This window comes from Tachyglossus aculeatus, chromosome 2 (assembly GCF_015852505.1).
Source record: "Tachyglossus aculeatus isolate mTacAcu1 chromosome 2, mTacAcu1.pri, whole genome shotgun sequence".
Lineage (NCBI taxonomy): Eukaryota > Metazoa > Chordata > Mammalia > Monotremata > Tachyglossidae > Tachyglossus > Tachyglossus aculeatus.
The window spans coordinates 59153920-59411890 of record NC_052067.1 but is presented as its reverse complement, the minus strand read 5'-3'; the positions used below and the strand labels follow the sequence as shown (position 1 = coordinate 59411890).

General features: G+C 46.1%; 2 protein-coding genes across 3 annotated transcripts; one reads left to right on the top strand and one right to left on the bottom strand.

Annotated features, from left to right (window-relative positions):
- The first annotated feature begins 15283 nt into the window (after positions 1-15283).
- Positions 15284-182655, top strand: AGPAT4 (1-acylglycerol-3-phosphate O-acyltransferase 4). Of its 2 annotated transcripts, XM_038741155.1 has the most exons (10): positions 15295-15378; positions 42388-42502; positions 60995-61225; positions 120963-121132; positions 148270-148431; positions 149843-149996; positions 163804-163906; positions 170526-170601; positions 177218-177416; positions 179738-182655. In XM_038741155.1, the coding sequence occupies exons 3-10, from the start codon at positions 61048-61050 to the stop codon at positions 179827-179829; spliced, it is 1134 nt and encodes a 377-aa protein (XP_038597083.1). In that variant the 5' UTR covers positions 15295-15378; positions 42388-42502; positions 60995-61047; the 3' UTR covers positions 179830-182655. The 2 variants fall into 2 exon arrangements, with proteins under 2 accessions (XP_038597092.1, XP_038597083.1); XM_038741164.1 differs by lacking the exon at positions 42388-42502 and having other exon boundaries at positions 15284-15378.
- A 21663-nt stretch (positions 182656-204318) lies between these two features.
- On the bottom strand, positions 204319-209684 carry LOC119941717 (protein FAM83A-like). Its single transcript, XM_038762217.1, is given in 3 exon segments — positions 204319-204453; positions 208015-208085; positions 209216-209684. Coding segments are annotated over 3 exon segments (675 nt in total).
- Between the last annotated feature and the right edge of the window lie 48287 nt (positions 209685-257971).

The following is a 257971-nucleotide window of genomic DNA, read 5'->3' as shown; positions in this document are numbered from 1 at the left end:
AAAGGAAAATTGCTGAAATTCCTTTTAGCTCTTCCCCTGTGCACATCCTCTGGGGCATAATTTCAGTTGCCTCACATGTGAGACTGCCTTCCTTATCATGGAGAAAAATACTGGAAAGATAGATAAGGGTTTTTAGGAGTTATATTTAGAAAAAAAACCCAAAAATCTAATCAGGGAGAAGATTAACCTTCCTGAAAAGAGTGGGAGAGACTTGAAGTGTTTTTCCTCAGGGGGGTGGGGGCGGGGCTCCTTGGAGTCTCCGTTTCTGAATGAACCAGGTTCCCGTAGACTGTAGGAGAATGGGGAGGAGAGAGGACCAGCAACAGTAACAGTATGGCCTAATGGATAAAATGCAGGCCTTGGATTCAGAAGGACCTGGGGTCCTAGTCTCCCCTCTGCCACTTGTCTGCTGTGTGACCTTGGGCTAGACACTGAACCTCTCTGTACTTCAGTTTCTTTAACTTTAAAATGGCGATTCAATACCTGTTTTTCCTCCTACTTAGACCATGAGACCTATATGGGCCAGGGACTGTGTCCAACCTGATAAACCTGTATCTACCCCAGGAATTAGAACAGTGCTTGACACATAGAAACTGTTTAACAAGTGCCACAATTTTTTTTTAATAATAGTTTTCAGAGGAAAGGAACTCCTAAGTGGCTGTTTCTATTTCAGCTGCTTTTTGCATGTCACAGCAAAGGGCTTTGGAGATCAGAGAGAGAGCTGTCATTGGCACCCCTGACTCTACTCACCAGGGATAAAAAGGTAATTTTTCCTAGACTAGGTTCTTAATGCCAACTCTTATAGACAGGATTTCGGGCTTCAAAAAAATGTTATTTTAGGTTTAGTCAAGAGTGCAGAATAAAGGCCTGCTTCTCCAGTGAAGAACAGTTCAAAACCTTGCTTGCTGTTTTCTTCCATGTTAAGAAAATGAATTGCTTTCAGCTGCCCCCTGACTTTGGACCCCAGACCAGCCAGCTGAGGATCATTAACTACTTTGAGTCAGCCTCCATTTCTCTGAAACTCTTATATGAATGAGGTTCACATTCAATACCTTCACACTCTGCTGAATTTTGAGGTTGTATTGGTTAGTATTTTTCTGTCCTTTTTGACTCATTACATTCTGCTATTCAAGTGTTCTTTTCCCTCTCTTCAAGATAATGCAAGCACACTTTGTATTTTTTTTCTGGGTCTTTGATTAGAAATAATGCTTCTCTTCTGACTGCACTCTATTTTTCCAGTTGTAGAATTCCTGAAAGATAAGCATAGCTACTGTAGAATCCTACAAGACAGATCTATCCTTGACCAGTATTCAGAGTGACCTTACAGTTTTCCTATGTTGTGAGTCATATTTATTACTAGTGCATGTAAAATGTTGTTTGGTACTCGCAAGGAGTAACTATGCAAAGTTGCTTAATCTTAATCATTATGGAGAGAGGGAAGCTGTGGACAGGGAATGTGTCTACCAACTTTCATTCATTCAATCATATTAAGTGTTTACTGTGTGCAGAGCACAGTACTAAGCATTTGGAAAGTATAATTCAGCAACAAATAGAGACAATCTCTACCCAGCGGCCCCACAGCCTAGAAGGGGGGAAACAGACAACAAAATAAAGCAAGTGGACAGGCATCAATAGCATCAATATAAATAGAATTATAGATATTAACACATAATTAATAAAATAAGTAGAATAAGAAATATGTACATATATACACAAATGCTGTGGTGCAGGGAGGGAGGTAGAGCAGAGGCAGGGAGTAAGGGTGATGGGGAGGGAAGGAGGAGCAGAGGAAAAGGGGAGCTCTGTCTGGGAAGGCCTCCTGGAGGAGGTGAGTTTTCAGTAGGCTTTGAAGGGGGGTCGTGTCCTAGTTTGGCAGGTGTGAGGAGGGAGGGCATTCCAGGCCAGAGGTAGGAGGTGGGCTAGGGGTCGAGGGCGGGACAGGCGAGAACGAAACACAGTGAGAAAGTTAGTGGCAGAGGAGCAGAGTGTGTGGGCTGGACTGTAGAAGGAGAAAAGGGAGGTGAGGTATGAGGGGGCAAGGTGATGGAGAGCTTTTAAGCCAATAGTGAGGAGTTTTTGCTTGTTTGGAAGATTGATAGGCAACCACTGGAGATTTTTGAGGATGGGGTGCCATGCCCAGAATGTCTCTGTAGAAAGATAATCTGGGCAGCGGAGTGAAGTATAGACTGAAGTGGGGAGAGACAGGAGGTTGGGAGATCCAACTTGATTATATTGTACTCTCCCAAGCATTTAGTGCAGTGCTGTGCACAGAGTGAGTGTTCAGTAAATATGATCGGGGCTGTGCCAGCTACAATCCATTGACATCTTGTAAAAGACGAAAAACTTGATAATATAGGGATCTGAATCAGGAATCCATGAGAAAACCCATAGAGCATGCAAGTGCAAGGGTTCTGAATATAAGTGATTAAGCTACCAACAGGAGAAATAACATTGACTACATCATGTCACATTGTTCAAATATTTTCATGGAGCAGATGACTCCCAGTGATGCAAGTGGATAGCTTGAGTGGGCAGACTGATTATCATGGAGACCATTAATTAGCTAAATGATGTGGTGGAGATAATAATAACAATAGTATTGGTTAAGCGCTTACTATGTGTCAAGCACTGTACTGTGCCCTGGGGTCAATACAAGATAATAGGTCCCAAGTAGGGCTCACAGTATAAGTAGGAAGGAAAACAGGTATTGAAACCCCATTTGGCAGATGAGGGAAGTGAGGCACAGAGAAATTAAATGACTTTGCCAATGTCACACAGCAGACAAGACACAGAACAGGGATTAGAACCCTGTATATGTTGCCAACTTGTACTTCCCAAGCACTTAGTACAGTGCTCTGCCCACAGTAAGCGCTCAATAAACACGATTGATTGATTAGAACCCAGAACCTCTGACTCCTACTGGAGTCCAGTGGATTCTTACCACTGGAGTCCAGTGGGTTCTTACCACTGGACCATGCTGCAGATGATCCTAAAGCTCCTCATTGATCCAAGGGTATCCTGGATAGATCTGGAAAATCAAGTGGAATATTTAGTTTTGCAAGTAGTGACAAATGGATAGAAGTAGAGCTAGCACTATACTATTTATTTTAAACAATAGTCACTCCCACATTTTTGCCAGTTTGGAACAAATCAGGGAAAGTTGGATTTGGAATTTTAGATTTGGATTGAAAACTAGTATCAAATTAGTTTCTGTAATTTATTTGAATGTCTATTTCTCCTGTTAGACTGTAGACTACTTTTGGGCAGGGGTTATGTCTATCAACTGTACTATCATGGATTTTAATCCCAGCTCCACCACTTGTCAGCTGTGTGACTTTGGGCAAATCACTTAACTTCTCTGTGCCTCAGCTACCTTATCTGTAAAGTGGGGATCAAGACTGCAAGCCCCAAGTGGGACAACCTAATAACCTTGTATCTATCCCAGCGCTTAGAACAGTGCTTGGCACATAGTAAAGTGCTTAACAAATACGAACATTATTATTATTACTGTATTCCCCGAGTGCTTAGTACATTGTTCTGCACAAAGTGCTCAATAAGCATTATTGATTGAAAAGCTTCCCACTCTCCCTCTATTTTGAAATGAAGCATCCTATAAGGTAATAATAATAATTGTGGTATTTGTCAAGTGCTTATTCTTGGTCAGCATTGTACCAAGCACTGGGGTAGGTACAGGGTATTCTGTCCAAATAGGAAGGAGAAAAGGTATTGAATCCACATTTTGCTGGTGTGGAAACTGAGGCACAGAGAAGTGAATGACTTGTCCAAAGTCACACAGCAGGCAACCAGTAGAATCGCAATTAGAACCCAGGTCCTAAAACTCCCAGTCTCCTGTTCTCTTTCCACTAGGCCACTTGGCTTCTCAAAAGTTACTATCCAACTAGCCCCGGATTTTGTGCCCTCCAAAGGCACGAGGATTCCTGGAGGTGCCAAATAAAATGGATGCTTCCTGGGCATCCTCACTGATCATTCAGGGGTATTTATTGAATGCTTACTATGTGCAAAGCACTGTACTAAGCACTTGGGAGAGTATAACACAATAGAGTTAGCAGATAAATTCTCTGCCCACGAGGAACTTAGTTTAGAGAATCCTATACACCACCTAATATCTCCCACTCTTCATTCATGAATTAAGCCAAAGTATTCTTGAACGTACTGATATTTTCTTCCTGTTCAGCTTCCCTTGGTGACACTTGCCATATGTTTATAATCTGCTGTGTAAAATGTTTATTGGAACCTACCTTCAAATTTTAATGAGTGCTTCTTCATTTTTAAATGGCATTTAAGCACTTAGTATGTGCCAAACACTGTTCTAGGGGTAGATACAAGTTAATCAGGTTGGAAACAGTCCCTGTCCCACATGGCACTCACAGTTTAAGCAGGAGGGAATAGGATTTAATCCCCATTTGACAGATGAGGTAACTGAGGCACCTAGAAGTGAAGGGAATTGCCCCAGGTCATACTGCAGTCAAGTGGCAGAGACAGGATTAGAACCCAGGTCCTCTGATTCCCAGTCCCATGCTTTTTCTACTAGGCTATGCTGCTTCTCTCTGCTGTTCTGCTATAATACCATTCTGCTTTTCAGAAGGGAAAGTGCTCCTGAGAGCTATGGTCCAGATTTTTTTTTCACCAAGGCAAGCCGTTCACGTAATTCATGGTTTTGTTGACCTCAATCCCATCCCCTTTTAGCCTTCAGCTTTCCAGAGCCTTGCCCTTTGCAGGTATCCCTGATATGGAAGTGGCTTCCATTCCTCTGATCTTCACCTTCATTTTCCTTTGAAGAGAGACTAGCCGGAACTTGATGCATTACATCGGGGCACTCCCTGATTTCATTATCATTGCCTTGGGTTTGGGTCCTCCCGATGCTACCCAGCATCTGTTACACTATCATACTGTCACACTTTGAGCCCATGATTCAAAGAAAACTTTGCCAACAAATTCCAGATCTCCTTCCTGAATCTTGACTGATAGTTCAGAACAGAATGTACTTGTGGGATTGTTTGATTATTTTCCCTAGAGGTGTTATCTTCCATGAGCTCCCTCATCCTCCAGACAGTAAGTTTGTTGTTGGTAGGGAATGTGTCTGTTTATTGTTATTTCATACTCTCCCAAGCTCATTCATTCATTCATTCAATCATATTTATTGAGCACTTACTGTGTGTGGAGAACTGTACTAAACACTTGGAAAGTACAGTACAGCAATAAAGAGAGACAATCCTTGCCCTCAACAAGCTTACAGTTGGGGGAGGGGGGAAAACAGGAATCAAAACAAGTAAACAGGCATCAGTATAAATGAATAGAATTATAGATATATACATATATGCATAAATGCTGCAGGGTGAGGTGGGGTGGCGAGAAAGGCAGTGAGTTGAGGTGACGTGGAAAAGAGGGGGAGCTGAGGAAAAGGCGCATAGTTTGGGAAGGCCTCTTGGAGGAGTTGTGCCTTCAATAGGGCTTTGAAGGAGGAAAGAGTGATTGGTGAATTTGAGGAGGGAGGGTTTTCTAGGCCAGGGATAGGGCATGGATGAGGGGTTGGCAGAGACATAGGCGAGGTCGAGGCTCAGTGAAAAGGTTAGGACTAGAGGAGTAGAGTGTGCAGGCTGGGATGTAAAAGGAGAGAAGGAAGGGCAGGTAAGAGGGGGCAAGGTGATGGAGAGCTTTAAAGCCAATAGTGAGGAGTTTTTGTTTGATATGGAGGTGGATAGGAAGTAACTGGAGATTTTTGAAGATGGGGGTAACATGCCCTGCACGTTTCTGTAGAAAGATAATTCAGTCAGTGGAGTGAAATATGGACTGGAGTGGGGAGAGGCAGGAGGTTGGGAGGTCAGAAAGGAGGCTGATTCAGTAAACCACTAGGGACAGTGCTCTGCACAGAGGAAGCTTTCAATAAATACAATTGACTGAAGACCATCTGTTGCATTTTTTTCTCTCTCTCTGAAGTTTAAAGATCTTTCAGCATGACAACCCACCCATCAGGGAAACTTAGTCTGAAGACTTCACACTTCCTCCTGAGAGATCATTTACCCAAAAGATCCCTAGCAGTGCCTGTTACTTACACTTACTCCATCCTTAAAAGCATTTTTCCCCATTCTTTGCTTTCTGGTTTTTTTTCCCTAGTTTTCAATCTATGTCAGAAACTTTCCTCTGATCCCCTTGATTCCTGAGTTTTTTCAAGAGGCTTTAACTATGGAAACATGACAAAGGGATTTTGAATGTATGTACATCCATACATTTATACTTATATAAATAATAATAATTGTGGTATTTAAATGCTTACCTTGTGCCAGGCACTGTTCCATATAAATATTTATTTGGTATTTGTTAAGCACTTACTGTATTGTATGAAGTGCTGGGGTAGATACCTGCTAATCCAGGGGGACACAGTCCCTGTGCCAAAGAGGACTCACAGTCTTACCGATGAGGTAACTGAGGCACAGAGAAGTTGCTCAAAATGACTTGCCCAAGGCCACATAGCAGAAAGTGGTGGAGTCAGAATTAGAATGCAGGTCCTCTGACTTCCAGGCCTGGATTCTCTCCACCAGGCCATGTTGCTGCTGACATACATACATTTTATCCCTTCATTAATGTGTTTAAGTGTTCTTTGTAGGAGCTTTTGTGGATTTAAGATTTGATTTTTCACCTAAATGAATTCACGCTAAAGACTGTTTTTCTAAGAACTTACCAGTCTTAAACATTCATTTTTCATTGCTGTCTTTACCATTTTCTAAGTATAGGAGTGGACCTGTAACTCCCAGGTTGTCTGTTTACCTCAGTCATTCAATCATATTTATTGAGCGCTTACTTTGTGCAGAGCACTGTACTAAGTGCTTAAGAGAGTACAACATAACAATAAAAAACATATTCCCTGCCCACCACGATGCCCATGACGAGCTTACAGCTTAAAGGGTAAGGCAGATATTAATATAACTAAATAAATTATAGACATGTACATGAGTGTTGTGGGTCTGGAAGTGAGGATGAATAAAGGGAGCAAGTCAAGGCGACGCAGAAGAGAGTGGGAGAAGAGGAAAGGAGGGCTTAGTAAGGGAAGGCCTCTTGGTGGAGATGTGCATTCAGTAAGGCGTTGACTATGTTAGAGTAATTGTCTGGTGGATATGAGGAGGGAAGGCATTCCAGGCCAGAGGCAGGATGTGGGGTAGAGATCAGTGGAGAGACAGATGAGATCGTAGTACAGTGAGAAGGTTCTCCTCCGGTCTTAATGGCCCTTCATAAAGATAGGTCCTATATCTCCCCTCTGAGTTACTTTGGAACTATTGGGTGGGTGCCATCCCGTCAATCAACCAATGGTATTTATTGAGCACTTACTGTGTGCAGAACACTGTACTAAGTCCTGGAGTGAGTACAATACAAGTAAGCTGGTTGACAAGTTCCCTGTCCACAGTGAGCTGACAGTCTTAAGAATCCCAGTCATTTAGCTTATCAACTTTGTCATTGTCATTCTCAATGATAGAGCACTGTACTAAGCAACAGGGAGAGGGTAATAAAGTAGCCAAGACACTTTTCCTCAAGAAGCTCCCATTCTCTTCGGTTAGCACAATCTGAACCATTTCTCTGACCCATTTGCTAGTTTGGTTTGTGGATCTCTAACATCTTCCTTGGCAAAAATCAAGTCAAAGAATCCACCTGAACAGCTGGAGTCACTTTTTCTTGTCCTGATCACACCTTTTTCCAGTATGCTCCTGAGACACCCCATGTCTTAATGCTCATTTTGCTTTTGTGGGACTGCAAAAGTAAAGAACCCATGCCTTTCTCTTTTATAAGAGAATGTCCCTTGTGCATTCAGATCAACATGAATGTTTTCTCTGAATTTGCAGTATATTTGCTCTAAAAAAAATTATATCCCTTGATAGGTGAGCAAGTCTCACAAGTTAAAATGCAAATTTGAAGTCTTCCCCAATTCTGATACTGCCATTTAACGATGCTTTAAAGAAACAGAGAAGCAGTGTGGCTCAGTGGAAAGAGCACAGGGTTGGGAGTCAGAGGTCATGGGTTCTAATCCCGGCTCCCCCACATGTCTGCTGTGTGACCTTGGGCAAGTCACTTAACTTCTCTGAGACTCAGTTACCTCATCTGTAAAATGGGGATTAAGACTGAGAGCCTTATGTGGGACAGCGTGATCATTTTGTATCACCCGCCCAGCATTTAGAACAGTGCTTTGCACATAGTATGCTCTTAACAAATGCCATTATTATTATTATTATTCTTTAAACAATGGGGACATATTTTACATTTTTTGCTCTTTACTATTTAAATTGAAGGGCCAGAGGACTGCTGTCTTGGGATGGTTTGCTACTTGTGACTTCCCTCGGAGTGGGTAACTCAGGATTAGTAGCCCAGGCTCAACACTGTCCCTGCCTCACCTCTGGCCAAGCCTGGGAAAGCAGCATAGCCCAATGGATAGAGCACGGACCTGGGAGTCAGAAAGACCTGAGTTTTAATCCCAGCTCTCCCAATTGGCTGCTGTGTGACCTTTGGTAAATCACATCACTTCTCTGTGCCTCAGTTACCTTATCTGCAAAATGGAGATTAAGACTGTGAGCCCCATGTGGGATAGAGACTGTGTCCAACCTGGATTACTGTATCAGCCTCCTCTCCGATCTCCCATCCTCCTGTCTCTTCTCATTTCAATTCATACTTCACACCGCTGCCCTGATTGTCTTTGTCCAGAAACACTCTGGGCATGTTACTCCCCTCCTCAAAAATCTTCAGTGGCTACCAATCAACCTACGCATCAGGCAGAAACTCCTCACCCTTGGCTTCAAGGCTCTCCATCACCTCGCCCCCTCCTACCTCACCTCCCTTCTTTCCTTCTACAGCCCAGCCCACACCCTCCACTCCTCTGCCACTAATCTCCTCACTGTGCCTCGTTCTCGCCTATCCCGCCGTGGACCCCCAGCCCACATCATCCCCCTGGCCTGGAATGTCCTCCCTCCCCACATCTGCCAAGCTAGCTCTCTTCCTCCCTTCAAGGCCTTACTGAGAGCTCACCTCCTCCAGGAGGCCTTCCCAGACTGAGCTCCCTCCTTCCTCTCCCCCTCCTCCCCCGCTCCATCCCTGCCGCCTTACTTCCTTCCCTTCCCCACGGCAGCTGTATATATGTATATATGTTTGTACGTATTTATTACTCTATTCATTTTACTTGTACATATTTATTCTACTTATTTTATTTTGTTAATATGTTTTGTTTTGTTCTCTGTCTCCCCCTTCTAGACTGTGAGCCCACTGTTGGGTAGGGATCGTCTCTATATGTTGCCAACTTGTACTTCCCAAGCGCTTAGTACAGTGCTCTGCACACAGTAAGCACTCAATAAATACGATTGAATGAATGAATGAATGAATGCAGAGCACTGCATGAAGCTCTTGGGAGAGTAGAATATAACAGCATTTCAAGTAGAAGGGAAACTGTGAGTTCTCAGCCCTTAGATTGAGAGCCCCATGTGGAATAGACACTGTGTCCAATCTGCTTATATTCTGCTTAACCTAGCTCTTTACACAGTGCTTGGCACTTAAGTGCTTAGTTACCACTACCATTATTATCAATCAATCAATAGTACTTATTGAGCACAACAATCAATTGCACAGAGCACTGTACTATTTGGTAGTCAGTCAGTCCATCATATTTACTGAGTGCTACTGTGTGCAGAACACTGTACTAAGCGCTTGGGAGAGTATATATAACAATATACACATTCCCTGCCCAAAATGAGCTTATTCTAGAGGAGCAGACCAACATTAAAATACATTCAGCTATATTTATAAGTTCTGTGGCACTGGAGGTGAGATGAATGAAGGGTGCAAATCCATGTGCAAGGGCAATGCAGAAGGTAATGGGAGGAGAGGAAATGAGGATTTAGTTGGGGATGACCTCTAGATATAATTCTAATAAGGCTTTGAAGGTGGGGAGAGTGATCCCTGTCCTGTGTGAAGGGGGAGGGAGTTCCAGGCCAGAGACAGGAAATGGGAAAGACATCGACGATGAGATAGACAAAATTGCAGTACATTCATTCATTCATTCAGTTATTTATTGAGCTCTTACTGTGTGCAGAGTACTGTACTAAGCGCTTGGGAAGTACAAGTCAGTGAGTAGGTTGGCATTAGGAGAGCAAGTCCTGTAGGCTGGATTGTAAAAGGAAATCAGAGATTTTAATGTAGGAGGGGGCAAGGTGATTGATTGCTTTGCAGCCAGAGATAAGGAGTTCCTTTTTGATGCAGAGGTGGATGGGCAACCACAGGAAGTACCTGAGGAGTGAGGAAACATGGACTGAACGAGTTGAACGAGTTGTCTACACGCGCTGCCTAGAATTTCTCAACAACAACTCTCTCCTCGACCCCCTCCAGTCTGGCTTCCGTCCCCTACATTCCACGGAAACTGCGCTCTCAAAGGTCACCAATGACCTCCTGCTTGCCAAATCCAACGGCTCATACTCTGTCCTAATCCTCCTCGACCTCTCAGCTGCCTTTGACACTGTGGACCACCCCCTTCTCCTCAACACGTTATCTGACCTTGGCTTCACAGACTCCGTCCTCTCCTGGTTCTCCTCTTATCTCTCCGGTCGTTCTTTCTCAGTCTCTTTTGCAGGCTCCTCCTCCCCCTCCCATCCTCTTACTGTGGGGGTTCCCCAAGGTTCAGTGCTTGGTCCCCTTCTGTTCTCAATCTACACTCACTCCCTTGGTGACCTCATTCGCTCCCACGGCTTCAACTATCATCTCTACGCTGATGACACCCAGATCTACATCTCTGCCCCTGCTCTCTCCCCCTCCCTCCAGGCTCGCATCTCCTCCTGCCTTCAGGACATCTCCATCTGGATGTCCGCCCGCCACCTAAAGCTCAACATGTCGAAGACTGAGCTCCTTGTCTTCCCTCCCAAACCTTGTCCTCTCCCTGACTTTCCCATCTCTGTTGACGGCACTACCATCCTTCCCGTCTCACAAGCCCGCAACCTTGGTGTCATCCTCGACTCCGCTCTCTCATTCACCCCTCACATCCAAGCCGTCACCAAAACCTGCCGGTCTCAGCTCCGCAACATTGCCAAGATCCGCCCTTTCCTCTCCATCCAAACTGCTACCCTGCTAATTCAAGCTCTCATCCTATCCCGTCTGGACTACTGCACCAGCCTTCTCTCTGATCTCCCATCCTCGCGTCTCTCTCCACTTCAATCCATACTTCATGCTGCTGCCCGGATTATCTTTGTCCAGAAACGCTCTGGACATATTACTCCCCTCCTCAAAAACCTCCAATGGCTACCGATCAATCTGCGCATCAGGCAGAAACTCCTCACCCTGGGCTTCAAGGCTCTCCATCACCTCGCCCCCTCCTACCTCACCTCCCTTCTCTCCTTCTACTGCCCAGCCCGCACCCTCCGCTCCTCCACCACTAATCTCCTCACTGTACCTCGCTCTCGCCTGTCCCACCATCGACCCCCGGCCCACGTCATCCCCCGGGCCTGGAATGCCCTCCCTCTGCCCATCCGCCAAGCTAGCTCTCTTCCTCCCTTCAAGGCCGTGCTGAGAGCTCACCTCCTCCAGGAGGCCTTCCCAGACTGAGCCCCTTCTTTCCTCTCCCCCTCGTCCCCCTCTCCATCCCCCCGTCTTACCTCCTTCCCTTCCCCACAGCACCTGTATATATGTATATATGGTTGTACATATTTATTTCTCTATTCATTTATTTATTTATTTATTTTACTTGTACATTTCTATCCTACTTATTTTATTTTGTTGGTATGTTTGGTTCTGTTCTCTGTCTCCCCCTTTTAGACTGTGAGCCCACTGTTGGGTAGGGACTGTCTGTATGTGATGCCAATTTGTACTTCCCAAGCGCTTAGTACAGTGCTCTGCACATAGTAAGCGCTCAATAAATACGATTGATTGATTGAACGTTTTTGTAGAAAAATGATTCAGGCAGCACAGTGAAGTTTGGACTGGAGTGGGGAAAGACAGGAGGCAGGGAGGTAAGCACAAAGGCTGATGCAGTAGTCCAGGAAGGACAGGGTAAATGCTCGGATTAACATGGTAGCAGTTTGGCTGGAGAAGAAAAGGGCAGATATTAGAGAAATTGTGAAGGTTGAACTGACAGGATTTGGTGAGTTTGAATGTGTGGGTTGAATGACAGAGATGAGTCAAGGATAATGCTGAAGTTACGGGCTTGAGAGACGCAGAGGATGGTGGTAGTGTCCAGAGCAGTGTACTAAGCACAATACAGCAGGGTTGGTAGATGTTCTCCCTGCCCACAACAATCTGGTAATCCACAGGAGGAATTATTATTTTTAATAAATGAGGTAAGAAGTGTTGAAGACAGCTGAGAGGCCAAGGAGGATGAGGACTGTAGAGCCCATTGAATTTGGTGATGCTGGTGATGGGTCCAGTAGAGGGTAAAGGCCAAAATTCTGACCATTATGGGTCAATCATTTAATCAGTGGTATTTATTGAGTGCTTTCTGCTTGTGGAGGAAGAAAAGAGATGAGAAGCTGTATGGCCTAGTGGATAGAGCGTGGGCTTAAGAGTCAGAAGGACCTGGGTTTTAGTCCTGGCTCCACCACTTGTCTGCTGTGTGATCTTGAGCAAGTCACTTCACTTCTCTGTGCCTTACCTTCCTCATCAGTAAAATGGGGATTGACCATGAGACCCATATGGGGCATGAACTGTGTCCAACTTTGTAGCTTGTAGCTAGCATAGTGCCTGGCACATAGTAAGTGCTTCACAAATGCCATTTTTTAAAAAAGAAAGATTTGGTCTGAACAGCTCTGCCTAAGTGGTTATCAATCATTCATATTTATTGAGTACAGTGCTCTGCACACAGTAAGCGCTCAATAAATACGATTGAATGAAAAATTGAGTGCTTACTGAGTGCAGAGCACTGTACTAAGCACTTGAGAGAGTCTAATACAACAGAGTTGGTAGACATGTTCCCTGCCCACAAGGTGCTTGCAGTCTAGAGGGCTGATAGACCTAAAAACAATCCCTTTAACCACGGCGTCCTGGAGCTCATTTTGTATTACTATTTTCCTTGTATCCTTAGGTCATTTTGTGTTGTTTTATTATATTGGTATTCTTGCCAATCACCAACCCCCAAGTCTCTTCTTTTAGATGGTGAACTCCTGAGGACCAGGGCCCACATTTAATTGTGAACTTGAGAAGCAGCATCACTTAGTGGATAGAGCACGGGCTTGGGAGTCAGAAGGTCATGGATTCTAATCATGGGCCTTGGGCAAGACTCTTTATTCATTGTCACATTTATTGAGCGCTTACTGTATGCAGAGCACTGTACTAAGTGCTTACTTCTCTGTGCCTCAGTTCCCTTGTTTAATTGGGAATTAAGACCATGAGCCCCATTCAGGACAGGGGCAATGTCCAACCTGATTTGCTTGTATACATCCCAGCGCCTAGCACAGTGTCTGGCACATATTAAGCACTTAGTGAATGCCAAAATTACTATTTTTAATTATTCCCTCATACTTAGTACAGTGCAGCATACATAGTAGGTATTCAGGAAATACCATCAAATGAATAAACATTTCATCTTAGAAGTTAAGATCTTGAAGGCATAGAATCATAGTTTGTAGGAATTGCCTTGAATGCGCTTCATGCTGGATTAAGAAAGAAGGGCTGCTACTTCTAATAATGGTATCTGTTATGTGCTTACTATGAGCCAAGCACTGTACTAAGCGCTGGAGTAGATTCAATATAAGTAGAATAAAATATAATGAAGTTTGCTAATTCCAAACACATTTCCAGTATAGTGTAGGTTGGAAATACCCAAGTTGTTGTTTTGTGTTCGACCTCAGTTCAAGTTATTAAAACGAATAGCCTAAACTGTTCTTGGTTTGCTCTCCCATGTAGACTTCATTCACGTGTAATAGTTTTCCCACTCCATTTAAAAAAGGTTTTTATTAAGAGCTTACTGTTTGCCAGGCACTGTTCTAAACACTGGGGTAGATGTGTTAGGTTGGACACAGTCCATGTCCCACATAGGCCTCACAGTCTTAACCCCCATTTTACAGATGAAGTAACTGAGGTACAGAGAAGTTATTTGCCCAAGGTCAAACAGCAGATGAGTGTCGGAGCCAGAATTATTTGAAGAGATACCCAGCTGGACAGAGCACCGAGAGCAACAGCAATGAGTCCTTCGCATGCTTAAATTGTTGTTGCAAGAATGAGACATTATGTTCGTGTCTTTCTAAACTGCATTGGCTACAATGAACTGCTTCCAGTGATCACCTAAGTAGGAATGTGCCCTTCAATTATTTTCTCATGGCACCAGGCCAGGAAGGGAGAAGTGCAAAGCAACAAAGCACACCGAATGACTCCAGGGTGAATTTGCCTGATCTTATGTACCCCCATTGGAAGGGAGGACTCTTTTTACATTTCAAGAGAGCTGTTTAATCTAGGAATGCCACCAGTCAAGCTCTTTCTCCCCTCCTCCTCTGATTCTCCCCCTCCTTCGTCTCCAGCTCCGCCCCAATTTACTTCTGGGTTATTCATTCATTCAATCATATTTATTGAGCGCTTACTGTGCGCAGAGCACTATACTAAGCGCTTGAGTCATGCATTTAGCATTTGCATTTAGCGTCTCTGAAGCCGTTCCTGAGACTATGGCTAGGAAAGAGATGATTGACTGCGGCATCTGCCTTTAGAGGGGTTAATGTGGACGGGCTTCTTTAGGGCTGAAATAGCGTTTTGGAAGGGTAAGGTGGTTGCTCTCGGCCCGTGTGGCATCATACAGGTGGGGCGGAGCGGTGCAACATTGTATTTTCTGAAGCAAACTGATGGCGTGACTGCTGAATTAATTATGAGCTAATTTAGAAAGTTTTTTGTGTTTCAGTCCCTCCCCCTCCCCCCCGCCCCCACCCCGGTCATAGCCCAAACGGAATTTGAAACGGTCGGGGCTAGGAAAAAAAAGAAGTATTTCCACCAAATGATGCAACAGAATTCAGAGACGAAGGGGTTGGCAGCAGGGAGGGACGGATAAAGGCCATTTTAGTAGGGTCTTTTTGGGATCCGGGCAGGAGAAGGCTGTGATTTCAAACGTGAAACAACAGCGAAGTGCTTCCTTCTACTAATTGGAAGTGGAAGAGTGTGACTCACACTACAGCCGCTAATATCTTTCCTCCTAAACAGCTAAATTGTAGCTTTAAAAGGAAGTGACATGAGGTGGGGAGAGACGTCAGTAAAGACCACAATTTTTTTCCCCTTTGGGCCCACCCTAGGGGTGGAGTCTAGCTCCACTCCCACTTTGGCTGCCTAATAGCGCTTGTAAACTAGTGGCAATTTCTGAATTTCAGCCTTTTCTTCCTTTCAGTTTCTGCTTCCTAAATCCATATGCCAAGGTCTCCCAGACACGAGGTAGGTGCCGATCACTCCGCTTTGCGCGGAACTGTATATATGGGGGTGGGGGTGGAGGGGCGTTGTTCTTGAGATCGGTTTTCCTTGCCATGGTCCTTGCCTGCTTCCCAACCCTGGATGCATTTTGGCATAGAGATGAATAAGATCGGAGGACGAGCATCGGAGAGAGAGAGAGAGAGAGGTGGGGGTATGGAGAGATGGAACTTGCTCTATTGGGGTTAGAAGCCGCGGAGAAAGCTGTCAGTTCAAAGGGAAAAAAAGGTCTTTGTTCTGAGTCGGGGGGTGGCTGCTGGTGGGATTGGTTGGGGGAGGGGAGGCTGTTGGCTTCGTTTTCTGTTCTCTTGGGGTCAAGTGATTTAGTCTCTTAAAGCTGAGACAGGGAGAGAGATTCCTGGGACATATCAGCCGCTTTTGTACCAGGCAACATGCTCTTTCGCCCCGGTGTTTCTATGGCAACCACAAAAAGTACTATATTCAAAATGGGGACCCTGGCGTAAATCGCTGTCGATGTCATGCTTTCGCAGTCCGATGCTTTCTGTCTGTGCGTCTGGGTGATGTATATTTGTTATGATCCAGCGGGGCTTTCTGGACCTTCCTCACCTCCTTTCATCTTGGTTTTCCCTATCACGAAAAGGAATTGGGGTGGGGAAGGGAAGGAGGGGGGTTGCTAGGGAGACGGACATTTGTGACCATTTAGCTTTTAAAAACAGTTTGCTTTACCACAAAGCTGCATCGTGACTAAAAAGCTATTTTTATTTGCGCGGTGTTTGTGGAGAACTATTGGTTTTGGGAAGAGTTGGATGAATTTCCTTAGGTATAATGCTGGAGAAGAAATGATTGGATGGGAAATATTTAGGATAAACTTTGCCTTTCTTTTTTTTAACATGCGAAGAGTTTGCATTGAGCCGTGGGTGTATCTGTCAGCTCACAGACCTTTCGAAGCAAGGTGCCGCTGCATTCCCAACTTGCTTGACAGGATTCTGAGTTCAACAAGTGAAAAAGAGTGAGCTTGAGAAGTAACACGCATAAAGTCCCGGGAAATTAACAGCTCCTGCTTTCCACTAATCGCTTTGAATTTCCCATGCATTCAGTGGGAAGGCTTTCCAAATCCAGTCCTGAAATGGCGTTTGATCTTTTCTGCAAGAGGGTGGGGGAGGAGGGTGATAAGCCCTTGCTGAGCTGGTTAATCAAGAGGAAACTCCAGCCCACTAATATATAATCAGGAACCCCCAGAAAACGAATTTCATTTGCCAAAGAAAGCAGAGAAGTCTCAGGGGGATGAGGTCAGCTTTTTAAAAATATTTTTAAGCACTTACTATGTTTCAAGCACTGTTCTAACCCCTGGGGTAAGTAGATTGCACTTGTACCAGATTGGATCCAGTCCCTGTCCTACACAAGACTCGCTGTCTAAGAGGTAGTACAGGCATTGTATCCCCACTTTACAGTTGAGGAAACTAAGGCACAGAGAAGTGAAGTGATTTGCCCAAGGTCACTCAGCAGACAAGTGGCAGAGTTGGCATTAGAACTCGGGTCCTCTGACTCCCAGGCCCCGCTCTTTTCACTAGGCCACGCTGCTTCTTTGGGCCATGCTGCTTTTCTAACAGGATCCTTTTCCAGGATTCTGTGAGCCCCTGGCAAGAGCTGAGAGGGAATTGCCCTGTCTTAAACCAGCTGAAGGGAAAGCTAGTTCTAACTGGGCATGCATGGTCCATCTGCCAGAAGGGGTTACCTCATAGAATTCTCTGTGCAGTGCTAGAGAAGAGAGCCGACTGCAATCCTGGGTGCCTGAGAGAAATAAAATTGCATAAAATCCGATGATCTGAATGAAGGGAGTTATGCTTTTTGGCAGAATTGCACTTTGAAAGGGATCTATTGCTCTTTTCTCAGAGAAGCAGCATGGCCTAGTGGATAGAGCATGGGCCCAGGAGTGAGAGGACCTGGGTTCTAATCCTTTATTCATTCATTCATTCAATTTATTGAGTGCTTACTGTGTGCAGGGCACTGGACTAAGCGTGTGGGAAGTACAAGTCGGCAAAATATAGAGACAGTCCCTACCCAACAGCAGGCTCACAGTCTAGAAGGGGGAGACAGACAACAAAACAAAACATTTAGACAGGTGTCAAAATTGTCAGAATAAATAGAATTAAGGCTATATGCACATCATTAATAAAATAAATAGTATAGTAAATATGTACAAGTAAAGTAGAGTAATAAATCTGTACAAATATATACAAGTGCTGTGGGGAGGGGAAGGAGGTAGGGTGGGGGGGATGAGGAGGAGAAGAGGAAAAAAGGGGCTCAGTATGGGAAGGCCTCCTGGAGGAGGTGAGCTCTCAGTAGGGCTTTGAAGGGAGGAAGAGAGCTAGCTTGGTGGATGTGTGGAGGGAGGGCATTCCAGGCCAGGGGAAAGATGTGGGCTGGGGGTCGAGGGCGGAACAGGCGAGAATGAGGTACAGTGAGGAGGTTAGCGGCAGGGGAGCGGAGGGTGTGGGCTGGGCTGTAGAAGGAGAGAAGGGAGGTGAGGTAGGAGGGGGTGAGGTGATGGAGAACTCTATCCACCACTTGTCTGTGGTATGACCTTGGGAACTCTATCCACCACTTGTCTGTGGTATGACCTTGGGCAAGTGACTTCATTTCTCTGTGCCTCAGTTTTCTCATCTGCAAAATGGGAACTCAATCCCCATCTTCTAGACTGAGCCCGCTGTTGGGTAGGGACCGTCTCTATATGTTGCCAACATGTACTTCCCAAGCGCTTAGTACAGTGCTCTGCACACAGTAAGCGCTCAATAAATACGATTGAATGAATGAATGAATTCTCTCTCTTACCTAGACTGTGAGCCCCATCTGGGACCTGATTATCTTTTATCTGCCACAGCACTTAATACAGTCTTTGGCACATAGTAAGCATTTAACAAGTACCATAATTTTCTCCTGCCCAATTTATCCAGAATGGTGGTTTCCACACGGAGAGAACACTAACGGCATGTGTGAGTGTGTGTGTATTTATACAAGATTCCACAGCGGGTTCAGTGCTTTTAAAGCACACACCGAAATACAAACCTGGTCAGTTTAGGATAAGGAATCTGAAGTCTGTATTAAATTCCCATCACTGCCCTCGACTTGTAGCAAAACTGCCAAGGTTATTCTGTCCCCGGGCTTCATTCCCACTCTGGTAAAGCAAAGGACAGCACAACGCTACTTAGTGACCACACAGGAACACTGTGTGGTTGCTGAATTGTTATATTTTAAGGTTATCTCATCCTTTCAGATACTTATCTGGCTTTTACAGTCATCTTATTAAAGAGAGTGTGGATAGGCCTGAGAGTAAGAGGACCTGAGTTCTAATCCTGGTTCTGCCACTTGTCTGCTGTGTGACCTTGGGAAAGTTACTTAACTTCTCTGTCTTTGTTACCTCAGCTGTAAAATGGGGATTAAGACTGTGAGCTCCATGTGGGACATGGACTGGATCTAACCTGATAAGCTTGTGTCTACCTTACCCCAGAGCTTAGTAAGGGCCTGGCCCAGAGTAAGTGCTTAACGAATACCATAAAAAATAAAAAGTAAAAGAGCAGGAAGTTGGATTATGTCGTACAGACTCTCAGCTCTAGATGGATAGGCTGTGGGAAAGGATTTGTGGGCTGCTGCTGCTGCTGAAATTCCAGCAGGATTTAAGAGGGAGCAGGACAAATATTATCAAATAATATAATAGGCTGTAAAGAGCCATCAGGAATAGAAAAATGCAATTCAGTCTGGAAGCATGCAAGTTGGAACATGTGAAGCAGAAGCATAGTGGTTTAGGACTGTCCCCCAGGGCAGGGACAGAGGGACTACAGGTGAAAAGGACAGGGGAAGAGGATTGGGCTCAGGATGGACAGCCAGCCATGTGACCCGCTCCATAAGAGGGGGCATGGCCAGCGAACACCCCAGCATTGGGCGTGGACGTGGTATTACAGTAAGTTGGGCTGCCACGGTACAAGGGATGATAATAATGATAATTGTGGAATTTGTTAAATGCTTACCATGTGCCAGGCACACTACTAAGTGCTGTTGTAAATTAATAATAATAATAGTAGTAATTATGACTTTTGTTAAGTGTTTACTAAGTGCCAGGCACTGTACTAAGCGCTGGGGTAGATACAAGCAAATCAGGTTGGACACAGTCCCTATCCCATGTAGGGCTCACAGTTTCACTCCGCCTTTTCCAGATAAGGTAACTGAAACACAGAGAAGTGAAGTGACTTGCCCAAGGCCACCAAGCAGGCAAGTGGCGGAGTTGGGATTAGAACCAATGACCATCTGTTTCCCAGGCCTATGTTCTATCCACTATGTGATGCTGCTTCTCAGGTATTTGAGGGTCTACTGTGTATGGTCCCCTCTCAGGGCCGCATCTGAAGAGTTTCCAGTCCTCTACCAGTCTCGGCTGTGGGAGGGAGAGTCAAGCAGAGGCCTATCCATTCCATTCCTAGCTTGGGCAGGGCTAGCAAGTGGAAGGCAACCAGCTACAAGGCAAAGCGCGCCCATGCTGGGCAGCAGCAGCATGGGAGAGAGTCGAGGGCGGAGACTCAAGTTTACTGTGCGGAAGGTGGCAATGGTAAACTACTTTTGTATTTTTATCAACAAAACTCTGTGGATCCACTACCAGAACGATTGCAGATGGAGAGTGGAGCATTCTGGGTGAGATGTGTCTGTGGTGTCACCATGGGTTGGAAACGACTCGACGTCATAAGACAAGACAAGACTGTGTATGGAGCACTGTACTGAGCACCTGGAAGAGCACAGTAGAGTAGGCAGACTTGATCCCTGAGCAGCAAAGATGGTGACAGATGAAGCAAGGCTAAAAGAGCACGTGTTTCTCCTCCCACTATGGTGTTTGGATTTATGCGTGACCATGGGTATTCAACTTGCCTCAGTGGTGACAGCTGGTGGGTATACTTTATGTCAAACCAGGTGCCATTTAACACAGGCTCTTCTGATTCAGGGTCAGAAAGGCAAGCAGTGAAAAGGCTTTTAATGTTGCAGGAGAATCAGTTAATCAGGTTTTTTCACTGCCTATGTTCCCCTACACCTCTTTCCCCCCACCCCCCAACACCCACCCACCCACATACAAATTACAAAGGAAAGAAAAGGCACAGAGCCTGGCTCTGCCACTTGCCTGCTGTATGACCTCGGGCACTTCTCTATGCTTCAGTTCCCTCAACTGCAAAATGGGGATTGAATAGCTGTTCTTCCTCCTACTTGGACTTTGAGCCCCATATGGGACATGGACTATGTCCAACCTGATTAACTTGTTTTTACTCTGGCGCTTAGAATGGTGCTTTACATATAGTGAGCACTCAAGAAATACCATTTAAAAAATAAAAAACAAAACCTTGCTGGTTTAGTAGATTTGATGGACCCAGTGCATGGATAGGCACCGATTTCCCCTGAAAGGTTTGGGAAGTCTGTGGCCCAAGGGGAAAGTCAGTCAGTGGTATTTATGGAGTACCTCTTGTGTGCAGAGGACTGTGCTAAGCTCTTGGGAGAGAACACTAGAAAGCAAAACACCTGGTTTTGTCCTCAAGCAGTTTACAGTCCACAGAGGGAAGCAAGGCAGAGCCTAGAAATGGGAAAGGAAGGGAAGGGAGCCCTCACCTTCTTCTTGAAAGTGGGAGAGGAAGGGGAGAGAGTCCTCCCCTTGCACTCCCAGTCCCTCAGATGTGGCTGCAGTGCTTCTCGGGGGGCAGTGGGAGAGTGAGCCAGGCTTGTGTTTGATGGGCTTGTGTTTTGACAGGCTTGTGGGATGATAGAGACACAGTAGTTCCTGAGCCCTGTCACCTTTCTGTCCCTGAGGAATGCTGGGAAAGAGCCCGGGACCTGGCTCATCTCCTGCAGGGCTGCGGCCATGAAAGAAATCCAGCTGGGGGCCAGCAGGCTAGGCAGGGGAGTCACAGCCCGTTGGTGGGGGCTCTGTTTCTGACCCCATTAGACTACGGGTGTTGAAGAGTGCCCCCTTCCTCCCACCCCCATGGAACTGGCACTCTTGACTGGGCCCTGAGGCATCATTACACCGAATGTACCCGCATACATAAGTACTGAAAAACAGCATGGCCGTGGGGATAGAGATGAGGCCTGGATGTCAAAAGGACCTGAATTCTAATCCTGGCTCTGATACTTGTCTGCTGTGTGCCCTTGGGCAAGTCACTTTACTTCTCTGTGCCAGTTCCCTCATCCTTAAAATGGGGATTAAAACTGTGAGCTCCATGTGGGGCATGGAATGTATCCATCCTGATTAACCTGTATCTACCCCAGCACTTAGTACATTGCCGGGCACATAGTAAGTGCTTAACGGATACCACTGACACCAAAAACGTCCCCTCAATCTGGGGCTGCCGTCACCTCTCAGCAACACCCTTGTCCACCAGGATGAGGGCTGTTGGCTCAGCTACCCCCTCCCCGAGTCCAAGAGCCCAGGTTCCTCCAAGCCGCCTGATCAGTCAATCAGTCAGTCAATGATGTTCATGGAGTGCTTACTCTGAGCACTGTAGTCAGTCAATCATATTTATTGAGCATTTACTATATGCAGAGCACTGTAAGCACTTGGGAGAATACAATATAACAGACACATTCCCAACCCACAATGATTTTAAAGTCTAGTGGGGGACACAGACATCAATATAAATAAAATTTCAGATACTTACATAAGTACTGTGGACCTGGGGGTGGGAGTAAATAAAGGGAGCAATCAATCAATCAATCAATCGTATTTATTGAGCGCTTACTATGCGCAGAGCACTGTACTAAGCGCTTGGGAAGTACAAATTGGCATCACATAGAGACAGTCCCTACCCAACAGTGGGCTCACAGTCTAAAAGGGGGAGACAGAGAACAGAACCAAACATACCAACAAAATAAAATAAGTAGGATAGAAATGTACAAGTAAAATAAATAAATAAATAAATAAACAGAGTAATAAATATGTACAACCATATATACATATATACAGGTGCTGTGGGGAAGGGAAGGAGGTAAGACAGGGATGGAGAGGGGGACGAGGGGGAGAGGAAAGAAGGGGCTCAGTCTGGGAAGGCCTCCTGGAGGAGGTGAGCTCTCAGCACGGCCTTGAAGGGAGGAAGAGAGCTAGCTTGGCGGATGGGCAGAGGGAGGGCATTCCAGGCCCGGGGGATGACGTGGGCCGGGGGTCGATGGCGGGACAGGCGAGAGCGAGGTACAGTGAGGAGAATAGTGGTGGAGGAGCGGAGGGTGCGGGCTGGGCAGTAGAAGGACAGAAGGGAGGTGAGGTAGGAGGGGGCGAGGTGATGGAGAGCCTTGAAGCCCAGGGTGAGGAGTTTCTGCCTGATGCGCAGATTGATCGGTAGCCATTGGAGGTTTTTGAGGAGGGAAGTGATATGTCCAGAGCGTTTCTGGACAAAGATAATCCGGGCAGCAGCATGAAGTATGGATTGAAGTGGAGAGAGACACGAGGATGGGAGATCAGAGAGAAGGCTAGTGCAGTAGTCCAGACGGGATAGGATGAGAGCTTGAATTAGCAGGGTAGCGGTTTGGATGGAGAGGAAAGGGCGGATCTTGGCAATGTTGCGGAGCTGAGACCGGCAGGTTTTGGTGACGGCTTGGATGTGAGGGGTGAATGAGAGAGCGGAGTCGAGGATGACACCAAGGTTGCGGGCTTGTGAGACGGAAAGGATGGTAGTGCCGTCAACAGAGATGGGAAAGTCAGGGAGAGGACAAGGTTTGGGAGGGAAGACAAGGAGCTCAGTCTTCGACATGTTGAGCTTTAGGTGGCGGGCGGACATCCAGATGGAGATGTCCTGAAGGCAGGAGGAGATGCGAGCCTGGAGGGCGGGGGAGAGAGCAGGGGCAGAGATGTAGATCTGGGTGTCATCAGCGTAGAGGTGATAGTTGAAGCCGTGGGAGCGAATGAGGTCACCAAGGGAGTGAGTGTATATTGAGAACAGAAGGGGACCAAGCACTGAACCTTGGGGAACCCCCACAGTAAGAGGATGGGAGGGGGAGGAGGAGCCTGCAAAAGAGACTGAGAAAGAACGACCGGAGAGATAAGAGCAATGCAGGGAGATGCAGAAGGGTGTGGAAGAAAAGGAAATGGGAGCTTCTTTAGGGAATTGAATGGGGGAAGAATAATTGTCTGACCTAGAAGGGAGAGCATTCCAGGCCAGAGGCAGGATGTGGGTGACAGATTGGCAGAGAAATAGATGAGATCGAGATACAGTGAATAGGTAAGCATTAGAGGAGTAAAATGTGTGGGCTGGGTAGTAGTAGGAGAGTAGTGAGGTGAGGTAGGAGGGGACAAGTTGATTGCTTTAAAGCTGATGGTAAGGAGTTTTGGTTTGATGGTGGAAGTGGATGGGCAACCACTGGAGGTTCTAGAGGAGTGGGGAAACATGGCCTGAAAGGTTCTGTAGAAAAATTATCTAGGCAGTAGAGTGAAGTATGGATTGGATTTGGGAGAGACAGGAGGCTGGGAGGTCAGTAAGGAGGCTGATATAGTCATCAAGACAGGATAGGATAAATGCTTAGATTAACATGATAGCAGGTTGGATGGAGAGGAAAGGGTGGATTCTTAGCAATGTCCGAAGGTCAAACCAACAGGATTTAGTGATGGATTGAATATGTGGGTTGAATAAGAGAGAGAAGTCAAGGATAGCACAGAGCTTACAGGCGTGTGAGACAGGAAGAATGGTAGTACCATCTACAGTGATGGGAAAAGTCCAGGGAAAGACAGGGTTTGCAAGGGAAGATACAGAGTTCTGATTTAGACATGTTAAGTTTCAGATGACAACAGGACATCCAGGTAGAGATGTCTTCAAGGCAAGAGGAAATACGAGTTTGCAGAGAAAGAGAGAGATCAGAGCAGGAGATGTAGATTTGGGTATCATCCACATAAAGGTGGTAGTTGAAGCCATGTGAACAAATGAGTTCTCCAAGGAAGTGGGTGTTAATGGAGAATAGAAGGGGCCCCAGAACTGAACCTTGAGGGATCCCCAGGGTCAGGGTGTGGGAGGCAGAGGAGGAGACTGTGAAGGAGCCTGAGAATGAGTGGCCAGAGAGATAGGAGAAGCAGGAGAGGACAGTGTCAGTGAAACTGAGGCTGGATAATGTTTCCAGGAGAAAGGGATGGTTGACACTGTCAAAGGCAGCTGAGAGGTCGAGAAGGATTAGGATGGAGTAGTTTCTCTTGGACTTGGCAAAAAAGAGATCATTTGTGACCTTTGAAAGGTTGGTTTCTGTGGAGTGAAGGGAACGGAAGTGAAGTTGGAGGGGATCAAGGATAGAATTGGAGGGAACTTGAGACAGCAGGTGTAGACCATTCATTCATTCATTCAGTCGTATTTATTGAGTGCTTACTGTGTGCAGAGCACTGGACCGCTAATCTCCTCACTGTACCTCGTTCTCGCCTGTCCCGCCGTCGACCCCCGGCCCACGTCATCCCCCGGGCCTGGAATGCCCTCCCTCTGCCCCTCCGCCAAGCTAGCTCTCTTCCTCCCTTCAAGGCCCTGCTGAGAGCTCACCTCCTCCAGGAGGCCTTCCCAGACTGAGCCCCTTCCTTCCTCTCCCCCTCGTCCCCCTCTCCATCCCCCCATCTTACCTCCTTCCCTTCCCCACAGCACCTGTATATATGTATATATGGTTGTACATATTTATTACTCTGTTTATTTATTTATTTATTTATTTTACTTGTACATTTCTATCCTATTTATTTTATTTTGTTGGTATGTTTGGTTCTGTTCTCTGTCTCCCCCTTTTAGACTGTGAGCCCACTTTTGGGTAGGGACTGTCTCTATGTGTTGCCAATTTGTACTTCCCAAGCGCTTAGTACAGTGCTCTGCACATAGTAAGCGCTCAATAAATACGATTGATTGATTGATTGATTGGACTAAGTGCTTGGGAGAGTACAAGTCGGCAATGAATAGAGACGGTCCCTACCCAACAATGGGCTCAGAGTCTGGAAGAGGGAGACAGACAACAAAACAAAACATGTAGACGGGTGTCAAAATCGTCAGAATAAATAAAATTATAGCTATATGCACATCATTAACAAAATAAATAGAATAGTGAATATGTACAAGTAAAATAAATAGAGTAATAGATCTGTACAAATATATACAAGTGCTGTGGGGAGGGAAAGGAGGTAGGGCAAGGGGGATGGGGAGGAGGAGAGGAAAAAGGGGGCTCAGTCCTAAGCACTTGGAAAGTACAGTTCAGCAACAGGTAGAGAAAAATCCCTACACAGCAATGGGCTCACAGGCTAGAATTTATTCAGTCGTATTTATTGAGTACTTACTGGGTGCAGAGCACTGGATTAAGCACTTGGAAAGTACAATACGGCAACAGATAGAGACATTCGCTACCCAACAACGGGCTCACAGTCTAGAATAATAATCATAGCATTTGTTAAGGGCTTACTATGTGCCACTCACTGTTCTAAGTGCTGGGATAGATACAAGGTCATCTGGTTGTCCCACGTGGGGCTCACAGTCTTCACCCCCATTTTACAGATGAGGGAACTAAGGGCCAGAGAAGTGAAGTGACTTGGTCAAGGTCACACAGCAGACATGTGGCAGAAAAGGGATTAGAACCCATGACCTTTTTAGTCCCAGGCCCATGCTCTAGCCACTAAGCCACACTGCTTCTCAATCCTGTTGGCAGATGCTTCTCCTCTTGCTGTAAGGGGGCGGGGGGAGGTCAGTAAAAATAATAATAAAATCATTACAGTACTTGTTAAAAGCTTATTATGTCAACCACTCTTCTGAGCACTAGGGTAGGAAAAATTAAGCAGGTTGGACACAGTCCCTGTCCCATATGGGGCTCATAGTCTCTGCTCAGCGCTTAGAACAGTGCTTTGCACATAGTAAGCACTTAAATGCCATTATTATTATTATTATTAAATATGAGGTAACAGGCACAGAGAGGTGACTTAGGGGAAAGGAATAAAGTGTAGCACACAGAATTCAGGCCCTGGGTACCTGGCAATTTAATACTACTACTAATAATTGTGATATACTAATAATGATGGTATTTGTTTAGTGCCTAGTATGTGCAAAGCACTGTTCTAGGCACTGGGGGGATACAAGGTGATGAGGTTGTCCCACGTGGGACTCACAGTCTTAATCCCCATTTTACAGATGAGGTAACAGGCCCAGAGAAGTGAAGTGACTTGCCCAAAGTCACACAGCTGACAAGTGGTGGAGCCGGGATTAGAACCCATGATCTCTGACTCCCAAGCCCGGGCTCTTTCCACTGAGCATATTTGTTAAGCACTATGTGTCAGGCACTGTTCTGAGCACTGGGGTAGATACAAGGTAATCAGGTTGGAAACAGTCCCTGTCCCACAGCAGAGAAGTGGCAGAGCTGGGACTAAAACCCAGCACCTTCTCACTCCCAGGCCTGTGCTTAGTACAGTGCCTGGCACATGGTAAACACTTAAATAGCATAAAAATAGAAGTCTCAAGCTGTCCCCACTGAGTCTGAACTCAAATTGGGCTCTTGTGCAATCTCAGCCCTCCTCCTGCCGTCCTGATTCTCGGTTCAGAGCAGGTGGATCTTTTAGAATTGGCTCAAGGAGTTCAGAGAGAAATGGTAGGAGGGAGATGGGACAAAAACTGGAGGACGTAATGGTGTAAAGGGAGGGTTTTTTTAGGATAGGGAAGACATGGGCATGTTTGAAAGCAGTAGGAAAGAAGCCATTGGAGAGTGAACAGTTGAAGATGGCTGTTAAGAGAGGGGACAAGTGTTTTGATAAGGTGCAAAGGGATAGGGTCAGATGCACAGGTGGAGGGGTGGATTTTGAGAGAAGGCAGGAGATCTTTCGAAATACTGATGGGAAAGATGGGAGAGGGGGCAGGAGCGGGGAGAGGCAAGGTAGATTTTAGGGAGTTCACACCTGATAGCTTCAATTTTCTCAATAAGGTAGGTGTCCGAGTCACTAGGGGCAGGAGCTGGGGAGGGTACTAAGTGCTTGGGAGAGTACAGTACAACAGAAAATGTGTCTCGGTCTTCTGCAGGTGGAGCCTGTAGGGGAAGAAGGAGGAGAGCAAGATAGACCCCTAATTACTGAGTTCATTGTGAATAGTGAATGTGTCTGTCAACTTTGTTCTATTGCACTGTCCCAAGCACTTAGTACAAATGCCCTGCATACAGTAAACCCTCAATAAAAGCCATTGATTGATTGGCCAGAGTGAGTAAAGAGTAGTGATGGCAGAGTACAGAGAGAGGCCATAGGGAAGAAAGTTGGAAGGGGTCAGAGAGGATGGGTGGCAGGGTAAACCATCAGCGAGGAGGGGTAGCTGAGGCGGAGAGCACTGGGTGTTGGGAGAAACGTAGGTAAGAGGCTGCAAGCCAATTGGAAGATACAGAACAGCCGACCCTCCAGGAGGAGTGTATCTGCTAATTCTGTTGTATTGAATTCTCCCAAGTGCTTACTTCAGTGCTCTGCACATAGTAAGTGCTCAGTAAATGCCTAGAGGGGCAAATGCTGACAGGAAAGAAGAAAATCGAATCAGCAGGTGGAGAAGGAAGCTAGGAAAATGATTGAAGAACCTGCAGTGGATTCAGGACAAGGAGATAACGAAGAGAAAGACAGGAAAAAGGAAAGTGGAAGAGACACTGTAGCCTGACTGACCAGTGAGAGAGGCAAGGGCCAGAAGGTGGGGCTTGGAAAAAAAGCCAAGCTTAATGACCAGAAGGGTACTGGCAAACTGCTCCATCTTTCTATCTCCTCTCAGATGAAGTCTGATTACACCTTTGTGTCACTGCTAAAGTGTCAGGGATGATATCACCTGTAAGGAGATTGGATAGGTCTCAAGAATTAGGGGACCCCCTCTCATCAGCAAGATATCCTCCCCCCCGCAACTAAGCTACAAACTCCTAGAGGATTGGGATTTATCGTTTAAGGGAAGCAGTGTGGCCTAGTAGAAAGAGCATGTGCCTGAGAGTTAGGGGATCTGGGTTCTAAGCCTAGTTCTGCCACTTACCCACTGTGTGACCTTGGGTAAGTCACTTCACGTCTCTGGGCCTCAGTTCCCTCATTTGCAACATGGGGATTTGATACTAGTTCTTCCTCCTAATTAGTCTGAGAGCCCATGAGGCACCATGTGTCAGTTTGGACACAGTCCCCCTCCCATAGAGTGCTCACAGTCTTTACATTTTTTAACAGATGAGGTAACCGAGGCCCAGAGAAGTTAAGTAATGTGGCCGAGGTCACAGAGCAGGACAGTGGCTGAGACAGGATTGGAACCTTGGTCTCCTAAATCCCTGAACAAGGAATGGTTTTTCAATGTTATTTTTAAGGTTGGGGAAATCAATCAGTCAGTAATATTTATTGAGCTCTTACTATGTGCACAGCACTGCAATAAGAGTTTGGTAAAGTATATAGAGAGTTGGTAGACGTTCTCCCTGCCCATAGGGAGTTTAGTGTGTACAGTACAAATGACAAATAATTTAAAGCTTATAATTTGAAGTTTCTGGTGTGGGTCTAATCTCACGTGGACAAAACGTTTCTCCTTTTTCTCACACAGGGCCCTTCCTGTGTAGCCTTGAGCAGATCCATGTTCACCTGTAGCCTCTGGGGGATTGTCAAGGGTGATGCTCATCTCTTGCCTTACTTGTGCTCTGTGGGAATGGGGTGGGCCCAAAATCTAGCTGCTGCTTAGTAATGGAAACAGAGCTCATTGTGGGCAGGAAACGTTTTTACCAACTCTGTTGTACTGTACTCTCCGGAGCTCTTAGTACTGTGCTGTAAATGCAGTAAGTGTTCCGTACAATTAATTTATTAGAGAAACTGCATGGCCTAGTGGAAGAAGTAGGGGTCTGGCAGTCAGAGGACCCACATTCTAATCCTGGCTTCACTGCTCACTTGCTGTGTGACCTTAGGCAAGTCACTTAAAGGCCTAGTGGATAGAGCCTGGGAGTCAGAAGGTCATGAGTTCTAATTCTAGCTCCACCACCTGTCTGTTGTGTAGCCTTGGGCAAATCACTATAGTTCTCTGGGCCTCAGTTACCCCATCTGTAAAATGGGGACTAAGACTGTGAGCCTCAAAGAGGGACAGGGACTGTGTCCAACCCGATTTCCTTGTATCCACCTCAGTGTTTAGTACCGTGCTTGGCTCATAGTAAGTGCTTAACAAATACCACAATTATTATTATTATTCTCTTTGCCTCCATTCCTCATCTGCAAAACAGAGATTTAATACCTCTTCTCTCTCCTACTTAGAGATTGAGCCCCATTTGGGCACTAATTATCTTGTGTCTAACCCAGCGCCGAGTCGAGTCCTTGGCCATGTAATAGGTGCTTAACAAATACCATAGTTATTATTATTACATACAGCAGCTACCAACTGTATGTAACTATCAGATAGCTGGTTGGGTGTGCCTGGCAGGGATTAATAGCTAGCTGGGAAAGTGCTTTGAACTTTTAAAGCAGAGATGCTCCATAAATGAAATGATGGGATTTCTGTAGGAGGTTGTGGGAAATTGTCAAGTGTCCTCCGCCAGGGATTAAACAAATGCTGGCTTGGTGGCCTGGTCTGGCTGAGATGTGCTCCTGCTTTTGGGTGAGGAGAGTGCTCTGGATGGCTTCCTGTGGCAGGAGTCTCTCTGGTGGCCTCCTTATTGGCTAAACCAGAGCAAGATCCCTGGGGAGACAGTGTAAATATGTTCTTAAGTTATAGATGATTGCCATAAATCCTGTAGCCTGTGAGGTTGTTTTAGGAGGGAATGGGTCGGTTAAATGGTTATATTTTACTCTCTCAAGGACTTAGTACAGTGCTCTGCACACAGTAAGTGCTCAATAAATGCCATTGATCTACTGATTGAAATCAGAAGTTCTGCTTATCATCATCATCGGTGACATTTATTGAGTGCTTACAATGGGCAGAGCACTGTACAAAGTACTTGGGGAAGTACAATACAACAGAGTTTGCAGACATATTCCTTGCTCACAATGTGCTCCCAGTCTTGAGGGGGAGACAGTCATTAATATGAACCATTCATAATATATAATTTAAAGATATGTACATAAGTGCTGTGGGGCTGAGTGTGGGATGAATATTAAGCACTGTCCCCCAGCCCATGGAGAATGAGATCCTGGAAAGCCTGATTAACTTTTATCAATTTTGAGTTGTTTCAAAACAGTGCTTTCACCATGTCTTAAACTACTGGCTAAGAAGGATGTTTTTTTTATTTTTTTGTATTATTCGTTAAGCACTTACTATGTGTCAAGAACTGCACTAAGTGCTAGGGTAGATTCAAGGTAATCTGGTTGGGCACAGTCTATGGCCCATATGGCTCACAGTCTTAATCCCCATTTTACAGATGGGGTAACTGAGGCCCAGAGAAGTGACATGACTTGCTCCCTTTTCTCTCTGATGCTAAAGGATGAGCAACCAGTTTCTGCAGTAAGAGAAGCAGCATGGCCTAGTTGATAGAGCCTGGGCCTGGAAGTCAGAATGAATTGGGTTCTAATCCCAGCTCTGCCACATGTCTGCTGTGTGACCTTGGGCAAATCACTTCATTTCTCTGTGCTTCAGTTCCCTCATCTGTAAAATGGGGATTAAGACTACGAGCCCCACATGGGACATGGACTACGTCCAACCTGATTACCTTGCATCTGCCCCAGTGCTTAGAACAGTGCCTGGCACATAGCAAGCACTTAACAAATGTCATTAAAAAAAAAAAAGTTTGTTGGTCTTTCCTTTTTCCTTGGTGCTGCCACATCACGGGGCTCCTTTCCCAATTGGTCCCATTGTCAGTCCCTTTGGTGGTGAAAGGATCTCAGCACTCTATGGCATGGCTGGCCCACCCAGTCACCCCCCAGGGAACTGGCAGGCACCTTCCCCATCACTCCTGTGGAGAGCTGACAGTCTAGATGACCATCCAGTCAGTCAGTTTTATATATTTGAGGCTTATCGTGTGGAGAGCACTGTACTAAGCATTTGGGAGAGTATAGAATAACAATATAACAGACATATTCTCTGTCCACAACAGGTTTACAGTCTAGAGGAGTGTCCAGTCAGTCAGTCCTATTTATTGAGTTCTTACTGTGTGCCAAATGCTATACTAAGCACTTGGGAGAATACAGAATTAGGTGATACATTCCCTGCCCATAACAAGCTGACTGTCTAGAAGACTGCCTAGTCAGTTGTATTTTTTTGAGTGCTTACTGTGTGCAGAGCACTGTATTAAGTGCTTGAGAGAGTATGGTATAACAATAAAATAGATTCATTCCCTGTCCACAACGCGTTTACAGTCTAGGGGAGTATCCACCCTGTCTCCCTCACTGCAAGCGTCAACAAAGGACTAAAGGAGAATCAGCATAGCCTAGTGCATAGGCTATTGGCCTGGGAGTTAGAAGGACCTGGGTTCTAGTCTTGGCTCTGCCGTTTGTCTGCCATGTGACCTTGTGCAAGTCATTTCTCTGGGACCTCAGTTACCTTATCTGTGAAATGGAGATTAAGATTGGAAGCCCCATGTGGGAGCGGGACTGTGTCCAACCTGACAACCTTGTATCTTCTCCTGTGTTTAGTACAGTGCCTGGCACATAGTAAGTGCTTAACAAATACCACTACTATTATGATTATTTTTATTTCTGTGGGAGATGATCACCCATTTTGCAGAGAAAGAGAGAGAGAGAGAGATGTGAAACCTGCCAGTGAGATTGAAGATCCCAGTAACCTGGTTTTATGATGGGGTGTGGTTCAGTGAGATCAAAGGATCCAGTGGACTTTCCTCCAGGTGTAAGCAGATTTTGTTTTAGTACAATTTATTGTTTGCATTATCAAACAAATGACTCATGCTTTCCTGCTTTGGGGCCTTATTTAAAAGCCAGAACCCCCATTCTGTGTCTTCGGATCCTTCTCTGCTGGAAACTGGGGTAGATGTGATCTCAGACCCAGAATACTTTGAGATCTTGGAGATTTCAATTAATAAGAATAGTGATAGTGATGGTATTTGTTAAGTGCTTACTGCCAGGCATTATTTTAAGTGCTGGGGTGAATACAAGCACATCAAGTTGGAAACAGTCTCTGTCCCATGTCCCCATTATGGAGTTGAGGTAACTGAGGACCAGAGAAGTGAAGTGACTTGCCATAGGTCACACAGCACACAGGTAGTGGAGCCCAGAATTAGAACCCAGGTTCTTCTGACTTCCAGGCCCAGGCTCTTTCTGGTAGGCTACACTGCGTCTCCTAATTGTCACTTGGTTACGCTTGCTGTGAGGTGGATGGGAAGAACAGCCCTCTAGACTGTAAGCATGTTATGGGCAGGGAACATGCCCCTTAATTCTCTTGTATTGTACTCTCCCAAGTATATAGTACAGTGCTCTGCACATAAAAACATTCTATAAATACCATTGATTCATTGAATGATTGGACAAGTATTGGTTTTCCAATTCTGTTCTGTCCTAGGTGCTCAGTATAGTGTTTTGCACACAGTAGGCTCTAAGTTAATGCCACTTGATTGATCAATCTGAGTGAGAGGGCCATATACGTAATATGTCCCCACTCTTTCCCTGATGTCTGTGGGTTTTTAAAGTACACTCTTCACGAGGAACATTGAGAGAACAGGGGACGTTCCTCTGACCATTCCCGAATGTGGCATGAGAATCAATCAATCAATCATATTTATTGAGCGCTTACTGTGTGCAGAGCACTGTACTAAGCACTTGGGAAGTACATGGTGGCAACATATAGAGACAGTTCCTACCCAACAGTGGGCTCACAGTCTAGAAGGGGGAGAGAGACAACAAAACAAAACGTGGACAGGTGTCTTTTCTGTGTGAGAGCTTGGGCAAGTCACTTCTCTTCTTTTTGCCTCTGTTCCCACATCTATGAATTGGGGATTAAGACTGTGAGCCCGCATGGGACATGGACTGTGTCCAACCTGGTTATACCCAGTGCTTAGTGCAGTGCCTGGCACATATTAAGCACTTAACAAATACCGTAAAAAAGAGGGTGGGGGGAAATCAGGGGAAGCTTTGCACAAACTGGGCCCTACAGAGCCCAGGAGCCATTGTAATGACATGGGTGTCTCTGACCGCCCTAGCCCTGAGGGGAAGGAGCTAGACCTTCACCCTGCATCATCTGCATTAGACTCTAGTGCTTATCACTCCTTCCTCTGAGTCCGCAGCCAGGCCTCAGGCTCAGCTGGCCCAGTCAGGACCAGGAGCCAGGGCTACAGCGAAGAGGTGGTGGCAGAAAGTGAACCCTCTCCCCCTTCTTTCCTCCGCGCCACCCCTGTTATTTCCCAGGGTAGCCAAAATACTGTGGGTGGTTTTATTTATTCATTTTATATTACACTGTATTCTCTCAAATGCTTAGTACAGTGTTCTGCACACAGTAAGTGCTCAATAAATATGCTTGAATGAATGAATGAATGAATTTTCTTTCTCCTGACAGCCTGGCAAATGTGACGTGGATATTTGTAGTAAGTGCATGTAGGGTGAGCAGAGAAGGTGTCTTCACCATATTCCCAGACACTGACCCAAGTTCCCTTTGCTCCTATCTTTTTCTTTTTTTAATGGCATTTGTTAAGTGCTTACTGTGCCAGTCACTGTATTGAGAACTGGGGTAGGTAAAACATAATCAAGCTGGGTATCCCGACTGGATTACTGCATCAACTTCCTCTCTGATCTCCCATCCTCCTGTCTCTCCCCACTTTAGTCTATATTTCACGCTGCTGCCCGGATCATCTTTGTGCAGAAACACTCTGGGCATTCATTCATTCATTCAATCGTATTTATTGAGCACTTACTGTGTGCAGAGCACTGTTCTAAGTGCTTGGGAAGTACAAGTTGGCAACATATAGAGACGGTCCCTACCCAACAGCAGGCTCACAGTCTAGAAGGGGAAGACAGACAACAAAACAAAACATATTAAAATAAAATAAATAGAATAAATATGTACAAGTAAAATAGAGTAATAAATATGTACAAACATATATATATATATATATATATATATGCAGGTGCTGTGGGGAGGGGAAGGAGGTAAGGCTGGGGGGGGGAGGGGGAGAGGGAAAAGGGGGCTCAGTCTGGGAAGGCCTCCTGGAGGAGGTGAGCTTTCAGTAAGGCTTTGAAGGGAGGAAGAGAGCTAGTTAGGCGGCTGTGCAGAGGAAGGGCATTCCAGGCCAGCGGGAGGACGTGGGCCGGGGGTCGGCAGTGGGACAGGTGAGAATGAGGCACAATGAGGAGGTTAGCGGCAGAGGAGTGGAGGGTGCTGACTGGGTTGTAGAAGGAAAGAAGGGAGGTGAGGTAGGAGGGGGCGAGGTGATGGAGAGCCTTGAAGCAAGGTGTGAGGAGTTTTTGCCTGATGCGTAGGTTGATTGGTAGCCACTGGAGATTTTTGAGGAGGGGAGTAACATGCCTAGAGTGTTTCTGCACAAAGACGATCCGGACAGCAGTGTGAGGTACAGATTGAAGTGGGGAGAGACAGGAGGATGGGAGATCAGAGAGGAGGCTGTTGCAGTAATCCAGTTGGGATAGGATGAGAGATTGAACAAGCAGGGTAGCAGTTTGGATGGAGAGGAAAGGGCAGATCTTGGTGATATTGCGGAGGTGAGACTGGAAGGTTTTGGTGACGGATTGGATGTGAGGGGTGAACGAGAGAGTGGAGTCGAGGATGACACCAAGGTTGCGGGCTTGTGAGACGGGAAGGATGGTAGTGCTGTCAACAGTGATGGGAAAGTCAGGGAGAGGGCAGGATTTGAGAGGGAATGTAAGGAGTTCAGTCTTGGACATATTGAGTTTTAGATGGCGGGAAGACATCCAGATGGAGATGTTCTGAAGGCAGGAGAAGATATGAGCCTGGAGGGAGGGAGAGAGAGCAGGGGCAGAGATGTAGATTTGGGTGTCATCAGTGTAGAGATGCTATTGAAGCTGTGGGAGCAAATGAGTTCACCAAGGGAGTGAGTGTAGATAGAGAACAGAAGGGGACCAAGAACTGACCCTTGAGGAACCCCTACAGTAAGGGGATGGGAGGGGGAGGAGGAGCCTGCAAAGGAGACTGAGACTGAATGGCCGGAGAGATAAGAGGAGAACCAGGAGAGGACAGAGTCCGTCAAGCCAAGGTTGGATAGCATGTTGAGGAGAAGGGAGTGGTCCACAGTGTCGAAGGCAGCTGAGAGGTCGAGGAGGATTAGGATAGAGTAGGAGCCGTTGGATTTGGCAAGCAGGAGGTCATTGGTGACATGTTACTCCCCTCAAAAATCTCCAGTGGCTGCCTGTCAACCTACACATCAAGCAAAAACTCCTCACTCTTGGCTTCAAGGCTGTCCATTACCTCGCCCCCTCCTACCTCACCTCCCTTCTCTTCTTCTACAGCCCAGCCCGCACCCTCCGCTCCTCTGCCACTAACCTCCTCGCTGTGCCTTGTTCTCACCTGTCCCCCTGCCGACCCTTGGCCCATGTCCTTCCCCTGGCCTGGAATGCCCTCCCTCTGCACATCCGCCAAGCTAGCTCTCTTCCTCCCTTCAAAGCCCTGCTGAGAGCTCACCTCCTCCAAGAGACCTTCCCAGACTGAGCCCCCTTTTTCCTCTCCTCCTCCCTATCCACCCCCACCCTACCTCCTTCCCCTCCCCACAGCACCTGTATGTATGTTTTTACAGATCTATCGTTCTATTTATTTTACTTGTACATATTTACTATTCTATTTATTTTGTTAATGATGTGCATCTAGCTTTATTTCTATTTATTCTGATGACACCTGTCCACATGTTTTGTTTTGTTTTCTGTCTCCCCGCTCTAGACTGTGAGCCCATTGTTGGGTAGGGACTGTCTCTATATGTTGCCAACTTGTACTTCCCAAGCTCTTAGTACAGTGCTCTGCACATAGTAAGTGCTCAATAAATGCGAATGAATGAATGAATGAATATCGTCCCTGTTCCCCATGGGGCTCAGTCTTAATTACCATTTTTACAGATGAGATAACTGAGGCACAGAGAAGTGACATATGCAAGGTCATGCAGCAGACAAGTCGCAGAGGTAGGATTAGAGCTCAGGTCCTTCCTACTCCCAGGCCTGTGCTCTTATCTATTAAGCCACACTGCTTTTCAACTCTGCTCTACTCTTATCTCTACTCTACTTCCTACTCTGTTTTGCACACAGGTGGTGTGCATGTGATGCACACACACACACACACACACACACACACACACTCTCTTTCTGTCTCTCCCCTGCTATCTTGTGATTTCAATTAAATGGCAATACTGTATATTGACTTTTTTCCCCCATTGGGATATATGTGTGGCTCACTGGAAAGACCCTGGGCTTGGGAGTCAGAGGTCATGGGTTTTAATCCTGGCTCCACCATATGTCTGCTATATGATCTTGGGCAAGTCACTTAACTTCTCTGAGCCTCAGTTACCTCATCTGTCAAATGGGGATGAAGACTGTGAGCCCCATGTGGGACAACTTGGTCACCTTGTATCCCCCTTGCACTTAGAACAGTGCTTTGCACATAGCAAGCGCTTAACAATTTCCATCATTATTATTATTAAGCACTTAGTATATGCCAAGCGCTGTACTGGGGTAGTAGATACAAGATAATCAGATAACATGGGGCTCACAGTCTAAGTAGGAGGGAGAACAGGTATTGAATCCCCATTTTGCAGATGAGGGAACTGAGACATAAAGATGTGAAGTGACTTGGCCAAGGTCACACAGCAGACAAGTGGCAGAGCCAGCATCAAAACCCAGGTCCTCTGACTCCTGGGCCCCCGCTCTTTCCACTAGGTTCCCTGCCCATTGCTCTTATGTTAATATTCCTTTACTCTATTATTTCCCCTATTCTTAAGCTACTTTAATGCCTATCTCCCCCTGTAGGCTGTAAGCCAAGTCTGTTTTGCACTTTTGCAAGTTCTTAATTTAGTGCTGTGTACACAGCAGTAGTCAGTCATATTTGTTAAGTGATTACTGTGTGCAGAGCTCTGTTCTAAGCACTTGGGAGAGTACTAATAACAATTATGGCATTTCTCAAGGCCTCACTTTATGACAAATACTGTTCAAAGCTCTGGGGTAAATACAAGATATTCAGTTTGGACACAGTCCCTGTCCCACATGAGGCTCAGAATCTACGTAGAGGGAGTGGGATTTAATCCCCATTTTACAGATGAGGAAAATAAGGCACTGAGAAGTGACTTGTCGAACGTCACAGAGCAGACAATTGAGAAGCAGCATGGCTTAGTGGAACTTGTGCAGGCTTGGGAATCAGAAGTTGTGGGTTCTAATGCCGGCTCTGCCACTTTTCAGCTGTGTGACCTTGGGCAAGTCACTTAATTTCTCTGTGCCTCAGTTATCTCATCTGTAAATGGGGATGAAGACTGTGAGCCCGACGTGGAATAACCTGATTACCTTGTATGTACCCCAGCGCTTAGAACAGTACTTGGTGCATAGTAAGCGCTTAACAAATGCCAACATTATTATTATTATTATTATTACCTAGGTCCTCTGACTCCCAGGCCTGTGCTCTTTCCATTAGGTTATGCTGCTTCCCTCAGTAAGTGCTCAGTTAATGCTATTGATTGATCAGCAAATACCCCAATTATCAATATTGTTGTGTTTTCAGATGGCCAGTGTTAAGTACTTACCTCATCTGTCCCCTGTCTCTGTAATGGGAAGTGAAAGCTCCTGAGACTGCCCATCCGTTTCATTCATACTCACTGAATAGCACCTGACTGGCATCGTTAATGAGAGTTTGGATTTGGGAAAGATTTTAAAATTTGAATTTCCCAAGCTTTCCGCAGCCTGGCTATGGTTTCTTGGAAACAGTGAATTTTGGAAAGAGCAGTTCCAAACCAGGAAATCTTTACCTTGGATCCATTTTTGCTTCTCTTGGTTGTTTGGAGTATTGATCATTGGAGTTGGCACTGGTTCAGACTTTTCTTTCCATCTAAATGTTGCAGCCGTGGGTGGGAGAGGAAGATTTTTTTATCCCGTTAGTCCCAGAACTGGAGTCACGAACAATGGTTTGGGGGTGCAGAGGGCAGCCCCTCAGGGAAGAGCCTGGGTCTGGGAGTCAGAAGGACCTGAGTTCTAACCCCAGCTCCGCCATATGTCTGGTCTATGACCTTGAGCAAGTCACTTTACTTCTCTGTGCCTAAGTTAGCTCATCTGTAAAATGGGGTTTCAAATCCATTCTCACTCCTAGTCTGAACTCTGTGTGGGACAGGCGCTGAGTCTGACCTGACTAACTTGCGTCTACCCCAGTGCTTAGTGTAATGCTTGAGACATAGTGAGTGCGGTATTTTAAGTGAGGTATTTGTTCCAGGCACTGTTCTACGCTGAGTATTTATTGAGTGCTTACTATGTGCAGAGCACTGTACTAAGTGCTTGGGAGAGTGCAATACATGCAAGGCAGTCGGGTTGGACACAGTCCCTGTCCCACATAGGGCTCACATAGTGAAAGCTTAACAAAATGCCACAGTCTTCATTACCATTAGAAAACCTTTTCTATCTGTCAGTGGTGGATCAAGCTGGAGATATTTTCTAGGTTTTGGGAAATTTTGGGCCAGGCATCCCTCAGCCTTGGACCACCATACTTAGATGGGGGAGAATTCAGGTAGGGAAGAATAAATCTCCCTGCATTTTCTACTCACCTTGGTTTCCTAACCTGTCCCTGCCTTTTTTCTGTTGTTGTTAAGCACTTACTATGTGCCAAGCACTGTACTAAACACTTGGGTAGGTAGGAGCTAATCAGATTGGGTACAGTTCTTGTCCTTTATGGGACTCACAGTCTTAATCCCCATTTTACAGATGAAGCAACCAAGGCCCAGAGAAGTGAAGTGACTTGTCTATGATCACCCAGCAGACAAGTGGCAGAGCTGGGATTAAAACCCACATCCTTCTGACTCCCAGGCTTGTGTTTTAAGCATTTGGCCATATTGCATTCCCCTCCTCCCCATTTCCTCCCACCTCAGAAGGTAGAAATGCCCAGCTGATCATCTGGGAGACAGTATCCATCACTGTCGTGCTTGCAGTAGTGATATAAATCCACTCCTACACTTCCTCTCTTAACCCTTCCTCTCTTGGGTGTTTACACTCCCCCAGAGAATAATAATGATTATAATAATGATAGTACTTCCTAAGCCCTTATTATGAAGCACAGTTGTAAATTCTGGGATAGATGCAAGTTAATCAGGTTGGACACAGTCCCTGGCCTACCTGGGGCTCACATTCTAACTAGGAGGGAGTAAGAGCCACAGAGAAGTTTAGTGACTTGTCCAAGGTCACACAGCAGACCCAAGGCCACATGGGGATTAGAACCCAAGTCCTTCCAATTCCCAAGTTCATGCTCTTTCCACTAGGATTAATATTTAATATAGGTGGTAATATTTACTAGGTCAGAGGCTACTGTGCATTAGTCCAGAGCTTTGGGCCAATCAACGTCAGTCTAGATATTCCGTGCTCCCAATCCTTTCTCCAAGGAACAGCAGAAGGCCTGGAGAGAGACCCAGTGGTGAATGATGATTAATGGAGGTGGGCTGAACTTCGCTTTTGAAAAAATGATCTGGTTAGCTGAGTGGAGTGTGAACTGGAGAGGCGAGAGACAGACGGCAGGGAGGTCATTGAGGAGGCTGATGCAGTAGTCAAGGTGGGCTATATTAAGTGCTTGAGTCAGAGTGGTTGCTGTTTGAATTCATTCAATCGTATTTATTGAGCACTTACTGTGTGCAAAGTACTGGATGGAGAGGAAGGTGCAGATGGTAGTGATGTTATGAAGCTAGAACCAAAACTATTTGGAGACAGCCTGAATATCCATTGGGGTATTCATTGAGCACTTACTGTGTGCCAAACATGGTAGTAAACGCTTGGGAGAGTACAGTACAACAGAATTAACGGACATATTCCCTAGCCATAACAAGCTAACAGTCTAGAGATATAGGTCAAATGAGGGAGGTGAGAGAGAGAGATGAGGGTTTAGGTGGGTAGATAAGGAGTTCTGCTTTGGACAGGTATCGGTGGGACACTCAAGTCTGTACTGCTTCCTACTTAGGCTGTGAACACCAAGTTGGACAGGGACCTTGTCCTACCTGATTATCTTGTATCTACCCCAGTGCTTAGAACCTGATATATAGTAAGTACTGAGGAAATAGCAGAATTATTAATTATTACCCAAGGGAAGAGGAAATGAGAGGAAGAGAGAAGTCTCAGGGCTGAGCCTGGCTGCTTATTTGAGAATCATCCATGAAGAGATGATAGCTGAAGCCAAGGGAGTGGGTGAAGATGGAGAATAGAAGGGGACCCAGGACTCAGCCTCAAGGGACTTACACATAATTCTTTGTTTTGTTTTGATATTTGTTAAGCGCTTACTATGTGTCAGGCACTGTACTAAGCACTGGGGTATAAGCTTATCAGGTTGAACACAGTCCACGTCCCACAAGGGGATCACAGTCTTAATCCCCATTTTACAGATGTGGTGACTGAGGGACAGAGAATTTATGTGATTTGCCCAAGGTCACACAGCAGAAAAGTGGCGGAGTCGGGATTAGAACTGAGGTGCTTCCAACTCCCAGGCTTGTGCTCTTATCTGGTAGGCCAAGCAGCTCCTCATTCTGTTTCTCACCCTGCAACTCCCTCCTCCTCCATAATAATAATGATAATAATAATCAGGATGGCATTTATTAAGTGCTTACTGTGTGCAAAGTACTGTTCTAAGTGCTAGGGAGGTTACAAGGTGATCAGGTTGTCCCATGGTGGGCTCACAGTCTTAACCCCCATTTTACAGATGAAGGAACAGAGGCCCAGAGAAGTTAAGTGACTTGCCCAAAGTCACACAGCTGACAATTGGTGGAGCCAGGATTTGAACACATGACCTCTGATTCCAAAGCCCGTACTCTTTCCATTGAGCCACACTGCTCCTTTATGTACCCTAGATCACTCTCCCCACCTCCAAGGTCTTATTAAGATACTCTCTCCTCCAAGAGGTCTTCCCTGATTAAGTCCTCTTTCCCTTGGATCCCTCTCCATTCTGCCTCATCTGAGCACTTGGACATGTGACCTTCGGGCATTTGATATTTGCCCCACAGCACCTATGTGTATATTTATAAATTATATATTATAAATTGTCAATGAATATTAATGACCATCTTCCCCTCTAGACTGAAAGCTCATTGTGGGCAGTGAATGTCCCTACAAACTCTGTTGTATTGTACTCTTTCAATTGCTTACTATAGTGCTCTGATCACAATAAGCACTCAATAAATACCACTGATGGTGATAAGGACTCTTCCTCTGTTCCTTTTCTGACCCTTGGTCATTTCTACCCAGAACCCCTGTGTGCCTTAATCCCCTTGTGGTCAGGATCCTGGCTAGAACTGGGGGAAGCATGTGGGCTGGGAATGTATCTACCAACTCTGTAGATGACTTGTACATTGTACTGTGCTTAGAAGAGTACAATGTAGATCTACAGTTTAATAATAATGATGGTATTTGTTAAGCACTTACTATGTGCCAAGCACTGTTCTAAGTGCTACATTATACTCTCCTAAGCACTTAGTACAGTGCTCAATAAATGGCCCAGTGGAAAAAGCATCATGGTGTAGTGGATAGAACACAGGCCTGGGAGTCAGAAGGCGTGGGCTCTCATACTGGCTGTGTGACCTTGGGCAAGTTACTTCACTTTTCTGTGCCTCAGTTACCTCATCTGCAAAATGGGGAATGAGACTGTGAGTCTCACATGGGACAGGGAGTGCGTCCATCCCAATTTGCTTGTATCCACCCCAGTGCTTAGTACAGTGCCTGGCACAGAGTAAGTGCTTCACAGATACCACAATTACAATTATTATTATTAATATTAAAGATCCTGGGCTTGGAAGTAAGTCCCTGTCCCACCTGGGACTCACAGTTTTAATCCCTGTTTTACTGATTAGATAACTGAAGCACAGAGAAAATGTGACTTGCCCAAGGTTACACAGCAAATCTGTGACAGAGCTGGGATTAGAATCCAAGTCCTTTTGACTCCTAGGCCTGGGTTCTATCCACTAAGCCATGCTGCTTCTCATTCTCAGATGGCACGTCACAAGCCTTCAGTCGTTCTGGAATGCAGGATGTGTGTGGGTAATGGAGTGATGTCATAGGTACATTCCAGCCTGACACCTTGACCACAGAGGAAGGCCAAAGAAGGTAAGCATCCCACCAAAACTGGTTTACCTAGTTCTGGCTTCAAAAGGAGTGGTTTCTAGTGGATCATCATTTCCAATCAATCAATCAATCAATCAATCATATTTATTGAGCGCTTACTGTGTGCAGAGCACTGTACTAAGGGCTTGGGAAGTACAAGTTGGCAACATATAGAGACAGTCCGTACCCAACAGTGGGCTCACAGTCTAGAAGGGGGAGACAGAGAACAAAACCAAACATATTAACAAAATAAAATAAATGGAATAGATAAGTACAAGTAAAATAAATAAATGGAGTAATATATCTGTACAAACATATATACATATATACAGGTGCTGTGGGGAAGGGAAGGAGGTAAGATGGGGGGATGGAGAGGGGGACAAGGGGGAGAGGAAGGAGGGGGCTCAGTCTGGGAAGGCCTCCTGGAGGAGGTGAGCTCTCAGTAGGGCCTTGAAGGGAGGAAAAGACACTGCACTCTCTCCACCCTCACCAACTCTGAAATCCCTCTCTCTGATCATAACCTTCTCATCTGCCTCCTCACTCACACTCCTCTCCCCTGTAAATCTATATTACTACCTCACAGAGACCTTCGCCCTCTCGACCCCATCATCTTTCAGAGATCATTGATCTGGCCTCCTACTTCATTAGTAAAATTAACTCCACCAGGTCTGAGCTCCCCAACATCACTCCTCCCCCTTCTCCAACCCCCCTGCTCTCAACCCTCTCGACTACTCTCCCATCCTTCTTAGCAGTATCTTTAGATGAAATCTCCTTCCTCCTCTCAAGCACTACTCCAGCCATCTGTGCTTCTGACTCCATTCCCTCTCATCTTATGAAATCTCTCGCCCCTTCCCTCCTCTCCTCCTTAACTTCCATCTTCAACCGCTCACTCTCCACTGGTTCCTTCCCCTCTGCCTTCAAACATGCCCACATCTCCCCCATCCTAAAAAAAAGCACCCTATTTTGACCCCACCTCCCCTTCTAGTTATCACCCCATCTCCCTCCTACCATTCCTTTCCAAACACCTTGAACGAGTTGTCTACACCCGCTGCCTCGAATTCTTCAACACCAACTCTCTCCTTGACTCCCTCCAGCCTGGCTTCCGTCCCCTACACTCCACTGAAACTGCCCTCTCAAAGGTCACCAATGACCGCCTTCTTGCCAAATCCAACAGCTCCTACTCCATCCTAATCCTCCTTGACCTCTCAGCTGCCTTCGACACTGTGGACCACCCCCTTCTCCTCAAAACGCTATCCAACTTTGGCTTCACAGACTCCGTCCTCTCCTGGTTCTCCTCTTATCTCTCTGGCCATTCTTTCTCAGTCTCCTTTGCGGGCTCCTCCTCCCCCTCCCATCCCCTTACTGTAGGGGTTCCTCAGTTCTTGGTTCCCTTCTGTTCTCTATCTACACTCACTTCCTTGGTGAACTCATTTGCTACCACGGCTTCAACTATCATCTATCTGATGACACCCAGATTTAGATCTGCCCCTGTTCTCTCTCCCTCCTTCCAGGCTCGGGTCTCCTCCTGCCTTCAGAACATTTCCACCTGGATGTCTGCCCACCATCTAAACCTCAGTATGTCCAAGACTGAACTCCTTATCTTCCCTCCCAAACCCTGCCCTCTCCCTGACTTTCCCTGTAGACGGCACTACCATCCTTCCTGTCTCGCAAGCCCACAACCTTGGTGTCATCCTCGACTCCGCTCTCTCGTTCACTCCTCACATCCAATCCATCACCAAAACCTGCCAGTCTCACCTCCGCAACATTGCCAATATCCGCCCTTTCCTGCCCATCCAAACCGCTGCCATGCTGGTTCAGTCTCTCATCCTATCCCAACTGGATTACTACATCAGCCTCCTCTCTGATCTCCCATCCTCTTGTCTCTCCCCACTTCAGTCTATACTTCATGCTGCTGCCCGGATCATCTTTGTGCAGAAACACTCTGGGCATGTTACTCCCCTCCTCAAAATCTCCAATGGCTGCCAGTCAACCTACGCATCAAGCAAAAACTCCTCACTCTCGGCTTCAAGGCTCTCCATCACCTCGCCCTCTCCTACCTCACCTGCCTTCTCTCCTTATACAGCCCAGCCCACACCCTCCGCTCCTCTGTCGCTATCCTCCTCACTGTACCTCGTTCTCCCTGTCCCATCGTCGACCCCTGGCCCACGTCCTCCCCCTGGCCTGGAATGCCCTCCCTCCGCACATCTGCCAAGCTAGCTCTCTTCCTCCCTTCAAAGCCCTGCTGAGAGCTCACCTCCTCCAAGAGGCTTTCCCAGACTGAGCTCCCTTTTCCTCTCCTCCTCTCCATCCCCCCGCCCTACCTCCTTCCCCTCCCCACAGCACCTGTATATATGTTTGTACAGATTTATTACTCTATTTATGTTACTTGTACATATTTGCTATTCTATTTATTTTGTTAATCACGTTCAACTAGCTTTATTTCTATTCATTCTGATGACTTGATGCCTGTCCACATGTTTTGTTTTGTTGTCTGTCTCCCCCTTCTAGACTGTGAGCCCATTATTGGGTAGAGACTGTCTCTATATGTTGCCAACTTGTACTTCCCAAGTGCTTAGTACAGTGCTGTGCACACAGTAAGTGCTCAATAAATATGATTGAATGAGTGAATGAATGAATAAATCATATGCTAATTCCAAGCCATCACAACTCTTCTTCTGGTCTTAAGGTAGTTGGCTCTCATTGCAGTTTTATTCACCAGAGTTGCATTGTTATAGGCCTTTTCAGGGTGGGATTTACAACTGTTTCTTTAGGATGCCTTGATGCGTACCATGTTGAATTAAGAAAGATCTTGTCAGTGATGATGTATGGGGCTGTTGAGATGATTGTTGATGTGGCAGAGATTTTTTTAGGAAGGATATTGAATCTGGAGTGCTTTTTCTAATGTCACTTAGGGATTGAAGAGGAATTGTTAAGAGATTTTTCCAGAAAGAACCTTGTAGAATCGTGTATGAGAGACGTGACACATTAGTTATGGTTGCCAGGCTCAGAGTACGCATCATTATTTTGATACAGTTTTCTACTTATTGGAACCTTGGGTTCTTACTCGTGTAGATGAAGAAAATCACATACCTGGGAGCCAGAGGACCTGGATTCTAAGCCCTGCTCGGCCACTTGTCTGCTGTGTGACCTTGGGCAAGTCACTTAACATCTCTTAGTCTAAGTCCCCATTTTACCAATGAGGAAACTGAGGTAGAGCCCTAATCAATCAATCAATCATATTTATTGAGCGCTTACTGTGTGCAGAGCACTGTACTAAGCGCTTGGGAAGTACAAGTTGGCAACATATAGAGACAGTCCCTACCCAGTAGTGGGCTCACAGTCTAAAAGGGGGAGACAGAGAACAAAACCAAACATACTAACAAAATAAAATAAATAGAATAGATATGTACAAGTAAAATAAATAAATAAATAAATAAATAGAGTACTAAATATGTACAAACATATATACATATATACAGGTGCTGTGGGGAAGGGAAGGAGGTAAGATGGGGGATGGAGAGGGGGACGAGGGGGAGAGGAAGGAAGGGGCTCAGTCTGGGAAGGCCTCCTGAGGAGGTGAGCTCTCAGTAGGGCCTTGAAGGGAGGAAGAGCTTGGTGGATGGGCAGAGGGAGGGCATTCCAGGCCCGGGGGATGACGTGGGCCGGGGGTCGATGGCGGGACAGGCAAGAACGAGGTACGGTGAGGAGGTTAGCAGCAGAGGAGCGGAGGGTGCGGGGTGGGCTGTAGAAGGAGAGAAGGGAGGTGAGGTAGGAGGGGGCGAGGTGATGGACAGCCTTGAAGCCCAGGGTAAGGAGTTTCTGCCTGATGCGCAGATTGATTGGTAGCCACTGGAGATTTTTGAGCCCTGTGTGGGGGAGGGATTATCTCCAATTCGATTATCTTGTTTTGTTTTGTTGTCTGTCTCCTCCTTGTAGACTGTGAGCCCACTGTTGGGTACGGACTGTCTCTATATGTTGCCAGCTTGTACTTCCCAAGCGCTTAGTACAGTGCTCTGCACACAGTAAGCATTCAATAAATACCATTGAATGAATGAGTGAATCTTGTATTTACCCGAGAGTTTAGTAGAGTGCCTGGCTTATAGTATACAATTAACAAATACCATAAAAATAAGACACAAACAAATAGATTTCTTCTCTGTATTTTACAGTTGAGGAACTAAACAGAAAGGTTAAGTGTCTTATCCAAGGTCGCTATTTTTCAAAGAAAGAGAAGTGAAGTGACTTGCCCAAGGTCACATGAGACAAGTTGTGGAGTCAGGATTAGGACCTGGGTCCTTCTGACTCCCAAACCCATGCTCTCTCCATTAGGCCACACTGTGCTCAATAAATACCATTGATTGATTGGCTGAATCTAAGTGCTCTTCATTTCCAAATGAGTCTCTCCCTGCACCCTCATTTGACTTAAGTCTCTGAATCCATTTGGGCTTCCCTTTTGAAAGTCATGGAAATACAATTATCAATCTCCCCACCTCACCATCACTTTCTTTGTTGGGAATATTGAGATTTGTGTGAATTCATCAAAGAGCAGAGGTCTGTTATACAGGATGTATAAAACCAGGGTAATATCTGTTGGTGAGCTAGCTGAACATCCCTGCAGGCTAGGAGCAGCCAGAGCAATGCATCGGTGCCTCCCGGGCGGAGTGACTATGGGATTGGTCACTGTGAGCCTCTTGGCTGTCAATCAATTGATCACATTTATTGAGCACTTTATGCAGTGTACTGTAGTAAGTGCTTGGGAGAGTGCAACATGACGGAGTTGGTAGGCACATTTCCCGCCCACCCCTATCCATCACATCCTATCTCTCTCTAGATTGCAAGCTCCTGGAGTCCAGGGCTTGTATTTTTATAGTCTTTTGTACTTTCCCAGTATGCACTGCACAGAGGAAATGCTCAATAAATACCACTGATTGATAGGCTCCCAACTGTTGGGCAGTATTCTAATGGATCCTTTATTCCTTTGCCATGGAGGAATCAGCTTCCAAGAGAAGCACTGTGGCCTAGTGGAAAGAGAAGGAGTCTGGGAGTTAGAGGACCTGGAGTCTAATCCTAGCTCCAAATCCTAGCTCCACTACTTCATAGCTCATTACTTTGAGAAGCAGCATGGCTCAGTGGAAAGAGCACGGGCTTGGGAGTCAGAGGTTATGGGTTCTAATGCCGGCTCCACCATATGTCTGTTGTGTGACCTTAGGCAAGTCACATAACTTTTCTGAGCCTCAGTTACCTCATCTGTAAAATGGGGATTAAGACTGTGAGCCCCACATGGGACAACCTGATTACCTTGTATCCCCCCCAGCACTTACAACGGTCTTTCGCACATAGTAAGTGCTTAACAAATGCCATCATTATTATTACTTCATTCATTTATTCGGTCATATTTATTGAGCACTTGCTATGTGCTGAGCACTGTACTAAGCGCTTGGGAGAGTACAATACAACAATAACAAGAGAAACATTCCCTGCCCACAATAAGCTGACAGTCTAGAGGGGAATAATTCTGGTATTTGTTAAGTGCTTACTATGTGCTAGGCACTGTACTAAGTGCTGGAGTAGGTAAACGGTAATTGGGTTAGATACTGTCCCTGCCCAACATTGAGCTCACAGTTTTAATCCCCATTTTGCAAATGAGGTAAGTGAGGCACAGAGAAGTAAAGCAACTTGCCCAAGGTCACACAGCAGACTCATGGAGGGGATGGGTTTAGAACCCACGTCCTTCTGACTCCCTGGCCTGTGCTCTATCCATTAGACCACAGTGAAACTGTATTCGTCTGCTCTGTGATCTTGGGCAAGTGTCTTAAGTTCTCGTGCCTCGGTTACCTCATCTGGAAAATAGGGATCAGGACTGTGAGCTCCATATGGGATGTTGACTGTGTCCAACCCAATTGGCTTGTATCTACCCCAGCGCTTAGTATAGTGCTTGGCACATAGTAAGCACTTAACAAATGCCATTAATTTTTTTTTTAAAACCTTGCTATATAATACCTTACTTACTGGAGGATCACAATGTGATCCTTCTGTACACTGTCCACATAAAGCAATGTGTATCATCGATGTAACAAACCCTTTTTCAACAGTCTCTGTCAAGTTATTTCACCTAAACCGATATTTTCTATGGTATATAGCTGAGAGATTGAAAGCATATAACTTTGAAGTACTCTGGTGGTTCTAAGGAATGATTGCACCATAAAGCCCAAGTATCTTCAACAGTCACCTCAGTATTTCACTGAGCTGAAAGTCTAAATGGTTGTCATCAATTAATTAGTCAGTAATTAATTAATTACTTTGAGAAGCAGCGTGGCTCAGTGGAAAGAGCACGGGTTTGGGAGTCAGAGGTTATGGGTTCTAATCCCGGCTCCACCATATGTCTGTTGTGTGAACTTAGGCAAGTCACATAACTTTTCTGAGCCTCAGTTACCTCATCTGTAAAATGGGGATTAAGACTGTGAGCCCCACATGGGACAACCTGATTACCTTGTATCTCCCCCAGCACTTACAACGGTTAATTAATGGTTGTCATTAATTTATTGAGCACAAACTCTGTCAAGAGCACTGGAACAGTGCAACAGAGTTGGGACAATAGAGTATGTGAAAAACAGTTTGACCTATTGGGAAGATCCCAGGCTTAAGAGTCTGGGGACCCAGCACCTTCACTCCTGCTGTGTGGCCTCAAAGAAGTTCCTTAATTTCACTGTGCCCTATTTTACAGATGGAGAGTACACACCTGGTGTCCCTCTCTCTTAGTTCATTCTCCTGAAAGATAGAGAATATGTCTGATCTGATTGTATTGTCTCTGGTTTAGTGCTTAGTGTACTGCTTGACACATACTAAAATCTGTATCAATCAGTAGCATTTACTGAGTGCTTACTGTGTGCAGAGCGCTGTACTAAGCACTTGGGAGAGTACAGTGTAACCAAGTTGGTAGATACGTTCACTGCCCAAAGAGCAAGCTTACAGTCCAGAGGGTCTTCACAAATACTACAGTTATTATTATTATTATTATTATTAGTAGTAGTAGTAGACATGATCCCTGTGATTTCTAATCTAGCAGAGGACCTAGGCATTAAAATAAATTAGTTTAAAGAGATGCATATACGTGCTATGGGGTGTCAGGTTTGGGTACCCAAGTGCTTAAGTGACTCAGAAGTGATGGGGTGGTGGTCTGAGATAGGGTGTAGGGATGAGAGATTAATTAGGGAAGGCCTCCTGGAGGAGGTGTGTCCTTTTGTTATGTGACCCTCCGTCAGGCTTCTTAAACCAGCTTTAAAGATTCCAAACCAACAGCAAGGGTCACTTCTATTTGATTGCATTTTAGAGACTCCTTTTTGCCACATTAACTAATAGGCCCATTTCTCTGTAGTTATTAAAGTAGGTCTTTCTTGACTTTTTTTGGTTTCTATCCATTTCATTCGAGTAGGTTAGAATGAGAATCAATTATTCAGTACACTATTTCATACTTCTAGTAAATGTGCTCCAAAGTTACTGTTTTAGAGCACTTTGACTGCTCAACTCATCCCCAGGCTTTTGCATTTTTTCATTCAATTTCTGACTTGGTTGGGATCCATAATTTGAAAAACGGTTCAGTATTTGCTGGATGATCTTCATTTAGAAGTTGTGCTGGGGAAATGTCACTGCTATTTGCATTGGGATCAGACAGGTGTAGAAATTCATAGAAATGGATTTTCCTCAGGTATAGCTCCTAGCTCACCTCTGTTCCTTGGTTCTTTCATGTAGACTGTAATCAGTTAATCAGTGGTATTTTTTGAGTGCTTACCATGTGCAGAGCAGTGTACTAAGTGCTTGGGAGAGTACAGTACAATATGGGCATAAAAAGAGCAGTGTACTAAGCACTTGGGAGAGTACAGTACAGCATAGGCATATTCCCTGCCCATAAAGAGCTTATAGTACAGGGGGAGCTTTCAGTCTAGACAGTAAGTTCACTGTGGACCGGGAATGTGACTGTTAATTCTGTAATATTGTACTCTCACAAGCACTTAGTACAGTGCTCTGCACCTAATAAACCCTCAATAAATATCATTGATCTTCCGTTCAGGAGTTTGGAATTATTTTTTTTTAATGAGGTCATGGACTTGTTAGCAAATTTATTTGCCGTACAAGTTAAGACTGTACAGAAGACTATTCAGGTTGATTGGAAGCGAAAATGTGACATCCTTTCAGAGCTACTCTCTGTGGGAGATGAATCAGCATGGCCTAGTGCATGGGCCTAGGAGTCAGAAGGACTTGGGTTCTAATCCCAGCTCTACCACTTGTCTCCTGTGGGACCTTGGGCAAATCACTTCATGTCTCTGTGCCTCAGTTACCTCATCTATAAAATGGGGATTAAGACTTTGAGCCCTGAGTGGGACAATGGACTGTGTCCAACCTGATTAGCTTGTATCTAAGCTTAGTACAGTTTAACTGCATAGTACAGTGCTGTGCACACAGTAAGCGTTCAGTAAATGCCACTGAATGAATGTACCCCAGTGCTTAGTATTGGAGCCTGGCAGATAGTAAGCAATTAACAAATGCCATAAATTATAAAAGGGGAGGCCAAACCCCAATTTGACTTGGTCTGATTTCTAAAGCAAGTGCTCTAAATATTTGTAAAGATTTCTAGACTAATTTCAAAAACTGCAATTTAAATGTAGCATCTGCAAAAAAGTAGGGATCACTGTGGCCCGATGGAAATAACATGGGCCAGGGTATCAGAGGACATGGATTCAAGTTGTAGCTCTGCCACTTCACTGTGGCGTGACTTTGCCCAAGTCATTTAACTTCTCTGTGTCTCAGTTTCCCCATTTGAAAAATTGGGATGCCACACTTGTTCTCTCTTGTTGTTAGACTGTGATCCCTGTAAGGGAAATAGACTGTATTTGATTTGGTTATCTTACATCAATCCCAGCATTTAATACAGTGCCTGGCACCTGGAAATATCACTGTTATCATTAGTAATCATGACTACTTTATTGTCCTTTGCCTAAGCCTTAGTACAGTGTTTTTTAATGCATTTGATAAATATAATTGATTAATAGGACTGCTGATATGGTTCCTCTAGTAGCAGAATATTGATTTATCACATAGAGGTAGTTGTATTTATGAAGCACCTACTTTTTGCAGAGCACTGAATTAAGAGCTGGGAAAGAATACACAGGTGGGATATCAGATGCGGTCTCTGTCCCTCAGTGGACTCGCAGTCTAAGAACTAAAATGGGGAGAGGAGACTGGTGACAGATTCATAGAGAAATATGAAAGAAAACACAGAGACAATATAAAGATTCATTCATTCATTCAATCATATTTATTGAGCACTTTCTGTGTGCACAGCACTGTACTAAATGCTTGGAAAGTACAATTCGGCAATATATAGAGATGGTCCCTTCCCAACGACGGCTCACAGTCTAGAAAGGGGAGACAGACAACAAAACAAAACAAGTAGACCGGTGTCTATATCATCAGAATAGATAAATGGAATTATAGCTACATACACATCATTAATAAAATAGATAAAACCTAGATCAGTAATAAAATTAATAATAATTATTGTACTTGTTCAGTGCTTACTCTGTGCCAAGCACTGTTCTAAGTGCTGGGGTAGATAAAAGTTAATCAGGTTGGGCACAGTCCTTGTTCCACATAGGGCTAATAGTCTCAATCTCCATTTTACAGATGAGGTTAACTGAGGCACCAAGAAGAGGAGTGACTTACCCAAGGTCACACAGCAGACATGTGGTGAAGCCAGGATTAGAACCCATGTCCTCCTGACACCCAGGCCCATGCTCTATCTACTAAGTCACATCGCTTCAGTAGGGTGCTGCAGAAGGAGGAGCAGATGTGGGGGTTCTGAGGGCTTAGAGCCCACTGTAGCCCTGATGGAGTCCACAGCGATGACTTTGACAGCAGCTCTCCAGCCTTTGCATGGGTGTGTGGAGGACACCCAGGGCTCCTTATCTCTGTGCCCTCTGGGGGTGGTGCGGGGCAGGCTGGGACGGGGGCTCCTTGGTGATGTAGAAGGTCCCTGGGAGGCAACATGGAGGTCTGGTAGAGGGGGATGCCAAGGGCCCCAGGAACCATGATGGAGGGATGATAGGCACCCAGAGGAGCCCCGGGGCCATCTGGTGGCGAGGTCAGCAGTGGCTTCAGTCCTCACAGGGTGTCGGCAGGGCCCAGGGTGTACCAGGAGCCGATCTTGGAGACAGAACATGCCAGGAGCAGGAATACTCGATGGTGGGAGGGAAGTAGCCATTTAACATGGCTGCCTGCGGTGATGGGGGGCAAGCTTGGATGGGGCTCCTCGGTGACAGGGAGGAGAACCGGTGTAGGGTCCTGGGGAGGCCACATGGAGGCTCGGAAGAGAGGGATGCTGAGGGCCTTGAGAGCCGTGATGAGGGAATGTCCTCCCCCCAGAGGAGTCATGCGGCCGTCTGGTGGAGAGATAGGCCTGGATCAGCAGCAGCTAAGTAGAGAAGTAGCATGGCCCAATGGATAGAGCATGGGTCTGGGAGTCAGGAGGACCTGAGTTCTAATCTTGGCTCTGCCATTTGCCTCCTGGGTGATCTTGGGCAACTTACTTCAATTCTCTGGGCCTCAGTTACCTCATCTGTAAAATGGGGATTAAAACAGTAATCCCCCTCATGGGACAACCTTATGAGCTTGTTTCCACCCCAGTGGTTAGTGCAATTCCTGGCTCATACTAAGTATTTTAAAAAAAGAAATCCTGGCAAGTGGCAAACAGTGCCCAGGGCACTCTGAGAGTTGAGCCCCGAGAGGTGTGATGAAGAGGCAGCAGGCTCTAGGAGGACACTAGTGGAGAGGACATAGACAAAGTGGAAAGTGCTGACTACCATTTTGGCTTTCTCACCTGATCTCTGAAAGCCATGGTTTGCCATGACTGGCCACTGTGAGGATAATTGTGGACATGAGAAATCACGTGACCTAGTGGAAAGAACACAGGTCTGGGAATCAGTGCCAGTGCCAGAGTTGTCCATCATGGTGAGGCTGTAGAAAAAGTAAAAGGTCCAGAAAGAGATTTGGAATAAAGGTGGAGATGGGGACCTGGAGAGGCATAAAGGAATGAATTTAGGGTCCAGAGAGAGTGGGACCAGGAAAACCTGAAATCTGAGTTCTGTTTGGATTAGAGGGTAGGTAGCTTCTGAACCCTGTTAGAGTGTAAACTCCTTGTGGACAGGATACCTATCACATTATTCTGTACTTCCCAAATGGGTACTCAACAAATGCTACTATTACTGAGGCACATGGAGAAACAGAATTTGCCATAGAAGTGACCTCTCCCACTGGCCCTGGATACCTTGCCAGGATTTGGGGTCACCTCTCCTAGTCATCGTGATTCCAGGTTACAGCTTAGCCACTAAGCTATGGAGCTACCCCCAAAACAGGCGTTTATAATTATCACACAGAACTATCATTTCCTGAACAATTACACTGCAGACATTTCTCCCTCTAGGCATTTACTTGTGCCTGGTGCCCTGAACCTACTTTCAGTTAACTGCTAAAATAATAATCTGCCATAATTAATCACTATAGTCTAATTCAATAAAAAAATCTCCCAACAAATTCCCAGCAGAAAGCAGTTGAGAACATTCCTCTGCTGCCAACACACCATAGGAGTTCAAGATTGGAAACTAGTGAAAGCCACTATAAGCCAATCAGTTATAATTTTGTTTAAGTTACAAGGAAAATCAGTTACATTAAGTATGACCAGTTCATCTTTCCTCCATGTTCAGTGGTGAGTTCTGGGCTTCAAGAGTGCTAGGTGGGACAAGGACTGTGTCCAATGTGATTAACACATATCTACTCCATTGCTTCGAATATTGAGAAGCAGCAAGGGTCTGGTAGTCAGAAGGACCTGGGTTCTAATCTTGGCTCCACCACTTGCCTGCTGGGTAACCTTGGGCAACCACTTCAATTCTCTGGGCTTTAGTTACCTCATCTGAAAAATGGGGATTCAGACTGTGAAACCCCATATGGTACACTGTGTCCTCCCTGATTATTTTGTATCTACCCCCTGAGTTTAGTACAGTGCCTGGCACATAATAAGTGCTTAACAAATCACACATTTTTTTTTAAAGACTCTCCAGCAAGCTTTCCTGTTGATCTCTCCTCCAAACCGAATCTGCCACTGACCTTTCATTTGCTTATCTTTCCCTTGGTTCTGTTCTGTGTGCTCAAACAATCAATCATATTTATTGAGTGTTTACTGTATGCAGACCTTCATCTTGTATCTACCCAAGTGCTTGGTACAGTGGTAAGCACATAATAAATGCTTAACCAGTACCATTATCATCCTTGTTTTCTTTGAGAACTTTCTCTTACTTGTCCTCCTACTTCTCTCTGGCCCATCATTCTCAGTGTTTTTCACTGACTCCTTCATTGCCTCCCACTCCCTAACTGGTTGTCCCTCAAAGCTCTGTTTTGGATTCCCTTTTCTCAATTTACACTCATTCCTTTGGGCCACATCTGGCCTCATGAGTTCTCATCCAGCGTTCACAGCTTTAACTTACATAAATGTAATTTATTCATTTATATTGACATCTGTCTCTCCCTCTAGTCTGTAAGCCTCTTGTTGGCTGAGACATGTCTGCTAACTGCATCATACTGTACTCTCCCAAATGTTTAGTAAAGTGCGGGGCTGGGGCTTCCCCGGGAGCCATTTCCCACCAGCTGGAGGCCAGACTGAGCCCCCTCCTTCCCCTCCCCACAGCACCTGTATACATGTATATATGTTTGTATGTATTTATTACTCTATTTATGTATTTATTTTACTTGTACATATTTATTCTATTTGTTTTATTTTGTTAATATGTTTTGTTTTGCTGTGTGGCTCCCCCTTCTAGACTGTGAGCCTGCTTTGGGTAGGGACGGTCTCTATATGTTGCCAACTTGTACTTCCCCAGCACTTAGTACAGTGCCCTGCACACAGTAAGGGCTCAATAAATACGATTGAATGAATGAATGAATGAATGCTCTGCACACAGTAAGCGCTCAATAAATACCACTGATTGATTCATCTAAAACGGTTTCCGTCCTCTCTCTCCAAGACCTTCACAAGTCTTTCTTGGCCAATCAGATGCAATAGGAGCATCTTCATTGAATTCGAGATACGATTAGGCCTTGTACTGCCATTTAGCAAACAATGCCAACACCGTAAATAATTCAGCTTCTTATCCGTCATTTATTTTCTACTCTTAGGTATTATACCGCCTCTTAATTATCGGGTAGTTTTATTTATCTGCGTGGATGTCCTTGGCTTTCATACAGAGCATTAGAGGGAAGTGACCTTGTTTGTTCTTGGGTATTATTGTGCATGACACTCTACAGATGGAAGCACTTAATATCATTTCACACTGATGATCTTTTTCAATCGTTAGAGACAAATAATGCTAACACATCTGGAAAAACTATTTCCAATTACTGAAAACGATGAGAGTGTGGTTGTATGTAGGTGCTTTGTTTAAAAAAAAGCTTCACCCCCAGTTCTGTGAGCTGAGCAAGTATAATGGAACCCCTGCCAAGTGATTGGGCAGGGAACTCATGCCTGAAAGTCCGTGCCAGTTGTTCAAGTTAATTTAAATCCATTACCAAATTTCTCCACTGTCTCTCCTTGGCAGTAGAAAATTAGTCTGAATCTGCCATATTTGGTCCAAGTGATTTATTGGGTGCCCATGGAACTAGTGTGCCCCACCCAATTAAATGGAAAAGCTTTGGGGAATGAGCAAATGGATGCTTCTTGAAGCTCAGGTCCTAGAGTGCAGGGATCATGTCTACCCAAGCTACTGTATTGTACTCAATGATTATAGAGCACTAATTATATGCCCAGCACTATGTTAAGCACTTGGGAGAGTACAGTGCAACAGAGTTGATAGACCCATCCCTACCCACAAGGAGCTGGACACCTAGTACAGTGCTATAAATCAATCAATCAATTGTATTTATTGAGCACTTACTGTGTACAGAGCACTGTACTAAGCGCTTGGGAAGTACAAGTTGGCAACATATAGAGACGGTCCCTACCCAACAGTGGGCTCACAGTCTAGACGGGGGAGACAGAGAACAAAACCAAACATATTAACAAAATAAAATGAATAGAATAGATATGTACAAGTAAAATAAATAAATAGAGTAATAAATATGTACAAACATATATACATATATGCAAGTGCTGTGGGGAAAGGAAGGAGGTAAGGCCGGAGGGATGGAGAGGGGGAGGAGAGGGAGAGGAAGGAGGGGGCTCAGTCTGGGAAGGCCTCCTGGAGGAGGTGAGCTCTCAGTAGGGCCTTGAAGGGAGGAAGATAGCTAGCTTGGTGGATGTTGGGAGGGAGGGCATTCCAGGCCAGGGGGATGACGTGGGCCGGGGGTCGACGGTGGGACAGGCCAGAACGGGGCACGGTGAGGAGATTAGTGGCAGAGGAGTGGAGGGTGCGGGCTGGGCTGTAGAGGAGAGAAGGGAAGAAGGAGAGAAGGGAAGGCTTTGAAGTTGGGGAGAATGATAGTCTGTTGAATATAATAAAAAATTGTTATGGTATTTGTTAAGCACTTACTATGTGCTACACACTGTACTAAGTGCTGGGGTGGATAAGCACAAATTGGGTTTGCCACAGTCCCTTTTCCCACCTGCAGCTCACAGTCTTAATCCCCATTTTACAGATGACGTAACTGAACCATAGAGAAATGAAGTGACTTGCCCAAGGTCACACAGCAGACAAGTGACAGAGCTTTACCTTCTGACTCGCAGGCCCGTGCTCTATCCACTACACCAAGTTGCTGCTGCATGAAGAGGGAGCGGGCGTCCAGGACAGAAGCAGGATGTGGGTGAGGGGTTAGTGGTAAAATAGAGGTACAGTGAATAGCTTGGCATTAGAGGAGCAAAGTGTGCAGCTGGATTGTAGCAGGAGAGCAGCGAGATAAGGTAGGAGGGGACAAGGTGATTGAGTGCTTTAAACCTGATGGTAAGAAGTTTTTTGCTTGATGCGGAAGTGGAAGGGCAACCACTGGAGGTTCCTGAAGAGTGGGAAAACGTGGACCGAATTATTTTGGGAAAAAATGTTCCATATAGAAGAGTGAAATGTGGACTGGACTTGGAGGAGACAGGAGGCAGGGAGGTCAGCGAGGAGGCGGATGTGGTAGTCAAAGCGGGATAACTGTTTGGGTTAGTGTGGTAGCAGTTTGAATAGAGAGGGAAAGGAAGATTTTAGCCATGTTGTGAAGGTCGAACCAACAGGATTTGGTGGCAGTTTGAATATGTGGGTTGAATGAGAGAGATATTTGCATTGAATGAGAAACCAGGCCATACTTGTCTGCTGCGTGACCATGGGCATATCACTTAACTTCTCTGTGACTCAGTTATCACATCTCTAAAATCAAATTAATTCTGCCAGCCACATATGGGATATGAAGTGTGTTGGACCCCACTGCTTAGTATAACACCTGGCACATAGTAAGCACTCACCCAGCCCACACCCTCCACTCTGCTGCTGCTAACCTCCTCACTGGGCCTTGTTCTTGCCTCCCACATCCTCCCCCTGGCCTGGAATGCCCTCCCTCCTTACATCCGCTAAGCTAGCTCTCTTCCTCCCTTCAAAGCCCTACTGAGAGCTCACCTCCTCCAGGAGGCCTTCCCAGACTGAGTACCCTCCTTCCTCTCCCCCTCTCCATCACCCCCCACCCTACCTCCTTCCCCTCCCCACAGCACCTGTATATATGTTTATACAGATTTATTACTCTATTTTAGTATGTTTTGTTTTGTTGTCTTTCTCCCCCTTCTAGACTGTGAGCCCGCTGTTGGGTAGGGACCATCTCTATATGTTGCCAACTTATACTTCCCAAGCGCTTAGTACAGTGCTCTGCACACAGTAAGTGCTTAATAAATACAATTGAATGAATGAATGAATGAACAAATACCATAAAAAAAGAAACCTTCCCTCAGAGAGGAATGTTTAGGAGTGAGTCCTTTGGGCTTCTCCTTCCATTCCAGTTAATCAATCATATTTATTGAGTGCTTACTCTGCAGAGCACTGTACTAAGTACTTGGGGAGAATACAGCACAACAATATAATAAACATATCCCCTGCCCACAACTAGCTTTCCCCTTCTATGTGGAGCTAGCTTCATTGACCTCCACTGGTGACTGTTTCATTTTGAAATCTCTCTGATTTCAAAATTGTTCAGTGTATGTTTCTCTCTGCCTTACCCATCAGTTAGTATTGTCTTCACATCACCCAAACTTCTCTCTTTCCTCTAGTGATAGAGGAATACATGTCTTAATGTGTCTTTTTCAGAAAGCAGTCAATTCCTGTAAGATCTGATGAATGGCCTGTATTATCAACTGTGAATTCTAGACTTTAAGCTCGTCTTGGGTAGAGAATGTATCTGTCAACTCTGTTACATTGTAATCATTCATTAATTCAATCATATTTATTGAGCACTTACTGTGTGCAGAGCACTGTACTAAGCGCTTGGGAAGTACAAATTATCAACATATAGAGATGGTCCCTATCCAACAGCGGGCTCATAGTCGAAAAGGGGGAGAGAGACAACAGAACAAAAGCAGCGTGGCTCAGTGGATAGAGCCTGGGCTTTGGAGTCAGAGGTCATGGGTTCAAATCCCGGCTCTGCCACTTATCAGCTGTGTGACTTTAGGCAAGTCACTTCACTTCTCTGTGCCTCAGTTACCTCATCTATAAAATGGGGATTAAGACTGTGAGCCCCCCGTGGGACAACCTGATCACCTTGTAACCTCCCCAGTGCTTAGAACAGTGCTTTGCACATAGTAAGTGCTTAATAAATGCCATTATTATTATTATTATTATTAAAACAAGCAGACAGGCATCAATGCCATCAGAATAAATAGAATTGTAGCTATATACACATCATTAATAAAATAAATAGAGTAATAAATATGTACAAATATTTGCAAGTGCTATGGGGAAGGGGGAGGGGGAGGGCAGAGGGAGGGAGGCAATGGGGAAGGGAAGAGGAGGAGGAGGAGAGGAAAAAGGGGGAAGGCCTCCTGGAGGAGATGAGTTCTCAGTAGGTCTTTGAAGGGAGGAAGAGAGCTAGTTTGGTGGTTGTGTGGAGGAAGGGCATTCCAGGCCAGAGGTAGGATGTGGGTCAGGGGTTGACGGTGGGACAGGTGAGAACGAAGCACAGTGAAGAGGTTAGTGGCCGAGGAGCCGACTGTGCGGGCTGGGCTGTAGAAGGAGAGAAGGGAAGTGAGGTAGGAGGGGGTGAGATGATGGAGAGCCTTGAAGCTGAGAGTGAGGAATTTTTGCTTGATTTGAAGTTTGATAAGCAACCACTGGAGGTTTTTGTGGAGGGGATTCACATGCCCAGAGCGTTTCTGTAGAAAGATAATCTGGGCAGCAGAGTAAAATATAGACTGAAGTGGGGAGAGACAGGAGGATGGGAGATAAGAAAGGAGGCTGATGCAGTAATCCAGTTGGGATAGGATGAGAAATTGAACCAGCAAGGTAGTGGTTTGGTTAGAGAGGAAAGGGCAGATCTTGGCAATGTTGTGGAAGTGAGACTGGCAGGTTTTGGAGATGGATTGGATGGGTGTGGTGAATGAGAGAGCGGAGTGAAGGAGGGCACCAAGGTTATGGGCTTGTGAGATGGGAAGGATGGTAGTGCCGTCCACTGTGATGGGAAAGTCACGGAGAGGACAGAGTTTGGGAGGGAAGATAAGGAGCTCAGTCTTGGACATGTTGAGTTTTAGATGGCAGGCAGACATCCAGATGGAGATGTCCAGAAGGCAGGAGGAGATATGAGCCTGGAGGGAGGGAGAGAGAATGGGTGAAGATGTGATTGTCATCAGCGTAGAAGTGATAGTTGAAGCCGTGGGAGCGAATGAGTTCACCAAAGGAGAGAGTATAGGTGGAGAACAGAAGGGGACTGAGAACTGACCCTTGAGGAACCCCTACAGTAAGGGTATGGGAGGGGGAGGAGGAGCCCGCGAAGGAGACAGAATGAACAGCCGGAGAGATGAGGGGAACCAGAAGAGGACGGGGTTTATGAAGCTAAGGTTGGGTAGTGTGTTGAGGAGAGGGGGGTGATCCACAGTGTCGAAGGCAGCTGAGAGGTCGAGGAGGAGTAGGATAGAGTAGTAACCATTGGATTTGGCAAGAATGAGGTCATTGGTGACCTTTGAGAGAACAGTTTCAGTGGAGTGTAGGGGATGGAAGCCAGATTAGAGGGGGTCTAGGAGAGAGTTGGAGTTGAGGAATTTGAGGCAGCGGGTGTAGACGACTCTTTCTAGGAGTTTGGAAAGGAAGGGTGGGGGAAGATAGGGCGATAACTAGAAAGGACAGTGGGATCAAGAGTGGGTTGTACTCTCCCAAGTGCTTAGTAAAGTGGTGTGCACACAATAAGCACTCAATAAATGCTATTGGTTGATTAAATTCTGTTTCATCCTTTAAAATGTGCACTGCTAACATCTGGTCTCTGTTGTTTTTTGTTTTTTTCCTTCAGGCTTTTTCCTGAGTTCTCCAGAGGAGTATTCTCCAGAGGTCAATACAAAAAACATGAACCTCATTGGGTTTTTGAAGTCCCAGTTTCTGTGCCATCTCCTCATATGCTACATCTTCATCGTCTCAGGACTCATCATCAACACAATTCAGCTTTTTACCCTCATACTCTGGCCCATCAACAAGCAACTCTTCAGGAGAATCAACTGCAGGCTGGCTTATTGCATTTCGAGCCGTAAGATCTTTGCTCCTTTATCTGTGGGCTTTTTCATTCAGTGAGGAAGGTTTTCAGATTGTGTGTTGTGGAGGGAACTTTGTTCACCTGGTTCTGATGATGTGACAGTGGAGGAATCATTCAGTTTTGCTGTACATATAACAGTAGGTATAACATGTACTTTGCCTGGTAGGGAAGGATCAGCAGCTGGACTATTAAGGGTGACTCTAAAGAATAGCATTGAAAAGAAGCAGCGTGGCAGAGAAGCAGTGTGGCTTAGTGGAAAGAGCCCGGGTTTGGGAGTCAGAAGTTGCAGGTTCTAGTCCCAGCTCCACCACCTGTCTGCTGTATGAACTTGGGCAGGCCACTTAACTTCTCTATGCCTCAATTACCTCATCTGGAAAATGGGGATTAAGACTGTGAGCCCCACGTGGAACAACCTGATTACCTTGTATCTACCCCAGTGCTTAGAACCATGCTTGGCACATAATAAGTGCTTAACAAATACCATAATTATTATTAATACTATTGATGTCTGTCTCCCCCTCTAGATTATAGGCTCATTGTGGGCAGGGAATATATCTGTTTATTGCTGTATTATACTCTCCCAAGTGCTGAGTACAGCACTTTGCACACAGTAAACACTCAATAAATAAGACTAAATGAATGAATGACCATTGCCAGAAGTGAGACTGGAGGAAGGGTCACTGCCTGTGTGCCCTTGCTACCTCACCCCCTAGTGACATAGTCCTGTCTACATCTCCAGTCCTGATCTCTCTCCTCCTCTGCCATTTTACATTTCCTCTGCCTCCAGGTCATCTCTGTCTGGTCATCTGGTTGCCACCTCAAGCTCAAACATCCCAAACTGAACTCATGTTTCCTCCCAAGTCATCCCCTCCACCCAGTTTCCCTCTAACACCACCATCATCTCCGTCTCTCAAGCCCACACCCTTGGTGTTGAGATCCATTCTGTTCATGGATTTCATAAGATTGGGGGACCTCCTAGCAGAGTGGCTGCAATTTTCCCTTCTGGGTTCCAGAGGGCTGATGGCATCTGTTAGAAGGTCATGACTCCACCCACAACGAGGACACTTGCTCAGACCAGGCTCTATGTTCGGAACTTTGTAGAGGTGGCTGGCCATATTCTGGAGTTCTACCCAGCCCAAATATACATTTTCCTATCCATTTAGGCAAGTGTCCTTTCTTCAAAACGTCACTGCTGACCTCCCAACCTTCTGTCTCACCCCACTCCTACCCATTTCTTACTCTGTAGCCCAGATCATTTTTCTACAAAAACGTTCAGGTCACATTTCACCACTCCTCAAGAACCTCCAGTGGTTGTCCATCCACTGCCACATCAAACAGAAACTCCTTACCATTGGCTTTAAAGTACTCAATCACCTTGGCCCCTCCTACCTCATCTTGCTACTCTCCTACTACAAGCCAGCCTGCACACTTTGCTCCTCTAATGCTCACCTTCTTACTGTATCTCGATCTCATCTATTGCCACTGACCTCTTGCTCGCATCCTGCCCCTGGCCTGAAACGCCTTCCCTCCTCAAATCTGACAGACAATGACTCTCCCCTGCCTTAAAAGCCTTATTGAAGGCACATCCCCTCCAAGAGGCCTATCCTGACTAAGCTCTCTTTTCCTTTTTCTCAAGTTCCTTCTGCATCATCCTGACTTATTCCCTTTATTCACCTCTGCCTCCCCCAGCCCCGCAGCACTTACATACCTATCTGCAATTTATTTATTTACAGCAATGCCTGTCTCCCCCTCTAGTCTGTAAGCTCTTCATGGGCAGGGAATGCATCTGTTGTTCTGTCCCCAAAGCTTAGTACAGTGCTCTGGACACAGTAAGCACTCAATAAATATGACTGACTCCTTCCGGGATCCCGGCCACATTGGAATTTTACTGACGGTCCCAGCTCATTTGTATATAGTTGGAGTATAATTGGTGTAGCCTAGGTAACCAGATCTGAGTCATTTTTCAACCTGAAATTTTATTCTTTCATTTCTAGAGGGTGCTTTTGTCTGTTCTCTTTCCCCTCCCTGCTGACACCAAGACTCCTGTCCAGCCAACAGCGACAGAACAGGCTGTTGTGGGGGAGTGATACGAAGCAAGGGAGAGGGGGTAATATGAGGGTCTGCAGGAAATATTGTTCAGTTAGTGGCCGGTGCCGATCTCAGGAACGCTGACTGGCAGTGATCCAGCAATATCCTTCTGGGCTGGCTGCATCATTTCTGCTCAGTTGAAGCCTTTGCTCTTTTTCAGTCAGGGGAGTAAATTGTTTTCCCAGAGTCTGATTGTGCCTTGTGGTGCATGAGTCACTGTGTATCTTGGAAAATCAACTTCCTCTGTATGTATTGCTGACTTTCCAAGAAGCAAGGCAGAGAATTCTGTTTACTGGAAAGCAGTTCTGAACCCAGCCCCAGCCTGAAAGGCTTTCTGAGCACGTTCTCATTGCTCTTCAGAGGGGTGGGCAGTGGATAGGGCCCCAAGAGGCTGACGTGCTAGCATGAGCCATAATCAGGGGACATAAGAGTAAACTCATGAAGGAGGAAGCTGAGATTGTGGTAATGACCAAGTAGAGATAGAAAGGACAAAGGGGCAGTGGGAAAAATTTTGGGTGTTTTGCAGAATTCCCTGCTAGCTAAATCTCTCTCTGCATGGTAACAGTAGTAATAATGATGGCATTTATTAAGTACTTACTATATGCCAAGCATCAGAGGTGCCAACATTTTAGCGTGGTTTAGTGGAAAAAGTACGAGCTTGGGAGTCAGAGCATGTGGGTTCTAATCCTGGCTTTGCCACTTGTCTGTTGAATGACCTTGGGTAAGCCACTGCACTTCTCTGTGCCTCAGTTATCTCATCTGTAAAATGGGGATTAAGACTGTGAGGCCCATGTGGGACAATCTGATTACCTTGTATCTACCCCAGCGCTTAGAACAGTGCTGGGCACATAGTAAGTGCTTAATAAATGCCATAATTACTAGAGAAGCAGCATGGCTTAGTGGATAGAGCACAGGCCTGGGAGGCAGAAGGTCTTGGGTTCTAATCCCAGCTCTGCTACTTGTCTGCTGTGTGACCTTGGGCAAGTCACTTCGCTTCTCTGTGGCTCACTTACCTCATCTATAAAATGGAGATTGAGACTGTGAGCCCCACATGGGACTAGGACTGTACCCACCTCGATTTGCTTGTATCCACCCCACAGCTTAGTACAATGCCTGGCACAAAGTGAGCACTTAACAAATACCATCATCATCATCATTATTATTATTATCATGATGTGAGAGTGAAATGAGGGTAGGGATTTTATGGGATGAAGCCTGGGAGGAGACAGGCTTCAGAGGGGTATCAGACAACTATGGTAATAATAGTAATAATCATAATCATTATTATTAATGATAACAATGATTATTATTATTATTGTGGTCTTTGTTAAGCACTGTGTGCCAAGCACTGCACTAGGAGCTGGGATAGAGATAATTAGATCAGATACAATGCCTTTCTCACATGGGGCTCACAGTCTAAGTAGGAGAGAGAACAGGTATAGAAGCAGCATGGCCTAATGGAAGGAGCACAGGCCTGAGAATCAGAAGACCTGAGTTCCAATCCCACCTTTGTCATTTGCCTGCTGTGCAACCTTGGGCAAGTCTATTAACTTCTCTGTGTTTCAGTTCCCTCATCTGTAAAATGGGATGAGTCCCTTCATGTGGGACAGAGACTGTGCTCAAACTGATATTCTTGTATTGATCCCAATGCTTAGTGCAGTGTCTTGGCACATAGTAAATGCTTAACAAGCACCATAAAAAACCCCAACCCATTTTAGAGATGAAGAAATTGGGGCACAGAGAAGTTAAGTGATTTGCCCAAAGTCACCCAGCAGGCAAGTGACAGAGCTGAAATTAGAAATCAGTCCTTTGACCCCCAGGCCTGTGCTCTTTCCACTAGGCTGCATTTGGGGTCTCTTCAATTGCTGACTGGTAAGAGTCAGGACCTGTCAGAGACCTGAGATGAGCATGTTGGACTACCAGATAGGTCTGTTGGTCCAGCTAAAAAAATCGAGGGGGTATTGCCCCATGAAGTGGTCATCCATATTAAACGCTGGGGTGAATACAAGGTTATCAATTTGGACAGTCTCTGTCCCCCATAGGTCTCACAAACTATCTCATCCCCATTTCACAGATGAAGAAACTGAGGTCCACACAGATAATCCCTCGTCTCCTGATTCCCCAAATTGTGCTGTTTCCACTCAGAGTGGCCAATTAGGGCTGAAATGGAGGGATTCTTGGAGGAGGATGAGAGAAAGAAAATGAGGGAAGTGTGTGATGGGGAGCAGAAGTGCCCTTGTTCTTTCAATCAGTGGTAATTATCAAGTGCTTAACTGTGGGCAGAGCATTGCACTAAGCGTTCTCCCTCTGGGATCTGCATCTTGCTGACCCAGGTGAGCTCGATCTTGGGGTTATTTGCTGAAATCCCAGGACAGTACCTGGGGAAGATTTGTTCATGGGCAAAGAGAAAAAGATGTCTGTGCCATCCCAGTTCTTTGGTGGAATCGACCTATTGATAAGACCACAAACCCCATGCAGGTTATAGGGTGCTGAAAGCACTGCAACCTGTGACATGAACTGCAAGCCCAGCCAGGGGTGCCCCCTCAAGTATTTGGGAAACATTTTTCAGATGATCCATCCCACTCTAGAATGTAAACTCTCCTCTAGACTGTAAGCTCGTTATGGGCAGGGCACATGTCCACTTATTCTGTTGTGCTGTACTTAATACAATGCTCTGCACAAAGTAAGTGTTCAATAAATACCATTGATTAATTAATAATTCATTTTAAACTGAAAGCTCATTGTGGTCAGGGAACTTGTCTGCCAACTCTGTTGTCTTTTACTCTCCCAAGAAATTAGTACAATGCTCTACACACAGTTAGTGCTCAGTAAATACAGAGCACTAATTTAATTTAATTTAAATGCAATCTTGCCTGACCAGGAAGCTCAGAGTTGCTGATAGGGAGGTACAGTACAATTCTTCTCCTAAATTTCTAGGAAAAAATATGCCTAAAGTTAAAAAAATAAATCATCTGAATTTGTATGGGTGGAGGTGCAAACCTCTATAATAGTGATTAAACCCCTATAATAGCAGACAAAGATCAGTTTGACTTGGGAAAATTGTGGTTCTTATTTTCTTCTTCCCAGAAACCCACAGGGAGTTTGACATTCCTTCCCCCCCCGCCCCCCAACACCCAATAACATTAATTGAATGCTTTTCTGTGCCTGAGTCTTCAAGGAAACTGCACAAGGAGACACAATGCACAACTCTACCACTCTGAAACAAAGATGTTTCGATAGTTTTTCCAGCACAGCAGGTTTATTCTGTTTGCTTTAAATACTGATGGAAAAATGATGAATGACAGGTGACTTGAAAAATCAAGGATTGAGTGAGAGCATGAAAACCAAGAGTCTGAATTCTGAAAGGGCATGAACAAACAAACAAGAAGATTATGAGGGCAGAATGTGTTTACATTTATTTCCCCTTGTGGGAATGATAAGCTATTCACCATGAACATTGCCTGACTGCCTACTGTGATTACTGTATTGTACTAGACCTTAAAGAGCATCCAACAGGGTAGGTCTCTGCCTTCATCATCATCATCATCATCAGTGGTATTTATTGATTGCTACTGTGTGCAGAGCGCTATAGAAAATACTTGGAGAGTAAAATACAATAGATTTCGCAGACACATATGCTGCCTTCAAAGATCTTACAGACGATTCCAGGAGCTAACAATGAATCTCTTCCTTTTCCCAAGGATACAGCCCACTACAACTCTTCTTTTTTAGAGAAGGAGCATAGGATTCTAATCCCAGCTCTGTCACGTGGCTGCTGTGTGACCTTGGGCAAGCACTTAACTTCTCTGTGCCTATTACCCCATATGTAAAATGGGGATTAAATACTACTCCCTTCTATTTAGACTGTGAGGCATGGGACAGGGATGTGTCCAACCTGAGTAACTTGTATCTACCCCAGTGCTTAGAACACTGCTTGAGCCATAGTAAGTGCTTAACAAATATCAGAATTATTACTATTATTTAGGCTCTTGTATGCCAAGGATTTGATCTAAGTGCCTCACCTTGTTGGTGGGTTCACCTACTACCTGAATGCACACAGTGCTAGTGCTTTCAGCTTTCCCGTAACCTAGGAAAAACACCTTTGTAAATTGTCTTTGTTCCTCTACCTGCTCATGGCTACTTGTACCTGCTGCCACCTGCACAGTGGAGCTGGGAAAATCCCTGGGCCTCTAGTTGTCTTAATCAATGGTATTCATTGAATGCTTACTGTGTGCAGAGCACTGTACTAAGTGTTTGAGAGAGTACAGTTTAACAGGGTTATAGACATGTTCCCCTCCCACGTGCACTTACTCTGGATGAACAGACGAACGCTAATATAAATAAATTACAGATAAAAAAATGCTGTGGGTCTGAGGGTAGGGTGAATATCAAGTGTTCAAAAAGTACAGATCGAAGTGCATAGACAGAGCAGAAGGGAAAGGGAGTCGGGGAAAGGAGGGTTTAATCGGGGGAGGCCTCTTGGAGGAGATGTGATTTTAAGAGCATTTTGATGGTTGGGAGAGTGGTGGTCTGGTGTATTTGGAGGGGGAGGGAGTTCTAGGCAAGAAGGAGAACATGGGAAAGGGATTAGTGGTGAGGTAGATGAGATTGGGGTGCAGTTTGTAAGCTGGCGCTAGAGTAGCAAAATGTGCAGTCTGAGCTGTAGTGGAACAGGGAGGTAAGTTAGGAGGTGGCGGGTGACATCTTGGACAGGCATAGAGGAATGCTTGTCCTCACCAGCTGAGCTATGACGTGTTCGTGGCATGGCATAGTGGATAGAGCTCAGAAGGTCATGGGTTTTAATCCCAGCTCCACCACTTGCCTGCTGTATGACCTTAGGCAGGTCACTTCACTTCTCTGGAGCTCATTTCCCTCATCTGTAAAATGAGGATTAGGACTGTGAGCCCCATGTGGGACAGGGAGTGTGTCCAACCTAATTAGCTTGTATCTACCCCAGGGCTTAGAACAGTGCTTGGCATATAGTAAGCACTTAACAAGTACCATAATTATTGTGTAGGAGGTGGTTGAGGGACCAGGATAGACAGCTGAGGGAACACTGGGGTGTCTCCAATCTCCTTAAGTGGGAGGAGGAGGGAAGGAGAGGACTTGCCTTTGCAAAAGCTTCACTCCAGTAGGTTGAAGATGTCTGGAGGTGACCAACTGTCCTTCCTGTCATCTGACTGGATGTCTGTTTGGCCTCGGGTGGTTGATTTATGGGCAGAGGGGAATCATGCACAAATGTCCCCACAGAATTGTGCCAATCCAGTCCCTGTTGCTGAGGAGCCTGGAGGTGAACTTGCTTGGCAGAACCTGGATTGATTGATTTCCCTGGCATGGGCTCAGTCATGGGAGCATAAATTTAGTGAGTGGCTGAGCGATTCCATGGTAACTCAGCCTCCACATGGCCGACCAGCCAGGGAGAGGTCAGACCCTTCCTCTCTGTAAGGGCGCATGGTGAGGGCGCATGGTCAGGGAGCTGGGCTCAGGCCTCTCTCCCCCAACTCCTAGACCCACAGGAGTGATGTCAAGGCTTCCTCAGACAGGTCGGCCCTGCCCTCCACAGGTTGTAGTAGGACTCCGTCACTCCTCGTCCAAGAACCAGCATGGCTTAGAGCATGGGCCTGGGAATCAGAAGGACCTGGGTTCTGATCATGACTGTACCACCTGTCTGCTTAACCTAACTTCACTCTGCCTTAATCAATCAATCAATCAATCGTATTTATTGAGCGCTTACTATGTGCAGAGCACTGTACTAAGCGCTTGGGAAGTACAAATTGGCAACACATAGAGACAGTCCCTACCCAACAGCGGGCTCACAGTCTAAAAGGGGGAGACAGAGAACAGAACCAAACATACCAACAAAATAAAATAAATAGGATAGAAATGTACAAGTAAAATAAATAAATAAATAAATAGAGTAATAAATATGTACAACCATATATACATATATACAGGTGCTGTGGGGAAGGGAAGGAGGTAAGATGGGGGGATGGAGAGGGGGACGAGGGGGGAGAGGAAGGAAGGGGCTCAGTCTGGGAAGGCCTCCTGGAGGAGGTGAGCTCTCAACAGGGCCTTGAAGGGAGGAAGAGAGGTAGCTTGGCGGAGGGGCAGAGGGAGGGCATTCCAGGCCCGGGGGATGACGTGGGCCGGGGGTCGACGGCGGGACAGGCGAGAACGAGGTACAGTGAGGAGATTAGCGGTGGAGGAGCGGAGGTTGCGGGCTGGGCAGTAGAAGGAGAGAAGGGAGGTGAGGTAGGAGGGGGCGAGGTGATGGAGAGCCTTGAAGCCCAGGGTGAGGAGTTTCTGCCTGATGCGCAGATTGATTGGTAGCCACTGGAGATTTTTGAGGAGGGGAGTAATATGCCCAGAGGGTTTCTGGACAAAGATAATCCGGGCAGCAGCATGAAGTATGGATTGAAGTGGAGAGAGACACGAGGATGGGAGATCAGAGAGAAGGCTGGTGCAGTAGTCCAGACGGGATAGGATGAGAGCTTGAATGAGCAGGGTAGCAGTTTGGATGGAGAGGAAAGGGCGGATCTTGGCAATGTTGCGGAGTTGAGACCGGCAGGTTTTGGTGACGGCTTGGATGTGAGGGGTGAATGAGAGAGCGGAGTTGAGGATGACACCAAGGTTGCGGGCTTGTGAGACGGGAAGGATGGTAGTGCCGTCAACAGAGATGGGAAAGTCAGGGAGAGGACAAGGTTTGGGAGGGAAGACAAGGAGCTCAGTCTTCGACATGTTGAGCTTTAGGTGGCGGGCGGACATCCAGATGGAGATGTCCTGAAGGCAGGAGGAGATGCGAGCCAGGAGGGAGGGGGAGAGAGCAGGGGCAGAGATGTAGATCTGGGTGTCATCAGCGTAGAGATGATAGTTGAAGCCGTGGGAGCGAATGAGGTCACCAAGGGAGTGCGTGTAGATTGAGAACAGAAGGGGACCAAGCACTGAACCTTGGGGAACCCCCACAGTAAGAGGATGGGAGGGGGGAGGAGGAGCCTGCAAAAGAGACTGAGAAAGAATGACCGGAGAGATAAGAGGAGAACCAGGAGAGGACGGAGTCTGTGAAGCCAAGGTCAGATAGCGTGTTGAGGAGAAGGGGGTGGTCCACAGTGTCAAAGGCAGCTGAGAGGTCGAGGAGGATTAGGACAGAATATGAGCCGTTGGATTTGGCAAGAAGGAGGTCATTGGTGACCTTTGAGAGGGCAGTTTCCGTGGAATGAAGGGGACGGAAGCCAGACTGGAGGGGGTCGAGGAGAGAGTTGGTGTTGAGGAATTCTAGGCAGCGCGTGTAGACAACTCGTTCAAGGAGTTTGGAAAGGAATGGTAGGAGGGATATGGGACGATAACTAGAAGGTGAGGTGGGGTCAAGAGAGGGTTTTTTTAGGATGGGAGAGACATGGGCATGTTTGAAGGCAGAGGGGAAGGAACCAGTGGAGAGTGAGCGGTTGAAGATGGAAGTTAAGGAGGGGAGAAGGGATGGAGTGAGAGATTTCATAAGATGAGAGGGAATGGGGTCAGAAGCACAGGTGGCCGGAGTAGCACTTGAGAGGAGGGAGGACAGTTCCTCTGAGGATACCGCTGGGAAGGATGGGAGAGTAGCAGAGAGTGTTGAGAGCCAGGGGGATGGAGAAAGGGGGGAAGAGACTTTGGGGAGGTCGGACCTGATGGATTTAATTTTGTTAATGAAGTAGGAGGCCAGATCGTTGGGGGTGAGGGAAGGAGGAGGGGGAGGAACCGGGGGCCTGAGAAGGGAGTTGAATGTACGGAAGAGCTGGCGGGGATGATGGACATGGGTGTCAATAAGGGAGGAGAAATAGTTTTGTCTGGCAGAAGAGAGGGCTGAGTTAAGGCAGGAAAGGATAAACTTGAAGTGAACGAGGTTGGCATGGTGTTTAGACTTAGTTCCCTCATCTGTAAAGTGGGGATGAAGACTGTGAGCCCCATGTGGGACAGGGACTGTGTCCAACCTGATTACTTTGTATCTACCCCAGTGTTTGGAACAGTGCCTGGCACATAGTAAGCGCATAAAAAATACCATTAAAAAATCCATCTCAGGCGGAATCACCTGGGAATCAGGGTGGAGCTTTGGGGGCTCCATGGTGGGGATGTCTGAAACTTGTTCTAGCTTGCAGTGCACCCTCTCTCCCTCCCTCTTTCCCAGCTGGAGAGAGGTGTTGGCCTTGGGGACCCTCCAGGGCCAGCAGTGATCTCTGTCCACAGAAAAACGGGAAGCTCCCACCTCAGCCCCAAGGGGGCAGGGCATGGGGTCTCTGTGGTACCCCTCAGGGCCTCTCTCACCCCCCAGAGACTCAGGCAAGGGGTAGGGGGGAGTCTGCAGCCTTCTGGGCCTTGGCATCCCCCTCACCCCCTCTTCTGCTGTGGCCCTAGAATGACTCCCTGTTCCTGACTCCCTGTCCTGTTTTCAGTGATTAGGATGGAGCCCAGGAGCTGCAGCTTTTAGGTAAATTGCAGTTTTGGTGACACACGTGTTGTTGGGTGGGAGGGGGCAGGAGGGAGCACTTTAGCCCAGAGCTCTGGTGGTAGTTCTCAGTGCCCTACCCCACCCACCTAGTTGGCTCTGAGAAAAGCCAGCTGCAGCCCCCAAGTCCGAGGAGACTGACCCCCATCCAGCTGTAGAGGATACCCCCCACCTCCCAGTGCTGACATACAAACAGTCACATGCTTCCTAAGTGGCAGTTTTTTCTTTCCTTAATGTTATTTTTTTTCCTTGCACACACATTACCCAACCTATGTTTATCTTGCAAAGCAATGTGGAGTGCACCTGATAGGAACCAGTTGTTTGCAGTGTGTATCTGGTTCAACTTTCTTCATCCTCCCTTTAGCCTCTGAGAATGCCTGCAGAGCCAACGAACAGCCATGGGGAAGTCAGACCACAAACAGTTTAGTGAGGAAGACATAAGGCCTGGACGCCATGTGGATGCAGTTTAGCAGCAGCTCTCAGACTTGTAGAAAGTCCATGTTTACCTTAGGGCTTCCACTCTAGTCTTTCTGATGGATTTGACTTTGGGGGGATCCCGAGGAGGGAACAGTGAACCCCTAAAAGGGGATGCACCCCAAGAGGTGGCAATGAAGAGACTTGTTTTCCATCCCGGTGAGCCTCAAACCTGAGCTGCTCATCCCTTCCCTAACTAGGCCCTCAATAGGACCTGGGTTCTGATCCCAGCTCTGCCATATGTCTCCTGTGTGACCTTGGGCAAGTCACTTAAATTCTCTCTGCCTCAATTGCCTCATCTATAAAATGGGGATTAAGACTGTGAGCCCCATGAGGGACAGGGACTGTGTCTAACCTGATTAACTTGTATCTACCCCAGAGCTTAGAGCAGTTTTTGGCACATAGAAAGTAAGTTTGGCAAAGAACCTTAATAATAATAATAATAGTTGTTAATTATAATAATTATTAGTAGTTATTATTATTATTATTCTGCCACTCCTTCTGTATCACCCTTGAACTTGGATTTGCATGATTTATTCACCCCTCCCCCAGTCCCCTTCTGCCACCCCATCTAGACTGAAAGTAACTTGTGGGCATGGAAGGTGCCTCCAATTTCTACTGTGTTCTTGTCTCCCACATTCTTTGTACAGTGCTCTGCACACAGTAAGTGCTCAGTAAAAATGATGGATTGATTGATTGACTGAATCTACCTCTCCCAACTAGATTTTAGTGGAAACTATTGGTTTCTGCACAGCCACATTGAGAAGTGGGCCAATGCTTGTAGCAATTCACTGGTGCTTGGCTTATTTTTACTTAAAACAGGATTGAGGACCCCAGAGAAGGAGTGTGACCTAGAGCATGGGTCTGGGAATCAGAAGGACCTTGGTTCTAATTCCTGCTCTGCCACTTGTCTGCTGTGTGCACTTGAGCAAGTCACTTCATTTCTCTGTGCCTGTTACCTCACCTGTAAAATGGGGATTAAGACTATGAGCCCCATGTGGGACAGTAATAATAATAATAATTGTGGTATTTCTTAAGTGCTTTCTCTGTGATTGGGTACCAGGAACTGTACAAAGCACTCAAGTGGATACAAGAAAATCGGGTTGGACACAGTCCTTGTCCTAACATGGGTCTCTCCGTCTCAATCCCCATTTTACAGATGAGGTAACTGAGGCCTAGAGAAATGAAATGACTTGCCTAGGGTTACGCAGCAGACAAGTGGCAGAGCCAGGACTAGAATAATAATAATAATAATAATAATAATAATAATAATGGCATTTGTTAAGCACTTACTATGTGCAAAGCACTGTTCTAAGTGCTGGGGAGGATACAAGGTGATCAGGTTGTCCCACGTGGGGCTCACAGTCTTAATCCCCATTTTACAGATGAGGTAACTGAGGCACAGAGAAGTTAACTTCTCCAAAGTCACATAGCTGCAATTGGCAGAGCTGGGATTTAAGCCCATGATCTCTGACTCCCAAGCCTGTGCTCTTTCCACTGAGCCACGCTGCTTCTCTGACTAGAATCTATGACTTTCTGACTCCCAGGCCCCTGTTGTATCCACGATGACAGGGACTGTGTCCAACCCAATTAGCTTCTATCAACATAGTGTTTAGTACAGTGCCTGGCACATAGTAAGCACTGAACAAATACCATTAAAAAAACTAGCTGAACAGCTGGTATTGACAAGAGTGGCTGGATGGGAAAATAATAAATACCACTAAAAAAAACCAGGTTATAATCCCCACTTTTCCATTCACGTGGAGGGTGACCTTGGGTAAGTCACTGAACACCATTGTGCCTCTGTTTCCTTATCTGTCAAATGGAGATTTAGTACTTATTCCCTCCCCCTTTAGACTACAAGCTCCTAATAGGGGCTCCCATCTGACTGGTTTATATCTCTCCTGTGCTGAGTACAGTACTTTGCACATAGCAAGTGCATAGCAAATACCACTATTATTTGTAGTAATGGTAGTACTATCAAGAATTAAGTGTAAGAATCCTGATCCAAAATATTTATAGATTGCTTACTCTGTGCAGATCACTATAAAAAGAGCTTGGGAGACTACAGTACAGTTAGTTGGTAAATGCAGTTCAGGTCTTTTGGCAGCTTACAATCTGGATATATTAAGCATCCTTGGGAAATTGGTATCCTGTTGTTTTTTATAGTATTTGTTGAGCACTTATTGTGTGACAGGCACTATACTAAGTGCTGGGGTAGGTACAGAGTAATCAGGTTGGACATAGTCCGTTTCCCACACAGGGCTTGCAGTCTTTTTCGCCCATTTTACAGATGAGGTAACTGAGGCACAGAAAAGTGAAGTGACTTGCCTAAGGTCACACAGCAGACAAGTCCTTTCCTCTCCATCCAAACCATTACCATGTTAATAGAATCATTCATTCATTCATTCATTCACTCTTATTTATTGAGCACATACTGTGTGCAGAGGACTGTACTAAGTGCTTGGACAGTACAAGTCAGCAACGCATAGAGACAGTCCCTACCCAACCACAGGCTCATGGTCTAGAAGGGGGAGACAGAAAACAAAACAAAACATGTAGACAGGTGTCAAAACCATCAGAATAAATAGAATTATAGCTCTATGCACATCATTAATACAATAGAGTAGTAAATATGTACAAGTAAAATAACTAGAGTAATAAATATGTACAAGAATATAATAATAATAATAATAATAATGGCATTTATCAAGCGCTTACTATGTGCAAAGCACTGTTCTAAGCACTGGGGAGGTTACAAGGTGATCAGGTTGTCCCACGGGGGGCTCACAGTCTTAATCCCCATATTACAGATGAGGGAACTGAGGCCTAGAGAAGTGAAGTGACTTGCCCAGAGTCACACAGCTGACCGTTGGCAGAGCTGGGATATGAACCCATGACCTCTGACTCCAAAGCCCGTGCCCTTTCCACTGAGCCACGCTGCTTCTCTACAATATACAATATACAAATGCTGTAGGGCCGGCGGGGGTGGATAGAGAGGGGAGGATGAGAAGAAAAAGGGGGCTCAGTCTGGGAAGGCCTCCTGGAGGAGGTGAGCTCTCAGTAGGGCTTTGAAGGGAGGAAGAGAGCTAGCTTGGCGGATGTTTGGAGGGAAGGCATTCCAGGCCAGGGGAAGGACGTAGGCCAGGGGTCGACGGCAGGACAGGTGAGACCGAGGCCCCGTGAGGAGGTTAGTGGCGGCAGAGGAGCGGAGGGTCTGGGCTGGGCACCCAGCAGGCATTCCCAAGGTCAGCAATCTTCACTTCAAGCTTCTGTGCATTCTTGGCCTCAAGAGGATTAAGGAGGAAATTTCCTGCAGTAGATTTTCCTTTGTTATCAGCCAGTTCGTTGTTTTCGTTTTCATCTCAGAGGACATCTCGGCCCAGATGCTCTCTTGCAGCTGGCTAATCTTCTGCTCATTGAAGGACTGCTCTTCCCTCATAGAGGGCTGTCACACCATGGTATCGGAATTTACTCATTCTGTCCCATCTAGATTACTGCATCATCCCGCTTGCTGATCCCCAAGCCTCTTGTCTCTCCCCTCTCCATTCCGTACTTCACCCTGCTGCCTGGATCATCTTTTTACACAAATGTTCAGGACATGTCAACACCCCCTCACAAAAATCTCCAGTGGTTGCCCATGCACCTCCATATCAAACAAAAATTCCTAACTTTAAAGCACTCCATCACCTTGCCCCCTCCTAACTCACCTCCCTTCTCTCCTACAAGGCAGTCCACACACTTCTGTCCTCTAGTGCTCACCTTCTCACTGTGCCTCAATCTCACCTGTCTCGCCACTGACCCCTGGCCCACATCCTGCTTCTGGCCTGCCTCCCTCCTCTAATCTGACAGGCAACCACTCCCCCTCGCTTCAAAGCCTTATTGAAGGCACATCTCTTCCAAGGGGCCTTGGCAGACTAAACCCCACTTTTTCTCATCTCCCATTCCCTTCTTTATCACCCTGACTTGCTCCCTTTGCTCTTCCCCCCTCCTAGCCCCAAAGCACTTATGTATATATCTCTAATTTTATTTTTTTATATTGATGTCTGTCTCCCCCACTGTAGACTGTGAGCTCGTGATGGGCAGGGAATGTCACTGTTCATTGTTGTATTGTACTTTCCGAAGCTCTGAGTACAGTGCTCTGCACACAGTAAGCACTAAATAAATGTTTGAATGAGTGAATGAATGAAAGAGCGTAATCCTGGGAGTCAGAGGATCTGGGTTCTAATCACATGCCTGCTGTGTGACCTTCAGTCAGTCACTTAACGTCTTTGTGCTTCAGTTTCCTCATCTATAAAATAGGGATTCAGTTCTTGTTGTTCTTCCTACTTATACTGTGAGCCCTGTCTGGGACAAGGAATGTGTCTGACCTGTGATTATTTTGCATCTTCCCCAGTGCTTAGAATGGTGATTGACACATAGATCACCATTATCCTACTCATTATTATTATTATTATTACTATTATTTATATTACCAACTGGAGTTTGGGGATCCATGGGACTTGCGCTTGTGTTCCCAGTCCTTGGTGGACTCCAGAGATTTCCCCACCTAATTCACCCAACAACATAGCTCACCCTGCTGTAAGCTCCTTTAGGGCAGGGTCCATTTCTACCAATTCTGTGGTATTGTATTCTTCCAAGTGTTTAATATGGTACTCAGCAAAGCGTAAGCACCCAGTGAAAACCTCTGACCGATTATTCATTCATTCAGTTAATCATATTTACTGAGTACTTACTGTGTGCAGGGCCCTGTATTAAGTCCATAAGAGAGTACAGTATAACAATAAACAGACACATTCCTGCCCACAGCAGGGAGAAGGAAGTAGAAACCTCTGGAGGTCACACTAGGCCCTGATAACCATGCCCTTCACCCCAAAGGAGACCAAAAAGAGAGGGGTCTGCCCCCTCCCCACCATTATGAGCAGTGTTAGGGGATGCAGAGCGCTTGCTTCCCACCCAGTGTCTCATTTTTTGATTTTTGTTTTTTTGAATGGTGCAGAACTCAGATTCTCACCCAACACCCTAATCCAGCCCTTTGGGTAGACTGTTATTTTTACTTAATGTGCATGGACCACTCACTTGGCATTTGAAAGACAGTCACGCTTGGCACCTTCAGCCTCTTGAGCCACTTCCAGCTGTGAGTCCTCTGGTTGGCTGCCATGTTTAGCTAATCCCAGGCTTGGAAAGTCCTTGGGTGTTGCAAGTGTTCAGTAGATATTTTTCACCAGAAGACAAAAGTAACTCCATAAATTCAAAGGAACCGATCAATCAGTGGTATTTATTGAGCACTTCCCGTGTGCATAGCACTGTACTAAGCACTTGGGAGAATGCATTATAACAGAGTTGTTGCACACCTTCCCTGCCCACAGCGAGCTAAACAGAAGTGGTTAAGGTATCACCAGCTCACTGATTGGTAGCTCTGTCCATAACAAAAAGTTACAACAGAAAAAATTTAGGAAGTGTGAGTATTTTCCAGTCTGAGTGCCTTCAGTCTCCTATGTGTGCTGGAGAAGACAGTTGGAGCTTGTGATGAAAGAACCTGGGCATAATGGATAAAGCACAGGCCCTGGATTCAGAAGGACCTGGGTTCTAATCTTGGCTCTGTGCCTCAGTTACCTCATCTGTAAAATGAGAATTAAGACTACGAGCCCCATGTGAGACAGGGACTGCATCCAACCTGATTAACATGTATCTACCCCAGTGCTTGGTACAGTGTCTGGCACATAATAAGCACTTAACAAATACCATTAAAAAAATTCTGGCTCTCTTTTCCCCATACTCCTCCCCTTATCCCTCACATCCCACAACCATCTTTTCCCTAGTCTCAGTTTAGCTGTGAAAGGAGGATTTTTTAAGGGGGACATTTAGATTTGCTGATATTGGGGACCTCTCAGCTGCCTTCGACATTGTGGACCACCCCCTTCTCCTCAACACACTATCCAACCTTGGCTTCACAGACTCTCCTCTCTTCACAGGTCCTCTCCTGGTTCGCCTCTTATCTGTCCGGCTGTTCATTCTCAGTGTCCTTTGAGGGCTACTCCACCCCCTCCCATCCCCTTACTGTAGGGGTTCCTCAAGGGTCAGTTCTTGGTCCGCTTCTGTTCTCTATCTACACTCACTACCTTGGTGAACTCATTCACTCCCATGGCTTCAACTATCATTTCTACACTGATGACACCCAAATCTACATCTCTGTCCCTGATCTCTCTCTCTCCCTTCAGGCTCGGGTCTCCTTCTCCCTTCAGGACATCTCCATCTCGATGTCTGCCCGCCATCAAAATCTCAGTATGTCCAAGACTGAACTCCTTATCTTCCCCCCCAAATCCTGCCCTCTCCCTGACTTTCCCATCACTGTTGACGGCACTACCATCCTTCCCGTCTCACAAACCGGCAACCTTGGTGTCATCCTCGACTTTGTCCTCTCGTTCACCCCTCACATCCAATCCGTCACCAAAAACTGCCAGTCTCACCTCCGCAACATCGCCAAAATCCACCCTTTCCTCTCCATCCAAACTGCTATCTTGCTGGTTCAGTCTCTCATCCTATCCCGACTGGATTACTGCATCAGCCTCCTCTCTGTTCTCCCATCCTCCTGTCTCTCCCCACTTCAGTCTATACTTCATTCTGCTGCCCACATCATCTTTGTGCAGAAACACTCTGGGCATGTTAACCCCCTCCTCAAAAATCTCCAGTGGCTACCAGTCAAACTACGTATCAAGCAAAATCTCCTCACTCTCGGCTTCAAGGCTCTCCATCACCTTGCCCCCTCCTACCTCACCTCCCTTCTCTCTTTCTACAGCCCAGCCCACACCCTCCACTCCTCTGCTGCTAACCTCCTCACTGTGCCTTGTTCTCACCTGTCCCGCCATCATCCCCCGGCCCACGTCCTCCCCCTGGCCTGGAATGCCCACCCTCCGCACATCCGCCAAGCTAGCTCTCCTCCTCCCTTCGAAGCCCTACTGAGAGCTCACCTCCACCAGGAGGCCTTCCCAAACTAAGCCCCCTCTTTCCTCCCCCCCCATCCCCCCTGCCCTACCTCCTTCCCCTCCCCACAGCACCTGTATATATGTTTGTACAGATTTATTACTCTGTTTATTTTACTTGCACATATTTGCTATTCTATTTATTTTGTCAATGCTGTGCATCTAGCTTTACTTCTGTTTATTCTGATGACTTGACACCTGACCACGTGTTTTGTGTTTTCTGTCTCCCCCTTCTAGACTGTGAGCCCACTGTTGGGTAGGGACCATCTCTATATGTTGCCAACTTGTACTTCCCAAGCACTTAGTACAGTGCTCTGCACACAGTAAGTGCTCAATAAATACAATTGAATGAATGAATTAAATGAATGATTGTTGCACTCTATTCTTCAAACTCAAAAACTGAACACTGACATCTGTGACCCAACCATGTGGGTATTGCTTTTCCTAGAGCACACTGAGCCTAGAGTAGCTCAGAGTGGTTCTGAAACAGGAGTTGGCTAGTTTGTGTCTGGGCCTAAGGTGTTGAAATTGACCTGCTCACCTCACAAGGGCCACTCACTAGCTCTCTTAAGCTCCCGTGGTTTGGGTGGAATAAAATAATAGTAATAATGATAATGGTTTTTGTTAGGCACTTACTATGTGTCAAGCACTGTTGTAAGCGCTGGGGAAGGTACAAGCTAATCAGGTTGGACACAGTCCCTGTCCTTACCATGTTCACAGTCTTAATCCCTATTTTACAGATGAGGTAAATGAAGCCCTTGTTAATCAAATTTATTGAGCACTTACTGTGTGCAGAGCACTGTACAGAGCACTTGGGAGAGCACTGTATAATAATAAAGCAGACACATTCCCTGCCCAAAATAAGCTTACAGACTAGAGATTGATTAGCATAAGTTAAGTGCTAATGATCAGATAATTTAAACAACTTGTCCCAAGTCACATGGCAGACAAGCAGCAGAGTGTGGATTAGAACCCAGGACCTTCTGACTTCCATGCCTGGGCTCTATCCAGTAGGCCATGCTGCTTCCCTAATTTGATGCCACTTTGGTCTCTTGAAACCCCGGGGGCTGAAGTGGAAACGAAGGGAAGCGTAAAAGGTTTGATTCCCAACAGTGTTCTATCGCAGCAGATCATCATCATAATCAATCGTATTTATTGAGCGCTTACTGTGTGCAGAGCACTGTACTAAGTGCTTGGGAAGTACAAGTTGGCAACATATAGAGACAGTCCCTACCCAACAGTGGGCTCACAATCTAAAAGGGGGAGACAGAGAACAAAACCAAACATACTAACAAAATAAAATAAATAGAATAGATATGTACAAGTAAAATAAATAAATAAATAAATAAATAGAGTAACAAATATGTACAAACATATATACATATATACAGGTGCTGTGGGAAAGGGAAGGAGGTAAGATGGGGGGATGGAGAGGGGGATGAGGGGAAGAGGAAGGAAGGGGATCAGTCTGGGAAGGTCTCCTGGAGGAGGTGAGCTCTCAGTAGGGCCTTGAAGGGAGGAAGAGAGCTAGCTTGGCGGATGGGCAGAGGGAGGGCATTCCAGGCCAGGGGGATGACGTGGGCCGGGGGTCGATGGTGGGACAGGCGAGAACGAGGTACGGTGAGGAGATTAGCAGCAGAGGAGCGGAGGGTGCAGGGTGGGCTGTAGAAGGAGAGAAGGGAGGTGAGGTAGGAGGGGGCGAGGTGATGGAGAGCCTTGAAGCAGATGGTGCTTGATGGTATGGGAGTGACTGTGCTTTCCACTGCTTGTAACATGGGGCTCATGGGAGCTGGCATTGGATGGGAGAAGCCGGGCTGTGGAGTGCTTTGAGGGAAGGAAGTGTTAGGAGAGTAGAGGAGCAGATACTCCTTTTTATCTCCAGCTGGGGTTCTGCTAGCCAGCTCTGAGTGGCTCCAGGGTGGGCAGGAAACTCTTGAAACAAGACCCAGGGTAGAGCTGTCTACATAGCCCTGGGTGCACCTGTTAGACAAGAAGCAGCATGCCTAGTGGCTAGAGCCCGGGTTTGGGAGTAGGAAGGACCTGGGATCTAATCCCAACTCCACCACTTGTTTGTTGTTTGACCTTGGGCAAGTCACTTTGCTTCTCCTTGCCTCAGTTTTCTCATCTGTAAAATGAGGATTAAATAATAATAATAATAATGATAATAATAGTAATGGTATTTGTAAAGTACTTACTATGTGCCAAGCACTGTTCTAAGTGCTGGGGTAGATACAATCAATCAATCGTATTTATTGAGCACTTACTGTGTCCAGAGCACTGTACTAAGCACTTGGGAAGTACAAGTTGGCAACATATAGAGACAGTCCCTACCCAACAGTGGGCTCACGGTAATTATGTTGTCCCACGGGGGCCTCACAGTCTTAATCCCTATTTTACAGATGAGGTAACTGAGGCATAGAGAAGTTAAGTGACTTGACCAAAGTCACACAGCTGACTAGTGGTGTAGGCGGGATTATTTTATTTTATTTTATTTTACTTGTGCATATTTACTAATTTATTTTGTTAATGATGTGCATCTAGCTTTACTTCTATTTATTCTGATGACTTGGCACCTGTCCACATGTTTTGTTTTGTTGTCTATCTCCCCCTTCTAGACTGTGAGCCTGTTGTTGGATAGGGACCATCTCTATATGTTGCCAACTTGTACTTCCCAAGCACTTAGTACAGTGCTCTGCACACAGTAAGCACTCAATAAATACGATTGAAGGAGTGAATGACCCATGAATCCCACTCCCTCCTACCTAGACTGTGAGCCTCATGCAAAACAGGGACTGTGTCCAACCTGATTAGATTGTATCTACCCCAGAGCTTAGAACATGCTTGAAACATAGTAAGCACTTAATAAATACCATCATCATCATCATCAAGACATGTTCCTTTTCGAGCCTGACCCCGAAGTGCTTGCTGGAGTGGGTATCAGGTGGAAGAAGAGTGGATTTGATTCAAGCCATTTTTAAATCAGGGTGTAAATCACTGGTCCGGAAGCCTCCGCTGATGGGCCATTTTCTGTGAGAAATACATTTTGGTCATTGGATAGCGTAACATCCTTTAGCAGCTCTCTCAGCCAGGTCCAGCTTCTGCCTCCTGCCATCAATCTTTGTCCCTCTCTTACTCTCACTTGCTCTCTCTTCCTGCCCTTCTCTGTAACTCCCTTTTCCACTACTTCTACCTGTCTCTTCCTATCCCTCTCTGTAGCTCCTTTTTCACTCCTGTCTATTCCTGTCCTTCTCTGTAGCTCCCTTTTTCACTCCTCCCATCTGTCTCTTCCTGCCTGTCTTGGTAGCTTCCTTTCTCACTCCTTCTATCTCTCAAACTCTTGGTCTCCCCACCTTGTCCGTCTCGTTCCCTCTCTGCCTCTCTTTTTCATCCCTCCTAGCTGTTCCCGAACTTCATCCACTAGGCAGCGTGGCCTAATGGATAGAGCATGGGCTTGGGTGTCAGAAGGACCTGGGTTCTAATCCCAACTTTGCCACTTGTCTGCTGTATGACCTTGGGCAAGTCACTTCACTTCTCTGTACCTCAGTTACCTCATCTGTAAAATGTGGATTAAGACCGTGAAGTCCCATGTGGGACATGGACTTTGTCCACCCTGATTAACTTGTATCTACCCCAGCTCTTAGTACAGTGCCTGGCACATAGTAAAGCTCTTAAGAAATATCATAAAGAATTCAAATCCATGAAGAGTTTATATTCAGAAACTTCTCCCTCTCTATTTCTCTCACTCCAGTCCATACTTCACTCTGCTGGCCAGATCATTTTCTACACAAATATTCTGTACACATCACCCAGCTCTCAAAAAACTCCAGTGATTGCCTTTCCACATCCATATCAAACAAAAACTCATCTCCATTGGCTTTAGAGCACTCCATCACCTTGCCCACTCCTACCTCACCTCCCTTCTCTCCTTCCTCAGCCCAGCTCACGCTTCGCTTCTCTAGTTCTAACCTTCTTACTGTGCTCAATCTCACCTGTCTCGCTGCCAACCACTAGCCTATGTCCTGCCTCTGGCCTGGAATGCCCTTCCTCCTCAAATCCGACAATTACTCTCCCCCACCTTCAAAGCCTTATTGAAGCCACATCTCCTCCAAGAGGTTTTCCCAGACTAAGCCCCACTTTTCCTCATCTTCCCCTCCCTTCTGCATTTCCCTGACTTGCTCCCTTTGCTCTTCTCCCTTCCCAGCCCCAAAGCATGTATATACATATCTGTAATTTTATTTATGTGAATTGATGTTTGTCTCCCCCACTCTAGACTGTGAACTCCTTAAGGGCAGGAAATGATGCTGTTTATTGTTGTATTGTACTCTTTCCCAAGCACTTAATAGAGTGTTCTGCATACAGTAAGCTCTCAGTAAATAAGATTGAATGAATGACTATTTCTCTCTCTCATCTCTAGATATAGGGAATATTTCACTCAAAATGTTTCTCTGACAACCCGTTCTCCTTGCATATACGTCTGAACTTTTCTTCGTCCACCTGGACCCCACCTCCAACAATCCTCTATTATTACGATTTCTCATAACTGTAAATTTAGAACTAGGTGACGTGCTTTTAGAGGCCTTGTCCCTCCAACTATCCAGGTCTAAGGAAAGAACCAGAAAGGCCTTCAGAATGGCAGACTAATCAATCAATCAATCTGTAAGAACCCCTTCATCATGGTCTTCCCTCCTACTTAACCTCTGAGTCCCATGTGGGACCTGATTATCCTCTATCTACCACAGGGCTTAGTACAATGCTTAGCAGATAGTAACTGCTTAATAAATACTGCAATTATTATTATTATTATTAGTGGCAATGACAAGGGCAGTTATAAGGACAACAGCTGTTACTGCCATTGAGGGAGAGGTGGAGAAAGAATCTTCCTAGTTTTCCTGGGATGGCAATAGCGACCGTCTCAGCTGACATCCTGGTCTAACTGACCTTTTCTGGCTGGTAATAGGAATTTCTGGCATGGCCATTTGGGGTGTCTGTAGTTTAGAAAGAGTTAAGGACTCATCTCTGAATATGCACATATCAATCAATAGATCGTATTTATTGAGTGCTTACTGTGTGCAAAGCACTGTACTAGGTGCTTGGGAGAGTATTAGTAGGTCGGAGTCATTAGGCACATTCGCTGCCCACTACAAGCATACAGTCATCTTTGTACCCTCTTACTTTTTCCTATCTGTAATTATTTTAGTGCTCATCTGCTTCCCCCTAGATTGAAAGAGGGACAGGGATCATGTCTTCACTAACTCTACTGTGGTCTTCCAAAATCCTACTGTAGGCATCTGTACAGAGGAGACACTCAGTAAATACTATTGATAGGTTTATTGATTGAGAGAAACAGTAGGATTGAGGAGTGGGTAATCAGCTTTGTCCTTTCTTATCCGATCTCTCTGCTGGTATTGAGGACACATTCATGTATCCACAGCCTGAAAACTGAAACTACGAATCACTGAATTGCCTATTAGAGCTTTCTAGACAGTGGCTGTAAGCGTCATTAGGTACAGTGATTTCTTTTAGTCTTTTAAAATAGCCTATGATATACACGATCTTTTTGTCAAACTTCTCTAAAATGGTGGCATGATTATATCATCTCAGAAAGGAAATGTGATAAATTTGAATCCTCCTTAATAAGATCCTTGAGGTTTAGCATATGTAAATTAAAACTTTCAATATGTGTTTGGAGATTTGCCAAACTAAACAATTTAGTTCATACAATTGAGCTAAACAGTAAGCGAGTTTTGCCTCATCAGGTTCTATATGATTCATTCATTCCTTTGTTCAGTGATATTTATTGAGTGCTTACTGTGTGCAAAGCACTGTACTAAGCGCTTGGGAAAGTACAACACAACAATAAACAGGCATGTTCCCTACCCACAACAAGCTTACAGGCTAGATAATTTCTAGTAAATCCTGCCTTCTCCATTTCATTTAGACTTTCAACTCCCTGGTTTCAGCCCATTTTCCTTGTGTAGTGTGACTGACTAAGCTCTATTTGTGTTGTGGTAGCAGAGGGAATAGGCTTGGATTTGATGAGGCGTATCCATTCCTTGACCCAGCATCTGATTAGCAAACTCAACCAATGCATGCTAGAAGGAAAGCCAGGTCTTGGCCCCCAGTCAAGTCTTCTAGCCTTCAGCAAGGAGCCAAGTATGCTTGGCTGGATTTCTTGCCTTTCCCTTCCTCTCTACTGTCTCCACTGAGATGCCTTCAGCTCTCTCTGAAATTAGGTCACTACCAATCACTGCCTTGCTCTCCCCAAAGGCTGCCTTAAAGGGAATATTTTGATGCTTATAAAGTTCTTTGAGCTTCTTGGAAGGAGCCTGCCCAAGGAATGCAATATGTTTTTTCTTGGAATATCCTCAATGATATCTTTCCTCTTGAAAATGTGCCATAGAGCCCCAGAAGGTAAAGATTTTTCATTAAAAACTAGTCGAAGTAACAGAGCTACTTCTCAGGTCATCCAAGGCAGTACAAATCTAGAATCCCTTTGATTCTGGAATTGGACCCGGCTTCAGTACCTCACTGATTGGGCTAGATCTCTTCCAGAGATCTTTCAGCTCATTTTGGTTTTTGACTGGCGTAACTGCAGCCCTCTGGTTGCGAAGCAGAGGGGAATTGGGGGATGAATAATGGTTGCTGTATTAAGCAGTTTAAATATTTGTCTTGAAACAATTTAGTGACCTCTCCAAATTCATTCAGCTTTAGGAGAGAGCCATGGGTTCAGTTTCCATTCAATTCCTGTAGAGACTGCTGAAGTAGAAAGTTTTGTGGCCTTTGATTCTCCATCTCTTCGTTAGACCATGGTATCCTTTTGCTGAGAGTGTCGTGTGTGTGTGTGTGTGTGTGTGTGTGTGTGTGTGTGTGTGTGGTGGGGGGAGAGATACTGTATATCTCGTTATAATATGGTGAGAACAAAAAGTCCTTGATGTGAAGAAACATGGCTGTTCTGTCCTTGTGGAAAAGAGATCAAAGATGATACTTTTATTATGACAAGGAACATTGCAAAGTCAGCATTGTGTCCTGTCCCACTCATGAGAACATCTACCATGGATTGAAAGATTATTTTTTAAAATGATATTTGTTAGGTGCTTACTACGTGCCAAGAGCTGGGGTAGATACAAGCTAGTCAGGTTGGACACAGTCCCCATTCATTCATTCAGTTGTATTTATTGAGCGCTTACTGTGTGCAGAGCACTGTACCAAGTGCTTGGGAACTACATATTGGCAGCATATAGAGACGGTCCCTACCCAACAATGGGCTCACAGTCTAGAAGCTCCATCCTACATGGGGCTTCCGGTCTTAATCACCATTTTACAAATGAAATAACTGAGGTACAGAGAAAGTGTGATTTGTCCAAGGTCTCAGAGCAGACAAATGGTGGAGCTGGGATTAGAACCCAGGTCCTTTTGCCTTCCAGGCCTGTATTCTTTCCACTAGGCCATACTGCTTGGAAACAAAAGAAACAGTAGCATCAAAGGCATAAGATGCCTTATTTTCTGGCCTGCCTTCCTTCCTTCTTCCTTCAATTGTATTTATTGAGAGAATTTTTAGAGAAGCAGCATGGCTTAGTGGAAAGAGCCCAGGCTTGGGAGTCAGAGGATGTGGGTTTTAATCCAGGCTCTGCCACTTGTCTGCTGTGTGACCTCGGGCAAGTCACTTAACTTCTCTGTGCCTTAGTGCCCTCATCTGTAAAATGGGGATTAAAAGTGTGAGCCCCAAGTGGGACAACCTGATTACTCTGTACCCACCCCAGTGCTTAGAACAGTGCTTAGCACATAGTAAGTGCCTAACAAATACCACAATTATTATTATTATTATTATTGAGTGCTTACTGTGTGCAGAGCACTGTACTAAGCACTTGGAAAGTACAATTTGGCAACAGAGACAATCCCTACGCAACAACGGGCTCACAGTCTAGAAGGGGGAGACAGACATCAAAACAAAACAAGTAGTCATAGTCTAGCTTTTAAAATGGCATTTGTTAAGTGCTTACTATGTGCCCGGGACCAGTTTACTCAAGTGCAGGGTTCTGCAAAAATGCAAACTGTGCACTCCCTGAGTCCTGGCTAGATTCTCCCCCAGCTCCCCTGGTCAAGTCATGGGGGAAAAAAAACTAGTTCATTTGGAATATGCCATGCCCAACACTTGGGGATAAAGAAAGACTACAGTTAACTGAATCCACCGTACAGAGTGTTCAAACAGAACATAGTCCCAGAAATCAAATGTGTATAACCACAGTCGCAGGGAGAAGGCTTTTAACCAAACCCCCCAAATCCACACATCTTCAACACCCTCTATTCACAGGTACTTCTGAAGTGCTAAGGCTAAGGGGCAGTGTGGCTCAGTGGAAAGAGCACGGGCTTTGGAGTCAGAGGTCATGGGTTCAAATCCCAGCACTGCCAATTGTCAGCTGGGTGACTTTGGACAAGTCACTTAACTTCTCTGTGCCTCAGTTACCTCATCTGTAAAATGGGGATTAAGACTGTAAGCCCCCTGTGGGACAACCTGATCACCCTGTAACCTCCCCAGTGCTTAGAACAGTGCTTTGCACATAGTAAGCGCTTAATAAATGCAATCATTATTATTATTGTTATTATCTGAGCTAATCAGGTTGTCCCACATAGGGCTCGCAGTCTTAATCCCCGTTTTGCAGACAAGGCCCAGAGATGTAAAGCGACCAGCCCCAGGTCACACAGCAGGCAAGGGGCAGGGGTGGAATTAGAAACTGGGTCCTTCTGACTCCCAGGCCTGGGCTTGATCCTCTAGGCCACGCTGTTTCTAATGGAAATCAAATTTTTTTTCTACTTGCAAAGCTCTTACTAACATGCTGAGCAAGGCAGCTGGTTTCGACTCATGGATGACCTCTCTGCCAAAAACACTGCACTAGAGTTGGGGCAGGAAGATTAATCGGTGACCCCCCCAAAATCTCCACCCCAGTGGGGGTCTTTTTGGTCTCCAGATATCTCTCTTGGTTGGGGGGGGGGGGCGGGCGGAATTGGGCCATGGGGCTGCTTTCTGGAGGAAAAACGGCCACCTATCCCCATAGAGCCCTCCAGAAGGGTGAGGAGGGGTCCCGTGCTTATCATTCCGTGAACCATTGCACTCTGAGAGGCTTCTCCGCTGGCAGATGCACTCCTGGCCTTCCTTCATCATCATCATCATCAATCGTATTTATTGAGTGCTTACTGTGTGCAGAGCACTGTACTAAGCGCTTGGGAAGTACAAATTGGCAACATATAGAGACAGTCCCTACCCAACAGTGGGCTCACAGTCTAAAAGGGGGAGACAAAACCAAACATACTACAAAATAAAATAGAATAGATATGTACAAGTAAAATAAATAAATAAATAAATAGAGTAATAAATATGTACAAACATATGCATATATACAGGTGCTGTGGGGAAGGGAAGGAGGTAAGGTGGGGGGATGGAGAGGGGGACGAGGGGGAGAGGAAGGAAGGGGCTCAGTCTGGGAAGGCCTCCTGGAGGAGGTGAGCTCTCAGTAGGCCCTTGAAGGGAGGAAGAGAGCTAGCTTGGCGGATGGGCAGAGGGAGGGCATTCCAGGCCCGGGGGATGACGTGGGCCGGGGGTCGATGGCGGGACAGGCAAGAACGAGGTACGGTGAGGAGATTAGCGGCAGAGGAGCGGAGGGTGCGGGGTGGGCTGTAGAAGGAGAGAAGGGAGGTGAGGTAGGAGGGGGCGAGGTGATGGAGAGCCTTGAAGCCCAGGGTGAGGAGTTTCTGCCTGATGCGCAGATTGATTGGTAGCCACTGGAGATTTTTGAGGAGGGGAGTAATATGCCCAGAGCGTTTCTGGACAAAGATAATCTGGGCAGCAGCATGAAATATGGATTGAAGTGGATGATTCCTTCCTTCCTTCTGGTGGATGATTGGATGATGGGTTGCAAGAAGGGGGTCCTCTGGGAGGGTGGGGGTGGGAAGTGGGGGACCCCTCCCCCCTGAGCACATGGTGGGTCTGGGACCCCCCTCCTCTCCCCTGGGGAAGACCCCAACCCCAGGAAGTCCAAGGACATCCTCCTCCAGCTCCTCCAGACAGCAGTGGTTTGGCCTGTCATGTTTCTCCTCCCAAGTGATGCATATTTATAAACCTGTTCAATTGAAGGATGGAGTGAGGTTTTTACCAGCATCCGTTTGGTAAGGAGCTCTGAGCATTTTGGTAGCATGGGGTTTGCCAGCCAGGTAAGGTGAACCTAAGAAGGTGAAGGAGAAATCCAGTCATGAGAGCTACCAATCAACCTAAGCATCAGGCAAAAACTCCTCACCTTCGGCTTCAAGTCTCTCCATCACCTCGCCCCCTCCTACCTAACCTCCCTTCTCTCCTTCTACAGCCCAGCCCACACCCTCCACTCCTCTGCAACTAATCTCCTCACTGTGCCTCATTCTCGCCTGTCCCGCCGTCGACCCCCGGCCCATGTCATCCCCCTGGCCTGGAATGCCCTCCCTCTGCACATCCGCCAAGCTAGCTCTCTTTCTCCCTTCAAAGCCCTACTGGGAGCTCACCTCCTCCAGGAGGCCTTCCCAGACTGAACCCCCTCCTTCCTCTCTCCCTCCTCCCCCCCCATTCCCCCCACCTTACCTCCTTCCCCTCCCCACAGCACCTGTATATATGTATATATGTTTGTATGTATTTATTACTCTATTTTATTTGTACATATTTATTCTATTTATTTTATTTTGTTAATATATATTTTTTTGTTGTCTGTCTCCCCCTTCTAGATGGTGAGCCCGCTGTTGGGTAGAGACCGTCTCTATATGTTGCCAACTTGTATTTCCCAAGTGCTTAGTACAGTGCTCTGCACACAGTAAGCGCTCAATAAATATGATTGCATGAATGAATGAATGAATTATGAACACTGGCACATAGTAAGCGCTTAGCAAATACCATTATTATTGTTATTATTATTATTGTTTACCTGACTTCCAAACCTACTAAGACTATTTCTCCTCTCACATCCCACTTCCTTTTTCTCCAGACAGACAAGTAAGGAAAATGATTATCTCTACTTAAGAAAATAAAGCCTTCCTCTCTCCCACTTAGACCATGAGCCCCATGTCGGACGGAGTCTGCATCCCATCTCATTATCCTTTATCATTCATTCATTCACTCAATCATATTTATTGAGAGCTTAGTGTGTGCAGAGCACTGTACTAAGCATTTGGGAAGTACAAGTTGGCAACAAATAGAGATGGTCCCTACCCAACAATGGGCTCACAGTCTAGAAGGGGGAGACAGACAACAAAACAAAACATGTGGACAGGAGTCAAGTCTTCAGAACAAATAGAATTAAAGCTAGATGCACATCATTAACAAAATAAATAGAATAGTGAATATGTACAAATAAAATAGAGTAATAAATCTGTACAAACATATATACAGGTGCTGTGGGGAGGGGAAGGAGGTAGGGCGGGGGGATGGGGAGGAGGAGAGGAAAAAGGGGGCTCAGTCTGAGAAGGCTTCTTGGAGGAGGTGAGCTCTCAATAGGGCTTTGAAGGGAGGAAGAGAGCTAGCTTGGCGGATGTGTGGAGGGAGGGCATTCCAGGCCAGGGGGAGGACATGTGCTGGGGGTCGACAGCGGGACAGGAAGAACGAGGTACATGCTTATCACAGTGTTCAGTACATAGTAGATGCTCAACAAATACCACAATTGTTATAATATTAAGGTCTACTTTCCATTGGGACTGTCATCAAAAAGCAACCCAGTCTATTAAATCATTTACCTGGGCAGATTCTTGCCACCTCCACCCCCATTTTTTATGGTATTCGATAAGTGCTTACAGTGTAGCAGGTACTGTACTAAGCACTGGGGTAGATACAAGCTAATCAGGTTGGACCCAGTCCATGTCGCACATGGGACTCCTTGTCTTCACCCCCATTTTCCAGATGAGGGAACTGAGGTGCAGAGGAGGGAAGTGGTTTGTCCAAGATCACACAGCAGACAATCCATTAAGGAGCTGGGATTAGAACCCACAGCCTTCTAACTCCCAGGACTATGCTCTATTGAAATGGTGTAAAACTGACCCATACATGGCTGACCTTAAGATTGAGCCTAATGGGATCATTGACCCAGGCCCCATCTCCAAGGTGGTCTTGTTCTGCCCAGTGAGGGAATTCATTACCCTGCCATGCAGCAGGGTCCCCAAGATAGAGGTGACTGACTACCTAAACTACCTCTAGACTGACTATATAATAATAACAATAATGATGGTATTTGTTAGGCGCTTATTATGTGCAAAGCACTGTTCTAAGTGCTGGGGAGGTTACAAGGTGATCAGGTTGTCCCACAGGGGGCTCACAGTCTTAATCCCCATTTTACAGATGAGGGAACTGAGGCACAGAGAAGTTATGTGACTTGCCCAAAGTCACACAGCTGACAATTGGCGGAGCCGGGATTTGAACCCCTGACCTCTGACTCCGGAGCCCGGGCTCTTTCCACTGAGCCACGGTGCTTCTCCAGCGAAGACTATAAGCTCACTGTGGGCAGGGGATGTGTCTGTTTATGGTTTTACTCTCCCAGGAGCTTAGTACAGTGCTTCACATATAGTAAGCTCTCAATAAATACAGTTGACTGACTGACCTCTTACTACTTCAGGTTCTGACTAACCTAAGTCTTCCACCTGCTGACGGCTCCCAGAATCCCATAGGATCCCAGAATCCCATAGGAGCCCAGGGCTGTCCTGTGTCCCACTTGTGAGCCTACACCATCGGCCCAGAGATGGAAGGAGAACTGAAAGAGATTGTAAGCTCCTTGAGGGCAGGGATGTGTCTCCCACTCTGTTGTATTGTACTCTCCCAAGATCTTATACCCATGTTCTGCCCACAATGGGTGCTCATTAAATACCATTAATTGACTGAACTTCTGCTCTTTAAATTCCCCCAACCATTACTTCATTGTGGACAGGGAATGTGTCTGATTATTATTAAACTGTACTCTCCCAAGTGCTTAGTATAGTGCTTTGCACACAGTAAGTGATCAATAAATACAAATGAATGAATGAATGAATTCATTAGCAGGTTAGCTGCTCCAAGCCTTTCATCCTACCAGGGACTCCCAGCTACTCTGCACCCCAGATTGAGGTACAGCTGTGCACAAGGGAAGGAGGCAAAGAAAAGTGAAATGACTTGCCCAAGGTCACTCAGTAAAAGCTGGGATTAGAACCAAGTTCTCCGAATTCCAGGCCCATGCCCATGTCTTCTCTAATTTGTAGACTGTAAAATCCTCTCAGATATTCTGCCACAGAATTTACCTATAGTCATTTTTTTTCTTTCCCAAAAAGATTCCACAGCTTCTGAAACATTTTTCAACAACCAAGGCGATCTTAGATCTTATTTCATATCAGAAATTGTGTCTGTGAGTAAGGAACATAGACCTTTTTGGCAAAAATGTAGTTAAAAAAAACCCAGTTGAATTCTCCCTTCAAATAGTGAAGAGGTACATTCATTCATTCATTCATTCAATCGTATTTATTGAGCGCTTACTGTGTGCAGAGCACTGTACTAAGCGCTTGGGAAGTACACGTTGGCAGCATATAGAGACGGTCCCTACCCAACAGTGGGCTCACAGTCTAGAAGGTACAGTGGCTGAATGTCTGGCTGAGATGTTGGTGCTATGTTAGGAAAATGGTATGACCTAGTAGAAAGAGCAGGGCTCTGGGAGTCAGAGAACCTGGATTGTAATCCCAGCTCAGCCACTTGTCTGCTGTGTGACCTTGGCCAAGTCACCTTACTTCTCTGGGCCTTAGTTTTCTCATCTGTAAAATGAGAATTAAATCCTACACTGTCCCACTTAAACTGTAAGCCTCATGTGGGACAGGAACTTTGCCCAACCTGATTATCTTTTATCTACCTCAGTGCTCGGCTTATAGTAAGCTCTTTACAAATATTATTATTACAATGATGATGAGGAGGATGATGATTAAGTCAAGGGATTTTAATAGCTGTACTTCTTCCCAGCCTGATTTCCAAATTTAAATTCTAGTTGGTGTTTCACTGTTTCAGTACTGCCTGACAAGTATCCTTTTACAATGGCTTCTGCTAATTTATTGGACAACTCTAAAGTGAGTCTGCCTGGGTATTGCCCAGTTGTCTTGCAAGAGCCCTCAAAAAACCAGGACTAGAAAGAGCCAAGTGAGACCTCAACTTTGTGAAGCATTTGAAGTGCTGGATTTTGAGCCCCCTTGAAAAATTGGGCTCCAGATATATTTTTCTTCTCCTCTTTTCTTTGGTGCCAGTGCACCGGTTTTTTCATCCATTAACCATAAAATGTACCTCCCAGTCATTTGGGGTATTGCTTGGATCTCGGCCAGGACGTCAATGCAGAACTAAAATGCTTCAGTGCCTCTCTATCCCCGGGGAAGACTGGAATCAAGGTGAGAGAAGATATAGAGAAGTGTGTCTTCCAGTCTCTTGTTTGGTAGGAGGTCAGCTAGCAATTCTGCATATAATAGTAATAATACCATTAATCGACTGATTAATAATTATGGTATTAAGCACTCACTGTGGGTCAAGTGCAAGATCTGAGCACTGTGGCACCTACAAATTATGGTGGGTTGTGGGCAGGGAGGGGCTGGGGGTGCCAATCCACATGCTTTCAAGATGGAGAGGCAGTGTGGCCTAGTGGAAAGAGCATCGGGACTAATGCTGCTATGCTGCTGTGTGACTGCAACTAAGTCACTTAACTTGTCTGTGCTTCTGTGGGGATGCTCACATCTTTGTGTTCACTCTGCCACATGGATCATTTTCTATAGTGTCATTCTGCATTTATCTTTCGCCTTTTCAGAAACCTTCTATGGCTGCCCATTCCTCTTCCTATAAGCACAAATTTCTGATGGTTGGCTTTAAGGCACTCTATCAGTGCCCTCCCTCTTCCTTGCTCTCTTTCCCCACTCCACCCCAGCTTCCACTTTCCGTTCCTTCCAAGTTATTTTCACCGTGCCTTGTGCTCGACTCTTCTGCCTCCTGCCTAGAACTCTATGCACTTCAGCTCTGCCATACCCCAGCTCTCCCCATCTTCAAAGCCTTTTTAAAAAGTCCACCTCCTCCAGGAGGTGCTCAGTAAATTTGACTGAATGAATTCATTATCTTGACGTTTTCTCTGGCATCGCCTCTATGCCATACACATCATCCCCCTGGCCTGGAATGCCCTCCCTCCCACATCTGCCAAGCTAGCCCTCTTCCTCCCTTCAAGGCCCTACTAAGAGCTCACCTCCTCCAAGAGGCCTTCCCAGACTGAGCCCCCTCCTTCCTCTTCCCCTCCTCCCCCACTCCATCCCCCCCGCCTTACCTCCTTCCCTTCCCCACAGCACTTGTATATATGTATATATGTTTGTACGTATTTATTACTCTGTTTATTTTACTTGTACATATTTATTCTATTTATTTTATTCTGTTAATATGTTTTGTATTGTTCTCTGTCTCCCCCTTCTAGACTGTGAGCCCACTGTTGGGTAGGCACCGTCTCTATATGTTGCCAATTTGTACTTCCGAAGCTCTTAGTACAGTGCTCTGCACACAGTAAGCGCTCAATAAATGCGATTGAATGAATGAATGAATACACGACATGGATAACTTAATGGCCTTGTGCAGATCACGATGAATTGTGGGGAGTAGTAAGCAGAGCAGAACCCAACCTCAAGCTGTGCAGATTAGTTGATGGCTGATGGGAGAAACCTGAGGCAGGCAGACCAGTCTATTTTATTCAGCAGTCAAGAACAAGATAACTCTTAGAGAAAGAGGCTTTTGATGGGATTGGGATGAGAAGAGGTAGAATTGGAAACAGTAGATGATTTTGTAAGCCGTAGGTACCACATTGTGGCCAGGGGCTGCCTGTGTGGGTGGGGTTGAAAGATCTCTCAGTTATCAGTCAATCAATGGTATTTATTGAGCACTTTCTATGTGCAGAACACTGTGCTAAGTGCTTGAGAAAGTACAGTGTAACAGTTATGATCCCAGCCTACAAGGAGCTTAAAATGTAGAGAGAAAACATTTAAATAGATTATATATAGGGGAAATACTAGTGTATAAAAGTATTTACATAAGCATTATGGGGCTGCAGTATGTATCAAAGTGCTGAAGGGATACACAGCCACGTGCAGAGGTGATAGGGGAAGGTGGATGGGGGAAATAAATGGCTTAGTCTGGAAAGGTCTCTTGTAGGATGTTTGATTTTGGGAGGGGTTTGAAGGTGGGGAGACTGTCGGCTATTCATTCATTCATTCAATCATATTTATTGAACACTTACTGTATGCAGGGCATTGTACTAAGCGCTTGGAAAGTACAATACGGCAGCAATAGTGACAGCCCCTACCCAACAACGGGCTCACAGTCCAGAAGGATATGAAGTGGGAGCATGTTCCAGGCCTGAGGGAGAATGAGGGCAAGGGGTTGATGGTGGGATTCACGAGATTGGGGTACAGTGGGGAGTTCGGCATTAGATGAGCAGAGTGTGTGCAGGTTGGGTTATAGAAGGGCATGCTGAGTTGCATGTTTTCAAGATGGAGAGGCTGTACAGCCTAGTGGAAAGAGCGTCAGGACTAATGCTTGTCTACCCACTACGTGACCATGGCCCAGTCATTTAATTTCTCTGCACTTTTGGGGGATGTTTGCACCTTTGTGATCCATCAATCAATCATATTTATTGAGAGCTTACTTTGTGCAGAGCACTAAACTAAGCCCTTGGGAAAAGCAGCATGGCATAGTGGAAATAGCCTGGGCTTGGGAGTCAGAGGTCATGGGTTCTAATCCCAGCTCTGCCACTTGTCAGCTGTGTGACTTTGGACAAGTCACTTGACTTCTCTGGGCCTCAATTACCTCATTTGTAAAATGGGGATTAAGGCTGTAAGCCCCACGTGGGACAACCTGATTACCTGGTATCTTCCCCAGCACTTAGAATGGTGCTTGGCACATAGTAAGCGCTTAACAAATGCCATTATTATCATTATTATTATTATTATTTTTATCATTATTATACTGCGGAGTTGACAAAAATGATCCCTGCCCACAATGAGCTTACAGTCTAGACAGGGAGACAGAAATTAATAAATATCTTTGTACATGTATCTATTTATAATATTTGATTTAAAGATTTGTACTTAAGTGCTGTGGGATTGAGGGTGGGGTGAATATTAAATTCCCAAAGGTCAAAGATTCAAGTGCATAGACGATGCAGAAGAGAGAGGACAAAGTGGAAAAGAATTGGGCAAGGTCTTAGATGGCTTCAAGACAACTCCAAGTACTATCAGATGATTCATTTTGAAACATCAGCATCATCTGTTGAATCTGTATACAGCTTGGGAATTTCTATGGGTCCATGCTAGTAGCACTTAGGTTCTTTGATTCTGAAGAACATTGGTGACTTGAGTTGTCTGTCAATGCTGTTGGTTTAGTGCTTTAGTTCCTTATTTTTTCAAACATTAAAATTGGCCTGCATGAAATGTGGGATAAAGAGAAAGGAGGAAAATGTACTTATGAGATAATGCTGTTGTTCTGACAATCCCCTCTTGCTGAGAGATAAATGCTGGGCAGAAGGATACAAAAGAATGAAATAAAGGCTGGGATGTGGGTGAGGACTTTCTCTTCAAAGGCCTGAGGCAGTTATGAAGATGATCGATGACCTTGAGTCAATTGTTGGGTTCAGGGCTTAATTGAACACCATAAAATGGCTCAGCAGATATACAAATAGTTTGCATTGATTGTGCTCAATTTAAAGCTCTTTTCTGAAATTTGCTCAATCAATTAGTGATTTTTGAACAATTCCTGTGAGCAAACCACTGTACTAAGTGCTTGAAGAGAATACAAAAGAGTGAGAGAATATGAACCCAGCCCTACAGGATCTTATATTCTAACAATGGAGGCAGTTATTTAGATTGCATATAACAGGAGTAATAGAGTAACCTGTACATAAGTAATATGTGTTGTGGGAACCTATATGATTTGGTGGCCTGGAAGAAGTGAAATGAAAGTTGGGGAATATAAAGTGGAGAAATTAGAGATTTCACAGGAAGTTCTCTTCCTTGTGGGAAGAAAATCTGTCTATCAATTCTGTTGTGCTGTACTTACCTAAGTGCTTAATACAGTGCTCTGCACGTGGGAATTGCTCAAAAAATGCTAAAGATTGAAAAAATTTCAGAAAATAGCTTTTAATTGGAGCACAATCATTGTACCCAATTACCTTGTATCTACCGCAGCTCTTAGTAAGGTGCCTCACACAGACTAAATGCTTAACAAATACCATGATTATTATTCTAATATTCATTTAACCAGATTTATTGAGTGCTTACTGAGTGCAGAGCACTGTATATAATACTACCCATTATATTATAGTATCAGTAAACACTATTGATTGCCTGGAGAAAGTGTGATCTCAGAAAGGCACTGAAGATAGGAAATCCTGGGCTCTGTACCTCAGTTTCCTCATCTGTGAAGTGGGGATTCAATACCTGTTTTCCCTCCTCCATAGACTGTGAGCTTCATGTCAGGCAGGGACCATGGATTGTAAAATCTACTCCAGCACTTACTACAGTGCTTGGCACACAGTACTTGCTCCGTCTGGAACTATTCCCCCAGCCTTGCTCCGTCGGGAACTATTCCCCCTGCCTTGCTCCATTGGGAACTATTCCCCCCGCCTTGCTCCGACGGGAACTATTCCCCCCGCCTTGCTCCATCGGGAACTATTCCCCCCGCCTTGCTCCGTCTGGAACTATTCCCCCTGCCTTGCTCCGTCGGGAACTATTCCCCCCGCCTTGCTCTGTCGGGAACTATTCCGTACTCCTTGTCTTCCCTCCCAAACCTTGCCCTCTCCCTGACTTTCCCATCTCTGTTGACGGCACTACCATCCTTCCCGTCTCACAAGCCCGCAACCTTGGTGTCATCCTCGACTCCGCTCTCTCATTCACCCCTCAAATCCAAGCCATCACCAAAACCTGCCGGTCTCAGCTCCACAACATTGCCAAGATCCGCCCTTTCCTCTCCATCCATACCGCTACCCTGCTCGTTCAAGCTCTCATCCTATCCCGTCTGGACTACTGCATCAGCCTTCTCTCTGATCTCCCATCCTCATGTCTCTCCCCACTTCAATCCATACTTTATGCTGCTGCCCTGATTGTCTTTGTCCAGAAACACTCTGGGCATGTTACTCCCCTCCTCAAAAATCTCCAGTGTCTACCAATCAATCTGCGCATCAGGCAGAAACTCCTCACCCTGGGCTTCAAGGCTCTCCATCACCTCGCCCCCTCCTACCTCACCTCCCTTTTCTCCTTCTATAGCCCACCCCGCACCCTCCACTCCTCTGCTGCTAATCTCCTCACCGTACCTCGTTCTCACCTGTCCCGCCATTGACCCCCGGCCCACGTCATCCCCTGGGCCTGGAATGCCCTCCCTCTGCCCGTCCGCCAAGCTAGCCCTCTTACTCCCTTCAAGGCCCTACTGAGAGCTCACCTCCTCCAGGAGGCCTTCCCAGACTGAGCCCCTTCCTTCCTCTCCCCCTCGTCCCCCTCTCCATCCCCCCATCTTACCTCCTTCCCTTCCCCACAGCACCTGTATATATGTATATATGTTTGTGCATATTTATTACTCTATTTATTTTAGTTGTTCATATCTATTCCATTTATTTTATTTTGTTAGTATGTTTGGTTTTGTTCTCTGTCTCCCCCTTTTAGACTGTGAGCCCACTGTTGGGTAGGGACTGTCTCTATATGTTGCCAACTTGTACTTCCCAAGCGCTTAGTACAGTGCTCTGCACACAGTAAGCACTCAATAAATACGATTGATTGATTGATTGACTCACCCAATATCATTCTTACTGTGATTGTGTGAGGCGGAGCAGTGGGCAGCCATAGACAGCACCTATTCCAGCCTGAATGTCTGACATGGAGCCTCTAGGACCAGGTTTTCACAGTGGTGCAGGGCTGGGCTGACCCTTTCTGGCCCAGTTCCCCAGGAACAAACTTGTTCACGATACAGGGTGACGCTTCAACCAAGGCTGGGGACCAGACTCTGGAACTTGTCCTAAAATGCATTTTACCCTTGCTTATTTTAACCTGAAGGGCCCTTCTTATGAAAACCAATAATGAGGGTCTTTTGGAGAAGACTTTAATTCCATTGAATTTCTTCTTCTGTGTTGAATTCCTGGAGTGTAGTCAAAGCCTAAGGCATATAAGCTCCTTTTCGCTAGACAGTAAGCTAGGACACAGGTTCTAATCCTGCCTCCACCATTTATCTGCTGTGGGACTTTTGGCAAGTCACTTCACTTCTCTGTGCCTCAGTTTCCTCACCTGTACAACGTGGATTAAAACCATGAGCCCCATGTGGGACAGGGACTGTGTCAAACCCAATTTGACCATATCCTCCAAGAGTTTAGTATAGTGCTTGGCACATAGTAAGTGCTTTACAAATACCACTATTATTATTTTTAAGCTGATTATGGGCAGGGAACGTGTCTGCTAATTCTGTTCTATCTTAGTCTCCCAAGTGCTTAGTACAGTGCTGTGTAAATAGTAAACACTCAGTAAATACCATTAATTGATTGATGGATTTCTTTAGTAGTTATCTCACATTGCTGTTTTATTCTACTTAGTCCATGTTTATGTCTTGCTCCACTTTTACCCTGTTCTCCACCCCATCTTTTCCACAGCAGCTTGGAAACAGCTGAGTCACAGAGTAACGTGGAAAGATCCGTGCAGAAGCAGAATTTCCTTTGCTGCTGCTATATTCGCAGTGGTTTCCTCAAGCTAGGCTGTTCCTTGTGGGCAGGGAACATGTCTACCTACTGTGTTCTGTTGTACTCTCCCAGTCACTTGGTGTGGTGCTCTGCACACAGTAAGCACTTAATAAATACCATTGATTGATTGAAGGAAACAATTTTAGGAAGCAATAGCTCTTCCTGTTCCTGCTGATGGAAGGGAGGGAGCTTTTCAGTGAGCGGTAGCTGGGGCAGAGCTATGCTTTCTGTTACAGGCATAATGCAGGCTGGACCAGGGATTTGCTTCCACTAAAGAGGAGGAACGTGGCCTAGTGTATAGAGCATGGGCCTGAGAATCAGCCTGGGTTCCAATCCTGGCTCCACGTGTCTTTTGCATGATCTTGGGCAAATCACTTCACTTCTCTCTGCCTCAGTTACCTCATCTGTAAAATGATAATGATAATAATAGTTATGGCATTTTTCAAGCACTTACTATGTGCCAGGCACCGTACTAAGCATTGGGGTGTATACCAGCAAATTGGGTTGGACACAGACCAGTCCCACATTGGGCTCACAGTCTTAATCCCCATTTTACAGATGAGGTAACTGAGGCACAGAGAAGTGAAGTGACTCACCCAACAGACAAAAGGTGGAGCTGGAATTAGAACCTAGGTCCTTTTGACTCCTAGGCCTGTGCTCTGTCCACTAGGCCATGGTACTTCACCATACTCTTGGCAGTACAAAAGAGTAGGTATTGATGATTCCTAACCACAAGGACTGAGAAACATTATAGCCTAATGAAGAGAGCATGGGCCTGGGGATCAGAGGGACCTGGTTTCTAATCCCAGCTCCACCACTTGTGAGCTTTGTGACCTTACTCAGGTCACTTAACTAGTCCGTGCCTCCATTTCCTCTTCTGTAAAATGGGGGTTGAGTACTTCTCCCTCCTACTTGAACTGTAAGGCCCATGTGAGACAGGGAATATATCCAAACCAATTGGCTGGTATGTATCCCAGCACTTAATACAATGCTTGGCACATAGTAAGCACTTAACAAATACCATAATAATAACTACCTAAGAATGAGCAGTCCATGTTAGAAACATTTGAATCTTCTGTACAAAATGTTTTGGATCTCAGGAAAGCCGTTTGGCTGTCTTGGGGATATCAATCAATGTGACTGATTTATAGGCCTATAGTAGCATCCCTAAAATGCCAGCTCAACCAACCTTTGATTTTTATGGAGCACTCATTGTGTGCAAAACAGTGTATTAAGCACTTGGGAGGCCATATATAACAGAGTTGGTAGACATGTTCCCCACCCACCTCCTTCTTCGTTATCCATCCCTTTTTATGTGTCCCTCCCTCCTGTAAATTTCATACTTAAATATATTGTCATATTGTCCCATTCCCTCTTTCCCAGTTCTGGATAGGCAAGGCAGGAGGGTGAGAAAATTGGTGAAAAGGGTCTAAATCCTACCAATCAGGAGTTAGCGGTGGGTGAGCCATAGGATCACTTATTATGGATTCCACTCCACTGACCCAGTATTTCACTGTTTTCCTAATGAAATCCATTCTGACCTACAGAAGCCAGTCCAGCGTCAGAGGGTGATGTTGTCACCGCCCAGTTATGTCACATGTGGTAACTATCAGTTTTTGCTCTCTTGTCATCCTCCAAAGCGAATTAGTGCAGTCTCCCATCACTGCTACTCTCTCCCCTCCATACTTCTCATTCATTCATTCAGTCATATTTTTTGAGCACGTACTGTGTGCAGAGCACTGAACTAAGTGCTTGGGGAGAGTACAATAGAACAATAAGCAGACACATTCCCTGCCCATAATAACCTTACAGTCTAGATGGGGAGACAGACATTAATATAAAAAAATGACAGATATGAACATAAGTGCTTTGATGCTGGGAGAGGGCATGAATAAAGGGAGCAAGACAGGGTGATGTGGAAGGAAATGGGAGAAGAGAAAAGGAGGGCTTAGGGAAAGCTTCGTGGAGGAGATGTGCCTTCAATAAGGCTTCAAGTCGGGGAGAGTTGTTGTCTGACAGATATGAGGAAGGAAGCCACTCCAGGCCAGAGGCAGGACATGCACTAAAGGTTGGCGGTAAGATAAATGAGAATGAGGTGTGTGTCGTGACTTCTGCCCTGATCGGAGGTGTCTCCCTGGCTTTCTCTGCAGAAATAGTGAAGAGAGCTAACTATTGGCAGCACAAAAGGCTATGTAGCATCAACTGTGGTTTTCTTTCTCCTGCGGCTGCTGCCCTTGACAAGCTAACCCAACGCAGACTCTCACAGAGGGTACTACTGGCCTTATTGGAGGTGGTGGAAAAGATCTCGTGACAGTCAAACCTCAGGTGGGACATATGACCACTTTACATTGGAGATTTTCAGTGTTCTAGAGGCAGTAGGTTCCTATCCATACAACTGAGTGACCACCATCCCCTTTCTTCCAATTGTGGGATGAGAACAGGCTCAGAACCCCTTGCAGAGAAGCAGTGTGGCCTAGTGGAAAGATCATGAGCTTGCAAGTTACTTCACTGGGCCTCAGTGTCCTCAACTGTAAAATGTGAATGAACTACCTCTTCTCCCTCCTACTTAGACTGTGAGCCCTGCTTGGGATAGGGACTGTGCTTGCCCTGATTCAGTTTCTGTCTTCCCCAGTGCTTGGAATAGTGTTTGCCACATAGTAAGCATGTACTACATACCATAAAACAGACAGAAACAAGGGAGCTCGGAAGAGGGAGGAGACGTGGTGAGAGGCAGGAAAGGGATCTTCTACTTTAGAAAAAAGCGAAAGGTAGGGGATGTGGCCGTTGTGGTTAGAGGGGACACTTCACAAGCACTCCCTGTGTTTCCGTACCCTCTTTCCTTTGTAACGGTTGCTGTGGACACAATTGTTCTTACTGAAACCACAAAAGCCCTGGGGGTGTTGCCCCCACTCATCTCCTTTCATTATTTAGGACTTGGGCAAAGGCCCCAGCTCCATTAAAGTGGCACACAAGTCATTGCTTGAAATTCTCTTCCCTGGAGAAACACTTAGGTCATTTTGATTTATGCGTGCGCACACACATATCCTCACAAACATACATACGAGAGACAGAGAGAGGTCTGTTGTATTCAAAGAAAACACCACTGTCAGTGAAATTCACGCATGTGTGGATGAATGGGCCAATATAAAATCCACAATCCTAGGCACAATGGGATTACAAAAAGCTGTCCTTTGTTGTGTTATTATGTTTAATGTTTACAGGATCCAGTGCTATTTTCTCTTTTTCCTCCTTTTCTACGTTTCTTGAAAGCCAGGAAATTTGAAAAAATTTGAAAAAAATGCCCTGGTATTTGGGATTGTGTACTGGCATACTGCATTATACTCATTGACCTCTTACATCAGTCATTTATTGAGTACTTACTGTGTGCTTGGGAAATCAATCAATCAATCAATCGTATTTATTGAGCGCTTACTGTGTGCAGAGCACTGTACTAAGCGCTTGGGAAGTACAAGTTGGCAACATATAGAGACGGTCCCTACCCAACAGTGGGCTCACAGTCTAGCAGGGGGAGACAGAGAACAAAACAAAACATATTAACAAAATAAAATAAATAGAATAGATATGTACAAGTAAAATAAAAAAATAAATAGAGTAATAAATACGTACAAACATACATAAATACAGGTGCTGTGGGAAAGGGAAGGAGGTGGGGTGGGGGGGGAGGAGGGGAAGAGGAAGGTGGGGGCTCAGTCTGGGAAGGCCTCCTGGAGGAGGTGAGCTCTCAGTAGGGCCTTGAAGGGAGGAAGAGAGTTAGCTTGGTGGATGTTGGGAGGGAGGGCATTCCAGGCCAGGGGGATGACGTGCGCTGGGGGTCGATGGCGGGACAGGCGAGAACGAGGCACGGTGAAGAGATTAGCGGCAGAGGAGCGGAGGGTGCGGGCTGAGCTGTAGAAGGAGAGAAGGGTGGTGAGGTAGGAGGGGGCGAGGTGATGGAGAGCCTTGAAGCCGAGGGTGAGGAGTTTCTGCCTGATGCGCAGGTTGATTGGTAGCCACTGGAGATTTTTGAGGAGGGGAGTAACATGCCCAGAGCGTTTCTGGACAAATACAATAAGTACAATATAACAGAATTGGTAGACATGTTCCCTGTCCACATGGAGTTTACAGTCTAGAGCTTGCATTTGAAGGATTAAAAATCTGTTTTGCCCTCTGAGGCACTATGTTCTTAAAAGCAACTCAGTTGATTGTCTTAGAAACTCAGAAGCACTGCCAGTGAGAACAAAACCAAGAGCAAATCCAAGGTCCCAGTCTGAAAATCACAGCCCACACTTTAACGGGGGTCCCTGACTCAGGCTTCTGAGTAGCTTCAACAAGGCTGATTGTAATTTGAAGGAGAGGTTTTCTCAGAATTTGAAGCCACTGTATTTTAGATAAGAAACCCCAAGAAAAGCAATTAAAAGAAAAGAGATCTTTAAAATGTCCCCCAGGTTTAACACAAACCTATACTCCCCAGTTCCTTAGAATCTAAATAAGAGCACTAATTGTCTTTGCAGATTTGTGTTTGAGCTGAATGTCCTTTCAATTAATCAGTGATGATTATGATGATAATGGCATTTATTCAGCACTTACTATGTGCAAAGCACTGTTCCAAGTGCTGGGGAGGTTAGAAGGTGATTAGGTGACAACCCATATGGGGGCTCACAGTCTTCATCCCATTTTACAGTTGAGGTAACTGAGGCATAGAGAAGTGAAGTGACTTGCCCAAAATCACACAGCTGACAAGTGGCAGAGCCAGGATTTGAACCCATGACCTCTGACTCCAAAGCCCATGCTCTTTCCACTGAGCCACACTGCTCCTCCAGTATTTATTGAGTATCTACTATGTGCAGAGCACTGTACAAGTGCTTGTGAGAGCAAAATATGAGTCAGTAGACACGTTCGTTGCCCACAAGGAGCCTACAGTCAATTAAGCATATTAAGCACTTACTGTGAGCAGCGCACTGTAGTAAGCACTTGGGAGAGTACAGTATAATGTTGCAAGCTCCTTTCGGGCAGGGAATGTGTCAATCAATGGTATTTATGCACTTCCCACTTGCAGAGATCTGTACTAAATACTTAGGAAAGTGAATATAGTAGAGTTGGTAGACGTGTTCCCTTCTCAGAGGGGTCTTTCAATGAATCAATCAATCAATGCTCATATCTATTAATAATAATAATAATGATGGTATTTATTAAGCGCTTACTATGTGGAAAGCACTGTACTAAGCACTGGGGGGGTTACAGGGTGATAAGGTTGTCCCATGGGGGGGCTCACAGTCTTAATCCCCATTTTACAGAAGTGGTAACTGAGGCCCAGAGAAGTGAAATGACTTGCCCAAAGTCACACAGCTGACAATTGGTGGAGCCGGGATTTGAACCCATGACCTCTGACTCCAAAGCCTGAGCTCTTTCCACTGCGCCACACTGCTTCTGTTGAACAGAGCACATTACCAAGCACTTTGGAGATTACACCATAAAACTCCCCACTCTCGGCTTCAAGGCTCTCCATCACCTCGCCCCCTCCTACCTTATCTCCCTTCTCTCCTTCTCTAAAGCCCAGCCTGCCCCCTCCGCTCCTCTGCCGCTAACCTCCTCACTGTACTTTGCTCTCACCTGTCCCACCATTGACCCCTGGCCCATGCCCTCCCCCGGCTTGGAATGCCCTCCCTCCACACATCCGCCAAGCTAGCTCTCTTCCTGCCTTCAAAGCCCTACTGAGAGCTCACCTCCTTCAAGAAACCTTCCCAGACTGAGCCCCCTTTTTCCTCTCCTGATCTCCATCCCCCCCACCCTACCTCCTTCCCCTCCCCACAACACCTGTTTATATGTTTGTACAGATTTATTACTCTATTTATTTTACTTGTACATATTTACTATTCTATTTATTTTGTTAATGATGTGCATTTAGCTTTAATTCTGTTTGTTCTGACGACCTGACACCTATCCACATGTTTTGTTTTGTTGTCTGTCTTCCCCTTCTAGACTGTGAGCCTGTTGTTGGGTAGGGACCATTTCTATATGTTGCCAACTTATACTTCCCAAGTGCTTAGTACAGTGCTCTGCACACAGTAAGCACTCAATAAATACGATTGAATGAATGAATGAACAGAGTTGGTAGTCATGTTCCCTGCCCACAAGGAGCTTTACAGTCTAGATGAGGAGATCACTGTCTAGTCTGGTCCTTTGGGCACTCCAATTTCAGTAGCTTCTTGGACTGTCTTTGGAACCAGTTGGCCCCTGGAAGAGCATATGAGAGCAAGTCACAGTTCTCCTCGGAGACAAAAACGGTAACCTTCCCTTCCCTGACCTGTTTCAGTTGGTTCGTTTGGATATGAGACAAAACACTGACAATGTTAAGGGTTAAGGATAGGCCTCTCCTTGTTTGCTGCTTCAACAGCTGGTAAGGGGAAATACATTTTCCCTGCCTTGGCCAATTTATGGTCAATTTAGCAGGTCAGTCTCAGTGCCTTAGGGAATTACTTCCTTCAGCCATTTAGCCATCCCAATCGCTCGCTAGCTTATTAGTACCAATGACTAGTTAGCAGTTCAGAGACCTCCACTGGCCCCCACAGCACCCTGGTGAATTAGATATTATTACACTCTCATTAGAATGGGAAATGTTCCTCAGTTCAATCCCTTGTTATCTCCTCTACTGCCAAGAGATTCAATATACAGTCACACAAAATCTGGAAGTCTTCACTATGTGCCCTAGAAGATGTTTATTGCAGCTAGCATCCCTGTCATTTTCTTTTCTCTTAATGGTCAATTGTGAACATTTTTTGTGTCCTTTACCAGGTTAGAACAAATCCTGTCAGAATTCTCCCTTCAGAATTAGCAGTTCCACTTGTGTCTCAGGTCCTGGGATCCAGGATGTAAACCCCTGTTGCTCACCCTGAGCTTGCCCTTGGCAGTGAGCAAACAGCCCCCCATTAGGAAGAGAGGTTCCAGTTCACAGACTTTTGTATTTTTAATCATCTTTTCTTCCAGTAGTTCAGTTGGTTCATCATCTGGGAGGGAGAAGTGTACAGCCCCACACAGCACTTATGTGCATATCCATAATTTATATTAAGGTATGTGTCCCTTTCTAGGCTGTAAGCTTATGGGCAGGGAATGTGTCTACCAGTTCTGTTATATTGTATTCTCCCAAGTGCTTAGTACAGTGCTTTGCACACAGAAGCACTCCATAAATACGATTGATTTTTTTATGCTATTTAAACTCTTTCTATGTGTTAGAACACTGTTCTAAGCGGCAGTGGGGTAGGTACAAATTAATTAGGTTGGACAAAGTCCCTGTCCTGCATGGGGCTCACAGTCTAATAGGAGGGAGGACAAAGTATTTAATCCCTATTTTGCAGTTGAGGAAATTGAGGTGCAAAAAAGTGAAGTGACTTGCCTGAGGTCACACAGAAAGCAATGACAGAGCTGGGATTAGAATCCAGGTCCTCTGACTCCCAGGCCTGTGCCCTTTCCAGTAGGCCACACTTCTTCTCTAGACTGTAAACTTGTTGTGGGCAGGGGATATGTCTGTTGTTATATTGTGTTTTACTCTCCCAAGGGCTTAGTACAGTGTCCTGCACACAGTAAGCTCTTGATTAATATGATGGATTGATTGACTGTTTTGAAGTGCAAAACCGACCCAGGATTTATGTGCTTGCAATTTTGCCTTTCGTTATTGCTGCCAAGACTGCCACCCAGGGTGGACTAGAGAACAAAAACTTACCCTCATCTCCTGTTTGGATTTCTTGTCTGGCTGAGGGATGTCTGTCTCTCCACAGTGGGAATGTCTGTCTCTCCACAGTGGCAGTGTTTGACTGATGAAGTGAGGTTTCCAGTCTCCCGGAGGGCTCTAGGTGAGAGGAATGAAGCATGGCCAGCTAGGCAGTAAACCCATTTGGCTCTGAGACAGGTAGCCAGGAATCCTGGCGCCAACCACTGGAGGGCTAAACCTGTTGGTTCTTCTAAGTCAGACTTAGTGGGGGACTCTTTGATGCAGAAAGGAGGGTGACTAGTGGACACAGGATAAGAGGTAGGTACCAGGGCTGATGGAGGTGGCATTGGAAGTTGAGGAGAAGATGCTGAGGTGGTACCTGAGGCAAGCATAGAAGCCAGGTATATGCCCCAATGTGCTTTCTGAAATGGTTTTGCATGTTGAATACATACCTTCCTCCTCTTGTTCAGGCACACACCCACACACCCACACACCCACACACACCCACACACACCCACACACCCCCACACACACCCCCACACACACACCCCACCACCACCACCACCACCACCACCCCCCCCCCCACCCCCCGCCCGCAGTCATGGAGTTGGCATCCCATCTTCTACAGCAGTGTTGGCCAACTTTTTATGCAGAACAGCCCAAGAAAGTCAGATCATGTAATGTGAGATTCGATGTGATGATGTCACTTCGTCACAGTGCCCCACAGCTGCATGACTAGCTCTGTTGGATCCCCTGACTTGAATACCAGCCAGATAGAGGAAGGGGTGGGGTGGGGGGTGGGGGCGGGAGAAGATGGCTAGGGACGGGGATCGTGCCTACCAACTCTGTGCATCATACTCTCCCAAGCACTCAATATAGTGCCCTGCACACAGTAAGCACTCAGTAAGTGCCATTGGTTGATGGATGACTGACCTTCAGGCCCCCATCAACAGCAGCCCCCATCCCACCCTGTCTCTGCTTTCCACAGCCGGGGGAAGCCTGGGAAGGTGGAGATGCATGGGGGAGTAGGGGTGGCTGTCACATGGGATGTGATTGCTAATTGCCAGATTGAACATCATCTGCCCTGGCTCCAGCCCCCTGGAATGCTTGACACATAAATTGCCTTTCACCTGTCCCTTCACACATTCTCTGCTCCTGGAAACCACAGTAGAGCAGCATGGCCTTGTGGAAAGAGCATAGACCTGAGAGTCAGAGGACTTGGGTTGTAATCTCGGCTCCTGCACTGGTCTACTGTGAAATCTTGGGCAAGTCACTTAATGTCTCGGTGCCTCAGATTCTTCATCTGCAAAATAGGGATTCATTATCTATTATCCCTCCTACATAGACTATGATCCTCATGTAGGACCTGCTTATCTTGTACCTATCCCAGCACTTAGCACACTGCTTGACACATAGGAACCTCTTAACAAATAACATTATTGTTATTATTGCTATTATTATTCTTATTAGAGTGTGTCTTCTGAGCAGGAGTGCAAAGCAGAGGGGGAGACTTTGGGTAGAGAGGCAGGAAGGTTGTACTCAAGGAGAGCCAGATATGGCTTATGAGTAGTGCTGATTTTCTATGTCTAGACCAGCCCTTAGTGTAGTGCTTGACACATAGTAATGACTTTACAAGTACCATTATTGTCATTATTATTATTATTATTATATGTCTCATGAGCAGGAGTGCAGAGTGGACCGGGAGGTTCTGGGGAGAGAGGAAGGAAGGATGGACTCAAGAAGAGCCAGATATGGATTATCGATAGGGCTGAATGTCTATCCTGGTGTTTAGCACAGTGTGTGGCACATATCATTATACAGCTTGCAAACAAAAGTTTGCCTATGCATGTATTTGAACAGTAAATTCAACCTGAGGTAGAAGCCACTGATAGAAGTCACTGCTTTTCTGTACATTGTGTTGCTAAGTTACTCCTTTTACTCCTTGCCCTTGCACATATACAATATCTGCTTTGTGACTTTGGGCAAGTCACTTCACTTCAGGTACCTCATCTGTAAAATGGGGATTGAGACTGTGAACCTCACGAGGGACAGGGATTGTGTTCAACCTGATTTACTTGTCTCCATCACAATGCTTAGTAACAAATACCAGTTATTATTATTATACAATGAAGCCAATTCAGGCTGGGTTTCTCTCTGATTCTCAATCACTCAGTGTATGTATTGAGTGCTTATTGTGTGCAAAGCATTGTACTAAACCTTTGGGAAAGTATAATAAAACAGTTGGTAGACAAGTTTTCTTCCCACAATAAGAGTACAAGTCTAGAAGGGATTCTTCTGTGTAACTGGGGGTCAGCCTCTTGGGAATGTAGGTGGCAAAACTGTTGTATTATTGTTGTAGTCTCTCAAGTGCTTAGTACATTGCTCTGCCCAAAGTAAGCACTCAGTAAATACAAATGACTAAGTGAAAAATGCCACATGGTCAAAACAGATTAATTACTCATTCAGCTTTTCATTTGAGAGGGGAATATATTCTATTTTATTTTTTTCTTGAGTGATGAGGGAAATAGGGCTTTCTGGCCAAAAAATCTCCAGGCTAAAAACATCCCTGATGGAATTATCTCTTGAACAAGTCTTCTTTACTTCTGTTGTTGTTCTTAAGCATGAGCTATTCTGGAAATGCTCAGAGAAGCATAAGTAGGGAAGACCAGAGAAGCAGCATGGCTCAGTGGAAAGAGCCTGGGCTTTGGAGTCAGAGGTCATGGGTTCAAATCCTGGCTCTGCCAACTGTCAGCTGTGTGACTTTGGGCAAGTCACAACTTTTCTATGCCTCAGTTACCTCATCTGTCAAATGGGGATTAAGACTGTGAGCCCCACGTGGGACAACCTGATCACCTTGTAACCTCGCCAGAGCTTAGAACCGTGCTCTGCCTTGGCTTCACAGACTCTGTCCTCTCCTGGTTCCCCTCTTATCTCTCCAGCCGTTCATTCTCAGTCTCTTTTGCGGGTTCCTCCTCCCCCTCCCATCCCCTTACTATAGGGGTTCCTCAAGGGTCAGTTCTTGGTCCCCTTCTGTTTTCTATCTACACTCACTTCCTTGGTGAACTCATTCGCTCCCACGGCTTCAACTCATCTCTACGCTAATGACATCCAAATTTCTGTCCCTGCTCTCTCTCCCTCCCTTCAGGCTCGTGTCTCCTCCCGCCTTCAAGACATCTCCATCTGGATGTCTGCCCGCCATCTAAAACTCAATATGTCCAAGACTGAACTCCCTGTCTTCCCTCCCAAACCCTGCCCTCTCCCTGATTTCCCATCACTGTTGATGGCACTACCATCCTTCCCTCTCACAAGCCGGCAACCTTGGTGTCATCCTCAACTCCGCTCTCTCGTTCACCCTCACATACAATCCGTCACCAAAAACTGCCGGTCTCACCGCCACAGCATCGCCAAGATCCACCCTTTCCTCTCCATCCAAACCACTACCCTGCTGGTTCAATCTCTCATCCTATCCCGACTGGATTACTGCATCAGCCTCCTCTCTGATCTCCCATCCACCTGTCTCTCCCCACTTCAATCTATACTTCACACTGCTGTCGGGATCATGTTTGTGCAGAAACGCTCTGGACATGTTACTCCCCTCCTCAAAAATCTCCAGTGGCTACCAGTCAACCTACGCATCAGGCAAAAACTCCTCACTCTTGGCTTCAAGGCTGTCCATCACCTCGCCTGATCCTACCTCACTTCCCTTCTTTCCTTCTACAGCCCAGCCCGCACCCTCCACTCCTCTGCCGCTAACCTCCTCACTGTGTCTCATTCTCGCCTGTCCTGCCATCGACCCCTGGCCCATGAACTTCCCCTGGCCTGGAATGCCCTCCCTCCGCACATCCACCAAGCTAGCTCTCTTCCTCCCTTCAAAGTCCTACTGAGAGCTCACTTCCTCCAGGAGGCCTTCCCAGACTGAGCCCCCTCCTTCCTCTCACCCTCCTCATCCCTTCCACCCTACCTCCTTCCCCTCCCCACAGCACCTGTATATGTTTGTATAGATTCATTACTCTATTTATTTTACTTGTACATATTTACTATTCTATTTATTTTATTTTGTTAGTATGTTTTGTTTTGTTGTCTGTCTCCCCCTTCTAGACTGTGAGCCCACTGTTGGGTAGGGACCATCTCTATATGTTGCCAACTTGTACTTCCCAAGCGCTTAGCACAGTGCTCTGCACACAGTAAGCGCTCAATAACTACGAATGAATGAATGAATGAAAAGGATTGCGTCTGCCGACTCTCCTGTATTATACTCCCACAAGGGCTTAGTACAGTGCTCTGCACCCATTAAGTACTCAATAAATATAATTGATTGATAGATATAATTGATTGATTGATAGATCCCCATAAGTTTCAACCTTGGACACCCCACACCAAAGCATTCTGTTGCTTTCCTGTCAGAATGTTGTGGGCTGAGGTGGGAACTTTGTTGTGAGCAGACTACAATTTTTGCTCTAGGTTTGTAGATTTGCCTCCCAGTTTTTTATTTGGATCAAAGCCAAGTCTGTCAGCCTGTGACTGGGCATCTCTGATCTCCATTTCCTGTTCCTGCCCCTTTTCTGGCCTGTTGGATCACATGCTCAGACTATGTCCCTGCCACAAGAAGCCCCACCACTATCCCACTTGGAGGGTGAACAAGTAGAACAGTGTCTGGCAAAAAGTAAGCGCTTAACATATTCCATGATTATTATTATTATTAAGTACTTAGTGAGTGCTTACTTTGCACAGAGCACTGTACTAAACTCTGGTCTAGGTAGACACTTTTCTTACCCACATAAGTTCCCAAATTCATCTGTTTGGAGGAGCCCCGCTTATGGTCTGAAACTTGAATGCACAATCCTCAGTTCTGTGAGGGAGGATGAAGTTCTCACAGCTGAAATTAGGGACCCCCGTAGGAGGGTCACGGGCTAGCTTCGTTGCAAAATTGTGCAGTCCTGCTTGGGATGACTGTTTGTCTACCCCTTTTGCTTGTTGTAGGCAGGGAACCTATCTGTTGTATTGTACTCACCTAAGTGCTTAGTACAGTGCTCTGCACACAGTATGCTCTCAATAAATACAGTTGACTGACTGGGAGTAGCCTGTGGCAGTTCTGAAACCAGAAGCCATCCAGTAGGAGTTAGGTGGGGCAGCACATGAGATGGGGCCAGGGGAGATCTGGATAGGGAGAAGAAATGCCCAGTGGCTCTGAGTTAATGATAAAAGAGAGAGAGAGTTGGGGGGATTTTGATGGCAGCTATCCCCAGGTGTCTTCCTTCCACCTTCAGAAGCCAAATGTGGGACAGGGACTGTGTCCAACCTGATTATCTTGTATCTACCTTAGTGCTTAGAACAGTGCTTGTTACATAGTAAGCACTTAACAAATACCACAATCATAATTATTAGTAATGTCCTGCAAAGCCTCCTGGCTGGGCTTTCGTTATTATTGGTTGCTAGGGAATTTGGTGATTCTTAGCACCTCTCTGCTCATTTGAAGACTCCTCGAGATCTGGGTTATAAATAAGGCCAGACTGAGTAGATGAGCCTCCATTTATTTCCTTGCCAGGCTGGTGGAGGTGCATCTGAATTATTAAGGTTCAAATACAGCAAGACTCTAATGAGGAAAGATTATGTTCCACATAACGATGAGCCACAGAGGAATGGCCCTGAAGCCTAAAGACTCCCTCACTCCAGGAATTGCTATTGAAAATAAATAATTCAGTCCTCTGTTGCTTGCAGACCAAGACTCCGCAGAAAGCCCTTGTTATCCACTTTCAGGTTTCATATGGAGTAAGTGATTTCACCATCCGCGAAGCAGCATGGCTCAATGAAAAGAGCACGAGTTTGGGAGAAAGAGGTCATGGGTTCAAATCCTGACTCTGCCAATTGTCAGCTGTATGATTTAGGGCAAGTCACCTAACTTATCTGTGCCTCAGTTACATCATCTGTAAAATGGGTATGAAGACTGTGAGCCCCACGTGGGACAATCTGATCATCTTGTATCCTCCCCAGAGGTTAGAACAGTGCTTTGCACATAGTAAGCACTTAACAAATGCCATCGTTATTATTATTATTATTATTATTATTGTTATTATTATTATTATTATTATTATCTGATATCTGGCTCAACCAGTGATCTGAAATGCTTATTGTGCTGCATTAAATCCTTGGAAGAGTACAGTAGTAATTGTGGTATTTATTAGGCTGTAACAAATAACCTTTTAGCCTGTAAGCTTTTTATGGGTAGGGAATGTGATTACCAACTCAGTTATTTTGGAGTCTCCCAAGTGCCTAACAAATCATTCGTATTTATTGAGTGCTTACTGTGTACCGAGCGTGGTACTAAGTGCTTGGGAGAGAACATTACATCGGAGTTAACAGACATGTTCTTTACCCTTAACAAGTTTACAATCTAGAGGGAGCTAGATCCCAGATCCCAGGCCTGTTTTCTTTCCACTAGAGCACACAGCTCTTCCACTAGTTAGCAAATACCGTGCAAATTAACAGGGAATGTGGACAGAAAATACATTTCTGACAGGAGAAAGAGAATGGAAAGATGGATACATGGATGAGTAGTCAACCAGGCCCACGTCCTCCCCCTGGCCTGGAATGCCCTCCCTTTGCACATCCGCCAAGCTAGCTCTCTTCCTCCCTTCAAAGCCCTACTGAGAGCTCACCTCCTCCAGGAGGCCTTCCCAGACTGAGCCCTCTTTTTCCTCTCCTCCTTCCCATCCCCCCTGCCCTACCTCCTTCCCCTCCTCACAGCACCTGTATATATGTTTGTACAGATTTATTACTCCATTTATTTTACTTGTACATATTTACTATTCTATTTATTTTGTTAATGATGTGCATCTAGCTTGATGACTTGACACCTGTCCACATGTTTTGTTTTGTTTTCTGTCTCCCCCTTCTAGACTGTGAACCCGTTGTTGGGTAGGGACTCTCTCTATATGTTGCCAACGTGTACTTCCCAAGCACTTAGTACGGGGTTCTGCACACAGTAAGCACTCAATAAATATGATTGAATGAATGAATGATGTTTATTGAGTGCATACTGTGTACAGAGAACTGTACTAAGCACCTGGGAGAGTACAATACTGTAGAGTTCATAAACATGATCCCTGCTTACAGTACCTTATAAGCAGTCAATCTTGAGTGCTTATTGTGTGCTAATCACTGAACTAAGCACTTGGGAGAGTACAGTATAACAATATACCAGATATTTCCTGTCTATAAGGAGCTTACAGTCTAGATAGTAAGGGCTTAGACAGGGGAATGTGTTAATGGTTATGTAGAGAAGTGTTCTGGGTGAGTCCGTATGTGTGGCTGTGGAGCAAAAGTTCTGAGGTGGCATTTGGGAGGGTACGACCTGGGGAGAAGAAAAAGTAATTGGGGAAGGCTTCTTGGAGGAAGTGGGATTACATTGATGCCTGTTTATTTGTTTTGATGTCTGTCTCTCCCCTTCTAGACTGGAAGGGGGGCAAGGGAAACTGGGAGCAGAACTTTTGGTTTGCCCAAGAGTCAGACCCCACAGCGTGGAGCAGAGCACTGAACTAAGTACTTGGGAGAGTACAGTGTAACAGTATAATAGACACATTCCCTGCCCACAACAAGCTTACAGTACAGAGGACTCATGGTTACATTTACTGAGAAGAGAAATGAACAGGCATTACCTTCTGAAGAACTTGATGGTTCGGGAGGGCTCTGAAATTGGGGAGGGCTGTGCTTTGGTGGATTTGAGTGGCAGAGAGTTCCAAGCAGATGGATAGGTTTTAGGCAATGGTTAAAGATAGACAGACACAGTTAGAAGGTTAACTGTAGAGCTACAAAGCACATGAATTGGGATGTAGTGAGGGGAGAGAATAGATAAAAAGTATTTATCTCTTCTTCTTGGCCTCTTCTTCTCCCACTCCTCCAGACTCACCGGAAAAGGAGGAGGTGTTGGTTTCGTTCTCGCCCCACTATGTCGCTTTCACACTATCCCTCCTCCCCCTTCCCTTTCCTTCCCTTCCTTTGAAGCCCACATTATTAGCCTCTACCACCCCATCCAGATTCTTGTAGCCGTCATCTGCCGCCCCCCCCCCCCCCCCCCCCCCGGCCCCACCTCCATCTTCTTTAACGATTTTGACCCCTTCCTCACCTTCCTTCTCTCCTTTTCCATGCCCACTCTGATCCTCGGAGACTTCAACATCCACATGGATATCCCTGATGACTCCTCTGCCGCCCGCCTTCTATCTCTCCTCGATGCTGCCAACCTCTTGCTCCACCCCACCTCACCCACTCACCAACTTGGTCATACCCTCGACTTCTTCATCTCCTGTCGCTGCACTGTGTCCACCCTCACCAACTCTGAAATCCCTCTCTCTGATCATAATCTTCTCACCTGCCTCCTCACTCACACTCCTTTCCCCTGTAAATCCATATTACTCCCTCACAGAGATCTCCGATCTCTTGACCCCATCCATCTTTCTGAGCGCCTCACACCCCACCTCGCCTCCCTCTCCTCTCTGCCCAGTCTTGATGATCAGATTACTGCTTTCAACTCTACCCTTTCTACTCAGCTAGATTCACTCGCTCCTCTTTCCCTTCGCCGCTTTCGTACCACTAACCCACAGCCCTGGATCACTGCGACTGTCCACCTCCTTCACTCTTATGCTCGAGCTGCCGAACGCTGCTGGCGAAAGTCTAAACACCATGCCAACCTCGTTCACTTCAAGTTTATCCTTTCCTGCCTTAACTCAGCCCTCTCCTCTGCCAGACAAAACTATTTCTTCTCCCTTAGTGACACCCATGCCCATCATCCCCGCCAGCTCTTCCGTACATTCAACTCCCTTCTCAGGCCCCCGGTTCCTCCCCCTCCTCCTTCCCTCACCCCCAACGATCTGGCCTCCTACTTCATTAACAAAATTAAATCCATCAGGTCCGACCTCCCCAAAGTCACTCCCCCCCTTCTCCAACCCCCCGGCTCTCAGCACTCTCTGCTACTCTCCCATCCTTTCCAGCAGTATCCTCAGAGGAGCTCTCCTCCCTCCTCTCGAGTGCTACTCCGGCCACCTGTGCTTCTGACCCCATTCCCTCTCATCTCATGAAATCTCTCGCTCCATCCCTTCTCCCCTCCTTAACTTCCATCTTCAACCGCTCACTCTCCACTGGTTCCTTCCCCTCTGCCTTCAAACATGCCCATGTCTCTCCCATCCTAAAAAAACCCTCTCTTGACCCCACCTCACCTTCTAGTTATCGTCCCATATCCCTCCTACCATTCCTTTCCAAACTCCTTGAACGAGTTGTCTACACGCGCTGCCTCGAATTCCTCAACACCAACTCTCTCCTCGACCCCCTCCAGTCTGGCTTCCGTCCCCTACATTCCACAGAAACTGCCCTCTCAAAGGTCACCAATGACCTCCTGCTTGCCAAATCCAATGACTTCTACTCTATCCTAATCCTCCTTGACCTCTCAGCTGCCTTTGACACTGTGGACCACCCCCTTCTCCTCAATACGCTATCCGACCTTGGTTTTACAGACTCCGTCCTCTCCTGGTTCTCCTCTTATCTCTCCGGTCGTTCATTCTCAGTCTGTTTTGCAGGCTCCTCCTCCCCCTCCCATCCCCTTACTGTGGGGGTTCCCCAAGGTTCAGTGCTTGGTCCCCTTCTGTTCTCGATCTACACTGACTCCCTTGGTGACCTCATTCGCTCCCATGGCTTCAACTATCTTCTCTACGCTTATGACACCCAGATCTGCATCTCTGCCCCTGCTCTCTCCCCCTCTCTCCAGGCTCGCATCTCCTCCTGCCTTCAGGACATCTCCATCTGGATGTCTGCCCGCCACCTAAAACTCAACATGTCCAAGACTGAACTCCTTGTCTTCCCTCTCAAACCCTGCCCTCTCCCTGACTTTCCCATCTCTGTTGACGGCACTACCATCCTTCCCGTCTCACAAGCCCGCAACCTTGGTGTCATCCTCGACGCCGCTCTCTCATTCACCCCTCACATCCATGCTGTCACCAAAACCTGCCGGTCTCAGCTCCACAACATTGCCAAGATCTGCCCTTTCCTCTCCATCCAAACTGCTACCCTGCTCGTTCAAGTACTCAACTGGTGGAGAGACTTAAACCTAATGGTTAAGAATTTCTGTTTAATTGGGGAGATATGGGTCATCATTAGAGGCTTTTAAGAAGGAGAGTGATAAAATCAAAATGATTTTTGAGGAAGGTGATCCTGACAACTGTTTCAAAGACTGGAGGGAGAGAAGTGGTCCTTCTCTTTCCACCGCTGGACCAGGGAGACAGAGGAAGCATAGGGCTGTGTGAGTGAAGGGGGATGCGTGAATAACCCCACTGAGAACACCCTGTTCCTCCAACCTGGCTGGCCTCAGCTGCCCCAGCGTCCGTCCAGAACTGAACCCACTGAGGCCTGGCCCGTGACTCACCGCCCATCCCAGTGGCAGCCCAGGCACCAGCAGAGTCAGATTGTGTATTGGGAGGTGGGGCTGTGTTATAGTGTAGTTCAATCCCTTCAGTTTGGGATTGATAGAACAGTTAGAATGCCCAGGCAATTTTGTAATCCAACCAAATGCCTCTTATTCATTCATTCAATCATATTTATTGACCGCTTACTGTGTGCAGAGCACTGTACTAAGCACTTGGGAAGTACAAGTTATGCAAATCGCACCCCTCTCACTTTAGTAGAAATAGGAGCACCACTACATTCACTCTGTCACCAAAGCCTCTCGATTCTATCTTCACAACACCTTTAAAATCTTGCCCTTTCCTCCCCATCCAAACTGCAGTTGTGCTGATTCAAGCACTTATCATAACTTGCTGCGACTGTTGCATTACCCTCCTTGTTGGCCTCCCTTACTCCTGTCTCTCCCCACTCCACTTCATACTTTTGCTAAATGTTAATTTCTAAAATACCAGTCAGTCTGTTTCCCCACTCATCAAGAACCACCCGTGGTTTCCCATCCACCACTGCATCAAACGGTATTTCATTACCCCCTCCTTCCTCTCCCCCTCCTCCCCTTCCCCATCCCCCCCACCTTACCTCCTTGCCCTCCCCACAGCACCTGTATATATGTACATATGTTTGTACACATTTATTACTCTATTTATTTTATTTTGTTAATATGTTTTGTTTTGTTCCCTGTCTCCCCCTTCTAGACTGTGAGCCCACTGTTGGGTAGGGACCGTCTCTATATGTTGCCAACTTGTACTTCCCAAGCGTTAGTACAGTGCTCTGCACACAGTAAGTGCTCAATAAATACAATTGAATGAATGAATGAATGAATAAGCCCGGTGTGGGCAGGGATTGTCTCTCTCTATTGCTGAGTTGTACTTTCCAAGCTCTTAGTACAGTGCTGTGCACACAGTAAGTGCTCAATAAATATGATTGATTGATTGACTGATGCAAGAGAATTTTGAAGTTAGGGAGAACTGGTGGATTTAAGAGGGAAAGGAGTTCTGGGAAGGAGGAAGGATGTGAGCAAGGACTCAAAGGTGGGAGAATGAAAAAAAGGGACAGTGATTAGGTCTAATTAAGAAGAATGAAGAGGGAGTGCTGGGGTGTGATGGGAGAAGAGAGTAGACAAGAGGGAGAGAGAGCTGGAGGAATGCTTTAAAGCCTTCTAGACTGTGAGCTCACTGTTGGGTAGGGACTCTCTCTATATGTTGCCAACTTGTACTTCCCAAGAGCTTAGTATAGTGCTCTGCACAGTAAGTGCTCAATAAATATGATTGATTGATTTAAAGTCAGTGGTTGGAGTTTGTCCATTGTCTTCTGAGGCTGATTTGTTAATGACCCACATTCTACCCTCTATTTATTTATATTGATGCTATTGATGCCTGTTTACTTGTTTTGATGTCCGTTTAACCCCTTCTAGACTTTAAGCCAGTTGTGGGCAGGGACTGTCTCTCTTTGTTGCTGAATTGTACTTTCCAAGCGCTTAGTACAGTGCTCTGCACACAGTAAGCTCTCAATAAATACGTTTGAATGAATGAATGAATGAAAGAGTGAACATAGGCCTGCTCCACCCTGTGAAACTTCTGCTGTGAATGTATCTAGCTTCATTGTGGTGTGGGTCAGCACCATAGAGGTCTCAAAAATATCCATCAGAGTTTCTGCCAAAGTCATTGTTGAAGGAGGAATTCCAGTTGTTCATTTTTCTTCTCTGTGAGAAAAATTCCCTTGTTCTAAATACAGACTTTAAAATTAATTTTTGTTAAGTTTGATTCTCTCCTTTCATAAAGGTGTTTCTCCCTAGACTTCGTTATTCATAAAAAATCACTTGTGCTCTCAACTCTTCTTGTGCCATTTCACTCCATTATTTCTCATTCTCACTAAGACCCCAACAGAAAAGAAAAATGTGGACTTTCATGCTATTCTGTAGGATGTCTGAGGACAACAATCTGTCACTTCCAGGATCCTGAAAATGCCACCCACCCACACCCCCCTCTTTTCAGAGGATGGTGAACATAATAGGACTCAGCTTTATGAGGCCCTCAGGCCCTTACTCAAGACATGAAAGACACTGGCTTTTGGAAAGCTTTTTTTTTTTTTAACCTTCTGAGACACAGTTAAATAGATTTCTTCCTGTGTTCCAATTCTCATCCTTTATGCTGTTTTATAAAGCCTGTATCCATGTTAAAGAGGGGGATTCATGGTCATTTGACAATTAATTTGACCTACTTTAACTGCAGCAGTTGCCTCCTTACTTCAGCCCCTCTTCCTCCTTACTGTGTGCCAGGCACTGTACTAAGCACTGGAATAGATAGTAATAATAATGATGATGGCATTTGTTAAGTGCTTACTATGTGCCAAGCACTGTTCTAAGCTCTAGGGTAGATACAAGGTAATCAGGTTGCCCCACGTGGGACTCACAGTCTTAATCCCCATCTTACGGATAAGGTCACTGAGGCACAGAGAAGTTAAGCGACTCGCCAAAGTCACACAGCTGATAAGTGACGGAACTGGGTTTAGAACCCATGATCTCTGACTCCCAAGCCTGTTCTCTTTCCACTAAGCCACACTGCTTCTCTAGATCATCAGGGTGGACACAGTCCATGTCCCCATGGGGCTCACAGCTTTAATCCCCATTTTCCAAATGAGGTAACTGAGGCTCAAAGAAGTGAAGTGACTTGTCCAAGGTCACACAGCAGACATGTAGCAGAGCCAGGGTTAGAACCCAGATCCTCTGACTCTCAGGCCCGTGCTCTTTCTACGAGGCCACACTGCTTCTCCCTGGAGTCCCCGGATGCCTTTATCCGCCTTTTATTGTTGTTTGTTTCAGAGTTGGTGATGCTGTTGGAGTGGTGGTCCGGGACTGACTGCACCCTGTACACGAATCACGAGGATTACCACCGTTATGGGAAGGAAAATGCCATCGTCATCCTAAACCACAACTTTGAAATTGACTTTCTCTGTGGCTGGAACTTTTGTGAACGATTTGGAGTCTTAGGGGTGAGTCTGAGCCTCTCATGTGCTCTCACTACCTATTCAGGAACCACCCTGGCTTTTCAATCCATGGTATTTATTGGGCACTTATTTGTACAGAGCACTGGACTGAGTGCTTGAGAGAGTTCAGTACAAAAGAGATGGTGACAGCGTGGCCTAGTAGATAAGAGCACAGGCCTGGGAGTCAGAAGGACTTGGGTTCTAATCCTGGCTCCACTGCTTGTCTGCTGTGTGACCTTGGGCAAGTCACTTCACTTCTCTGGGCCTCAGTTACCTCGTCTGTAAACTGGGAATTCAGGCTGTGAGTCCCATGTGGGACAGGGACTTTGTCCAATTCAATTTGCTTGTATCCATCCCAGTGCTTAAAACAGTGCCTGGCACATAGTAAGTGCTTAAGAAATGCCATTATTATTATTATTATTATTATTACTATTCTTCTTCTTCTTATTATTATTATTATTATAGCAGTTCCCTGCCCACAGAGAGCTTACAGTTAGGACCATCTAATAATTCCACTCTAATGGGCACCTTGAGAAAGACACTGTTTCATCAGCTTTCTTTTCCAGAGGAAGGTGAGAGGTAAAGGGCTCTTGTCTCTGAGATGGGAGTACAGAGTAAGTTGTTGTAGCCCCTTACTGCTTCCTGCCTGGCCATAGTAAGCACTTAATAAATGCCATCATTATTATTATTACTGGGAAAAGTTACTCCTTAAGGCAGTTTTCCACTAGTGCTGAAGTAAGTAGCTGCAAGGTATAAACCCCCAGCCTCCAAGAACCTCAGTCTCTTTGTATATTTTAATGGTGTTGGAAACTGGTAAAATCATTAGTGATCAGCCATGGACACTAGCAATATTGAGCCCCCACTGAGTCTAATAATGATAATAATAATAATAATAATTCATAATTATGGTATTTGTTAAGCTCTTACTGTGTGCCAGGCACTGTACTAAATGCTGGGGTGGATACAAGCAAATCAGGTTGGACACATTTTACAGATTCATTCATTCATTCAATTGTATTTATTGAGCACTTACTGTGTGCAGAGCACTTTACTAAGTTCTTGGGAAGTACAAGTTGGCAACATATAGAGATGATCCCTACGCAATAACAGGCTCACAGCCTAGATGGGGGAGACAGCCAACAAAACGAAACATGTAGACAGGTGTCAAAACCATCAGAATAAATAGAATTATAGCTATATGCACATCATTAATAAAATAGAGTAGTAAATATGTACAAGTAAAATAAATAGAGTAATAAATCTATACGAATATATATAAGTGCTGTGGGGAAGGGAAGGATGTCGGGGGGTGATGGGGAGGAGGAAGGAAAAAGGGGGCTCAGTCTGGGAAGGCCTCTTTGAGGAGGTGAGCTCTCAGTAGGGCTTTGAAGGGAGGAAGAGAGCTAGTTTTGGTGGATGTGTGGAGGAAGGGCATTCCAGGCCAGGTTAAGGACGTGGGCCAGGGGTCGATGGTGGGACAGGCAAGAATGAGGTACAGTGAGGAGGTTAGCGGCAGAGGAGTGGAGGGTGCAGGCTGGGCTATAGAAGGAGAGAAGGGAGGTGAGGTAGGAAGGGGCCAGGTGATGGAGAGCCTTGAAGCTGAGAGTGAGGAATTTTTGCTTGATTCATAGGTTGACAGGCAACCACTGGAGATTTTTGAGGAGGGGAGTGACATGCCCAGAGAGTTTGTATACAAAGATAATCCGGGCAGCAGAATGAAGTATAGACTTGTATAGACTTGAAGTATAGTATAGAATGAAGTATAGACTGAAGCCAGGAAGCCAGGAAGATGGGAGATCCGAGAGGAGGCTGATGCAGTCATCCAGTTAGGATAGGATGAGAGATTGAACCAGCAAGGTAGCGGTTTGGATGAAGAGGAAAGGGCAGATCGTGGCGATGTTGTGGAGGTGAGACCAGCAGGTTTGGGTGATGGATTGGATGTGTGGGATGAATGAGAGAGCGAAGTCGGAAATGACATCAAGCTTGCAGGCTTGTGAGATGGGAAGGATGGAAGTGCCATCTACAGTGACGGGAAAGTCAAGGAGAGGACAGGTTTGGGAGGGAAGATAAGGAGCTCAGTCTTGGACATATTGAATTTTAGATGGCAGGCAAACATCCAGATGGAGATGTCCTGAAGGCAGGAGGAAATATGAGCTTGGAGGGAGAGAGAGCAGGGGCAGAGATGTACATTTGGGTGTCATCAGCGTAGAGATGATCGTTGAAGCTGTAGGAGCGAATGAGTTCACCAAGGAAATGAGTCTAGATGGGGACCAAGAACTGCCCCTTGAGGAACCCCTACAGTAAGGGGATGAGAAGGGGAGGAGGAGCCCATGAAGGAGACTGAGAATGAACGGCCGGAGAGATAAGAGGAGAACCGGGAGAGGACAGAGTCATTGAAGCCAAGGTTGGATAGTGTGTTGAAGAGAAGGGGGTGGTCCACAGTGTTGAAGGCAGCTGAGAGGTCGAGGAGGATTAGGATAGAGTAGGAGCCATTGGATTTGGCAAGAAGGAGGTCATTGGTGACCTTTGAGAGGGCAGTTTCTGTGGAGTGTAGAGGATGGAAACCAGATTGAAGGGGGTCTAGGAGAGAGTTGGAGTTGAGGAATTCGAGGCAGCGAGTGTAGATGACTCATTCTAGGAGTTTGGAAAGGAAGGGTAGGAGGGAGATAGGGTGATAACTAGAAGGGGCAGTGGAATCAAGAAAGGTTTTTGTTTGTTTTTTTTCGGATGGGAGAGACATAGGCATGTTTGAAGGCCAAGTGGAAAGAACCAGTGAAGGTAACCAGATGAGGTAACTGAGGCACAGAAGTGAAGTGATTTGCCCAATGTCACACAGCAGACAATGGGTGGAGCCAGGATTAGGACCCATGACTTTTTGGCTCCCAGGCCCATGCTCTCTTCACTAGCCATCCTGCTTCTAGTTAGCTGAACTGAGGATTGGGGAAATGTAAAATCCCAGTGTCCTACCTGATTGGCTTGTATCTGCCCCAATGTTTGGAACAGTTGCTTGACATAGTAAGCACTTAACAAATACAAAAGAAAAGTAATTTTTTGTAAAATGTTGCATTTGATGTCATTGTGTTTTGCTGTAGTTAAACAGCAGAGCCAGAGTAATGTCACATGCATCTGGGTGTCTGGTTTAAGTGCCAACATTGGTCACCTCTGTGGGTATGTGTGTCTCTTTGTCTGTGTCTCTGTCTCTTCTCTGTCTCAATCAGTGGCTCATATTGAGTACTTATGTACTAAGTGCTTGGAATCATACAATACAACAGGCCTTAGAGTCTAGAGGACTCCATCTCCCTTTGCTATTTTTATCTTTCTAATTCATTTTCCTCACTTCCCCATCATTCATGCCTGGTCCGTTTGTCCCCATTCACCAAAACCCCCACTCCCAGGACCCTTACCACCTACCCCACTTTGGGCCCAGAAAATCTGGTCACTTTTACTCAGTGGAGTTTGTAATAGGAAAGTGGCAGTGAAAACTGGCTGATTTGGTACTGACTAAGTTCAGTTCTAAAAGGTGAGAAAAAAATCTATTAACACCATTATCAGGGAGAGTCTCAAAGGAAAAACAAAACAAAACTGAGTTCCCTTAGTAGCCCCAGCTGAAATTCCTAAAGAAAGGAGAGCATGGAAATCATTCATTCATTCAATCCTTTTTATTGAGTGCTTACTGTGTGCAGAGCACTGTACTAAGCACTTGGGAAGTACAATTTGGCAACATATAGAGACAGTCCCTACCTAACAACGTGCTCACAGTCTAGAAGGGGGAGACAGAAAACAAAACAAAACATGTGGACAGGTGTCAAGTCATCAGAATAAATAGAAGTAAAATCATAAAACATTAATTTGAAATACCTATGAAACATCCTGGAAATGGTGGAACCTATCTTCTCTAAGTATTTACTAATATGTATAATTTTAAGATCTGAAGTTACACTCAGTAGAAGACACACTTTAAAAATCACTTTTGGTATGGGTGTCATTTCTTGGGTTGTGTGCTTTTTTTCCCCCTCCTAAGTCAGTTGTAATAAAAGAGCTGCTAGTACATTTTTCAATTTAAACGTGATTTTAAAGCAATACTACTAGATAATTGTCACTTAAGTGCCATTTCCTGTATTAGTAGTCTGTTACAAGAAAGTAGTAGATTAGGAGGACATCATTGGAGATTTTTACATAAAATATACATTTGAAAATTTACGTTACATTAAATCTGTTGTGGTCTTGATGTAGAAGTAGCAGTGTTAAAAAAATAATAATTCCAGAAGCTACCAAAATTCAGACTTTTGGTAGGTGTATTTTTAAAGGGGTAATTTCACTTCATTTCTGTTTTTGTTATTTGATTTCCAGTTCTTGTATAATAATAATAATAATAAGTGCTTACTATGTGCTGAACACTGTTCTAAGTGCTGGGGTAGGTACAGGGTAATCTGGTTGTCCCACGTGGGGCTCACACATTTAATCCCCATTTTACAGTTGAGATAACTGAGGCATAGAGAAGTTAAGCGACTTGCCCAACGTCACACATCAGACGAGTGGCGGAGGGGGGATTAGAACCCATGTCCTCTGACTCCCAAGCCCGTGGACTAAGCCATGCTGCTTCTCTTGTATCTGAAAGTGACATTCTCTGATGTGAGTGACACTTTAAAACACCTTCCAGGTCATTGTAGTGAAATTTTGAAATTTCCTAGTTACAAACCAGGCCTGTCCCCTCTCCCCAGAGTCATTCAGGAATTTCAGAGTATAAATCTTAACTTGCATACTGAGTAGCATGGGGCTAAATGAGAGTCGAAACTCACCTCTTACTCTCAAGTTTTGAGTGGCACAGTGTTGTTCTCTGTTTAAATGGATAGCCTGCATTTGCCTGTTACTGGAGTGGTTGCTCAAATACTAACCCTTGTGGTTCTAATTTCCTCAGGAGTCCAGGTAGATCTGGGGAAGAGTAATAGAGCACGGGCCTGGGAGTCAGAAGATCATGGGTTCTAATCCCTGCTCTGTCACTTGTCTGCTGTGTGATCTTGGGCAAGTCACTTCATTTCTCTAGGCCTCGGTTATCTCATCTGTGAAATGGGGACTGAGACTGTGAGTCCCACATGGGACAGGGAGTATGTCCAACTTGATTTGCTTATACCCACTCCAGTGCTTTGTACAGTGCCTGGCACACAGTAAGCACTTAACACATACCACAATTATTATTATTATTATTACTATTATTATCATTATTATTATCTAGCCAAAAACTTCTGGCTTAACTGTAGGCTCTTCCAAAATATGCAGGAACTGGACTGAATAATTTTTGGTTGGCCTCATGCTGTCCCAAAAGAGAAGGACTACTGTATGTACCGTGATAAGTTGCCTTAATGATGACCTTAGGCTTCCTATAAACTCAACTGTGGGCAGGGAATGGGTCTGCCAACTCTGTTATATTGTTCTCTCCCAGGTGCTTAGTGCAGTGCTCTGCACTCAGTAAGGGCTCAATAAATACCATTGGTTGATTCAGCAAGGGCGCAATTTAGTTAGTACCGATATTCATTAAGCATCTATTATGTGTGCAGTACTTTCCTGGAGCAGGGAAAGAATGTGCTCTAGACATACAGTAAGAGTAAGAGTGGGGCATAGAAATTGGTGAATAAGGAAAAGCAAGCAAAAGTATCAAAGATAAGCATGCTGATAAACACGAAAGGAGGAGGATTTCAGTCTCCCTTCTGCAGCTGTTAGTATCCTAAAAGTTAACAAGCCCTCAAACTGCCACTGTTTGAGGCCCTCCCAGGCTAGAGCAGGAACTGTTGGGAGTTACGTGGCCAGGGGGGCAGCATCTCTCTCGCAAGTTTGGACCCTGGTAGTTGGGTGGGAGGGGAGCAGTGAGGGGCTCACACCCAATCACTTATCTGTGTTTATTGAGTGCTTACTATGTGAGGAGCACTGTATTAAGCACTTGGGAGAGTACAGTATAAAAGAGTCGGTAGACACATTTCCTGCCTTCAACAAGCTTACAGTCCAGAGGCAGATACAGTCTAGAGGCAGAGGGAACAGATATTAATATAAATTCAATTACAGATATGTACATATGTGTGGTGCTGAAGGTGGGGTGAGTAAAGGATGCAAATCCTAGTTTAAAGGTGTCACAGAAGGGAGCGGGAGAAGAGGAAATGAGGGTTTAGTCAGGGAAGGCCTCTTGGAGGAGGTTGTTTTTAATAAGGCTTTGAAGGTAGGGTGAGTGAATGAACATCTGTCACATATGAAGAGGGAGGGTGTTGGTGAGGCAGGATGTGGGTGAGGAGTTGGTGGTGAGCTAGATGATATCAAAGGACAGTGAGTAAGTTTGGCATTAGAGGAGAGAAGTGTGCGGGCTGGGTTGTAGTAGGAGAGCAGCGAGGTTGAGGATGCAAGCTGATGGAGTGCTTTAAGGCCAATGGTAACAAGTTTTTGTTTGATGTGGAGGTAGATGGGCAACCACAGTAAGTTCTTGAGAAGTTCATTCATTCATTCATTCAATTGTATTTATTGAGCGCTTACTGTGTGCAGAGCACTGTACTAAGCACTTGGGAAGTACAAGTTGGCAACATATAGAGACGGTCCCTACCCAACATTAGGCTCACAGTCTAGAAGGGGGAGACAGACAACAAAACAAAACATATTAACAAAACAAAATAAATAGAATAGTAAATATGTACAAGTAAAATAAATAGAGTAATAAATCTGTGCAAACATATATCCAGGTGCTGTGGGGAGGGGAAGGAGGTAGGGTGGGGGAGATGGGAAGGGGGGGGCTCAGAGGTCATTCATTCATTCATTTATTTATTCAATCATATTTATTGAGTGCTTACTGTGTGCAGAGCACTGTACTAAGCACTTGGGAAGTACAAGTTGGCAACATATAGAGACAGTCCCTACCCAACAGTGGGCTCACAGTCTAGAAGGGGGAGACAGACAACAAAACAAAACATATTAACAAAACAAAATAATAGAATAGTAAATATGTACAAGTGAAATAAATAGAGTAATAAATCTCTGCAAACATATATACAGGTGCTGTGGGGAGGGAAAGGAGGTAGGGCGGGGGATGAGGGGGAGAAATGGGGGGGGCTCAGAGATCATGGGTTCAAATCCCGGCTCCGCCACTTGTCAGCTGGGTGACTTGGGGCAGGTCACTTCACTTCTCTGGGCCTCAGTTCATCTGTAAAATGGGGATGAAGACTGGGAGCCCCCAGTGGGACAGCCTGATCACCTTGTAACCTCCCCAGCGCTTAGAACAGTGCTTGGCACATTGTAAGCGCTTAACAAATACCATCATTATTATTAGTCTCTGGGCCTCAGTGACCTCATCTGTAAAATGGGGATGAAGACTGGGAGCCCCCAGTGGGACAGCCTGATCACCTTGTAACCTCCCCAGCGCTTAGAACAGTGCTTGGCACATAGTAAATGCTTAATACCAGTTCTTGAGAGACTGAATGGTTTTGTAGAAAAATAATCCAGACAGCTGAGTGAAGTGAGGGAGGAGGCAGGAAGGTCAACAGTGAGTCCAGTGTAATAGTTAAGGCAGGTTGAGTGCTCAGATTAACATGGTAGCAGTTTGAATAGAGAGGAAAAGGCGGATTTTAGCAATGCCATGAAGGTTAAACTGACAGGATTGGGTGAAAGATTGAATATGTGGGTTTGAATGGGAGAGATGAGTTGAGGATAATGCCACAGTTACAGTCTTGTGAGACAGGGAGGATAGTGGTGCTGTCCACAGTGATGGGAAAGGCAGGGGGAGTACACAGTTGCTGCTGTCAGCCCTTCTCTGCACTTTGTGGCCCAGTCTCTGTGGAAACTTGGAATCTAGGAAATCATTCAAACCATTTGGCTCCTTGGATACTCTTTGATCTGTTCTGTTGTTGTGGAGTTTTGGGTCCTTGAATTAAAATTTTCCCCAAACCTTCAGAATCTCTCCACCTTAAACATTTTCTCTTATATTTCCAGGCTAGATTTTTCCAGCATAATCACTTCCAAACTTTGAACCTTGCAGATGGAAAATGTGAATATGAATTTGAAAAATTTCAAACCAAGTCCCCTGCTTATGCCAGCCCCAATTTTCTTTGGGCACTAGTGCAGTCAGGATTTTAAGGACTCTAGGCTAGATCTTCCAGTTATGTTTTCTTGATTTGATTCATTTCCTTTCAGATATACTCTGTATATAGTAATAATAATAATTATTATGGCATTTGTTAAGTGCTTACCATGTTCAAGGCACTATACTGATCGCTGGGGAGGTTACATGCAAATTGGGTTGGACACTGTCCATGTCCCGAGGGGGGTTCATACTGTCAATCCCCATTTTACAGATGAGGTAACTGAGGCCCAGAGAAGTGAAGTGACTTTCCCAAGATCACACAGCTGAAAGTGGCAGAGCCAGAATTATAACCCATGACCTTCTGACTCCTAGGCCCATGCTCTATCTATCTAATCCCAAATCATACCTCTGAACAATTCTGGTTTGAGTCAACAAGGCAAACCACCATGAAGCAAAGAGGTTTAGTGGAAAAAGCCCAGGACTGGGAGTCAGAGGACCTGGGATCTAATCCTGGTTCTACTACTTGCTTACTAAGTGACCTTGGACAAGTTGCTTGACTTCTCTGTGCCTCAGTTTCCTCATCTGTACTAAGGGGATTAAATGCCTGTTCACCCTCCTACTTTAACTATGATCCTCATCTGGTGTAGGGACTGTAGTTAACCTGATTATCTTATATCTACCCAAGTGTTCAATACAGCACTTGTTACATAGTATTATACCTATGGATCTATCTTAAGCCTCATTTCTCGCCCCAAACCTTATTTTTTTTTGATGACCACCAACTCTTTTATGCTGTAGTCTCCCAAGTCCTTACTACAGTACACTGCCCACAGTAAGTGCTTCAAAAATATGATTGGTTGGTTGATTGACTACCACATGGATGATCGCTGGAATGCTGAGTTTACGCCCCTCAGCTAAAATCATGGTCAGGTAAATCATAGATTAGGGTGTGCTGGGAAGAAAAAGGGGAAACCTTCTGCTGCCTTATGTCATCTCTTAGTAAACAACACTTGTTTGAATACATGTGTTCCATTGTTCATTGTTTCTGTGTTGTTCTGTGGTCCTGCCCCACCGAGCCTGTCTCTGAGGTTCATGAGCGGCAGGAACAATTCAATCCTCTGTGGACTTCCAGGACCCAAGCTTGGGAGACTGTTGCCCAAGTCAGAGATACTGACAGTAATCATATGTGATACCAGGGTAATGCAAAGAGGAAAGTAGACAGGCTTCCTCTGTGTTATAACCATCCAAACTGGCTTTCTCCTCTTGGAATTTGAACCTCATTTTTCTTTGTTCAGTTGATAGGCTGAGGAACTTGGCCTAATGGAAAGAGAATGGGACTGGGAGACCTGGGTTCAAATCCTGGTTCTCCCACATGCCTGGTCTGTGACTTTGCATGAGTTTCTTAACCTCTCTGTGCCTCAGTGTCCTCAACTAGAAAATGGGAATTCAGTACTGTTTTCCCTTCCCCTTAGATTGTGAACTTTGTGTGGGACAAGGGCCTTCCCTGACCTGATTATCTTATATTTACTCTAGTGCTTAGTGCTTGGTGTACTTAACAAATAACATAGTTATTATGACTGTCAAATTCATCTGGATTTGTTGATCAAGTCCCATTTCCTATCTTTATTCATAAGAGGAAAAAAGTTGCAATTGTTTGCCCTGGACCTTATTCTCCCAAGAGTTTGCCCTGGTATTTAGTAAAGGAGTTCTCAATGGAGAAGTTATTTGACTCTGGCTGATTTGTGTGGCAACCAGGCAACCAGATTCCTTGAAAAGATGAAAACAATGCCATTGTGTGTTCACCTCTGGTGCCTGGAGTTCAATGAGGCTGCTGTTTTTTCTCATAAACAATCGCCAGTGTTTACCAATCACCCACAATACCAAGGGCTTTTTTTCATTTTGTTTTTAAGAGAAAATGAAGAGGCTGCAGAACACCTTCAAGGAAGGCAGAAAGTAATTTGAAATGAAACAAAAGAGGCATTAACAGGGTGCTACAAGGAATTTAATAGACTTACTAAACACTGGAAGGGTATCAGAGGAGAGATTAAAATCTTCTCCTCCTCTTCTTCCTTTTTCTCCTCCTCCTCCTCTTCCTCCAGCAATTAATATGTGCTGACCATTGTACTAAGCACTGGGGTAGATACAAGATAATCAGGTCGGACACAGTCCCTGTCCCAAATGGGGTTCGCAGTCTGAATAGGAGGAACAGCAGGAACAGCAGGATCCCCATTGTATAGAGAAGAAAACTGAGGCACTGAAAAGTTGTGGCTTTCCCAGGGGCATACAGCAGGCAAGTGGAAGGAGGATCTTCAAGACCAAAACAGATTTCTTTGTACAGACATCAGATGGCTTTCTGTGGTCCCTTCTATACTGTCTCCCCCACCCCCCTCTCCCTAGGGGGCCTCATTTTATCCCACTCCCCAAGACTGGCTGGGAAAGTGGGAGGACTTGGTTTCCTTCTTCTTCCTAATGCCGTTGCTTTTACACCCTGCCCCACATCCCTCTCTTTTCTTTACTTTCATGTCCATATCATCCACATCTACCTCCCACTCCAATTATTAGTCACGGGCATCTACCATCCCCCAGTCTCCTACTCCAACTTTCTGATCTATTTTGACCCTTTTCTCACATTCTTTCCCTCTTTCTCCATTGCCACACTGATCCTCAGGGACTTTCATATCCATGTGGATGTCCTTGATGATCTTCTCCCCAACTCTACTGAAGTCCTGCTCCACTCCACCCCACCTCACCCACTCATTGAACACATGCTCAATCTTATCTTAAGATTGCTCAATCTTAATGCTCAATCTTAATTTGAACACATGCTCAATCTTATCATCTCTAGTCACTGTACAATCTCTACCTTCACCAATTCTGAAATTCTGTGACAGCAACTTCCTCACCTGCCTTCTCTTGCACACCACCACCCCTTTCACAAATCTGTCTTGATCCCCACAGGGACCTCTGATCTCTCGACCCCTTCCAATTATCCCAAGCCATCATGCCCCATTTGGTCTCCACACCCAGTCTACCTTCTCTCAATGCACAAATACAAACCTACAACACCTTACTTTCCAAAGGCTCCTTCCCCACTACTTTCAAACACACTCATCTGCCCACTACCCTAAAAAAAAAAACCTGCCATGACCCCACAACACCCTCCAGTTATGAACCATCTCCCTCCTATCCTTCCTCTCTAAACAACTGGAGTGAGTCATTTACATCTGCTGTCTCCACTTCCTCTCCTCCAATTATCGGACCCACTGCAGTCTGGCTGCTGCCCTCTCCATTCCACAGAAACTGTTCTGTCACTAATGATCTCCTTCCTGGCAAATCCAATGGTTTCTACTCCATTCTAAACCTCCTTATTCTCTCAGCTGCCTTTGATACAATGCACCACCATCTTCTCCTCAGAACATTATCCAAACTTGGCTTCACTGACACTATCTTCTCCTGGTTTTCCTCCTATGTCTTTGTCTGCTCATTAGCACTCTCTTTTTCAGGCTCTTCCTCTGCCTCCCACCCTCTAACAGTGGAAATCCCTTAAGGGTCAGTTCTGGGTCCCCTTCAATTCTCCATCTGCATCCACCCCTTCAGAGAACTCATTTTTCTCCCATGGCTTCAGCTACCATCTCAACATGGTTAATTCCCAAATCTGCCTCTCCTGCTCTAACCTCTCTCTTTCTCTGCAGGCTTGCATTTCATCCTGCCTTCAGGTCATCTCTACTCAAGTATCTTGCAATTATCTCAAGCCTAACATGTCCAAAATAGAACTCCTCATCTTCCCACACAAACACTGTCCTCCTGCAACCTACCCATCACCGGAAACAGCACCACCATCCTCCCTGCCTCACAAACCCGTAACCATGGCGTTATCCTCCACTCACCTATCTCATTTGACCCACACATGCAGTCTGTCACAAAAGCCTGTCAGTTCTACTTTCACTACAACTCTCAAATCTGACCTTTTCATTCCATCCAAACTGCTCTGATGCTGATCCAAGCACTTCCAAGCCTTGAGTAATGTATCAGCCTCCTCTCTGACCTCCTTCCTCCCGTCTCTCTCCTCTGCTGCCCGGATTATGTCTCTGAAAAACCATTCAGTCCCCATCTCCCGATTCCTCAAGAACCTCCAGTGGTAACTCATCCACCTCCACATCAAACAGAAGAGCCTTACCGTTGGCTTTAAGGCACTCAGTCAGCTCTCCCTCCTACCTTTCCTTGTTGATTTCCCACTACAACCCAATCCACACACTCTGCTCCTGTAATGCCAGCCTACTCTCTGTACCTCTATCTTGCCACTGACCCCTTTTCCATATTGAGAAGCAGCTTGGAATGGTATAGTGGTTAGAGCACAGGCCTGGGAATCAGAAAGTCATGGGTTCTGATCCGGACTCCACAGCTTGTCTGTTGTGTGACCTTCGGCAAGTCACTTCACTTCACTTGAGGGTAGCGTGGCTCAGTGGAAAGAGCCCGGGCTTTGGAGTCAGAGGTCATGGGTTCAAATCCCAGCTCCGCCACTTGTCAGCTGTGTGACTTTGGGCAAGTCACTTAACTTCTCTGTGCCTCAATTACCTCATCTGTAAAATGGGGATGAAGACTGTGAGCCCCTCATGGGATAACCTGATTACCTTGTAGCCTCCCCAGCGCTTAGAACAGTGCTTTGCACATAGCACTTAATAAATGCTATTATTATTATTATTATTCTCTGGGCCTCAGTTACTTCATCTGGAAAATGGGGATTGAGACTGTGAGCCCTTCATGGGGCAGGGACTGTGTCCAACCTGATTAGCTTCTATCTACCCCAGCACTTAGGACAGTGCTTGGCACATAGTAAATGCTTAACAAGTACCATTATTATTATTATTATTCTCTTTAGTCTGGAACTCCCTCCCCCTTCACATCTTACAGCCCACACTCTCCCCACTTCAAAACCCTCCTAAAATCACATTTCTTTTGAAAGAGCTTCCCAAACTAAGCTCTCTAGACAGTCATATTTATTGAGTGCTTATGTACAGAGCATTGTACTAAACGCTTGGGAGAATACAATACAACAATAAACAGACACAATCCCCACTATTTTCCCATCCACTCTGTCTTCTGCGTCAACTATGAACTTGACTGTATACCCCTGAGTACTTTGGTATTCACCTCAGACCTACAGTTCTTATATAGTCTTACATTGTACTCTTTCCCCTCTCCCTCTCTGCTTTAATGACTGTCTCCCCCTGTAAACTGCAAGATCGCAAGATCCTTTTGGTCAGGGGTCACATCTACCAGCTCTGTTGTAGTGTACTTTCCAAGTGCTTAGTACAGTGCTCTGCACCCAGTAAGCACTCAATAAATACCATTGTTTGATTGTGTAGTGTAGAGCTCTGCATGCAGTAGGTGCTCCATGAAAAGCATTGATTTATGATAGATATATAACAGCAGTTTTCCTCTTGAATTTTCCATCATATAATCTAGAAGGAATAATCTCCTAAAGGCACCCCAACAATTTCCTTTTAAGATAATTTATTGATTTCTTCAGTGTGTATTTTACAGTTCGCAAGAGCCCAGTGAACAGTAGAATGCTACTAAAGAGGAATAGAAATTTGGAAAGTGCTAGGCCTCAAAGCTAGGATTCAGAATCTGTTTACCTCTATAGAATATATAGATACTACCAAATCTCAGTATCTTAAAATGTGAGTTCAGAACAAATTAGAGTTTCATTTTGAAATGTGGTTTGCCTTGTGTAATAAGGGGATGAGTCTGGTAGTTTTCTACTTCGCAAGAGAAGAGGAACGTAGAACTCAGAATGGAAACCGAATGGGGAGCTGGGCTTGGGGTCGGGGCCAGGCTGCAAGCAGGTGGGATGACCATGGACTGGGTTTAACCTGTTTCAGAGTTCTCAAGCCTTCTGTTGGTAGGTTCCTGCAATGGCTGTGTACCAAGAAAAACGCTAATACTGTGGCATAGGTTCATGGTATGCCAGGCATTACCTATGCGTAGAAGTTCAGCTGTGCCAGGTGGAATTACCAGCCCCGTAGTGCATAGGGACAACACCCCCACATGTGCAAAGCCTCCCACATCAATGTCGTCTTATTTGACCAAGCAGATAATAATAATAATAACTGCGGTCTTTGTTAAATGCTTACTGTGTGCCAGACACTGTACTAAGCACTGGGTTAGGTACAAGATAATCAGGTTGGACACAGTCCCTGTCCCATATGAGGCTCACAGTCTTAATCCCTATTTTACAGATGAGGAAACTGAGGCACAGAGAAGTGAAGTGACTTGCCTAAGGTCATACATCAGGCAAGTGGCAGAGCTGGGATTACAACCCAGGTCCTCTAACTCCCAGGCCTGGGCTCTATCTAGCAGGCCATGCTACTTCTCTCCCCTTCCCTGAGGTTGCCCAGCATCTAATTGGCCTTTTTGGCTACTGACACCATTGGACTGATGATCAAGAGAATAATAAAAGCTATTGTTATAATGATATTTAGTACATGCTTTCTTTAGGCTATTCACGGTGCTAAGTGCTGAGGGAGAGAAGACAATCAGATCGAACCCAATCCCTATCCCAAATATTGTTTGCACCCCAAGTCCCCATTTTACAAGATGAGGAAACAGAGACCCTGAGAGGTTAAATAATTTGCTCAAAGTCACACAGCAGGAAAGAGAAAGAGCGTAGACTCAAACCGAAGTCTCCTGACTCACAGGTCTGTGCTCTTTCTACTACTAGGCTCCCAGTGAGCAATAACTCTGAGATCTTTCCCAAGTCCCATCTGACAGCTGTGGCCCTACCACCAAGTAGCTGCAAATGAAACCGTTTCTCCCGTGGCATAATTCCTAGCAATTACTCATGCTGATGCTCATTGGCCATTTTTCAACCCAGTCATTGAGCTTTACCAGTTCTTCCTGCACTTTATCCTCATCTGCATTACATTTGCCACCTGGAAGCACTTAGTGTCATCTGCATACATGGAGATTTCAATGCACTCTCCTTCTTCCAGATCATTTGTAAAGATATTTAAACATATCCACCAATCCCTGGGAATGCTCCCATATAGGATATTTCCATCTGGAAAGTGGAAAAGGTTTCCATTGTATAGCCAGCTTTTGTCTTTTGTAGATCACCCCTCTAATCTCAGGACTATATATCCCTTTTTTTAAAGCTTCTTAGGTGAATCCTTATCAAAGGCCTTTTGTAAATGTAGAAAGATTATGCCCATAGGTACCCCTTACTCCAAAATGCTTAAAGATCCCTTCACACAACTCCAGCAGATATATTGGACACCATTAATAATAATAATAGTAATAATTTTAGTACCGGTTATTATTATCATGGTACTTAAGTGCTTACTATGTGCCAAGCACTGTTCTAAGCAATAAGGTTGGACACAGTCCCTGTCCCACATGGGGCTCACATTCTTAATCCCCATTATCTCAGGTAATGAGGTAACTGAGGACAAGAGAACTAAAGTGACATGCCCAAGGTCACACAACAGACAAGTGGCAGAGTAGGGATTAGAACACAGGTCCTTCTGACTCACAGGCCTGTGCTCTATCCGCTAAGCCATGCTGCTTTTCCCCACCAAGTGGGGTACGTACTTAAATTGGTAATCATAACATAACCGAGAATCTTTTGAGACACAAATTTCTTCTTTGAGAATTGATGTTGAATTTTTCCCCCAACAGATTAATTTGGGGAAACCTTAATGTACTATTTACCAACCACTGTACTAAGTTTGCACTGTTTAATTAAGTCTTCATTGATAATCACAATAATACACTAATTGTAATATTTGTGTAGTGCTTACTCTATGCCGAGCACTCTGCTCAGCATTGAAGTATCAGATGAGACACACTCCCATTCCCACATGGGAGGGAACAGCTAGTATTCCCCATTTTACAGGAATCTGAGGCCCAGACAGGTTGAGTGACTTGCCCACAGTCACACAGAAGGCAAGTGGTGGAGCTCATATTAGAACCCTGGTCTCCGGACACCTAATCCTGTGCTTTTTCCACTAGGCCAAGCTCTTTCTCTCATTGATCATAAACTTAGTATCACCCCATTACTTAGACCATTGAACCCCATGTGGAACAGGGACTGTGTCTTATCTGACTGTGTTATATCTACCTCAGTGCTTAGAGCAGTACTCAGCATAGTATAAATGCTTAAATACCATTTCCATTAATATTACTATTATTATTATTACTCAACAAATTAGCAAGGTTTAGAAGGAAGGCTCACTGGTTTTTCCTTCTCAGGGTCCTTCGCGGGCTCCTCCTCTCCCTCCCATCCTTTTACTGTAGGGGTTCCTCAAGGGTCAGTTCTTGGTTCCCTTCTGTTGTTCATCTATACTCACTCCCTTGGTGAACTCATTCACTCCCACGGCTTCATCATCTGTAAGCTGATGACACCGAAATCTACATCTCCACCCTCTTCTCTCACCCTCCCTCCAGGCTGGTATCTCCTCCTGCCTTCAGGACATCTCCATCTGGATATCTGCCCACCACCTGAACCTCAGCATGTCCAAGACTGAGCTCCTTATCTTCCCTCTCAAACCTTGTCCTCGCCCTGCCTTTCCCATCACTGTGGATGGCACTACCATCTTTCCTGTGTCACAGGCCCTCAACCTTGGTGTCCTCCTTAACTCTGCTCTCTCATTCACCCCACACATCCAATCCATTATCAAAACCTGCCAGTCTCATCTCCACAGCATCGCCAAGATGTGCCCTTTCCTCTCCATCAAAACTGCTACCTTGCTGGTTCAATGTCTCATCCTATCCTGAGTGGATTACTGCATCAGCCTCCTTTCTGATCTCCCATCCTCCTGTCTCTCCCAGCTTCAGTCTGTACTTCACTCTGCTGTCCTTTCTACAGAAACACTCTGGGCATGTCATTCCCCTCTTCAAAAATCTCCAGTGGTTGCCTATCAACCTTCGAATCAAGCAAAAACTCCTCACTCTCAGCTTCAAAGCTCTCCAGCACCTTGCCCCCTCCTACCTCACCTCCCTTCTTCTACAGCCCAGCCTGCACACTCCACTCCTCTGCCACTATCCTCCTCACTGTGCCTCATTCTGGCCTGTCCCGCCATCGACCCCTGGCCCACATCCTACCTCTGGCCTTTAATGCCCTCCCTCCACACATCTGCCAAACTAGCTCTCTTCCTGCCTTCAAAGCCATATTGAGAGGTCACCTCCTCCAGGAGGCCTTCCCAAACTGAGCCCCCCTTTTCCTCTCCTCCTCCCCTCCCCATCATCCCACCTCCCTCTGCCCAGCCCACTTTCCCTTCCCACAGCACTTGTGTATATTTGTACTTATTTATTACTCTATTTTATTAATGATGTGTATATAGTTATACTTCTATTTATTCTGATGGTCTTGACACCTCTCTACTTGTTTTGTTGTCTGTCTCCCCCTTCTAGACTGTAAGCCACTTGTTGGGTAGGAACCATCTCTATATGTTGCCGATTTGCACTTCCCAAGTGCTTAGTACAGTGCTCTGAACACAGTAAGCACTCAATAAATACGATTGAATGAATGAATGAATGAATGAATTCCCAAAATTCCATCTGGACCTTTCTTATGTTTGGGTGTGAGATTAGCAATCTTCCAGGCATACATACCATTACTATTTGACAAGTTAGGTTACAGCTTTCGCCAAGAGTTCCACAACTTCTCTGCCAAGTCCTTTCAGAATGCTTGAGTGGGTGCCATCCGATTCAGGTGATTGATTTCTACCTACTTGAATCAGTAATTTAGGCCTGAAACGCCCTGTGATGGCCACAGTTTGATCCAGTAATTTGGGTGTAAGAATCTCTACAACATCCTCATTGGTAAATATTCATTGAGCTTCTCAGCCATCACCTTTTCATCTGTGAGTGCACCATTTACCCATCAATGAATCATATTTATTGAGCACTTACTGTGTGCAGAGCAAGATTCTAAGCCCTTCTCTTAAAGTGGTCTCATTGATTCCGTAGGTAGCCTCCTGTTTGATTCGAAGAGTCTTTAGTTTTCCAATTTGGAGTTCATGCAGAACCAGAGAAGAAAAGGAACATGGCCTAGTGGAAAGAACACAGGCCTAGGAGTCAGAGGACTTGGGTTCTAATCCCAGTTCTGCCACTTGCCTGTTCTGTGACCTTAGGCAAGTCACCTAATTTCTCTGTGCCTCAGTTATCTCATCTGTAAAATGAGAATTCAGTTCTCCCACTGACTTAGACTGTGAGCCCTAGGCTGGAAAGGGACTGAGTCCAAACCAATTATCTTGAATCTATCTCAGCACTTAAAATAATAATAATAATGATGGTATTTGTGAAGCACTTACTATGTGTCAAGCACTGTTCTAAGTGCTGGGGTAGATACAAGGTCAGCAGGTTGTCCCATGTGGGGCTCACAGTCTTCATCCCCATTTTACAGATGAGGTAACTGAGGCACAGAGAAGCTAAGTGACTTGCCCAAAGTCACACACCTGACAAGTGGTGGAGCTGGGATTAGGACCCAACGACGTCTGACTCCCAAGCCCATGCTCTTTCCACTAAGCCACGCTGCTTCTCGTGCTTGTGCTTGACACATAGTATGCCCTTACAAATATAATTTAAAAATAAAAAAAGACCTCCTGGCTTGCCTCATTTCTTTTTTTTTGATTCTAACTCGCCATTCTTCTCTTCCCTCTGTTGAAGTTTCCATTTTCAAAAGATGTTTTCCCTCTTAATAATAATAATAATAGTATTTGTTAAGTGCTTACTATGTGCCAGGCATTGTACTAAGCACTGGGAAGGATACAAGCATATCAAGTTGTCCCGTGTGGGGCTCACAGTCTCAATCCCCATTTTACAGATGAGGAACTGAGGTACAGAGAAGAGAAGTGACTTACTCAAGGTCACACATTAGGCAAGTGGTGGACCTGGGATTAGAACCCATGACCTTCTCACTCCCTATCCTGTGCTCTAGCCACTACACCATGCAGCTTCTCCTGCTGGTTGTGGTCTCTCTTGCCCATACTGTTAGACATGCGAGGTTTCTGTTAGTTTTTTTTTGTTCTTGTAGCACATATTTTACCAGTATATAAAAATGGTACATTTTAAAACCTTCAGGTTTTTAATAAGTTGCTTGGTTTTTTAACTCTCCCATACAGCTGATTCCTCTCTGAGGTCCACATTCTTTCATGGGTTCCTTTTCTAAAATGAATGTCTTGTATTAGGATTTTTTTTGTTTTTGTTCCTTACTTTTTTTGGAGGGGTCCTTTCTTCCCCTCTTCTTACTTGCCCAAAAAGCATGTTAAATTTCACTGAGTTGTGGGCCTTATTACTAAGCTTAACAGATATTATTATTATTATTATTATTATTATGTTTCTCTTTTACCTGGATCTCCAGAACTAGATGTAGTCCACTACTAGAATTATAAGCAGTACATTATCTTTCTTATGTAGTCAAACCTTATTGAGGGCTTACTGTGTGGGGGGCACTGTAGTAAGTGCTGGGGAGAGTAAAATATAGCGTGGCTCAGTGGAAAGAGCATGGGCTTTGGAGACAGGTCATGGGTTCAAACCCTGGCTCTGCCAATTGTCAGCTGTGTGACTTTGGGCAAGTCACTTAACTACTCTGTGCCTCAGTTACCTCATCTGTAAAATGGGGATTAATAATAATAATAATAATGGCATTTATTAAGTGCTTACTATGTGCAAAGCACTGTTCTAAGCTCTGGGGAGGTTACAAGGTGATCAGGTTGTCCCACGGGGGGCTCACAGTCTTAATCTTGATTAGTCTTGATTAAGACTGTGAGCCCCCCCATGGTACAACCTGATCACCTTGTAACCTCCCCAGTGCTTAGAACAGTGCTTTGCACATAGTGCTTAATAAATGCCATCATCATCATCATTTCCTGCCACAATGAGTTTACAGTTTAGAGGGCTGCAGTCTACAGTCTTGTTGGTTCTATGATTAGCTGTTCCAGAAAAGGTATTGTCCTGATCCTAAAACATCTTCACATCTCTACTTGAATTAGTTAGTCATCTTATGTTAGGATATTACTCACCCTATTTTTACAGCTTTCCAAACTCATTAAATCATTTCTTAATCATTTTCCTCACCCCAGGCAGGTGTTTTTAGAGCACTTCTACCATGATATTTTTGTTTGAATGGACTTTCTCTACAAAGGGAAGCTATGATATATCACTCAAGAATCTTACCCTTTATGTTGTCCTTTCAAGTCCAGTATCACCCCCTCACCCATGTGCCCTTCCTGGATTTTCCTGTCAATATCAAGATTAGCAACTCTGAATCTCATTGTTTCTCTTCCCTCCATCAAAACGGAGAGATCAGGACCTATTCTGGACATCACCAAACCAAAGACTATTATTCTGCGAAAGCAGCTTTGTGGCCCCATGCTACTAACCAGAGCACCTGCTGAGGTGTGCCCATAGCACCTTTCTAAAAGCAATAAAATGATTAATCAAGGAAATCATAAAACAAATGATTTTTTTAATGATGTACAATCCATTTGGAAAGTGAAAACATCTAGGAAAACTTAAGTCTGTTTACAAACCCTAATTCAATTAGATGAATTTAAATTGAAACCATTTATATGATGCATTGTCAGAGTCTACATAGAACAAACCTATATTTTGGATTGGGATAGCTGAAAGATTTTGTCATGGTTAAATGCATCATCAGTGTTTTTTCAGGGGGATAAGGGGTTGAACCGCCCTTCTCCCCACTATAAAAATAATACTTGTGGTATTTTTATACAGTTACTCTGTGTTGAGTACTATGCAGTCCTACATGGAGCTCACAGTCTAAGTAGGAGAGAGAACAGAGAGAAAAATCCCCAATTTGCTGAAGAGGGAACTGAGGCACAGAGAAGTTAAGTGACTTGCCCAAGGTCACACAGCAGACAGGTGGTAGAGCCAGGATTGGAACCCAAGTCATCTGACTCCCAGGCCTGGGCTCTATCCCCTACGCCACTCTGCTAAAAGGTCTAGATAATTGGCATATAGGAATAGGTTGGTTTATCCTTTGTGTACATCCTCCTTCTTACTCTAATATCCTATATAGCGAGGTTTGGGATTGGTGCCAGAGTCAGATGCTCTTCTCTCCAAAGCTCTTAGTAAGGTGTTCTGCACAGAGTAAGTATTCAATAAATGCTTGTATCGATGGATTGATCGATACCCCATATTGAAGCTAATTGCCTTAACAGGGCTGTAGTTGCTAACAGATATTTCTGTGGCAAATATTTGTTCAGTCATTTGCCCATCATAGCATTTATTGAGCACTTGTGCTTTGTAGAGAGTTGTTGTCAGCTCTTGGGAGAGTACAGGAGTTAGTCAACACAACCCCACAGCACCTGTATATATGTTTGTACAGATTTAATACTCTATTTATTTTACTTGTACATACTATTCTATTTTTTTGTTAATGATGTGCATTTAGCTTTAATTCTATTTGTTCTGATGACTTGACACTTGTCCACATGTTTTGTTTTGTTGTCTGTCTCCCCTTTCTACACTGTGAGCCTGTTGTTGGGTAGGGACCGTCTCTATATGCTGCCAACTTGTACTTCCCAAGCGTACAGTGCTCTGCACACAGTAAGCGCTCAATAAATATGATTGAATGAATGAATGAACCCCTACCCTTAAGTAGTTTACAATCTAGCAGGCCGGGTGAGATGCTAAAATAAAGTACAGGTTGTGGGGAAAAAACAGAGTTTAAAGATATGCACCTAAGTGACATTGGTTTGGGACGGGTGGGGTGAGGTCTTAGTGGGCGAAGATTGCAGTTCAGAGGTGATCAGGAACTACTGAAGTTCCTCTCTCCCTCCCCATCCCCCCCGCCCTACCTCCTTCCCCTCCCCACAGCACCTGTATATATGTTTGTACAGATTTATTACTCTATTTTACTTGTACATATTTACTCTTCTATTTATTTTATTTTGTTAATATGTTTTGTTTTGTTGTCTGTCTCACCCTTCTAGACTGTGAGCCCGCTGTTGGGTAGGGACCGTCTCTATATGTTGCCAACTTGTACTTCCCAAGCACTTAGTACAGTGCTCTGCACACAGGAAGTGCTCAATAAATATGATTGAATTAATGAATGAAAGTGACAACAGGGAAATAGGGTGGGGAGACGAGAGATTCATCAGGGAAGGCATCTTGAAGGAGATTGAGGTTAGTGAGTTTTGAAGATGGGGAGAGCAGTCATCTGCTGGATGGGCAGGGGGAGTTCCAAGCAGAAGGAAGGGTGTGAGCAAGAGGTTGACTGTGGGAGCATCAAAATGGAGGTACAATGAGTAGTTTGGCTGGGATGTGGTGGGAGAGGAGCAAAGATGAGGGCAGGCTGAATGCTTTAAAGCTGTTGGGCAGGAGTTTTTGCTTGCTGCAGAGAGGAATAAGCCACCGGTGGAGGATTTTGAGGAGTGAGAACACGTGTACGAACTGCTGAAGAAACACTCACCATGTGGATGACAGTACCTGTGAATCATGCAAAATCCCTGTTCAAAACCATCCCAAAGTTTTAAAAATGAAAATCCATCTTTCTGAGTTTTCAAAAAAAGAGAAAACCTGATTATTCATACATTCATTCAATCATATTTATTGAGCGCTTACTATGTGCAGAGCACTGTACTAAGCACTTGGAAAGTATATGTCAGCAACATATAGAGACCGTTGCTACCCATCAACGGGCTCACAGTCTAGAAGGGGGAGATAGACAACAAGGGCTCTCTAAGGTCTTCAATAATAATAATAATAATAATAATAATAATAATAATAATAATGGCATTTATTAAGTGCTTACTATGTGCAAAGCACTGTTCTAAGTGCTGGGGAGGTTACAAGGTGATCAGGTTGTCCCTCGTGGGGCTCACAGTCTTAATCCCCATTTTACAGATGAGGTAATAACTGAGGCACAGAGAAGTTAAGTGACTTGCCCAAAGTCACACAGCTGACAATTGGCATATCTGGGATTTGAACCCATGACCTCTGACTCCAAAGCCCGTGCTCTTTCCTACTGAGCCACAATGCTTCTCAGTCGGTCGGTTAATTTCGGCAAAGGGTGGCCAATCAGATGGGAGAAGGGACACCACCACCTGTGAACCAAGGGGAAAGATAGAAGGACCTGGATTCCAACCCCGGCCCCACTACTCATCCACTCTATGACCTTCGGCAAGTCACTCCACCTCTCTGGGCCTCTGTTCCCTGATCTGCAAAATGGGGGTCAAGCATGTGAGCCCCATGTGGGACAGGGATTGGGTACGCACTTACCAAATACCATCATTGTTATACTATTATTATCATTATTGTGTGGAGCCCTCTACTAAGTGCTTGAGAGAGTACAGTAGTCAATAGGAACAATCCCTACTCTCCTGACATATGCATTTGAAAACTAAATGGAAGATGGAAGATGGAAATTCCAATAAAATGAACTCAAAGTTATTTCCTCTTCCTAATGAGAATAACAATAATAATAGTAATAACTGCGGTATTTGTTACACTCTTGCTATGTGCCAGGCACTGTTCTAAGCACTGGGGTAATTACAAATTAATTAGTTTGGACACAGTCCCTGTCCCTCATGGGGCTCAGTGTTAATCCCCATTTTACAGATGAGGGAACTGAGGCCCAGGGAAGTGACTTGCCCCAGGTCACATGGCAGATGAGAGGCGGAGCCAGGGTAATAATAATAATAATAATAATGATGGTGTTTATTAAGCACTTACTATGTGCAAAGCACTGTTCTAAGCACTGGGGAGGTTACAAGGTAATCAGGTTATCCCACATGGGGCTCACAGTCCCAATCCCCATTTTACAGATGAGGTAACTGAGGCACAGAGAAGCTAAGTTACTTGCCCAAATTCACACAGCTGATGACTGGTGGAGCTGGGATTTGAATCCATGACCTCTGACTCCAAAGTTCATTCTCTTTTCACTGAGCCATGATGCTTCTCATGAGAACTCAGGTCCTTCTGATGCCTAGACTTGTGCTCTAGTCACTAGGCCACACTGCTCCTCCCCTACCTTTCTCCACATCCTTTCTGAATTTCGAGTCATCCTATTTTCTTTCATTCATTCCACCGTCTTTATTGAGCGCTGACTGCATTCAGAGCACTGTACTAAGCGCTTGGAAATACAGTTCGGCAACAGATAGAGACAATCCCTACCCAACGATGGGCTCACAGTCTAGAAGGTGGGAGACAGACAACAAAACAAAACAAGTTTTGTTTTGTTTTTTTTCCCCTTCCTCCCTCTCCCCATCCCCCCGCCTTGCCCCCTTCCCCTCCCCACAGCACCTGTATATATGTATATATGTTTGTACGTATTACTCTATTTATTTTATTTGTACATATTTATTTTATTTATTTTATTTTGTTAATATGTTTTGTTTTGTTCTCTGTCTCCCCCTTCTAGACTGTGAGCCCACTGTTGGGTAGGGACCGTCTCTATATGTCTCCAACTTGTACTTCCCAAGCGCTTAGTACAGTGCTCTGCACACAGTAAGTGCTCAATAAATACGATTGAATGAAAGTAGACAGGCGTCAATAGCATCAATAGCAATAAATAGAATTATAGACATATACACATCATTAACAAAATAAATAGAATAGTAGACGTACATATATACACAAGTGTTGGGAAGGAAGTGGGGTAGAGCAGAGGGAGGGAGTTGGGGCGATGTGGGGGGAGCAGAGGAAAAGGGGGGCGCAGTCTAGGAAGGCCTCCTGAAGGAGGTGAGCTCCTGGCCCTCCCCGTCTCACCTGATCTCTTACTGACGGAATCGAGTCATTTAAGTTTTACGTTTCCGCTCCCATAGTTGCACGTGCTTTAAATCTCCCATAATCCGGGCCCTTTGTATGTGAATTTTTGCTATTCTGGCAGTAAATACTCTGTCAATTAAAAAGTGGATTTGATTCCCTTTAAGGGATGCTTCATCAGCCAATCTGTTTGGGACATTGACAGAGATGATAGTTTAAACTGGTGACTCCTTGGGACAATACAAAATTAAAGCATTGTGGCAAGCTGTTATTGTTATGTGATCCTCAAATTCCATTGGGGTTCAAAGAATCCTGTAACCCAAGCCAAGAATGTCATTGGAAATGCTCGAGTTAGTTTGGGGTCTAAAATTTTCTAGAGTCTATTTCACCAGTGCTAAGGATACAACTTCCTAGGAATGCCAGTTCAGTAACGGAGCATGTAAGTTCCTTGTGGGAAGGGAATATGACTACCATCGCTAATGTACCATACTCTCCCAAGTGCTTAGAACAGTGCTCTGCACTCAGTAAGCCATCAAAAAATGGCATTGATTGAAGAACTGGGTAGAATTTTTCCACATCTATCATTCAACCAGATCTCCTGGTTAAGACAACTTGCCCAGCTGAGAAAGTACTGTACATCAAGGAAAGCAGAGGACCCCCAATATATTATGGGCACAAAGTATGCCATGATGTAGTATGTTTTCAGTCATATTGTTCAGAAACAAATGAAGACTGTAGAGTTTTGATGGTAGAGGCAGTGGTGGGCCAGGTATCAACCTGAGAGAAAGTTAGGAGTCAAGAGAACTAAAGTATTCCCTGCTGCCTCTACTATCACCTCCCCGGCCCCCCTCCCCCTCCAGGTCAGACTTGCAGCCAAACTGGGGAAAAGTCCATGTGAGGTGGAAGGGATGATTCCTTATAGAGTAACAATGCTAATGCCTTCCATTTGACTCAGACAAATGGAACAGGTTTGCTTGGGTTTTATTAATAATAAATAAATGATAATAATAATGATAAGGGAAGGAGTATAGCATAATGGATAGAGCATGGGCCTGAGAGTCAGGAGGTCATGGGTTCTAATGCTGACTCCACCACTTCTCGACCGTGTGGCCTTGGTCAAGTCATTTTACTCTCTGTGCCTCAATTACCTCAACTGTAAAATGGGGATTAAGACTGTGAGCCCCATGAGGGATAGGGACTGGGTCCAACCCAAAGCTTAGTACAGTGCCTGGCACTGGCGCTGTATTAACAAATACTACTATTATCATTATTAATGATGATAAAAAATACTGGTAACCATGAGTTCTTAGAAAGCTATGTTGCCTCATTCATGTTGGGACAAGTCCCATGTGGTCATGACTAATTGTGGAACAACGCTCATTTGCTTTTGAGTCTCCTGAGCTTTTCCTGGTAGCTTGGTGAGTTGCAGTGTTTTCCTCTTGGCAGTGGAGGTGGAAGAGGGAAGATTGAAAAGACTCTTGAGAAAAACTGAATTATGTCATTTGTGTGTCCTAGGTAGAACAAAGTAGCCTTTGATTTATACACTCTTACAACTCATAAGCCCATATTGAGGCTTTATCTAAGGCCTTTGTACTCTGATTTGTGACAGGCTTCAAAGACACTCTCAGGCCTAGCCTAACACTCCCAATCCTGTCTTCCCCTCATTCATGGTCCTAGAACCAACCCAGCTAAATTGACGGTGCATATCGTCACACTTCCTTCCTAAGGTAGTGTGGCTAATATACTTGCTCTCCATGTGTGAGAGCCAAGGTGGATGGTTTTTGATCTGATTCTACTTAACATAGTGCTTGGCATCTAGTAAGTAGTTAACCAATTCCATATGTATTATTATTATGTTATACTAATAATTATTAATGATAATTGTGGAATTGGTTAACCACTTACTAGGTGCCAGGCACTGTGCTTAGCACTGGGGTGGATACAAACTAATTGGTTGGACACAGTCCCTGTCCCACATTGGGGTCACAGTCTTAATTCCCATTTTACAGATGAGGTAACTGAGGCACAGAGAAGTGAAGTGACTTTCCCAGGATCACACAACAGGAAAGTAGAAGAGCCAGGATTAGAACCCAGGATTATCATCAGTAGTGTTGGTGATGTAGACAATCCCCGAACAGTTCCCTTCTTCGAAAATGTGATGTTCTGGTCATCTTAAAGGGAATGGGGCACAGCGAGGGCATGGGGTAGGATTTCTATTGCCTTGGCAGTGATCACGGGGCACAACAGACCCCTCCCAGACAAACCGAATGTGGTCCTTCAGTGTTATCAGACTAGCTCTGCTGAAAATGTGACTCTCTTGTCTTGCCGCCCTCTCCCCCAACCCCGTCTGTTTCAGAGTTCCAAAGTGCTTGCGAAGAAAGAGCTTTCCTATGTCCCTCTGATTGGCTGGATGTGGTATTTCCTGGAAATTGTCTTCTGTACCCGCAAATGGGACGAGGACCGGCGGACGGTCATGAAAGCCTTGCTCAATCTTCGGGATTACCCCGAGAACTTCTGGGTAAGAGGTGGTGATGGGGAGGGAGTGTGGTTTCCTCTTGGGGTCCTTCCCCAACAGCCAGCCCAGTGCAGCCTTCATAATGTCAGTCAGTCATATGTATTTATTGAGCGCTTACTGTGTGCAGAGGACTGGACTAAGCCCTTGGGAGAGTACAGTAGAACAACAAACAGACACATTCCCTGTCCATATTGAGCCTACAGTCCAGAGACTGTAATGCCAACCCTGACTTCTTTTTAGCTCCAAAGGAACATTCTAATCCTGGCTCTGCCACAAGTGTCCTGTGTGACCTTGGGCAAGTCACATAAATTCTCTGAGCCTGTTACCACATCTGTAAAATGGGATTAAGAGTGTGAGCCCCATGTGGGTCTTGTGTCCAACCTGATTAACTTGTATCTATCCCAGCACTTAGATCAATGCATGGCAGATAGTAAGCACTTAACAAGTACCCCTTATAATTATTATTTATTATTATTATTATTCCCTGGGCAAGCCTAATTGCTCCATTCTGTCCGGATGAGAAGCTTTCCCTTTCACTCTTCTCTTTACTGTGTGAATGGATCCTATTTCATCTCTGCAGGACCTGCCTCTCCTCCCTTCCTACCCTTTTTCTGGGTTGGAAGATCCTTAGTAGAGTTTCCCTCTGCCTGCATCCCCTGAGCTTAACAAATGACACAGCTGTGTTTGACCACCTAAAGACCAACTAGATAGTAAGGTCCTTGAGAGCAGGGATTGTGACTCCCAGCTTTATTGTATTGTACTCTTCCAAGTGCTATGTATAGTGCTCTGCACAGAGTAAGTGCTCAGTAAATACCGTTGCTTCACTTACTGCCTTTTCCGTCCTTAACGAATGACACAGTCAAGCTTGACCATCTAAAGTCCCAGTAAATTGAAAGCTCCTTGAAAGCAGGGATCGTGTCTACCAACTCTATTGTTCTCTTCCAAGCACTAAGTACAGTGCTGTGCACAAGAGTAAATGCTCAGAAAATACCATTGCTTGATTGACTGACTCTTCCATCCTGGACTCCTAAGTATTTTGCAGGCACCAGCAGCATCCTGACCACTCTCTCAGGAGGCCAACATCACTAGACAAGTTTGGTGCTTTCCTTCAAGTGAGACAGTGAGTCATCTGTGGGCAGCAGGATGTGACTGAACCCCAATTACTTGTTCCGTTGCTGTACTGCTCGTTCCTTCACAGGAAATGGGTCCCTGATGAAGAGAAAGGGAGAAAGGGATCAGGATCCAGTCACATTCCATTGCTCCCCCGGGAACGAGAACGGACCGAATTTTAGTTCACTTCTGGGTGGAACTGGAAGTGTTCTAAAATGTGATTCATTTTCGTTTATCTCCTGTCCTCATGTTAAGATCCCCACCTGGGGAATGATTTCTAATTGCAGCCTTCTCTTGCTTTCAGTTCCTGATTCATTGCGAGGGCACAAGGTTCACAGAACAGAAACACCAGATCAGTATGCAGGTAGCTGAGGCTAAAGGTCTGCCTAAACTCAAATATCATCTCCTGCCACGTACAAAGGGTTTTGCTGTCACTGTGAAGTGCTTGAGAAATGTAGGTAAGGAATGTTTCATGACACAAATTATTTTTCCTCTTCAAATGCGGACCAAGAAGCTGCTGGCCTAGTGAATAGAGCCCAGGCCTTGGAGTCAGAAGGTCATGGGTTCTAATGTCACTTCCACACATTTGTCTGTTGTGTGACCTTGGGCAAGTCACTTAACTTCTCTGTGCCTCCGTTACCTCATCTGTAAAATGGGGATTGAGACCAAGTCCCATTTCGGGCAGGGAGTTTGTCCAACCCGATTTGCTTGTATCCACCCTGGTGCTTAGTACAGTGCCTGGCACATAGTAGACACTTAACAAATACCACAATTATTATAATTAAATTTAACAACATTTCTTTCACTTGAACAGTTCTGGCTAATGTTTAATTTAGGTTTCTCATTACAAAGAAGGCCAAGACTCTAAGGCAGATCCTTCAATGCAGACTTTTTCTGGAGTAAGAAAAATTGTATTTACTCAATCAATCAATCAATCAATCAATCGTATTTATTGAGTGCTTACTGTGTGCAGAGCACTGTACTAAGCGCTTGGGAAGTACAAGTTGGCAACATATAGAGACAGTCCCTACCCAACAGTGGGCTCACAGTCTAAAAGGGGGAGACAGAGAACAAAACCAAACATACTAACAAAATAAAATAAATAGAATAGATATGTACAAGTAAAATAAATAAATAAATAAATAGAGTAATAAATATGTACAAACATATATACATATATGCAGGTGCTGTGGGGAAAGGAAGGAGGTAAGATGAGGGGGATGGAGAGGGAGACGAGGGGGAGAGGAAGGAAGGGGCTCAGTCTGGGAAGGCCTCTTGGAGGAGGTGAGCTCTCAGTAGGGCCTTGAAGGGAGGAAGAGAGCTAGCTCATTAAAATAAAGACCAAGGTCTCATAACCAGCATGTCAGCAGGATTGTATTAGAAATCATTTTCAATAGAATCAGTCTTTATGTACAAACAGTGCCCTCTACTGCTCTGGGATTATTCTAGGCCATCTCTGACAATAACTAAAAGTCCCTGATTCATCTCTTTCCTCTGATTAAGTCTGAGTTATCTGCCACACTTTTTAGCCATCATATAATCTGGCAAGGGGTTCCTCTAAAAGGCTCACTTGATGGACTTATTCCAGGTGTCTGGTTTCTTCTGGAGAGTCTAATTTAGGAGGAAATCAAACACAGACCTAGTAGTAGTGATATTTACTGAGCATCCACTTAATGCAGGGCATGCTACTAGATGGTAGGAAGTAAGAATAGAGCTTACAAACTCTAGTGTGTTCAAAATAAATCATTGACCATATATATGTATATATATATACATATATATATATACAGGCTTGGGAGTCAGAGGACCTGGGACCTATTCCTGACTCTGCCAACTGGGCAAGTCACTTCACTTCCTCTGTGCCTCAGTTCCCCTGTTCTGTCTCCCACTTAGACTGTGAACCCTGTGCGGGACAAGTACTGTGTCCAACCTATTTAACTTGTATCTACCCCAGGGCTTAGAATACATATATGTGGGGAGGCGGGGGGGACGAGGAGGGTATAAATAAGTTCATAATTGCCAGTATTGGCTGAAGGGGTGATGTGGTTCAGAATTCTGGGAGGTTAACCCATGAAGGCCTGTTGGAGGAAGTGGGATTTTAAGAGAGCTTTGAATGTGGCGAGAGCTATGTGCCTTGTTCTCACCTGTCTCTGTCGACCCCTGGCCCACGACCTACCTCTGGTCCAGAATGCCCTCTGGTCCGGAATGCCCTCCCTACTAACATCCTCCAAACTAGCACTACTCCTCTACTTCAAAGTCCTACAGAAAGCTCACCTCCTCCAGGAGGCCTTCCCAGACTGAGCCTCCTTTTTCTCTGCTCCTCCTCCTCTCCCCATCACCCCTACTCCTTTCCTCTGCTCTATCCCTCTCCCGTCTCCCCAGCACTTGTTTATATATGTACATATTTATTGTTTTATTATTCTATTAATTTTATTAATGATGGGTATACATCTATGATTCTGTTTATTTATATTGACATTTTTGATGCCTGTCTACTTGTTTTGTTTTGTTTTGTGGTCTGTCTCCCCCATTCTAGACTGTGAGCCCATTGTTGGGTAGGGATTGTCTCTATTTGTTGCCAAATTATACTTTCCAAACATTTAGTACAGTGCTCTGCACACAGTAAGTGCTCAACAAATACGATTGAATTAATGAATGAAAGTCAGTGGAACAGCCTGAGTGAGGGAATGGAGGTGAGAGAGTGGAGAACCAGATTCAGCTGGAAGGCTGGCTTGGGAGGAATGACGATAGCAAGTGAAGAGAGCAGAAAGGGACCCTGAGCAGCAAACAGAAAGCAGCAGATGTAGTGGGAAGAGCACGGGCTTGGGAGTCAGAGGACCTGGGTTCTATTCCTGACTCTGCCAACTGGGCAAGTCACTTCACTTCCCCTGTTCTCTCTCCTGCTTAGACTGTGAGCCCTATGCAGGACAAATACTGTGTCCAACCTATTTAACTTGTGTCTACCCCAGGGCTTAGAATAGTGTTTGACACATAATAAGTGCTTAACAAATACCATTTTTAAAAAGGGGAAAAAAAGAACTGTGCCAAATGTTCATTTTCCTATTTTATGGTGTTAAAGGGTCTCCAGGTTTGAAGAAAATTCTTCTACTCCCTTGATATTCAATCGTCCTTCCCACCAGAAAGTCCTTCCTTTGGTCTAACCTAAATTTTTGGTGTTACAATATTAACCTAATCTTCCTATTTTGCCTAGGAAGAGTCCATATAGGACAGAAAACTATTTCGGTATCGTCCCATCCCCACAGCCCCTCCATTCAAAGCTCTAGCCCTTCTTCCGTATCCCTTATTCCTTTTTCTGTCTAGCAGCCTTGGCCATGGGACCGCTGATAATGGGTCTTGAGTTTTGGGAGACCCCTAAGGAATTTAGAGGTGCCAGATGGATGTGTAAGAGAGGTGGTTAAGAAAAGGAAAATAATAGTACTGATCTCTATTAAGCACTTATTGTGAGCTATAATATGATTAGGTAAGACAAGTAACTAGAACAATGAGAGTGAAGAAAAAAAAAATGAGTTACCATTTAACTCCAAGATAACAGTGTTACAGAGGCTCCTCACTGTCCAGGAAATGGTCCTTCATTGTGGCTACTGTAGTTTCTAAATGTTCTAAAGGCAGCAGCTTCCAGCTGGCTGGTATGAGATGGCTACTTTCAACCAGCCAGTGTAAGGTGGCTTCTTTTGGCCGGCGTGAGACAGCTGCTTCTGGCCAGCTGGTGTAAGATGGCTTCTTCTGGCTGGTGTGAGGCTGTAGCTTCCAGCCAGCATAGGTCGGTGGCTTCTGGCCAGCTAGTATGAGGTGACTGGCTGGCTGGTCTGTTCTGGACATTTAACTCCCTCCTCAGACCCCCTGTTCCTCCCCCTCCTCCATCCCTCACCCACAATGATCTGACCACCTACTTCATTAGTAAAATTAACACCATCAGGTCTGAGCTCCCCAAAGTCACCCCTCCCCCTTCCTCCCCACCCCCTGCTCCCAGCCCTCTCTGTTACTTTCCCATTCTTCCCAACAGTATCTTCAGATGAGATCTCCATCCTCCTCTCAAGTACCACCCCAGCTACCTGTGCTTCGGACCCCATTCCCTCTCACCTTATGAAAACTCTCACCCCTTCCCTCCTCCCCGCCTTAACTTCCATCTTCAACCGCTTACTCTCCACTGGTTCCTTCCCCTCTGCCTTCAAACATGCCCACATCTCCCCCATCCTAAGAAAACCCTCTCTTGACTCCACTGCCCCTAATAGTTTTGCCCTATTTCCCTCCTACTCTTCCTTTACAAATTCCTTCCAATCTGGCTACCATCGCCTACACTCCACAGAAACTGCCCTCTCAAAGGTCACCAATGACCTTCTTCTTGCCAAATCCAATAGCTCCTACTCTATCCTAATCCTCTTCGACCTCTCAGCTGCCTTCGACACTGTGGACCACCCCCTTCTCCTCAGCATGCTATCCAACCTTGGCTTCACAGACTCCATCCTCTCCTGGTTCTCCTCTTATCTCTTCGGCTATTCTTTCTCAGTCTCCTTCGTGGGCTCCCCCTTCCCCTCCCATCCCCTTACTTACTCTATACTCGCTCTCTTGGTGAACTCATTTGCTCCCATGGCTTCAACAATCATTTCTGTGCTGATGACACCTAAATCTACATCTCCATCCCTGCTCTCCCTCCCTCACTCCAAGCTCATATCTCTTCCTGCCTTCAGGACATCTCCATCTGGATGTCTGCCCACCATCTAAAACTCAACATGTCCAAGATGGAGCTCCTTATCTTCCCTCCCAAACCCTGTACTCTCCCTACCTTTCCTGTCACTGTGGACGGCACTACCATCTTTCCCATCTCACAAGCCCGCAACCTTGGTGTCATCCTTGACTCTGCTCTCTCATTCACCCCACACATCCAATCCATTACCAAACCCTGCTGGTCTTCACTTCCACAATATCACCAGAATCTGCCCTTTCCTCTCCATTCAAGCCACTACCTTGCTGGTTCAATCTCTCATCCTATTCTGACTGGATTACTGCATCAGCCTCCAAAGATTTTCCTCAGAAATCTCCAGTGGCTACCAATCAATCTGCGCATCAGGCAGAAACTCCTCACCCTCGGCTTCAAGGCTCTCCATCACCTTGCCCCCTCCTACCTCACGTCCCTTCTCTCCTTCTACAGCCCACCCCGCACCCTCCGCTCCTCTGCCGCTAATCTCCTCACCGTGCCTCGTTCTCGCCTGTCCTGCCATCTACCCCCAGCCCATGTCATCCCCCAGGCCTGGAATGCCCTCCCTCTGCCAATCCGCCAAGCTAGCTCTCTTCCTCCCTTCAAGGCCCTACTGAGAGCTCACCTCCTCCAGGAGGCCTTCCCAGACTGAGCTCCTTCCTTCCTCTCCCCCTCGCCCCCCTCTCCATCCCCCGTCTTACCTCCTTCCCTTCCCACAGCACCTGTATATATGTATATATGTTTGTACATATTTATTACTCTATTTATTTATTTATTTTACTTGTACATATCTATTCTATTTATTTTATTTTGTTAGTATGTTTGGTTTTGTTCTCTGTCTCCCCCTTTTAGACTGTGAGCCCACTGTTGGGTAGGGACTGTCTCTATATGTTGCCAACTTGTACTTCCCAAGCGCTTAGTACAGTGCTCTGCACACAGTAAGCGCTCAATAAATACGATTGATTGATTGATTGATGGATGGATCAGCCTCCTTTCTGATTTCCCATCCTCCTATCTCTCCCAGCTTCAGTCTATACTTCATTCTGCTGCCAGGACTGTCTTTGTACAGAAATACTCTGGGCATGTCATTCCCCACCTCAAAAATCTCCAGTGGTTGCCTCTCAACCTTTGAATCAAGCAAAAACTCCTCTCTTTCAGCTTCAGGGCTCTCTATCACCTTGTCCCCTCCTACCTCACCTCCCTTCCCTCCTTCTACAGCCCAGCCCACACACTCCACTCCTCTGCCACTAACCTCCTCACTGTGCCTCGTTCTCGCCTGTCTCACCATCGACCCCTGGCCCACATCCTACCTTTGGCCTGGAATGCCCTCCCTCCACACATCCGCCAAACTAGCTGTCTTCCTCCCTTCAAAGCCCTACTGAGAGCTCACCTCTTCCAGGAGGTCTTCCCAGACTGAGCTCTCCCTTTTTCCTCTCCTCCTCCCCTCCCCATTGCCCCCCACCCTACCCCCTTCCCCTCCCCACAACACTTGTATATATTTGTACATATTTATTCATTTTATTTATACATATTTATTACTCTATTTCATTAATGATAGCTATAATTCTATTTATTCTGATGGTATTGACACCTGTCTACCTGTTTTGTTTTGTTGTCTGTCTCCCCCTTCTAGACTGTGAACCCATTGTTGAGTAGGGACTGTCTCTAAATGTTGCTGATTTGTACTTCCCAAGCTCTGCGTGCTCTGTACACAGTAAGCACTAAATAAATACAATTGGTTGAATGAATGAAAGAATATAAGGAGGCTTCTTCCAAAGGTGTGAGGTGGTAGCTTCCAGCCAACCAGTGTGAGGGGGTGGCTTCTGACCAGCTGGTGTGAGGTGACTGACTGAATGACTCCCCTCTCAGGGTCACACATGGAGAGTTTCCAGTACTCTGCCAGTCTCAACTATGGGAGGGAGAGTCAAGCAGAGGCTTACCCATTCCATTCCTAGCTTGGGAAGTGACTAGCAAGTGGAAGGCAATTTCTGTTAGAAGTCAAAACTCAACTGTGCTGGGCAGCAGCGGCATGGGAGAGAGTCGAGGGCAGAGATTCAAGTTTACTGCATGGAAGGAGGCAATAGTAAACCACTTCTGTCTTTTTACCAACAAAACTCTGTGGATACACAACCAGAACAATTGCAGATGGAGGTGGGGCATTCTGGAAGAGATACATCCATAGTGTCACTAGGGGTCAGACATGACTTGACAGCATAAGACAAGACAGGACTGAGTGGCTCATGGAATAGATGCTCCTCTTAGTGCTCTTCTTCCCTTCCCACTTTCATCTCTTCCAAAAACTTTCTTCCTTCTCTTTGGCTAACTTTGCCACCACCCTTCATCCGTTCACTCTCTCCCAAAGGTGATGTATCTTGCTGTGACCCATCTCTTTTCCTCTTCTGGCTTCCGTCCTCCCTACCCACTCACTGAGGATAGTCAGAAGCTCAGCAAACCCACACACCTTGGGCAAGTCATGTCAGGTCTCTGTGCCTCTATTTCCTCATCTGTAATTCAGTACCTGATTCAATACCTGTTCTCCCTCCTGTTTAGACTGTGAGCTCCATGTGAGACAGGGACTTTGACCCGATGATCTTATATCTATCCCACTGCCAGTACTTTGCACTAGTTAGTGCTTAACAATTACCACAATGATATAATAATAATAATAATAAAATAAAGTGAAGTAATAATATTAATAATAATTTCTGCTCTCAGAGCTCCAAGGGGTCTACAGCCTATGCAAGTCTACTATCATCTAACTCACTGCTGATCAACATGATAAATAATAATGAAAATTACTGATAATAATATTTCTGGTGTCTGTTAGATGCTTACTATGTGCCAAGCACTGTTCTAAACCCTGGGGGAGTTACAAGATCATCAGGTCTCATGTGGGGCTCATAGTGTGAGTAGGAGAGAGAAGAGATATAAAATCCCCATTTTGCAGATGGGGAATTGAGACACAGCAGTGTGATTTGCCCAAGGTCATATAACAGGTAAGTGGTGGAGCCAGGTTTAGAAACCAGGACCTCTGACTCCTAGGCCAGTGCTCTTACTACTGGGCTACACTGAAGCTCTATTATTGTCATTATTATATATAATAATAATTAATAATAAAGGTCTGAGAGTTGTGGTAAAAACTTATGAAAATAATTGCTAATCACTCCTGCAAGCAAAGGGCTACAGAGTGAATTGATCAATCAATCATTTATTGAGTGCTTACTGTTTGCAGAGAATTATACTAACCACTTGGGAAGCTACAATAGGGTGAGCAGATATGATCCCTGCTCTCAAGGAGCTTTCAATCTAGCAGAGAAAACAGACCCTAAAATAACCTAGAAGTAGGGGAAAGCAACAGAGTTTAAAGTTTATAAAGATATGTGCTGTGCTGGGGTAAATTATAAAGAAATCTTAATTCCTTGTAGTTCACAGTATGAGCATAGGACCCTATGTCATGTGTTTGAGCAAAAGAAAAGTTGTGTATCTTTGTATTGTTGTATTGCACTATCCCAAGGTTTTAGTACAATGTCCTACATACAGTAAGTGCTCAATAAATATGACTGACTGACTACATTCTACTTGTTTACACTTGATATACTGGCAGGATTCATTCACTCATTCAGTTGTATTTATTGAGTGCTTACTGTGTGCAGAGCAGTATTTAAACTCTTGGAAAGTACAATTCGGCAACAAATAGAGAAAATCCCTACCCAACAACAGGCTTACTGTCTAGAAGGCAGGGAGAAAGACAACAAAATAATAATAATAATAATAATGGCATTTGTTAAGTGCTTACTATGTGCAGAGCACTGTTCTAAGTGTTGAGGGGGGCGGTTACAAGGTGATCAGGTTGTCCCACGTGGGGCTCACAGTCATAATCCCCATTTTACAGATGAGGTAACTGAGGCTTGGAGAAGTTAAGTGATTTGCCCAAGGTCACACAGCAGGCATGTGGCGGAGTGAGGATTCGAACCCATGACCTCTGACTCCAAAGCCCGTGCTCTTTCCACTGAGCCACACTGCTCCTCCTTAGCCAGGCTGCTCCAAAAACAAGTAGACAGGCATCTGTAGCATCAATATAAATGAATAGAATTATAGATATATACACATTGTTAATAAAATGAATAATAAATATATACATATATACACATGTGCTGTGGGGCGGGGAGAGAGATAGAGTAGAGGGAGGGAGTCGGGGTGATGGGGAAGAGAGGAGTAGCAGAGGAAAAAGGGGGCTCAGTCTGGGAAGGCCTCCTGGAGAAGGTGAGTTTTCAGTAGGGTTTTGAAGGGGGGAAGTGTGCTAGTTTGGCAGATGTGAGGAGGCAGGGCTTTCTAGGCAAGAGGTAGGATGTGGGCCAGATAGCGGGAAAGGCAAGAATGAGGCACAGTGAGGAGGTTATTGACAGAGGAGCGGAGTGTGTGGGCTGGGCTATAGAAGGAGAGAAGGAAGGTGAGGTAGGAGGGGGCGAGGTGATGGAGAGCCTTGAAGCCGAGAGTAAGGAGTTTTTGCCTGATGCGTAGGTTGACTGGTAGCCACTGGAGATTTTTGAGGAGAGAAGTGAAATGCCCAGAGTGTTTCTGTACAAAGACAATCCCAGCAGCAGAATGATGTTTAGACTGAAGCAGGGAGAGACAGGAGGATGGGACATCAGAAAGTAGGCTGATGCAGTAATCCAGTCAGGATAGGATGAGAGATTGAACCAGCAAGGTAGCGGTTTGGATGGAGAGGAAAGGGCGGATCTTGGCAATGTTGTGGAGGGGAGACCAACAGGTTTTGGTGATGGATTGGATGTGTGGGATGAATGAGAGAGCAGAGTCAAGGATGACACCAAGTTTGCAGGATTGTGAGATGGGAAGGATGATAGTGCTGTCCACAGTGACAGGAAAGTCAGGGAGAGGACAGGGTTTGGGAGGGAAGATAAAGAGCTCCGTCTTGGACATGTTGAGTTTTAGGTGGTGGGAGGACATACAAGTGGAAATGTCCTGAAGGCAGGAGGAGATGGGAGCCTGGAGGGAGGGAGAGAGAACAAGGAAGGAGATGTAGATTTGATGAATGAGCTCTGCCATTGATACTGCTCTAAGAGCAAGTTGCATAGAATATCTGCACTGGGTTTTAAGAGTGAGTCTTCAGACCAAGAAAATAATTTCCTTCTGGTCTTCATATGGCCTGGGGCAATCTACCTGGGTATGTTGTTTTAGCACCTGAACCTTGGCATTGCCAAATGACAGAGTGAATCATTTTTGATTCCAGTTTATTGGTCTGTGGTGCCTGAACAAAGTGAAATAGCGATGTAGGCTTTCTGTTAGTTAAGCTTTTCCATAGGAGTAACAAAAATTTTAGAACATAGAGACAGGCCCAATGAATTGTAAAGCCCAGTATGTCTTAACAAGAAGTTGCCCTGGCTTTGTTTCCAATCTAGTAATGAAAAGAATAATAGTGTTTCTTTTTGGGAGAACGCATTGTCATGTTGAACCGGAGCTAGATTACTCTTTACTTAGCACAAGGGACACTTATTTCATCATAAATACGCCTTGTCTTTGGAACAAAAAAACCTGGACATAAGTGACTTAAAGGGGCAGCAGAAGGAATTAATGACCTAGATTAATTCTAAACTGTCGAACATGAGAATGATGTATGCATTTTTAAATGAATATGATGTAGTGTGGCTCAGTGGAAAGAGCATGGGCTTTGGAGTCAGAGGTCAGAGGTTCAAATCCCGGCTCCGCCAGTTGTCAGCTGTGTGACTTTGGGCAAGTCACTTCACTTCTCTGGGCCTCAGTTGCCTCATCTGTAAAATGGGGAATAAGACTGTGAGCCCCCCATGGGACAACCTGATCACCTTGTATCCTCCCCAGCACTTAGAACAGTGCTTTGCACATAGTAAGTGCTTAATAAATGCCATTATTATTATTATTATTATGTAAAAATGAATATGATATTGGTGTCCAAGGACCTTCAGTTTCATGGAAGTAGCTGTTGTGTGCATATAACATGAGACTCTATCTATGAGGGTATAAAGAGTGTACAGTTCATGATCAAGCTGCCTCAGTGTTCAAGGACAAAATTGATTCTTTTTATAAGAATAATAATTATTATTATTGTTAAGCACGTACTATGTGCCAAGCCCTGTTTTAAGCACTGGGGTAGATACAAGGTAATCAGGTTGTCCAATGAGGGGCTCACAGTCTTAATCCCCATTTTACAGTTGAGGTAACCGAAGCACAGAGAAGTAAAGTGATTTACCCAAAGTCACACAGGTGATAAGTGGTGGAGCTGGGATTTGAACCCACGACCTCTGACTCGCAAGCCCGTGAACTTTCCACTGAGATCTGCCACTCTGAGGCAGCAACCAATCCAGTAATTATTACAGCATTAGCCACAAGAAGAGATATCAGTTAAGCACTGATATCTATTGTACACTTACCATGTGCAGGGCACTGTACTACTTGCTTGGGAGGGTTCAATACAATAGGTAGAGTTGAAAGATACAGTCCTTCCCAGCAAGGAGGTGGAATGCTCTCCTCTGTTTGGATCCTGTCAATCAAACACACTCTGAGTGTAGTTCTCCACAGCAGAGGTTTCATTCATTTATTCAATCATATTTATTGAGCACTTACTGCATGCAGAGCACTGTACTAATCGCTTGAGAAAGTACAAAATACCAATAAACAGACACATTCCCTGCCCACAAAAAGCTTACAGTGCAGAGGGGGAGTGTCTTCTTGCCAGTACTATGGCAGAGTGATGGTTGTTAGTATTAATAATAATAATAATGACAACAGTGGTATTTGTTAGGCACTTACTACGTGCCAGGTACTGTGCTATGTGCTCATGTGTATACAAGCAAATCAGGTTGGACGCGATCCCTTTCCCATGTGGGGCTCACAGTCTCAATCCCCATTTCACAGATGAAGTACCTGAGGCCCAGAGAAGCAGACAAGTGACAGAGGCAGGATTAGAACCCATGACCTGACTCCCAGGCCCGGGCTGTATCCACTATGCCATGCTGCAATATCGTCACCACCACTACGACCACAATCTGGCACTGTATGTTTTTCATCCCAGCCCCACAACATTTATGTACATATCCTTCACTTTACTACTTCACCTCTCTGAAATTTATTTTAACGTGTTTTCCCCATACTAGAAGCACCCAGTCAGTTGTATTTACTGAGCACTTGTGTGTAGAGCATGGTTCTAAGCCCTCAGGAAAGTACAGTATAACAGTACAATGGACACATTGTCTGCCCTCAGCAAGGTTACAGTCTAGAGGGGGAGACAGATATTAATATAAATAAATAAATTACAGCTATGTACATAAGTGCTGTGGGGCTGAGGGGAGGGGAGATGAATAAAGGGAGCAAGTTAGGGTGATGCAGAAGGGAGCAGGAGAAGAGGAAAGGAGGGCTTAGTCAGAAAAGGCCTTTTGGAAGAGATGTGCCTTCAATTGTTTGTGATTGTGTGTTGGATATGAAGAGGGAGGGTGTTCTGGGCCAGAGGCAGAATGTGGGTGAGAGGTCGTGGCAAGATAGTTCAAAATTATATTAAACTTTGCTCGCTCTGTGGAAAGTGATGTTTGCGCAGTCACAAAATCAGTTTCTCTTTTTGTAAAAAAAAAATCGCCTTTGGAGAATTTCAAGACTAATAAACATCACAAAATGGGTTTAGCTAACATAGAATGGATTTACCAGTTTATTTGAAAGTGAGATTTACAGCCCAAGTTAAAGGTGGTTTGAATTTCTGCCTAATTTTTCTGCCCTGGATTGAGTTCATTATCCTTTTTGTAGCAGAGGTTTGTTTTTTGGGTGGGGGGTTTCCTCAGACAAATCAAGCATTCACTGAGAGATGTCTTAGTCTTACATTTGAATTGGAGTAGAGTAAAGGTTAGTCTCTGGAAAGAGCATGGGCTTTGGAGTCAGAGGTCATGGGTTCAAATCCCTGCTCCACCAACTGCCAGCTGTGTGACTTTGGGCAAGTCATTTAACTTCTCTATGCCTCAGTTACCGCATCTGTAAAATGGGGATTAAGACTGTGAGCCCCCCGTGGGACAACCTGACCACCTTGTAACCTCTCCAGTGCTTAGAAAAGTGCTTTGCACATAGTAAGCACTTAATAAATGCCATTATATTATTATTATTATTATTATTATTTGAGGCAGACCTTTCCAGGATGTCTATTTCAAGCAGTTTATTGGTATTTTCCTTTGAGAATAGGGACTAAAATCAATTGTCCTAAATGAAACCTGAGAAGACGATCAGCTCAACAGTCCAGTTTAGGGCATTGGCAGTCCTGGTTATGGGTCAAGCCATTGATAAGAGGAAGTGCTTGCTGGCCTGGCCCCCTCTGTATGCTTTCCTGATTGGAAAGGATGAAAGGAGGAAGACTCTCTTGCAATTGGGGTGGATGAGAGATTCATTTCACTTATGAGAAGTTGAAAAGCAGCCTAGAGGAAAGAGCACAGGCCGGGGAGTCTGTAGACCTTGGTTCTAATCCCACATCTGCCACTTGTCTGCTATGTGGCCTTTGTTGAGTCACTTAACTTCTCTGTGCCTCAGTTCCCTCATCTGCAAAATAAGGTTTCAGTACCATTCTCTCTCTAAGACTAAGTGCTTGGCACACAGTAAGCACTTAAATACCAGAATTCCAGAGAAAAAGTGTGGCCCAGTAGCAAGTACATGGGCCTGTGGGTCAGAGGACCTGGGTTCTAGTTCTTTCTCCTTCACTTGTTGGCTATTTGCTATTGGGCAAACCCTTAGCTTTTATGTGCCTCAGTTACCTCAGCTGTAAAATGTGGATTGAATCTGTGAGGCCCATGTAGGACTTGAACTGTGTCCAATCTGATTGTTCTACAACTAACCCAGTGCTTACCTCAGTGCCTGGCACATAGTAAGCACTTAATAAAACTACAGTTATTACTCTCCCAATTGCTTAGTATAGTGCTTTGCAAACACTAAGTGCTCAATAAATACAATTGAATGTTACTGTAATTAAACACCATTAAAAAAAAAACTTGGGGAAATATAGGTCCCTGCACTGCCCCAAAATGTACCATTAGGAGGTGCTCTATTAACCAACCCAAGTAACATGTTTTACTTTGTTGCTGAATTATACTTTCCAAGCATTTAGTACACTGCTCTGCACACAGCAAGCACTCAATAAATGCGAATAAATGAATGAATGTTTTATCCTGCTGTTGAATTTAGCATCTTCGCCCTTGTCTTTTCACCTCCTCCTCCTCCCCTGCTCTGGTATCCTATTCCCTTCTTTTGATATTTTTGATTGTTTATATGAGATATGCCTTAAGGGCCTCATTTATTAATCAATTAATGGTATTTATTGAGTACTTACTGAATGCAGAACACTGAACTAAGCACTTGGAAGAGTACTGTTTTGGATTTTTTTTGGTAACAGTGAATATTTAACTTCTAACTGGGCAGCATAATGGAAATTGTTGATTTTTAACAACAAATAAAGTTAGCCACCACCTGCATTCTACTGGTGCTTGGAACTTGATCTCCTGGTAATAACCCTTGGCTTTTTCTTGCAGTTTCTGCTGTATATGACTCGACACTCAATTTTAGAAACAATGAGAATCCAACTTTATTGGGAGTCTTAAATGGGAAGAAATATCACGCAGATTTATATGTAAGGCAAGTATCCTCCCTTCCTTTAAAAAATGCATCATGAACTTCAAAGCAGAATAAGTGAAGAAGAGTAAGGTTATCCTCTTTTCTTCTAGACAAACTAATTAACCTTCCTCAAATGTTCCTCCAAGTAAATCAGGTAAACATTTCAATGTTTACCAAGAGGGCCAATTCACTTCTGGCCATCATGGACACCAAGCACTTTGTTGCTGAGGTTGGAGATGTAATACTGGGCTGATGTAGTTACGGCACTGCCGATGTCTTTTGTATGAATTCCTACAGTGCTTTGTGACTCATTTCTGTACATTACGTGGCATGACTAGCTCCTTCAGGCAGAAGAATTCAAGGTGGACCCAGGGTTGCGTGGAGCACAATGGTTGGGCTGAGTGGGCAGGGAATGTGCCTGTTATATTGTACTCTCCCAAGTGCTTAGTACAGTGCTCTGCATACTGTAAGCACTCAATAGATATGATTGACCGACTGACCCATCCAGGGCCAGGAAGGGAGGTGGAGAGAGGGGCTGAGGGTAGCGGCATCAGCCTGGATTTGCTAGGCAGCAGTGCCCTGGACCCAGTTTGATGGGTCTCTGGTGGATCCAAAACAACCCTGCTTCTGGTGGCAGGGGAGGTTTCAAAGGAGACCAAGGCATCTCAGTCTTCTTATATAGTGTAGGGCACCCCTAGGTATAGGGCCTATGGCCTTAATGTGTGTGTGTGTGTGTGTACTTACGCTCTGTGTGTGTGTGTGTGTGTGTGTGTGTGTGTGTGTGTGTGTACTTACACACATGTGTTCTGCACTACCTGCTTATTCCCACTGGATTTGATTTTCTGTTGTGTTACATATCAAAGATTCCCCTCTGGAATGATCTCATCCAAATCCATCAAGGAATGCATGAGAAAGGAAGTGCTCTTGGAGCCCAGTTGCTGCAGGAAGTGATGGGGGATGATAATAATAATAGTGATATTGGTATTTGTTAAGTACTTACCATGTTCCAGGCACTGTACTAAGTGCTGGGGTGAATAAAAGCAAACTGGTTTGGACAGTCGCTGTCTCACGTGGGGCTCACAGTCTTAATCTTCTCTGTGCCTCAGTTACCTCATATGTAAAATGGGGATTAACTACGAGCCCCCCGTGGGACAACCTGATCACCTTGTATCCTCCCCAGCACTTAGAACAGTGCTTTGCGCATGGTAAGCACTTAATAAATGCCATCATTATTATTAATCCCCATTTTACAGATGAGGTAACTGAGGCACAGAGAAGTGAAGTGACTTGACCATGGCCACACTGCTGTGGTGGTGGAGGCAGGATTCAAACCCATGACCTTTTGACTCCCAGGCCCTTGCTCTGTCTACTACATCGTGCTGCTTCAGTTTCTCAGTCGCTGTTAGTATTCATGCCTTGGTAAAATGCCTGGATGTTTTATTCTTTACACATAAAGGGTATATGGTAATAAAGCTGTTTAACTTATCACCTTCATTTTCTGAGTTAAGCATTTAACTCCAAAGTGCCCCCCACATATTTTATTCCATTCCACCATTGGTGGGTTTTTATCATCAGTATGTTTTACCATTGAAAAAACACTGTCCTGGATGCCTGCTATGGCCAGAGCAGTGTACCAGTCACTTACTGAGGGCAGAGCCCTGTACTGAGTACTTGGCAGGAGACTACTGAACTGATATTGTGACTTGGAGAGATGAGGGATTTAGGCAAATAATACAGCTGGGAATTGAGGTTAATAGTAATTGTGGTATTGGTTAAGCACTAAACTGAGCACTGGGTCATCAAGGTCATCAGGTACGACATGGGACTCACTTCTAAGTAAGAGGGAGAACAGGTATTGAATCTCCATTTTGCAGATGAGGGAACTGAGACTCATACTTGCCCAAGGTCACAAAGCAGGCATGTGGGAGAGCTGGGTTTAGAACCTCTGACTCTGACTCCCAGGCCCATGTTCTTTCCACTAGGCCATGCTGCTTCTCATTCAGGTTCATGTTTAGTGATCTTAATGCTTACAAGCTCTGGGTATATAACCAGAAGTTCTTGACTATTTCACCTCAAGGCCAAATATTTTCGTTGATGTCCTCTTCTACCCTGTGCTTCTTCAATTCCTGAACAGTGAGGAGGCTGGCGCAGGGGAGGCAGAGAAAGGCAGTGACACTTGCCCCCTGTAATAAGGATTCACTGCGCCATTAGTTGAAGGTCCTAGGGAATCTTTTTCTTTCCTGCCTAATTCCTAAGGTTATTGTAATCAGTGATCTAGGATATTTAAACGGTTAGGTAGAAACCGGGATACCAAAATAATATTAAAGGAAACCCCAACAAGTAATTTCCCTCCATTCATACAAATTATTTTCAAAATATACTACCCATGGTCATAACTCAGTCGCTGTTAATATTCATGCCTTGTTAAAGTGCTTGGGTAGTTTATTTTTTACACATACAGGGAATAAACTGATAAAGCTGCTTATCACCTTCATTTTCTGAGTTAAGCATTTAACTCGTAAGTGACTACCAGCCCTTATGTACATATCTATCTGTACCTAATTTTAATGTCTGTCTCCCCCTCTAGTCTGTATACACCTTTTAAACTGGGATCACTTTTAACCTACTCATTTGTAATTATACTTTCCCAAGCACTTATAACAGCGCTGTGCAGACAGGAAGAATTCAATAAATATAATTTATTGACTGATTAATTAATGGAATGAAACATCCTCTAGAATTAGAGTGAAACTTGTGGTATAAAGCCTACAGTGGTTGAGAACAAATGCTCAAGATTATCCAACACCCCTCTCAGTAAGTTTTATTAGGCCTTGAGCAGGCCCATTCACTTCTGTTTCCATTTAATCCATCATAAAATGAATCAAATTCCTTTTTGTTAATGACATTTTTTAAGCACTTACTATGTGCCAGGCACTGTACTAAGCACTATGGTAGATTCAAGCTAATCAGGGTGGATGCAGTCCATGTCCCACCTGGGGCTCACAGTCTTAATCCCCATTTTACAGATGAGGGAACTCAGGCAAAAATAAGTTAAGTGACTTGCCCAAGATCACGTAACAGACAAGTGGAAGAGCCAGGTTTAGAACCCAGGTCATTCTGACTCCCAGGCCCACGCTCTAGCCTTCTAAGAGTGCCACAAGATTTTACTGTGAAATGGTATCAAAATGGACAAAAACATTCTCTCACTGCTTCCTCAAGGCAGAGCAGAACAGGGAGAAGGGGGTTTCTTGGTCTATAATCTTGCCTGGAATTGAGGTTTCAGGAACCCTAGTTTAGGCAAGGATGAAATGCCCCCAAAGGGAGTCCCCCTGCAAAATCTTTGTCCCCTAACAAATGAAGTAGGTCCACAGAACCCTGTACTCACTCTCCACTTTTCCACCTTCATCAGTTTCTCCATCTTGACAGAGGAAAATAATATTTTATGCAATCTATATTAGGTTCACTGAGGCATTTCCCCTTAATTAATCTCATCTAGTCATCAAAGAGCCCCACCAGAGCAGTTTTGGGGACCTACCCAAGAGTGCTGAGCATGGCAAATATGAGGGTGGAGTTCTCCAGGATTTGAGATTTTGAAGGACTTACCTGGGCAGTGGGGATGGTGTGTTTAATCAAGAAGCAAGACTTCAGGCTGCCTGGCTGGTTTTATCTCCCACTGAGTAGGTGGTGACCCAAATTTAAGAAAATGCACTGAACAGGGAACTCCCTCCCTCCAGCTCACCAGTGTTGCTCCTTGGGTATTGGAGGAGAGGGCAAAGCACATGGGGAGGGAACAGACTTCCCCAAACCCAGGTTGTTAGTTTAGGCTGACCACAAGACTGAGGGGCCACTGGACATGGGACGGGGCTCATATGGAGAAGGCAGAACTTAACTCTGGCTTCAAGGGAAGTTTGCAGCTGGTTCTGGCTCTGAGTGGGCTGACTTCATCTGGCCTGGAAAGGGTCCCAAACTCATTAGTGGTGAGGTGTGAAGGCACGAGAAATTGTTCGCTGTGGGAAGCCTGCCTGAGGTCCCATTCAATGCTGTGTATACTGGCACAGGGGTGGCAGATGAGCCAGAGTCGGGGCATTCCTCGAATCTCTTTGGGGCCTATTTTCCCCCATTCTTCTAGTGGCATTTTCCTTTCAAGTGCCTTGTCCTTTTTTCATGCCCTTTTACTCCATTCTCTGAGTCAGAAAACAGTACACATCAACTGTCATGAAACCCAGGCGTCTACAGTGTGAATGGCAGCTCTAGAAAGAGAGCAGCAGGGCTGTGTGGGGTCAGAGAGGGCTAACCATTCATGGCATCTGGGGTTGAGATGTCTCACAAAGCCTGAGGAGAGATTGTTGCCATGGGGTCTGTTTCCATGACAACACTGGAGGCAGCAGGGGCAGCATTTTTTTAATGTATTTGTTAAGTGCTTACTATGTGCGAGGCATCGTACTAAACTCAGGTGTAATACAGCTTAATCAGGTTGGACACAGTCCATGTTCCACATGGGGCTAACTGCCTTAATCCCCATTTTACAGATGAGGTAACTGAGGACAGAAAAGTGAAGTGACTTGCCCTGGTTCACACGGCGGACAGGTGTTGGAGCCGGAATTAGAACTTCTGACTACCAGGCCCCTGTTCTGTGCACAGGTTGGGCCCCTGGCTCCCCAGCTTTGCTAAGTGTAACAAGAGAGGGTGGAGGGAGACTTCTCATTGCTGGCTTGCACTAGGTCTTGTTACCGCCCCACAGCATTCCAGCCCTCTCATCACCACCCCACACCCCAGGAACGATGGAGTCACCTACTTAAACTACTACCCCAAATTGTAGTCCCAGTCATCTTGGGTCTGACTCATATTCAGCTCTTGTTCAGTGGTGACTTGACCTTGAGGAGGAAGCTTTATTGAAAAAAAGGATCCCAAAATAGGCTCCTATCATCTATGAACAGACTTGGAAATGGTGGTCACTCTGGAAAAGTTTGATGTGGGTTTGGGCGAACATGCACAGAGTGGAAATCACACAGTATTTCACCAAACATGGTATCTTGGGTTCCCTGCCTGTGTTCTGAACACCTTAATCCTATTAATCCTATTAGCAGAGAAGCAGCATAGCTCAGTGGAAAGAGCACGGGCTTTGGAGTCAGAGGTCATGGGTTCAAATCCCAGCTCCGCCAATTGTCAGCTGTGTGACTTTAGGCAAGTCACTTAACTTCTCTGTGCTTCAGTTCCCTCATCTGTAAAATGGGGATTAAGACTGTGAGCCCCACGTGGGACAACCTGATCACCTTGTATCCCTCCAGCTCTTAAAACAGTGCTTTGCACATAGTAAGTACTTAACAAATACCATCATTATTATTATTATTAATTTCCTTTTCAGTAATGCTTCTGGGTGGATTAAAGTAAACACCCTTTTAAGAAGCCTCAGAGATGCCAGGATTGCATTTTCGAATCTGCGTCTCTATTATACTGAAATGGCTCAGCTTAACCCCTTCAGTAAAACCTGAGTTTTAAAACTAATTTGGCAGGGATTAATGAGTGTTGACCAGACTTAAAATGTGAACGGCTATGTAGCTTTACTTCTGAATCATCAACTCTGTTAGGATTTCCATTTTCAGGGACTTTTCTAATTAAATGACGTATTCAGTTTACAGCATCTCTGAGGACAGGGGCAGGAGGGAGTTCAAACTGCAAAATATATTAAGGAATCTGATCAGGACTAGGCTCGAAGTCCTAATAGAAAATAAAGAATTGATGGCAGCGGCAGTTCTGAATCGCCACCAAGGTCACCGGGCAACTAAAGAATTAGTCAGACAGCATGTGACTATTGAGAGTTTTAATAGAGTTTTCCTGGTAAGGCCGAAGACCGAATAGGGGGTAATGCACCCGGCGGTCTCTTTTCCTTAAGGGAAAAGGTGCCCGAGTGCCCGATGCAAAAAGCTTATATACTGCTGTTGCTGATCACAGTGATTGGTACAGATCTGAAAACAGCGGGGACTGGATTGGTTCAGATTTGGTGCAGAGCTGGGCGGAGTCTATCTCCTTATTTGGTTTGGTTCCCAGACCCAGCCAGTGGGCTGCAGGGTCTAAGGCCCATACCAAATATGACAACAAGAGTGCGTACGTTCAATCAATATCTGCAACCTTTTCATGGTGCATGGGGCCCCCATCACAATCAGTAAGTAATAAATAAGTAATCAATCCCAGCTTCATCACTTGTCTGCTTTGTGACCTTGGGCAAGTCACTTGACTTCTCTGGGCCTCAGTTTCCTCATTTTTTAAACAGGGATTAAAGCTGTGAGCCCCATGTGGGATGTGGCCAGCATCCAACCTGATTAACTTGTATCTTCCCCAGGGCTTAGTACAATGCCTGGTACATAGAAAGTGCTTAGCAAACACCATTCTAAAATAATCAATTTCCTAAGCGCCTTCAGCACTTAGAACAGTGCTCAGCGCTTAGAACAGTGCTTTACACACAGTAAGTGCTTAATAAATGCCATTATTATTACTGTGTGCAGAGCTCTTTACATTTGGAAAAATGCAACAGATGCAGGCGATCCAGGCCCTCAGCAGAAAAGAGGGTGTTAAGATAGTTGCCAGTCTTTTCCCTGCCGACACCTTTTAACTAGAGTTTGTCTTTTTATGGCTCTTCTAGAAGGATTCCACTAGAAGAAGTCCCGGAGGATGAAGAGGAGTGTTCTGTCTGGCTCCATAAACTCTACCAAGAAAAGGTCAGCTTGTTTTCTGGCTTGGGTGAGAAATTCAGAAATTGTTTTCTGGATTGGGTCAACAGTGAGTTATAAATGAGTGAAATAATTGATCTCCTAGACTGCAGTCAGAAGATGATGGGTGACATTTTGTGGCTGTAAAGTGCTGTTTTGTTTTCCTTTGTTCCTTGTGTAGTCACCTCTCCATGGCCTATAGTTTGTTTATTGTTCATACCCTTGGTTTCCTGTTCTTTCCTTCTGTTCCTGGCCTTTAGACTGTTGCTCGTTCATTAGCACCTCCACCAGGATAAAATAAAATCTGTTGGCCAATTTTCTACATTTTCACAATTCTGATAGGAAGATTTGGTGGGAGCGTTTGAAATCCCAGGTGTTACCTTCACATTGGCATGTCCACTCTCAACCTTTATTTATTTTTTAATTTCATGGTATTTGTTAGGCACTGTAAAAAGCACTGGGGTAGATACAAGCTAATTAGGTGGGACACAGTCCATGTCCCATATGGGGCTCACAGTCTTAATTCCCATTTGACAGATAGGTAACTAAGGCACTGAGAAGTGGAATGACTTGATCAAAGTCACACAGCAGACCATTTGCAGAGCTGGGATTAGAACCCAGGCCCTTCTGACTCCCAGGCCTGTGCTCTATCCACTAGACAAAACTGCTTCTCAACCTTCTGCACACTGTGCCCCCTTGGTTCAGTTTTGAGTTCCTCTGGTTTTCCCCTCAAGCTGACTTCTTTCCTTCCCCTGATCCCACCAAGTTGTTCATCGGCATGACTCAAAGAACTTGTATGGGTTTAAAATTCACTGTCACAATTAGCACCCTGTGAAATGATAGTACTTGTTAAGCGCTTACTTTGTGTCAAGCACTCTTGATATCATTATTATGGTACTTGTTAAGCTCTTACTATGTGCCAATCACTGTTCTAAGTGTTGGTGTAGATAGATACAAGGTAATCAGGTTGGACACAGACCCTGTCCCACATGGGGCTCATGCTGTTAATCAGCATTTTACAGATAAGGTAACTGAGGCCCATGAAGTGGTTTGCCGAAGGTCACCCAGAAGACAAGTGGTGGAGCCAGGATCAGAACCCAGGTCCTTCTGACTACCAGACCCTTGCTGCTTCTCACAGTTCTAAGCAATGGGGTAGAGATGTGTTAATCACGTTGGACACAGTCCCTGTCCCACCTAGTGCTCACAGTCTAATGAATCTCTGATTAAGAAACTGCAAACAGAGGGCCCAGTTGGGCATGAAGCTCAGAACTCGCCCCTGAACTTGGGGGACAGATGAACTGGTCATACTTAATATAACTGATTTTCCTTGTAACTTAACATTATAATTGATCAGCTTACAGTAGCTTTTATTTGTCCCAACCTTGAACTCCCATGGTGTGTCGGCAGCAGAGGAATGTTCTCAACTGTGTTCTACAGGAATTTGTTGGGAGATATTTTTATTGAATTAGAACTGAATTAGAATTAGAATTAGAATTGAATCAGATTATAGTCATTAATTATGGCAGATTATTATTTTAGCAGTTAACTGAAAGTAGGTTCAGGGCACCAGACACAAGTAAATGGGTAGAGGGGAAAATGCCTGCAGTTCAGGAAATTATAGTTTTATGTGATTACTAAAAAGTCCTGTTTTGGAGGTATCTCTGTAGCTTAGTGACTAAGTTGTAACATGGAATCATGATGACTAGGAGGGGTGCCCCCCAAATCCTGGCATGGTATCCAGGGCCAGTGGGAGAGGGCACTCCTATAGCCTCAGTGAGCAAATTCTGTTCCTCCATGCACTTCAATATTAGTAGTATTTGTTGAGTGCCCATTTGAGAAGTACAGAATAATGTGATAGGTATCCTGTCCACAAGGAGTTTACACTCTAACTGGGCTTAGAAGCTACCCACCCTCTAATCCAAACAGAACTCAGATTTCAGGTTTTCCTGGTCCCACTCTCTCTGAACCCTTCATTCCTTCATGCCTCTCCAGGTCACTACCCCCACCTTTATTCCAAATCTCTTTTTGAACCTTTTACTTTTTCTACAGCCTCACCGTAATGGACAACTCTGGCACTGACCCAGTCAGTCAATCAGTCTTATTTATTGAGCATTTAATCAATCAATCGTATTTATTTTTACTGTGTGCAGAGCTGTACTAAGCACCTGGGAGAGTACAATATAATAATATAATGGACACAGTCCCTGCCCACGATAAGCTGTAAGCTCTAGACTGTAAGTCTAGAGGGGGAGACAGACATTAATGTAAATAAATAAAATTACAGATATGTAGATAAGTGCTGTAGGGTTGGGAGGGAGGACGAATAAAGGCAGCAAGTCCAGGGGACACAGAAGGGAATGGTAGAAGAGGAAAGGAAAGACTTGTTAGTCCCATCTGTAGACTGGGAGCTCGTTGTGGGCAGGGAACATTTCTACCAACTCTGTTATTTTGTACTCTCTCCCAAGCACTTAGAACAGTGCTCTGCACACATAAAGTGCTCAATAAATCCTATTCATTCATTCAGTTGTATTTATTTACTGTGTGTCTCTCCCCGCTTCAGTCTGTACTTCACTCTACTGCCCGGATTATCGTTCTGCAGAAATGCTCTGAGCATGTCACCCCCCCGACCTCAAAAATCTCCAGCGATTGCCTATCAACCCTTCATATGAAGCAAAAACTCCTCACTATTGGCTTCAAAGCTCTCTATCACCTCCTCATCAGGCAAAAACCCCTCACTCTCGGCTTCAAGGCTCTCCATCACCTTGCCCCCTCCTACCTCACCTCCCTTCTCTCCTTCTACAGCCCAGCCTGCACAGTCCCCTCCTCTGCTGCTAACTTCCTCACTGTGCCTTGTTCTGGCCTGTCCTGCTGTTGATCCCTTGCCCATATCCTACCTCCTCTCCTCCCCATCTCCCCTACTCCCTCCCTCTGCTCTACCCCCTTCCCTGCCCCACAGTACTTGCCTATATTTGTACATGTTTATTTGTTTTATTAATGATGTGTATATATTTATAATTCTATGTATTTATTTTGATGCTATTGATGCCTGTCTACTTGTTTAGTTTTGTTGTCTGTCTCCCCTTTCTAGACTGTGAGCCCATTGTTGGGTAGGGATTGTCTCTATCTGTTGCTGAATTGTACTGTCCAAATGCTTAGTACAGTGCTTTGAAGACAGTAAGCCCTCAATAAATATGATTGAATGAATAAATGAATGTAAAGCACTCTACAAAGCACTTGGAAGAGTTCAATATATCAATCAACACACACAGTCCCTACCCACAACAAGCTCAGCTACTTCTTTGGCATCAAATGGATAAATCAGCAGTCCTCATAACTGTTACCTAGTTTCACTTTACCTGACTTGTTTTTCCTGACTCAGTATAAGAACTGATAGTAATTTATATGTGTAACCAAATCCATTGTAAGCGCCTACTTTCCATACTATGTGCCTGCTAAACTGTGCCCCTCTAACATAACGAATCAGTACCACCAAAATATTTTTACCACCAATTGTTTGTCTGACCTTACTGTGTGCAGAGCTATACTAAGCACTTGGGAGAGTACAGTATAATAATATAATGGACACAGTCCCTGCCCACAATGAGCTGTAAGCTCTAGACTGTAAGTCTAGAGGGGGAGACAGACATTAATGTAAATAAATAAAATTACAGATATGTAGGTAAGTGCTGTAGGGTTGGGAGGGAGGACGAATAAGGGCAGCAAGTCCAGGGGACACAGAAGGGATCAATCAATCAATCAATCAATCGTATTTATTGAGCGCATACTATGTGCAGAGCACTGTACTAAGCGCTTGGGAAGTACAAATTGGCATCACATAGAGACAGTCCCTACCCAACAGTGGGCTCACAGTCTAAAAGGGGGAGACAGAGAACAGAACCAAACATACCAACAAAATAAAATAAGTAGGATAGAAATGTACAAGTAAAATAAATAAATAAATAAATAAATAGAGTAATAAATATGTACAACCATATATACATATATACAGGTGCTGTGGGGAAGGGAAGGAGGTAAGACGGGGGGATGGAGAGGGGGACGAGGGGGAGAGGAAAGAAGGGGCTCAGTCTGGGAAGGCCTCCTGGAGGAGGTGAGCTCTCAGCAGGGCCTTGAAGGGAGGAAGAGAGCTAGCTTGGCGGATGGGCAGAGGGAGGGCATTCCAGGCCCGGGGGATGACGTGGGCCGGGGGTCGATAGCGGGACAGGCGAGAGCGAGGTACAGTGAGGAGATTAGTGGTGGAGGAGCGGAGGGTGCGGGCTGGGCAGTAGAAGGAGAGAAGGGAGGTGAGGTAGGAGGGGGCGAGGTGATGGACAGCCTTGAAGCCCAGGGTGAGGAGTTTCTGCCTGATGCGCAGATTGATCGGTAGCCATTGGAGGTTTTTGAGGAGGGGAGTAATATGTCCAGAGCGTTTCTGGACAAAGATAATCCGGGCAGCAGCATGAAGTATGGATTGAAGTGGAGAGAGACACGAGGATGGGAGATCAGAGAGAAGGCTAGTGCAGTAGTCCAGACGGGATAGGATGAGAGCTTGAATGAGCAGGGTAGCGGTTTGGATGGAGAGGAAAGGGCGGATCTTGGCAATGTTGCGGAGCTGAGACCGGCAGGTTTTGGTGACGGCTTGGATGTGAGGGGTGAATGAGAGAGCAGAGTCGAGGATGACACCAAGGTTGCGGGCTTGTGAGACGGGAAGGATGGTAGTGCCGTCAACTGAGATGGGAAAGTCAGGGAGAGGACAAGGTTTGGGAGGGAAGACAAGGAGCTCAGTCTTCGACATGTTGAGCTTTAGGTGGCGGGCGGACATCCAGATGGAGATGTCCTGAAGGCAGGAGGAGATGCGAGCCTGGAGGGAGGGGGAGAGAGCAGGGGCAGAGATGTAGATCTGGGTGTCATCAGCGTAGAGATGATAGTTGAAGCCGTGGGAGCGAATGAGGTCACCAAGGGAGTGAGTGTATATTGAGAACAGAAGGGGACCAAGCACTGAACCTTGGGGAACCCCCACCATAAGAGGATGGGAGGGGGAGGAGGAGCCTGCAAAAGAGACTGAGAAAGAACGACCGGAGAGATAAGAGGAGAACCAGGAGAGGACGGAGTCTGTGAAGCCAAGGTCAGATAACGTGTGGAGGAGAAGGGGGTGGTCCACAGTGTCAAAGGCAGCTGAGAGGTCGAGGAGGATTAGGACAGAGTATGAGCCGTTGGAATTGGCAAGCAGGAGGTCATTGGTGACCTTTGAGAGCGCAGTTTCCGTGGAATGAAGGGGACGGAAGCCAGACTGGAGGGGGTCGAGGAGAGAGTTGTTGTTGAGGAATTCTAGGCAGCGCCTGTAGACAACTCGTTCAAGGAGTTTGGAAAGGAATGGTAGGAGGGATATGGGACGATAACTAGAAGGTGAGGTGGGGTCAAGAGAGGGTTTTTTTAGGATGGGAGAGACATGGGCATGTTTGAAGGCAGAGGGGAAGGAACCAGTGGAGAGTGAGCGGTTGAAGATGGAAGTTAAGGAGGGGAGAAGGGATGGAGCGAGAGATTTCATAAGATGAGAGGGAATGGGGTCAGAAGCACAGGTGGCCGGAGTAGCACTTGAGAGGAGGGAGGAGAGTTCCTCTGAGGATACCGCTGGGAAGGATGGGAGAGTAGCAGAGAGTGTTGAGAGCCGGGGGGTTGGAGAAAGGGGGGAAGAGACTTTGGGGAGGTCGGACCTGATGGATTTAATTTTGTTAATGAAGTAGGAGGCCAGATCGTTGGGGGTGAGGGAAGGAGGAGGGGGAGGAACCGGGGGCCTGAGAAGGGAGTTGAATGTACGGAAGAGCTGGCGGGGGTGATGGGCATGGGCAAGGGAATGGTAGAAGAGGAAAGGAAAGACTTGTCAATTGGTCAATTGTTTGTCTGACCTTGGCCAGCTCATTTGGCCAATGGATCTTTCTCACTGAGCCGGGACTGAGGATAAAAGGTTAGAGAGCACTAGCCCCAGCTTCAGCCCTGGTTCCTGAGTATAGCCTGCCCTGTCTCCAGAGTTAGCATAGGCTCACTGTGGGCAGGAAATGTCACACATTCTCCCAAGCACTTAGCACTGTCCTCTGCACACCGTACGTGCTTGATAAATACGATTGCTTGATTGATCCAGCTGCATTTGGGATTTGTGCTGTCATAGCCAACATACTCTGCCCCGAGCTAGCCTGGCTCTCGGCTACTGCATGACAGAGTAGGATCCCTGAGGCCAACATGAGGGGAAGGTGGAGGTTGTCGGCTTGTTTGGTGAGTTCAGGTTGCCTGCTGAAAAACTGAGGTCGATGTACAGTATGGGTAGACTTATAGGCCACAACACACAGTCCAGGACCACCCCCTCCCATCTGTCCATCTGTCCTGACTGATGCAAAGAGAGAGCTTGGAGCAAGGCAAGACAGGCATCCCCAACTCCTGCTAACTCTGTTGTTTTGGACTCCCCCACGTGCTTTGTACAGTGCTATATACATAGTAATCACTCACTAAATACCACTGATTGACTACCCAGAATTCTGCTTTCCCAGAATCTGCCATGAGATTAACATCCTAATTGTGTGGCTTCACCTCCCATAACAAAGTTCTGAAGTGTCATGGTTCATTTTCTTCCCAGGATGCCTTTCAGGAGCAATACTATCAGACAGGCACCTACCCGGGCACCGCCATCGTGCCCCCCCGGCGGCCATGGACGCTCTTGAATTGGCTGTTGTGGGCCCTCTTGCTGCTCTACCCCTTATTCCAGCTGCTCATCAACATGGTCAGCAGTGGGTCTTCACTGACTCTGGCCAGCTTTGCCCTGGTCATCGTTGTGGGTAAGTTCTGCACAAGGGGCTCTCTGCTTGCTTGACACTATAGTTCTTCCAGTACTGTAGAAGCAGCATAGCCTAGTGATTAGAACATAGGCCTGGGAGTCAGAGGGATCTGGGTTCTTATCCTGGCTCTGCCACTTCATCATCATCATCAATCATATTTATTGAGCGCTTACTATGTGCAGAGCACTGTACTAAGCGCTTGGGAAGTACAAATTGGCAACATATAGAGACAGTCCCCACCCAACAGTGGGCTCACAGTCTAAAAGGGGGAGACAGAGAACAAAACCAAACATACTAATAAAATAAATAGAATAGATATGTACAAGTAAAATAAATAAATAAATAGAGTAATAAATATGTACAAACATACATACATATATACAGGTGCTGTGGGGAAGGGAAGGAGGTAAGATGGGGGGGATGAAGGGGGGGGACTCCAGACACTTGTCTGCTGGGTGACCTTGGGCAAGTCACTTCACCTCTCTGGGCCTCAGTTACCTCATCTGTTAAATGGGACTGTGTCCAACCTGATTAGCCTGTATCTATCCCAGCACTTAGTACGGTGCCTGGAGCATAGTAAGTGCTTAACAGATAGCATAAAGAAAAGAGTATTGGAATCCAGCATCTTGCCCTAAAGGTGGGGGAACAAGAGACCTTTGGAAGTTTTCCTGGAAAATTTTTCTTTGCTAGCTGTATGGGTTCTGTGGAGAAAGCCAGCTCCTACAGGCAATGCCTTGTCCAGTTTCTCTGAAATGATTCCATGGGTCATTGCAGTGTACTCCCCCAATCACTTAGCACAGTGCCCTGCACATAGTAAGCACTCAATAAATATCACTGATTGGTTGGTTAAATAAAGTGTCCTGTCCATCAGGGGAGCTTAAGGAGTGCCCCATTGCTGAGAGATGCTCATTTCTGTTTGTGCCCATAATAAGATAGTGTCAAGGGAAGCTGGAGAAGAGTGTTGGAAATCCAACAAGGCCTTTAAAGGGGGCTAAAGAGCTAATAATAGTAGTAATTATGGTTTTTGTTAAGTGCTTACTATGTGCCAAGTACTTTTCTAAGCACTGGGGTAGATACAAGATAATCAGGTTGTTCCACATGGGGCTCACAGTCTTAATCCCCATTTTACAGATGAGGCAACTGAGGCACAGAGAAGCTAAGTGGCTTGCCCAAGGTCACACAGCAGACAAGTGGTGGAGCTGGGATTAGAAATCGCGATCTCTGACTCCCAAGCCTGTGCTCTTTCCACTGAGCCATGTTGCTTTGGGGGAGATTGAATATCTGTAGGATATGAAGAGGGAGGGTGTTCCAGGCCAGAGCCAGGATGTGGGTGAGAGGTCTGTGGCGAGATCAAGGTACAGTGAGTAGGTCAGCATTAGAGAAGCAAAGCGTGTGGGCTGGATTGTAGTAGGAAGGTTAGGTAGGAGGGGGCAAAGTGAATGAGTGCTTTAAAGCTGATAGTGAGCTCTCTGTCCCCCTCTAACCTAACTGCAGATCGCACATGCTCTTACTCCAGGCAGGTTTCAGTACAGAAGCCCACTTCTGTTTCTGCCCTCCTAGGGCCCAACCTTGGACTACAGCTACCCTGCTTCAAACGCTTTCTATTTTGTGGTGCAGTGTGCAGGGAAACTGGATAAGGCAGTTCTTGAAACAAAAAGAATGATTCCCGAGATTACTTGGAGGATCTAAAAGAGAGTTGGAGTACTTTTTTTAAAATGGTATTTATTATATGCTTACTTTTTTCCAGGCATTACTAAGCGATGGGGTAGATACAAGCTAGTCAGGGTGGATGCAGTCCATATACCTCGTGAGGCTCACAGTCTTAACCTCCATTTTACAGATGAGATGACTGAGGCACAGAAAAATTGACTAGATCAAGGTCACACAGCAGACAAGTGGCCGAGTCAGGATTAGAACCCAGGTCTTTCTGAAACCCAGGCCCGAGCACTATCCCCTAGACCATGTTGCTACTCCTACCCTTCCTGGCAACATATGTGGGGTGTTGCTTCTGGAGGGCGAGAGCAGCTGAAAGAGTAATTGTATTGTTTTCACATTTCCACCCCTTTCTTCTTTTATATTGGTTGTATCCGTGCTGTGCAGAATGGAAGGAAGGGTAGGTTGGAGTAGTAGCTGTACTTGCAGTGCCACATGGTATGGCACTTGAGCATATATTCTGCCTGGTGTGCTGCACCATTGACACAAGCAAAACAACTTTGCCCATTAGGTGATGGCTTTTAAAGTCTGAAAGGGGCTTCCATGGTTTGGTTTTTGTGTCCTGGCTGCCTCACCCTGAACCCCTCCCCTCCCATATGCCTTTGCAGCTTCCGTTGGGGTCCGATGGATGATAGGTGTCACTGAAATCAACAGAGGATCTGCCTATGGTAAGGACGACAGCAAGCCGAAACAGAAGTAGCTTCTCCAGGGACTGCTTACCACCAAAGGCAACGCGGGAAGATGCTTGACCGCTTTGTCATTCTCCTTCGTGGGACAGAAATGGAGGTTTGGGGAGCATCATCCAGGAAAGATTGAAACCCCTTCCCTCTCAAACGGGGGTGGTCTCAACTCTCAGACTGGACAGAAGATATACATGTTAAAAATCATTTCCCGCAGTATTATTTCTGTTTTATTTTTGTGTGTCTCCCCTTTGCCCCAACGCTTTGTGACAAAAATAGGTAGGTGGTGGGGGGAGGGGGTTTCTTTTGTCCCTCCATTTGGTGCTGTATTTCCTGGATTGCCTGTGGCCCATTAGCAGGTATGGAATCAGAGTGCTCTCTCTACCTAAGTGTTCTCCTTCTAACAGCCCCTCAGGGGGAGCTTAGTCTGTTCCCGATCTGCTCTCCCCAAACTGTTGACTGCCCTCTGACAGTGAGTGGTTTCACTTGATTTTCTTGACAGCTAATCCTTTCTTCAAGAGAAAGAACTAGTTCCTAACCACCAAATGCTGTGTGGCTCTTGGCAAGCTCCCAGGTGTCACCATCCTCTCAGCCCTTTGGAAAAGGCAGGGTGACATTTGCCACCCCCAAGCTCCCTGGCAGCACTCTGTGGCGGCCCGTGTTTGGGCAGGGAGGGGCTGCTTGATCAGTGACTAACCAGGTTGCTCCCCTGTTCTGAGTCTCTGCCCTGGCCCAGAAAACAGGCCAGGCCAGGCCTGTCTCCCACCAGGAGCCGGGCTTTGCGATCAACCAAGATTGGGGGAGATGCGGTGTTCTCTCTTTGAATACTTTCTGATCTTTCTTTTTATTCATCTGCTCCTCCACAACAGCACACATTTCTCTGGGGTAGGAAACACTAGCCTCCACTGCTCAGCGGGCAACACATTTAAAGGCCATAGACTCAGCAAGTGGCAGCAGCCCTTGTGGAAACTGTCTGAAATCACTTTGCAGTCAGACATACTGGAGCTGTTCCTTTCATTCAAGCAGGTTCAGGTTGTTCATTACCTCACTCAGCCCTCTCCTCCCCCACCCCCGAATTGCCTTGCTTGGGGCCCTGGTCACTGGTTAATCCGGCCAACGAGGTGAGATGAGTACTTGCCACCATTTGCCCAGATGAGCCCTGACTCTCTGTCTCCCTCCCTCGATGAACGGCATTTATTGAGTGTTATGTGCAGAACACTGTACTAAGTGTGCCCTGTTCCCCCACTTTCTGGTTAAGACTTTATTTCACACCCATTATGGTCCCAGCCTTGAAACTTTAATCATTCACCCCTTCACCCAGTCCTCGGAGGGGAATGCCTCTCGTGAGGCCTGTGATAGCAGGAGCCTGACCCTGATCCTTGCCCTTTTGCCTGTAGGGTTTCTGATGTTGGCTAAAGGACTACCCTAATACTTTGCTTTAGCTATGCTGGTGAGACCACTCCACTTCCTTCCTGATGGGAGTGACAGAGAGATATCCATCCCTTGACCTCTAATAGCTTCCACTCAAGTGGTGAAAACACAGGAGCAACCAGCAATTATATGCTGTGGCTCCAGGAACTCAGAAGTCTTTTTCCCCCCAGTCGTCTTCTGAGTGGTGGATGAAAGTGGCAAGAGAACGAACAGCTATTTTTGAATCTGCCATAGAGGTCACCGCTAACGCACCCGAGCGAAGGTGATTCTGAGGTGTTGCACAGTAAGTGGAGGCTGGTTTCACAAACCAGTGAGGGTTTACCTGGAAATGTGTCATCTGCTTTAGCTGTGCCTCCAGTGGCTGCTGCTAACTTTCACCCCATGATCCTCATTTGCCGAGTGCCTTAATTCAGCGTATTGAGTCTGGCACGCCAGTGTCCCATGCCCAATGACCTCTTCCTGGGCCTGGTTCTCTGCCGCTCAGCTGGCACTCCTTTCCAGAAACAAATGAGATTTCTGAAGTGCGTGTTACCACCCTGTTATGCACTCACTCTTACCCCCAACTACAGACTGCCAGCTCATCCCCGTACTTCCATCCCAACAGTCTCGTCTGGTCTGGGCATCCGGGAGGCTTGTAATGTCTTGGAAAAATAGATCCAGGCTGGGGCAGGGTGTCAGGACCACTAGTGGTTCTCTTCTCTGCCATCTCAGTGTGGCCAGGGTTCAGCACCTTGAAAACAAAGTGTGCAAGCTACCTGTGGTTTACATAGAGGAAGGGTCCGTCTGGGAAGATGTTTGAGGTGTGTTTTCGTTTTCTTTTTTTTCTTCCGGCGGTACCCTACTTTCTAGTTGAAGACACTAACTGTGGATGAGAGCAGCGGATGTGAGGGAATGACCGGACTTTGGAACAGGTCATTCCTCTGTTTCAGTCCAGATACTTACAACTGAACAGTCCACTTGAGTTCTGGTCTCTCTTTGCCTATGGGCTTCACCTCCTTCTCATAGAAGTGGTTCTAAATCACTTTCTGAATGACCAATTGGGGAGTATCCAGGAGGGGCAATTGCTTCCTCTGTCTCCCCAAACTGATTGACACCTTGACCCTCCAGCTTTTCCTAGCACACAGAATCGAGTTGGGAAAGGATCTTACCAAAATGCAAAATTCTTCCGGTTGTCCATCCTCAGTCTCCGTCCATACTGTTAGCACGTTCAGCCTTAGTGTTTGCCCTCACACAACTGTGTTCTACAACTGCCTTAACAAAAGTAGTCTTAAATTTGTTTACATAAAAATAAATACAAATGAAAAGCCAAATTATGGACATTGTCTTGCTGTCTCTTAAGCTCTGCCTTTCCCAACCTCCACCACCCCACCACACACCAAGTTTACAAAAGCCTAGCTTTAAAATTCATCATTGACCAGAAGAATTGCTGCTGGTGGAAGCAGTGTTTCCTAGTGGATAGAACATGGGCCTGGGAATCAGAAGGTCCTGGGTTCTAGTCCTGGCTTTACTTCTTGTCTGCTGTGTGACTTTGGGCAAGTTACTTCACTAATCTGTGCCTCTGTTACCTCATCTGTAAAATGGGAATGAAGACTGTGAGCCCCATGTGGGACATGGACTGTGTCCAACCTGATTAGCTCATATCTTTCCCAGTGCTTAGTACAGTGCTTGGCACCTAGTAAGTACTTTATGTATATTTAAATAAAGCCTTTAAGCACATTCGGGGAGGAGACTGACTCCTTGATGTGAGGGCCTTGTGTCCTAGAGCTTTTTCAGGGTTAAGGGAAATAGTTCTGTCCAGTGTTGAAAGGGACAATCAATGATTACTTCTGTGAGCCCCATGTGGGACATGGACTGTGTCCATTCTGAATAGCTTGCATCTATCCTAGTGCTTAGTACCATGCCCTGCACATAGTACGTGCTTACTCTGTGCAGTGCTCTGTACTAAGTGCTTTGGAGGTTCAAAATAAAAGAATTGGTAGATACATTCCCTCTAGACTGTAAACGGGAATTTATGTCTGTTATTTAGTCCTCCCCCAAGTGCTTAGTACAGAGCTCTGCACACAGTAAGTGCTCAATAAATGCAATTAACTGACCGATTGATGACCCACAAAGAACTTACAACAACCTTCAGAACGCAGAGATTCAAGGTACCAGGCAGACTCAGGTCTTCCCTCCCTCTGAGAACTTCAGCTCCAGCAACTGCTGTGGATTGGGTGAGGACCCAATCTCGGTTGACGGCACTACTATCCTTCCCATCTCAGAAGCCCGCAACCTTGGTGTCATCATCGACTCTGCTGTCTCATTCACCCCTCACATCCAAGCCATCACCAAAACCTGCCGGTCTCAGCTCCGCAACATTGCCAAGATCTGCCCTTTCCTCTCCATCCAAACCGCTACCCTGCTCGTTCAAGCTCTCATCCTATCCCGCCTGGACTACTGTATCAGCCTTCTCTCTGATCTCCCATCCTCGTGTCTCTCCCGACTTCAATCCATACTTCATGCTGCTGCCCGGATTGTCTTTGTCCAGAAACGCTCTGTGCATGTTACTCCCCTCCTCAAACATCTCCAGTGGCTACCAATCAATCTGCGCATCAGGCAGAAACTCCTCACCCTCGGCTTCAAGGCTCTCCATCACCTCGCCCCCTCCTGCCTAACCTCCCTTCTCTCCTTCTCCAGCCCACCCCGCACCCTCCGCTCCTCTGCAGCTGATCTCCTCACCATGCCTCGTTCTCGCCTGTCCCGCCATCGACCCCCGGCCCACGTCATCCCCCGGGCCTGGAATGCCCTCCCTCTGCCCATCTGCCAAGCTAGCTCTCTTCCTCCCTTCAAGGCCCTACTGAGAGCTCACCTCCTCCAGGAGGCCTTCCCAGACTGAGCTCCTTCCTTCCTCTCCCCCTCGTCCCCCTCCCCACCCCCCCATCTTACCTCCTTCCCTTCCCCACAGCACCTGTATATATGTATATATGTTTGTACATATTTATTACTCTATTTATTTTACTTGTACATATCTATTCTATTTATTTTATTTTGTTAGTATGTTTGGTTTTGTTCTCTGTCTCCCCCTTTTAGACTGTGAGCCCACTGTTGGGTAGGGACTGTCTCTATATGTTGCCAACTTGTACTTCCCAAGCGCTTAGTACAGTGCTCTGCACACAGTAAGTGCTCAATAAATACGATTGATTGATTGATTGACCCTGTCCCCAGAATAATAATAATAATAATTGTGGTATTCGTTAAGAGCTTACTCTGTGCCAGGCACTGTTCTAAGTGCTGGGGTAAATACAAGATAATTAGGTTGAACACAATCCAGAGGAGCAGGGCTCAGCAGGCTGCAAGCTAGACTAAGGTTGGAAAGGGCAGTGGGCAATTGTGTCACTTTCAGAGAAGCAAGATGGCCCAGTGGAGAGAGTGCAGGTCTGCACCTCGGAGGACTTGCGTTCATTCTAGTGTCAGCTCTGCCTGCTGTGTGAGACCTTGAGCAAGTCCTTTAACCTTGCTGGGCCCATTTCTTCATCTGTAAAATAGAGATTCAATACCTGTTCTCCCTCTTACTTAGACTGTGTGCCCTATGTGGGACAGGGATTGATGGACATAATAATGATTATTGTACTTTTTAAAGCATTCATTGATTCATTGTCATATTTATTGAGCGCTTACTGTGTGCAGAGCACTATACTAAACACTATAGGCTAACATTGGACTAAACGCTGGGGTAGAGACACAAATGTCAGTTTGGAGACTGTCTCTTGTCCCGCACGGGGCTCAGTATAAGTAGGATTTAATCCCCACTGAGAAAATTGAGGATCCTGCATCTACCCCAGTGCTTAGTACAGTGTTGGGCACATAATAAGCACTTTTATACCGCTATTATTAAAGGAAGCAGCATGCCTATTGGAAAGAGCACAGGCTTGGGAGTCAGAAGACCTGAGTTCTAAATGTTGGCTCTGCCACTCATCTGCCTTGTGACCTTAGGCAAGTCACTTAACTGCTCTGTGCCTCAGTTTCCTCAACTATAAAGTGGGGATTAAATACCTGTTTTTGTGTTTGTTTTTTTAATGCATGTGCTTATTATGTATCAGGCAGTGTACTAAGTACTGTGATAAATACAAGTTACTCAAGTTATTCCTGTCTTACTTAGGACAGGAGCTGTGTCCATAGATTGTACCTATCAGAGCACATAGCACAGTGCTTGGCACACAAGAAGTGCTTAACAAATACTCCAATTATTCTTATTATTACCTGCCTGACAGAGGTCTGGACTTACCGGGCAGTAGGAGCTTGTCATCGAGTCCCCCAGGCATTGCAAGTGAAGGACAGTCTCAGCTCTCCAGTGGGCAAGCCAGTCCTGGTGCAGCTCCGACAGCGCGAGAGGACCCTCTTGACTCTGAGCTCTTTGTGGGCAGGGATTGTCACTGTTTATTGTCACAGCATTCTTTCCCAAGTGCTTAGTACAGTGCTCTGCACATAGTAAGCACTTAATAAATACGACTGAATGAATGAATGAATGATCCCCCAAGAGAGGCACTAAAGAGGCTGATGCCCCGACATACCCCCATGGGCCACGGAGATGATTGCAGAAGAGCCTCCATCCTCAGGAAAGCAAAACACCTCCACTCCCCCACCGGCAGTCTCGACATAGTCATTGCCCAGTCTGGAGTTAAGCAGTCATATTTCTTGAGTGCTTACATGTTCAGATCACTGTACTAAGTGCTTGGGAGAGTACAATATAACAGACAAATTCCCTTCCCACAACATGCTTACAGTCTAGAGGGTAGCTAATCTGTACTGAAGTTTGCTAGAGTTTTTCAAAAATGGTATTTGTTAAGTACTTCCTATGTGCCAGGCACCGTACTATGTGACAGGGTAGATACAAGCTAATCAGAATCAGGTTGGACACAGTTCCTGTCCCACATGGGGCTCACAGTCTTAACATTTTACAGATGAGGTAAATGAGGCCCAGAGAAGTGAAGTGATTTGCCCAAGTCATGCAGCAGACAGGTGGCAGAGCTGGGGTTAGAACTATGACCTTCTGGTTTCCAGGTCCATGCTCTATTCACTATGCCATTCTTATTCTCATGTGGGGTATAAGTGACTTGTTGCATGCTCAGTGTCTGTCCAAGTTCTCGGTTCCGCCTGCTAGTTTTAGTGCAGGGACTGTGTTCTCTCCATCCCCTCAGAGCTCAGTGCGGTGCTTGGTGCCCAGTTCGTACTAGTCATGGTGTGGGGAGGGGCCACCCATGCTGTAGTTGCAGTGCCTCAGCCCATTGCTCCTAACCCTGTAGGGCTGTGGGTGAGTTCCATTGTGTGAGGGCAGAGACCATGTCTTTTCTTCAGGGGGCTGCTTCCTGCTTTATCTCTCTTCTTACTCCTTCCTCTTCTTGCTAGTTGGAAGGAATTGTACCACTGGTCTCCGTCCAAATCAATCAGTGGTATTATTGAACACTTGCTGTGTGCAGAGCACTGTCCTACATTACACTGTAAACTCCTAAAGATCACTGATGGTGTGTCTTGTCTGTGCTGTATCCTCCCCAAAATTTAGCAGACAACTGCTCTCATCAAATGCCCTTAATGTGAAATGTGGTCACTCCAGTGCTCTGCCCAGTAAATGACAGACAGTAGGTGAGTTCACAGGGCCTGTCCACCCTAGTGAGCCTACTCGGGGCAGGGCCAACCTGACTGTGGGGCTTTCTGCTACTGTGAGCCCCAAGGGCAGGGCTGCTACAACCTTGCACCTGTCTGACATTGTGACCATCACCTGGCCCCCCACCCCCCGCAAGGGCAGGGCTGCCACAACTTTTGCCTTATTTAGAATAAATATGTACAAGTAAACTAAATAGAGTAATAAATACATACAAACATATATACATATATATAGATGCTGTGGGGAAGGGAATGAGGTAAGGCGGGGGGAATGTGGAGTGGGAGGATGGGGAGAGGTACTGTAGGGGTCCCTCAAGGAGACCAAGGGTCAGTTCTTGTTCCCCTTATGTTCTCTATCTACACTCACTCCCTTGGTGAACTCATTTGCTCCCACGGCTTCAACTATCATCTCTACGCTGATGACACCCAAATCTACATCTCTGCCCCTGCTCTCTCTCCCTCCCTCCAGGCTCGCATCTCCTCCTGCCTTCAGGACATCTCCATCTGGATGTCTGCCCGCCATCTAAAACTCAACATATCCAAGACTGAACTCCTTGTCTTCCCTCCCAAACCCTGCCCTCTCCCTGACTTTCCCATCACTGTTGATGGCACTACCATCCTTCCCTCTCACAAGCCGGCAACCTTGGTGTCATCCTCAACTCCGCTCTCTCGTTCACCCCTCACATCCAATCCGTCACCAAAACCTGCCAGTCTCACCTCCGCAACATTGCCAAGATCCACCCTTTCCTCTCCATCCAAACCACTGCCCTGCTAGTTCAATCTCTCATCCTATCCCGACTGGATTACTGCATCAGCCTCCTCTCTGATCTCCCATCCTCCTGTCTCTCCCCACTTCAATCCATACTTCACACTACTGCCCGGATCGTCTTTGTGCAGAAACGCTCTGGGCATGTTACTCCTTTCCTCAAAACTCTCCAGTGGCTACCAGTCAACCTATGCATCGGGCAAAAACTCCTCACCTTCGGCTTCAAGGCTCTCCATCACCTCACCCCCTCCTACCTCACCTCCCTTCTCTCCTTCTACAGCCCAGCCCGCACCCTCCACTACTCTGCAGCTAATCTCCTCACTGTGCCTTATTCTCGCCTGTCCCACTGTCGACCCCCGGCCCACATCATCCCCCTGGCCTGGAATGCCCTCCCTCCGCACATCCTCCAAACTAGCTCTCTTCTTCCCTTCAAAGCCCTACTGAGAGCTCATCTCCTCCAGGAGGCCTTCCCAGACTGAGCCCCCTCCTTCCTCTCCCCTTTCTCCCCCTCCCCATCCCCCTGCCTTACCTTCTTCCCCTCCCCACAGCACCTGTATGTGTGTATATGTTTGTACGTATTTAGTACTCTATTTTATTTGTACATATTTATTCTCTTTATTTTATTTTGTTAATATGTTTTGTTTTGTTGTCTGTCTCCCCCTTCTAGGCTGTGAGCCTGCTGTTGGGTAGGGACCATCTCTATATGTTGCCATCTTGTGCTTCCCAAGTGCTTAGTACAGTGCTCTGCACACAGTAAGCTCTCAATAAATACGATTGAATGAATGAATGAGAGGAAGGAGGCGGCTCAGTCTGGGAAGGCCTCCTGGAAGAGTTGTACATATTTGGTTGTACATATATGGTTGTACATATTTATTACTCTATTTATTTATTTATTTATTTATTTTACTTGTACATTTCTATCCTATTTATTTTATTTTGTTGGTATGTTTGGTTCTGTTCTCTGTCTCCCCCTTTTAGACTGTGAGCCCACTGTTGGGTAGCGACTGTCTCTATGTGTTGCCAATTTGTACTTCCCAAGCGCTTAGTACAGTGCTCTGCACATAGTAAGCGCTCAATAAATACGATTGATTGATTGATTGATTGACCTGGGCCAGGGGTCGACGGTGGGATAGGCGAGAACGAGGCACAGTCCTTTCATGCCAAGGACTCCAGATTTGATTCCCCTTTTGGGTCTTCATGGGCTGGCGCCAGGGTGAGTGTGAAAAATATGGTTTCTGGGAAAAGGGGGCTTAGTTTCATACTATGAACCCCAGATTTGGATCTCCCATTTCACTCTTCATGGCCCAGCTGCTGGGAAGGGCAATTAAAAATATGGGTGCTGTTATAACGGGGGCTGGCTTTACACCATGAGCCCCAGATGTAACTCTCCCATTTGGGTCTTAATGGCCCCAACTCTGGGGAGATTGAAGATGGATTTGGCTTCATCACTTGCCCTTGATTTAACTCTACCCTTGGGTTTTGAAGATTTGGGCATATTTGAGGCCCAGTGGGCTGAAGAGCTTCTTGTTAGTCAAGACAACAAGAAGAGTTTCCCCCTCTATCCTTTCCTCCAGCCTGCTCTACTGTGTCTGCAGTGACCAAATGGACCATGCTCCTCAGACTTAGGGTCTCCTGAACAGGTTAGAAATGGCATTACCTTGGGGCAAGCTGCTTTTTATCTTTTCTTAAAACTCTGGTTTGGGTGGCTTGGGCTAGCGGAAAGAGTCCAGGCCTGGGTGTCACAACTTGGGTTCTAATCCTTGCTCTGCTCCTGGCCTGCTGAGTGACTTTGGGTAAGTCCCTTAACTTCTCTGTGTCTTAATTCCTTCCTCTGTAAAAGCTGAATCAATAACTCTTCTCCTTCCCAGTTAAAATGTGAGCTCCATGTGGCACCGGGGGCGTGTCAAATCCGATTGTCTTGTATCTCCCTTCCCCAGTGCCTGGTACAGTGCTTGATACCTAGTAGAGAAGCAAGAGAAGTAGTGTGGCTCAGTGGAAAGAGCTCAGGCTTTGGAGTCAGAGGTCATGGGTTCAAATCCTGACTCCACCAGCTGTGTGACTTTGGGCAAGTCACTTCACTTCTCTGGGCCTCAGTTACCTCATCTGTAAAATGGGGATTAAGACTGTGAGCCCCCACCATGGGACAACCTGATCACCTTGTAACCTCCCCAGCGTTTAGTACAGTGCTTTGCACATAGTAAGCACTTAATAGATGCCATCATAATTATTATTATTATTATCAGTAAGCACTTAACAAATACCATCATTCTCATTTCTAGTTTGGTTTTGCTTAATATAATACCGTGCTCCTCTAAAAATAACAGAGTAAACACTAATTGGATAGTGACATCTTTTGTGTCTAACTCCCTTTCTCTTCTGATTACCTTTAGAAATGAGAGAAATGTACCTTTCTCATTCTTCAATCAAAGGCATTTATTGCATGCTTACTTGCAGAGCACTGAATGAAACACTTGGGAGAGTACTAAACAATTGAGTCGGCAGACATGATTCCTGCCCTTTTACAGCCTAGTTGGGGAGACATACTTTAAAATAAATAACAGGGCAAGTGCAGAATATACGGCATGAGTATGGAAGTACTTAAGGAGTAGACACCCTAGATCAGAGATGACCCAGAAGGGAGGGTATATAAGGTGGAGAAATAAGGGGATACTCAGTGAAGGTCTCTTGGAGGTATGAGTTAAGTAGGGGTTTGAAGGTGGGGAGAGTGTGAGTCTGTCCAATATGAATGGTGAAAGAGTTCCAAGCCAGAGGGAGGATGGGACGAGGGGTGGGCAGTAAGGTAGATGAGACAGAGATACAGCAAGTAGGTTGGGTGTTAAAGGAGTGAAGTTTGTGGGGCTAGTGGAGGTAGGAGATAAGTGAGGTGGGAGGAGGTGAGGTGACTGAGTGCCTTAAAGCTGACGGTAAGGAGTTTCTATTTGATGTGGAGATGGATGAACAACCGCTGGAAATTATTGAGGGGTGGGGAAACCTGGACTGAATGCTCTTCAGAAAAATGATCCAGGCAGCAGAGTGACGTATGGACTGGAATGGAGAGAGACAGGAGGGAGGGAGGTCAGTTAGGAGGGTGATGGAATAATCAGAGAAGCAGTGTTGCCAAGTGGAAAGAGCATGGGCCTGGGAGTCGGAGGACCTGAGTTCTAATCCTGACTCTGCCATATATCTCTGGTAGGACTTAAGGAAAGTCACTTAACTTCTCTGGGCCTCAGTTACCATGACTGGAAAATGGGGATTAAGACTGTGTATGTCATGTGGGATAGGGACTGTTCCAATCTGATTTGCTTGTGTCCACCCCAGCACTTAGTACAGTGCTTGACAGAGTGTAAGTGCTTAACAAATACCACAATTATTATTATTATTGTTATTATTATTATCACCATCATCATGAGCAAGGTGTAGGGTAAGACAAATGCTTGACTCAACATGGTAGCAATTTGGAGAGGTAAAGGCAGATTCTAGCAACACTGTGAAGTGTGAACTGACCAAAATTGATGATGGATTAAATGAGAGCAATAAGTTCCAGATAGTAGTAAGGTTATGCCAGGACGATGGTAGTGGTCTCTTCAGTAATGAGAAAGTCAGGGGGTTTGTGGGAAGGTAAGATGTTCTGCTTTGGACATGTTAAGTTTGTGATGTCAGCATAATATCCAAGGAGAAATGTCCTGAGGGCAGGAGGAAATGTGACACTGCAGGAAGAAAGAGAGAGATCTGGGCTGGATATGCAGATTGGGGAATCATCCTCATAGAGGTGGTAGTTGAAGTGATGTGTAGGACTGAGTTTTCCAAGGGAGTGGATGTAGATGGAGTTTCCAGGGGAGTGGGTGTAGATGGAGAATAAAAGGGGATCCAGAGCTGAGCCCTGAGGGACTCGCACAACTAGGGGATGGGAGGTAGAGGAGGAGCCTGCAAAAGAGACTGAGAAAGAAATTGGGAATGAGTGTCCAGAGAGAAACAGAACAGGACAGTGTCAGTGAAGCCAAGGTTGGCCAATGTTTCCAGGTGAAAGGGATGGTCTAGTCAGTCAGTCAGTCATATGTATTGAGTGCTTACCATGTGCACAGCACTGTACTAAGCTTTTGGGAAAATACAATATGATAATATAACAAACTCATTCCCTACCCACAATGATCTTACAATCTAGAGGAGACAGACATTAAATAAATAAAATTACAGCTATGTACATCAGTGCTGGGGGCTGGGAGGTCCACAGTGTCGAACAGAGCTGAGAGGTCGAGAAGGATTTAACTGGAACAGAGTCTGTACGATTGGGCAAGAAGGAGATGATTGACAGTGGAGAGGCGGAAGTTAGATTGGAAGGGGTCAGGAAGAGAATTGGAGCAGAGGAAGTGGAGGCAGCATGTGTAGACAGGTTGCCTGAGGAGCTTGTAAGAGGTGAAGGGGATCAATTTATTTAGTTTTTGAGTGGAAGATGTCCCAAGATGCTGACCCAAAAGATGGGAGAGTTGAGGAGGGTGGAGAAGGTGAGGGAGAATTCAGGGAGAATGAACCCCAATTTTATTTTTGATGAAATAGGCAACAGTTTCATTAGGTGCAAGGGATTGGGAGGTGTTGGCAAGGAGGGGATGGGGGATGGGGGCAAAGGGGGATTGAGGAGGGAGTTTAAAATCTGAAAGAGCTGGCCCATGCAATGGGCATGGGAGTCAAAAAATCATATTTTCTGTTCCCTAGGAGAGGATCGGAGAATCTAGACCTAAGCTTTTATTTCCTGTTCGTTCTAAAGAAGTTGGTTTTGAATAAGAATCCAATAATTACTTAAACCTAGGTGCATCTATATGATTGGATCCTCTCCCACCCCTTAAATGAGCTGATTTTAATCCAGGAATGGTGTTGGTATGCAGAGCACTGTACTAAGCATCAGGGAGGGGACAATATAGAGGGTGGACATGATCCTTGCCCACAAGGAGCTTGCAGTCTTCTGTATATTTTCAGCCTTGTCAGGTAATGGGAAGTCTCTAAAGATCTCTCCTGACTCTTCTGTAGATACAGGAACTTTGTAGGCCTAAACAGTGACTCCCTGAATGGTGGAGGAGAAATGGACAGGTCTGGTAGATTCTTCTGGCCGTGGTTTGGGCCCAGACTGAGCAACTGTTTTCAGCAGAAGATTTGGTGTAAGAGGAAGAACTGGGAGATAAATAATCTTAATTCTCTTCAGCAGACGGTCTCTCCTATGATGACATACCTGGCAGCACCAGGGCAGAGGTAGGAGGGGTCAGGGAAGATTCCCAGCAAAGGTGGGCTCCCAGGTGATCCTTGTTGTGAATCATGTGGGCAGGGAAGTTTCAGGCTGCCCACCTGATTCTATGTCAGGCCTTTGACCTCTGCCTTGGGTCTTCCCCTTCTAAGTCTGTCTAGAGACCATGCACAGGCAGAGGCAGAGTGAGAGAGAATAAGTGGCTGGTGATAGAGTAGTGGGATGGTGTTTGCATCTCTGACCTGGTGGCTGTCTCGGCAGCCCAATATTGCTGGGAATGCAGCGAAGCAGGTTGGTGGGAGGATTGAGGGGAGAGGCAGCAGAGGCAGCATAGTGAGTGGAAGTGGGATGATTGGGTAGGAGGAGGTGGGATTGTGGATTTGAACGCCTTGCACCACTGCCACTAGGTGACTAAGTGTCTCCTGATCCTCCAGTGGGAGAGATGCCAGGGACGATGATCACAGGACAGGGATGGGCAGGGAGGAGGGCAATGCTTGGGGACTCCTCCTCTGCTCCCCATTCCTTTCCTTCCTTTGGTGTCATCTCCTCTCACCCCCGCCCACCCCTGCCCCTCCCCACCTCCCAGGGGAGCACAGCAAAATTAAGCCAGTGTTAGAAACAGCATTGACTCCATACTCTTGGACTGCAGCCCTCTGGCCTGTTGGTTAGCCCAGCTTCCTGTGGAATCCCCTGGCATCTTTCCCGGAACATGCCAGCAGACAGAGCACAGGACCAGGTATATGAACCCCTACTCTGCTGCTTACCTGCTTTGTGACCTTGGACAAGTCACACAACCTCACTGGTTCTGTGTCCTCATTTATAAATTGGGGATTAAATCCCCTTCCTCCTTCCCTCTTAGTCTGTGAGTGCTGCACACGGCAGGCCCAATCCATTGTCTTGAATATACCCAGCCCTTCATCCATTGCTAGGCACTTAAGATCTTCATCATCATCAGTGGTATTTATTTCTTGAGTGCCTATTTTTTAAATGATATTTATTAAGTGCTTACTATGTGCCAGGCACTATTCTAAGTGCTAGGGTAGTAACAAAGTAACCCAGTTAGTCAGTCAGTCAATCATATCTATTGAGCACTTACTGGGTGTAGAGTACTGAAACAAGCACTTGGGAAAGTATAGTACAAAAATCAGCAGACACATTCCCTGCCCACAGTGAGTTTACAGTGCAGAGTGGAGGCAGACGTTAATATAAATTAAATACATTTTGAATATATACATAATTGTGTGGGGGATCATGGGGGGATGAATGATGAGAGCTAGTCAGGTTGATGCAGAAGGGAGTGGGAGAAGAGGAAAGGTGGGCTTAGTCAGGGAAGGCCTCTTGGAGGAAATGTGCCTTCAATCAGGTTTTGAAAGGGAGGAGAGTAACTGCTGTTGGATATGAGGAGGGAGGGCATTCCAGGTCAGATGCAGGATGTGAGCGAAAGATTGATGATGAGATAGACGAGACCAAGCCACAATGAGAAGGTTGGTATTAGAGGAGCGAAGTGTGTGGGCTGGGTAATAGTAAGAGAGTAGCGAGGTGAGGTAGGAGTGGGTGAGGTAGGAGTGGGTAAGGTGATTGAGTGTTTTAAAGCTGAAGGTGAGGAGTTTCTCATTCATGTGGCAGCGAATGGGCCTAGAGGATAGAGCATGATCCTGGGAGTCAGAAGAACCTGTGTTCTTAGAAACTGAGCCCCAGGTAATTTGCTTGTCTCTTCCCCTGTGCAGTATCATCCATTCATTCAGTTGTATTTATTGAATGCTTACTGTCTACCAAGCACTGTACTAAGCACTTAGGAGAGTATAATACAACAAGAAACAAACATATTCCCTACCCACAATGAGCTTACATTCTAGAGTGGGGTGGCGGGAGAGTCAGACATCAAAAATAAATTACAGATATGTACATAAGTGCAGTGGGGCTGGGAGGAGGGGAGAACAAAGGGGGCAAGTCAGGGCAATGCAGAAGAAAGTAGAGGAAGAAGAAAGCAGGGGCTTAGTTTGGGAAGGCTGTATATATGTACAGCACCTGTATGTATGTATATATGTTTGTACATATTTATTACTCTATTTTACTTGTACATATCTATTCTATTTATTTTATTTTGTTAGTATGTTTGGTTTTGTTCTCTGTCTCCCCGTTTTAGACTGTGAGCCCACTGTTGGGTAGGGACTGTCTCTATATGTTGCCAACTTGTACTTCCCAAGCGCTTAGTACAGTGCTCTGCACACAGTAAGCACTCAATAAATACGATTGATTGATTGAAGGCCTCTTAGAGATGTGTTTTCAATACGGCTTTGAATTTGGGGAGAGTAATTGTCTGTTGGATTTGAGGAGGGAGGGCATACCAGGCAAGAGGCAGGATGTGGGCTAGGAGTCGGTGGCTACATAGGTGAGATCAAGGCACAGTGAGAAGGTTAGTGCTAGAGGAGCGAAATGTGTGGGCTTGGTTGAGGAAGGAGAGAAGTGAGGTGGTAGAGTGCTTTAAAGCCATTCGGGAGGAGTTTTTGCTTGATGCTGAGGTGGATGGGCAACCACTGCAGTATTTTGAAGAGTGGGGTGACATGTCCTGAATGCTTTTGTAGGAAAAAGATCCAGGCTTTCATTCATTCATTCAGTAGTATTTATTGAGCACTTACTGTGTCTAGGTCACTGTACTAAGCGCTTGGAAAGTATAATTTGGCAACAAATAGGGAAAATCCCTACCCAACAATGGGCTCACAGTCTGGGAGGGGGGAGGCAGACAACAAAGCAAGACAAAACAGGCATCAATAGCATCAATATAAATGAATAGAATTATAGACATATACACATCATTAATAAAATAAACAGAACAATAAATACATACATATATACACAAGTGTTGTGGTTCTGGGAGGGGGGGTAGAGCAGAGGGAGGGGAGGAGGAGCAGAGGAAAAGGGTGCTTAGTCTGGGAAGGCCTCCAGGCATTAGGGTGAAGTATAGACTGGAGTGTGGAGAGACAGGAGGCTGGGAAGTCAGCAGGGACTCTGATGCAGTAATCCAGGTGGGATAGGATGAGTGATTCTATTAACGTGGTAGCAGTTTGGATGGAGAGGAGAGAGCAGATTTTAGTTGTTGTGAAGGTAGGACTGACAGGATTTAGTGATGGATTTAATACAGGGGTTGAATGACAGAGAAGAGTCAAGGATGACGCCAAGGTTATGGACTTGTGAGACAGGAAGGATGGTGGTGCCTTCTACAGGGATGGGAAAGTCTGAGAACGAACAGCCATAGAGGCAATAGGAAACCCAGGAGAGGACAGAGTCAGTGAAGCTGAGGTTGGATAAAGTTTCCAGGAGAAGGGGCTGGTGGACTGTGTTGAAAGCAGCTGGGAGGTCGAGGAGAATTAGGATGGGGTAGAGGCTGTTGGATTTGGCAAAAAGCAGACCATTGGTGACCTTTGAGAGGGTGGTTTCTGTGGAATGATGAAGGGGAAGGAAGCTAGATTGGAAGGGGTCATGTGGGGTTTACAGTCAGATAAGAAGGAGGACAGGTAATCAACCTCACTTTATAGTTGAGGAACTGAGGCACAGAGAAATGAAGTGACTTGCCACATTCACCCAGCCAGGCTGGGATAATACTGTCCCAGGCCCCTACTGTGAGCAGAGCTGGGCGAGCACTGTCCTGGGCACCTGTCATGAGTAGAGCTGGGAGGCATTGTCCTTCATCTCTGCTATGAGCAGGGTGGGGTGAGCACTGTCCCAGGTCTCTGCGGTCAGCCGGTCAGGGTTCCTCAGTGTGTCTTGGTAGACCATCCGGCCTGTGCCCTAGAGGGGGCCACCAATCCAAACGAGGGCTGACTGAGCCCTGACCAGACATGGCAGTCAGAGGGGCCCACCATCCACAGGTGCTGGGTGGGGAGGAAGCCCTGCGGGGAGCTGATCAGCTGGAGTTGCTGGCCAGCTGGGAATCAGAGTCCTGGACCCAGCAGGTCAGGGGGCTGCTATGGTCCACAGACATTGAGGGAGGAGAAAGCCCCTGGGGAAACTGACCAGCCAGGTTTCAGAGAAATGGATGCAGCAGGACAGGGGACCTTCACGCTCCACAGACTGTGTGAGAAGGAAACTCTGTGCGGAAGCTGACCAACTGGAGTTCACGGTTGACAGTTCGCGGTCCCCTTCTGTTCTCTATCTACACTCACTCCCTTGGTGAACTCATTCACTCCCACGGCTTTAACTATCATCTCTACGCTGATGACACCCAAATCTGCATCTCTGTCCCTGCTCTCTCTCCCTCCCTCCCTCCAGGCTTGTATCTCCTCCTGCCTTCAGGACATCTCCATCTGGATGTCTGCCTGCCATCAAAAATTCAACATGTCCAAGACTGAACTCCATCTTCCCTCCCAAACCCTTCCCTCTCCATGACTTTCCCCTTACTGCAGACGGCACTACCATCCTTCCCATCTCTCAAGCCTATAACCTCGGTGTCATCCTAGACTCCGCTCTCTCGTTCACCCCTCACATCCAATCTGTCACCAAAACCTACTGGTCTCACCTCCACAACATCGCTAAGATCTACCTTTTCCTCCCCATCTAAACCGCTACCTTACTGGTTCAATCTCTCATCCTATCCCGACTGAATTATTGCATCAGCCTCCTCTCTGATCTCCCATCCTCCTGTCTCTCCCCACTTCAGTCTATACTTCACTCTGCTGCCCCAATTATCTCTGTGCAGAAACGCTCTGGGCGTGTTACTCGCCTCCTCAAAAATCTCCAGTGGCTGCCTGTCAACCTACGAATCAAGCAAAAACTCCTCACTCTCGGCTTCAAGGCTCTCCATCACCTCGCCCTCTCCTACCTCACCTCCCTTCTCTCCTTCTACAGCCCAGCCCACACCCTCCACTCCTCTGCCGCTAACCTCCTCACTGTACCTCATTCTCAACTGTCCCACTGTCGACCCCCAACCCACATCCTTCCTGTGGCCTGGAATGCCCTCCCTCCACACATCCGCCAAGCTAGCTCCCTTCCTCCCTTCAAAGCCCTACTGAGAGCTCACCTCCTCCAGGAGACCTTCCCAGACTGAGCCCCACTTTTCCTCTCCTCCTCCCCATCCCTCCCGCCCTACCTCCTTCCCCTCCCTGCAGTACTTGTATTTATGTTTGTACAGATTTATTACTCTTATTCATTTTACTTGTACATATTTACTATTCTATTTAATTTGTTAGTGATGTGCATATAGATTTAATTCTATTTGTTCTGATGATTTTGACACCTTTCTACATGTTTTGTTTTGTTGTCTGTCTCCCCCTTCTAGACTGTGAGCCCATTGTTGGGTAGGGACTGTCTCTATACGTTGCCTACTTGTACTTCCCAACCACTTAGTACAGTGATCTGCATATAGTAAGCGCTCAATAAATATGACTGAATGAATGAATGAATGATTGGGCCTCAGAGAGTTGGACCCAGAGGCTTAGGGGAGGAAACTCTTAATATGGACCTTCTGATCCGTGTTACATCAGAAATTCTCTCAAAAAGTTGGGGAAGCAGCATGGCCTCGTGAAAAAAGCCTGGGCCTGGTAGTCAGAGAACCTGGGTTCTAATCCTTCCTCCGCCACTTGTCTGCTGTGTGATCTTAGGCATGTCCCTTCACTTCTCTGAGCCTCAGGTCCCTCATCTGCTAAATGGGGAGTCATTCATTCAATCATTCATTCAATCGTATTTATTGAGTGCTTACTGTGTGCAGAGCACTGTACTAAGCATTTGGGAAGTACAAGTTGGCAACATATAGAGATGGTCCATACCCAACAGCAGGCTCACAGTCTAGAAGGGGGAGACAGACAACAAAACAAAACATATAAACCAAATTAAAAAAATAGAATAAATATGTACAAGTAAAATAAATAGAGTAATAAATATGTACAAACATATATACATATATACAGGTGCTGTGGGGAGGGGAAGGAGGTAAGGCGGGGGGGATGGGGAGGGGGATGAGGGGGAGAGGAAGGAGGGGGCTCAATCTGGGAAGGCCTCCTGGAGGAGGTGAACTCTCAGTAGGGCTCTGAAGGGAGGAAGAGAGCTAGCTTGGCGGATGTGCGGAGGGAGGGCATTCCACGCCAGGGGGAGGATGTGGGTGGGGGCCGACGGTGGGACAGGCGAGAGTGAGGCACAGTGACGAGATTAGCGGCAGAGGAGCGGAGGGTGCGGGCTGGGCTGTAGAAGGAGAGAAGGGAGGTGAGGTAGGAGGGGGTGAGGTGATGGAGAGCCTTGAAGCCGATGGTGAGAAGTTTTTGCCTGATGTGTAGGTTGATTGGTAGCCACTGGAGATTTTTGAGGAGAGAAGTAACATGCCCAGAACATTTCTGCACAAAGACGATCCAGGCAGCAGCATGAAGTATGGATTGAAGTGGGGAGAGACAGGAGGATGGGAGATTGGAGAGGAGGCTGATGCAGTAATCCAGTCGGGATAGGATGAGAGACTGAACGAGTAGAGTAGCAGTTTGGATGGAGAGGAAAGGGCGGATCTTGGTGATGTTGCGGAGGTGAGACCGGCAGGATTTGGTGACGGATTGGATGTGAGGGGTGAACGAAAGAGCGGAGTCGAGGATGACACCAAGTTTGCGGGCTTGTGAGGCGGGAAGGATGGTAGTGCCATCAACAGTGATGGGAAAGTCAGGGAAAGGGCAGGATTTGGGAGGGGAGATAAGGAGTTCAGTCTTGGACATGTTGAGTTTAAGATGGCAGGCAGACATCCAGATGGAGATGTCCTGAAGGCAGGAGGAGATACAAGCCTGGAGGGAGACAGGGAGAGCAGGGGCAGAGATGTAGATTTGGGTGTCATCAGAGTAGAGTTGATAGTTGAAGCTGTGGGAGCGAATGAGTTCACCAAGGGAGTGAGTGTAGATAGAGATCAGAAGGGGACCAAGAACTGACCCTTGAGGAACCCCTACAGTAAGGGGATGGGAGGGAGAGGAGGAGCCCACAAATGAGACTGAGAATGAACAGCCGGAGAGACAAGAGGAGAACCAGGAGAGGACAGAGTCTGTGAAGCCAAGGTTGGATAGCATGTTGAGGAGAAGGGAGTGGTCCACAGTGTCAAAGGCAGCTGAGCAGTCGAGGAGGATTAGGATAGGGTAGGAGCCATAGGATTTTGCAAGCAGGAGGTCATTGGTGACCTTTGAGAGGACAGTTTCTGTGGAATGTAGGGGACAGAAGCCAGATTGGAGGGGGTCGAGGAGAGAGTTGGCATTGAGGAATTTGAGGCAGCGTGTGTAGATGACTCGTTCAAGGAGTTTGGAAAGGAATGGTAGGAGGGAGCTAGGGCGATAACTAGAAGGTGAGGTGGGGTCAAGAGAAGGTTTTTTTAGGATGGGAGAGATGTGGGCATGTTTGAAAGCAGAGGGGAAGGAACCAGTGGAGAGTGAGCAGTTGAAAATGGAAGTTAAGGAGGGGAGAAGGGACGAAGTGAGAGATTTCATAAGATGAGAGGGAATGGGGTCAAAAGCACAGGTGGCCGGAGTAGCACTTGAGATGAGGGAGGAGATCTCATCTGAGGATACTGCTGGGAAGGATGGGAGAGTAGCGGAGAGGGTTGAGAGCCGGGGCATTGGAGAAGGCAGGGGAATGACTTTGGGAAGCTCCGACCTGATGGATTTAATTTCATTAATGAAGTAGGAGGCCAGATCGATGGGGGTGAGGGAAGGAGGAGGGGGAGGAACAGAGGGCCTGAGAAGGGAGTTAAATGTACGGAAGAGCTGACGGGGATGATGGGCATGGGTGTCAATAAGGGAGGAGAAATAGTTTTGTCTGGCAGAGGAGAGGGCAGAGTTAAGGCAGGAAAGGATAAACTTGAAGTGAACGAGATTGGCATGGTGTTTAGACTTTCTCCAATTCTGTCAATTTCTAAATTTCTGTTCTCCCTCCTACTAAAACTGTGAGCCCCACATGGGACCTGATTATCTACACCACCACTTGTTACAGTGCTTAGCCCATAGAAAGCAACAAACAAACAAATGCCACAATTATTATCATTGTTATCCCTCTTTCTTCTCTACTGTCTCTCTCTCCATTAGATTTTTCTAGACTATCTTTCTTGTCTATTTTCTAGGACACTTTTCTTCAATCTCTAATCTCAAGATGCAGCTTGACCCGATGAAAACAACATGGTCCAGGGAGTCAGAGGATCTGAGTTCTAATCCCAGTTCCACCACTTGACTGCTTTGTGAACTTGGGCAAGTCACTTCACTTCTCTGAGCCTTAGGATCCCTCTTCTGTAAAATGGGGATTATGACTGCAAGCCCCATGTCGGTCATGACCTGTGTATCTCCCCCTCCAGACTGTAAACTCATTATGGGCAGGGAGCACGTTTGCTAATTCTCTTGTATTGTATTCTCTCAAGCACTTGGTACAGTGCTCCACACATATTAAGTGCTTAATAAATGCTATTGATTGATTGATTCAGTAGTGCTCTCATTACTGACTCTTTATCAAGTTAGGGGTCTGGCCCAGGGATCTGATTCCAGGTATCCCAACTCTCTGGGCTCATCCTTTGAATTCTCGTGCCCTTTGTGGGGAAAGCATGGAAGATCATCATTAAGCAGGACCAAGCCCTAGAAATTGTAATAATAATAATAATAATAATAATGATAAAGGTATTTTTAAGCCCTTATGCTGTGCCAGGCACTGTACCAAGCACTGGGGTGGATATAAGCAAATTGGGCTGAACACAGTCCCTGTCCCTCACAGTCTTGTGCTCACAGTCTTCATCCCTATTTTACAGGTGAGGGAACTGAGGCCCAGAGAAGTGAAATGACTTGCCCAAGGTAAAATAGCAGATGAGTGGTGGAGCCGGAACTGGAACCCAGGTCCTTCTGACCCCTAGGCTGCGCTGATTATTAAGTTGTGCCCTTCTTGTCATCTGGTTCATTCATTTATTCAGTCATACTTATTGAGCACTTACTGTGTTCAGAGCACTGTACTAAGCACTTGGGAAGTACAAGTTGGCAACATATAGAGATGGTCCCTACCCAACAGTGGGCTCACAGCCTAGAAGGGGAAGACAGACAACAAAACAAAACATATTAACAACATAAAATAAATAGAATAAATATATACAAGTAAAATAAATAGAGTAATAAATACGTACAAACATATATACATATATATATACAGGTGCTGTGGGGAGGGGAAGGAAGTAAGGCGGGGGCATGGGGAGGGGGATGAGGGGGAGAGGAAGGAGGACGCTCAGTCTGGGAAGGCCTCCTGGAGAAGGTGAGCTCTCAGTAGGGCTTTGAAGGGAGGGAGAGAGCTAGCGTTGGGTAGGGACTGTCTCTATATGTTGCCAACTTGTACTTCCCAAGCGCTTATTACAGTGCTCTGCACACAATAAGTGCTCAATAAATACAATTGATGGATGATGGATGGATGTGTGGAGGGAGGGCATTCCAGGTCAGGGGGAGGACGTGGGCCGGGGGGTGATGGCAGGACAGGCGAGAACGAGGCACAGTGAGGTTCTCTAGTGGAATGATTTTCACAAGATTTGGGCTCTAGGAATGCGAATGGAGAAGTTGAGGGGAGAATGCTATTGCATTCAGAAAAACCCATTTTCCAATTAAATGCCAGTTCCCCAGTGAAAATGAGCCATACTGATTATCCTGTTGGCGTATCTTGAATAAACAACCATTTGTTTCCATTTAGTATCCCGGGAATAATACAATATTAAATAGACCTTTGAAGTTATTCAAACATCTAATTTATTAGGACTATGTCTAGTTTATTACATGCAATAGCAAAGGTGAGATGAATATATTTGGTTCTCCATATAATGAATATTTATGGACTCAATCCATTGTGCCTCTTACTACTATTTAATCATACTTTTTTGCATAATCCATGTCCATGAAAGATCACAAAACCATTCAGCAGTATTGAGTAATACATTTACACAAAAGTCCTATATCACTGATGGAAACAGATGAAAAATGACTGGAGAGAAATGAGCATCATTAATTAACAATGGCATTTATTCAGTGCTCTATATGTGCAAAGTTCTGTGGTAGAGGTTGGATAATCAGATTGGATAGTTCCTGATCCCCTATGAAATAACTCACATTTTTTAGGGGAAAGGGAGAGCAGGTAACTTATTCCCATTTTACAGATGAAGAAGCTGAGGTCCAGAGAGGGCAAGTGACTTGACCAAGGCCATGCAGCAGGCCAGCGGCAGAGCTAGGACTAGAACCCAGGTCTTCTGACTCCTGATCTGTGGTCTTTCCACTAGGCCACAGTGCCTCCCTAAGACCAAAGCAGATCAAAGCGTTTCCATTTGTCATTAGGGTATTGTGACAATTTATTTTTAATGTATTTGTTAAGCACTTACTATGTTCCAGGCACTGTACTAAAAGCTGTGGTAGATACAAGATAATCAGATTGTACACAGTCTCTGTCCCTCCCAGGGATCACAGAATTAATTTACATTTTACAGATGAAGGACCTGATGCCCAGAGAAGTGAAGTAACTTGCCCAAGGTCACACAGCAGATCCAGGACCATGTTCTTCCCATTAGGCCATGCTGCATAATAATGATGATGAAAAGAATAATAACATATTGAGCCCTTATCACTATGTGCCAAGCCCTGAACTAAGCATTAGGGTAGATACAAGTTAATTAGATCAGACACAGTCCCTGTTCCTCATGGAGCTCACAGTCTAAGTAGGAGAGAGAAAGGTATTGAATCCAATTTTACAGATGAGGAAACTGAGTCACGGAGAAGTGAAAAGACTTGCTCAAAGTCAGAGCAGGTAAGTGACAGAGCAGTATTAGAACCCAGGTCCTTTGACCTACAGGCCTGGTTCCGTTCCACTAGGCCATGCTACTTTTATCCCTCAGCATCAGTCCTGACACTTCTTGCCTCTGCAGAAATGTAGTGCCAGAGAGAAAAAAGGGATTCCAGGATCATTTCCTGTGAATTTCAGAAGAGATTTCACTGGAAATTGGATGTGCGCTGAACCCAGATCCTTCTGACTCCCATATCCTTGTTCTATCCACTGGGCCAAACTGCTCTCTTAAAGTCACGTACTTGAGAAGAATGAAACACACAAACTGGGACATAGGAATAAGCTGGAGGGAGAAAGCTGATAGAGCCTGGGCTTGGGAGTCAGAAGGACCTGGGTTCTAATGGCTACTCTGTCACTTCTGTGCTATATGACCTTGGACAAGTCACTTCACTTCTCTGGGCCTCAGTTACCTCATCTGTAGAATAGGAATGAAGACTGTGAGCCCCATATAGGACAGGGACTGTGTCCAATGTGATGAGCTTGTATGTTTCCCAGTGTGTAACATAGTGCTTGGCACATAGTAAGCACTTAATGAATACCATTAAAAACAAGTGGAAGTGTCAGGCCCAGGATTAGGGACAGACCCCAGCAGCTTCAGACTGCCATACCCACCGTGAGGTGAAAGTGCAGGGTCTCTGCCTTGCTTCACGTCTCACTGAACAGCTTCACTCCACTTTGGTTGAGAAGGATGTAGACAAACACACTCCGCTTATTGGCTGCCTCCAGCACATGACAGAAGATCTCAATGTCCATGAACTCATCCATCAAGATGGCCAGCGCCTGGATCAGGACAAGGCAGGGTGTTTATCTTTTTTTCTTTTTCAATGGTATTAAGCACCTACTATGTGTCAAGCAATGTACTAAGTGCTGGGTACAAGTTAATTTGGCTGGACACAGTCCCTGTCCCACATGTAACTCACAGTTTTGGTAAGAGGAATCCCCATTTTCCAGTTGAGGAAATAGAGACCCAGAGAACTGAAGTGACTTGCCCAAGGTCATACAGCAAGTAATTGGCAAAGCCGGGATTAGAACCCAGGTTCTTCTGATTCCCAGACCCGGGCTCTGTCTATTAGGCCACACTGCTTTTCTTTATCAGAAACAAGGTTACTTCCCCTCTCCCCACTACCCTCACCAGACTCCTACTTGCCAAAGAGAGGGGGATGGTGGGAAGAGGGCAGTTTCACCAAGATTTCAGAGAATCTCAATCCTGTTTCAATGTCCTTAGTGGTCATGTGGAGGGGAAGAAGGGAGAGAAGGGCCCGAACCAACAAATAATGCCACTAACTGAGGCCAAAAAATCCAATGACTTGGATTTTGAAGGTAAGAAGTGTTTTTCTGCCCTTCAATGTGTAGAATTTGTGAGAGTAAGCCTGATCTAAAAACCTCATATATCAGAGACCACCCTAGTTGGAGAGATGGACACTAAAATACCTTATAAGCAGAGGGAAGAAATGGAGTTAAAGATGAGCAACTGCTACAGGGAAAGAGGGGGAGAAGGGAGTAGGGAAGGGATGTGTGTGTGTGTGTGTGTGTGTGTTTTCCTACTCTCCATAACTGTCTCATGTGCTTGTAAGAGAAGAAAGGTGTGTATAATGGTGATGGTGTTTATTAAGCACTTTCTTTGTGCCTAAAAGCTGCACCAAGAATTGGAGAAGATAGAAGATTTTCTTCTGCATCACTCTTGCACTTGGATTTCCACCCTTTATTCACCCCTCCCTCAGTCCCACAGCACTTAAGAAGCAGCATGGCTTAGTGGAAAGAGCACGGGTTTGGGAGTCAGAGATCATAGGTTCTAATCCTGCCTCTGCCACTTGTCAGCTGTGTGATTTTGAGCAAGTCACTTAATTTATCTGTGCCTCAGTTACCTCATCTGTAAAATGGGGATCCAGACTGTGAGCCCCATGTGGGCAACCTGACAACCTTGTATCTACCTCAGGGCTTAGAACAGTGCTTGGCACATAGTAAGCACTTAACAATTCACTTCATTTATGCACATAGTAATTTATTGATTTATGCTAATATCTGTCTCCCCCTCTACACTGTAAGCTCCCTGTGGCCAGTGAACCTGTCTAGCAACTCTGTTCTATTGTGCTTTCCCAAGCTCTTAGTATAATGCTCTGCCCACAGTAAGCACTCAATAAATATCATTGATTGATTGCCTGGAACGTGTCTACCAACTCTGTATTTTGTTCTCTCCCAAGCATGAAATACAGAGCTCTACATACACTAAGCGCTCAGTAAGTACTATTGATAGACTGATTGAAGACAATCACCTCAAAGTGTCAGTCCTACTTGGGGCTCAGAATCGGTTCCCCACCATTGGGTTGTTGGCAGCAATGAGAAAACATCATGTGACCTTGTCCAAGTCCCAGGGTTTCAATTTAAGACCCAGTCAATCAATGGTATTTAGTTAGTGCCTACTGTGTGCAGAGCACTTTACTAACCACTTGGGAGAGTGCAATACAACAGAATTGGTAGACACGTTACCTGCCCCATTGAGCTTACAGTCTGGAGGGGGGGGACCAACATGAATACAGATAAATTACAGATATGGACCAAAGTGCTGTGGGGCTGAGGGTGGGGGTGAATAAAGGGAACAAGTCAGGGTGACGGGGAATGGAGTGGGAATAACGGAAATGAGGGCTTAGTCAGGGAAGGCCTCTTGGAGGAAATGTGCCTTAAATGAGCCATTAAATTCCCCCATTTCCCCAGGTTCTATGAAAGCTTATTCAGGGAAGGTCTCTTGGAGATGTGCTTTAAAAGAACCCTAAAATGCCTCCTTTCCCCCTTTATTTTACCTCCCTAAAATGAGGAACGCAGATGAAGGGTGAATTTGAGTAAAATAATGGCATGCTGAAGAATGAGTGGAAAGAAAAGGATCTACATTGTTAGGTTCAAAAAAGTCAATCATCCAAGTGTCTTTGCAAACCCTGGGCCTTCATTAGGGCTATAAGTAAGAGTAGATCCAGGAGGCAATGAGGTGATGAGAAGCAACATGCCTAGTGGCTAGAGCCCGGGGTTGGTAGTCAGAATGACTTTAGGTTCTAATCTTGGCTCTGCCACTTCTCTGCTCTGTGGCCGTGGGCATGTCACTTCACTTCTCTGGGCCTCAGTTCCCTCATCTGTAAAATGGGGATGAAGACTGTGAGCCCTACGTGAGACAGGGACTGTGTCTAACCCAATTTACTTGTGTCTACCCCAGTGCTTACTACAGTGCCTGACACATAGTAAAAGCTAAACAAATGTCACAAATATTATTATTATTCAAAGGCCCCCATTTCCCCTTCCAAGAAACCACTGGTACATTGTGTATTTCTCCAACCTCTTCTCAGGGAATACTTTGGATTGGATGAAATCATTTTAGTGGCTTGAAATCAATCAATCAATCAATCAATCAGTGGTATTTAAGGAATGCTTGCTTTGTGCAGAGCACTGTACTAAGTGCTTGGGAGAAGACAGTATAGCAGAATTTCCAGACACATTCACTGTCTCTAGTGAGTTTACAGTCTTAAAATATTGAAAGATGCCCTTGTTTCCCCTATCTGCCCTCCACTCTCTGCATCATCTTTGCTACCACATTAATCCAAGCACTTATCCTATCCCACCTTGATTCTGTATCAGCCTCCTTGCTGACCTCCCTGCCTTCTGTCTCTCCCCCACTCCCGGCCATACTTCACTCTGCTGCCCAGATCATTTTTTTTTACAAAACTGCTTAGTCCATGTCTCCCCACTAGTCAGAACCTCCTGTGGTTGCCCATCCATCAAACAGAAACTCCCCATCATCGGTTTCAAATCACTCGATCACCTTGCCCCCTGGTGCCTCACCTCTCTACTCTCCTACTGTAATCTGCACACTTTGCTCCTCTAATGCCAAGCTACTCATTGTACCTGGATCTCATCTATCTTGCTGCTGACCTCTTGCTCATGTCCTGCCTCTGGCCTGGAATGCCCTCCCTCTTCATTTCTGACAAACAATTACTCTTCCCTGCTTCTAAGCCTTAAGGAAGGCACATCTACAAGAGGCCTTCCTTGACTAAGCCCTCTTTTCCTTTTCTTCCACTTCCTTCTACACTTCTACCTAACCCTGACATTCTCCTTTTATTCATCCCTCCTCCCCCCGCCCAGCCCCACAGCACTTATGTCCATATCCAGAATTTATTTATTTACATTAATGTCTGTCTCCCCCTCTAGGCTGTAAGCTCACTCTGCAGGGAATGTGTCTGTTAATATTGTTATAGTGTCCTCTCCCAAGTGCTTACTTAGTACAGTGCTCTGCACAGCATAACACTCAATAAATATGATTGATTGATGTCATTGGCTCTGTGAAAGTAAAAGACCCACCACTGTAAGGTTTAACTCCATCTCAGATTCATCGACTTGGTAAACTGGTCCATTCAGTTCAAATTCCTTAGCTGGTGGAGAGCCGTTCAAGGTACACAGATCGTGGGTTCTCTCACTCCCAGCCCCGGGGTCTAGCCACTAGACTACGCTGTTTCTCACCCAGGATCATACAGCAGACAAGTGGCGAAGCTGGGATCAGAGCTCTTGTCCTCTCACTCCCAGGACAACCACTTATTACTAGACCATGCTGCTTCTCGCCCAAGGTCACAAAGCAAGCAGGTGATGGAATCAGGATTAGAACCCAGGTTTCCCTCAGGTGAACAGAACCCTCTCCCTGGACTCTGTAGCTTAATACAGAGTTCTGCACATAGTAAGCATTCAATAAATACCATTGAGTGGTAGATAATCAGGTATACATGGGGCTCGCAGTCTAATTAGGAGGGAGAACAGGTACTGAATCCCCATTTTGCAGATGAGGGAACTGAAGCTCAGAGAAGTGCGGTGCCTCACCCAAGGTTCCACAGCAGAGACAAGTGGCAGAGCTGGGATCAGAACCCAGGTCCTCTGACTCCCAGGTCCTGGCTCCATCTACCAGGCCGTACTGCTTCTGGGACACCTCCTCCAACCCTGGTCCGAGTCTGAATTCTCAGCCATCTCCAAGAGAAGGAGCTCAGAGGCTTCTTCGAGAAGCAGCATGGCGTAGTGGATAGAGCATGGGCCCGAGAATCAGAAGGTCATGGGTTCTAACCCCTGCTCTGCCACTTGTCTGCTATGTGACCTTGGGCAACTCATTTGACTTCTCTGTGCCTCATTCCCTTCAACTGTAAAATGGGAATTGAGACTGTGAGCCCCTTATGGGACAGAGACTGTATCCAACCCTATTTGCTTTAATCTCCCCGAGTGATAAGTACAGTTCTTAGCATTCATTCAATCGGATTTATTGAGCACTTACTGTGTGCAGAGCACTGTACTAAGCACTTGGACAGTACAAATCAGCAACATAGAGACAGTCACTACCCAACAATGGGCTCACAGTCTAGAAGGGGGAGGCAGACAACAAAACCAAACCAGTAGACAGGTGTCAATACCATCAGAATAGATAAGCAGAATTATAGCTATATATACATAGCTGTTTAGCTATATAACATATAGTAAGCCCTTAACAAATACTATAATTACTGTTATTATTATTATTCTGTACCTGATTGGTTTTCCCCTCTGCAGCGGCGGATAAGGTCTCTGATGTTGCTGTTCCGGTCAGTTTGGAAATACACTGTGACGCTGGACTTCTCCTTCAGATATGGCTTCCCAGCATCCCCCAAATCTGGCTCCACACCCCCCAAGAACTGGGAGAAGTATGTGCCCAACTAGAGAAAGCCAGCATCACTCTCCCAAAGGTCCAGCCCCTCTCCTCCTGGAGATTGGGGAGCACCGTTTGGCTGGCTGGTGTTCTCCTGAATGTAACAAGCTTCTGATGATGACAGGAAGTCCACTTCTCCTTCTTCACCCAGGACCTCCCAGTAAGATTCTAGGCCCCTGTCCACTACGACATCTGTGGCTAGCCTGATACTCTCATTGTGGCTGAAATCCAGATGGGTTGGTCTGGTCCAAGGAGTCTTGACATTCTCCAATCCCTTCTGGATCTTCCCCACATGCCTTGCCCAGCTCATGGTCTCCACCCGGAAGATGTGGACAATACCAATGTTCCCTCTAGGCTCGCTGAGGCCAGCAGGTGAGTTACTACTACTACTACTAATAATAGTGCTTGTTAAGCACTTACCATGTACCAAGCACTGTTCTAAGTGCTATCGTAGATACAAGTTAATCAGGTTGGACACAGTTCCTGTCCCATATGGGGCTCACACTCATCCCCATTTTACAGATGAGGTAACTGAGGCACAGAGAAGTGAATTGTACAATTCACCCAACAGACAAGTGGCAGAGCCAAGATTAGAACCCAGGTCTTTCTAACTCCTACCTGTGCTCTATCCACTAAGCCATGCTGCTTCTCAGATGGGATGGAGGCCCGGACCGATCTCCCCACATTTTCTGGAAAATATTCCTCTGGCAGTGACTGTGGATGGCTCCGATTCCTCATGAAATCAGAGTTGGCAGCTTCTTTGGACTTGTCCACCCAAACTCCACATGGGAAGTGATTTTATGACTGCACTTGAACAGTGCTCTGAGTGAGACAGGAATCTGCTTATCAGAAGGTGTCCACACCCTGCCTGCCAGGTTGGGCTGAGTTTCTCTTTACCAAACTATCAGATGAAATAATAATTCTAGTGATATTTCTTAAGTGCTTACTATGTGTCAAGCACTGTTATAGATAGAGGATAATCAGGATGGTCACAGTCCATGACCATGTGGGGCTCACAGCCTTCATGGCCTATTTACAGGTGAGGGAACTGAGGCACAAAGAATTGAAGTGACCAGCCCAAGGTCGCACAGCAGATGAGCAGTGGAGCTGGGTTAAAGCCCAGGTCCTTTTGACTCCCAGGCCCAATCTCTATCCATTAGGCCATGCTGCCAGATGTAGGCAGGCAAGAGGGATGAGAGTTTCTCTCAAAGTAGGTGGGCTTTCTGGTTCTGCTGACCAACACTCAGGTTAGTGTCAGGTACCTGGAGGCCCTAAGGTTAGTGTCAGGTACCTGGAGACCCTCAGGCCTCTGTTACAAAGTTGCACCCAGGGCCTGGGATTCAGAAGGACTTGAGCTCTGCCACTCAACGGATTAATCAATCATATTTATTGAGCACTAAATTACTCATATTTAGTAAGCACTCGGAAGAGTACACTACAACAACATAACAGACCCATTCGCTGCCCACAATCTAGCTCACAATCTAGAGATCTTTGTTTGATTCAGGGCTTGGAAACTAGTTTGCTAGTCAGCTGTGTGACCTAGGGCTAGTCACTTCACTTCTTTGGGCCTCAGTTAATTCATCTCTAAAATGAGGATTAAGACAGTACATGTCCCACATGGGGTTCACTGTGTCCAACCAGGTTAGCTTTATTTATTGAGCACTTTACTGAGCATTTGGGAGAGTATGATATAACAATAGACACATTCCCTGCCCTCAGTGAGCTTCCAGTCTAGAGCGGGAGACAGACATTAAATAAATAAATTACACATAAGTATGTAAGGGCTTTGGGGCTCGGAGGGAGGATGAATTAAGGGTACAAGTCAGGGTGTCACAGAAGGGAATTAGAGAAAAGGGCTTAGTCCACGAAGGCCTCTTGGAGGAGATGAGCCTTCAGTTAGGCTTTGAATGTGGGGAGAATCACTGTCTGTCAGATTTGAGGGGGAGGGCATTTCAGGACAGATGCAGGATGGGGGCGAGGGGTTGGTGGCAAGATAGACGAGATCAAGGTACAGTGAGAAGGTTGGCATTACAGGAGTGAAGTGTGCAGGCTGGGTTGTGTTAGGAGAGTAGTGAGATGAGATAGGAGGGGGCAAAGGGATTGAGTGCTTTAAAGCCAATGGTGAAGAGTTTCAGTTTGATGCGGAGGTGGATGGGCAACCTCTAGAGTGTCTTGAGGAGTGAGGAAACATGGTCTGAACATTTAATGTAGAAAAATGATTTGGGCAGCAGAGTGAAGGATGAATTGCATTGGGGAGTGACAGGAGGCAGGGAGGTCCACAAGGAGGCTGATAAAGTGATTACGGCAGGATAGAATAAGTGATTGTACGAATGTGGTAGCCATTTGAATGGAGAGGAAAGGGCAGATTTTATTATTATTAATAATAATAATAATAATAATTGTGGTATTTGTTTAGGGCTGTGTGCCAGGCACTTCGCTAAGCACTGGGATGAATACAAGCAAATCAGGTTAGACACAGCCCCTGTCCCACATGGGGCTCTCAATCTCAATCCCTATTTTACAGAATAGGGAACTGAGGCACAAAGAAATGATGTGACTTGCCCAGAGTCACACAGCAAAGTGGCGGAGTCAGAATTAGAACCCATGATCTTCTGACTCCCAGGCCCATGATCCATCTACTATGCCATGCTGCTTCCCCTTCTAGTGATGTTGTGAATGTAAAACCTATAGGATTTAGTGATGGATTAAATATGTGAGTAGAATGAGAGAGGAATCAAGGATAACACCAAGGTTATGGGCTTTTGAGGCAGGAAGGATGGTGATGCCATCCATAGTAATGGGAAAGCCAGGGCAAGGACAGAGTTTGGGTGGGAAGGTAAGCAGTTCTGTTTTGGACATGCCAGTTTCAGGTGACAGGAGGACATCCAAGTAGAGATGTCTTGAAGGCAGGAGGAAATGTGACACTGCAGAGAGGGAGAGAGATCAGGGTTGATCTGTAGATTTGATTATCCTCCACATAGAGGAAATAATTGAAGCTGTGGGAGAGAATGAGTTCTCCAAGAGAGTGGGTATAGATGGAGAATAGAAGGGGACCCAGAACTGAATTTTGAGGGATCCCCACAATTAGGGGATGGGGGGCAGAGGAGAAGTTCACAAACGAGACTGAGAATGAGAGGCCAGAGAGATGAAAGGAGAACCAGAAGAGGACAGTGTCAGTGAAATCACGGTTCATTCATTCAATCATTTATTGAGCACTTACTGTGTGCAGAGCACTGTACTAAGCGCTTGGGAAGTACATGTTGGCAATATATAAAGACGGTCCCTACCCAACAATGGGATCACAGTCTAGAAGGGGGAGAGAGACAACAAAACAAAACTTGTGGACAGGTGTCAAGTCATCAGAATAAATAGAAGTAAAGCTAGATGCACATCATTAACAAAATAAATAGAATAGTAAATATGTAAAAGTAAAATAAATAGAGTAATAAATCTGTACAAACATATATACAGGTGCTGTGGGGAGGGGAAGGAGGTAGGGCGGGGGGATGGGGAGGAGGAGAGGAAAAAAGGGGCTCAGTCTGGGAAGGCCTCCTAGAGGAGGTGAGCTCTCAGTGGGGCTTTGAAGGGAGGAAGAGAGGTTGGATAATGTTTCCAGGAGAAGGGGGTGGTTGACATTGTTGAAGGCAGCTGAGAGGTCGAGGAGGATTAGGATAGAGTAGAGGCCACTAGATTTGGCAAGAAGATCATTGGTGACCTTTGAGAGGGAGGTCGAGGGAGGTTTCTGTGGAGTGAAGGAGACAGAAGCCAGATTGGAGGGGATTAAAGAGAGAACTGGAGGAGAGGAATTTGAGACTGTGTGTAGACAACTCTATCAAGGAGTTTGGAGAGGAATGATAGGAAGGAGATGGAGGAGGGAGGTGTGGAAGGGAGGGTTTTTATTTTTAGGTTAAGGGAGACATGGGCATGTTTGAAAGCAGTGGGGAAGAAGCCATTGGAGAGAGAACAATTGATGGTGGCTGTTAGGGAGGGAACAAGGGAAGGGGCTTGTATCTACCTAAGTGCTTAGTTCAATGCCTGGCATATAATAAGCACTTAATAAATACTATTTTCCTTAAAAAGAGGAGCTAATCAAGTGGAGCTTGCGTTGCTTTTGCTTATTTACAGGAGAAGCAGTGTAGCTTAGTGGAAAGAGCCTGGGCCTGAAAGTCAAAAGGACCTGGGTTCTAATTCCAGCTCTTCTGTTTGTCTAGTCAGTCACTTAGCCTCTCTGTGCCTCTGTTTCCTCATCTGTAAAATGGGGATTCAATCCCTGTTCTCCCCGAGTTAGTCTGTGAGCCCTGTGTGGGACAAGGGCTGTGTCAAACCTCATTATCTTGTATTTACCCCAGAGCTTGAGACACAGTGACTTCAACACCAGTACTCTCATTGTTGTGCTTGTTAGATTTGTTTGCACCCTGGTTGAAAACATGTATTAGCCAGGATAGGCAGGGAACTTGCTCATTGTGGGCAGGGAATATTTCCATTTATTGTTATATTGTACTCTCCCAAGTGCTTAGATCATTCATTCAATCATATTTATGGGATGCTTACTGTGTGCAGAGCACTGTAGTAAGCGCTTGGTAGATCATTCATTCAATCATATTTATGGAGTGCTTACTGTGTGCAGAGCACTGTAGTAAGCGCTTGGGAGAGTACAATACAACAATCAGCAGACATTCACATTCCCTGCCTGTAACCAACTTACAGTCTAGAGGGGGGGAGGCAGACATTAATAGAAATAAATAAATTGTAGGTGTGTACATAAGTGCTGTGGGGCTGAGAGGGTGGGATGCCATCTTGCATCAGACACTGATGAATTGATGAAAAACAAAACAGCTGGTTGCAATCACAAAGAGCCAGACTTGGATAAACCTGAGTGTTTGACAATAAGAAGTGAAGGCGAAGAATATGAAGTAGGTAAGAATACCACATATCATCTTCTTCCTTTTTTATGGTACTTGTTAAGTGCTTAACCTTTGCCAAGCACTGTTCCAAGCACTGGAGTAGGTACAAGTCAATCAGGCTGGACACAGTCCCTGTCCCACCTGGGGCTCACAGTCAAAGCAGAAGGGAATATCCTAGAAAAGACTTGCCCCCTCCATTTCCACTATAGAAGAAGGTGGAAGAAATTCTTACCCTAGAGATGGTCATCTCCTCCTCCCTTACTGGGAAGCATTATGGTGTAGTGGATAGAGCATGGGCCTGGGAATCTGAAGGTCATGAGTTCTAATCCTGGCTCTGCCACTTGTCTGCTGTGTGAACTTGGGCAGGTAACTTCACTACTCTGGGCCTCATCTGCAAAATGGGGATTGAAACTATGAGCCCCTCATGGGGCAGGGACTGTGTCCAACCCGATTTGTCTGCATCCTTCGCAGCTCTCACTACAGTGCCTGGCACATAGTAAATGCCTAATAACTACTATAATTATTATTATTATTAGATCAGAGACTTTTATTCTGGAGAAAGTCTCTCCTTCTCTCCAGGGGTCTTTTCCACCCTCTCTTTCAGGGTCATTCAACAGTAGTAGTATTTACTAAGCACTTACTATATGCAGACAGAGTCACCAATAACTACGATTGAATGAATGAATGAATGACTGAATGAATGAATAGATGTTTAGCTCTGCTCCCCACTCTCAGGTTTTCCCTCCCAGCCATGCCCCAGCCCTGCTGGGACCACCTAGAAGCAGTGTGGCCTAGTGGATAGAGCCCAGGCCTGGGAGTTGAAAGGACTGGGTTCTAATCCCGGCTCCACCACTCATCTGCTGGGTGACTTTGGCCACATCACTTCACTCCTCTGGGCCTCAGTTATCTCATCTGGAAAATGGGAATTAAGACTATGAACCCCATGTGGGACAGGGACTGGGTCCAACCTGATTAGCTTGCATCTACCCTAGCACTTAGAACAGTGCCTGGCACACAGTAAGTGTTTAACAAATAGACTTTCACCAGGAAAACCAATGCAGGAGCAGAGGCAGGGGCAGCAGCTGTGGTCTTTTACTTGAAAGAACTTCAAAGTCACTTTACTTATTTGTGCCTCAGTTCCCTCATCTGTAAAATGGGAACTAAGACTGTGTCCAACCTGATTAGATTGTATCTTCCCCCAGTGCCGAGAACAATGCTTGGCACAGAGAAAGCGCTTTACAAGTGCCAGCATTACCATCATTATTAGTGTGTGTGTCCTCTGGCAGACAGCAGCAGTGGTATGGCCTTTAACCCTGAAGAAGTTCTCCAGCCCCCATTTTCGATTTGGAGTCTGAGACCCCTTGCAGGCCTCTGGGCAGGATCACTGGGGCTCCCTTGGGAATGGTAGACATCCCTGAGCTCACATCCCCTCTAACCTCAGTCCACCCACCCTCTTGCTTTCTGCCCTTCAGCCAGGATCCCCAGGTGTTGCCCATTTTATGCCTGTCGGCCCAGTTCTCAGCCAGTCTGTCCCCTGGCCAATGCTGGTAATGCACTGGTCACCATTAATGCTGGTTGTTTATAATTTTTAAATCTTGGGACCCAAAAGGAGCTCTCCAGTATATAGGGATGATGCAGGGAAAGCAGAACAGGTGTGGAGCGTGGGCATAGCAGGCTCATATCCATGGGGGCAAAGAGGGTAATGGCATGGTGGCTTACAACTTTCCACGTCCCTGCTTGCCCAGGTCTTGGAGAGTTGCCATTTAAGGCTGACAGGACCCCAAATGTCAACTTGCTGGCCCGTTAGTCCTTTGAGGGCAGGGATTGAAGCTACCAACTCTAGCATACTCTTCCAGTTGCTTTATACAGTGCTTGACACAGAGTAAGTGCTCTGTAAATACCGATTATTGATTGACTGTTGATGGATTGAAGCCTGTCCCTTATAATATTACTACTACTACCGTTAATACTACGACTACAATGAATAATAATGCTATATGTTAAGCATTTACTATATGCCAGGCAGTGCTTCTGTTGTATGCCAAAGGGACATACTGCTTCCAGGTTAAAGGTCACCACTGTTCTTGCTGCTGCGTTGGGTTTTCTTGTGAAATTCTATAGCCCTTTCTTGTAGTATTTGTTAAGCACTTAATAACTGCCAAGCACTGTACTAAGTGCTGGTGTAGATGCCATAATAATAATAATACATTATAATATATATTATATTTATTATTATTATTAAGAGAAGTAGCAGACACATTCCCTGCCTTTGACAAGCTTGCTATCCCTTGATACTTCATTTTCTTCTTCACAATTTCCAGCCATCATCAGAAACATCTTTTAGGGAGATTTCCAAGATATGAGAAGCTTTGTGACATGGATTTATAGTACAGGCTTACCTCTTTATTTTCCAAGGTCAGGTTCATGCCATGTTGTAATACTCTATATTAGGCTTCACTTTCTTTGGATTTCCATGGTCTCTGTACCTTACTAGAAGACACTTTCATCCTAAATTGGCCTGATTTATTCAGAGCTAAAGCTTCAACCACTTGGACCACAGGGAGTGAGCTGTCACTGCTCAGATCTTAGGTGCATCCTGGGTGCTTTTCATTTGAAGGGACGTGGAAGATAATGTGATGAGCATGAGATGGGTTTTGGCACTTTCAGTGAATAAATGCTGAACATTGCTGTTTAATCTGCTAATAATAATAATAATAATTGTGGTATTTGTTAAGCACTTAGTATGTGCCAAGCATTGTTCTAAGCATTAGGGTAGATGCAAGGTAATGAGGTTGGACAGTCTGTCCCAGAAAGAGCTCACAGTCTTAATCCCCATTCTACAGTTGAGGTAACTGAGGAGCAGAGAAGTGAAGTGACTTACCCAAGGTCACACAGCAGACATTTGGCATCTCAGTCCATTCTCTGCATCCTAAAACTGAAAACCTGTTCTACAGTAAGTCCTAAGTGGCCTTGTGGGGTCTGTCCCAACCTCAAGGCATTCTTGGAGGGAAAACCAGAAAACTCCACAGCAGACCTACTGTGTGGCCTCGGGTGAGTCACAGGCCCACAGACAATGTGGCCAGTAGAACAGCCATTTGTCTGATCTGACCCCTAACCTAGTCCAATTCTCAGCCGATCTGGCCAATACAGTACGGATCAGTACCAAACGCCTTCCTGTCCACCATTTTTATTTTCCATACCCAGCCTCCCTCCATCCCTTTATTCCTCCTGCCGAGTTCCATGGCTCAGAAGCATTGCCTGTGCTTCCTGGGATTGGAGATGGTAACACAACTGGAGAAACACCCAAATTTCAGGCAGACTTCGGAGAAGCAGCATAGCTTGTGGAAAGAGCCCAGACCTGGGAGTCAAAGGACCTGAGTTCCAATCATAGCTCCGCCAAATGCTCACTGTGTTATCTTGGGTAAGTGACTCCAATTCTCTGGGCCTTGGGTCTCCTGTTCTCCTTCCTTCTAGACAGTGAGCCCAGTATGGGACAGGGATTGTGTCTGCCCTAATTCACTTGTATTTATCCCAGCGCTTAGAACGGTGTTGAGCACACAGTAAGCCATTAACAAATCAAATTTTTAAAAAAGGTGTTTCACAAGACATGTGACACCCCGGGCATCAGTGCTCTGCACAGTGCTTGTCACATGGTAAGCACTTAACAAACACCATTATTATTATCTGTCAGTCAAAGATTTTCAAGGGCCATCAGTGGCCACTCTAGTGGCCAGCCTTGAAGCTGACCCATCCTTCCTTCCTGTCTTCCCCCTTCCCTGCCTTTTCTCTCCACTTTCCCCAGGGTCCTGGGTTAACAGCCTCCCAGCATTGACCACTTCTACCTATTTCTTACACTAACAGTCCTTCCCCGGAAGCTGAATGGGACAGAAACAGGGAGGAAAGAAGCAGTGCAGCCTAGTAGAAAGGGTCCAGCTTTGGGAGTCAGAGGACCTGTGTTCCAAACCCGACTCCAACACCCATCTGCTGTGCAGCCCTGGGCAAGTGGCTTCACTTCTCTGGACCTCAGTCCCCTGTAAAATAGGGGATCAAGAGTGCGAGCCCCATGTGGGACAGGGACCATGTCCAACCAGACTATCTTGTTTAATAATAATAATAATAATAATAATAATAATAATAATAATAATAATAATAATAATATTGGTATTTGTTAAGCACTTACTACGTGCCAAGCACAGTTCTAAGTGCTGGGGTAGATACAAGGTAAACAGGTTTTCCCATGTGGGGCTCACAGTCTTAATCCCCATTTCACAGATGAGGGAACTGAGGCATAGAGAAGTAAAGTTTCTTGCCCAAGGGCACACCACAGACAAATGTCCGAGCCAGGATTAGAACCCAAGACCTCTGATTCCCAAGCCCATGCTCTTTTCACTAAGCCATGCGGCTTCTCTATTTTTACTATGTACCAGTCACTGCTCTAAGCACTGAGGTAGATACAAGGTAATAATGTTGGACACAGTCCACATCCCACATTGGGCTCACAGTCACAGTCTCCATCTTCATTTTACAGAGGAGGTAACTGAGGCACAGAAAAGTGAAGTGAATTGTCCAAAGTCACACAGCTGACAAGTGGCTCTTATTCAAAGTACAACTTCCTGCTCCCTGTGTGGAGGACCGGGTTCCCTAAGGGAGACTCAGCCAAGCCTTCTCCCACACACCCCCTAACTGTGATTGGTTGGCACTTTCACCAGGGGTGGGCTAGGGCATACCTCATCATACATCCAATTGTCACATCTGTCCCCAGGAAGCTGCAGCTCGGACCCTCATGGGATGCCACGAACACTCCACTGACCCCGCCGTGGTACCCCCGGCCACCCCTCCCACTCTGAGTCCACAGTTCTATCCCCTTCCTCCAGACAATGCTATTTCCCATGGGGAGGGGTCAAGGGTCAAACACTGCATCATGGGTGCCCAACCAGTCCCTTGCAAGTTCAGGAGCTGATTTTATATATATATATATATATATGTGTGTGTGTGTGTGTGTGTCGGGTTTTTTTGGTTTTTTTTGGCATTTATTAAGCGCTTACTATGTGCAAAGCACTGTTCTAAACGCTGGGGAGGTTACAAGGTGATCAGGTTGTCCCACGGGGGGCTCACAGTCTTCATCCCCATTTTAGAGATGAGGGAATTGAGGCCCAGAGAAGTTAAGTGACTTGCCCAAAGTCACACAGCTGACAATTGGTGGAGCCGGGATTTGAACCCATGACCTCTGACTCCAAAGCCCGGGCTTTTTTCCACTGAGCCATGCTGCTTCTCGGTGTGAGATCAAGGGCTGGGAGCAGAGCAGGGTGAGAGGGGCCGCTCCTCTTTGGATGGGGAGATGGGTTCTGGAATCAGAGGTCTAGAGTTCTAGACAGGTACTCTGAGGATGGACTGCAGGAGCAGGTGTGAAGTCACCTGGGACCCTTAATTCTATAGTCAGTGCGACTACCTCCTGGCCTGGTCCCTTGGGAGTTTTCTTCCCAGCTCTGGCTTCAAGAGTACAGGTTCTCTTTCCCACCCGAGGCGGGTGTCCCAGGGAGAGTGGGGGCTAGGGGCAGGAGTAGTCTGGGGTGGGGGGGTGGGGGAGGGAGAGAGACACAGAGAGAGAGAGAGAGAGAGAGAGAGAGAGAGAGAGAGAAAGAGAGAGAGAAAGAGAGAGAGAGAGAGAGAGAGAGAGACAGAGTGTGTGTATGTATGTATGTGACTATCTTATGTCCTTCATCCCTCCTGGACAAGCAGAAGAAGGCAGGGAGAGGACTAGCAACAAATCTGTGAGTGGGAAGATGCAAAGTGGTTTCCCCCACACCCTACCCCCGGAAATAGCAGAATCTGGCCCCCTCCTCCCCTCTTTGTCCCTTTGGTGGCCTGGCCTCTGTAAGGCCAAAAGCATGTGTATGGAATAAAATGTATACTTTCTGTATCACTCCTGACTCACCTTGGGCCACTGGCAGCTGGTCCTGCTCCACAGAAGGCTTATAATTTGGGGGTACCGGCTGTGGACTCAAATCAGGAGCCATGCCACCAGCTTCTACCTTGTAGATGGGCAGGCTAGAACTTCCACGCCTCCCTCCCCACCCCCAGATCTCATTCCTTCGGTCTCACCCAGGCCGCCTCACGGGTTGGGAGTTTTGAGAGTTCAAGCAGTGGGGATGATATCTCTTTTTCTCCTTCCCTCTCCACCTCCCCAGCCTGCGGGGCTCTAGAGTCACAGACCAGAATAGTCTGGCTCCCATTGGCTGGAGAGTCTCTGATTTCTCCCTGACCCTATCAACAAGGCCGGGCTGGGCTAAGGTGGGAGACAGGACCCTCTAGGCCGAAGACACGTGGACATGGTGGCACAGGGAGAGGGTGGGCAGTGGCCCAGACTGGAGGTTGACCCAGGTTCCCCTACTCAGTCAGTCATTCTGAAGGGACATGAGTTCATTCAATTGTATCCATTGAACACTTACTGTGTGTACAGCACTGTACTAAGTGCTTGGGGGAGTACAGTGCAACAATAAACAGTGAGGTTGCCTGCCCTCAGTGAACTTAGAATTTAGAGGAGGGGAGACAGACATCAATAAAAATAAATAAAATGACAGCTATGAACATGAGTGCTGTGGGACTGGGTGGAGGAAGAGCAAAGGGAGCAAGTCAGGGCCATGCAGAAGGGAGTGGGAGATGAGGAAAAGTGGGGGTTAGTTTGGGAAGGCCTGTTGTAAGAGGCATGCATTCAGTAAGATTTGGAGGTGGGTTGGGGGTGAAATCATCTGTCAGATTTGAGGAGGGAGGGTATGCCTGGCCAGAGGCAGGACTTGAGTTAGGGGATGGCGGTGAGACTGAGCAGCTGTGAGAAGGTTATCACCATAGGAGTGAAGTGTGCAGACTGGATTGTAGAAGGGGAGAAGTGAGGTGAGGTGAGGTAGGGTGGGGCAAGGTGGTGGAGTGCTTTAAAGCCAATGGTGAGGAATTTTTGTTCGATGCGGAAGTGGATGGGCAACAACTGGAGTTTTTTGAAGAGCTGGGTGATATGTTCTGAATGTTTTTGTAGAAAAATGATCCAGGCAGCAGAATGAAGTATGGACTGGGGTGGGGGGGGGGGGAGGGGGCAGGGGGGGCAGAGGCTGGGAGATCAGCAAGGAGGATGAAGCAGTAATCCAGGCAGGTTAGGATGAGTAATGGTATTAACTTGGTAGCAGTTTGAATGGAGAGGGGAAAGAGTGGATTTTAGCAATGCTGCGAAGGTGAAATGGACAGGATTTAGCGATGGATTGAATAAGTGGGTCAAATGACAGAGAGGAGTCAAGAATCTGGCTTCCGTCCCCACCCCAGCCCACCCCGCACCCTCCGCTCCTCTGCCGCTAATCTCCTCATCGTGCCTTGTTCTCGCCTGTCCCGCCATCGACCCCCGGCCCACGTCATCCCCCGGGCCTGGAATGCCCTCCCTCTGCCCATCTGCCAAGCTAGCTCTCTTCCTCCCTTCAAGGCCCTACTGAGAGCTCACCGCCTCCCGGAGGCCTTCCTAGACTGAGCCCCTTCCTTCCTCTCCCCCTCGCCCCCCTCTCCATCCCCCCATCTTACCTCCTTCCCTTCCCCACAGCACCTGTATATATGTATATATGTTTGTACATATTTATTACTCTATTTATTTATTTATTTAACTTGTACATATCTATTCTATTTATTTTATTTTGTTAGTATGTTTGGTTTTGTTCTCTGTCTCCCCCTTTTAGACTGTGAGCCCACTGTTGGGTAGGGACTGTCTCTATATGTTGCCAACTTGTACTTCCCAAGTGCTTAGTACAGTGCTCTGCACACAATAAGTGCTCAATAAATACAATTGATTGATTGATTGATTGAGACTCAAATTCAATAATGTTGATATTTGTTAAGTGCTTACTACGGAAGGAGGCAGTGGTAAACTGCTTCCGTATTTTTACCAAGAAAACTCTATGGACATGCTACTGGAATGATTGCTGATGGAGATGCGGCATTCTGGTCACCCAGCAGACAAGTGGCAGAGCTGGGATTAATTAATCGTGATATTAGTTAAGCTTCCACAACCAAGCCCTGGGGGGAAGATAAGCAAATCAGGTCGGACACAGTCCCCATCCCACTTCAGGCTCAGCCGTCTTAATCTCCATTTTACAGAGGAGGTACTAAGGCCCAGAGAAGTGAAGTGACTTGAGCAAGGTCACAAAGCAGACTAGTGGTGGAGGCACAGAGACACCCTGGGTGGACATATACAACCACCTCAAGACAGACAACTCAAAAGATATATTTACACAGCCATGCACAGGTAGCTCACGTGGGCATGTGTACGTGTATTCATTCATTCAATCGTATTTATTGAGTGCTTACTGTGTGCAGAGCACTGTACTAAGCAATTGAGTATATGCAAATATATCTTGTGCCCCAGATATCCTCTCTGACCTGTAATTTTATTTTAGCATCTGCTTTCTACAGTAGAATCTAAGATCCTTGAAGGCAGGGATAGTGTCTACCAGCTCTGTTGAACTCTCCCAAGCATTAGGTAAAGTGGTCTACATAAAATAAACCCTATCGATTAATCTCACAACTGTCCACTGTGCAGCCTGCCGAGCCAAACGACCCTCTTCTACTTATCAAGGCAGGAGGAAGAGAGAGAGGATGGAAATCTGTTGAGAAACTCCTGGCTCCCACCCCTTCCTTCATAGTAATAATAATGATAATAAGCGTGGTGGCATTTGTTAAGTGCCTATTGTGTGCAAAGTCATGGGTAGATTCAAGATTATCCCAATAGACTCATTCCCCTTCCAACGTGGAACTCACAATACAAGAAGGAGGGGGGAACGAGTGTCGAATCCCCATTTCATCATTATAATAATTCATAATGGTATTTGTGAAGCACTTAATATGTGCCTGGCGCTGTACCAAGAGCTGGGGTGGACACAAGCCAATTGAGTTGGGCATGGTCCCGGTTCCACGCGGGACTGACACCATGAGTTCTGATGACTTTTGTTTTTCCCCCAAATCTGGATGGCAAAATCTCCCCATTATAATAGCTTTTTTGGATGCTGGTGTTTCTGGATGCTGCAGTGAATATATCCAAATCTTTGTGGAAGTGTTATTAATGTTATATAATAATGATAAGCTCGTTAGTCGATCAGTGGAATTCACTGAGTGCTTACCACGTGTGGAGCACTGTACAATGCACTTGGGAAAGTCCAATACGATCGAGTCGGGAGACCCGTTCCCTGCCCACGTTGAGCTTACAGACAGACATTAATGTAAATTACAGAGAGGGTACGTACTACAGTGGAAACATAATTGATGACTTGATGATATTGTCCTGAAAGAAAAATCTCTTCCCACTCTCGCTTGGCAGTTTGTTGAGAGGTGGATTGGGGAGTCGTTCATATTGATGAGGTAGCTGAAGCCATGTCATCCGTGTGGTATTTGTTAAGTGCTAAATGGTGAGGCCTCATGCATAAAGCCTGGGCCTGGGAGTCACGCCACTTGTCCACTGTGTGCCCTTGGTCGAGTCACTTCATTTCTCTGTACCTCAGTTACTTCATCTGTAAAATGGGGATAAAGACCGTGAGCTCCATTTGGGACACGGACTGTGTAATGTGGACTCAATAGCTCGTACCTTCCTCAGTGCTTAGAACAGTCCCTGGCACATGGGAAGCGCTCAACAAAAGCCATCAAAACTAGGGTACTAAATGCTGGGGTAAATACAAGTTAAACCAGTCCCATATTTCCTGCCCTCGATGAGCTTAAAATGGGGTGCTAGTCCCAAGTGGGAGACAGACTGTGTCCAGCCTCGTCGGCTCATATCTGCCCCGGTACTTAGAGCAGGGCCTGGCACATAGTAAAGAGCTTAACAAATATCATTAAAAAAAAGGAGTGGTCAGAAAGGTTGAATGAGAGTCTTTCTGAAGAGAACTTACAAGTGATGTCTCATCCTCTTCTCTGCTAAAAACACCTGGGTAAGCTCATCGTGGGCAGGGATCATTTCTACCAACTCTGCCGTATTGTCCTCTCCCAAGCTCTTAGTCCAGTGCTTGGCACAGAGTAAGCACTCGATAAATGCCACTGATTGACTTGAGATCATCCATCTAGGCCATAAGCTCATCCTGGGCAGGTAACACTTCTACCAACTCTGTTGTATTGTCCTTTCCCAAGTGTTTAGTCCAGCACTCTGCACCAATGGCCTGATGTCAAAGGTCTTCTCCTGATGGTCATGGCTTGTTCCCTGCAGAGTCACGGTCTGTTCGACTTTAGAAGGCTGAAGTTTCCCCACCCCAGCAGTCAGCAGGAACATCCAAATACAGCAGAAGCAAATTGTCCAGTGACCTGACAAGTGCAGTTCAGTGGGAAATTAGCCAGTTTAATTCATTAGCTGGGTGGATGGTTATCTGTCAACAACTGTCCATTAGTTTCTCTTAGGATGGACTGCCCCATCTGGGCTGCTTGCCCAGTTTCTGGAGGTTTGGGGGTAGGAGTCATTAGAAAATTGTGGGGGGGGGAGCATTTTCAGAACCTTTTAGAATCACTGTTCCTCAAGCTGAGCTGTTCCGTGGGGATTGGAGTAGTGATCCGGGGAGGAAGGGCAGGGGAAGGATGAGCCGTGTGTCTGAGATGGGGGCAGTAGAGAGGACGGTCTGTTGGCCATCACCCTGCCGGGGAAAGCTGAGCAAGGCCTACTCTCCCGGGGCCGAGGTGACACTGGCTTGAAGACCCTCAATCCCCTAGATTCCTCCTCCTACTTCACCTCGCTGTTCTCCTACTACAACCCAGCCCGCCCACTTGGCGCCTCTAACACCAACCTTATCTCTGTACCTCGATCTAATCTATCTCACTGCTGACATCTCGCCATCGTCCCACCTCCAGCCTGGAATGCCCTACCACCTCATGTCTCTCCCCACTTCAGTCTATACTTCACTCTGCTGCCCAGATAATCTTTCTACTGAAATACTTGGGGCGTGTCACCCGGCTCCTTAAAAAGTCTCCAGTGGTTGCCTATCGACCTTTGTATCAAGCAGAAACCCCCCGCTATTGGCTTCAAACCTCTCCATCACCTTACCTCCTCCTACCTCACCTCCCTTCTCTCCTTCTACAGCCCAGACTGCACACTTCTCTTCTCTACTGCTAACCTCCTCCCTGTACCTCGTTCTGGTCTGTCCCACCGTCAACCCCTGTCCCACTCCCTACCTCTGGCCTGGAATGCCCACCCTCTTCACACCTGCCAAACTAGCTCTCTTCCCCCCTTCAAAGCCCTACTGAGAGCTCATCTCCTCCAGGAGGCCTACCCAGACTGAGCTCCCCCTTCCTCTGCTCCTCCACCCCTCCCCATCACCCCTACTCCCTCCCTCTGCTCTACCCCCTTCCCCGCCCCACAGCACTTGCATATATTTGTACATATTTATTATTCTATTTATTCTATTAATGATGTGTATTTATCTATAATTCTATTTACCGATTTTGATGCTACTGATTCATTCATTCAATCATATTTATTGAGCGCTTACTGTGTGCAGAGCACTGTACTAAGCGCTTGGGAAGTACAAGTAGGCAACATATAGAGACGGTCCCTACCCAACAACGGGCTCACAGCCTAGAAGGGGGAGACAGGCAACAAAACAAAACATGTAGACAAGTTTCAAAATAGAACAAATAGAATTAAAGCTATATGTGCATCATTAACAAAATAAATAGGATAGTAAATATGTACAAGTAAAATAGAGGAATAAATCTGTACAAGTGTATATACAAGTGCTGTGGGGAGGGGAAGGAGGTAGGGCAGAGGGGATGGGGAGGAGGAGAGGAAAAGGGGGGCTCAGTCTGGGAAGGCCTCCTGGAGGAGGTGAGCTCTCAGTAGGGCTTTGAAGGGAGGAAGAGAGCTAGCTTGGCGGTTATGTGGAGGGAGGGCATACCATGCCAGGGTAAGGACATGGGCCAGGGGTCGACGGCGGAACAGGTGAGAATGAGGTACAGTGAGGAGGTTAGCAACAGAGGAGTGGAGGGTGTGGGCTGGGCTGTAGAAGGAGAGAAGGGAGGTGAGGTAGGAGGGGGCGAGGTGATGGAGAGCCTTGAAGCCAAGCGTGAGGAGTTTTTGCTTGATTTGTACTGTTTTCACACTGTTAATTGGAAATAGCCACTGTTTTCAAGAAAGGACCAGCTCTTTTGGTGAAGAGGCTTCATGAGGATCAGGAGATAAGAAGCAAGAGCCCAAACAGTTTCCAGATGCTGCACACATCAAACACGACAGCGCAACAAGGGGCAGCCTTTGCGTGTGCAGAGTGCAACTGGGACTGTGAGAACCACATTGGCCTTGTCGGTCACACATCCACCCACATAGGTGAATTTCACCATCAGTGGCGTCTACTTTCACTTCGCTCCTCCAATACCAACTTCCATCTCACTGCCGACCTCTTGCCCACGTTCTCTCTCTGATCTGAAACTCCCTCCCCCTCCATCTATGACCGAGCACCAGGTGTCTATAATTAAGGATGTTTTTCCAGATCCTTTTAATGATGGGCAGCTGCAAAACCCCTTCTCCTTAATAACCTTCTGCCTCTTCCTTCCCTGATCCTACAGCCCCACCCTCACAAATAACGTCTCTCCAATAGGTGCCTTTCAATGGGGCAAGTAGCACTGTTCCTTTAAAGTTCTAGAGGCCCCTGGGCCTTTCTCTCTCCTAGGTAGGGCTCATGGGTGCTTTTTCCTACAGACTGTGGAATGGAGAGGGGCTGTGCTTCTTTGGGGGGTTTGGTGAATAGGGTCTGTGCATGCTCTCTTGATTAGCTTATTTTTTCTTTAGCTGTGATATGGTGACTGAGTGGGTGAAGGAATGGGCCGGGCTCAAGGGTTTGATGTTGAGGAGTGAGGAGGGGAGACCCAAGTTGGGGATAATTGACTGAAATAGTTGTAGTGACACCTTGGTTGGGGAGTGGACTGTAGTTTGGAGTTACATTGTACTCACTCAGGTGCTTAGAAATAATAATAACTGTGATGTTTAAGTGTTTAGTATGTGCCAGGTACTGTACTTAGTGCTGGAGTGGAATTGGGGTCAATTCCCATTTTATAAATGAGGTAACTGAGGCCCAGTGAAGTGACTTGCCCAAGGTCAAACAGCAGAGAATTGGTGGACTGGGGATTGGAATCCATGACTCCCTTTGGACTCCCAGGTCCGTGCTCTATCCACTATGTCATTTTACTCAATTTTTATTTATTGACTATCCTCCTGGGTGCAAAACACAGTACTAAGCGCTTGGTTCAGTGGAAAGAGCATGGGCTTGGGTGTCAGAGGTCATGGGCTCTAATCCTGGCCCTGCCACTTGTCAGCTGTGCAACTTTGGGCAAACAACTTCTCTGTGCCTCAGTTACCTCATCTGTAAAATGGGGATGAAGACTGTGAGCCCCATGTGGGACAACCTGATGACCTTGTTACCCCACCTCCCATCCCCAGCACGTACAACAGTGCTTGGTACATAGTAAGCGCTTAACAAATGTCTTCATTTATCTATGACTGGATGAGAATTAGACCCAATCCTCAAGGAATATGTGCAGGGGTTGTAGGTGTCTATAGTTAAGGATGTTTTTCCAGATCCTTTTGATAAGAATAATTATAGCATTATGTTCTTACTATGTGCCAAGCATTGTTTTAAGTGCTGGAGGGGCAGCTGTAAATCCTGCTACTTAATGATCTTCTGCCTTTTTCTTCCCTGATCCTACAGCCCCACTCTCAGAAACCCAGGTTTGGTCCTAGGTACCCTTCAAAGGGGAAAGTGGCATTACCCCTTTAAAAGCCTAAGAGTGTCTGGGTCTCTCCCATGGGTGCTACTTCCTGTAGGCTGTGGAGAGAATATAGAGTGTGCCTCTCTGGGGGTTTGTTGCCCAGGGTCTGTGGATGCCCCCTTGATTGGTTTATCCTCTGTTCAGCTGTGACTTGGTGACTTGATTGATTTTGGTGAGTTGAGGGGTGTGGTGGGGAGAGCCAAGTCTGGGTTAATTGAAACAGTGGTGGTGACTCCTTGGGGGTGGGGGAGGGGGCTGCAGTGATACTGGGAGTGATACTGTACTCCCCCAAGTGCTTAGGAGTAATACCCTGGCCGTGGTCGAGAGCCAGAAGGAGCTGCACCTGTATATATGTTTGTATGTATTTATTACTCTATTTTATTTGTACATATTTATTCTATTTATTTTATTTTGTTAATGTTTTGTTCTCTGTCTCCCCCTTCTAGACTGTGAGCCCACTGTTGGGTAGGGACCATCTCTATATGTTGCCAACTTGTACTTCCCAAGCGCTTAGTACAGTGCTCTGCACACAGTAAGTGCTCAATAAATATGATTGAATGAATGAATAATAATAGTTGCGGTATTTAAGTGCCTACTATGTGCCAGGCACTGTATTAATCGCTGGAGTGGTAACAAGCAAATTGAGTTAATACGGTCCCTGTTTCCCGGGCCCATGTTCTATCAACTATATCATGCTGCCCAATTCTTGTTCATTCAATACCTTCCTGGGTGCAAAGCACTACATTAAGTGCTGGGAAAGCACTGGTTGAGAACTAGACCCAGTCCTTAAGGAGTCTGTGAATGGGTTGCAGGGGTCTAGAAGGAGGTTTTTCCAGATCCTTTTAACAATGGGCAGTTGCAATCCTCCTTAACCTTCTAACTTTTCTTTCCCTGATCCTACAACCCCATCCCCAGAAACCCAATCTCTCCACTAGGTGTGCTTCAGTGGGGCAAGTGGCATTGCCCCTTTAAAGCCCTAGAAGCTTCTGGAACTCTCCCTACCCCATGTAAGGCCCATGGGCACTACTTCCTTTAGGCTGTGCAGAGGAAATGGGAGTATGCTTCTCTGGAAGTTTGGTCAGCAAAACCTGTGATGTCCCCTTGGTTATCTTATGTTTTGTTTAGCTTTGATAGTTGATACCTATTGAATTGGTGGTGCTGATGGGTGTGGGGGAGATGGGTTGGTTTCTGATAGCTCAGGAGGGATTTGGGTTGATGTTTTTAGGGGACAATTTAAGGCTGGGCTAATTGACTAAATTGGGGGTGGGGTGGCTTGTGGGCAGAGTTGGCTTTATATGGATGACTCAGAAATGACTTGGGTGCTTAAGCTTAGGCTACTTTGAGACTTTATTGATTAGGGTGTTTGAGGGGGGTCGAGGAATGGGCTGGGATCTAGGATTTGATCCTCAGTGGTGGGGAGGGGAGACCTAAATCTGGGATAACTGACTGAAAGGGTAAAGGTGACACCTTGGAGGTGGGGGAGGGGGCTGCAGTTGGGTGTTATGGCATACTCTCACAAATGCTTAGGACTAGTAAGAATTGTGATATTTATGTGCCAGGCACGGTACTAAGCACTGGAAGGGATACGAGCAAATTGGATTGGATATAGTCTCTATCCCACATGGGGCGCTCACTCTCAATCCCTATTTTACAGATGAATGAACTGAGGCCCAGTCATGTGACTTGCCCAAGGTCTTTCAGAAGACAAGTGGCATGACCTTCTTACTCCCAGGCCTGAGCTCTGCCCACTATACCATGCTGCTTCTCTCATCCAGTGATCAGTACATAGTAAGTATGCCATAAATATGATTGTGTTTTTTTTTTTTGGGGGGTGTTTATTCATATCAATGATTTGGGTTGATAATCTAGTGTTTGGATAACTGATATCTACTCTACTAATTTATCCAGGAGGTGGTGGATAAAGCTGGAGAGAGAGAGAGAGAGACTGTGTGTGTGTGTGTGTGTGTGCGTGTGCACGTGTACACATACGTGTGTGTGTGTGCACACGCACTTGTGATGGGGGTGCAGGGGAGGGAATGGACAGGGCTTGCTAGTCAATGTCAACTACATTATTGATGCTCTGGCTATGGAGAGGGCTGAGGGTGGTATGTGTTTGTATGTGAGGGAATGTGTTTGATACCAGTGACTTGTCCATAAGGCTGATGTGGTGATGACGATGGTATTGGTTAAGTGCTTACTATGTGTCAAGTATTGTTTGAAGTGGTGGGGTAGGTAGAAAGTTGGACACTGTGTGTGACAGTGTTTGTGGCCCAGCCTCTGATTTGATTCCAATACTTATGTCCTAGAGGGCCAGGGCTTGCTATGGGCTACACAGGTTTTGGTTTTTGCTGACTTGGAGATGAGTCTGGGATCCAGGAAGAGAAGTGTTCCACTTGGTTGGGACAAGAAAATGTCTCGAGTGGAAGAAGGTGAGGGGTTGTGATGTTATGCAGTCTGTCTTCATGGGACAGACTGGTGCTCTGGATCCAGAGATGAGAGTTTTAGTCTGGGGAGAGAGTAATGGGGGAAAAAACCATGGGGTGCATGGGGGTGCATGCTCATTGCCTCTGTGTGCCTGTTTGTGTGTGTCTCTGTCATTGTGCCCTCCTCCTGTGCTCTTGCCAGACCCAAGCCAACTAGTATTTCCCACTCAACCACGAAGTCACTAAGGCCAGTGACCTTGCACAAACTCAACATGGGACCCTGCACCAGGATTGTGGTAGGAGGTGAGGGGCTGCTTTTGCAAGGCTCGTGCTGCCCTGCTCCCCCTCCCCCACCAACGCTCCCATCATCCACAAGGGGGATGCGCATCCAGTCCCCAGAAACCTCCACTGTCCCTTCTGGATTCAGCGCCATGGGCAGGTCCTAGAAGCATCCGTATCAGAGCGTCAGACTGTGAGCCTCCAGGGGCAGGAACCCGAGAACCGCCGATGGGAAGAAGTGGGTTGGTGGTACTGTCATGTGCCCCTCAAGGGCAGGATTGCACCGACTGCAGCTCGCTGGCTGGAGACTTTCTTTTTGGGCTTCCCAATACCTGTACACCAAGATACATGTTGCCCCTTCTCCCCTGTGGGACTCCATTACAGCCCCCCCAAAGCCCAGCAATGAGTTGGGGTTGAGTGACTGAACCTGTGTGGAGTAGACTGTAAGCTGGTTATGGGTGGGGGATGTGTCTGTTCTGTTATACTCTCCCAAGTACTTAATACAGTGCTCTGTGCTCAATAAATATGCCATACTGACCCAAAGCACCACAAACACAAGAGCCGTTGTAGCAGCAGAAGCTGAGTCACCAACAGTAGTCATTCAGTACTTAACAGAGGCAGAGAACCCTACTGAGTGCCTAGGAGACTGAGTTACAAAGTGCAAATTTCTCCTTGAGTTGGAACCTAGCCTGTAAAATATTTTCAGTTGATTTCTCCCCTGACTTGTCGTGGCTCCTATTTAAATGGATGACATTTATTTATGTTAAATGTCTGTCTCCCCCTCGAGACTGTAAGCTTATAGTAGGCAGGGAATCTGTCTGATAATAAGGGCTGAATAAATACAATTGCCTGATTGAACTGGGTGTCTTTAGCAATTGAGGCATCTCACCCCCATCCTGCTGTTAGTACAGTGCTCTGACAAATAGCATTTGATAAACAATACTGCTGTATTAATGCAATACTGCCGTCTTAATGTAATACTGCCATCCTTCACTCTATGTACTGATTTACTGTTTTTTTTTCTACTCGTACCACCAATTCAAGCTTGCCTTGGGTTCAGTATGCGCGACTTCCTGTACCGAGCTTGTATGTACCATTCCACCCGTGTGCGCCTCAGTTTTAATGTTTGTCATGTAGACTGGAAACTTTGTGAGAGCAGGGGCCATGTGTGCTGTGCAGTGTTGAACTCTTTGAAACATTTGTACCATGTTGTTCCAAAGTTGATGCCTCTCCCTCTAGATGGTAAGCTTATTGGGGGCAGAGCTTGCTTTGGTTGTATTGTTCTGTTGTGCTCTCTCAAAGGCTTAGTACTGTTCTCTGCACGTAGTAAGAGCTCAAATATGATGGACTGACTGTCTTAGACTGTACGCTCCCAGTGGGCAGGGGCTGTGTCTCCTACACCCACTTGGCAAAGAGGGTGCCTAATGAGGTTGGGTCTGAGTCAAGTCAGACCAGACTAGGGGTCCGATGCCTCAATGGAGGAGGAGCATGGTTGGAGGACCAGCCTGGCCCTGGGAAAGTAGTCAGGGCCTCTTCTACAAGAGGAGAGAAGGCAGAAGCCCAGCTTCTTTCTGGCCCCCCTGGAGAAGTCTCCCAGACAATCCTGCTCTGAGGTAAGATACTGGGGAAGTGGGGGTGGGGGGTGGAGGGGGGATCGGTAGGGTCTAAGACTCTGTGGGGGAAACCCCGACTGCTTGGGGTTTCCTGCCTTGGGGTGATAAAGCTGGCCAGGGCCTCTCCTGCAGGGTGCGTGAGTGGCAGCTGCTTTGTTTTGTCTCTGCCTATCTCTGTCTTGCTCTCTCTCTTTCCTGGTGTGAGTCTGCAGGAGACAGCCCAGCTGCAGGGTGGGGCTGGGCACAGGCACCAGCACCCCCTGACCTCAGCAGGGGGGGCAGAGGGAGATTGCCCTGATACCTCACTACGTGTATCCTTAGGGCCAAGGAAGGAGCCTGAGCCCCAGATGCATCCTGGGAGAGCCGGCCCCCTGGTCCATCCCTGCCTCCTGAAGGACACGCTGGTGCAGACAGGACGGTTAGTGTCATGCCCTAACCTTGGGACTGTTGGAGCTCTGTTATGGGAAAGTGGGAGGAATCAAAGAATGACATTTATTGAGCACTTAGGTCTAGGGCACTAGGCTATACTCTTGAGAGAGTATAGTGAAGAGATCCTTTTTTCCATTACACATAAACACAATCCATTGCATCCTTGTAGTCCCCCAACCAGAGCAGTGACTGACTTCAACCTGACCCAGTAGTGCCCCCTAAGCGGCTCCTCTTAACCTCTAACTTCCTGCTCCCTGGCTGGAGGTGTGGGCTCCCCACTGGAGCCCCATCCCAACCTTCTGCACCCTCCACCTCCAACTGTGATGGGCTGGAACTCTCCCTAGGGGTGGGCTGCGGTACACCGCCTCAGCCAACCAACTGTCACATCTGCCGCCAGGAAGCCGCAGTACAGCCCCAAACTGGACCACCAGCCCCCGTGGACAGTAGAAGAGTGACCAGCTACTCACCCAATGCCACGGACACTCATAGATTGATTGCGCCAGCCCCACCATGAGGAAATTGGTTGGCACCAGCTTGCTTCCCCCTGGCCACCCACCTTCCTGCCCCCCAGCCCACAACTGTATCCCCCTCCTTCCAGACAATGCCATTTCCTTTGGGGGCTCAAGGGTCAAACACTGCATCAGGGGTGCCAAACTAGTCCCTTGTGACTCCAGGAGCTGATGGAGGGGTGTGTCTCATGTGAGAGAGCGAGGGCCGGGACCAGAGCAGGATGAGAGGGGCCACCCCTCTTTGAACGGGGAGAGGGTTCTGGAAACGGGAGTCCAGAGTTTTGGACAGGTGCTCCGTGGACCCTGAGCAGGTGTGAAGTCACCCCGGGGCCCTTAATTCTATAGACAGTGTGACTTCCTCCTGCCCTGGTCCATTGGGAGTTATCTGGCCAGCTCTGGCTTCAAGAGTACAGACTCCCTTTTCCCGCTCGAGGGGGTTGTCTGTGGGGGAGTGGGAAACAGGGACAGGAGTAGTCAGGGGTGTGCATGTCTGTATGCATGTGTGTGATGACCCTATATCCTCCATCCCTCCTGGACAAGCAGAATGAGGGGTGGAGAGGACTAGCAGCAAATCCTACAGGGGGAAGATGCAAAGTGGTTTCCCCCCATCCTACCAACAGAAATGGCATGATCTGGCCCTCTCCTCCCCACTCTGTCCACTTGGTGGCCTGGGCTCTGTAACCCCAGATGCATCTGTATGGAATAAAATATATATGTTCTTTGTCACTCCTGAGTCCCTTGAGCCCCCTGGCAGCTGGCCCTGCTCCCCAGAAGGGTTATAATTTGGGGGTATCAGCTGAGTAAGCAAAGCAGGAGTGATGCCATCAGCTTCCAACTTGTAGATTGACAACCTCTCGCTCTTTCACTTGCTCACTCTCTTCCCCACCCGCAGATCTAATTTCTTCACGCTCAGCCAGGCAGGTTAAAGGTGCTAGAGTCTTTTACAGATGAGGTAACTAAAGCACAAGAAGACAAATGACTTGCTTGAGGTCACAAAGCAAATAAGTGGTGGAGGAGTCAGGATTAGAACCCATGACCACCTGCCTCCCAGGCCCGTGCCAGTGGTGGAAGAGGAAAGGAAGGGCTTAGTCTGGGCAGGCCTGTTGGAGGAGGTGGGCTATTGATAAGGGTTTGCAGGGGATAGAGTAATTGTGTGTTGGATGTGAGGAGGGACTGTGGGCCAGGACAGGTGCTAGAGGTCAGGGGTGAGATGGAGGCAGGCACAGTAAGAAGGTTAGCACTAGAGGAGCGGAGTGGGTGGGTTGTTATAGAAGGGATGAGATGAGGTAGGACGGGGCAAGGTGGTGGAGACACACACACACACACACACACACACACACACACACCACAAAGACCATAGGTGGGCATATACAAGCACATCCAAGCATACAACTCAAAATAATACTACTTATAATAACATTTGTTAAGCGGTTACTGTGGGCCGAGCACTAATCTAAATGGTGAGGTAGATACAAGGCATTTAGATTGTCCCAGGTGGGGCTCACAGTCTAAATTCCCACTTTGCAGATGAGTTAACTGAGTCACAGAAAAGTGAAGTGACTTGCCCAAAATCACACAGATGACAAGGGGTGGAGCTGGGATTAGAACCCGTGACCTTGGAATCCCAAACCCATGCTCCTTCCACTAAGCCATGCTGCCTATATAATACACCCCCATGTACAGGTAGTTCTCCGGGGCGGGCACACAGGCATTGTCTGCCTCCCCCAGTAGAATGCAAGACGCTTGAAGGCAGAGATCATTTCTACCAGCTCTGTTGAACTCTACCAAGCGCTTGGTAAAGTGCTCTGTGTAAAATAAACCCCATTGATTAATCTCCCATGTGGTCTCTCCATCAGTGTCCAGCCTGCTGAGCTGAACCACCCTTCTCTAGTTAATAAGTAGGTGGAGGAAGAGAGAGGACCAAAATATGATGAGAAACTAGCAGACTCCCACGTTCTCCTGCATAATAATAATAATTAACAGTGGCGTTTGTTAAATGTCCACTATGTGTCAAGCACTGTAGAAAACACTGGGTAGGTTCAAGATTATCAAGTCAGACTCAGTCCCCGTCCCATGTGGAACTCACAGATGAGGAGGAGGTGGAACAGGTATTGAATTCCCATCATCATCTTATTATTCTTACTACTACTACTATCAATAATAGTAATAACAATGTCATTTGTTAAGCACTTAGTATGTGTAAGTAACTGTACTGTACCAAGAGCTGAGGTGGATACAAGCAAATCGAGTTGGACGCAGTCCCTGTCCCACGTGGGGCTAATACCATGAGTTTGATGACTTTTTTTTTTTTTTTTACAAATCTAAATTGTAAAATCTTCCTATTATAATCACTTTTTTTGGATTCAGGTATTTTTGGATGCTACAGTGAGTCTATCCAAATCTTTGTGGTATTGTGATAATTATTATATAATAATAAGTTCATTAGTCAATCAGCGGTATTTATTGAACGCTTACTGTACTCAGAGCACTGTACAAAGCACTTGAGAGAGTCTAATACTACCAAGTTGGGAGACACATTCCCTGCCCACAGTCAGTTTACAGTCTAGAAGGGGAGACAGGCATTAATATAAATTACAGAGAAGGGAAACAGAGGGGAAGCATAATGGATGACTTGATGACACTGTCCAGGAAGAAGAATCTTTTCTCATTCTCACATAGCAGATTGTTGGAGAGATGAATTTGGGAGTCATTTATGTTGAGGTGGTAGTTGAAGCCATATCATTATTATTGTTATTATTATTATTATTATCATGGTATACGTTGAGCAGTGTGGTGTAGTGGATGGAGCCCGGGCCTTGGAGTCAGAAGGCCCTGGGTTTTAGTTCCGTCTATGCCATTTGTGTGCTGTGTGACCTTGGGTAGTCATTTCACTTCTCTGTACCTCAGTAACCTCATCTGTAAAATGGACAAAGAGACTGTGCGCCCCATGTGTGATATGGACTGTGTGCAACCTGATTAGCTCCTATCTACTTCAGCACTCAGAACAGTTCCAGGCACATAGTAAGTACTTAACAAATACCATTACAACCACAGTACTAGGTGTTGCGGTAGATAGAAGTTAATCGCGATAAATATTCCCTGCCCTCAATGAGTTTAAAATGGGGATTAAGACTGTGAGTCCCATTTGGGACACGGACTGTGTCCAACCTGATCAACTGGTATCTGCCCTGGCGCTTAGCACAATGCCTGGCACATAGGAAAGGGCTTAACAAATACCATGTTTTAAAAAGGAGCATTCAGAAAGGTAGGATGAGAGTCTTACTTCTCAGTGAAGAGAACTTCCAACTCATCCTGTTTTCCACTACAAACATCTGGGTAAGCTCATTGTGAGCAGGAACGTGTCTACCAACTCTGTTGTGTTGTCATTCATTCATTCAATCACATTTATTGAGCGCTTACTGTGTGCAGAGCACTGTACTAAGCGCTTGGGAAGTACAAGTCGGCAACATATGGGGACAGTCCCTACCCAACAACGGGCTCACAGTCTAGAAGGGGGAGACAGACAACAAAACATTTACGAGAGCGCTCAATAAATAGAACGATTTGACGGATTTATGAAAGCATTCAGTAAACAGGATGATTTTAGGGATTTACGAGACCGCTCAGTAAATGGGCTTATTTTAAAAAGTTACGAAAGTGCTCAGTCATTACGGTTTTAGGGATTTACAAGCGCTCAGTAAATAGGACGATTTGACAGATTTCCGAAAGCGGTCAGTAAACAGGAGGATCTTACGGATTTAGGCACGCTCAGTAAATAGCTGACTTTACAGATTTACGAAAGCTCTCAGGAAATAGGCTGATTTTAAGGAGTTCAGTCATGACGATTTCTCAGCGCTTACAACAATGCTCAGCACCTAGTAAGCGTTTAACAAATACCACCGTTGACAAATTGCCGAAAACGCTCAGTAAATAGGAGGATCTGACGGATTTACGAGCTCTCAGTAAAGAGGAGGATCTGATGGATTTAGGGACGCTCAGTAAATAGGAGGATCTGACGGATTTACGAGCACGCTCAGTAAATGGACTGATTTTAAGGAGTTACGAAAGCACTCAGCAAGAGATCATGGGTTCTAATCCTGCTTCTGGGGGTGGGGGGGGAAGGGGAGGGAGGTTAAGGTTAGCGGGGGGGACGGAGGGAAGTCCGCCGCCCCGGATCTCCGCCCGCCCGCCCCAGTGGGCCTGGCGGCGGCGGCGGCCCCTCACCTCCTTCCCTTCCTCCCTCGCTGGCTCACCGGCGGGGACGGTGGCCACGTCAGTTCCGGGCTGGGAGCTCCTCCGGCCGGTGGCGGTGGCGGCAGTGGCGGTGGGGTTCCTTTCCCCAATACTCAGCACAGTGCTCTGCACCCAGTAAGCACTCAATAAATATCATTGATTGACTCTAGACTGTCCCTCTGGACTGTAAGCTTGTTGTGGGCAGGGAACAGGTCTACTAACTCCGTTCTATTGTGCTCTCCCGAGCACTTAGTCCAGTGCTGTGCACACAGTAAGAGCTCAATAAATACCATCCAATTGATTGATTAATTGGTTAAAACCTGAGGAAATGGTGAGATGTGGGAGTCTCGAGGTGTAGCTCATAACTTGTAGCCCTGATTAATTCATGTGAAGAATCTACGTGTAATCATCCGGTAGCCTGCCCTGTGAACCTGATGCCGACGGGCTTCTCCTGATGGTCAGGACTTGTTCTCTGCAGATTCGGGGCCTGTATGGCTTTAGAAGTCTGAAGTTTCCTCACCCCTGCCGTCAGCAGGAGCATCTGAAGCAGCAGAATCGAATTACCCAGTGATCTGCTAAGTGCAGTTCAGTGAGAAGTTAGCTGGCATAATTCATCTTCTAGACCGTGAGCCCGCTGTTGGGTAGGGACCGCCTCTATATGTTGCCACCTTGTACTTCCCAAGCAGTTAATACAGTGCTCTGCACACAGTAAGCGCTCAATAAATACAATTGAATGAATTAGCTGGGTGGATCGTGATCTGTCAATAACCATCTATCAGTTTCTCTGAGGAGTGATTGCACCCAGAGGCTGCTTGCCCTGTTTCCAAGAGATTTGGGGGTTTGGGGAATTACTGGAAAATCTCGGGGATTTTCAGAACCCTGTAGAATCACTTTTCCTCAAGCTGAGCTGTTCCGTGGGGATTGGAGGGGCGATCCAGAGAGGAGGAGGAGAGCGAGGGGAAGGAGGAGCCACGTGTCAGAGATGGCAGGGAGGATTGTCTGTTGTCTGTTGGCCTGGCGGGGACAGCTGAAGGAGACTGACCCTCCCAGGGCCAAGCTAACATTGGCTTGTGAGCCCTCAATCCCCTTGCCTCCTCCTACCACCTCACCGCTCACACTCCAACCCAGCCCACACACTTTGCTCCTCTAGTGCTAACCTTCTCACTGTACCTTGATTCTTGTCTATCTCGCCACCGACCTCTCGCCCACATCCTGCGTCTGGCCCGGAACACCCTACCACCTCATATCTGACAGACAATTATCCTCCCCCTCTTCAAAGTCTTATTGAAGGCACATCTTCAAGAGACCTTCCCTAAGTCCTCTTTTCCTTTTCTTCACTTCTGCATCGCCCTGGCTTGCTGTCCATATTCATCCTCACTCCCAGCCCCACAGCACTTACATCCCTATCTGTAATGTATTTATGTATATTAATGTCTGTTTCCCCCTTTAGACTGTACACTCACTTTGGTCAGGGAATGCGTTTGTTATATCGTATTCTCCCAAGTGCTTAGTATAGAGCTCTGCACACAGTAAAAGCTCAATGAATAATAATAATAATAATAGCATTTATTAAGCACTTACTATGTGCAGAGCACTGTTCTAAGCGCTGGAGAGGTTACAAGGTGATCAGGTTGTCCCACGTGAGGCTCACAGTCTTAATCCCCATTCTACAGATGAGGTAACTGAGGTACAGAGAAGTAAAGTGACTTGCCCAAGTCACACAGCTGACAATTGGTGGAGCTGGGATTTGAACCCATAACCTCTGACTCTAAAGCCCGTGCTCTTTCCACTGAGCCACGCTGAAACTGACTGACTAACTCTGCTTGGCCAGGGGCTTTGCCCTGTTGGTGGGGCGGGGGGGAGACTGGTAGTTGGTCTTCTGTCCTGGCAAAACCTTGACCAGTAACCCCAAACCATTCGGAGTCCCTGAGAAGCAGCATGGCCTAGTGGAAAAAGCACGGGCCTGGGAGTCAGAGGATCTTGGGGCGTTCTCCTCCCGGCCCCACCACTTGTCTACTGTGTGACCATCCAACTCTCCTGACTCTTCCCTCCCCCATCCCTGACTCTCTATTAATGACCCAGCATGGACCATCCAACACCCCTGACTCTCCCTTCTCCATAAATATCTGTGTAAAATGAGCTCAATATGGGACAGGGACTGTGTCCAACCTGTTTATCTTGTATCTACCCCGGCGGGTTAGTATAGTGCCTTGCACGTAATAAGTGCTTAACAAATAACACAATTATTATTATGTCTATCTTGGAAGTCCAATTTGGTCATTCTGTGGGAGATTGGTCAGCATAGGTGCTGTTCTCATTTCTCTTGCCACCTGTTTTTTTTTATTATTTTAACTATTTCTATTGTACTTGTTAGGTCTTGGCTCCTTGTGGTAGGCCACGCTGTTTATATATTAATTGCCTTCAAGCAGTATGGTCACTAGCGAAAACAGATCCCAGCCAGATTGCCAGATTACTCAATTGATCAATGCTCTTTATTGAGTATCTGTGCAGAGCACTGTATTAACTATTTATAGTATTTAATAACTTACTATGTGCTAAGCAGTCTATTAAGTTCTGGGGTGGGTAAAAGATGCAGAGAAGCAGCATGGCTTGAGGAAGGAGCTTGGCCCTGGAAGTCAGAGGATCTGGGTTCTAATCCCAGCTTTGTGACTTGTCTGCTGTATGACCTTGGGCAAGTCACTTCACTCCTCTGTGCCTGTTACCTCTTTGGTGAAATGGAGATCAAGACTGTGAGCCCCATATGGGACAAGGCCTATATCTAACCCTATTAGCTTTTATCTACCCCAGTGCTTAGTACAGTGCCTGGCACATAGTAAGTGCTTAACAAATATTATTAAAAAAAAGTTGTGGGGTCTCCCTGCCCCATTTTCTGATCAGTCTCCATGTATATGACCAGAAACCAATCATTCTGCTTTTGCAGCTTTTCTGTTTCCCTTTTAGCTCACTTGACTTGTCGCGAGCATACTTGCACCCCTCCCCCCCCAAATTAAGGCTCGAGGACCTTGAAAACATTCTTGTGCTGAAAGAAAACAGATTAAGGTTAAGACGACAGCATGAACTTTATCCCAGAAGTCATGTGTAGCCCTTTATTTTCCCCAACAGATAATGTCACACACAGACACACACACACACACACACACCCCACCCCCATAAGGGTCCAGCTGTTGGAAGCAATGGCGCTCCCAGCCTGTTTACACAGAAACCACAAAACAAGATTCACTGTGGACCCTCATTGCTTGGAATGGGCCTGAAAAACCCACCAGCATTTCCTCTGTTTTCTCTGGGGGTTTGTTAAGCATTTCCTAGATACGGAGCAGAGTAGTAAATCTATCATTTTATGCTCCCCCAAGCACTTAGTACAGGTAGTGTGCACTGAATAAATACCACTGATTGATTGACTGATGTATTCTCTGGCCTTAAGCTATCATCTCCAGATGTCTGCTCCTTAGCTTTTTCCTTGCCAAGAGAAGGGGGGAAAGGGAGGGAGGGGGGCGAAGGATGGGGAAAGTAGGAGGGGGAAAAGAAACACTGTGAAGGAGGAGAGGAGAAAGAGAGCAGGGGAGGAGGAAAACTGTAAGCTCAAAGAGGGCTCTGTCAATTCTAACAATCATAATTATCTGGCCGGGAAGTCTGATTTGGCCATTCTGTGGGAGATTGATCAATGAGGGTACTTTTCTCATTTCTCTTGCCACCTGTTTTTTGGTTTGTTTGTTTTTTTAAACAGGTCACTTCACACTTTTGTGCCAGTTACCTCTTCTCTGAAATGGGGATTACTGTGTGCAGAGCACTGTACTAAGTGTTTGGGAGTCACGTTCCCTGACCACAATAATAATGATAATGATGATGGCATTTGCTAAGTGCTATGTGCACAGCACTGTTCTAAGCGCTGGGGTAGATACAAGCTGATCGGGTTGTCCCATGTGGGGCTCACAGTCTTAATCCCCATTTTACAGATGAGGTAAATGAGGCACAGAGAAGTTGTGACTTGCCCAAAGTCACACAGCTAACAGTTGGTAGAGCTGGAATTTGAACCCATGACCTCTGACTCCCCAGCCCATGCTCTTTCCACTGAGCCACGCTTCTTCTCAAGGAGCTTACAAGTCTAGAAATGCTCACAAATGTTTTGTCTCCTATTCAGTGATAGTAACTGTGCTGCTCATTAAGCATTTACTATGTGCCCAATACTGTAGTAAGCGCTGGGCTAGATAGAAGATCATCAGTTCAGAGCCAGTCCCTGTCCCACATGGGGGCTCACAGGCTAAGGGGTAAGGAGAACAGGGATTGAATCCCTATTTTGCAGATGAGGAAAATGAGGCCCAGAGAAGTTAAGTGAATTGCCTGAGGTCACACAGCATTGTACATCGTGCATTCATCTTTTATCCCCATACATTATGATGTACGTACTATGATTAGTATTACATATATGTATATTAAGCAAGTACATTTTATGGCAGATCTGGGATTAGAACCCAGGTCCTCTGACTCCTAAGCATGTACTCTTTCGAATAATGCAGTCTGCTTCCCATTACCCCTTATTGTGACCTCCTATCTAAAGAGGATTGGGAAGCAGAGTTGCCTATTGGAAAGTGCTCTGGCCTGGGATTCAGATGACATGGGTTCTAATTTATTCAGTTGTGTTTATTGAGCACTTACCGTGTGCAGAGCACTGTGCTAAGTGCTTGGGAGAGGACAGTAAAACAACAGACACATTCCATGCCCACAATGAGCTCACAGTCTAGAGGGGGAGACAGACATAAATAGAAATAAGTGCTTAACTAATACCACAGTTATTTCTAATCCCTGCTCCTCCACGTTCCTGCTGTGTGACCATGGGCAAATCACTTCTCTGGGTCTCAGTTTATTTAACTAAAATTGGGACCTATCTTGTATCCCTCATGTAGAATGTATCTTGTATCTACCCCAGCAGTGCTTAGTACAGTGTCTGGCACATAATAAGTGCTTAACAAGTACTATTATTATTATTATTATTATTATTATTACAATGCTTGACACACAGCAAGCACATTACCACATCTCCTCCCATTCTCAATGCCTCCAGAAATCCCCCTTCCTCCTTTTTTGATTAATTACCAACACCCTAAATTGTAGCATTCCTAGTAGCTCTATTAGCATTTCAGTATGTTGCCCTAACTCCTGCACATAGGTATATACTGATATATAGATTGGTGGAATATGATAGTCTACTTTTACTGCTCACTTTTTCACTGGCCATTTCTTGGTACTTGCTTCGGCTCCTCCTGTTGAATCCTTTGTGTCTCCCCTATGACAGTGTGGTGACCTTTCCTAAATTGAATCATAATCAATCACTGCATCACTGAAGTGCTTATTATGAGCCAAGCACTGTCCTGAGCTCCCGGGAAGAGAAAGAATAGTCAGGTCAGCCACAGTCCCTGACTTGTCTGTAGTGTGACCTTGGGCAAAGAGCGCTGGGGGCACCGAACCAGGTTTCAGACCTTCTTTTCCTAGCAGGCTTCATTTCTGGAGATGATCTGGAGTGGCTAGAGTACGGACCTGAGAGTCAGAAGATCATGGGTTCTAATCCTGGCTCTGCCACTTGCCTGCTGTGTGATCTTGGGCAAGTCACTTCACTTCTCTGGGCCTCAGTTACCTCAGAACCCCACGTGGGAAAGGGACTGCATCTAACCCAATTAGCTTTGTAACCGTCCAGCACTTAGTACAGTGCCTGGCATATGATAAGTGCTTAACAACACCATCATCATTACTCTAGTGGTCCCCCTGGGGGATAGGGCCTGGTGTCCCATTTCACCCAGTGCCCCTTCCCAGTCACCAGTCTGCCCCACACATCTGCGGGAATTGGCCAAGGAAACCAGGCTACAGTGAAAATACAAAGAATCTCTCCAGCTTGGGGGTTCTGGCTAGCTAGACTGTAAGTTCGTTTTGGGTGGGGAACATGTCTCTCTATTGATACTGTATTCTCCCAAGTGCTTAGTACAGTGTTTTGCACACAGTGAGTGCACAATAAATGTGATTGAGTGAATAAATGCATGAATGAAAGTAAGCGCTCAATAAATACAATTGACTGAGAAAGACCTTCTAAAATAAACTGAGTTCTCAGAAGGGGGGATTGAGGTATTAAGCCCATGCCAGGGTGCAGAGAGGGCAGACCTGCTAGTTCCAGGCAAGGGTTAAGTGAATGGCCTGTCTCACAGGTGCCACCATTCCGAGGCTCCGCCCACTAGGTGACTTGCTTTGCTCTCAGCAGGGCGACTGTGTGCTCAGCAAGTGGAATTCACTGCTTTTTCTGAGAGAACCCATCCAGGCGTGAAGGTAAGCCAGTAGACACCTTCTGTCTGTCTGTCTAGGTCTGTCAGACAGTTTGTTGTATCCAAACCCCCATTCCATCCCTAAGCCCCCAGGGCAGGTGACCCCCAGACAGATGGGGCCTTAGGAACCAAGGGGCAGGAACCTGAAAATTTGGCTTGCTTTTCTCAGGCAACCTTGTCTACCACAAAGTACTATCTTTCCTTAGAATCAAAGGGAGGATCGTTCTGTTTTGACTTAAATCTGTACAGTAATTTTCAGATTGTGGAAATATGGGTCTAGAGGCATTTCAGCCAAGGGCAAAATATCCTGAAGGAATCTCTTTGCGAGCTCTCATTGATAAATGACTTCTCCAATCTTGCCCCAGTCTGGGAAGTTTGGGGGCTTGGATCTGTGACCCTTGGACATTTGATATTTGCCTCAACCCCTCAGCACTTAGGTACTTATCTTTAAATTATATTGTTACTTATTTTTTCATATTAATGTCTGGCTCTCCCTCCGGACTGTAAGCTCGTTATGGGAAGGGAACATTTGTGCTGGTTATGTTGTATTGTACTCTCCCAAGCGCCTAGTACAGTGCTCTGTCCATAGACTGCTCAATAAATACCATTGATTTTTTTTTTGAACTGATGGTTTAATTTAAGGTCTTACTGTCAGTTGTATTTTTGTCATAAACGAAGACTGTAAACTCGTAATAGGTAGGGAATGTTTCTACCAACTCTATTGTATTGTACACTCCCAAGTGCTTAGTACAGCATTCTGCATACAAAAGGGTTCAATAAATGCCACTGATAGTTTGATAACCTTTCACAAAGACATGGCCCTAGGACCGGGGCCCAGCCGGGACCGGGGGCTCCGACCACAGTCGGGGGAACCGACCCCCCACCCCCTCCTGCCTCCCATTCCCCTCCCCCCACCATCCTCCCTGGGGGGTCGGGGAAGGGGGCTGCTGCTGGGGCGAAGGGTTAGGGGCTCCCAAGACCCTGCAGTCTCCCCTATGAGCTGGCCCCCTCCCTCCCTTCTAGGGGGTGTCCTGATACCCGGGGGGATCTTCTGTAGGGGTGGGGGTCATCCCCAACAGCACTTCAGTACAGGACTGTCCCCCCATCCCCTTTCTGTGGCCTGCCCTGTTACCTGTGTGTTGGGCAGGGTTGGGGGGGGGGGGAATCTTCCCTAGGGGTTGGGGTCACACCCAGCAGCACTTTCATACAGGACTGTCCCCCCCCCCCCATGTCCCCCCTCTTCTCGGGGCTGCCCTGATACCTGGGGGGATTTTCCCTAGGGAAGGGGGTCACTCCCAGCAGCACTTCAGGACCCGACTGTGCCCTCACCCTCTTTCTGTGGCCTGCCCTGATGTGTGTGTGTGTGTGTGTGTGTAGGGTGGGAATCTTCCTTAGGGGTTGGGGTCACCCCCAGGAGCATTTCAAGACACGACTGCCCCCCTCTGCCACCCCCTTCTGGAGCTGTCCTGATACCTGGGGGGATCTTCCCTAGGGGAGGTGGTCACCCCCAGCAGACCTTCAGGACCCGACTGTCCCCTCACCCCCTTTCTGTGGCCTGCCCTGATACGTGTGTGTGTGTGTGTGTGTGTGTGTGTGTGTGCGCGCGCGCGCGCGCGTGGTGGGGGGCGGGGGGGATCTTTCCTAGGGGTTGGGGTCACCCCCAAGAGCACTTCAGGACATGACTGTCCCCCCACCCTCTTCTGGGGCTGCTCTGATACCTGGGAGGATTCTTCCCTAGGGGAGGGGATCACCCCCAGCAGCACTTCAGGGCATGACTGAGCCCACCTTTCTCTCCCCCTTCCCCCTCCCCCTCTTTCCTGTGGTCGAAATGCGTCCACTAGAACTTGAGTCAGTTTCCCCGCCCCACTAAAGCCGGCCTGTGCAAGGGGTCGCAGGGAGGGGGTTTCACTCCGAGATCCCCCCCTCTAGGCTGAGAGTTCGCTGTGGGGCAGAGATTGTCTTTTTTATTGCTGCATGGTACTTTCCCAAGCGCTTAGCACAGTGCTTTGCACACAGAAGCGCTCAATAAATACGATTGAATGAATGAATGAATAATACTATGAAATGAAGACTTCAATCCGAGATCCCGCCCCTCTAGAGCGTGAGCTCGTTGTGGACAGGGGTTGTCTCTCTTTATTGCTGAATTGTACTTTCCCAAGCGCTAAGCACAGTGCTCTGCACACAATAAGCGCGCAATAAATATGACAATGAATGAATGAGATCGGGCTGCTAGACTGTCCAACCGTTCTGGGTCGGGACGCGATGGACCTCCCAACCTGGCAAAAGCACAGAGGGTCGGGATGCCGGGGTCCCTACTGGCCCTAGGTCCCCTCGGGCGTGTGAGAGTCTTTAAGTGTTAAATGAGGAGAGGGCAAAGGGACAATACCTTCGCTTGAAGCTTTGTCCCCAGCTTCTGGTCAGACTGGTTGATTGATTGATTGATTGGACGGGCTAAGTGGTTCAGGGGGTGACCAGCTGGCCTAGATCGAGGGCACCCGGAGAAGAGCTGGTGGTATCGGTCAATGTGGGGTGGGGGGCAAGTGCCCGGGGTCTCCACCCTCCCATAAATCAGGGGTTTGAGGAGCAACGTGCCCTAGTGGATAGAACCCAAGCCTGGGAATCAGAAGTTCCTGGGTTCATTCAGTCATTCATTCAATCGTATTGATTGAGCGCTTACTGTGTGCAAAGCACTGTACTAAGCGCTTGGTAAGTACAAGTTGGCAACATATAGAGACGGTCCCTACCCAACAGCGGGCTCACAGTCTAGAAAGGGGAGACAGACAACAAAACAAAACATATTAACAAAATAAAATAAATAGAATAAATATGTGCAAATAAAGTAAATAGAGTAATAAATACGTACAAGCATATATACATATATACAGGTGCTGTGGGGAGGGGAAGGAGGTAAGGCGGGAGGGGGAGGAGGGAGAAAGGAAGGAGGGGGCTCAGTCTGGGAAGGCCTCCTGGAGGAGGTGAGCTCTCAGTAGGGCCTTGAAGGGAGGAAGAGAGCTAGTTTGGCGGATGTGCGGAGGGAGGGCATTCCAGGCCAGGGGGATGACGTGGGCCGGGGGGTCGACGGCGGGACAGGCAAGAACGAGGCACAATGAGGAGATTAGCGGCAGAGGAGCGGAGGGTGAGGGGTGGGCTGTAGAAGGAGAGAAGGGAGGTGAGGTAAGAGGGGGCGAGATGATGGAGAGCCTCGAAGCCGAAGGTGAGGAGTTTTTGCCTGATGTGTAGGTTGATTGGTAGCCACTGGAGATTTTTGAGGAGGGGAGTAACATGCCCAGAGCGTTTCTGCACAAAAACGATCCGGGCAGCGGCATGAAGTATGGATTGAAGTGGGGAGAGACAGGAGGATGGGAGATCGGAGAGGAGGCTGATCTAATCCCATCCCCGCCACTGGTCTGCTCTGCGATCTTCGGCAAGTCACTTCACTTCTCTGGGCCTCAGTTACCTCATCTGTAAAATGGGGATTAAGACTGTGAGCTTTACGTGGGATGGGGACTGGATACAACCGGATTGGCTGGTATCCACCGTAGTGCTTAGTGCAGTGCCTGGCATATGCGAAGTGCTAGAGAAGCAGCATGGCTCAGTGGAAAGAGCATGGGCTTTGGAGTCAGAGGTCATGGGTTCAAATCCTGACTGCCAATTGTCAGCTGTGTGACTTTGGGCAAGTCACTTAACTTCTCTCTGCCTCAGTTATCTCATCTGGAAAATGGGGATTAAGACAGTGAGCCTCCCACCGGACAACCTGCCTGATCACCTTGTAACCTCCCCAGTGCTTAGAACAGTGACTAGATGGAGATTAGAACCCATGACCTCTGATTCCCAAGCCCGTGCTCTTTCCACTGAGCCACACTGCTTCCCCACACAAACAAGGTAATCAGGTTGGACACAGTTATATTGTTGTACTGCCCCAAGCGCTTAGTACAGTGCTCTGCACACTGTCAGTATTCAATAAGTACAATTGACTGACTGCCCCCAGGGCCTTTGGGTCTTGCCCTCTCAGGCTGGGAGGAGCAGGGTGGCAGTTTGGGGGCTCCCCGAACCCTGTCTCCTCTCCCAGTTCTAAATTTGTTATGGGCAGGGAACATGTCATGCTGTATCATACTCTCCCAAGCGCTTAGTACAGTGCCCTGCATGTAGCGCTCAAAAAATACCATTGATTGCCACCTCTGTTGTACTGAACTCTGCCAAGCGCTTAGTTCAGTGCTCTGCACCTAGAGAGCATTCAGTACCAATGATTGATTGCCACCTCTGTTGTATCCCAAGCACTTAGTACAGTACTCTGCACACAGTAAGCCCTCAATAAATATGATTGAATGAATTGTTCTCTGGAGCACTTAGTACAGTGCTCGGCATTACTGTAAACGCTCGATAAATGCCACTGATTGTTTGCCGCCTCTGTTATATTGTACTCTCCGTATTGTATTCCCGAGCGTGTAGTGCAGTGCTCTGCACAGAGAGCGCTCACTAAATACCACTGATTGATTCTCCCTTTTCCTCCTCCTCCCACCCACTTTATGTGTCTACAGGCCATTGGCCGGTCCTGGGGGCTTGGCTTGGCCAGGCCTGCCCATCCGGTCACTTGGGAAAAAGAAAGGTCACCCCAGCCCACAAGCCATGTGCTTCTCTTGGGGGGGGGGGGGGGGGGGGATGGGTGTGTGTGTGTGTGTGTGTGTGTGTGTGTGTGTGTGTGTGTGTGTGTGTGTGTGTGCTCATCTCCTCCAGGAGGCCTTCCCAGACTGAGATCCCTCCTTCCTCTCCCCCTCCCCATCTCCCCCGCTTTACCTCCTTCCCCTCCCCACAGCACCTGTATATATATATGTTTGTACATATTTATTACTCTATTTTACTTGTACATATTTGTTCTATTTAGTTCATATGTTTTGTTTTGTTTGTCTTCCCCTTCTAGACTGTGAACCCGCTGTTGGGTAGGGACCGTCTGTATACATTGCCAACTTGTACTTCCCAAGCTCTTAGTACAGTGCTCTGCACACAGTAAGCACTCAATAAATACAATTGAATGAATGAATGAACAGTGCTTTGCATATAGTAAGCTTGTAATAATGCCATTATTATTATTGTTATTTTATTATTATTATGGCCTCTTCTCTTTGGTGTAACTTTATTATTATTATTATTATCTCTTTGGTGTAACTTGCCCGAAGCAACCCAGCTGGGTAGGACCAGGAAAACCCTTGAAAGGAATATGATTTAATCCCCATTTAACAGATGAGGCCCAGAGAAATGAAGTAACTAGCCTAAGGTCACACAGCAGATGTGGCAGAGCTGGGATTAGCACCCAGGTTTTATGACTCTCAGGCCCAGGATCTTTCCACTAGGCCACGCTCCTTCTCTATGGAAGTGTAAAGACTTAGCTCAGTCAATCAGAGAGAACGAATGAGGAGGAAATAGAAGAGCAAGGTTGTGGGGATGGAGACCCTCGGCTATCGTGAAGGGGAGAGGTTATTGAGCTGTGTGCCTGAGAGAGCAGCACATGGGGAGAGATTGTGCTGTGGACCCCTGATGGACATTGGGCACAAGGAGGGATCCGAGAGGATCTCTCGGGGGTTGGAGCCAGGCAACCAGCACTTTGAAGGAGGGAGGCTACCACCCCTGAGGAGGAGAAGGATATGATATGAGGAATATGTACAGGGAAATAAATACCAAAGATCCTCGAGGGCAGGGGTTAGGGGGAGGTGTGAAGTGGATTCAGGGGAAGCCTGTGTAAATTGTATTTGCAACCTTGTTGAGAACATATTCAATATTGTGTAGATATCAGGTCTGGGTGGCTACTTACGATAGGGGCTGGAAGAGAAGTTCTCAGTGCCGGTCGGTTCAGTGCCAAAGGAGCCGGGGGAGCACTTGGTCTACATTCCGTGCCACAGGAGCCGGGGGAGCTCTTGGTCTACGAGCTTCCTCCTGCCAACCCCCGATGGAGTAGTGGGCTAGTCCCCCATGACCCCTACACCTTCACAAAGAAGCCTGGGGTTCAGTGGCTTGGGGGGGAAAGGGAGAACCGGAGGGCTGTATGACGCAGTGGAGGCTACCTGGGGCCAACACACCCCGAAAATGATTCTGGGAGCTTTTGGGGACTGGATTTATAAATCAATCAGTGGTATTCATTGAGCGCTTCTTATGTGCAGAGCACCGTATTTAGCTTGGGAGAGTACAGTCTAGCAGAATTAGCAGACATATCCCCTGACCATAATGAGCTTAAAGTCTAGAGATTTAGGGCTGGGAACCACTGGTAACATCATCACAGACTCCAAAGGGGAGTAAAATCCAAGCCCTGGGGCTACAAACAATTCCCTTCCCACTGGCAGTGTAGGATGGATTATTGGCCTCCCCAGGGCTTTTCATTCATTCATTCAGTTTTATTCACTCAGTCGTATTTATTCAGTGCTTACTGTAGGCAGAGCGCTGTACTAAGCACTTGGGAAGTACAAGTCAGCAACATATAGAGATGGCCCCTACCCAACAACGGGCTCACAATCTAGAAGGGAACGCTAGTATGGAGCGCTTACTGTGTGCACAGCCTTGTATTAAGTGCCTGGGAGAGTACAACAGAATTAGCAGACACATTCCCTGCCCCCAGTTTATGTGCATAAGTTACAGATACCGGAATGGGGACTCAGTACCTATTCTTCCTAATTGGACTGTGAGCCTCATAGGGGGCCCGAACATGCTTAGGACAGTGCTTGCACCACACTTAGACTGATTATTATTAGCAAAACATCTACACTCCTCCTAATCCGATGGAACAGCAAGTGAGCAGCCTCTATGTGTGCTACTGCCTTGGACTGATTGTGTTCTTCTTAGTCCTTCTAAGGGTAAACTTTTGTGGTATCGCTGATGGCTCAGTATGAGGAGGGTTGTTCACGGTGCCTCAATCGGCATTTGCGGCCTTCAGCGCCTGGGGCATTTCGGTGTAAGAGGTAATGACTGGCCGTCCATCTTGGCTATTTCCCCCACAAGGGTGTGAGGGTACCCAACTACTGGACCGTTCTGAGACAGAGAATATCATTTAAGACAAGGAGAAGTGATTCATACCTCTCCACAGATTTCCAGACTGCGAACTCCTCCTTCTAGACTAAGCTCCTCCCTCTAGACTGTAAGCTCTTCCTTCTAGACATAAGCTTCTCCCTCTAGACATAAGCTCCTCCTTCTGAACGGTATCTTCCTCCCTCTAGACTGTAAACTCTTCCCTCTAGATGTAAGCTCCTCCCTCTAGACTTTGAGCTCCTCCCTCTGGATGTAAACTCCACCTTAGGCTGCACATCACTCCTTCTAGATCATAAAATTCTCTTTCTAGATGCAAGTCCTTCCCTCTAGACTGAAAGCTTCTCCCTCTAGGCTGTAAGCTCATCCCTCAGGCCGTGAACTCATTCATTCATTCAATCGTATTTTTTGAGTGCTTACTGTGTGCAAAGCACTGTACTATGTGCTTGGGAGAATAGAATATAGCAACAAACAGACCCATTCCTGCCCAAAATGAGCTCACAGTCTAGAGGGGGAAGCCAACATTAATATGAATAAATAATTTATAATAGATTTTCTAATGGATGCGTACATAAGTGCTGTAGCACCGGTCACATAGTGAACCCTTAATGAATATCCTAGTGAATTCATGAATGCTCTGACACCTCCCCTTCTCTTTCCTTAGGCTAGGCGGGGCCTAGAGTCGGTCTGCGTCCAGAGGCATCGTGAAGGACAGAGTCAAATGTCACATCCTTGAGCCTCGTGGTCGGAATTCAGGTAGGACATGGGCTTTGAGGGGCTTAGGCAGGTGAGAGGAGGTCTCCTCCTGGGTATTCTGAAGGGTAGGAGGTAGGGAAATGCTCAGAGACTCGGTACTGTGCTTTTTGCCGAGTACTACTAAATTCAGGGGCCTCGGATTTACTACTGTTAACGGACAGAGCCTGATGGTCCTCTACCGGTATTAGCTTTAATGGTGGCCCTTTGCTCACAGGGACAGCGTACTGGTTTTGTACTGGTTTTGGCCTTAATGGTGGTCCTTGGCTCCTGAAGAGAGCCTGGAGGCCCTCTACCAGTGTTAGCCTTAATGGTGGCCCTCCACTCATGGAAGGAGACTGACAGTCTGCTGCTGGTGTTGGCCAAAATGGTGGCTCTCCACCAATGGAGAGAAACTTGTGGTCTGCTACTAGCATTAGTGTTAATGATGGTCCTCAGCTCAGGAAGAGAGCCTGGTGAGCCTCTGTCGGCGCTAGCCATATATGTGGCCCGCCACTCGTGGAGGGAAACTCTTGGTATGCGACTAGTATTGGCCTTAATGGTGACTCTCTGCTAACGGAGAGAAACTGGTGGTCCGCGGCTGGTGTTAACCTTCATTCATTCAATCGTATTTATTGAGCACTTGCTTACTGTATGCAGAGCACTGTGCTAAGTGCTTGGGAAGTTCAAGTCGGCAACATATAGAGATGATCCCTACCGAATAACGGGCTCATGGTGGCCCTCCGCTCATGGAGAGGGACTGGTGGTCTTCTACTGGTGTTAGCCCTATTGGGGGCTCTTTTCTCATCAAGAGAGCCTAGTGGTCCTCTACTGGGGTTAACTTGAATGGTGGCTCTTGGCTCATGGAGGGAGCCTATTGATCCTCTACTGGTGTTTAGCCCTAATGGTGACCCTTGGCTCATGAAGAGAGGCTAGTGTTCTTCTTCTATTGTTAGCCTTAATATTGGCCTTTCATTTGTGGAGAGAGCCTGGTGGTCCTCTAGTGGTGTTAGCCTTAATGGTGGCCCTCCGCTCACAGAGGGAGACTGACAGTCTGCTATTCGTGTTGGCCTTTAAGGTGGGTCTCAGCTGACTGAGAGAAACTGGCAGTCGGCTTCCAGTGTTAGCCTTAGTGGTGGTGCTCCTTTCACGGAGAGAGTCTGCTGGTACTCTACTGGTGCTAGCTTTAATAGTGGTCCTCTGTTCATGGGGAGAATCTTGCAGCCTTTTACTGGTTTTAGTCTTTAGGGCGGTCCACTGTTAATGAAGAGACAACTATGTGGTCTTCTACTGACTTTACCCCTGGTGGCTGTACATTCATGGACAGAGAGCCTGCTGATCTTCTACTAGATTGTAAGCTTCTTGTGAGCAGGGATGATGTCCACCTATTCTACTGTACTCTCCCAGGTTCTCATTACAGTGCTCTGTACATGGTAAAAGCTCACTCACTCATTCAATCATATTTATTGAGTGCTTACTGTGTGCAGAGCACTGTACTAAGCACTTGGGAAGTACAAGTTGGTAGCATATAGAGATGGTCCCTACCCAACAATGAGCTCGCAGTCTAGAAGGGGGAGACAGAAAACCAAACAAAACATGTGGACAGATGTCAAGTCGTCAGAACAAATAGAATTAAAGCTAAATGCACATCATTCACAAAATAAATAGAATAGTAAATATGTACAAGTAAAATAAATAGAGTAATAAATCTGTACAAACATATATACAGGTGCTGTGGGGTGGGGAAGGAGGTAGGGCGAGGGGGGATGGGGAGGAGGAGAGGAAAAAGGGGGCTCAGCCTGGGAAGGCCTCTTGGAGGAGGTGAGCTCTCAGTATGGCTTTGAAGGGAGGAAGAGAGCTAGCTTGGAGGATGTGTGGAGGGAGGGCATTCCACTCAACACTGTTGCTTGATACTAGCGTTATTCCTAATGATGGTCTCCTACTAATGGAGAGAATTAGTATTAATAGCCTCCAGTATGCCCTTTTTCTACACTTCAGAGAGCGTGGTCACTGGGGAGAATGAAGTTCGCTAGTCCCTGACTTATTTGTTGTTGTTGAGCATTTGCAGAGAGCTGGCATTGCCCAGAGTGGTTGGCGGGTGGGAGACCCTGGGGTGGAGGAAATCGGATGGGGACATCTGGAGGTGAGGAAGTGGAGAGGCGGGGAGACATGGAGCTAGGGCAATTCCAACAACTGAAGAAGCAGTGTGGCCCTGTGGCTAGGGAACAGATTCTGGAGTCAGAGGGACCAGAGTTCTTATCTCTGCTCTGCCACTTGTCTCCTGTGGGACCTTGGGCAAGTCACATCTCTGGACTTCAGTTACTTAAACTGTAAAATGTAGATTGCAATGGGAGCCCCCTGTGAGATACAAATTGTGCCCACCCTGATTAGATTGTCTCTACCCCAGGGCTCAGTACAGTGCCTGGAATATAGTAAGTGCTCAACAAATAAAACAAACAAAACCTAAAGCAGCCTAAGAAAAACAGACTGTCAGGCCAGCTCCCTTCAGGCCCTTGGTTTCTCTCTCATCCATCTGCTTCTCTGGCACTGCCCTCTGATCTCCCATGTCTTCCTTTCTCTGCTCTGCCCACTTGATAAGTTATCATTTTTTTATGGTACTTGCTAAGTGCTTGCTAGATGCAGAGCCCAGTTTTAAGGGCTGGGATAGATACAAGCTAATCAGATTGTACCACAGGGGGCTCACAGTTTAGGTGGGAAGTAGGATTTAATCCCCATTTTTCAGATGAAGCAACTGAGGTCCAGAGAAGTGAAGGGACTTACCCAAGGTCACACAGCAGACACGTGGCAAAGCCGGGATTAGAACCCAGGTCCTTCTGACTCCCAGGCCCAGGCTCTTTCTACTAGGGCACGCTGTTCTGTCAAGCCCCGTCCTTCTGGCTCTGCTTTTGAACTGTTTCCAGCTGGCTCTTGATCTCTTCCCTTTGGTTCTGATTCTTTCTTGGTCTCAACTGTCCCATTTAAGGCCTGCTCCTCCTTCTCTCTGGCTTTGTCTCTGTCTGTCTCTCTCTCTTTTCTTTCTCTACTTTGGCTTCTATCCAGCAGTATGATCCGGCGCCCAGAGCACAGGCCCTCATTCCTTCACAGCCATTAGCACCGTCCTAGTGTTTGACAGGTCTCGGCTGCTGATTTTGCATTGGAGGTGACCTTAGTGCAACAGATTCTCTAAAATTATTTGGCAAACATGTCTGAACATCTTCCTGTGAGAGGACCAAAAAGAGCTCCTTGCAGACTCCGATTTTTCTTTCCATTTTCAATCAATCCATCGTATTTACTGAGCACTTACTGGGGATAGAGCACTGAACTAATCGCTTGGGAGAATAAAGTATAATGGAGTTGGTAGACACATTCCCTTTCTGCAATGAGCTTACAGTCTAGAGATTTTTATCTCTGAAATGTGCAGTAAAAGAGTAACAACAGAGTTGGCAAATTCCTTTTCATGCATTCGCCTGGTTCTCTCACCTAGCCACATAGCAGAATGAATGATGCCTCTCCTACAGTGCCTTCGGCGGGATGTCTACAGTCATTATTTTGGAAGCAGCATGGCCTAGTGGGTAGGACATGGGCCTGAGAGTCAGAAGAACCGGGGTTCTAATCCTGGCTCTGCCACTTGTCTGCTGTGTGACCATGGACAAGTCACTTAACTTCTCTGTGCCTCAGTGACCTCATCTGTAAAATGGGGATTAAGATTGTGAGCCCCAGATGGATCAGGGACTCCACTAATGCCAACTTTCTCACTGTACCTGAAACCCATCTCTCTCACCGACGACCCCTTGCCCACGTCCTGCCTCTGGTCTGGAATGCCTTCCCTCCTCAAATCAGACAGGCAGTTACTCTCCCCCCTTTCAAAGCTTGATTGACTATACATCTCCTCCAAGAGGCCTTCCCTGACTGAGACCTCCTTTCCTCTTCTCTCACTGCATCGCCCTGACTTTCTCCCTATGTTCAACTCCCCTCCTAGCCCCACAGCATATGCGTACATATCTGTCATTTGTTTATTTGTATTAATGTCTGTCTCTCCCTCTAGGCCTTAAACTTGTTGCAGGCAGGGAATGTGTCCATTACTGTATCATATTCTATCAAGTGTTTAGTACAGTCCTCTGCACACAGTAAGTGCTCAATAAATATGATTGAATGAATGAACAAGGACTGCATACCACCTGATTTGCTTTTATCCATCCCAGAATTTTGGATTGTGTCTGTCACACAGTAAGTGCTTAACAAATACCATTATTATTATTATTATTGTTATTATTAATTAATAGTAATAATAATAAATAGAGGGTCAAGGGGCATTGTGTGATATTCGTGTTGGAGTGAACGAGCACTGTGTTTTCCTGGTTCCTTTTCAACACCACGGCATGGTTAGCTCTGTTGCTCATAGGTGACTCTAAATGGCTTCTCCACAGCTTAGGATGGCCTTTCCTTGTTTGATGGATTGATAATGATGGTGGGCTCTTTATCATTTGATTGGTTGATAATAATGGTGGGCTGTTCATTGCTTGATTGATTGTGATGAGGGGCTTTTCCTTGTTTACGACGTGCTGTTTACAGCCAGAGAGGTCCACTGGGAAGAGTTCAACTCTGGGAATCGGGATACCTGGGTTCTAGGCCCGGTTTTGCCCGGCACCAGCTGACACGAGCGGAGACAGCGTGTGCATATTTTGTCACAAGCCGTGCAAGCCACTCCCTGACATGGGGTCCTGAGGGACCACCCATCATTCCCGTGAACCCCCTGTGGGACAGGGACTGTGTCCAACCTGATAAACTTTTATCTACCCCAGCGCTACCTTGGTTCTAATTCTGGCTCCGCTGATTGTCTGCTGTGAGATGTTGGGCAAGTTACTTCACTTCTCTGTGCCTCAGTTCCCTCATCTGAAAAATGGCAATTCAGAGTGTGAGCCCCACATGGGATGGGGACTGTGTCCAACCCTTTGTACAGTGCCTGGAACGTAGCAAGGGCTTAACAAATACCATTTAAAAAAAAGTTACCTAAAGGATGTTTGGTGGAGGGAGAGGGGGGCTTTAGTTCTAGAAAAAAGACAACCCTGGGTATGGTCCATATTCCGCACATTTGCATGGCTCTCCAAAGAACACTGTCATTTTTAAGCATTTATATTATACCCGAAATCATGTCTAATTATATAATTAGTGTAAATATAGGGAATCACATCGAAATCCTGTAGTTCTAAAAACACTGAGTGCGATGGCATAATCGTGTGGTGTTATAGCCTGGAAAAACTTATTAAATTCATGGAATTAACCCAAAAAATATCTTCAGAGCCTTATATCCGACATCTAGAGATGAAAGGCACGCAGTCGTAGATTTAGCTTTCTGTTGCTACCTGGATTGTTTTCGATTCCGTTTGGCATCGGAGCGAGGGCTTTTCGAGAGAGACCCAAAGTGTTCTCGGGGGAGAGATCTCCCTCCATTCTGAGAGCTGGCCTCCCAAAAACATGGTGTCCATCTGACCTCTGACCTCCAGCCCATTTAGAGTGTTTTGATGGGGTGAAGCATCCATTTATTCCTTGGGGCTCATGCTGGAGGGTCACTTTTTCCTCCTGCGCCTGACCACCAAGATGTCCGAAAAAGGAGCAGTGCCTTTTAAGTGGGGGGCGGAGGGGTGGGGTGGAGGGCTAGGCAATGTACAATGTATGAATTAGGGTTTGGAGGAAAGGAGGGGGTTTGAGAAGCAACGTGACCTACTGGATAGAGTAAGGGCTTGGGAGTCAGAAGGCCCTGGGTCCTAATCCTGGCTCTGTCACCTGTCTGCTGTTGGTTTGTTTGTTTTATGGTACTTGTGAAGTGCTTACTATGTGTCACACATGGTTCTAAGCTCTGGGGTAGTAGGTACAAGTCAATTAGGTCTGACATAGTCCCCGTTCTGCATGGGGCCCACAGTCTTAAGTGACAGGGAGAAAATGTATTGAACCCCCATTTTACAGTTGAGGAAACTGAGGCACAGGGAAAAGAAATGACGTGACCAAGCTCACAGCTAATAAATTGGCAGAGCAATTGTAGATTGGGGATTAGAACCCAGGTCGTCTGACTCCCAGGTCCATGCTCTTTCCACTAGACCACACTGCTTACCATCCAAGTCTAATCAGTACCACTACAATTGCATTGACTGAGCACCTACTAAATGCTAGGCACTGTACTAAGTACATGAGAGATTACAGCAGTAAAAAGACTCCCCTGACCTCAAGGAGTTTATAATCACAAATACTCTATTTTACATAAAGGGAAAGTCATTTCAGACCTTGCCGCTTTCAACTCTGGAACTGAGGCCACAGAAATTTTCATTAAGTTGTTTCTGATCAAATCAATCAATGGTATTAAGTGCGTACTGCGAGGAGAC

Bases quoted from the DNA above. Each gene is read 5' to 3' on its own strand.
- AGPAT4 (XM_038741164.1), top strand. From the start codon at position 61,048: ATGAACCTCATTGGGTTTTTGAAGTCCCAGTTTCTGTGCCATCTCCTC. The intron at 61,226-120,962 runs GTAAGATCTTTG...TGTTTGTTTCAG, and splicing joins GGCTTATTGCATTTCGAGCC to AGTTGGTGATGCTGTTGGAG. The intron at 177,417-179,737 runs GTAAGTTCTGCA...ATGCCTTTGCAG, and splicing joins TGCCCTGGTCATCGTTGTGG to CTTCCGTTGGGGTCCGATGG.